The 243,553-nt window shown below is 44.4% G+C and overlaps 9 protein-coding genes and 2 long non-coding RNA genes across 26 annotated transcripts; 3 read left to right on the top strand and 8 right to left on the bottom strand.

The window, feature by feature from the left end:
- Window positions 1-1,816: 1,816 nt before the first annotated feature.
- si:ch211-153l6.6 lies at window positions 1,817-22,868 on the bottom strand. Of its 5 annotated transcripts, none has more exons than XM_035635474.2 (7): window positions 22,750-22,868; window positions 11,139-12,191; window positions 10,680-10,894; window positions 8,963-9,172; window positions 7,339-7,913; window positions 6,594-6,685; window positions 1,817-5,099 (listed from the first exon to the last, which is right to left on the bottom strand). In XM_035635474.2, the coding sequence occupies exons 2-7, from the start codon at window positions 12,060-12,062 to the stop codon at window positions 5,007-5,009; spliced, it is 2,109 nt and encodes a 702-aa protein (XP_035491367.2). In that variant the 5' UTR covers window positions 12,063-12,191; window positions 22,750-22,868; the 3' UTR covers window positions 1,817-5,006. The 5 variants fall into 5 exon arrangements, with proteins under 5 accessions (XP_035491367.2, XP_035491362.2, XP_035491366.2 ...); XM_035635469.2 differs by lacking the exon at window positions 22,750-22,868 and adding an exon at window positions 17,612-17,881; XM_035635473.2 differs by lacking the exon at window positions 22,750-22,868 and adding an exon at window positions 17,608-17,694.
- Window positions 22,869-25,159: 2,291 nt separating this feature from the next.
- LOC118311703 lies at window positions 25,160-28,550 on the bottom strand. Its single transcript, XR_004794054.2, has 3 exons — window positions 27,403-28,550; window positions 27,063-27,112; window positions 25,160-26,848 (listed from the first exon to the last, which is right to left on the bottom strand). It is a non-coding gene; the product is annotated as an uncharacterized LOC118311703 (long non-coding RNA).
- Window positions 28,027-52,739, top strand: agla (amylo-alpha-1, 6-glucosidase, 4-alpha-glucanotransferase a). 3 transcript variants are annotated; one of them, XM_035635743.2, is made up of 35 exons: window positions 28,027-28,149; window positions 29,914-30,042; window positions 31,551-31,761; window positions 32,321-32,490; window positions 33,341-33,544; window positions 34,327-34,508; window positions 35,195-35,243; window positions 35,490-35,616; window positions 36,926-37,028; window positions 37,679-37,776; window positions 38,976-39,115; window positions 39,852-40,039; window positions 40,964-41,087; window positions 42,489-42,652; window positions 42,806-42,907; window positions 43,885-44,040; window positions 44,145-44,295; window positions 44,411-44,535; window positions 44,620-44,732; window positions 44,855-44,989; window positions 45,220-45,350; window positions 45,514-45,650; window positions 45,730-45,863; window positions 45,951-46,126; window positions 46,944-47,046; window positions 47,374-47,497; window positions 48,608-48,709; window positions 48,793-48,904; window positions 49,198-49,333; window positions 49,691-49,803; window positions 49,875-50,086; window positions 50,197-50,294; window positions 50,967-51,054; window positions 51,427-51,560; window positions 51,661-52,739. In XM_035635743.2, exons 2-35 carry the CDS (start codon window positions 29,955-29,957, stop codon window positions 51,776-51,778), a joined length of 4,548 nt encoding a protein of 1,515 aa, XP_035491636.1. In that variant the 5' UTR covers window positions 28,027-28,149; window positions 29,914-29,954; the 3' UTR covers window positions 51,779-52,739. The 3 variants fall into 3 exon arrangements, with proteins under 3 accessions (XP_035491636.1, XP_035491634.1, XP_035491635.1); XM_035635741.2 differs by having other exon boundaries at window positions 35,132-35,243; XM_035635742.2 differs by lacking the exon at window positions 40,964-41,087 and adding an exon at window positions 40,455-40,578 and having other exon boundaries at window positions 35,132-35,243.
- Window positions 52,740-52,805: 66 nt separating this feature from the next.
- si:ch73-14h1.2 (putative ferric-chelate reductase 1) lies at window positions 52,806-57,476 on the bottom strand. Its single transcript, XM_035635751.2, has 7 exons — window positions 57,173-57,476; window positions 55,965-56,172; window positions 54,584-54,661; window positions 54,415-54,491; window positions 54,019-54,116; window positions 53,614-53,704; window positions 52,806-53,525 (listed from the first exon to the last, which is right to left on the bottom strand). The coding sequence occupies exons 2-7, from the start codon at window positions 56,170-56,172 to the stop codon at window positions 53,466-53,468; spliced, it is 612 nt and encodes a 203-aa protein (XP_035491644.2). The 5' UTR covers window positions 57,173-57,476; the 3' UTR covers window positions 52,806-53,465.
- A 3,555-nt stretch (window positions 57,477-61,031) lies between these two features.
- On the bottom strand, window positions 61,032-85,198 carry si:ch211-267e7.3 (ADAMTS-like protein 2). 5 transcript variants are annotated; one of them, XM_035635747.2, is made up of 20 exons: window positions 84,330-84,456; window positions 83,273-83,456; window positions 78,938-79,041; window positions 74,362-74,434; window positions 73,098-73,200; window positions 72,417-72,562; window positions 72,152-72,275; window positions 71,058-71,138; window positions 70,657-70,832; window positions 70,114-70,537; window positions 68,761-68,829; window positions 68,079-68,370; window positions 67,484-67,584; window positions 66,393-66,519; window positions 64,807-65,020; window positions 63,113-63,268; window positions 62,722-62,892; window positions 62,438-62,614; window positions 61,973-62,126; window positions 61,032-61,798 (listed from the first exon to the last, which is right to left on the bottom strand). In XM_035635747.2, exons 2-20 carry the CDS (start codon window positions 83,273-83,275, stop codon window positions 61,638-61,640), a joined length of 2,856 nt encoding a protein of 951 aa, XP_035491640.2. In that variant the 5' UTR covers window positions 83,276-83,456; window positions 84,330-84,456; the 3' UTR covers window positions 61,032-61,637. The 5 variants fall into 5 exon arrangements, 4 of the variants coding, with proteins under 4 accessions (XP_035491640.2, XP_035491639.2, XP_035491637.2 ...); XM_035635746.2 differs by lacking the exons at window positions 83,273-83,456; window positions 84,330-84,456 and adding an exon at window positions 85,087-85,198; XM_035635744.2 differs by lacking the exon at window positions 83,273-83,456 and having other exon boundaries at window positions 84,330-84,477.
- Window positions 85,199-86,643: 1,445 nt separating this feature from the next.
- rnf2 (ring finger protein 2) lies at window positions 86,644-94,810 on the top strand. Of its 2 annotated transcripts, none has more exons than XM_035635748.2 (9): window positions 86,644-86,760; window positions 89,050-89,146; window positions 89,579-89,739; window positions 90,612-90,694; window positions 90,811-90,943; window positions 91,326-91,425; window positions 91,676-91,845; window positions 92,144-92,333; window positions 93,413-94,810. In XM_035635748.2, exons 2-9 carry the CDS (start codon window positions 89,060-89,062, stop codon window positions 93,512-93,514), a joined length of 1,026 nt encoding a protein of 341 aa, XP_035491641.1. In that variant the 5' UTR covers window positions 86,644-86,760; window positions 89,050-89,059; the 3' UTR covers window positions 93,515-94,810. The 2 variants fall into 2 exon arrangements, with proteins under 2 accessions (XP_035491641.1, XP_035491642.1); XM_035635749.2 differs by lacking the exon at window positions 86,644-86,760 and adding an exon at window positions 86,984-87,408.
- A 2,513-nt stretch (window positions 94,811-97,323) lies between these two features.
- On the bottom strand, window positions 97,324-101,839 carry LOC118311701 (actin-related protein 2/3 complex subunit 5). The gene is made up of 4 exons (XM_035635753.2): window positions 101,577-101,839; window positions 99,720-99,792; window positions 99,058-99,234; window positions 97,324-98,054 (listed from the first exon to the last, which is right to left on the bottom strand). The coding sequence occupies exons 1-4, from the start codon at window positions 101,714-101,716 to the stop codon at window positions 97,992-97,994; spliced, it is 453 nt and encodes a 150-aa protein (XP_035491646.1). The 5' UTR covers window positions 101,717-101,839; the 3' UTR covers window positions 97,324-97,991.
- Window positions 101,840-104,603: 2,764 nt separating this feature from the next.
- On the bottom strand, window positions 104,604-111,055 carry si:dkey-29d8.3 (uncharacterized protein LOC556220 homolog). Its single transcript, XM_035633965.2, has 7 exons — window positions 110,821-111,055; window positions 107,763-107,907; window positions 107,581-107,676; window positions 107,122-107,266; window positions 106,886-107,031; window positions 106,665-106,804; window positions 104,604-106,404 (listed from the first exon to the last, which is right to left on the bottom strand). The coding sequence occupies exons 1-7, from the start codon at window positions 110,918-110,920 to the stop codon at window positions 106,256-106,258; spliced, it is 921 nt and encodes a 306-aa protein (XP_035489858.1). The 5' UTR covers window positions 110,921-111,055; the 3' UTR covers window positions 104,604-106,255.
- A 3,546-nt stretch (window positions 111,056-114,601) lies between these two features.
- On the bottom strand, window positions 114,602-127,360 carry c5h5orf22 (chromosome 5 C5orf22 homolog). Of its 3 annotated transcripts, none has more exons than XM_047332005.1 (11): window positions 127,207-127,360; window positions 124,461-124,955; window positions 122,644-122,789; window positions 121,585-121,734; window positions 121,352-121,479; window positions 118,992-119,284; window positions 118,171-118,233; window positions 117,535-117,656; window positions 116,382-116,448; window positions 115,777-115,970; window positions 114,602-115,686 (listed from the first exon to the last, which is right to left on the bottom strand). In XM_047332005.1, exons 2-11 carry the CDS (start codon window positions 124,527-124,529, stop codon window positions 115,530-115,532), a joined length of 1,389 nt encoding a protein of 462 aa, XP_047187961.1. In that variant the 5' UTR covers window positions 124,530-124,955; window positions 127,207-127,360; the 3' UTR covers window positions 114,602-115,529. The 3 variants fall into 3 exon arrangements, with proteins under 3 accessions (XP_047187961.1, XP_047187963.1, XP_047187962.1); XM_047332007.1 differs by having other exon boundaries at window positions 115,777-115,916; window positions 127,207-127,358; XM_047332006.1 differs by having other exon boundaries at window positions 124,461-127,342.
- A 25,563-nt stretch (window positions 127,361-152,923) lies between these two features.
- Window positions 152,924-225,006, bottom strand: LOC118311160 (cadherin-6). Of its 3 annotated transcripts, none has more exons than XM_035634760.2 (12): window positions 224,889-225,006; window positions 198,795-199,106; window positions 187,834-188,128; window positions 187,602-187,721; window positions 184,979-185,152; window positions 176,438-176,625; window positions 174,477-174,727; window positions 170,099-170,235; window positions 167,354-167,475; window positions 162,164-162,281; window positions 161,151-161,402; window positions 152,924-155,754 (listed from the first exon to the last, which is right to left on the bottom strand). In XM_035634760.2, the coding sequence occupies exons 2-12, from the start codon at window positions 198,987-198,989 to the stop codon at window positions 155,210-155,212; spliced, it is 2,397 nt and encodes a 798-aa protein (XP_035490653.1). In that variant the 5' UTR covers window positions 198,990-199,106; window positions 224,889-225,006; the 3' UTR covers window positions 152,924-155,209. The 3 variants fall into 3 exon arrangements, with proteins under 3 accessions (XP_035490653.1, XP_035490652.1, XP_035490654.1); XM_035634759.2 differs by lacking the exon at window positions 224,889-225,006 and adding an exon at window positions 199,225-199,422; XM_035634761.2 differs by lacking the exons at window positions 152,924-155,754; window positions 161,151-161,402; window positions 162,164-162,281; window positions 224,889-225,006 and adding exons at window positions 164,974-165,788; window positions 199,225-199,423.
- On the top strand, window positions 155,636-159,934 carry LOC118311162. The gene is made up of 3 exons (XR_004793915.2): window positions 155,636-155,776; window positions 155,954-156,136; window positions 159,340-159,934. It is a non-coding gene; the product is annotated as an uncharacterized LOC118311162 (long non-coding RNA).
- Window positions 225,007-243,553: the final 18,547 nt, after the last annotated feature.

The raw sequence follows: 243,553 nt of genomic DNA, 5'->3' as shown, positions 1-243,553 counted from the left end.
AATCACACAGTCTTCACCAGCTGATGGATTTGTGTTGACGACTACTGTCTGCTCAGAATAATCAGAACATGTTTGAAGAGGACAGTTGTATATCTAATATGGTGAACACTGAGTTCAGAATAGGTCATGGACCAAAACAAAGACAATCATTTTAATATTACGTGAGACATAACTGGGCAACAATCAAGAGTGCGTTGGTCAATTTCATTGATACATGTAAAAAAAATTATGAAATAGGAATTGCATATGGAAAAAAAAGTAGGAAACGTATGACACTAATGTGTCAAGTGTCCTTGTAAGATGTGACAGTGTGTCAGCATGAATCCGTCAATCACACTTTATTTTTTTAGCACTTGTACATACAAATAAATTGCAACACAAAGTGCTTTACACACACACACACAAAATAAAATATACTGTGCTAAAAACTAGAATACATTTTTTTAAAAAGTAATGAGACTAAATTAAATAATGATTATATATATATTATCAAACAGTAAAAATAGGCTGAAAATAAATAAAAGGACAAGTTAAAAAAAGAAGTAAGATTAAACACTGTGCTGCCCTCTGGTGGTCCCGAGGCTGCTCCACAGACGAGGGCCATGGTAGGAAAAAGACGCCTTGCCGTGGGTTTAAGTTTTAACCTGAGGAATAATTAAAAGGCCACAACCACCAGAAGACCTGAAGCTGACAGGTAGCTAGTGTAGAGAGGTAGTGGACAACACGCGTTGCTGCTGCAGTTTGGAGAAGTTGTAATTGACCTAAATTCTTTTCAGAGAGACCTGAAAGTAGAGCATTGCAATAATCAGAGCCTGTGTATTGGCTCTGTGAGAAAATCCAACCTGAATTCATTGTGTGCGTGTGTGTGTGTGTGTGTGTGTGTGTGTGTGTGTGTGTGTGTGTGTGTCAGGTACAGATCAGTCCATCTGACCAGTTCAACACCCAGCTGCTCTTCTGTTCTGCTGCCTTCATCTGTCAGAGCTCCTCCTTCTCCTCCTGTTACCTCATGTGTAGATGTACAGTACATGCAGAAAGTCACTCCTCCTGTTACCTCATGTGTAGATGTACAGTACATACAGTAAGTCACTCCTCCTGTTACCTCATGTAGAGATGTAGATGTACAGTACATACAGTAAGTCACTCCTCCTGTTACCTCATGTGTAGATGTACAGTACATACAGTAAGTCACTCCTCCTGTTACCTCATGTGTAGATGTACAGTACATACAGTAAGTCACTCCTCCTGTTACCTCATGTGTAGATGTACAGTACATACAGTAAGTCACTCCTCCTGTTACCTCATGTGTAGATGTACAGTACATACAGTAAGTCACTCCTCCTGTTACCTCATGTGTAGATGTACAGTACATGCAGAAAGTCACTCCTCCTGTTACCTCATGTGTAGATGTACAGTACATACAGTAAGTCACTCCTCCTGTTACCTCATGTGTAGATGTACAGAACATGCAGAAAGTCACTCCGCCCGCTGATGTTCTGTTCTGTGGTATGATATATGACTGTATAGAAACCTGATATTCCACCGATGCTTTTTATTTCTTCGTCACCGTCTCTGGAGGAATATGCAGCTTTTAAAAGAAGAGTTGAAGGTGATTTCCTGTTCGTCAGATCGCCTCTGTTAACAGTGATGGCTCCATGCATTTGTATAACTTGAAACGATGCAGAACTTTCCATGAGCAGAAGTCGCAGTCCACTATGTGGTTTCAGGACTGTGGAGAGTTTCTAATCTGATCCCTGTCTACAGAGATTTTCAAATAATAAAGAGTTGCAGACAGAAAAACAGACCATAAAAGACACAGGAGTTTTCAGGAGTCACACGCTTTATTGAAGAGGGCATCACCTTTGAGACCTTTAATTTGGCAATAATAAATAACTGGAAACTCAAATGAACAAAAGTAATATTGAGAAGCAGAATAAATGACACTAGTGAGGAAATGGTGCAATAGTCAGGTCAGCTGTTTGTATGAGTTCAGAGTTGGTATGAACACCAACACACCTGACAAGTGAAAATCTGAAAAAGTAAAAGAACATTACGACTAAATACTTTCTCCTCCAAACTAGAACTACTCCAGACTAGTAAAACAGCATGAAGTGCACAAAAGCTACAACCGAAGTCAAACCAGGTATGGAATGTGAACACAAGACCCCCGACTCCGATGACATCACAGGGCCGACACTGAGCGTAGCGGTAGTGCTTAATATGGGCCATCGTACAGGTTATTAAAGTGACAGTGACACACCGACACGCCGAACTCCAACACAACTCATAATCATCCACCTGAACGTGTAGGCCGATACAGTCATCGTTTCATTCCGGCCCTGAGATGCAACAATTCTGTGTGTAAAAAAAAAATGTGAGTGAGCCAAATTAAGTGAGTAGATCCCCACGTGACCGTCTGTTCGGACAGGCCTCCGTGTGCGGCTCTTCTCACGACATAGTGATGACAGCGGAAACCGCTGCCGCTAGCAGGGACTTCACCTTGGCAGTCATCCCATTTCTGAGCTGACTGTCCAGGGAGTGAGCTCGTTCTGGAGCCGACCAGCTTCTTATACACAATCTTACACACATGCATACACCACGCACCAACCTCGTCTCATTGAAAATACATGGCAGACTTCCAATTTCAGTTAGTCCTTCTGACGCAATATATTAAAAACTTTTACAAATAAAAGCTCCAAGGATATATATCTATCTATCTATATATATCTATCTATATATAGATAGATATATATATATATAAGCACTGCTCAATTCATAAATATATGCAGCAAAAATACAAGACGATAAATCTGTTTTTTAGGAATCAAGACAGGACATAAAAATATGTAAAAATCTTCACTAGACATTAGGGTTAGAATATCGGATTCATTCGGAAGTGTTGCTTTTGTCGCCATAGCAGCAGAGCCACAGATAGACGGAGTCTATGGAGAAAGACAGGGCTATGCTATACGCACCACATTAATACTCCTAAAACAAAAAAACATTTGAGCTGTAAATGTAGTAATGACATCCACAAAAATCAAACAAAGATTTGACCTTATTATAAAGGTGTGTTCAGACTGAATGTGGATTTTTGTGTGTCGGCTGGAGAGTTTCAGCCCAAACTGCAAACGTCGGCTTCAAGTTAGCTGGCAACATATGTTAGTTTTAAACTAGGAGCACGTCGCTCTCTTTTGGCAGAACAACGAAGTAGCCTCAGAAGAATGCTGCGTTCCATTATACTGGGAAGTCAGGGTGGTGAATGTTGCTCGCAAGTTTTTTTTTAAATTGCCGGTATTTCAAGATGACGAGTTATTGTATTGTTATAAAGAATTATTATCTTGCTATCACAAGAAAACTATCTTGAGATGATAACTCATCATAACGAGATTATAAGTCGTTATCTTGAGATAATAACTCGTTATAACAAGATAACAACTAGTTATTTCGAGATTATAACTCGTTACTCGTTATCTCGAGATGGTAAGTCATTATAACGAGATAATAACTCGTTCAGATAATAACTCGTCATAACAAGATTATAAGTTCTTATCTCAAGATAAAAAAAAATTGAAAACACGGCCATTCATCTCAGCTTCCGTATGAATGTCCTCTGACCTTCAGAGTGTAATGCTCCCTTCATATGCTTACGGAATTATGGTAAATACGAGTTGCCGACTTGTTCTATCCATAACAAATGGTTTATAGTCTGCTAGCGTGGTGCAAAGTTATTACAAAAGCCATTTCGCCATTTTTTCAATTTCGTTCCGATAGAAAAGTACTTGAACTTGACATTCTGGTAATTCCAACTTCCCACGTGAGAATGTGGATCTTCCAACTAGCATGTGAAGGCAGCATGAATTCCAAGATTACGACAGAATGATGACCCTGACTTCCGAGCTCCAAGTTCCGAGGTACAATGGAACACAGCATGAGTGTGTGGCCTCCTCAGTTGCTCAGTTTCGGGCTCGTGAGTGAGCATTCAGTCTGAACACACAGACTCTTATGTGCTATAATTACCTTTTTGTTAGCAGATGTAGCCCTACTGTATATCTTCAGAAGTGAATGCGGCTGCCTTGAGTGACTGAAGTCTATATGGTACAATGTGACCCAGATTATATTCTATGATCATTGTTTGGTGGCTGCGCAGGAAATCTGGTCCATAATAAAATTTTTACTAAGGCAGTGATTTTCAAAGTCTGGATTGGAACCTTTAAAATACATTTTGCCATATGAAAAGAACAACATGCTTATTATTTTTAGCATGTCCCTGGAATCTCTCCAATGCATTTTAAAATAAACATATGCTTTCAAATGTCTCACTTTAAATTATGAACGCATTAAATCAAAAGTCAGAAATTGATGTATAACTGCCCAGGAAAGCTTTGAAAATCACTGTATTACAGTCAGTCACAGTACTAAAAAATCAATCAGTATCAATAAATAGTTGCACCAGTGCAATTTTTCACATCTAGAAAATGAAAGTGCAGTGAATATTAAAGGAGAATGCAGAAGTGTTTGATACCAGTTCCCAAAGTTTTGCTGCGTTCCACTATACCTCGGAGGTCGTTATTCCGAGTTCCGAGATTTTTCTGGAACGATAAACCCGAGTTCCGAGCTCCGAAGTATAATGGAACGCAGCATAAATCACTATAGATAACTTTGGTCCAAGTCAAAACTGGTATTATTAAGGTTACAATTTTATACTCGGTTATTATTTTGATACACCCTCAAGTAATGTGCCACAGAAAGATCTTAATATATGTATAAGAAAAGCATTTCACCTTCCATTGTCATACTGTTACATAGACAGCATGCAGAAAATCATTATTTCACTTTTTCAACAACTAAAATATGTGAACCCAGACCCGGTCAGTACAGTAATCTTAATGTGTCAAACCAGTGAACAGAACTCATAGTTCACTGCAGCACATCGCTGAAGGACAGGAATGTGTGAGTGTTAAGCGCAAAGTGAGGAATAAGCGATGGTGTGTCGAACGCTGCCCTGCTCACTCCTTCTTCTGATTGGCTAAAAGGGAGGCCTCCCATCTCTGTGCCATGGCGTTCTGTCGTTGAGGCACTGAAGAGAGGAAAGCGGGGAACTGGGGGGGAGGGGGAGATTCAGCTAAACCACTGGAACCAGGATGATGGTTGGATGGATGGATGGATGGATGGAAAAAGAAAGAGGTGTGATGGGTAGATGAATAATGAATATATTTGTGGAATTGTGAACTAATGGATTCAAAAATGAATCAGTCCAACTGATTAACAAATCAGAAAGTTCACAATTAATAACGGTAACGAATGAATGAATGAGTGAAGGAAGACATCAATTACCCAACATACAACATGCCGTGTACATGTATGCACACAATTGTCATGTATTTATACATGAGAAATGAAATCAGCAGCAGTTTAAGAGTGTACCGTCCAAAAGTCATGATGTTGCAGATAATAGAGAATAAATAGTTTGATGTTTACTTGTGCAGGTACTGTATATGCAATATAAGTCATAATGTTCACTTTGTGTTGACATTGTTTCACTGAGGTGTTGAGCTGCAGTGTTTCCCCTACAAACATCGATTTTGACCGCCGCTCCTGAATTATTATTGTTTCTTTTTAACGAGAGGAGATTGGGCTGCGTCTCATCTGTGGATGGGAACAGAATACAGGTATTAAACGGGCTAAATTATGAAAGACTGAAGTATCAATAAGCTCCGACGTTATCGATGCGGCTAATGGTATTGAAGAAATTAATTAATTTGTCTATGATGAATCTTCGCTAGTTGCTGTGCAGGGGGCGTGGCCAGCTCTCACTGCCCGACACACACAGAGACACTCACCTGCTCCTGAGAGTGAACGTCTCGTACTTGAATAAATAAAGATGAATGGAGACAACACTCGTCGACACAAGTGTAACAAGCGTAACGAACAATCTCTGGAAACATTTAGTGAAAGTGAAAGTGAAAGTAAACTCTACTTCCGCTGGTCCCAGTCAGAGACAACAGCTGCAGCTTGTGGGAGGAGCCTGAGGAGAAGTGACCCGGTTCATAATGTAAGACCTACAACCCTTAACACCAGTATAGTCCAACAGTCTGACTGTAAATATAGAGTTGTGTTACTTTTTATGTCGCTACGTCATTGTTTACTTTATATTAATTATTTGTTCAAAATATTGCTGTTCAGTGTTCAACAATTTAGAGAGTACAGTGCTGGAAACAAAACATTTGTCCATTCCATTGTATTCTCATTTGGTTTCATTTTTTTCTACTAAAAAGGAAACAAGAACCAATAAGAGAACTGGTAAAGTACCGGATCGATAAGCAGCATCGAAAAGATCCTAGGGGAAACACTGAGCTGTATTAGGGTTAGGCCGACCCTAACCTAACCCCACCCTGTGGGTTCGAGCCCGACCAGAGCAGTGACAACATCAACGACAACAAAGAGAGAAACGAGCTTTCTCTAGGGTCGCTTACGGCCCCTTTTATTAGTAAAAAGTATGCATACACAGTACCTGTAGAGTTACAGAGTGAGATAGATGGATATCGTAAATAATGTGTGTGTTTGTGTGTGTGTGTGTGTGTGTGTTAACCAACCTTATGGTCACAAGACAAACTGGATCGTTCCATTTTGCGGATTCTGGACGGGGATGAAGGGGAGGAGACACATCTGTCTGGAACCTCTGGCACTGGTTTAAAAGTGAAGTAACCAGAAGGACAATTCAATGAAACAGGAAAGACAATTATTGTTTCATTTAATGATCCTGAGATTGAAACAAACATAATATCAAACCAAACACTGCACAGCTCTATACCTCGGGCAGACAACAGTGTTCCATTCACTGAAGGGTAAAACACACCATCGTCTGCAAACTTGTGAATTACTCTTTTGAATTCATCAATGTAAATTTTATTCAATTATGATATGAGATGAGAGAATAAGATTGAAACAAGGTCTGCAACTAACGATTGTTTTCCTTATCGATTAATCTGTTGATTATTTTCTTGATTAATCGATTAGTTGTTTGGTCCATGAAATGTAATAAAATGGTGAAAAATGTTGATTGTGTTTCCAAACCCACAAGATGATGTTTTATTTGTCCACACACCAAAGATATGTAGTTTACTGTCGTAGAAGAGCGAGGAAACCAGAACATATTCACATTTAAGAAGCGGAAATCAGAGATTATTGGAAAAAGAATCATAAAAACTAATTGAACAATTTATTAAAATAGTTGGCGATTCATTTAGTAATCAATTACTAATCGATTACCTGTTGCAGCTCTAATAGAAACCAATAAATGGCCTAATTTCCATATTCAGATATGTGGATCATACGTACCATTGAAGCTGATGTTATCATTCAGGCCTGGAGACACCAGCACAGTTTCGTACCTCTCCCTCCCTCTCCTCCACTCCTCCTCTCTCCTCCTCCTCCACATCTCCTCCCTCTGCCTCCTCCACTCCTCCTCCCTCTGCTTCACCATCCTGATCTCCCGTTCCACAAGCGACTGGCTGCTGAGCGAGCGCAGCTTGAAGAACGGATTGGACGAGAAAGTGCTCTCCTGCGTCTCCAGCGTGACCGGGGCGGCGGCGACGGCGGCGCTCAGGCAGAACTCGGAGGCGCTGCGAATGATCAAGTTGGAGGTTTCCACGACGATGACGTTGGCCGAGGGCACCGCGTCCAGGCTCATCGGCCAATCGGAGAGACCCCCGATTGCGGAGGAGAGTAGGCGGCTCCTGGAGGCGGAGCTGGAGGAGTCGGGCTCCAGGATGATGACGTTGTTGGCGGTCATTTCATGGTAGACGGATCGGGGGAGGGTAGAGGAGCAGGGAGGGGAAGGAGAGACGGACAGAGTGGGGGTGCGGCAGGCAGGAGGTCGGGGTGGAGAGCGTCCTGTCTGCAGGCTGGATGGTCTGATCACAGAACAGAAAAAGCTCACCAAGTGTTTTGGAAACTTTTGGACAAAGTCAGTTCATTCAACAAATAAATCACTAATTTGAGGAACTAAACCTGCTCCGACCTGCCCGATACATTTGATATTTTGGGGGTCTCGGGCATGGGCGTGTCTGAATAACTCAATAATGCCCTTTACCACATTCCCCCATGCTTTGCCTTAAATGTAGAGAAACGAAATTTGGTAGGCACGTGTATCATATCGGGCCCAACAAAAGAATAAAAGGTCGCCATTACCTCCGACCAACAGGAAGTCGACCATTTCGATTGTAGTGTGTAAATTTGGACATTTTAGCAAGTCATACTTTTAAGAACTCCGTCGACAGACTGAACACTACAAACCTCAAATTTGGTGTGCGTCAAGACCTATGGCATCAAAATTTATTCAAAGCTTGTTATATTTATTATCATATGTATAGATTGTTGGATGTGCATGATTAAATCACACACCACTACCTGCCCAGCAGCACACAGCAGACACTCTGGGGAACAGAGTGGAGCTCGTATCGATCATTGTCTGCTGGATTTGCTCTCATTCACATACTTGGGTCATACGGGCTTGTGTGGTTTATGAAGTTACAGTATATCATGTAGCGGCTCCACCAAAACGCAGATGCCCGTGTATTGTTAAATACACGGGCATCAATATCATCATCATGTTAATATGTGAAAAGGCCAATAGCACCATACGTATATACACTTGATCATTTCTGAAATTCAATTATTATTTGACTACTTTCTCAACTTGTGCATTTCATGTTATTATATTCTTTACACAGAAACATTTCAGTCTTGTTGGTTTTAACTTATTTTCTTGTAACTTCCTGTGAGTGATATTTTGGACATATCAATACAGCACAGATTCACATTCTCCTGCACATCTGCTACGGCATCCTGCTTCAGCTACGGCTGGTGCCACGATGTTATTCATCATGTGGTGAAAAACTGAAGAGCCTTATACTGTACTAAAGTACAAAAAAATCTCTATTGATGGATGTATTTATTGTACCTGGGTACAGTCAGACCCTGTGCAATCCTCCCCCTCTCCCTGCGGTGCCTCTCTTCTCTCTCCAGAGTCAGTCGTATCTCTCTCTCCACGGCGCTCTCGGGCTCCTCCAGGGGGCTGCGGTACGACGGGTCATCCAGGCCCGAGTCCTCTGAACTGGGGGACAGAGTGGAGGACAGCGGCGGCTCCCGGGGCATTGGTGGATGGATATCCCTTTGAGAGAAGAGGAAGAATCCCATCTCAGGTTACAGTAAGATCATAGACTGTGTATGAAAATGGGCGAAGTCAACGGGGTCCGGAAAAAGAGAAGCCAGTGCTGAAGTGACTGAAGCCTGTATTCTGTGTACTGACCAGCAGAGGGCGACTCTATGAGTCACTTTATATTTATAACGTCAGTAAACATTTTCCAGAGGAGTTTATGGTTCAATCTCTAGTTTTAAGTCTTCTTCAATACATGATGTTCATTTTGTACATTATGGTTCATTTACAGTCAAATGAATAAACTATAAATCACTGTGCATTTGTAGCATGGATCAAATATGGTTCCTTCCGGTTTAAAAAAGAACAAGATGTATATCAGTCCCACATAACTTTTCCATTTCATCTCTAAGCATGATAAAACATCATAGGTTTTGGTTTTGAATAAATTTTGATACAACAGGATAGAAATGTACCAATTTAAGTTAGCAACTAACAATTATTTTCCTTATCCATTAATCTGCCGATTGCTTTATCAATTGATGAATTACTGTTTGGTCCCAAAAAAATCGTGAAACGCTAGAGTTGCAGCGCCACATGCTAGCACGTCTCTTAGCGTGTCAGTAAAATGAGAAGTGTGGTTCAGCTTTTCAAAAGTCTACCGCTCACTGCGATATTTGTGACGTGAAGTGCAAGGCCGGCCAGGGCAACGGGAGGGAAACAGCAGCTGCGGGCTAACGTTAGCACGATAGCATCATTGCTTCGGTACAACGAAGCTGCCTACTCCATATACATCACCAGTTGCTGTGGAGTTATTCCATCTGCCTTTGTTGAAGTTAGCTTAGCATTTCCATTAGCATCAGCCAACACTCAGCCATTGGCTGCATCCAAAATTCCTTACCAACATGCTATTTAGTACAGTTAACAATAAAATACTATTATTATAATAATATATGGTATTATATGACTCTATTGGTAGTTTTCCTTTTTTTTAAAAAGGCCTTAAACAATGAAGCAGCGATTAAAATGGCTGCTAAATAATTTCTGTGAGTTGATCTGTTGATCAACTCACCGTTTCAACGCCACAAGGTCTATGATCAAGCAAGAATTACATACAGATGTATTAAATCATACATAGAAAATAAACACATGTAGTGAGCCCGACCTGATTCCAATGCAGGTTGACATTTTGAAGATGTTATGAGAAACCAAGTGAAACGAGACAGGAAAGGGTTGTCTTCATTTGCCGACACCTTTTCTTTGACGCTAAAAAACCACGCAATTATAAGAAATGAGTCTTGACAACATTAAATCGACAGTACCTGAGATCAGGTATCTCACAGACATGTGTATAGCGTCTAAGTGTTGTAGTTATATATCATTGTTGGTCATAGTGATTGAAATTAGTGTTCATGACTGGACTGAATTTCACATGTACTATTTTAATTTGAGTCTAACTAAACTAAGCAACTAAAACCATTTGCAATTCTATACTAAATTTCAAAACTCCTGAGTTTTCTACCTGTGTTTGAGTCGGGGGCTGCGCGTTGGGGGGTACAGTGACGTGTGGGTGCCCTGGAAGCTCCCCTGAGCCCTGAGCCCCGGTTTGGGGATGGGCTGACCTTTGACATCCTCCTCCATCTTCTTCCACTGCCGGCGGGCCAGCAGAAAGTCGACATGCTCGGTGGAGACGTTGGCACTGAGCGTCTCCTGGTGCACGCAGAAATCCGCAGGAGCCTGCGAGGAGATGAGGTACAGTGCATGTCTCAAACATTGTGTTTGTTTCAATGAATGTAGCAAGGAATCCCAGGGGAAAATACTGACACTGAACTGATCACCATGGTGGAATAAGTACATCATCCAATATGAATTTCTATACTGGGGCACAAAGGCACAAAATCTACTTTGTCTGAAAAAAGTTTATGGCATATAATCAAATGAAGTCACTAATATTACACAACGCTCAGAAAGGCGAACCAACCCTCTTGTCAGGGTCCGAGGAGCTGGCTGTGGAGCTGGCAGAAGGAGACTGCAAGAAAAGCTCTCTCCTCATCGTCTGCTGCTGATCATCACCATCATCATCATCCCTGCCTCCCCTCCTCTCCTCCTCTGTTTCCCCCTCTCTTCTCTCCTCTTGCTTGCTCTCTCCATCGCACGTTTGCTCCTGCTGGCTGACCTCCGTGGCCGTGAAGGACGCCCACTGGTCGTCTCCGGCGTCACTGTCCGAGTACACGACGGCCAACTCTGCCTGGAGACAGTCGCTCAGGTGACCGTCGCTGAGGTCATCCCTGTCGCCCAGGTCGTGAACCCAGGCATCCTGCAACAGGGCCGACTCCGCTGGCTGCTCTGAGGTGACAGTCGGGTGTTCGGAGGAGGACGGGGGGCACAGTGGACTGTCGGAGAAGAAGAGAAGCTCCGACAGAGCATCTTCTTTTCCCGCTCCCTCTGCTTCTCCACTTCCTTCATCTTCTCCCTCTATCTCTCTGCTCCCACAATCTTTGCTCTCGGTTTCTACCTTACTTCCATCGTCTCCCTTGACTTCTCCCCTATCTTTGTCTTCAAATTCGATTTCTCCACTTTCTTCAACTTCCCCCTCTGTTTCTCCTCTCCCTTCTTCTCCTTCTATCTCTCCTCTCAGTTCATCCTCTCCCTCAATTTCTCCTCTTCCTCCCTCCTTTTCTCCTCTCGCTGCGTCTTGTCCCTCTTCACTTTCACCTCCTCTTTCTTCTATCTCAAAAACAAGATAGTCACACTCGTCTCCTTCCCTTTTTCCATCTTCTCCCTCTGCATCTTCTTCCAACCCGTGGAACTCTGGGTACTGGAGTTCCTCCACTTCCTGGTTGTGGAAGTTGAAAAGGTTGTCTCTCTCCAGGTCTGCTAGTGGTGGTGAGGAGCTGATCTCCATGGTAACTGGATCCGTCGGCTGTGTAGGATTGGAAGAATCGTCCACAGGGTGACTGTTGCCAGAGCTGCCGTTGTCGGGGTTACCGTCAGTTAGCTCAGCTGTTGTCCTCCTCACACCAGCTGTGGCTCTCTGTGGATACATACATAGTGTCATTTCTATATCTCAGCCTTAATTATAATATACTCAAAGATATATGGCAAAAAATGAGAATGAGAATTTAATACACACAATACATCAATAATGTGTGTGTGTGTGTGTGTGTGTATGTATGTATACATATATATACTACGTCTGATTTGATCATATGTAAAAATGTATCAAATAATTGTACATGCTTTTTTAAGTAAATTCAATTTTATTACTATAGCATCAAATCACAACATACATTATTTTCTAGGCCCTTTTGTGACCTCACAATATTACAGATGCTAACACACAATTCTGACTCAGCAAGTTTTTGACTTATTTAAGCAAAAATGATTTCATATCACTCAACTTTTAATTGATTAAGCAAATGTTCTTCTTGTTTCACACAGAGCCCCAACTGGTTTATCGGTTGGCAGATATTCAGCCTTTCACAGACTCACTGGTACCTGTGTTCATGTTTACCAATATGAGAACTTTCATCTTACAGAATAAACAATACAGAAAACACGTGGTTGCATTTGTGTTTTTCTTTTTATTTATAGACTTGCTATAGTTTATAATAAGGTTTACGGTAAACTGTAAAGTATGAATCCTCGATTACATTTCTTTGTCATAAGAGTTTGATAACGACGTCTATGGAATAACTAACTTTTTTGTGCATATATATCAGCCAATTTATCTGTATCAGCAATTTTTTACTCCCTAATATCGGTGATTAAAAATTCATATGGGTCTACTCATGTATCAATCAAAAAACAGACCTAAAATGATAGTGAATATTATACACTGTTGTATATCTGATTCTTTTTGTGTGGAATATTAAAGTATATATAAGAAACCAAACACTAAAGTATGGTATATAGTTATATAAGTATATAGGAGGAAGAATACACAGTATTATTAATCCACATCGAGACATATGTACATAGACACATTCAAACATGAATACACACATCCATAACAGCAGAGTACACACTGTACACACAGAGCAGATGAAAGCGGCACATATGACCTAGAAATGTTTGATGGGCTCAAATCAAACCTTTCATATCGTTACCATGGCGGCAGCGCGTTGGCTGTGAGTGGGCAGGCAGATTATTACGGTCTGTCGTTCCAGGCATGTGCTGGTGACAGATTGTTGCTATGGCGACACAAATATAGATGCCGAGGCAGGCAGGCAGGCAAGCTGCTGAAATTAGTTTTACTTTCAGAAATATCACAATAATCACATTCGTACGCGCTGAATTTGTTTGACGCGTCAGTTCAGCACATCTACAAACACAAGGGACAAAAGGACTGCAGTGTACCGATCATAAAGGTATATACTGTACGTCAACATGCAGCTGGAACAAGAGCTTATGTGGAAACTAGGTGAGGTATTTTTTCTGTCCGACGGGTTTTTAAATCAGATTTGTTTCATTTGGTCGGTGCTTGAAGACTAACTGATTATTTAGACACCAGAACATTCTTTTTGTGTGACATCCCACGGTTAGATCTATAAAGTGTGAAGAAAACGTTTGCCTTGTTGTATAAGTTTAATTTCCTCAGTACTAAAAACTCCAGGCCTCAGTGTCGCATTGTCACAATTGCTTTAGTTATTATGACGGGAGCGAGGCAGGAACTTGAGTGATGCAGTATCCGACAGTCTGTATACTGTCGGAGGAGGAGGAGGTCGGGGTGGATGGATGGATGGGTCAACAACACAGGACTCTGACACCGGTGACCTCTGTTCGCTTCCTGTGTGAATTCGAAAGGCAAAAATGTTTTCCTTTTATCATGACCATTACACAATTTTTACTGTCGTAAAATTACAATAAGGTCTTGTAATAGAAGGATCCAATTTAAACTTGGACCACTTCTAAATGTAACCAATCCTCTGCACGGAAGTCTTCATGCCTAAACCTAGCCAACCTAGCAGCACATACAACAGTGACTACAGACGAATACAAATACATCAAATAATTTTAAAAAATAAGAGGCAACATTCATCAACAGTCAAAGCATTTGCAGCCAGTAATGTCCTTTAAGATTTATTTAAAAGTGTCCGATGAGACCAGTTCTTGGAGCTTACATTCCTTTTGCAAGTCATTCCAAGCCGAGGGGGCGGCGTACCTAAAAGCCCTTTTCCTCAGATTCATACGGACTCCAGGGACAGTTGGTAGCAATAAGTCCTGGGAGCGCTAGCAATAGTTTCCTGTACCTTTTTGAAGAATGTACATCGGTAGATAAGAAGGAATCAGACCGAGTATGGCTTTATAAATCAGAATGTGCCAATTTTGAACGCCATGCTCAGTCGTAGTCCCAGGACTTATTGCTACTTACTGTCCCTGGAGTCCGTATGAATCCGGGGGAAAGGGCTACAACAGAGACACACTACTCCCACCTTTGCGCCAGTAAAAAAGTGGTCATAATTCAGACTGTGCTGGCCGAATTTCATGAAAAGTGTACAAAGTAGGAGTGACTTGTACTTATTCCACATCTACAGTCTTTGAGCACATCAGACTGTTTGAAGTAGTTCGTTCGAACTTGAGGTTTGGAAACAGACAAAACTAAATTCAATCCTCCATCATCATCATCATCATCATCAAAAGAACAGCTTTACACGGATTAGAAAGGGCATAACACTTACTAAATATCAAATTGTCACTCTAATTATTAGAGCCCGACCGATATATCGGTTGGTCAAGAATATCAGCCGTTTTTGGACGTTCACAGACACAAATCTGTATCAGACGATATTTTAAGAGCCTGACCGATATTCTCGGCCGCCTGATTTGAGCCTTTTTAATGTGGATTTATGTTTTCACATTTTATGTAAAATAAATGTTTGTTAGACATTCTATGTATTTGGCTGTATTTGCATTTTCAATTTATAATCATTTCTGATAAAGTTCATCAGTTAAACTAAAATATCAAGCCTCAATTACTCTTTCTTTTTGTCATGGTTTGATAACGACATTTTAGAAAAAAATGATTTAAGCAATAGTTCACGACAGGAACGTGGTATACGCTCATTATACCACAGTTAAGGGCCGTTGTTCGGTCCCCCTTTAACTTTGGTATAATGAGCGTATACCACGGCCTCAAGTGAGCTATTGCTTTTATAAAACGGTTACAAGTATGTCGAAATGAAAGTAATACACATACACCACAATTTGATTTTTTTTTTTATTTCGTCAAAAAAGCCTGAATACAACAAATACCAACAAAGTAGTCCCTCCCGGCCGCCTGCACAGTGCACGGCGGTTGCTATGCCACACGCTGTAGCGTAGCAAAAGAAGGCTACGACTTGGTAGCTGGGTTCGCCGGCAATTTAAGTGCGCAGGCGTTTTGGTGGCCCACGTCAAAAACGCCATTCAAGCTCACCGTGTGCTTTGAGCTCTCGTAAGTTTCCTCAGCTACTCGCTACTTACGTCGTTACTTCCTCCGTCGCGGAGGGATACGGACCTGAACTGATTCGACGTCATAGTCGTGGTATACGCTCAATATACCACGGCTATGAACCAACCAGATTGCTTGAATTGAGCTACCCTTTATATATATATATATATATATATATATACATATATGTATATGTATATGTATATCGGCCGATGTATCGTATCGGGAATCATGTACTCCCTAATATCGATATCTGGCTCTGCTAATTATTGACAAAATAAATGATATTACCGTGATGCCATACCAAGTATTGTGTCACTGCTCGACGCTGGTCATTGCTCAGGTTTGAATACCGTCACACAATGACTTGTTGAAACTGATGTACCATTACATTCGTTGTTCACAGTGAAACAGCACAAACACAGCCAAAGCAGGATTGGCAGCGAGTAGGTGGCCTAGGCTATCAGCCACTTTTTTTATGCCCTTGTACACAGCTCTGCTTCTTATGTCATCATGCGGTTATGTAAATATGGATGTTGAAAGAGAATTTCAGCCTCTCTCTCTCTCTCACACACACACACACACACACACACACACTGCACTGATACCGTAGGTCTGGGGGATTTCACAAGTCAAAGTTTAATCAGACTGAACTCTGCGTGAGGTGATCAATTCATGACAGGAATCGAACGTGTCTGGCCCACATCCTCGCTGAGGCTCACCGTTACGTCAGATGTACAGCGCATATCTGCAGGCGCAATTCAATTCTCCCGGGTGTTCTCCAGACTTTAAAGCCGCAGCAAAAAACCTGAGCTCAAAAGATACAGTCTCTCTTTGTAACTGACTTCTGTGGCAGTGTTATAAGTAGTGTCAATACAAACAAGTTTTATGGTTTGAACCCGTGGCAATGAGCCTACACGCACAGAGCGACGGGCCCAGCTGAACCAACACCCTGTCCATCACAGCTGCCTAAGCATCTCCGTGTTGTCATCCTGCCAGGTTAGAGATTCAGAAGCAAATCCGACTCCAGCCCACGATGGGTTTATGACGGGCTGGATTCCACACTAGTGAGGAACAATGATGCACTGAAGCTCCGATTTCAAACCGTTCAGTTCTGATGACAACATTCGAGCATCTTTATGCTTTGTGTCATTTGTTTGACCTATCAACGTATCATTTTTAAAAAATGTATTCAAATAAGCAGCTGATCGTAAAACATGAAACGAGCATGATTGGTTATGATCGATCAAAGAATGATTTTGTGGTCAAGTTAATCACTTTCAGATCTTTTAACCCAGCTCTAATCCACACTTCCGATCAGCGCCTGTCTGGATCTGATCTAGAAACCTCCAGGATTATTGGTGGACCTCTGACCTCTGACCTCTGTGGACTTCCCTCGGAACATATGAACGCCCAGTTTTTCTTTTCAAAGAAATACATTGCCCTTGAGGAGAATTCGCCTCTGGCCTCCAAACTCTGTCTGGCCCCATCAACAGCTGGAGACAGCATCATCCCTATAATCATCTCTCTCTCTCTCTCTCTCTCTCCGTGTGTGTGTGTGTGTGTGTGTGTGTGTTGTGAGAGGATTATAGAGCAGCTATAAGCATCATGTGTTTTATGGAACGTACGGCATTTCGCCGTATCAGTAAAGCATCCAACAATTCACTGCTATGCAATCGTACACCCTCCACTCTATTACATTCTTCATCATTCTAACGGTCGTGCCGCAATATCCGTGCGTCTCGGCTCTTGTGTCGAGTCGGCGGAGTCGTGAACCGAGTGTGACATAAGAGGAGCATCCGAAAAAAGCATCGGGCGTCGGACCCACATCGTGACGCATCAGCGCGCGGACGCACGCCGAGGACACGGCGGCTCCGGCCGTGAGCCGAAACGCCTCGCGCGCGCGGGCCACGCGCGGTGTCCGCCGACGACCGCGACGAATCCCCGACGCGCGAGGAGGAGGAGGAGGGCGACGAAGTGCGCCCGCGGACGTGTGGGGCCGGCGCGGCGCGCTCACCTACCAACAGCTTCCAGCACAGCAGCCAGAACGAGATCATCTCCAGGCGGCCGCGGCGCGCGCACTCCTCCCCGCCGCTCCCCGACGGCAGCGCGAGCAGCCAGGCGGCCACCCGCTGGCGCGAGGACGGACGCATGCGGCTGCGGCGCGCGCGCGCGTGTGAGTGTGTGTGTGTGAGTGTGTGTGGTGGAGAGAGGTAGCGAGTGACAGAGAGAGAAAGGATACATTGAGCTGTGCTCTTATCTGGTCGGTGAATTAGAGCAGAAGAGATAAATTCATATTGGCAGTATTGGACATCTCTCTCTCTCTCCCTCTCCCTCCCTCCCTCCCTCTCTCTCTCCATATCCATCCATCCATCCGATAGCATCACTCTTCACGCGGCCCCCGCCCCCCAGGCTCGCGCACTGTGAAACACAGTAGTCCACATACTGTACACAGGGACGTAACACTCCCATCCACAGTCCCACGGAGTCACCATCTGGTACACTTTGAACACAGCAGAATTAAGTGTGTGTTGTTCAATGGTTACAATTCCATTTTCAATGTTTGTGTATTTATGTATATATAAATAACAGTACGTTTCTTACAGTTCATTCATGTGGTGGTAAAATAATCAGTGAGTCGGTGGACACCGCCTCAAGTCCGTGAAAATGTTGGTAGTGAAGTTGCTGACGCCAAACGCAGAAACAGAGAGGTTTGACTAATGGTGTTAGGTTAGGTATTGTATATCAACGTGTTGCTGAAATCATGTTCAAGCAGCTTATTACCACCAATGTGGTCGTTTTAGAGTTCAGTGATTTTGAAGTGGGGTTGTATGAGTTAGTTACCCATAGTTAGTATGTGACCTTATGGAGATGGTGATCAGTGACGTCATTTTGCGGAGTATAGAGGAGAAGTGGAAGTGGCGAAAGTCAGAGTCCCACTGTTGCAGAGGGGACCACCACATTTGAAAATGCTTACATTAAAATAATATATCTGTTCAATTGTATGCTAAATACTGTATTTTTACAGTAGCGTACAATTAATTTTTTTGAGGTAAGCATTTAAAAATGTGGCGAAAAAGACGTTTTCCGGTGGTCCCCTCTGTAACAGTGGGACTCATACTTTCGCTACTTCCACTTCTCCTCCAGACTCCGTGATATTTGTGTGTTAACACTTGAACAGTAGCCAAGGGCGTGGGGCTCTTATGCCTGCACGTCAATACGACCGCCCGACACACACTCACTGCGTGAACTAACAAAAACAACCAAATGTGTCGCAACGTACCTCATAGGACTGTTGAAAGTGTGACTTTACTCCCATCTCTAAGCCTACTGTATACTCCATCCATGAGGGGGTGGTTGGGTTGGATATGTGAGGCAGTAGGGGCTCAGTGACATCCCCAGAACACAGAATAAAGTGCGTGTTCCATTTGTGCTGATGGACCATCAAGGTCCAGACCTCAAAGATCTCCAGCGGTTGACTCCCGCCCCAGTGAGAGTCAGAGTGAAATCTGTTGTCTGTGTGAAGCACGGGTCTGAACCACGTAAACACAGAGTGACAGCGGGAGCTCCTGTGAATGAAGAGTCTCAGTCAGAGACGTGAAGGTGAGTAAAGTCAGCGCATTTCACGGACTGCTGCTTCGCGGGGAGAGAGGGTCGGAGGGTGAATTGAGTGAATCAGTCCCAATGAAATAGACTTCATGTCAGATGGCAAGCCCAATGAAATGTGTGATGTGTGCTTGTGTGTTTCATGACATTACAGTCAGTCGGTGTAAAGTATCTCTTTAAAAAATTTATTTCATTTTGTACTTGGTACATAAAAAAGAGGAACCCTATATGATAATGATTTCATCCTTAGAGTGAAGGGAACTGACTGAAACTTCTTTTTTTTTTTTACATCCAAAGAGTGTGATGGATGAAATTAAATTAAATGCCACCACCTTCAACACAGACTGACAGACTGTTATGTCATCTGTGTGTGTGTGTGTGTGTGTGTGTGTGTGTGTGTCCAGTGTGTCACACGCATAACAAAGGACAGTGACGGGGATGAACAAGGACTACAGCTTAGAGAGAGATTGGACTACAGACAGATGAGCTGGAAGAGAGGGAGACGAGTTGCTCTTCCGTCACAAAACACAGATTTGACCTTCAGACACAAAATCATTATTTAAACTGCCACCAAATTAGACTCTTCATGTAACGACTTGACATTTAATCTAGCCACAGTCTGCTTTGAACCCTCTGCCGTAAGTACAAACCTTGTTTTTCATCCACCAGGCACTTCTGGGACTGTTTTAAACACAGTTTCGATAAGAATGGATTTGTTTCCAATTTGAAAGCGTTGGTGCAGATTACAGTACGTACAGTCACCATGTCATGGTTCCCACATGAATGGGGGTTGATTGCTGTGATCGTCCCGTGGACATGATTGTACAGAGAGGGCGTCCGCTGGGCCACTGTGGGATTTGGCCTGGTGCTGCAGTTGGATAGTCCAACTGATATCAATACCAACTTTTTTTGTTATGATGAAAAGGGCAAAAAAACATTGGATTATTCTGTAAGTGTGGCGGGATATTATAAGAATAGGCTGGCTGCCACAGTTTAGGTAATTTATAGGAAACACTAGACATCAGTTGATCTGTTGGCTGATCGTGAGACAAACATTTGTTGAAGTCGTATGCATAAGTCAAATTGTTTCTTGCTTCTCTTAATTTGTAGAATTCTATATTCAAAATCTTCTGGTATTAAACCGCTGGTTGCCTAAAACAAGAGATATAAAAGGCATCACATTGGGCTCAAGGAACCCGTCATTTTCTGACATATCAAAGAACCAAATTAATTTACACTAATCTATTTACTAATGTAAGAAAAGCATTTGAGTACGTTGAGGGTCTTTAAGTGATGTGACCCAGGTTGGAGATAACATAACGACATCATGTTGTCGGTGATGTAAATCACACAGTGAGTGACACCACATGATGTCATGTGTTCATCCCTCCAGTAGAGTTGACTGGATCGGATCCAGTGTTTAATTAAACAGTCCATTTAAAAAAAAAAAAAGGCTTGTGTTGTGATTGTATTTCAATGTGGTGGATTTTTTTTTTTTTCAACAGCGCAAATCATTATGTGATGCCTTTCTCTTTTGACCAGGAACACAAGGTCACAGTCGGACGACACTGTGCTGCACGCACACACATGATGTTCCTCATCATCAGTGTTTCCTGTATTCCACTCACACGGATCAATCAAGCAATGGGACTAGCGATGCATGACCCCCCCCCCCCCCCCCCCCCCCCCCCATCCCATATGGGGAAGTTATTACTGTACAGCGACACAGATACAAATATTGCACTAGGGTTCTGCAAATTCCATCAAGGACCTTCAGGCTTACGCGTGCGCTTTGTATGATTCCACGTGAAACTTGCGGTTGGATGTGATACTGTGCAAGATGAATCAATCATTTCTCATCACTAAACCCATCAGAGTAAAAGCTCCCTTCTCCTCTCACTGGTCTTCCGAGCGTATCAGACGATCAAGGATCAAATACTTTTCCACTTTTCCTTGGAGATGGTGATCAGCGCTGTCCTTTTACGGAGTTTGGAGGAGAATTGGAAGTAGCGAAAGTCCTACTGTTGCAGAGGGCACCACCGAAAAACCGAAAAAAACACTGCTTTAGTTTGCTGCCAGACAGCCGTTCATTTTTGCACTTTTTTTTCAAGCGTAATTCGGTCGTGTATCATTGCGCCAACTCGCGCAAAATCAGCTGTTCTACTCAGAGCTACCGCGGCTGATTAGAGAGACACGAGAAAACAAAAATGAGTGATTATGATTATGACGAAGGCATGCCGTTCACTGTGGACGTACGAGGATACCTTTATGACCCAGAGTATACGGTAGAAGAACTGCGGAGTGATACGCTGCGTGAGTTGGCGCAGTTATACATGGCCGAAAGTATGCTTGAAAAAAAGTGCAAACACAAACGGCTGTTTGGCGGCAAACTGGTAAGCATTTAAAAATGTGTCGAAAACTATGTTTTTTGGCGGTCCCCTCTGCAACAGTGGGACTCCAACTTTCGCCACATCCACTTCTCCTCCAAACTCGCTGATCACCATCTCCACAGTGTTACGCATTAACTATGCATAAGTAAGTCATATGACCGCACTTCAAAAAACACTGAACTATCCCTTTAAACCGTCACAGCTAGATGCCTAACCCCAAAACCAGGTCTTGACCCTCAAAAGTCCTGTGACATTGTGAGGACCGGCCAACATGTCCTCACAGTGACCTATACCGCAGCCACCAGGGGGCGATCCAGATGATTTGGCTTTACTTTTGGGGGGCTTTCACGTCTTCAATCTTTATAGACAGTCTATGGGTATGACAGTCCTGATTCAGGTGGCACTTTACCAAAAAAAAAACTTTACTAGCATTTGTCATTCAAGTGAGTGGACCAGCACCATGCTACAGACTCTGCTACAGACAGGTTTCAAACAGAAACCTCCTCCCCACAGGGCCAAGTGTTTATCAAAGAACAAGCTGACTTCAAGTCCATGTGTCAAGGTGCACAACACTGACCGATGACACACACACACACACACACACACACACACACACATTTCCCTGATTGTCCATAAAAGCGACTCAGAGACGAAGCACTCAGGTCTCTGTGTCTCAGTCCAGACATCCACATCTGGTGAGTGTGTCCCGTTCGATTAGATTGCAAATGAATTAGTCAAATGTGAAACTTAAAGACGGAACAATGCCATGTTTTGTTTGCTCCTAAGTCTTCCAAAGCTGAATATCAATATTCTGTTGACCCTTTCCCAAGTTTTGTCCTTAACTTGGCTCACCTTAAAGAATATGAAGACAATGTAGCAGCTCTCAGACTTCTTCACAATGTCTTCATACCTGGACCATAGTATCACCAGCTGCTGCAGTAAATAAACCCCAGTCCATGCGGCATCATCACTCTAACGCTTAGCTCCAACAACAGAACCAACTCTCCCCTCAGATGGACACAACCGACGGAACACGACGAGGTAACAACTTCCTGGCCGAGCAAGGAATCATTTCACCGGCTATCATTCCATGATCACACTATTATGAATATGTTTCGCAGGCCCCAGGAGCGCAGTGAACATGTGGGATGTGTGAACCTCACCTGCTGCTGCTGCTGCTGCTGTGAGGCTGCCAGTGGTTACAGACGTGATCAACTGTGTTTCTCTGCTCCCTGATACCATTCATCTCTCTTCCCCCTTTATAACCTCTCTATCTCCCTCTGTCTCTCTCTTTCTCTCTCTCTCTCTCTCTCTCACACACACACACACACAGACACATCTCAGTGGGGTACACGTTGAGTGTATGTGGGCAGCAGCCAATCAGAGAACAGCAGCTTTAGAGACATTTGCGACACACATGTTCCGCCTCACACGCTCACACTGGCACACTTCTCATAGGATGGATGCCCTCTCTCACTCTCTCTCTCTCTCTCTCACACACACACACACACACACACACACACACGCACATCTGTCATCTGCGACTGTCTTATCCAACCGTTCAGAGGATTAGTGGGGGGTTTTTTGTGGCGTTGAAACTTAACTTTATAATCTCCTACACACACTCGCTGTCTGTGTGTGTGTGTGTGTGTCTGTGTGTGTGTGGGTCTGTGTGCTTGTTGCGTCATGGTGAATGTGTGTGTGTGTGTGTGTGTGTGTGTGATACTCGTGTATCAAATACGACATGGGGAAGCTGCTGTTTATGACGTCACGCTGATTTACATGCCATGTGTGGGTACAGTGGTTACGTAATATACCGATGCACCAATGAATAAGAAAATGCACACACACACACACACACACACACACACACACTGGACAGAGAGCGGGGCTCCCTCTGCAAAAGGACCGTTTGACTGTAGACACCTCACATAGACACTCTGCGCCACCTTTCTGTCTTTATAAATAACTAAATAATGTTGTTATCACGAGTGCTACATAGAGTTGTTCATTGTTATTATTAATACACTTTACTATTACATTTCCTGTTAATAACATCCTGTTGTGCACCTGTTTCCGAGATTTGATGTTTTGAAAATGTCATGTGACATTATTAAGTTTTGATATGAAGATGGACGTAGCATCTGTGACGTCACCCATAGGCTTCTGAAGACCAAAGTGGGCGGCTCAGCAGCGGCTCAGCCGTCGCCATCTTGGCAGCGCCCAACTCCTCCTATTTCCCAGCAGTCTATCTTACCTCGGCATCAGCCTCACCATACCCTTGCAGTTTTCCACAAGACTTTCTCAGAGGTTACAATGTCCCACATACACGATGGTTCCTAGGCGGGTGTGCAGGTCTAATTTCTCAGCGAACGTTCTGCATGTGTCTTAAATGTCCGAACAAATCATAACATCAGCTTCTCGTTTTGTTTTTTTACTTTCTGCTAATCTCAATATAAAGTTTTGTACAGTCAGGAATTTGATACATTAAAGCAGACTTTCTCAACCTTCCCAAAATTTTGGGGGAATGTTTTTTTTCAATTAAGTTGATTAGTCTAACACTATGATGGTAAGGGGATGCTCAAATTATATAAAGTTTACAAACCATTATTCAAATAGTGAATTATTGATTATATTAGCAGACCTGGTAGCGCCGGCGCCACATGTACAGCGGTCGCGGCTCCGACTCCGAACAATTGGAGCCAATCCCAGCTGACATTGGGCGAGAGGCGGGGTTCACCCTGGACAGGTCGCCAGCCTATCGCAGGGCCACATACAGAGACAAACAACCATTCACTCTCACATTCACACCTACGGTCAATTTAGAGTCTCCAATTTACCTAACCCCGATCTGCATGTTTTTGGACTGTGGGAGGAAGCCGGAGAACCCGGAGAGAACCCGCGCATACACGGGGAGAACATTTAATATTTATTGTATAGTTATAGTCAAATATTTTAAAGTAAGGTTTGATGCGTTTGAAAGCATATACTGCTGACTTAAATGATTGACTGTACCAGCATTGGATGGCTTGAACAACAGGGCTCATAATGCCCCCTAGTGTTTCAAACTATCAGCACATCAACTGTTATAGGGACTTATCTTCACATCATCAAACTTATATTAACGTTAAAGCCCTCTAATCAAGTGTGGGCGGGTTGATAATCGGACCGGATTACAGGTTTTCATAGCATTGACTGTCATTTCCAATACACTGTGTCCAACAATGCATTCTGCAAGTTTTTGCCGTGACAGATTTCTGTTATTTTTGTCCTCCCGGTTTGAAACGGGCAGGACAACGTTCCATGCGTCGATTCAAGACTTGGCAAGATTTGAATGGAAATCTGTTGACGGCTGCGTGATTTGCTTATGTCGCCAGCACTGCGAAACAAATCTGAGCAAAAGCACCCATGTAGTCCTGATGAAGTTGATGATGAATAATACTTGGATGAGTGAAAGGGATTGGTGGAGAGGAACTAGAGCCAAGGGGGAGTTTTAATCTGGTTTGGTTTCAACCAGAAGTTCTTTTCACACGTTGAATTCTGGAGGTGTATAATTCAATTCAATTTATTTGTACAGCGCCAAATCACATCATTCATCGTCTCAACGCTCTTTACATGGTGAGGCCGAGTCCTCACAGTATTACAGAGAAACACAACAGTTCCCGCGATGAGCAGCTCTGAGACTGTGCAGGAGAAAAAACTCTTTTAACAGGAAGAAATCTCTAACAGAACCAGAACCATCTGCTGAGACCGGTTGGTGAGAGAGTGAGAGAGAGGGAGAGATGCATGATGGGAGTTCCCCCAGCAGTCTAGGCATATAGCAGCATTACTGAGTTGGTAGAGTTAACACCCGAGCAGCTCTAAGCTTTGTCAAAGAGCAAGGTTGGAGGGAGGGAGACTGCACAGGAAAAACCACGTTCTTGTACCCACTGGGAACACCGGCGCCAGTTGTCACCAATTGGCACAGACCACCTCTGCCACGCCCACCAGATACCTGAAAATCGTCACAGGATAACAGGCACAGACAAAACACGCCACCCCATCCCCCTCGGCAACATAGTGTCTCCCGTGTGGAGAAAAAGGCATGGCAGACTTAAACACTAGAACAAGTCAGTACGGGAACGTGTGCCTTTCGGCCCAGCTACTGCTGACACTGGCAACTTTTCATGCTGACACATGCCAAAATCCCCCCCGTCGACACCAGGGTACTCCTCTCTGACATTACCGTTGAGGGTCAAGCATTTTTCACTTTTACATCGCACAGGCTGTCAGCCGCGCTTCCCACAATTACCAATTACCTTGTTTTACCAAATCCAACTTTTGCAGCTTAATGTCCAACTTTAATTTTTCCATGCCCTGTCTCATTTGTCCCCTTTCAGTTTCATATTCTTGTCTTGGCCTTTCCAAAGGCAAATTTATTTAACAAGTAATGCCTCCCATACACTAGACAGCTTTTATCTCGTCTTGACGTTCCAATAAAATCAACCATGTTTGATATTATCGTAAGTTTTTAGTCTTCGCTCGCGCAGATGGTGACATGCACATTGTCTACAACCAATGGGTGAGCTCTTTCCAGAACCAAACAGGAAGCAGAAAAGCGCGTGGGGTCGGGGAATACATGCTGCAACATCGCATGGATGCTGCAACATCGCATGGAGACTCCGCCGAAGCCTCGAATGCTGCGGTATGAAACTACCTGGTTGCGTGAACGGGGACAGCACAACCAGGTAGAGGCTTCGCCGGATTCTCCATGCGATGTTGCAGCATGTATTCCCGTCGTCTCCACATTCTGCGGCGTCTTCTCTTTTTCTTGTTGGCTTATATTTTCTGTACAGACCATTGCACACACACACTAGGACACCTAGTGTCTAAAAGCTGCTGGTGGCTAGATAAAAACTTAAGATGTGAGAGGGAACCAGACTGAAGTCTTTTAAAAGTGTTTTCAGTGTCTTGTCGAAGTCATCTAGTGTATGGGAGGCATTAGTAACTATTCATTCAGATAATGCTTCTCCGAGGGCCGTTTCATCTGGCTTTATAGATAAATACAGCTAGGTATCATCTTCATAAGAACAGAAATGAATGTTTTTCTGTTAAGCTTCGCTAATAAAAGCAACAGAGCTGAACCCACAATGCAGAAAACAAATCAACAGGAGATCGAGCTCCAGTGGGCAGATGAAGGAGGAATCCGGGGGAACATGAGCCAGAGGGATCCGAGTGAGGGGAGACCACAGCGGGGTAGGCGAAGAGGCTGGAGGTGATCTGCTGGCAGAGGAGAGCAAGGTAAAAAAACGGAAACACGACAGACTGGAGCACAAGCTAGACGGTACGAGGACTGGATTTAGACTCAATGAGGCTGCTGTACTATCAACAAGATAGGCAATTCGTGTGGGAGTAAAGTTTTGGTAACTATCCTGCACTGTACCGACAAATGGCAATGGAGAGTTATGACTGAATTTTTTTCCTTGAATTTACTTACAGAGAGTATAAGAATGATCAATCCATGTTCAGCTGAATGTCTGTAAGTTCCTGATGTTCAAAGAGGAAAAAAGGCAGGAAAAGTGATGATTGGTTATGGTAAGAGCATGTTTATGAGGGCAATCCAATCATAGGCAGGGTGGGGAAAAAGAACGGTTGATTTTTTTTCTGTATACAATATAGACAATAAAATGACATATTGAATCAAAGTATTGCTTGCATTGTTTGGTTGGATGATAAAGGATACAGTGTATAAGACAAGAGAAATTCATTATGCATAAACATCGTAATAGACCCTAATAAAGAATAATAAGTTACTAAAGAAACTCATTTCAATTTACCTCATCTCTGTCAGTGGGTGACGTAACAGTGGCCTCTTGTCAGTGGCCTGAGCACCGGGCCTGTAGTGCTGCTCTCTGTCTGCCCAACTACTGCAGTGCAGTGCCAGGTTATGTAACTGTTTGTGTGTGTGTGTGTGTATGTGTGTGTGTGTGTGTACATGATGCGTGTACATGTCTTGTAAAGCTCAGATACAGCACAACATTAATTATGCAATTGGATGCTCTCTGCGAGCATTACGGCAGCAATTTCAACAATCAGATTGCATCACTGATTTCTGTAAATATGCCAGATCACATCAAGTACCCCAGCACTGTCGACAGGCCCCTACCTTTACAGACCAGCAGAGTACAATGATAAGACTTTACTGAAATAATTGACAAATATAGGTCCCAACTCTCGTCTGTGTTAGAAACATTTCATACAATATACACAATCTCTGACTGGGGTTGATGGTTTTGAGTCCAGAGGGGTAAACGCGGTCACACAGTCCAGTGAATTTCAGATGGACCCTAATGCACCATGTTTGGGCCTGTTGCAGGACGGTGTGGCATCTCCCATGAATAAACACAAGGACATTAACATGCTGTCTCGGTTTACTCGGGTTATTACGGTAACTGGGCCCGGCCAGGCCCCGCCCCCTCAGCCCAGCCGCTGTCCACTCAGGAAGGACCGGGCAGCCGCGGTGCACTCACTGCGAGCGGGGTCTGTCACCCGGCAGCTGCGAGGAGCCAGGACGCCAGCGACAGGTCTGTGTTGTCGTGTAACGTGTTGTCAGACACGGAGCTGGCGGTAGCTCGTGTGCGGAGGACACGGTGGCTAGCTGCGGTAGCTGCGAGCCGACACAAGTTAGGCGAATGTCGATGGAACGCTCTTCCACGTCGCGCGTGATAATTCACGTTTAAACGTTACTCCAGCTCGTGCCGACATCGTGACGGCGCGTTGCCACGGTGAAGGTTTTCCCATGGTGTCACCCTCACGAAACATTTTTTTCTTGTTGAGATGCAAGATTCATTCTTTAAAGTGTCCGACATACACATGACCCGTGGTGCGTTTACCCTCTTCAGCGACGTTCCAACTCGTCGGCCCCGCCCACCCGAGTGCGGCAGGGGGGCGTCTCGTGCGAATAATCGAGCTCACTAATCGTTGCCGTTTTACTGAAACGAGGCGCCATTGTTAAATCAAACGGTCGCCGAATTGTTAGGTGGTTTCTAAAATTAAAATTGAGATCGTGTATGAAGTCTTCTAGAGAACAACGCTCCGCTGGTGAGGAGGGCAACAGTAAAAACACGACTCTTTTCAACGGACGACGGCGCCCGGTCGCGCAGCAGCTTCGCCGCATCACCTCGGTGCGGCTCCTACTGTCACCGCTGTTTAGTCGGCGTGTGGACACACTGTGCCAAGGGAAGAGATTTATTAATAGTGTGACATTAACGGCTGGATTCCTGACCTTGCGTTTGCTCGGAGACAAATGCACTGCGCAGACTCAGAGGGAGATGATGGGGGGGGGGCGCTCGGTTCACCGACCGTTAAGTCGACTCCTGTAGAACCGAACCCAGAGCTCTCACAGCCGGGTTCTGCAGTTCGAGGGTCCGTGGAGTAACCGGAAGTGCAGACATTAGTGTAACACAATGTCCCATCTTTGGAAAAGCAAGAGTGTCCAACTAGTTCAATCTCAAGGTTGAGCGACAGACCTCGAAAGTCAGACTGTACTCCACAAAGACAAGTGTGTTTTATTTTGAGGGGTTAGCAAACACATCTTTAACTTAGTCAGTACAAGTAGAGTGCTGCACTGCAAGTGTGTGACGGTAAATAAAAAGTAAACGGCACTATTGTTTATTGTATATGGTCATTATTTATCAGCAGTGTGTCAGTAGTACATATTGCAGTGAAGGACCAACTTCCTCATTCTGCGCCACCACAGTTTGCACAACACACTGTCTCCATCAACTGTTAGTAGTGTCCACGGAATATTCACGATTCAACCACTATGATTAAGTAACAATAAAAAAAATCAATGAAATCAATAAATATAGAATCCTCATTGTCAAATACAAAATGAAATGTCTGTTGATTATCTGAAAAACCAATAAAATAATCTTGAGTATCATTATTTGCATTTGCTATGTTCACTAACAAAATGAACAAGCGTTTTAACTTGATATTCAACTTTAAAAGAGCTTTTAAAAACCTTTGGAAAAGTATTTGTTTCTGTCACATCACCCAGCATTTGATTCAGTAAAGTCTTTAGCATAATCTTTGTACCCAAAGATATATATTATTTTTTAAACATGACAGTCAGTGAGAGTCAAAACAGCATCATGTGTCTTGGTGAGGTGTCTGCCCCACAGGGCAGCTTCACTCGTCAGATGAACAGCAAACTTCCATGATGCGGATGGAGAGCACCGTTCCTGTGAAGCACAGAATGCGTTCGCTCATCGTTGAGGGATTTCAATTTGAGAAAAAAAAAACGGTAGATGAATGATTTTGAAAGCGTTCTTTCTTCTTTCCAGGAGGCCAGGGATCGAGTGAACTCTGACGAGACCTTCGCAAGATGTTACCTCAACACCTGAAGCAGATCCGAGTCCTCGTGCTCAATGACCAGGAGGATTTACAGAGGACTCTGTTCAGACTGGAACAAGGTGAGGCCTCTTCTACGTCACCACATGGTGGTGAAATACCAACAGGATATACCTTCTACCTCGGACTTCACTTTACTACTCATCTTAATGAGCACTCAGAGAACACACACACACACACACACACACCGATGATTTCAAGTTCAGTGTCTTGCCAACGGACACCTGCACTGAACTTCAGATTAGTGGACGCCCCGCTTGATCTCCTGAGCCACAGCGGAGGAGGATTTCTACATTTAATATTTTAGCGAACAGTAGTTGGTATTTTACGCTAGTATTCAATAGCTTTTACATTTTACCTGTGTCATCTCCCAAAATCAAGAAGTACGCAATGAAAGAGTTTTTAATTATATATATTTGAAAAATATATTTTAGTATTATGTAAATCTTTCGGGTGGTGCTGGGCAAAACTTATGGACTCATTTTAAGTCAAATATGACGTTCAATATGAGTGGAAGTTGTGTGTGTGTGTGTGTGTGTGTGTGTGTGTGTTGAAGAGATAAAGAGAACCTCTTGACATTTCCAGCTCTCTGAACCTGATAGGTGATCTTGTGAGGTGCCTGTTAAACTGGACTATCTATAACCAGCTCTTGAGGAGCAGGAAGTCTGAAATATTTGATATTAATGTTAAATGCTTTTCAGTCGTCGTGCTGTTCACACTACGTGACTCCTCTGCGATGGGGCGTTCACACACTACACGATTCTTCACCAGGAGAAGTCTCTCCAAGGTACAGTACCTTTGTCACAAAAACACATGCGAGAAGTGACATGGGAAACGGGAGGTTTTGTCACTTTCATGATGGATGTCAGAAAGAAACTGGTGTTGTTCAATATATTGCAGAATAGTCTTATGTTGAAACGTAGGAAACAGGAAGTGGTGTTGTGCGGAAGGAGAGAAATAACTTGACGTGTTAAGATGTGGTTTGACATTAAAGTCAGCTCGAGGTTACGCTCGTCATCTGTAAACACACAACACGACAGAAACAAGTCGTGCAAATAGTCTGTGATGATTTGTTCAGACAAAGAAATGGAAAAGTTAGAGCATATGGGTGAAGAGTGTTGTTGCGTTGTTGTGCTACAGTTCCTCCCCCGGTGTTTCCAGTAAGACACACTCACTGCCTTTCACATCACAGCTCATGCTGCATGACTGGGTTCCCCGCTGGTTCCCCGACTTTTCCTCTGATTTGCTGCAACTCCAGGATTTGTTGGTGAGCGGAAAATGGGACTTACACTCGTGTAGTGTGAACTCGGCAGCTTCTTAAAGCCTGGTGAAGAACCGGGCTGCAGAGAGAGCCTGGAAGATGACCCCCGTCATTTTCTGGAGGTTCGAGATGCTGACGTCTACAGAGACGGGATCCATCTGCTTCGCGTTCACAGGAGGAGGACACTGTAGAAAAATACAGACTTCTGCCTGTTTTATTGTTACAAACTTTTCTGTCTGTATGTTGTCACACACTTGTTTTGTCACTCTATGTATTGCAGCTACACGTTTTTCGTGTATGTCTACGCAGGTTTTGAGCTGCAGTTCCGTCTGGGTCCGAGTCTGCAGGGCAGGAGGATTCTGTTGCGCACCAACTACCCACTTGAAGGGCAGCGCTTTGAACGGAACAACTTCCGCGTCTTGGCGTGGAACTACCCGACAGGAAGGGAGGATGACTCTGATAAATTCTGCTCTCTGGACCTCAAAGTCGCTGGGTCCTATCAGTACTACTTTGGATATGGGTAAGACCCTCCTGATAATGGACTACAGACTGGTAGCATGTTGGCAAACACACGGAGAATCCGTCACATTTTTGTGATGTAAGGTCCCAGGGTTCTGATTTGATTTGTAGCTGCACAGTGTACATTTGGCACAAAGGCAGCCTGTATAATAGAAGTCATTTTTCCAATGGAGGAGATCCAGACCGAGTCTGGCAGAGCAAATGAAATGAGCTCCCAGAATGCATCTGGGTCCCAGGCTAACTGGGATGTGTTTCTAGTGGTAATGTTTACTTTATAGATGCTCAGTGTGGACATACTAAGTTGGAAGGTAATGTGGTGGAAACAAGAGGTTTCTGGTTACAGCTGCTGAATATTGATGTTGCATCCGGTTCACAGTTCACACACAACCCTGTGGCTGTCTGACGTCTGAACATGATAAAAACTATATCAATATATATCATCTGTATTGAACCTGAACAGATCCTGCCGGTCAACTCAGGAAAGACCACAATATCTTTGTCTTTCTATTTTTGTTGAAGTTGTCGTTTCCACTGTGACTCTGTCACTTTGTCTCCCGCAGGGGCACCGAGCGCTCCGGAGCAGGATACATCGTGGTTGACCCTGTCCTTCGTGTTGGAGTAGAGAACAATGTCCTGCCACTGGACTGCATCACCATCCAGACCTACCTGTCCAAATGTTTGGGGCACCTGGACGACTGGACCGACAGGCTGAGAGTGGCCAAGGAGTCCGGTGTGTATTTGTTTTAATTTAGAAATGGTTGAGCCGGTGAATGGACTGTTAGTGGAGCTTAACATTAAAGTCCCCCTCCAGTCACGTTTTAAAGTATATAAAAATAATTTGCTATGCCTAGTATTTTGACTAACATTTTTTACCCCCAAAGAAGTTTAAAAACTGAAATGGGGCTGGAAACCATTCACTCTCTCTCCCTCATTGAGGAATTCTGAGACTATGAATATTCATGATATGCAAATAACACAGGCCCCGCCCACCACAGCAGCTGGCGCTAGGTTGACCGGTGGAAGACTGTGTTCAACAAGACAACATCGGCGAGATTCAGCCAAAAAACATTCACAAACTGCTAATGCTAACGTTAACTATCTGCTGACACACCAGCTGTCGTCCATGATGCGCTGCCTCTGCTGTACTGGAAGTTTTCGGTTTCTTTTGCCTGCATTTGCATATTCGACGAGCGATTGGTTTTCTGTATTTGTGACGTACCAAATCTAGCTTGAACAGGATTCGTTTGAATTTCAAATTGCAGAGAAGGGAAACACAGAAATCTCCTCCTCCAGCAGAGGAATGTGAAAACACCAGATACCAGTCCCTGTAGTCAATGTCAGACATGTTAGAGGACAGGAACAGAAGAAAAACACTTTTTTGAGTGGAGGGGGACTTTAAACATGTCAACCGAGTGCTTTATCATTATTTTAATGCATGCATTTGTCTTCCTTCTGTTTCTCCCAAATTAATCATAGTATTAGGGCTAATCAGTGGTGGTGAAAATGTACATTTGAACTGGTTCTTGCTTAGGCACAAACAAATAATTTCCCTCTTCTTGTTCCGATACATCCTCCTCCAGGATACACCATGATCCACCTAACTCCTCTGCAGACTCTGGGAGAGTCCAGGTCCTGCTACTCTCTAGCGGACCAGCTGACCTATAGCCCTGAGTTCAGTCCAGAGGGTCAGAGCTACAGCTGGACAGATGTGGGGGCGCTGGTGGAGAAGATGAGGACAGAATGGAACATGCTCTGTATCACCGATGTGGTGTATAATCACACTGGTCAGTATGTTCATGCATATGTATGTGTGTAGCTAAACAAACCAAGCAGAAGTGATCCAGTTCAGTTATGGAGGGTCATTATTTACTTACATTGTGTATTTAAATTCACATTGTGATTTCACGTCAGAATTTAAACTAAGGTTGGGTTCAGTATGTTGTAGCTCACGAGTCACACTCACACGCAGCTCTGTGCTGGATGTACTGTCCCTATATTAGGACTGTGCCCTCATCGCCTCATCCTCTGGGGAAAGGTCAAGCAGTAAAGTGAGCCTGGTTTAAAGGTTAAAGCGAGACTGAGTACTTTATTTACACTTTGACTACACATCAAAGGATAAGAGCAGCCCTAAAGTCATATTATCACAGGCAAAGTACAACTGAAAAATATTGTATTTGTAGCTTATAATTGTTGTATGATGTATGCTAGTTTATATATATAATGTACTTCTGTATGTATTGTTAACTGTTCAACAACCACATCACGGACCAAATTACCAACAAACAAAGTTTTAAGAATATATACAGTATATTGCAAATTGGACCATGCAGCATTTGACTCACTAATGTGCCAATGTCAGATTGTTTCATCTCACGACATATGTTTGATGCAACATTAAATCTAATTGAATTAAGTGTAACTGTCCCCAGCTGTTAATAATAGTAAGTAATCTCAGACAATTTAAAAGTGTGCGTTCATCTTTCATCACACCTCAAACTTTTGAATCTCATGTTATTCAAACAGCTAAACGGTAGCTGGTTTTAATTCTCTCTCCTTGTCTTGACAGCTGCTAACAGTGTGTGGATCAGAGAACATCCCGAGTGTGGTTACAACCTGGTGAACTCCCCTCACCTGCGTCCAGCCTGGGTCCTCGACAGAGCCATCTGCCATTTGACCTCAAGGGTCGCAGACGGACGCTACGAGGCTAAGGGCCTCCCCGCTGACATCACCAGTGAGAGCCATCTGAATGTGAGTACGCACGCACACACACACACACACACACACACACACACACACACACACACACACACACGTTTCACTGCTGCGGAGGATACACCAGTGGGGTTTGGTGGGAAGTTGTGTTCCTGCTTTAGTAAACTCAGATATTGACAGTGATGGTAGACACAAGTGAGTCCGATTACCACACCTCATCCTGAAAGAGCAGATTAATCTCAGTTCAGTTCTCTGTTATTGATTGTCAGCAGTGTGCTCACAGTTGGACTCTATGCTGCCTGATACAGTCGGACTGTTTACTCACTGTAAACCTTATCTTATGTAACAGTGTTTGCCAAATTCAGTGTTTGCCAAATTCTTATGATGTTTTTCTGTAAGAGTTTCTATGTTTGCTTCTCTCTCTCTCTCTCTCTCTCTCTCTCTCTCTCTCTCTCTCTCTCTGTGTGTGTGTGTGTGTGTGTGTGTGTGTGTGTGTGTGTGTGTGTGTGTGTGTGTGTGTGTGTGTGTGTGTGTGTGTGTGTGTGTGTGTGTGTGTGTGTGTGTGTGTGTGTGTGTGTGTGTGTGTGTGTGTGTGTGTGTGTGTGTGTGTGTGTGTGTGTGTGTGTGTGTGTGTGTGTGTTTTGATCTGTGTGGACCAGGCCATCCGCACTGTGCTGTGGGAGGACGTGTATCCTCAGATCAAATTGTGGGAGTTCTTCCAGGTCTCAGTGAGCAGTGCTGTGGAGCAGTTCAGAATCCTCCTACAGGACGGTATGTAGATCAGAAACGATCAACAGAGCCACGGCAGGAAGTGTCTCCACAGGATGCGTTCAGTCACAGCACGATTGTGTATGTGCTGTGTGTTTCTGAGTGTAAAATGGAAAACGTACAGTAAAGATACACAGTGTTCTGTCAGATGTTCAGTGTGTTCAGTGACTGTCAGTAAGAGAGGTGCTTTATTTTAAAGGAGGTTTAACAGACTTTGTGTGATTATCCTGTTAATGTTTTCATGTTTAGGCACCAAGCCAGACCATAGTAAGACTGGAGGGAAGAAGGGCCTCAAGATCATCCAGGACCCGCAGTACCGTCGTTATGGCAACACAGTGGACATGGATTCTGCTCTGGAGACATTTGTACCTCACAGGTCTGAGTCACAACCTGCAGCTGTTACTTCATGAATTCTGATTAGTAAAAAGTTGGTTATTGTTGTTAAGATAAGAACAGGTGACAATATTTGAAAAGTCTTTTCATTTAATATAATTTTTCATTTAGTTGAGGTCAACATAATGCTCGTTCACGTTCAATATCACTTCTCTCAATGAGCTTGTGGTCACATTATATTGGAGAGATTGAAGGTTTTACATTCCACTCCGTCCATCCATTCTCTTCATCTTCTACAGTGTGATACCAATAGATTATAAAATAGAAAACACATAGTAGTTGTTGTGTCATACTTCTTAACACATCTTCAGTGATGATCCTGGAACCCTCTCCTCTGCCTCCCTGGCTCTCCTCTCTCTGGTATTAAGCCAGGCATACACTGTGTGATTAAGGCCATTTTTGCCGTACGACTCTTTTTGGAGTCGGAAGATTGTCAGCTTCGTCGTGCGTCGCTTGCCGTGCAGCGATTAACTGCTCGCGACCGGCCGTCGGATGTTCTGATAAATTTCTGACACGTCAGACATGCCAGAAATTTGGGTCGGCCAACTTCAGCCTCTCGCACAGTTGAAGCAGATCCACTAGTCAAATCCTCAAATTCAGTGCCTTTTTCCTAACTGCGCCTGCGTGAAGTGGCAAACATGGTCAATTTGGCTTCGAGGATAAGAAATAAATAGTATATTGAATATAATAAATAGTCAGTGTGTTGGAGCATATCCCTAGTTTGGAGGGCCCCTTCGCTGCTGAACGGTGTTAGTTTGTAATATAATCAATTATGTTAATTGGACATATAGTGCGTGCGTGAGTCCTTATACACCGGCTCCTCTTTTTCTTTGCCTCTTTTTCTTTGCCTCTTTTTTGAGGTTTTGGCACACAGATTACGCACCTTTCTGTCTTGTCAGCGTTCTTCTTCTATGGTAAAAACACAAACTTCTCTGCCTTAGAGGAGCTTTCCGCACATCAATTCTGAGCTTTGGCTTCACATCGCAGACGATTGACTGGGATAGTTTGAGTTGGAGTTTAACAACAGCTTTTCTAAAATCACACAGTGTGTGCCCATCTTTGCTCCTTTCTCCCTCCGCACCCAGCAGCCTCAGGGCTCTGAATACAGATCAGGCTGTAAACTAGCCAGCATCTTGCTCACAGTCTAATACTGTGAAGCTGAGGCGCATGTGAACAGGCATCCAATAATCCTGACGTGGAATATTATACTGTACTCTTTCTGTGCACGGTTAATATTTACAGTATATAAACATACATTTGCAGTATTTCTCACGTTATCTCTCCCTCTCTAGCCCATCCCCACAGCACATTGAGGAGTGCTGTGATTGGCTGAGACGGAAGCTGAGCGAGCTGAATGAGGAACAGCACCACATCGTGAAGCAGCATCAGGAGCAGGTGAGGCTCAGTGTGATGCAGCTGCAGGTAGCGTCACTGCTGATCGCTGACTGAGAACACGCTACCAACAACCAGATTAGAATGAGCTTGTTCATTGGTCCACCACTTGCGCATGCATGTCGTCAAGTCTCCTGGAATTCAAAAGATGGCGCGAACGTATATCACATATTTTCTTTGATTTTACACTTTTAGAGCTTTTAAATGCAGCGTTCAACTCAGTTAGGGTTATGGTTAGGGTGTAGTTAGGATTATGGTTTAAACGACAACTTCTTTCGAACCTATCAAAACGACAGCACTACAATAAAAAAGTCACTACATCTACTGCTATTCTCTCGCTTCTTCGCCACATTTTAATCCCTGCCACTGTCAAAGGAAAACTCTGGAGCAGAAGGTGCCGCTAATGCGCCTATAACACTCTTCGCCAACTTCCATTAAAAACGACGAAGAAGAAGAGCGTCACGTTGCGATCTCTTAGTTAGTTGTGGTCTCAACCAGAGCTCGACATGTCTGAGCGGTGACTGTGTTGGCTCAGTGCAAAGGGTCACTATTGATTTCCTCCAACGTAAACATTAGAACATTCTGTATGCTACATAGTATTAGCATCCAGAGGGGAACTAGTACATCATGTTGTTCCTTTTCTCTTCTTCCAGGCTGCCAACTGCATTGTGGGAAATGTATTGTATGAGCGCTTGGCCGACCACGGTCCCAAGCTGGGTCCTGTCAGCAGGAACAAGCCTCTGGTTACCAGGTAACGCTTCTGAAGGTGGATTCAGACAGAACGGAAGAAGAAGGGGAGACGTGGAGAGTAAACAACATTACATTACACAGGATGTTAGGATCTGTTAATATCAGAGTTAATGTACAGTAGCCTTATTCTGAGTAGGACAGTACCTACAGTACGTCATACTAAATATTTTTTGTATCTTGTCGTTTTATAATATATTTCATGTGCATATTTTGTACAGATCCATATCATAATGTTTATTAACTACTGTACACAAACAATTTCTGTTGCCGGCCTGTTACCATTCTCAAAATCTCCCTCGCTATGAGAAATTAACAGCAACATCCAAGCTGCAGCTCACACGATGAAAAGTTATGGGGAAGGTTTGGATTCTGAAATCACACATTCAACATACTGTACGTCTTTTAGTGCGATTGTGAAGTCACAGTCGACACACTGTACGTCTTTCAGTGCGATTGTGAAATCACACAGTCGACATACTGTACATCTTTTTACTGTTGTGTTTTCTTTGTGGAGTATTTTAATGACACAGTGACCTCCTCCTCACGTGCAGATGTTCCACCACAACAATTCGATTCAATCCCATTTTATTTGTAAAGCGCCAAATCCCAGCATACATCATCTCAAGGCTCTTTACATAGTGAGGTGGCGACCTCACAATATTACAGAAAAACCCAACAGTCCCCACAATGAGCAGCTCTGAGACTGTGGAGAAAAAACTCCTTTTAGCAGGAAGAAATCTCTTAACAGAACCAGACTCAGATCGGACAAGCCTCAACAAGCCTCCCACCCAACATTATTTAGCAGTGGCACAATCGCTGCATCCTGAACATAGCACTGCCCGTGACAATTGTGATTGATTTAAAGAAATGAGGCAGAGCGTTTTTTCCCTTGTAGCAGAATGATAATGAGAGCAGCCATACCCCCATAAAGCACTGTGGAGTATTTGAAGGGGCAGTAAGCGTTTCTAAAGCAATACACGTTTTGTAAAAATCTGCGAATATTTCCTCACCATCTGTTAACTGTTGGTTCTGTCTGAGCGCTGAAAGAAATTCTGGGTTTTTCGGCGCAGCCCAGGTTCCGTAAATCGAAAACCAAACAAATGGTGCGGACCGCACCACACAACACCGCAAGCGCAGTTTAAGAGAGGGTTTGGGGAGATGATGAAGGTTTGATCTCAGTGTTTTATCTGTCTGTCTCAGGTACTTCACCTTCACGTATCAGGACCTGACTCTGGAGCAGGAGCTGCAGCTGCTGGACCAGCCAGACGAGACCTGTCACTTCCTGGCTCACAATGGTTGGGTCATGGCCGATGATCCACTGCGCAACTTTGCTGAGCTGGGTGAGAAGGCGGAGCCTGATGCTTTATAATGTGTTGTACTATAATATCAACCAAATGACACATAATATACAGTTGATTTCCTATTTACCTATCTATAAGGACCTGATAATCCTCTGCAGTAGATTTTATTCACTCATCATCACACACGGTACAATAAGTGTAAACATTATAGACAGTGTAAATCATGACTTTACTTTCTCATCAATTTAAACTACCTTCCTAAAATGAGAAGAAAGAGAAAAACACTTGTAACTCTCAAAACGTAGCTTTGTAAATAATTTTTCCAAAAAACCAAAAGCGAATTATTATATATAATTTTTATATTTATATTGGCATCGTCCACATTTTTCATGGCAAAAATAGAAACATGTCACCTTTTATACAGTTAACTTGTAAATACCTCTCAGGTCATATTTTCCCTCTTGTATTGAGAAGAACGTGTGTACAAATTCTGGGAGTGACTCTGATTTTGCACTGAAGATTGTGTGCATTATTTTATTATATCCTAAATCATTGAATTGCATTGCATGGGAATTTAGAAACAATGGATTTATACAGGATTGCTATTGACTTTAAAATTTACCCTTTAACAACAACAACTCAAAAAGTCTGTATTTCAGAATCGCCGAATTTTGATCTAATATCCATATCAATTTCTTTTTGACTTCCAGAAACCATGAATGTTGTTTTTTTTATAAATATGAAGGGACGCTCTCTGCCTCTTTGCCGTGTGCAGGCTCGAACGTGTACCTGCGTCGGGAGCTGATCTGCTGGGGCGACAGTGTGAAGCTGCGTTATGGCCGCGGCCCGGAGGACTGTCCGTACCTGTGGGCCCACATGAGGAAGTACACTGAGATCACTGCCAAACATTTCCATGGAGTCAGACTGGACAACTGCCACTCGACCCCTCTGCATGTGGCTGAGGTATTGTTGTTTCTCATATCATCATACCATTGAGCATCGACCAGACACGTGGTGGGAAACTGTATCCATGAAAAGTATTGTTCCTCCATTTATCAAGGTATATTTATACAACTTGCTGGTATTTAGCTGTATATGCTTAGCTCCAGGTAAAGCCTAGAAACAGAACAACATAGATGCAGGAAACAGACTGACCCAACGACACTGACGGACTGACTGTCGCGCTAATGTCAGTCAGAGAGCCCTTCCTGGTCGTTTTTACTGTGCGTTAACGTCAGAGTAGTTGACATGTTTGTAGCTTGAATTACGGCGAAACAGTCTGAGGAGAAATGAAACTGGTTCCTGTTTGTGACGCGGTATGACAGCCGACTCTTCTTCTCTCCCTGTGTGTGTGCTGCCCGTGTGTTGTGTTGTCCAGGCGATGCTAGACGCGGCCAGAGCGGTCAGGTCCGATCTGTATGTGATCGCTGAACTGTTTACAGGAAGTGAGCTCATTGACAATGTGTTTGTTAACCGGCTGGGAATTATCAGCCTGATACGAGGTACACGACCCTGACGTGTTTGTTTCTTTCTCTCTCTCCTCTCTCTATCCTCCTCTCTCTCCTCCTATTTTCACTGCAAACTTCCCCTCTTTCTCCTTCTCTTTCCTCCTCTCTTTCCACCTCTCTCTCCTTCTCTCTCTTACTCTCTGTCCACTTCTCTCTCCTTCTCTTTCCTCCTCTCTCTCTCTTACTCTCTCTCTGTTCTTGGACTGTTTGCCTGCATGGTGTGTTCACTTTGAGGCCTTTTTCCACTAACTGGCTGTTTCTGCTTCACATTAACTCTCCTCCTCCTCCTCTTTCTCCCTCTTTCCAATCTTTTTTCTGTGCTTGCCCCCACCCTACACTGGCCTCTGTGTGGCTGTGCTGCCTGGCTGCTGTGGACCAGTACATGCTGGATGTGGCCAGAACTGTGTGTCCTAACCTGTATGTGGTGGCTGAACTGTTCACCGGCAGTGAGGAGCTGGATAATGTCTTCGTTACCAGGCTAGGGATCACATCACTGATACGAGGTACAGTACTTGGGTTAGAATATGTGGCAGCCATCATATCTCATGAACATTAGTACATATAATTGTTGATAACTGAATATAAAATCACAGAAATCTAACTGAATATAGAATCTAAAATCATTGAAAGGATTTGGTGGCCATTCATAAAAAGTGAGGAGAAGTTCAGTATAAGATCAATATCTCATGCTGGGTTTCTTGAATGCATATCTGTGATACATCATTGGAAATTGAGACTAATCATTTTCTTCATTTGACAAAAGAAGCCGAACTTGTCAGACATTGAATGTAGTCTAAACACAAATGGCTGGTCAAGAACTTTGCCTTAGTAAATTTTTTTCTAAATAAAATATTTTTGGAATCAGGAACTATGAGATTCGTTAAGAAATCAGATCACAAATCGCACTATGCATTTAATCCCAGTTTTCTGTAGCATTTTACCCTGTTACAAAAACATTTCATATATATATACATATATAAATATATATACATATTTATATACCTATATAAATATGTGTATATATATATATAGGGCCTCAACTAACGATTATTATATATATAGGGCTGCAACTAACGATTAATTTCATTATTGATTAATCTGTCGATTACTTTCTTGATTCATGGATAGTTGTTTGGTCCATAAAATGTCATAAAATGGTGAAAATTGTCGATCTTGTTTCCCAAACCCCCAAGATGATGTTTTGTTTTGTCCTCACATCCCCAAAAAATCAGTTTACTGTCACAGAGGAGCAAAGAAACCAGAAAATATTCACATTCAAGAACCTGAAATCAGAGAATTTTGACTTTTTTTCCATAAAAACTACTTGAACTGATTAATCTATATCAAAATAGTCGCTGATTAATTTAGAAATCGATTACTAATCGATTAATCTATTAACTGTTGCAGCTATATATATATATGAGCCTGTCACAGACATATTGATATGAAATATTTTATTGTACAGGATAAACAATAAGGAACAAAAATTGCATTTATGTTAACATTTTAAATTAAATAAATTATGTTTATTTTCTTAATTCATGTTCTATAAATATGTGTTTTCTTTTTATTCAAAGTTATTTATGATAAAGTTATGGTTAAACTAAAATTTCAAGCCTTAATTACATTTCTTTGTCATAAAGGCTTGATAACGGCATCTAAGGAATCATTAACATATATTGGCCGATGTATCTGTATTGGAAATCTTAATATCGATATCGGCCCCCAGATCCATCCTGGTCGCGCTCTAGTTTGAACCTGGTTTGATTTTGAACGAATGTGGAATGTGGCCCTATTTTCACCACGCTTGAATGTGTGGGCTCCCGCACGGTGCTGCAGCAGTGTGGACTGTGATCTGACTGTCTCAGCACCCTAACCCCGTCTCACCCCCACCCTGTCCGCAGAGGCCATGTCTGCTGGCGACAGCCATGAGGAGGGCCGACTCGTCTATCGTTACGGGGGTGAGCCGGTAGGGGCCTTCGTTCAGCCCAGTCTCCGCCCACTCATGCCCTCCATCGCCCACGCCATGTTCCTCGATGTAACCCATGACAACGAGTGTCCCATACAGGTGGGTGTCAGTCAGGGTCAGATGAAATTGTGTTTTTCCTTTAATTGTGTTTTTACTTTAATTAATATTCGTAATATTAGAATTGTATAAAAGTCAAATTTATCAGGTGCCTGTGTTCTCATGTACAGTTAAATAACTGCTGTGTGTTAACAGCTGCGCTCAGCGTTGGACTCTCTGCCCAGTTCTGCTATTGTCTCTATGGCCTGCTGTGCTACCGGCTCCACCAGAGGATACGATGAATTAGTACCACATCAGGTTACTCTCTCACACACACTCGCACACACTCGCACGCACACACACACACACACACACACACACACACACACACACACACACATATATTTAGACGTATCTATGGTTTGTTTTAAGTGATAGTTCTTAATTGTTCACAGCATTTTCACAACAGCTAACCAGCTACATGGTTTACATTATACCATTAGCCTCACACAGCTGTGGGTTCGACACTTAGACACACACAAAGATTTATGCACACAGTCACACAGACAGGCAATTTAGAGTCTCCAGTTAGCCATGTCTGTAGGCCTGTCATGGTAATTACGATATCGACTTATCGTACGATACGTGAATATTAACTCAATGACAGCCATTGTTTGTTGACATAAGAATAAATGTCAACAACAAGTTCAGCAAGTCTCACTGCTTCAATATGATTAACCAATTACCGGTTTGGTTTATAAAATGTCAAGAAAATATGGATTTCTTATTATTTTTCCAAAGGCAACATGTCTTTGAATTGTTCACTTTTGTCTGAGTCTGGACCCAAAGTCTAAACATTGGATAATATTTCTCTCAGTGACAACACAAATCGTGTAGGACCATTATACTGCGAGCTCAAGCTCGGTCTTAAAAGTACGATAATATTATTTATTTGCAATAATTTCTTGGACAATATATCGTGCCACAAAAAGTAGCTATCGTGACAGGCCTACATGTCTGTGTTTGAACGGAGAACCCGGAGCGGCTCTGAACCCAGAGCCTTCAGGCTGTCACTGCACCACCTTGCCAAGCTGGTCTAAAACAAAAACCCTAAATGCTCTGAGGAACAATGAGATGTGGCATTTATCCAAAACCTAAATATATTTGATATATAATAGAAAGCAGCAAATCCCCACATTGGAGAATCTTTTGACTGATGAATGACTTAATTGATCGCTACATACGCAGTACAGGATGTAACACACATCTGCTCCATGCTTATTTTGTGTTTGTAGATCTCTGTGGTGAAGGAGGAGCGTTTGTACCCCAAGTGGAACCCCTCGGCTCCACCCACCTCCGCTGGCGAGGTGGGGCCTCAGTCGGGCATCATAGCTGGGAAAGTGGCCCTCAACAAGCTGCACCAGGAACTGGCTGCACAGGGATTCATACAGGTGACCAGCTGCAATGGGCTGTACTGTAAACTGCCCTCAGCTCACACACTATGGTCCTAAGTCTCCCTCTGTGGTGCTACATGCTAACTGTCTGTAATCGTCAGGTGTACGTAGACCAGGTGGATGCAGACGTTGTTGCAGTTACTCGTCACTGTCCCAGCACGCACCAGTCTGTTGTGTCAGTGTGCAGGACGGCCTTCTGGAATCCCAAGACCCACCAGTACAACGCCAACGTCCCGCCCATGTTCATACCTGGTGTGACCATAACGCTGTCAATATTTTTAATAGCTTAGTCTTTGTGGTATTCACACGTTTGAACTTGCAACAGGTGACTGAGTGTTGACCCGAGTGTCTCTGTCCGTCTCTGCAGGGAAGATCGAGGAAGTGGTGCTGGAGGCCCGGACAGTGGAGCGGCATGCTGGGAGCTATAAGAAGGATGAGGCCTACATCAATGGCATGTCAGAATACACAGTGGAAATAAAGGAACATATACCGGTAAACATCACAGGATCATTATAATCTTGTGAGTCGTTATTGAAATGAATGAACATATGTTTATATTTGTATACACGTTTGCAGTTACAGGAGAGCACAGTGGTGAAGCAGGGGGAGGTGACGTCGAAAGGTCGGTCGGAGTTTGTGCAGGAAATCACCTTTCAGAAGTTAACACCTGGCAGTGTCATCGCCTTCAGGTAAAACACACACACACACACACACACACACACACACACACACACACACACACACACACACACACAGTTTATCCAGTTAAGTTGCTGTGTCGTTGCACACTGCCTCTCCCTCCTCCCTACAGGATCAGTTTGGACCCCACCGCTCAGACGATGGTGGGGGTGCTGAGGTATTATCTGTCCCAGTTCAGCCCGAAGTACAGGAGAGGCAGCATGGCAGACGAACACCCACCAGACGCTCTGCAGAGGCCTTTGGCTCAGTGAGTACACTTTCATTTCAGACCCAACAAGGAGACATTAGAATTGGAGGTGAACACAGAGAACCTCACCATGTATCACAACGGTGCAGCTGTTAAACGAAGAGGAAAAAGATGTGAATACAAATTATACAGACGGTGTGGGACAAGGGAAGAGGCAGCACCCATGGACAGTGTTTGATTTAAAGATGCAGGTGAGAACTTCCTGTCTTAGAGTCGTGTCCGTGTCACAGGCTGATGTCCAGGCTGACGTTAGCGGACCTGAACTTCCTGCTGTTTCGCTGCGACTCCGAGGAACAGGAAGACGGTGGAGGCTGTTACAACATCCCAGGGTGGGAGACCCTCAAATATGGTGGTCTCCAAGGTAGATATGGGACAATGTGTCGCCAGTAGCTTGTGCTATTACCAGGAAATATTAATATCTAATGAATGATTTTACCCTTCTGCAAACACGCACGCGCGCACGCACACACGGATGGCTGACAGTGTGTGACGGGAGTGTAAATGTAGCTGTTGTGTCTCTGCAGGTCTGATGTCGGTGTTGGCCGATGTCCGTCCCAACAACGACCTGGGACATCCCGTGTGTGCAAACCTCCGACAAGGAGACTGGCTGATCGAATTTGTCTCCAACAGGCTGATCAACCGAGAGGGACCTCTGGCACAGGTGAGCGTTTTACCTGACCCACTTGTTCCTCCGGCCCAATATGGTCGAGGCCAATGGGCTTTTCTTTTTCTGTCTGCAGGTGGGTCAGTGGTTGGGAGCCATGTTTAACTACCTGAAACACATCCCACGCTACCTCATCCCCTGCTACTTTGACGCCATCCTGGTATCAACCTACACCACAGCCCTGGACGCAACTTACAATCTCATGTCCAGGTAGGAGAGATGATTGGACATTCAAATTAAACACAGATTTTTATTTTTTTGAGTCACATTTTGAATAAAACCCTTTTTGTGTCTCAGTTTTGTCCAGAATGGCTCCAGCTTTGTCCGCCACCTGGCACTGGGTTCAGTTCAGATGTGCGGAGTGGGACGCTTCCTCGCCCTCCCTCCCCTCTCTGTGAAAATCGAGGACGTCCCCTATCGCATCAGTCCGGTCACGGGCCAGAAGGAGCAGTGCTGCGTCTCCCTGGCTGCAGGTAGACCAGCTCCACACACTTATTATCTTCATTATCATAAGATAATCTCATGATTCACAGTTTAAAAAAACGTATTTATCTCAATCGGCCTGTTTTAAAGCCCCTCATTTGAGCCACCGACCGAAACAGGCGATATAAAAAACACACTTTCTTCTGATTGGCTGAACATACCAGAAGCCGTCTGTACTATGGTTAGGGACATGGACCAAACCCAAAAATCTAAAAACAAGCTAAGTACATTTTTGCTAATGATGGTTTCTGTCATGTGAGGCAGTTATTATCCTACTGATGTATGTTCAAGTTCATGTTCGTGATAAGTTTGGTTCTAATTAGCTATTCTATGATATAAAAATAGGCTGAAACATTATGATTGACAGCTGAGACTGACTCGTGATTGGTCAAATGCGTGATTACATCACCGGGACCTTGATACCACGGCTCCGCACCACAATCACTCCCGCGCAGACTCTGACTCCAAATAACATCAAGAGTGCAAGATGGTGTAATCTGTGTCTGGGATGATGATCATCGATTAATCGGTTCAAATAGTTCTTATGAGAAAAAACAGTCAAAATTCTCTGATTTCAGCTTATTGAATGTGAATATGTTCTGGTTACTTTGCTCCTCTCTGACAGTTAACTAAATAACTTTGGTGTGTGGACAAAACAAAACATCATCTTGGGAAACACTATGGACATTTTTCACCATTTTATGACATTATATGGACAAAACAACTAATGGATTAATGGAGAAAACGATCGACAGATTAATGGATGATGAAAATAATCTTTGTACAAACTGTCTGGTGTTTCCTCAGGTCTTCCTCATTTCTCCTCTGGGATTTTCCGATGCTGGGGCAGAGACACTTTCATCGCTCTCAGAGGCCTGATGCTGCTCACTGGGAGATACACCGAGGCTCGGTGTGTGTGTGTGTGTGTGTGTGTGTGTGTGTGTGTGTGTGTGTGTGTGTGTGTGTGTGTGTGTGTGTGTGTGTGTGTGTGTGTGTGTGTGTGTGTGTGTGTGTGTGTGTGTGTGTGTGTGTGTGTGTGTGTGTGTGTGTGTGTGTGTGTGTGTGTGTGTGTGTGTTTCTAAAGACATGCTGAGTATATCAGTGAAAATGGTTTGACTCTGCTCTTATGTCAGGGTCTTGTATTCAGCACTGAGTATATTTTTCCAGAGAGGTTCCCGAAAACTAAAAAAAAGTGAAAGTAACTTAAGTGAAGCATTTACTCCCATGGTCTCTATAGTAACATCATCCTGGCCTTTGCGGGGACACTGCGTCATGGTTTGATCCCAAACCTGCTCGGTGAGGGTCGTTGTGCCAGATACAACTGCCGTGATGCTGTATGGTGGTGGCTGCAGTGCGTCCAGGTAGGCACACACACACACACACACACACACACACACACACACACACACACACACACACACACACACACACACACACACACACACACACACACCTGGGCTCCAGACTTACTTTTTTTTACTAAGAGCACTGTAGCCCTTTTAATGAAAGTTTTTGCGGCACAAGCTGAATATTTAGTGGGGAAATCTTAAATCGGCCTGCAACGAAAATGATCCACATTTTCGCCCATTTTAACTGTACAACTGATAAATGCTTTGGTAATGAATAGACAACTTGCATAAATTACAATGTTCTGTTATATCTTAAGTTCACAATGTCACAATTTAATTGAATTGAATGAGGAAAATGGGTCATTGTTGATTGAGACGTTAGCAGGGATTCACGCAGAAACAAGTCCCCATATACTTTTTTAGAGGTCACTTTTTTTCTGTCATGCGGTCGCTTCGCATCGCTTTTCATGTATAACAATGGATAGTGTGTACACACCTTTGACCCTCAATGCTGCTTAATAAGTGAAAACATGATATTTAAGCATCACCCCACACATTGTTGCTGTTCTGTAACGCCTCCGCGAGCTCAACGACATCAGGTCCGTCAAGTCCTCGGAACAGGCCGGTGAGGTGCGACGCTTTGAGGGGACGGGAGGGGAGAGGGGCGACACTGAGACGTCCGCTCTGGACGGGCCTGCAGACTTGGGATAAAAGAGTGCGCCAGGCACGGGTGCATGAGAACGGGACCACGAGTCGGGAGACCCGAATGCGCGTGCAATCGGGACACCGGCCATTGGAAATCTTGGCCAATTAAAGCGAGAATTTTAATTCATGCGTAGACTCGAAGACACTGACGAGTGTAGTTGACGTGACTCCCGCAGTTGACATATCACACACTCTACACTGGTGGACACAGTATCATGAATGAGTCAAATGAAGTTTTGAACTCTTAATGGACGTTGGTGTGTGACACAGAGTTTGATTCCTTTATATCAGGCATTTATTGAAAGTTGATGTTATATACGAATATAAAAGTTGTAGAAATGAGAGTTATGTCTTTCTATTTGATTTATGACGTGTTAAGTCTCTGTGTGTGTGTTAATGACGCTGCACTTTGCTCAGGACTACAGTACCCACGTTCCCCAAGGACATGAAATTCTCCGCTGCCCAGTGACACGCATGTACCCGACTGATGACTGTGAACCCTGCAAACCCGGAGAGGTGGTATGTACACGCACACACACACACACACTTCTTTTATACTGCCACCAGCAGTCACCAACCTTTCCAAATGAACGTGTGTGCAGGAGCAGCCTCTGTATGACGTCATCCAGGAGGCGTTGCAGCGCCACCTAGAGGGGATTTCCTTCCGAGAGAGAAATGCTGGGGCCAAGATAGACATGAACATGAAAGATGAAGGTGAGAATATGTGGTCTTTTTCTTTTATAAAATACGTTTTACCGCATTTCGGTGAGAAAATTTGTAAATTGTAATGGAACCGTTAGTGTTGAGTTGACGCTGACTGAGGGACACCGAGTATTTATTATAAGAGCTCAATATTGAGGAGCTTTCTGATTCGTACGCAGATCAACAGGTGGTCAGTGCATGGTGTTGTATTTTTCCGCCACAGACACAATGACCTCCCACAAGTGCATGAGAACACACCAGCTCCAGTTGTTTCTGAGCTCTGGCCTATTCTTTTTTTTTATCAGGATTCAGCGTGGTTGCAAAGGTTGACCCAGCCACGGGCTTCGTTTCCGGAGGGAACCGCTTCAACTGCGGCACCTGGATGGACAAAATGGGAGAGAGCGAGCGAGCGAGGAACAAAGGCGTGCCTGCAACTCCGAGGTAACAACCAGCCCCTGATGCTCATCACAAACAGTTTTAAGTCATTTTTCAGCCCTTATGTGAGAGAGAGCAGAGACAGGGAGGACGATAAACAGCAAAGGGCCGCAGGTAGGAATGGAACGTGGCCCCGCTGCAGAGGACTCGGTCCTCACGGGGCGTCTGCTCAACCAGGTGAACCAGATGTGTTGTATATCATCACACTCAGATTCTGGATGTTGATATATTATTTGTTTTTGGGTTTTTTTACTTAATTCAACTTTTCAAACTTTTCTGACTTCTTCTGTTCATTCTTCAAACTGATGAAAACATAATGAAATGACTGATGGATGAAGTTGGTTTGTGTTTGGCTCTGTCCAGAGACGGAGCCGCTGTGGAGATAGTTGGTCTCAGTAAGTCCGCTGTCCGCTGGGTGGTGGAACTCCACGCCAAGGGACTGTTCCCTTATGACGGAGCCAAAGTACACAGAGACGGTACGACACTTACACACACACACGCGCACACACGACTCTGAATCACAGCCGATCTGTCCACTGTGTTGCAGGTAAAGAATCGTTCGTCTCGTACTCCCAGTGGAACCAGCAGCTCCATCAGGGGTTTGAAGCAGGCTTCTGGGTGTCTGGAGACCCGGAGGACCCCAACGAGCAGCACCCGGACCTGGTGCACAAGAAGAACATCTACAAAGACAGCTGCGGGGCGTCCAGCCGCTGGTGCGACTACCAGCTCAGACCCAACTTCACCATCGCCATGGTGGTGGTAGGTTTTTTCTAACACATATTTCGTTCCGCTGGTTACCTGACGACACACGGGTCTCTGAGCTGTGATTGGCTGCCTCACCCTGGCTCTGTCTGTGTTTGTGTGTGAAGGCTCCAGAGCTGTTTACAGTGGAGAGAGCCTGGGAGGCTCTGGAGGTGGCCCAGGACAAACTGCTGGGACCACTGGGAATGAAGACACTTGACCCTGAGTAAAACATCTTCACACACACACACCTTTTAAACACAAATTAAGTTTAGAAGTCGTGTTGTGTCGCTACTGATGCCTCTGTATTGATGATAATTGTTATAAATGATTTAGGGCTGCAAATAACGATTATTTTCATAATCTATCAAACAGTTGATTTTTTTCTCGATTAATCGATTAGTTGTTTGGTCCATAAAATGGTGAAAAATGTCGATCATGTTTCCCAAAACCTCAAGATGATGTTTTGTTTTGTCCACACACCAAATATATTTAGTTTACTGTCACAGAAGAGCAAAGAAACTAGAAAATATTCACATTAAGGACGCTGAAATCAGATAATTTTTTCCCCATAAAAACTATTAATTTAGAAATAGATTAACTATTGCAGCTCTAAAATGATTGATATTGTGTAAAAGCCATAGTGTGTAATATTTAGAAGAACGTATTCACAGAAATTTAGAAATGACTGAACTGGTTTAAGGTCTTTGAACGAGCACAAATTCAACTATCGTGTCATATATGTCATCATAATCTGTTGTGGCATGTTGTGTTGGGGACTTTATAGTTATCATGAATTCTATAATCATTGAGTAACACTGTGTGTGTGTGTGTGTGTGTGTGTGTGTGTGTGTGTGTGTGTGCGTGTGTGTGCGTGTGCGTGTGTGCGTGTTCTCAGTGACATGGTGTACTGTGGCGTCTACGACAACGCACTGGACAACGACAACTACAATCTGGCGAGAGGTTTCAACTACCACCAAGGCCCGGTGAGTGAGGCTGCTGCTGCTGCGGAGCATGTGTGATGAGCGTGGACCACGTCCTCCGACTGACTGTTGGGTTCCACTGCTTCTGTGTAGAAAACAGTTTTGTCTTGAAAAGGACATGTTGTTCCGCAGAGCACTTCTCTTCTGAAAGGATGAGAGCAGAGAGAGAAGCTCAGAAGTCAGACGTTTCCTACAGATGCTAATGAAATGGAGACATAATGGTTTGACTTATTTTAACACAGAGTGTGTGTGTGTGTGTGTGTGTGTGTGTGTGTGTGTGTGTGTGTGTGTGTGTGTGTGTGTGTGTGTGTGTGTGTGTGTGTGTGTGTGTGTGTGTGTGTGTGTGTGTGTGTGTGTGTGTGTGTGTGTGTGCAGGAGTGGCTGTGGCCGGTGGGCTACTTCCTGCGTGCCAAACTCTACTTTGCCAAGAAGCTGGGAGAGGAAACCTACTCGAGAACCGTGACCCTGGTGAAGAACGTTCTGTCACGGCATTACACTCACCTGGAGAAGTAGGATCTTCATCAGTTCTCCTCCTCCTCCTCCCCCCTGTGTCTCTGCTCTGTCTGTTCTCTGTGTCATAACTCCGCCCTCTGACCTCTGCCCTCACAGGTCTCCCTGGAAGGGTCTGCCAGAGCTGACCAATGAGAATGGCCAGTACTGCCCATTCAGCTGCGAGACCCAGGCCTGGTCTCTGGCCACTGTGCTGGAGGTCCTCTATGACCTCTAGGTGACCTCGGCGTGGCCGCCGGCCTGTCCCCCCGACGTCACGGCGGAGGTCGCCGTGACCTCCCGACGTCAGGGGTTTCCGTGCTGCGTTCATGTACAGAGGGTAAAAAGTGTGGAAACGTGTTTTTAGAATGTGACAGAAGCCTCTGTGTTTTGACTTTTGAGTTGACGCTTTGCTTCTGAACAATCACACTGGAGGTCAGTGAGTCAGAACAGCTCCTGTCTTTGTCCGAAGAGCTTAGATTTGTAGTGTTTTAACTTGTTAAACTCTTCTTTACTTCTCATGACATCATTATGTGAAACCGGTGTTCTGTCATGTTGTGAAACCAGAGGTGACCCGTTTAACATAAACCACGACCTCACCTTGTTCAGACTCGTAACAGTGTATCGTCTGTGTTCTCTTTCACACTGTGGCTTCACTTCAGTTTGTCCTCGACCTCAGTGGAAAAAGGTCACGAGGTCAAAGGTGTCAAGGACGATTCGTAGGACTTAGGAAAGGAGAATCCTGTTTATCCCGCCTGAGCTGCTTTTTGTTCTTTCTTCTGTTTGCTGTGACGGTCCAACGTTTTCAGACCTGTGACCTGACCTCCTTGGGTCACCACGGGGTCAGGAGGTCGTTTAAATCTATTCTCTAAAGGTCACTCTTCCACCTGATGCCTTCGTGCTCATGTAACAAACATCCCACACAATTTGTCTTCCAGCCGTTTCCCCATCTCACCCGTGTGTCTGTGTCCTCGTCGCTTGACTGTTCCTTTGTCCCGGAGAATCTGCTCTGTGCGTGAAACGTGGTGGTGACGCAGTAGATCTCTTCTTCTAGCCACTGATGATATTAGTGACATGAAACATCATTGTGTACTCTGAGAATGTCCAACACAAACCGGTTATTCTGCGCTCACACGTGTGTGTAGTGTTTGAGCTGCCCTGTCTCCAACTTGTGTATTTAAAATCCTCTTGACACAACACCTGGACTGGTCTCTTTGAATTTCTTTGATAACTTTTTAGATTTTATTCTCTCTCGGTGAAGAACGACAAACGTAGAACAGACATCACAAGTATACATACCTGACCACTTCAAACCTCAAGGAAACAAATAGGTGCTGAAGCTCAGTCTGAAAAACAAAAGAACCGTGAATACTGTCTGCACAAAAGACTCAAACATGGTGGAAGGACGCATGTGAAGGAACAGCCTGCCCATGTAGTCATCAAACGCAGCCTCTGAAGGACCGTGGCCCCGAATCGGAACACAGCTTATGATTTATGATTTTTGTCGGATCCCCGAGCTCTTCCACACTAAACATTAAAGCCTAAATTCCTGACATCAATAAAGACAATTAAACAAACACCTATTATATTTCAGACAAAAAAACATTACAAACAATTCTTTCTGGAAACAAGTTGGCCTACTATGATATACAAATTCACTATACTATTTAGACATTTAGAAAATTAATGCATATATGATCAATTTATAACATCAGTACATATTTATTTATTATCCTGCTATTCATTAATTCATATATATCAAAATCTGTCAAGACATTTTCAACAAACTAACATGTTTCACCCATAAAGACATTTGTCTATATATTATTGTCACAACTCTTATAAATCCTATTTAGAAATATTTATATTTGTTTATGTAGCCTGAAACGTCACATCACGATGAGCCATCTGTGTGTGTGTGTCAGTCAGCAGTAGGCAGACAGACTCAGCAGGTTGACAAAGAGCAGAGCTGAGGAGAAGACGACCTGAAGAGAGAGAAACGTGAACACGTCAGTCAGCCAGTGACTCAGTCAGTCAGTGACTCAGGCAGTCAATGAGTCAGTCAGTACTCACTCCAGCTGCAGAGTTTCCACTGTTGTCTAGTCTCAGAGAGCTGCTGTTGAGCTGAACCCAGAATGTTGTGTAGTCCTGGACCAGAGTGGCACTGACGAAGACGACGAAGACGACAGGTACAAAGTCAGTGAGTGAAATAAGAGGTAAACGTGTTACTAAGTCATTTTGATCTATGTCTACTTTGATGGATATGACACAGCAACAGCTCAGCTGCAATACCAGGAACAGCCACTGGGGTGCACTCCATGGCTGTCACATGCTTCTCCTCCAATTAACTGTGTGTGTGTGTGTGTGTGTGTGTGTGTGTGTGTGTGTGTGTGTGTGTGTGTGTGTGTGTGTGTGTGTGTGTGTGTGTGTGTGTGTGTGTGTGTGTGTGTGTGTGTGTGTGTGTAAAACATTGTCTACCTGAAGTAGATCTCTCCGTAGTTACAGTTGCTAGGAGCCTCCCAGGTCAGCTGGACCTTCTTCCTCTTGGCTCCTGATGCCTGACTTACAGTCGAGTTCTGCACACACACACACACACACACACACACACACACACACACACACACACATATCTTTTTCACATATCACACAAATATATCTCCTATATGTAAACTGACACACTGGATAAGTTAAATCATAAATGAATAATAAAAATAAATGTTTTGTATTTTAAACTGAAGTGCAAAAACTGCTGACTTTTTGCAAATTGATGTGACAACAATGTCTCACTCCTACGTGTTTACTATATATTCATATGTCAATGCATTGTAGGAGCACGACCTCAGGGTGTTGTCATATTTCATCACACACACATACCTCCATGTTTTTACAGTGCAGTGCAGTAAACAGGCTGGTGTTGATGTTGGTGAACTTCCCTACAGGCCACAGGAGAGCTAGACAGCGCAAAAACAGGGGTCATCACACAGAGAAGAAAATTCATATACGGTAATTAACAAAGACGCTGTGTGTGAACGCTTTTCCGTACCGTTTACCTGTGTGCTCCTGGCCTGTAACAGGAAACCCTGGAACTCTGAGGGGCTACTCTCCACCACCTCCACCGTCACTGCGAGGAGAGAGGTGGGGATGTGAGAGCAGGGAGAGGTTCATCCTGATACGAGCCAGGCAACTGGGGTCGGAAAGAGTCGTACGGGTACAATGAGAGGGGCGTGATGGTGGAAAGAAAATGTGGAATGTGTTCCATCTGCGGCCATCCTTCCTCACTACCATTCCTTGACCTCATTGGAAAAGGTCATGAGGTCAAGGAAAGGTGTGAATGAGGATTCATAGGACTTAGGAAAAGCTGACAGCGCTGCTCAGAGAATCCGACTCGACTCACTAAACTACATCATCACGCAACGGCGGATGTTGTTGACGTGCGTCTGCCGTGGTGAAACTACAAATTTACGAATATGAACTACAAAAAAACACAGCAGCTCCATCAGCATGGTTCAGTGTGTTTTACTACCGTGTGACATCAGATGGAAATGATTCATATGTAACTAACTTACATGATGACGTGCGTCTCTTCTCGGTCATATTCATACTCATCTTCTTCTACTTCTATTTCAGATTGAATCATTTACGTTCGTTTACGTTAAATATCGCTGCCGCAATGAATTGTGGGGCGTCTATATCTCCTTTCCTTTCACATAGGAAGGTCCAGTGTACCCTATGCTAAAGGAGATAGCAAAGGAAGCATCGAAGCACCTTTCCTTAGCATTTAGAGAATCCAAAGAGCTCTTATCATGGCTCCTGATCAAATACTTCCAGGTCACTTTAGGAAACTTCCTAACACAATTTGACAATTCGACCACGGCCTAGGTCAAAGTGAGTTCTTTCAAACACGACCTCTGACCTCTGAATGGTTACAGAGGGCGGGGCCGAGGAGAATTGGAGGAGAGATGACAGTGTAGATGGGGAAGTAAGAGGGTGAGGAGAAGTGATGAACAATAAGTTGTCACTCCAGAAGGAAATATAATACGTTGGGATAAATATGACATATGATCACACAAAACTGTTGTTAAACTGATTATAATGAGCACTTCTGTGCAGTTTCATGACTTCTTGATGCTTCATCATGTCTGAAAATCACAGACCTCTGAAAATAAAACATAAAAAATTGTTTGTGATTGTGGAACCCCCTTTAAAATTTTCAATGAATCCTTTTTTCTGTAATTTGTTGAAAGGAACTGATTTATTTAAAGGTGCTACATATAAGTTTATAATACGTCCTCTGACTATCAGTAAGTGATGAGACGGGCTAGCTGTAGGGCAAGCTCCCTTCACACATGTAATTTTATATGAAAAAGCATATATTTGTATAAATCATATCACTGATGAGTGGGACCGCTGCAGCACACACGTACCTGTAACGACCCCACCAGGCCTGTAGGTGGTGCTGGAGGTGGACAGAGTGAAAGGTGGGCTGCGAGCGGAGGGGCTGAAGGGCGGGTGCGCTGGCATCAGGCTGCCGCAGGAGGAGGCCACCGAGCCGTTGGGGAAACACACACGTTGTTCCACACAGCACACACACATCAGGACTAATGACAGAGACACGGAGGCAGTGCGAGGCATCTGCGACACACAGCAGAGTCAGTTAGTTTGGTCCCAAAAATCCTCACTTCGGAACATTCGGACCCTGGACAGTTATAACGCATTATTAATGTAACAGCAGTAACATGGAGAGAAAAGGGGGAGCGGGACACAAACTGAAACAAGACCCCTGGAGTCCGACGGGCTTTTGTAGAAAACAATAATGTCAGAATTCCCCAGGAATGTAATAACCAGAAATTCACATACTGTAGAGGCTCATGGACATTGGACACTCACATGCCAGTGGCGGACTCATGCGGAGTCTGCCCCAGAAGAAAATGTTTGTATATTTTAAAGTTAAATCCATCAATCCGGTGAACTTTGACAGCAATTTAGGGGACTAGGTCTATGAAGGACTTTATGCTCTTGTCGACAATGTCCCACATACAAGTAAAAAAATGGGGAAAAGTAGCTTCTGTTGAAAAGTGCGCTGCTGGGTGACAGACTGAGAGCTTCTCTGCAAAACACAAATAGGCTACGTGTCTAGTCGCGTCTTTGCATTGACTTTGTATCTATATTCGCGCAATTAATCCGCATTGCATTCGGCGTGAACACACCTTTAGAGATGAGTCTATGGCGCAACGAATTAGACTATGGCGGCCAGCCACTGTCTCGTCCAATGTATGGGAAACCCTGACCTATATGTCACCACGTCACATTTGGAGGGGGCATCCATTAGGAAACTTCCCAACATTCTCACACACGTAGGGTGTCTTCTCGTCTTTGTCACTCTAAAGGGAACTTTAGCGACGTGTTTTCAACGCCCCCCCCACCCCAGAATGTTCAGAATCTCTTTCTCCTAAACATCAGCTCTGTGTTAGTACTTTTTGAATCTATCAATGATCAAAGCTGGCGTTCTCCAGTCTGAATTCAGTGTTCGTATCTAGTCATGTGGCGTCTGAACAACACAGCTGAACCCTGCTCTCCTACGGACTTACTGGAGTTTCAGCTGCGATGGATCAGTGAAGTGCTCAGCGCTCACCTTCTCTCCGGAGCTGCTGCTGCTTCTGCTCTCCTCCTGCACGCAACCAGAGATGTGTCCAGATCCTTGTACAGCCACGACAACCGTTTGTGGGTGTGCAGATAAGATGAAACCACCTGCAGCTCCTCCTCCTCCTCCCCCTTCTCCGACCGTCTGAGAGCCAAAGACCCACAGTACCTCTGTGGAGACCAGTTCCCATGAGAGCGCGGCGTGCGATCCGGTTTCACTGAGGAGTCGTCCATTGGGATCCCATCTCTTGTAACCATGACAATGTTCATTTTGCAGGGCGAGAGAGGCAGCTGCAATTCACATCACAACAGTTCACTATGACACACACACACACACACACACACACACACACACACACACACACACACACACACACACACACACACACACACACACACACACACACACACACACACACACACACACACACACACACACACACACACACACACACACAGAGAGGAAACAGAGCTCATTTAGTTCACACAGTTTAATGCTTAAATGAGCATTCATTCAAAAACACCATTTACCCTGAGATGCCCCTCAGGGGCGTCAGCCTGAATTTCCAGATTTAAGCCGGTAACCGCATTGAAACGTAAAATTTTCCTCTGCTCTTCACATTGTTATTCTACATTTTTTATAGGAAGTAGTGTGTCGCTGGATGTACGTCAACGGCCACCGCCTTATTGGTCCAGGCCTGTCTAGACCCTGTCTAGATTTCAGCTGATTTCCTTTTTATATTCAAGGGTTTATGATATACATGGAAGACAAAAGTAGTTAGGATAGTTCCTTTTGATACATACATAAATATATATGTATACTGTAATATATATTTATATCTGTACATAGTAGCTAAATGTTTATTTTCATCTTCTCCAGCTCTGTCGTCCTTGTTATGTTTGCCATAAGTCTATTTTGTTCACGGTGAGAAAAGTGTGTTTGTGTGTTCACACACACTCGACCAATAAAGCTGATTCCTATACACACTCAAGAGATGAGTGTGTATAACACATTTACAATGTACAATCGTGTATAAAGTGTCATTATACTTCATATATAGCGAGAGTCAGTTCTGATTGGAATATGGACAACTAATGTGAAAATGGTATACCAAGTGAACAATTTCCTTCATCTGATTTGTATTTGCAGTTTTTGTTCAATTTTTCTTGATGACTGTCAGTTACAGATGTTTTTAATATTTTTTTATCTTCCTGTAATTCTAACCAAGTGAATGAGCCGTGTTCTGACCTGAATCATAAGATAAACTCAAATGATGGGCACAGAGACAGAATAAAAACCTTCTGCATATTTCATGTATCATTATACAGGGACTTGTCCACAACTATTAACTCAAATCCATGAGTTCTTGATAAATACTGATGACAGTGAATTATATCCCACCATGTCAGTGATTGAGTTCATGTAGCAGCATGTTGATACTCACTCCTCTCGGATTACATCCCCAACTGTGGACAATCTGAGCAACTCCACGTTCTGCAGATCATAATCCCTTGGATCATATGAAGGTGTTCATCCAGATGGGCTGCAGCCCTCCGGTGGTGGGTATTCTTGTCATATGGTGGACGTGTTGACGTCCGCCAGGAGCAGCAGCAGTCGCAGGTCAGACATGGATTATTGTCAAAAACAGCTGGTCTTTTATCCTTGATGTGTGATACAGTAACAACAGCAGCAGCAGCAGCAGCAGCAGCGTCTTCACTGGCAGCCATGTTAACACAGTGTCTTCATGTTGACAGTGTCTCCTGGCAGCCATGTTGACAGTGTCTTCATGTTGACACAGTGTCTTCACTGGCAGCCATGTTTACAGTGTCTTCATTTCAGCCATGTTGACAGTGTCTTTATGTTGACAGTGTCTTCATGTTGACACGAGTCTTCACTGGCAGCCATGTTGACAGTGTCTTCATGTTGACAATTGTCTTCACTGGCAGCCATGTTTACAGTGTCTTCATTGGCAGCCAGGTTGCACGGTGTCTTCAGTGGCAGCCATGTTGACACGTGTCTTCACTGGCAGCCATGTTTACAGTGTCTTCACCGGCAGCCATGTTGACATGGTGTCTTCACCGGCAGCCATGTTGGTGCAGCACCACACTCCTGTTCCTCAGCTGTTTGTACTCTCCTTACATTTTCATCACTCAACAGTGATGCAGTTCCGTTTAGTGAGCTACGGTTGCTGCCGTGTTGTTGGGCCAGCGTGATTGGTTGTACCGTAGATTTGTGTTGCTTGATGTTCACTTTCGTCTGCAAAGAGAACAAACCCTGACTCTGACCCAAACCAAAGTTAGACGCAGCATTACAAAGAGTATAAATCATAGTGAATGCATCGGATGTTACGTCGATTGTTCACCATCTTTACAAGTGAACCAATGAACGACCTCATTGCGTTGTCAGTACTGTGTACCTTTAATCAGTTCAAGTGAAACGTCTGTGGAGCATAACCAGGATCTCAGGAGTTCATGTCCCTGCAGATGCTACTTTTCACAGCACTTGCACTGACCTCATTATTTCTGGAAATGCAAATGACATTTTGAGCTTTTCATTTTAAAAGAATCTTTGATAAATGTTTGAAGATTGGTTGACTGATGAAAGCTAGCAGTTTCCCCTCACCTCCAGGCTTTGTGCTAAGCTATGCTAAAAACATGCTGGGCACATCTCTACTGTAGACAGGCAGGGATGAAACTGATGATGATCTTCTCACCTGACTCGGAGTAAGACAATGAGCACACATATTTCCCCCAAAAGTCCAACTTTTTATGTAAAACATTAAGTCAAATTAAGTTTGTTTAGACTAAAGCTAGACTTGTGCTTCTGTAAGGATCCACAAAAATGTGTGGTAAAGGAAACCTCCAGCTGCTTGCAGAGGAATCACTGCGCACATTTCCTGGATGTCATCAGTGAACAGGTCATACATGTAAAGGTCATACATGTACTGGTCATACATGTACAGGTCATACATGTACAGGTCATGCATGTACAGGTTATGCATGTCGTACATCCTGGTATAAGAGTACCAGCCTCTTGTCTGGTTTCTGAATGACCTCTAGACCTAAACATGTTTCAGCCTGTGCTGTCAGTGAGTTTTGTTGATGTAGTGTTAGTGTGATCATTCGTAGCTGTGCATGTTAAAGCCCCAGTGTGTAATTTTTGTACTTTACGGGCTGCATCTGGTGGTAAAGTTGCAAACCGCAACCAACAGGGGAACACTTTATGGTGGCTCACCGCTGATTCCACTTACGGCTTTCGACAGGGGTGAAAATTTGACGCGGCGTATTCTGGACTGTTTTGTGCAACAACCGTATTCCACATGACGTAGAAACATGGAGACTCAGACGGGTCCACCTCATGGAACTATATTTAACTCATTCAAAGTTGACGAAAAAACATGGTGATTATACACATATGGTTATGAAAATATAATCAATTTCTGTGACTAAATATTACACACTGTAGCTTTAATATAACCATTAGAATGCATTTAGAAAAACAATGTGACTTGAGGTACTGCTGCATTTAGTTGAATTACCATCGACCGGTGCCTGTCTCCATGTTGAAGTGGTCTAAAGGTTCCTTTTGAGGACTTGCTGGATGCAATAAAACGCTTGAGTCCTGCAGCTTGTTATTCTGGAGTTGAGTTGAATCAGCTGGTCAGTTACAAATCAGCAATGCACCAGTGATACAGACCAGGACAGAACTGGACAAAGACTAACGTTCCCCTGGTCCAGTCTGTCCTCGCCACGCGAACAACAAAGCCGCCTTTGGGTCTCTTGTGAGATTTGGATGCACTCTCTTTAGCGTGACATACAGTAGCACCTTAAAGAAGAAGTGAGGCGATGGATAGATTACAGACATTTACTATACAGAAGAGGACGTTTGAAAAAGGGGATGGGAGTTACTCAGAGTGGTTGACAGAGGAAAAGTCCTTGACAGTTTCTTTATCCCATAAAGTTACAATTGGAAATACTGGAAACACTGGCGGAAGGATATTTAACAAAAGAATGGTTCGAGAGGAACAGACATGTCAGTGTGTCTAAAGCTAGTTTATCTTCACATTGTCTGGGGAGGAGGTGGTCAGTGCCTCTGTCTGTTTGTATGTTGTGTCTACGTCCAGTTGAAAAATACTCCTTACACTGTCTGCAAAACGACATTAATGTCGTAGTGTTTGCGCGAGGAGTCACTCTGATTGTATTATCTTCAGTACTGATGATACTGTTTAAAAAAAAAAAAAAAGGATTCACTTTTAGGAGCAGTTCCTGGGCAGAAGAGTAAAGGGATAACACAACAGATTGACCTTTGACATCAGTGATAGGCTAACAGTAATAAGGTAAATGCCGATGTCCTAAGGCCGTACATTGCTAGCAGCAGGCTTTTGTGTAGCACCAAAAAGAATGTCGGGTGACCGTTGGTACCAGTGGTTGGTGTTGAGGGGGTTACAGTGGAGACTTCAGGGTCTTGGCGCCTTACAGGACTGGCAGCAGGCCTTCCTGTAGTACCAGTGGGAACACAGTTTCACTTTGAGGACTAGGGCACAGTTGGCTGTAGGCTTGTCTTGGCAGGAGTCGTCTACGGCTACGGATGCTGCTGGTGCCGCTGCTGGAGCCGCTGCTGGATAAACACACACGAAAACCATGACGATGAGGAGACATGTAGAAAAAGGATGTTCCACTTTGTTTATGCAGGTGTCGCAGTGACGCATCTGGGAGGTGATTTATCTCCGCCGGTGGAGCTGAAAGTGCACCGGCATGTTGCATCAGCTCCGGAGAATGTTGTTTTTCGTACCTGGTGCTTCTGTTGGACAGCTCTGGATCTCACAGCTCTGTCGGGCTTCTGGCTTGGCGGCTGAATCGCAGCTGTGGCCCCTGGTTACCAGCTCCTCCCCCTGGTAACACTTGACTTCTCGTACCTGGACTCCACTCCCACAGGTCTTACTGCACTGAGAGGGCGTGAGGGAGCAGGGCTTTTCATTTTTCTCTACATATTACTGGTGACAATTTGACCTAATGTGACCTACAGACACTTGGTTCAAATACAGCATGACATACAAAACAAGACACACACACACACACACACACACACACACACACACACACACACACACACACACACACACACACACACACACACACACACACACACACACACACACACACACACACACACACACACACACACACACACACACACACACACACACACACACACACACACACACACACACAAACACACACAAACACGCTGAGGTACCTGGGACCAGGATGTGGTGAACCACTTGGAGCAGGGCCTCTGGAAGCAGGAGGAGCTGGTGTCTGGTTTGTTGCTCTGCTCACAGCTACTCTCTGGAAAGTCTTTGAACACGCCCCCTTCTAGCCCGGCGCACACCACCTGGCGCTGCCGCACGCCGCGGCCACAGGTGGCGTTACACTGACGCACCCACGAACACCGATCAAAACAGACAAATAATCTTTGTTAGATCAGAGTGAACACAGTCAAAGACGTCAAGCCAACACACTGGTTCTTTAAATATGTACCTGCTGCCATTCCTGCTCCACCCAGTGGGGGGCACAGTTTTTGTCGCCGCAGGGATAGATGGCCAGCGGGCGCAGCGATTGGTCACACTGCTCTTCTGACATCACTACCCCGCCTGACGACCGACATGTCACTGCACGGACCATCCTTCCCTCTCCACACACACCTGAGCACTGGCACGCACGCACACACACACACACACACACACACACACACAACATTCAAATCAAATCTAAAACTGAAGTCAGTCTGTGTGTGTGTGTGTGTGTGTGTGTGTGTGTGTGTGTGTGTGTGTGTGTGTGTGTGTGTGTGTGTGTGTGTGTGTGTGTGTGTGTGTGTGTGTGTGTGTGTGTGTGTGTGTGTGTGTGTGTGTGCGTGCGCTGTTAGACTCACAGGTCCCCAGTCAGAAACTGTCCATCTTCTGTCACAGGGCGGGCCCTCACACTCTTGACTTTCTATTGGCTGAGAGGACTTGTTGCACAGTCTCATCTCCATGGAGCAGCGAACCTCCCGAGTCCGAACACCCCGAGAGCCGCAACGCGCTGAGCACTGACGCACAGTGACACACAAGCGCACACACACAATGAATTTTGTTTTTTAATAATATATTCTTCCTTAAATGATTTGAAGATTATCGGAGAGAATACTCATGGAAGATTTTGATAAGACATGTCATAACACCACAAATTCAAAGTAAATATAAAGAAAAATCAAACAAACCAAACGCTAAATGTTGGAGAGAATGTGGTCAAGAGAATGCGATTCACAGTCATGTATTCTGGTCATGTAATGCTCTAAACTATTTCTGGGAAAACTTTTTGGCACCTTTGTAAATAAAAACCCTCAGTGTCTACTTCTGGGGAAAATACCAGATGAAATTCAAAAGAAAGACTCCCACTTGTTTTTAATGATAAGGGTTGCAATAATTAAACAAATAACAAGGACTGGTTGAAAAATGACCACTTAATTAATCATGAATGGAAAGATCTGGTGAATTAAATATATGAATCGGACAAGACTACTATGAGGATTGTATTTATTTGAAGAAAGATGGGAGAAATTGATTAAACAATTCCCCCCCCCTTCTTTCTCTTTCTTCTCTCGTGTGGTTTCAAAGTGGATAAACATGTGACATTATGTTCTCCTGTAACATGATTTACTTTACTTACTTTACCTATCAACCTTTGAACTTTGATATATGATTTGCGAATTATCATCATTATTATATTTTGATTTTTTTTTATGTGTATTTGTTGTCATTTTATGTTATCTCACTTTTTTGTTTTTGTTGTATATTTGTCTTGTTAAGTGTATTGTGTATTTGTTAATTTACCGTAAAAAAATGAAGAAGAAGATTTAAATAAGCACTCTGCGTTGAGGGACAGCTGTTGTGTTTACTGCTGCTGGTTCAAATGAAGAAGGAGTCAGTTCAACACGTTGATATTATTTTAGCGTTTGGAGCTATATGACGACTGGGCATTACAAATCTCAGGGGAACAAGATTCTATTTTCTATATTGTACACTAATGAAATGCTGTCACTGCCAGGACAGTTTTCTGTGTTAACCTCTAGCTTGCTGTGGTGAAGGGGTTGGTGTTTGTCAGTAGCACAGTGAGCAGGACAAGCATCTGACAGATTTGATGGAAACATGAAATGCAAAGTGGGACGACTTCTGGACTCCCGTCTACATGTCGTCTGGTGTTGTGCACCACATGACTGTATGTGGTCGTAAAGAAAGAGTTGGATGAGCAGATGCATGACAGGGTGATTCATTGGTTCATTTTATTCTAAGGTTCTGAAATCAGCTCATGGTGGCAACGATTAAATTATAGATGAAACGTTTGACTGAACATTTGATTCATAGGATAAAGTCCTGCTGAACACAAGTCCAGGATTTTCAGGACTCGTGGCCCAGCTTGCACTTGAGCACTGATGACTCGGGGTTGAGCATTTGGTCATTATAATTTATAATTATTATATATTAACTATAACAGTTCCTGCTCAGAAGCCTGAAGAGTCTTGATGACTGACAGGATGCAGAGTGGACATTCTGGGACACTGAGCACATCAGAGTGTGAGCTGTTTACCTCCGACCACTCAGACACCTCCCACTGGGGCCCACAGCTCTGGCCGAGGCAGACCTTCCTGTTGGCCGGTTTGTGCAGGTCGTGCGAAAGACACAGCGAGTCGTAGACGGACGAGTCGAGACCGGGCGACAGCATCTTCCAGCAGCGCACGGTGCGGTACTGAACGCCCTCCCCACAGGTGCGGGAGCACTCACTCCACCCGCTGGTCTCCCATCTGAGGAGAGAGCCGTTAGTCAGGTCTCCAGTCGTCTTTTCAATATTCTGAATTTCTACATCGTGATGAGGTTCTTGTTTGAACCTTTTAGATAGATAGATAGATAAATACTATATTCATCCCAAGCTTGGAAATTCTGGAATGTGTTAAAGCCACTGTGTGTAGTGATAGTGATTATTTTGTGATGGTATAGGTTGTTGTTTACAGAAGAATGCCAGTGAAAGTTAGCTCTTTGTGTTCCCATGTCACTTCCATGAAAGCTCGGGGACAGTCTCTCGTTTACCACCTCAAGGGATTGAAAATATTCAAATCCTACACAAACCCTTCCTAATTTCTCAGGAACATAAAAGTCTGTAGATGAGTGAAACTGCTAAACATGACTCACCAACAGAAATACATAATCCCAGAGCCGTTTTTTGAGAGTCGCGACAACGGATATCCGAAATGCTTGCACGTCACGTGACTCATGCAGACTTCAGATAGTTCCAGGATGTTCTTAGAATCCATTATTCAGAACGACAGAACTGTGATTTTTGGTAATTAGTAGTCAATAAATGTATCGATTTACAATAAAGAAGACCGACATGCCTACGTAGTTACTCTATGTAGTTAGTCAATATGCTTTTTTAGTAAAATTATTTTTACTGTGAATGTTGATTTGATTCAGATGTGCTGATAATATACAATCTGATCATTGACTCCATTTTACTCAGGAACTATCGAGAGGCTCCATGATCCGCCTCTGCTGGGAAAAAAAAACAGGACATCGGAGTGAACGGAGTTGTCGCGACTCTCAATAAACAGTGCATCATCCTAATCAACTGATATGACATGCAGACCACGGATCCTTTTGAAATCTAAATTTGATATAAAATTTAAAAAAATCTCAGAGCTACTCTTTTATCATGTGGGCACAACAGTGTTATGTTTACATTGAGGCTTTCATGGTATCCTGATATGGACAATAATCAAAATAAAATTAATTATTGATATTGTTTTAATAATGTGTGAGTGGGTCAGTTAGTGAGTGGTTCAGTGAGAGAGTGGGTCAGTTAGTGAGTGGGTCAGTGAGAGAGTGGGTCAGTTAGTGAGTGGGTCAGTTAGTGAGTGGGTCAGTGAGAGAGTGGGTCAGTTAGTGAGTGGGTCAGTGAGAGAGTGGGTCAGTTAGTGAGTGGGTCAGTAAGAGAGTGTGGGTCAGTTAGTCAGTCGGTCAGTTTGTGAATGGGTCAGTTAGTGAGTGGGTCAGTGAGAGAGTGGGTCAGTGAGAGAGTGGGTCAGTAAGAGAGTGTGGGTCAGTAAGAGAGTGTGGGTCAGTTAGTCAGTGGGTCGGTTTGTGAATGGGTCAGTTGGTGAGAGAGAAGAGTGACGGCACCTTGGAGGACATTCCTTTCCAGAGCAGAACTCATGTGTGGGCTCAGGTCTGGTCAGAGAGTCACAGTAGCTGTCGTCAACCTCAGTGCCATCATAACGCACACACAGGGCATAGCTAGTGGTGATACCTGGTAACACACACAAACACACAGTGTTAACTCACAGTGGTAACACACACAGACACAGTGGTAGCCACACAGACATACAGTGGTAGCCACACAGACACACAGTGGTAACACACACAGACACACAGTGGTAACACACAGACACACAGTGGTAGCCACACAGACACACAGTGGTAACACACAGACATACAATGTTAACGCACAGAGACGCAGTATGAACACAGACATACAGTGAGGACACAGTGGTAACCAACAGACACACAGTATGAACACACAGACACACAGTGGTAACACACAGACATACAGTGTGAATACACAGACACAGTATGAACAGACATACAGTGGTAACACAAAGCAACACACAGTCGTAACACACAGACATACAGTGAGGACACAGACAAACAGTGTTAACACACAGTGGTAACACACAGTGGTAACACACGGCAACACACAGACACACAGTCGTAAAACACAGACTCACAGTGGTAACACACACTGTAACACACAGAGTGAACACACAAACACAGAGGTAACACACACATACACATAGTGGTAACACACAGACACACAGTGTTAATGCACACAGACACACGATGGTAAAACAGACAGACATTGGTAACACATATGGTAACACAAAGTGGTAACAAACACTGTAACACACAGAGACATACAGTGTGAACACACAGACACAGTGGTAACAGACACAGACACACAGTGGTAACACAGACACAGGGATAACACACAGTGGCAGCCCACACAGACACACAGTGGCAACACACAGTGGCAACACACACAGACACACAGTGGTAACACACAGACACAAAGAGGTAACACACACAGACACAGTGGTAACACACACAGACACACAACTCATTACCGCACTGCTACAACAACTGGCTGTGTTAAACTCACTACGGTTACACATTGGATGAATGTGGGTATTATCATATTGAACGTTGAAGTTTACCTGTTGTACAGGTTGAACTGCATGGAGCATAAGCAGAAACCTTCCAGCGATACATGTCTGCCAGACTAATCTCTGGATCCAGACCCACATCAAAGTCATTGCTAAAAGAGAGACAGTGACAGAGAGTGAAACCATGTTACTGCTCACAGAGAAGGATTAATGAGGTCGGCTAATAGATCAGAAGGTCGGGGTTCTCATGCTCATTCTGTGTATCTACACACACTGTAATATCCTGCTGACTGTAAATCTATGTAACAGTGATTGATTTGACCAGATGATGCGTCAGTCCTGATGTTTCTTTGCTTTGCGAGTCTGCGTGAAAGCAGAGCTTTTTTCTCACAGTGCAAATTTGTCTGAATCCAACAAATGTTCAAATGTTCAGCATACGACTTCTGGACGCGTCATTTGTTGTTTCAGTTGCAGCCGGACTAAAGATGCAGTTATTCTAACCACAAAGACACATTGCTCTGTAAAATGATTTATCCTGAAGACAGTACCCTGATCACTGAAGTGCATGTACTGGACCATTAACCAAACATTAGTGTGTTCTACAATAAGCACTAAAGAGTCAAGACTCAGCAGCTGCTCTTCACACCTCTCAGTGTTGGCTGCCTGGACCGCAGACACCTGCTGCAGCTGCACCAAGACGGCAGTGTTCGCGTCGGGATCCGTTTGCTCGTGCGTGACAGAGTGTGTGTCTGAGTGTGTTTGTGCGTCTGTGAAGACCGTGTGCGTTTCTGCCGATGAATGAGGATCAGCGAGTGTGTGTTTGATGGAGTATGTGTTTGACTGTGTGAGGGTGTGCGTGTTGGAGTGCGTCTGGTTGTGTTGCAGCTCCTCCAGCAGCAGATAGGGGGCCTCTTCAGGCAGTGTTGCAGAGTGAACACCTGGGAAGAAACAGAAAAAACATGATGCAGTCTTCAGATTGTCTGCGGATTTTTAAAAATGAATTAATAACAGAGACAAATGTGATAAAGAAACTAAACTGGTTTATTTTCATTAATAATTGTCACAAAAACTAAGCTACTGTTTCACTGGTCTGTTTGTAATCTCTTCTTCCATAGGATGTCATGGTGAGGGGCATGTTTGAACACTTCATCCTGTCCAATCCCGCCAAAAAAAATTGTTATTGAAATATCATTCCTGCTCATCACTCTGTGTACCATGTCGTAATATTTAAAGAAAACCAAACAAAAGCACTTTTTAGGTCATTATGTTTATTTAATAAAGAAATTTAAACTCTCAACTATGTAAAAAGTTAAATGAGTGTTTCCTACCTGGGAAGGAGAGCAGTAAAGAGTTTTCGTCAGCAGAGGACGGTTCATCAATGGAGTTGGAGGAAGTCCCTTAATGGACAGAACAACAGAGACGGACGATGAGACAAATAGATCCATTCCATAATCTTAACCTGCCCTGCTCCTGTTGGTTTATACGTTGAGAACGAAAATGCCAAAGATATATTTGAGATGATTACATCATCCAACAGAATGCACTGACAAATAAAATGTCTTACTCAATACATATTGGAGATACATTTTCACTTCTAATAGGTGTGACATAAGGCCGACCAGAGAGTGGGCCATTAAAGGTCCCAGTTCAAAGAGCAGTAGTAGTCAAGATACTTTGCCTTCCTGGATATTATGAACAAAGACAGTATACACACAGAAACAAGCTGTAACCACATTTTTACATTTTACTTCATGATAAAACATTTATTTAAGTATAAAAACTGTCACAGATTTTATGTAAATGCTAAATGGACTGTATTTATATAATATATATATCGCATTTCAAGTTTTAGCAACCACTCAAAGTCACATTCACCCATTCACACACATTCATACTGCGCTATTTCTGTCATTCATGTAGGGCTGCAACTAACGATTATTTAATCTATTAATCGATTAGTTGTTTGGTCCATAAAATGGTGAAAAATGCCGATCGTGTTTCCCAAAACACCAAGACGATGTTTTGTTTTGTCCACACACCAAAGATATTAAGGTTACTGTCATAGAGGAGCAAAGAAGCCAGAAAATATTCACATTGAAGAAGCCAAAATCAGAGAATTAAGACTTTTTTTTCACAAAAACAACTTCAACCGATTAATCGATAATCAAAATAGTTGGCGATTAATTTAGTAACCAATTACTAATCAATGAATCATTTAACTGTTGCAGCTCTACACCCATGCACATTATATTCATACACAGCCGGAGGAGGCAATTGAGCGTTAAAGTGATTTTAATCCAATACACTTTCTGTAAAAAAAAGCTAATACCTCTTCACGGTCCACTAGCTGTCGGTTCTGTGTGCGGTGCTCAGCTGTAATCTGAACACAAAAGAAATGGTGCCGACTCCACCAACAACACTGTGTGTGCAATGTGTACACATAACATGCTAGTGACAGGGGTACGACTCAGGGGTTTTGGCCGCATCAACAACAAACAATCTTTCTCAAAAGACGCTTACTACCCCTTCAAGTGGCATGCTGACTGGGAGGGATCAGACTGTCTCTACCTTCCACATGTCAACAAATCAATTCAGCCTGAAGCAATGTCTAATGGCTGCTAATATTCAAATGTGTCAGAAACATAATTATGAATTAGAAGACAGATGATTGTGTGACTCACTGTAGCCAGACGGTGCAGGAGGCCCCTGCTCCTCCACATCATTGTGGCTGAACACGTGACTGGTGACATCAGCCGGTCTGTAGACCAAAATGGCCGCCGGCGGTGGCGGGCTGGGTGTCCGGATTTCCCACACTACTTCCTCATCCTCCTCCTCCTCCTCCTCCTCCTCCTGCAGCTGGATATCTGATTGGTCATCGCCTCCCAGCTGGGCGTTGTAGTGATGGAGAGGTGTCACACTTCCTCTGCTGTGGTTCGACAACCCAGCCGGATCCCCTCTGATGTCCTCACGTACCTCATTATAGGTGAAGTTAAGGTGGGAGTGGCCAGGGCTTGGGGTGACACCCTCCGCAGTGATGTCATACGCCCGGAGGGGGATGGTGTACTCGTGGGTGATGTGGGGGAGCTTCCCATTCAAGTTGTAGTACTACACAGAAGAATAAAAATGATACTGAACTGATTGATTCATACTGGAATGAAATTCAATTGTTGTGTACGTCCTCTTTACAAAAAATGTGTGTATGTGAGTGTGTGCGCGCGCTCTACCATAACATTGAGGCCCTGCAGTGTTGGTCCCTGTGCGATCATGTACTCCAGCCCATCAGAGAAGACGTTGCCTGGACGTCGGTATTTAAACACAGTTCCTGCCACGCGGAAGTTCTGAGGGTTGTCAAACACCGTGTTCCCATTGAAGAAGAAATGACCGTGTTCGTCCGACAGGGCTGGATATGAGGGGACACATGAGGAGGTGTGACTAAGACTGTAATATTCAAAACTTGATCAGAACCCAAATATACCTGTCAGATGTGAAAATCAAAATGATCTAAATTAAAAACAAAAACTACTTAAAACCACTGCTGCAGTGGAACTTTTGGGCTTTAAATGTTTTTGTAATCTGGTGATTCCATAGTCAGTATATTGACCTTAAAGAAGTTGTAGGTTCTCACCCAGGATGTTCTCAGTCTTGTGTCTCTCTATGATCTGAATGTTGGTGGCTCCAGCTGGGATGTTGGTGATGAACACGTAGCCTGCGGGTAAAAACAACGACTTGAAACCACAGGATGTTATCTAATGTGAGTCACCTGTCATCAGTGGGCAGTGTACACAGGAAAGACACTAACATTTCTAAAGTGTACTTTATCACTTTGTATCAACTCAGTTCACTCAGATCATTAAAAAAAAAAAACTTTCCAACTAAGAGTTGGTAAAATCTATTCATGCAGTGAGTTGTACTGTGCACATCTAGGTATTCTGGGGCCAATTACAATGAGGGCATATGGAATCTTAGGTTTGTGTTGACTTCAGAGTCTGCAGCCATGCTAGACCCATGTTACTGCCTACTGCCTAGGGGTAGACTGTAGCTTTGACATTTTTTTTTAATAATAAATAAATAAATAAATATATTTATTTATTTATTTAAGCAATAGCTCACGAAAGGCCGTGGCATACACTCATTATACCACAGTTAAGGGCCGTTGTTCAGTTGCGTTGCGACCCCCTACACTGTGGTATAATGAGTGTTAATCACGGACTGAAGTGAGCTATTGTTTTTATAAAACGGTTGCAAGTTTGGCGAAATGAAAGTAATAGACATACTACATTTATTTTTTTTTATTTGGTCAAAAAAGCATTTTTTTAACGAATACAAAAAAGCTGCCCTCCTTTCTGCCTGCACAGTGCATGCCGGTTGCTATGCAACACACTGTAGCGTTCCTCAGAAAGAAGGCTACGCTAGGTTCGCCGGCAATTTAAGTTCACAAACTAATTAGACGTCATAGCCGTGGTATATTGAGCATATACCACGGCTACGAACCAATTAGATCGCTTGATTTGAGCTACCCGTTTTATAAATATATATATATATATAATCTTGAGTTTAATCTTTTCCGATAAATCCAAAAAAGTTGAAAACTATGTTTGAATTTGCTCATTTAGTGTTGTTGCACCACTGTAGCCAAATTCATCATTTTCTAACTTAAATGTAATAAGAATTGGTACACGTCGTATCCTGTCTGCATGTGTGTTTGTGTGTGTGTGTTACCTAACTGTGTGAGTGCCGTCCTGTATGATCCGGAGATGCGCTGGCATGACGCCCCGTTGCCTCCACATACTCCACATCTGTCCACTGTCTTGCTGCTGTACAGCTCTCCGTCACAACCCACAGGCTGCAGGTAGAAACATGCAGCTCATTTAAAGGCTCCAGTCCCTTGTTCTCATGATCAAGAAACATTTTCTTTAAATTACTGTCAAAAGGAAATCTATATTTTTCGCACGGTATTTAATAAATGTAATAACGGTTGGATTACCTGACATATTCCCTCTATACAGACTCCGTGGTATTTAGTGTCGCGGCAGAATGTTCCATCGTGGGCAGGAACTAGGAGCTGTCGCTCACCAGTGATGGTTGTACACTGCAGGTCACATGGCTTATTGGAGATGCTGATGTAATCAGCTACACAGGAAATTACATGTTTCAAAAAAGATTTAATTTATTGACATTACGTTATACAATTTCTGAGCAATGGAAGTCTACACAAATCCGTTAGTTACATCTGTTCGTCATTTGGGATTGGCTTCGACTGAGGAGAGCAGATTAAAAACTCACACTCGCACCAGTGAGGAAGACTTCAATACTCCATGTTAGTGAACCCAAAGGGTTTTCATAGGGTTCCCTGTCAACAACTTACTTTCATTCATTAAAGGAACGACAAGATGCAAGTTGTGAATGTTCACGTCCCGTATAGACAGCTTCAGGATGAAGATGATATCTGCATGAGCAGACAGACAGACAGGTACAGGCAGACAGACAAGCAGATAGGCACAGACAAACAGACAGAGACAGATAGGCGCACAGACAAACAGACAGACAGACAGATAGATACAGACAAACAGACAGACAGATAGGCACAGACAAACAGACAGACAGACAGATAGGCACAGACAAACTGACAGACAGGTACAGACAAACAGACATAGGGAAACTGTACCTGGGTAAAGAGGCACCCATTGGTAGTATCTTCTTCCAAAGGCTTTAGAGTTAAATTGGGAACACTGATGTTGTTTGAAGCTGACACTGGGGCTGGGACAGGGCTGCAAATCACACACACACACACACACACACACACACACACACACACACACACACACACACACACACACACACACACACACACACACACACACACACACACACACACACACACACACACACACACACACACACACACACACACACACACACACACACACACACACACACACACACACACACACACACACACACACACACACACACACACACACACACACACAGAGGAGAAAAGCATATCTACAGTTCAAAGAACAATTCAATTCATTTCAGTTCACTGTCATGTCACTGGCTACATTTAGATAGACAGATATATTCTGATATTAGTCTGAATAATCATACACGGTAAAGTCATACTCTGAATAAGCAATAATCAAATATATGAAGAGTATTAGGGTCAGGCATAAGAAAGATTTTGAATTTTGTCGAGAATAAAGTCGAAATGTCGAAATTAAAGTCAAAATTGCCCTAAACGGCCGTGTTGTGGTACCAGTTCCGCTGTCACACATCCACATTAACTAACGTTAGCAAAGCTACGCTAGCTTCGGTGACTGCACGCCTCTCAACATTCATTAACGGTTGTTTGCAACTGAACGTTATCGTGTCAGGACACACGTTGACGTTCATGTGCAAACACCTTTTTTCCCCGCATCGTTTCTTCTAGATTCAGCCTGTCAATAATATTGCAACTTTACAACTTGGTTAGCAGCTAGCGTCAGCTAGCAAACTGGCTACAACATCCGTTGTTTGGTGCTGCTGAAAAGTGCTTCCGGGTCACAATTTTCCACTTTATTCTCAAAGTAGTATTTCAACTTTATTCTCGACATTTCAAAAAAAATTAAAAACAACATTTCCTCATGCCTGGCCCTAATACTCCAGTACGAATAGGATCAAAAGTGGAGAATTTCAGTTTCAGGCGCTTTGTCGGATTACGTAGACATGTATACATATTTATCAAATTGAAGTGTCCTATTGTAACATTTTTTGACAACATGCAATCACTTGCTCTCATAATCTGACAATGTTCTGAAACATGGAAACAGATATATGAATGGAATGTTCACTTAGCAGCTAATTTAAACAGCATCATCTAAATGATGTCTTATTCCGAGTAAGGCCGATCCCTGTACACGTAAACGTGTTGGAAGTGCGTTGCTTCATACCTGGTTTGGACAGAGCTGGTACTGTTTAGGAGAGCCGACACAATACGAGCTGTTGTTCTGTGTGGTTGACAGCCTGACACGGACACAGGAAACGACATGGTTACCATACTGTGACACATGGACGACACCGCAGTGATACACAATCTTTTCATTGTGTGGCCGAGACCCACAATTACCACTTTCTTTTATCTGCCCACCAATTACACCATGTGGGAGTCCATGCACAGAACAGATCAAGGACCGACCTAAACTTCTTCAAAGGCTCTGTTAAGTACAACAATATCTTGTGTTTATCTCTTTTATTCCTGGAGAATTTTTTTTTTTACCGACATTATACGTCCTCACAATTACATCCTCATTTGGATTACATTGTGAAAATCTATTTCAGTGAAGCCTTAATCATATAGAAACAGTGATTTGTGTGTGTGTGCCGAGTCAGCTGGCGCCAAATGAAATTAACCCGACCAAAACATTTGAGATGTGTAAATACATGTGTCTTGTATGAAAGCGTGTAAATGTCAGTCACCAAATCAGATGAGATGAATCCATTGACCCGAGTCAGCGACTTGTGCCCAGCTGCACTCTGAGGTTGACACTATGTGAGACATCGGGCCTCATGCAAGAACATGTTCGTATTCTAATCCTAAATTTCTCCTACATCCGTTCGTACCGCGAGTTCGTACGAACAGGCCTCTGCTTCTATCTTCAGAAAAGTGTGTAAATCACGTGCATAAACAGGATGAATGTCACCTGTGCGTATTTGAGCGAGCGTGCCCGCTGATCGCCTAAATAGCATAATCAACTATCAAAAAATACCATATAAGGTTTCGCCTGCTGCCTCATGTCAGGAAGAGTTAATTCATGGAAACGGCGTTAAAGACTAAAAAGAAGAAGTTTATGAGATCTGAGATTGAAGATGTGTTTTCAAACATCAAGAAATGAAAGTGTATATTTTAGCAGCATCAGCACGAGTTATGTGACTAATACTGAGTCGCCTGTGGGTCGCACTGTCACTGAAAGAAGAAATGCATCGATATGAAAATGGCTTAAAAATAAACACTCGCCATAGCGAGGTGATTGATGATTGCAGGGAGGTCTAGCTCATGTCTCCTTCAGTGTTATGAATGAAAAAATATGTAACCTGACCGGCGATGTGGCACATGTTTTAGCTGCTGCTAGATCAGTTCACCTTCGTTCATTGCAATATTATACAATATGCAGCATGTTATAATTATTTGACGTTTCTTCTCTGGCCAACTGTGCGCTTTACCACGGCACGAGTGCACATATGACGCTTGTTGTTTGATGCTCCTGTCTCGTCTGCAGGTTGACTAGAGATGTCACGAGCTAATTCCAATGAATTTTAGGTAAATGATGTGAAAATAGTTTACATGGTGACAATTAACAATTGACATTAAAGCCAACAACTCCACGCAACACGCATGCCAACTGCCAAAGATGTGCACTCCCCTGGCCATTGCGCAACCTTGTTAACACATTCTACATGAATACATGCTGAATTAAATTATAATTTGAATTGCTGAAATAAACAGAATAATGTTATATAACGAGGTGAAATACATGTATATATATTCTTTACATATTATTTAATTTAAATATGTATAATTGCTTCAAAAAAAAATATCCATAAGTGAAACTACTTGTTTGATTAACACCAGACTAATTTACGTGACTGAAAAATGTTGAATGCGGGATTTCTCCTAAATCACTCGTACACACGGTTTGACAACAATTTGTGCGTACGAACGGTTCTTGCATGAGGCCCATTGAGAGAGAGACGCCACTGGAACTCAGACTTATCATTACATTTTGGTGTGGATCCACACAAAGGGGCAGAGCCAGGGATATTTTTATATTAATTTCTTTTACATTGCAGGTTGGAACGTTTGAAAAATATATTTTTCCAGATTTACCAGAGAACAATTCATGGATCTTGATGGAAACAATCAGGCATATTTAGGGGACTGATTGTGGATCGAAATCAAAATGTAGATCCAGTTCATTTAAATGTGGCTTCATAAGGGGACTGGTGGAGGTACAGTTTGTGCTCTATGGAGTTTTTTTCTTCATATTTCCCTCCATGATCCGAATGTTCACATTGCAGAGCAGCTGTAATCCAATGCTCAGATTTACTCATGAAATAAACAATGGCAATGTGTCATTTGTAGTAAATTGACTGTATTTATATAGAGCTTTTATAGACTTATCAACCATTTTCCTATCAAAACTCATCCATACACTGCTGGCACAGCCATCAGCCAGTGTGGAGGAGCAAGGGATCGAACCAACGACCTTCTGGTTAGTGGATGACCCTCTCTCCCATAGAACAAAGGTTTCTTTTCACTCGCACTGAAAAATGAACAGATAAATGATAAAAGCTGGTGGATCTGATGAAGGTGCGTTAACAGACACAAAAGTGGACACTGTGAGATAACCCTCCCGCCACAGCAGACAAAGTCATATCTGCAGCTATGTTTAGTCTTCTACTGTGGCTGTGTGACCAATATCTCGAGACGTGATCGACATTTACTGATTCTGAAGAGAAGGAACAACTTGGACCTCTTTACTGGCTTGAAACCAGCTGTTGGAAACGCATCTCAAGGGTCTCAGCACTTCAAAAGTTTACTAAATTTCGCAACAAGTAACACATGTCTACACCAAGTGTACCGAGAAATATCGAGTGTTGTAGTTTATGTTCAATATGATTCTAATTCTGTGTGTGTGTGTGTGTGTGTGTGTGTGTGTGTGTGTGTGTGTGTGTGTGTGTGTGTGTGTGTGTGTGTGTGTGTGTGTGTGTGTGTGTGTGTGTGTGTCTGTGTGTTGTGGCCCTAAAGATCTCCTACATGGAGTTAATGCATCTGTCTTTCATTACCAAGTTAACCCCTCAACACACACCTCAGTCCATCTATCTCTGCCTCTCTTTTTTAAGCCCATCCTCCTACACTGTTTAGGAGGTAAAGCGGGAGAGCCAGCACAAGGAGGTGAGCGGGAGGTCACTTGGTGAAAGTGTCATATCTAATTGGTGGAGGGTGATGAGGGGAGGACAGGAGAGGAAGAGGGGAGAGAAGAAACGCAGGAGGAGAGGAGAAAGGTGGAGGAGCTGGAATAATTGAGAAGCGAGGAAAAGGAATGGGAGTGTGTATAAAGAGGAGGAAAATGTAAAGAGGAGTAAAAGGGGCAGACGTTTGGGGAGAGGAACAAAGCCAGGGGGAAGAAAGGGAGGGAAGGGGGGAGACAGAGGGCCAACAGTGAGGGCAGAGTGGCGTTAATCTTGGTTGACAGAAACTTCCGCAAGTCTGACAGAGCAAGGTCACAGGTCACAAGATGGCTACGAACACACACATTCTGTCAACATTGTGTCTCTGCTCACTCTTCTACATGGCGCTATGAACTTAGTTCCTTGCCCATGTGTCTTATCAAATGATTTTCATTTGAACGCCTTGTTTCTCTGTGTGCAAACCAAACAGTTGCACAAAATTCAATGAGGGGGGTTAGTCCACAGGTCTGGTTTCACATGAGCAGCTCAAGTGGAGCCGAGGCCACCTCTAATACCAAGACAACTTTACCGGCTTTTTTTGGCAAAGTTGCTCAGACCTCCAGAATTCATCCATCCACCTTCTTCTGCTTAACTGTCACAGCAGGCTAACATAGGTAGTCCAGATGTCCCTCTCCACAGCAACATTCCCCAGCTCCTCCTGGGGGATCCCGCGGCCAAGAAGGATATACAATACAAACACACACACACACACCCAACCATATATTTCTATCTTAGTGTGGACAATCATTGCCGAAATGCATTTTCCATCCCCTTAACCACTACAGCTAAATGCCTAACCCTTAACCTATACCTAACCTAAACCCATTTCCTCGACTAACCCTAAAACCAAGTTTCAACCCTCAAACAGCCCTTTGCCCACGTACGGTCAAAATGGTCCTCATAAAGATATAAGTACAAGTACACAGTCTGGGTTAGCTGAGCCTCATTCCTGACCACTTCGCATTCACCTGCAATCTGCCCCAGTGCAGGAGGTAGGTCGCAGTCTGAGAAGAACCACATCATCGGCAAAGAGCAGGAAAATTAATTTTGAGGTCCCCAAACCAGACCCTCAGACTCTCGCCAACTGCTGCTTGAGATGCTATCTGTTCAAATCACCAACATAATTTGTGACATGGAACTGGTGAAGCAAACACTTTCTGAAAATTTTTAATTTGACTTACTGCCTAGAAAACCAACACAGCTTTCATTTAAGTTATAAAAGGACCCAATTGCCCAGAGCCCAACCCCCCCATACACTCCATACACCCAACAAGACTTCCTGAGGGACACAGTCGTAAGTCTTCTCCAAGTCTCTCCAGTAACCGTGCAGGGGTCTGTTCCACGACCAAGACAGAATCCACATTTCTCCTCCGGGATCTGAGGCCGTAAAAGCCAGTTTACCCGTCACACACAGATCACGTCCTCATGTGCATGTACCCTGAGTTCAATGCTTGCGTTTGCACTCAGTTTCAATATAATAACAATCAGTTTCCATCTAGTCAACCATTAAGTTGTTACCTCTGTATGAGACAGTGTCTCTCCTGACTCCTCACTCCTCCTCCACAGCTCCTGGAACAAGAGGACCAACTGGACCACTCCCCCCACCACTGAAACACCTCCTCCTAGGACAAAAGATACACAGAACACGGGTCAGAAACAAACTAACTAAACAATCACGTCATTTCAACTAGCGAGAGGTAAAACACGTGAAACTACCGCAGAGTTAAGACATTTTGCAAAGAGCACAGCTGAAACAAGAAAACACTGACAAGAAATGATAAGGCCGGTGTGCGGGCCTACAGAAAACAATAGCAGCAAACAGCGCATGTGGCTGGTGGGCCATCTCCTTGTTGTGAACCATCTACAACCTTAACAGAATGAGACTGGTGAAGCTGGGAGATTGTATATCGTCTGGCAGGTAACTCTTGAGGCACGTGTCTTTACCACAATGTTAAAATGGCACATCTTACACACATGATGCCGTTACCAGACCAGGAATAGAAGATCCTCCAATAACTAGCAGGTCTGGCATTTGGAGCCACTTTTGTTTCCCCATGAATTATGAGGACAATGGCCAGAGAGTGGTGGATAAAAAAAATGACGGTATGTCGCAACTGCTACACAAGAGTAGGTTACATCAGCGGGAATACCTCAGACATGTCGACTCATTTACGCCGACATCACCCCCAGCGTGTCAATAGGTGAAACTAGAAGAAAGCAAGTAGCAACACACATGCCTCAAACTATCCCTGCAGCATTCAGGCAGTCATTCCCAACTGATTCCACCAGGGAAAAACAAATAACTGCGGCGATTGGTACATTTATCGCCGCGGATGTGAGACCCTACTCGGTAGTGGAAAACGCAGGCTTTAAGAAGATGCTTAATTCCTTCACAAACTCATATCAGCCAGACCGTCAGATTCCTGCTAACCAATAGTCCATGTTCTTCAGACACGCCCCCTTCACAGTCACACCAGCGAGGATTTGGCCAAAGGGATGAAAGAAGCAGTGGAAGTGTGGAAGTTGGAGCCAGCTAATGTGACTATTCCTGTGACTACTGACAATGCCAGGAATATAGTTAATGCTGTTGGAGCTGCTGAACTAGAGCCAAACATAGGATGCTTTGCTCATGTCATTAATCTGGCATCTCAGAAAGTGATGGCAGTGCAGCAGATCTCTCACCACCTAGCAAAGATCAGAAACATCGGGACCTTCTTCCACGGAAGCACAACCGCGGCTCATGTGTTGAAGACACAACAGGAGTTGCTGCAGCTTCCTCTTCACAAACTCATCCAGGATGTGCAAACTAGATGGAATTCAAGTCATGATATGATTGAAAGGTATCTTGAGCAGAAGGCTTCAGTGTATTCTGCAATGACAGACAAAGCTGTGAAGAAAACTGTTAAAGACGTGTATTTGTCTGAAAACGACATGAGACTGGCTGAGGATTTCATCACACTTTTGAAACCCCTGAAAACCGTGACAACACTTTTGTGCACCGAGTCCTCTCCATCGGTGTCGGTGGTCCTGCCCATGAAAATGATGATCCTGAAGTGAGGGACGTCAATACAGCCATCAGAAATTACCTGGAGCAGAGATACACGGACCCTGGTCTTCAAGATTACCTACACAAAAGCACCGCTTTGTGTCCACGATTCAAGTCGCTGCTACTAACAGGTAAAGCTCCATCTTTTTTCAAAGCCCCAAAGCCCCTAACCTAATTAGTTTGTTTTCATAAATAAAACAATTTAAAAATCAAGGACATTATTTTGGCATTTGCTGTATCTAAAACACACAACAGTATAATAGTAAAATATAGAAGTAAAACATGATATAAGTGAAGTCTTTCAGGATTAAACTTTTTGTTTGTGATAAACTAATAACTAAATAGCACAGGTGTACTGTTTGCCAGTATGAACCTACTCAGCAGGTACAAAAATAGCTAATTGCAAATTATGGCAGTCCAGCCCAACTTTTCAGTGCCATTTAAAAAGTGAAAAAAATCTTTGTACACAGAATCAGAGCTATACACAAACCAAGCTGCTCATAGTAGATTGGAAACTCTAACCAGCAACTCACTCGTTAATCTGAGGATTTGGAGACATTTTAACTCCTGAATGATTTAGAATGAACCGTTTTCAATTACTGCATTCACAATTTATTCTAAAGGAGTATTTGAATACTCAAGTGCATTTCCTACTAAAACTGATAATTAACAACTACGGATGCTTCAAACAAATAAACTTTATTTATAATTTTTGTGAGTGAGCAAAAAACGTTAATCACTAAAATCATTACTGAAACTGCAAATGAGCAAATATTAGCATATTTGCCTCCCTTGAGCAGGGACCTTGAAACATATTTGCACATCCACAGGTAAATTACAAGCAAGCAGCTGTAGTGTTTGTAACATCTGAAATGGACAAATCCCCTAAGCCCCATGTGGAGCTGTAAGAAAGAGATTTTGTTTGCCGTGTATCAAAATAATTTAATTTGCTATAACTTCAGTCTCAGTTATGTGAAATTGTTCTTATTCTACAACTGGCAAACACAGTCACATCAAGACATCAAGCTACTACTGTGTTGTCCCCAACAGTCCTTAACAAGCATACACAAGATCTTTACTCTGTCAGATCACAGAAACAGATAACAAAGAACATAAAAGAAGATGGTTTCCATCCATGCCTTTTCTATTGTGTTTTCTTGTTTTTTGACTGGTCTCATCTTCACTCCATCCATTAAACCAGAGTTTACTGGCTAGTAATTTAGATTTTGTATGTGAATTCATGACTCATTTGCATTTTCACATGGGTTCAATGTGGTCACAATGCTTCCCTGACCATCCTCAGCAGTGGTTTGGCCGATTGGATCAATCTGTCCTCACTGCATCTCAGTGCATTTACACCTGTACTTTCATGTGGTCAATCACTATCTGATTGTGATCTCATCACATAAACACATTTTGTTAGAGTATTAGGTATGGGTAAGAATAAGGTTGGTACACACTTTCCTATAAGTGTATTCCCACTACAGGCCTCTCACAATGGAGAAACTTAAAGTTTTCTGAGCAGCCAATCCTGTTAACATTTATCATAGAAAGCAATGCAGAAATGTCAATTCATAACAATGTCTACAGATAAACTAATACCAGTGTCACAAAGTTCTAATACTGAATTTTTGTTTAAATCCAGCAGCAGATTTCTGAATGAGTTGAAGGTATGGAGTACAGTCCAGTCTGCATCAGTTGTTAACGTCCTCACTTTGAGCCGAATTCTCCAGTAACATACGTAGCACAAGTGTTGTACATGCAAGCACGTGAACAATTACACTCTTAAAGCATTTGGTTGTCTACGCAAACACGTGGCTAAAAAGCAAGTTTATCTCCGTCAGTACTAAATTATCACAGATACATCAGATTTTACCCAAACTACTTGTATCATTATTGGCCTGACAAATCCTATTGCCAGTCAATTGTAAATTTCCTTTTGACTTAAGCGACAAATGTATAATCCCGTTGGCAAGGATTAATACACGTTGATGTCTCTGAGAGTGAACCTTTATTTCATCTAAGCAATGTTCCTTGATTATGAAATTAAAATTGACTCATTTTACTTAAGTGGCTTTCAGATATTAGGCTTGGATCAAAAAAAGCACACCTACATTTCTTTCACAGAAATGACTTTGAGAATGGATTGTTATCGGGAGCAGACGTCTGTTGCAAAGGGTACAGGGTGCATAAAAGATGCATAAGGCTGAATTAAGCCACTTCTCTCTCCACATCTTGACAGGAAAAATAACGACTGCTATCGTCAACAAGGTGGTTCTACCACAATCCATGTAATCTCATAAACAATAAGCGTTACTTCATTGTTGCTATGGAACATTGTGTTTGTGTGTAATAATGAGCAAAGACTGCTGTAGCGTTGTCAGAAGACGATGTCTCTTGCCAAAAAAGAATATTAGATGTCGTGCCAGTAGTTGTGTGCACTACACAACTTTTCACTCTTTCACTGCTGCCATCATTTTTATGTGTTGTCAACATCCTCCACAAAGCTCAGTTTCACATCTCAAAACCCGGGCTCTGGTAAGTTCACTATACCGTAAAAAGACGTTTTTTTCCCTCTTTCATTGGCAAGAATGAATGGACCGAATTAGGTAAGTCTCTGCTAACCAGATCAAATATGGGGCGTTTTATCAGCCGTCTCTGCAGAACGAATGCTCTGTTTGTTCACGTGCGCAGAGACTGTAGCAAACAATTGTTTGCTACAGTCTTTGGGTGATGCATCTGGTTAGAGTTTCAACCATGAAAAGCCCAAGTCACCCTGATTGGCCTGGCTGGCTGCTGGCGCTCACCATGTTGCCTCCTTCACACAGCCCAACAGTCAGGAGGGCTGCGGCCGATCCTTCAGTTCTGTTTGTCGGCCTGCGAACTTTTCATCATGCCCCCAGCGAACACCAGTCTGTCAATGGTGCGACCTTCTATCTGCCGATCTGTGAGACGGGACTCTCACAGATCGGCTGTTGAATCGACTCTGATCTGTTAGAATGGACTCGACACTTACACAGATTTTGAAATGCATAAGGGGGGGGGGGGGGAATAGATTTGAAAGGAGGCTAATGGTCTAGGGACAAACACACGTCTTAGCGCACAACATTGCACACAGAACACACCAATAGCACTGTAGGGTCTCGTCTATAAACATCTTACTCAAATGATGACAAACGCTGCTCCTTTACATCCAATGTACAAAAATGGTCCAAGTTCAACAAAACAGCTGTTTTTAAGCTTTAGTTTAAGTGTGTGTGTGTGGGGGGGGGGGGGGGCTATGACAGTCCAAACATCTGACCCCACTCTGAAAGTATTTAATAGGTCTGCGGTTCGATTTGAGTTACATATCCACGACCTCCATCACCGCCCTCGTGCAGCTTGTTTATCGTCTGGTGTAAACACATGGTACCGTGGTCTGCCGGGACCGTCCGGTCCCTGACGCAACACCCCCCACCCCACACGGCGGCGCTTCGACCAAGGAGCGACCCCGAGGGTGGACGGTCGAAGACGACAGGGATGTTCCCGCACTAGTCAACAGTTAGCTTGCCCCCCCCCCCCCCACACACACACACACACACGGTGTATCTGGGGGGTTTCGACGCACGAGCCGCACGAGCGAGTGAACTTCGTCGTCCCCTGTGTCACTCGCGGGAGCTGCCTGAAGGTGAACGCGGGACAGCGCGGGACAGCGCGGGACAGCATCAGTGTGGCGGACGTCCGAAGTCACTTCGCGACTCTCCATTGGAGCGGACTTCACCCGGGTCCCCTCCGCGGCGCTCGAGGCTTCGCGCAGACGGAAGGCAAGGCGACCCGCCGCGCGCCGCGGGGGCGAACACGACGGCGACGCCGGGAGCGAGTTACCTTGGCGGGCCGGTCGCTGGTGATCGGGAGGACCGGGAGGTGCAGCAGCAGGAAGGAGCACACCGGGAGAGCTAAGCCTCCGTTGCCGAACATGGTTCATTCATGTCACGGACCGACAACTCTCCCCCTCCCCTCCTGCCCGCTTCCCTCCTCCCACTCCGACCCCCTTCTCACGGAGTGACGCCTTCTGCTCTCTCTCTCTCGCGCGCGCGCTCGTAGGTCTACGCACGCGCGCGCCCCCCGTTCGGTTCTGCCATATGCTCCCGAACCCGAACCCGAAAGCTTCTTTGGCAGAAGCTGTGTTGTGAACATATGGCCCCTGTTGGGATGGATGTTGGCAAATGATCGTGTACCAATCGTCACAATGACAACTCAACTATTACTAATGATCATTTTATAATAATAATTGTATTTATATAGCAGCTTTCAGAAGTAGCTTCACAAAGTCCTTTCACAAAGACATACAAATCACAGACAGTTAAAATCAGCGTTCCAAAAATAATACAGTCATACAATTTTCAGGTCACATCTGTATTAAAAAAGATCTAAAAAAGACCATATAAAAAGACATCTAATAAGAGCAAGTCTATAGAAATGGGTTTTTAAAAGTGACTTAAAAGAAGGCACAGACTCTGCCAGCCTCATCTCCTCTGGCAGGCTGTTCCAAAGTCGGGGGCGGGTTCCTGATGGAGCAAAGCTCGGTCACACTTAGATTTGAGCCTCCGCTTTGGAACAATGACTAAAAAGGAGTGCTTACTGTTGGCAGGGGACGAGAAATGTCTAGAAGCCACATGAAAACCGTCCGATAAACGAAGTGAGGCCTTTACAGATGTCTTCCCCTCAGTGTCCCCGGTACAACTTTGTTTCGCAAAGGGTTTTTCCACACGTGGTATTATCTCCTTTTAATATACCACCGGACCTTTTTTGTTTCTCAGCAGCAGCCATTTTGACATGTCATAGCAGGGAAACACAGGTGTTACTAATTAAGCCTTATTCAGTGACACCTGCAGGGTTTACCTGCTGTCTCATCTTAAAGCTACAGTGTGTCTAATTTTGAAGAAGGCATTCACAGAAATTGGACATATTGTCTATAACTGTGTGTTCATATGTGTATAATCACCTACAGCATCTGACTGCACAGTTTTAACACTAGATGGCAATCATTTAGAGGGGGTAACCTCTTATAGGTACCTTGGCATCTGGCTTAGTTGTCTTTTGGCGTCCATATAGATAGCCTTTTTGAAAACTTCGGCCAAAAATAAGTTTTTATTTTCGCTTAAAGAAATGTTTTCCTTTTATTGCTAGAAAAAGTTTAGGCCAGAGTACGTTTTTATCAGTATTAGATTATGGTGATGTAATATACACACATGCATCAATATCCCTTCTGAAGAAACTGGATGTTGTTATATCACCGGTGCAACCGCAAGAATTCATTACTGTAAATTATATGAAATGGTTCAATGGACATCACTACATCTTAGAATGAAAACCCATACCCTAGATTTAATTGCAAAAAGCGTTAATAGGCAAATTACCAAAATAATATGCAGTCTGCTGACAATCTTTAATGCCATACGGCTGTGAGAGGTAACCACACTGCTGTTAGAATGCACTTTGTGTTTGGATGCTCAGTGCTGGTGTAAATGCGACTGTCTGCCAATTTGCACAGCAATTATTAAGAATAATGTCATTGAAACAACAGTTTGGTTAACTTAGACACAATAGGCTATCTATGTGTGGACCTGTAAATGACTAAATCAATACGTACTGGACGTGGGCATCACTTTGTTTTGAAAAGTGGTGGGGACACTTTGTGCACGCTGTTTGTCAGAACATTTTTTTAAACAAATTATAGTTTTTAAAAAGTGGTGGGGACAAAATTGTCCACAAAAAAGTGGTGGGGACATGTCCCCAGCGTAGATGACACCTATGGTACTGGGGTACCTATAGGTGTGATCGATATCTAACGGTAATGAGCACTGACGTCCTCTAGTGGTGACAGTGTCAAAATGAAACCTCAGTACACACTGGGTGGACGGAAGGATGGAGGGGATTTTCGAGAGGAGTATCACCCGTTCCTCTAGATTCATTTAATATTATTTTATGTTGCGCATAAGAAGTGAGGTTTAAACCATCCGGTTTGTGCTGTTGAAGACACGTGACCTCTCCCCATCTTCCAAAGTCACACAACCACGTGTCTCTACCTGTGTGTCCCTCAGAACCGCTGCGATGGCCTTGAATGGTGCACTTTCCTTATACGTTCTCATTTTACTCCCCCCCCCCCCCCCCCCCCCCCCCCCCCCCCCCCCCCCAGGATTCTGGCAAAGCGCCTCCATTTCCCAGAAGACATCGCTTCCTTCTGCGTCCGCCATATTGCCTTCGCCCGAACGCGCTGGCTGCTGGATCGACTCGCAATCCACAACTGGAAAATGTAAGTACACCAACAACCATTTATGTATATATTATTTTTTTACAACATCTGTGGACATTCGTCCGTCGTGTCTACGCGTGGGTGTTTGCCCGAGCGGGGTCTCGGGTGTTCTGTAACGTCGGCGCCGAGGGCTCGAGAAGCTCGGCTCCCCCCCCCCCCCGCAGGAGACGTGAGCCTCGGCTCGTTTTCTCTGTTGTTGTTTTTCCTGTCACCGCGACAATTCACATTCACGACCGCCCTCGCCGAGACACTAGCTGCTCGCGCCTGTAGCTGCACAATTCGAACAGTCGCGACGGCGCCGCGTCGCACGCCTCCACACTCTCTGTTCCGTGCATCTTGTGTCTGTAGCCGAGTTAGCCTCCAATGTTGGCGTCACGGAGAATAGCTTCCCTCTGCTAGCTAGCCAGCTAGCTAGCTAGCTAGCATTAGCCGAGCCCCGTGGACATCACCTGGGATCTGATCTGGGGTCTGTCTATCAACTGTAGTCGACGAGCCGGTGAAGCGTCAGTGTGTCATCCGTGTCCCGTGCTGACAGACTGATGTGTGTATCGGCAGTTGTTGGTCCCAGGGGTTTGTTCATGGACATGACCCGATGATCGCAGCCCAGACAACGTTCAAGTTCTGCTGGAGACGTCTTCAGCTTTTACCGTCCGTCGTGTTTTCTCCTTGACATTTTAAGATGATTCTTTTTGTTGTTGTTGTTGTTGTTGTTGTGAAAAGACAAATCAGTGTACCCCGAGGACCACCGTCTGTCTGTCTGTCTGTCACGTGTGTGGCAGTACCGACCAGAGGCTGTTGTCAAGCCGTGGAGTCCCATGTGGGCCACTCAGCTCTCAGAGAGTAGTCCGCTGAAATGAGCTGAATTGTCTTTGGAGTCTTTGGATCATGAAAACCATTTAAAAAGAACAGCCAATCCCCCATTGCCCAGTCTCCATTTCTATTATTGAGGAACATCCCTTCTCTAGCTCTCCCTGGGTCGACTGGGACCCAGGGAGAGGTAGACTTCCTCCTGGGGAATGATGGAGATCTTGTTATCAGCATCTTACCACTACCACGTGGATAATGCTGTAAAGAAAGATACACTTTTTACTATTAAATTGTGGCCCAAGGGTCTGGGGTGAAAATCCCCTTATTGATGCCCCTTTAGAACTGAGTTGTTTCTACCTATTTCATTACTTTTAGGAAGAGGGTAAACAGAAGGGCATCAGCACATACTGACTGGTCGATTATTTTCACTGTCGATTAATCTGTCGCTTATTTTTCTCGATTAATCAATTAGTTGTTTGGTCCATAAAATGTAATAATATTGTGAAAAGGTAAGAAATCGTGTTTCCCAAATCCCAAGGTGATGTTTTTGTTTTGTCCACACACCAAAGATATTCAGTTTACTCTCATAGAGGAGCCAAGAAACCAGAAAATAATCACATTGAGGAAGCTGAAATCAGAGAATATTTCCTTTTTTCCCAATAAAAACTTAATCGATTATCAAAATAGTTGGCGATTAATTTACTAATTGATTACTAATCGATTTACTGTTTCTAGATTGTAGTCAACAGGCTTTTAACTTGTTCTTAGTCGCTATCCAAATAGGAAAGTGGCCTAATTATCCTATTATTTTGGACATTAAATATTTCCTCTGATGATATTTGTATTTACCCTAATGGTAAAAAAATTAATGTTTCTATGAACGCATGGCAATTGCATCAGAAGAACTCACCAACTTTGTTAATTCAATTATGTTAGAAAAGTAGCTTTACTCTTAAACAACATATATATACACATATATATATATATATATCATCATCTAAAACCGCTTATCTGGGGTCGGGTCGCGGGATATATATATATATGTGTGTGTGTGTGTGTGTATATATATATATATATATCATAATTAGTATGTAGAGGACAGGACACAGGCTGATAAAGAAAAGTGATCAGATATTACATCGGGAGTCTTCACTGTCAGTACAAGAGGTAACATCACAAAGAAAATATACGTTTTCATTCATCTTAATGAGAAGAAAAGCCGCTTCTTTTTTAGGAAATATGAATCATTGCTTTTTCATATAGATTTACCCATACAAACATTTTATTGAGATGTCGTTACTATCCTGTAAAGGAAACACAATAAGCTCAATACGAAATCTAATCTGGAGGGGATTGTGAAAATGGCCCCACAAAGCATAAAGTCAAATGTTTGTTAAGTGTGCAAGTCTGCAATGAAAAGCTCCCTGTCGTAATCTCCGCAACCAGAGGTCATGTTTACATCCTGTCTTGTGTATATTTCAGTTTTGCAGCGATGACCCAGACGGTTCAGACCAACGGGGTTCAGCCCCTCAGTAAGACCTGGGAACTGAGTCTGTACGAGCTACAGAGAATTCCACAGGTAAACCTTTCATTTTTATCAATCACATAACGTGTTCATGTCCCTGCTGTCTTGTGAATCACTGTTCAACTTCAGCTTTACTGTCTCACATCACAGTGTCTTTCCAAACGACAGCGATCAGCCATAAGATTGTCACACGATGACGTAGTTAATGTCAGCAGAGACGGATTCTCTTTTCATAAGTCCTGTGAATCAGAATCAAGCCCTAAACTCCCTCACACCAACAACAGATCATTGTTTCCTATGAGTTGCTGTTGTAATTATCCCTGAACACAAGACAGCTTCATGATCCTGGAAATGGAACACCGAGGTGCAATATTCAAATGATGACCCTTCATGTGCTGTGGTTCTGAGACTTTAGGATGTGAACCATTGACCACACCAGTTAACGGTGTCAGCTGTAACATGTCGACGTATGTTGTGCCGACACAGGAAGCAATCACAGACGGACTGGAGATTGCCGTGTCGCCCCGGTCGCTGCACAGTGAACTTATGTGTCCGATCTGTCTGGACATGCTGAAGAACACCATGACGACCAAAGAATGTCTGCACCGCTTCTGCGCCGACTGTATCATCACAGCTCTGAGATCTGGGTGAGTGTCACACTAGAAAAAATCGCATCGTATCATAATGATATTATGAGATTACCATGATTGTTCCCCGAAGCAGTTGAAGGTACAATGGAATTGAAATGTATTTGTGAGGCTTAAAGCTTCCCAGTCCCCTTTTCAGGTCCCAAGGACAATCTTCTGTATGAGTCAGCTTTCCCCAGTGTTTTAAGTAAACTGTAAGTTTAATTTTGGCCTTCTATTAATCAAGCTATCCGTGAGTCCATCTCTGATTGGTCAGACACGGCATGTCTCCATAGTAACGTCTTTTATGGAGCAAATTGCCACAAAAACAAATCTGGGGAAAGTTTCGGCCACAGGTGGCGTTACACTGACGCACCCACGAACACCGATCAAAACAGACAAATAATCTTTGTTAGATCAGAGTGAACACAGTCAAAGACGTCAAGCCAACACACTGGTTCTTTAAATATGTACCTGCTGCCATTCCTGCTCCACCCAGTGGGGGGCACAGTTTTTGTCGCCGCAGGGATAGATGGCCAGCGGGCGCAGCGATTGGTCACACTGCTCTTCTGACATCACTACCCCGCCTGACGACCGACATGTCACTGCACGGACCATCCTTCCCTCTCCACACACACCTGAGCACTGGCACGCACGCACACACACACACACACACACACACACACACAACATTCAAATCAAATCTAAAACTGAAGTCAGTCTGTGTGTGTGTGTGTGTGTGTGTGTGTGTGTGTGTGTGTGTGTGTGTGTGTGTGTGTGTGTGTGTGTGTGTGTGTGTGTGTGTGTGTGTGTGTGTGTGTGTGTGTGTGTGTGTGTGTGTGTGTGTGTGTGTGTGTGTGTGTGTGTCCTCCGTCCTCCGTGTGTGTCTGCAGTAACAAAGAGTGTCCTACCTGTCGTAAGAAGCTGGTGTCGAAGAGATCACTGCGCCCTGACCCCAACTTTGATGCTCTGATCAGTAAGTCACCGCAAGCAGGAGGTTTGACCTCTGATCTGAACAAACTGAGATCCTCACTCAGTCACACTGTGTAAAAATATTATATATTATTATAACATTGACTCGTCCTACTTCAGGTAAGATCTATCCCAGCCGGGACGAGTACGAAGCCCATCAGGAGAGAGTGTTGGCCCGCATCAGCAAACACAACAACCAGCAAGCCCTGTCCCACAGCATAGAGGAGGGGCTGAAGATACAGGCCATGACCAGGTACACACACACACACACACACACAATCTGAACACACACGTCTACAGACTCACACACAGTCTGAACGCACACACGTCTACAGACTCACACACGTCTACAGACTCACACACATGTCTATATAACTCACACACGTCTACAGACTCACACACAGTCTGAACGCACACACGTCTACAGACTCACACACAGTCTGAACGCACACACGTCTACAGACTCACACACAGTCTGAACGCACACACGTCTACAGACTCACACACAGTCTGAACGCACACACGTCTACAGACTCACACACAGTCTGAACGCACACATGTCTATAGAACTCACACACGTGTACAGACTCACACACAGTCTGATGAACTGATTGGTGTTTGTTTTTGTGTGTCAGACTGCAGCGTGGTAAGAGACATACAGTGGAGAACGGGAGTGGGGCCGAAGACAACGGAGACTCCTCCCACTGCAGCAACGCCTCTGTCCACAGCAACCAGGTATGTCACTGTACAACAGGAGGTCACACTTACATACATGAGGCAGTTACTAACAGTGACATCAAACTACAGAGCTGTTTACTTTTCATGCTGAGAAACATAGTGCCAGAGCTCCAACGCAGATCTTGAATCAGCAGTAATGTGAGACCCGTGCCTCCGGCTGCTGTCCCAATCCTAGTTAGAGTTTCAACAACGTAGTGACAACATTCAGGACAGCGTGCGGTCTTCATGTGACATCTGTTTCCCCCAGGAGGCGGGGCCGAGCATCAAACGCACCAAGACGAGTGACGACAGTGGTCTGGACATGGATAATGCAGCAGAGAACGGGGGCGGGGACTCGGTGATCGACGGCGGTGCCAGTGAAATCGAGCTGGTGTTCAGGCCACATCCCACCCTGATGGAGAAGGATGACGGTCACAGGTAGAGGCACACACTGGGTTCTACAGAGTGACGCCACTGTGCGTGAAAACATTTAAAACTGCAAACGTCAAGCACTTTAGCTAAGCAGCTGAAAAATACACACCCTAATTATTATATATGTATGTATATGTAGCTGCTATGAAAGTTGCTACGTTGTAGTAGAAATGTGTTTGTTGTTTTCAGTGTTTTCTTGTTGTCATACAGTTGTTGTGTTTTACACTTTTACTTATCTAATCAGCACATGTAAGTACCTGAACGTGTTTACACATGTAAAACACATGTGCGTGGTTGTCCGCAGCGTGGAGTTTGTCCCTCGCTACATCAAGACGTCCGGTAACGCCACAGTGGATCACCTATCCAAATACCTGGCCGTCCGATTGGCCCTGGAGGAGCTGAGAAGAAACGCAGAGGCCAGTCCTGTGAACGTGGAGGCAGCTTCAGAGAAACAGTACACCATCTACATACCCACTGCTGGAAACCAGTTCACTGTGAGTGTGCACACACGCACGCACACACACAGTAGTCCCCTATACAAATGAAACAGCACTGTACTCACATTCTAACATGAGAGTATTGGCATGATTGTGCTAGTCTGTACGACTGTCCCTTAATGCATCATGTCCTCCAATGTGAATTGTTCACAGAAGACATTTTGACAGGTGTAAATATTGAAGGTAAGTTTATTTTTTATAGTATATTTCAACAACAAGGCTTTACATGAAACACATAAAATGACATTCAAATACAATCATTAAAAGAGAAAAATAAAAACATTATGAAGTAGAATGAGACGGGGGATTAAAGTTACAGCTTCAGTGTCACAGTCCTGTTGTGTGAGCTGGCTCATGTTCACTGGAACACCATATTGATTTATCTACTGTAGAATATCTGCACAATAAATTCTTTTCTTTGGAAAATGACATGTGCATACACTTCAGATATATGGGTCAGAGTAAATGAAGATGGAACACAACATAAATAAAATATTTCATTTTCTCCTAAAACAAAACATATTTACAGTGAATATTCTCTATGTAGTAATGCAGATATAGCAAAAAATGGGGAAATGGTCAGCTGTAAAAGTCATTTCATGTCACTTATGTCTCTGTAAGTATTTATTACATCTAAATACAGTTTTTATTACAAAGACAAGCGTTCATCTCTCTACCAACACTCTTGTAGTGCTGCGTCATGACGTCAGAGCAGACGGTAGGGTATCATCTCAGTGACAGGTAGTCTTTGTGCTAACGGGAACCGATTTATGGATCAAAACACAACTTGTCGTGACAAAAACAATAAGACGTAGTTTCTGTTTGTCGCTGTTTGACCGTCGTTGCGTAGTATAGTGAAAGTCGAGTCGGATTCTCTGAGCAGCGCTGTCGCTGTAACACAGCCTTGGTTCCTAAACAAGTAAAGGACTCGCATCCAAACGTTTAGTTTTTCTGTAAAGTAGCAAGAGGAGCAAACAAAGTGCATCAGAGCAGTCGAGGAAGATGAAGGGTTAGGGGCTTCAGGGGCTCGGAGCAGGAAACCTGCTGCATGTTGTAACTGTTGACTCTGCCCACAGGTCCTGAACGGTTCCTTCTCTCTGGAACTCGTCAGTGAAAAGTACTGGAAGGTGAACAAACCCATGGAGCTCTACTTTGCCCCGACTAAAGAACACAAGTAGACACACACACACGCACTCATACATGCACACACACACACGCACACACACATACACACGTACACGCTCATCAGCAGGAAGTCAACGGATGGACTTGGCAACACGTGCACACACAAAAGCAAGAAGAGGAATGTGTGTGTCTAAAAAGGACTCTTGTACAAAGTTTTATATTCTCTGTCTCCGTGTCTATCTCTCTCTCTCTCTCTCCGTCAGTAGAAGGTACAGTAGCAGGTACAGTAGCAGGTCAGTGCAGCAGGTTGAACCACAGATAATGGAAAGCTGCCAACAGGAAACCAGCCTCCACTCACTGTCTCCATCAGCAATGTCCCGACTGTGTTCTGAGTATTAAAGTGTACCTGTCTGTCAGCAGTGTGTGTGCGATGCTGCTCTGGCCCTGGAACTCTGCGAGACGGCGCCACCAACAGGTCATTTAGAGGTTTAGGGTCACGTTGTTAAAAAAGGGACATGCGCCGCTCACACGCACGACGATGTACATATCCACGCGTGTCTCAAGCGGGCCATCATAATCACAAGGGAAGTTGTATCACGACTGAGTACTTCATGCTGAACGTTAAATACAGCGTTGAAATATTTCACCTGGAAAACCCTCGTTGTGATTTTTATGCAGTTTGAATCCCCCTTTTTTATTTTGCTTTTTGTTTTTTCAAAACCGTATTATGTATGATTTGTAGTTTCTCATCTGAAATGTCAGAGATTGTCTTTGGTACCCTGAAGGTGTAAATGTGAACCTGACGATTCAGACGAGCCTGAGCAGTTCTAATACTTTGGTTTTTGAATTTTAGATCCATAAAACTTTTCTCACTTTGTGAAGAACCAAAACAGTTATTTTTTTTCAGACTGCACAGGTCTTCTTGACGTGTTCCAGGAGCGAATTCCTGCCACATAGACTGTATTTCATGTTCAACATGAAGTAATGAGACCACACACTGTACTTTTTCCCTCTGCTCTTGCGGCGGCCAGTTTCTCTGGATCAGGTGTGATCTCCAGTCCGACCTCACGTTTCAGTTCCATTTCATAGACCCCATCAATATTCTTCCGAATTAAAAGCCCGTTCCGATTGGACCCGTGCGACACCGCAGTGACATCGCAGTGTGACGCCGCCGCCCGTTGACCTGCATGTGAAGGAACCTCTACAGTTCAGTGATGTGAAGCTACAAAGACTGAAGCAGCGTATTGATGTTTTGTGTTTTCTTATCTAGTATTACAGATGTTCTCTTAAGACTTTGTTTTGTTCTCGTCTTTCAAATAAAACCAGAGGATGGTGAAGGTTTGAATCTGCTGCTGTCTGAAACTGAATCACTCGAACCTTTTTCTTTCTTTTTTTTATATAAAAAGTCTCAGTAAATCAACAGCTGTCATTTGGTTCATTCTCCAGCTCACAGGACCCGGATGAGACATTACATCACATTCCTAGACAAAGTACAAGCTCTGAAACAGGAAGTAGCTCTTTTGGACCAGTTCAGAGGTCATAGGCAGCTTTGTTACACGTTTGATATTTAGCAGTTCATGATTAGTAATGTTGAACTCAGTTGAATCCACCACAGTTCAGTCTGCAGGACTGTGACCCTTTGTATCTTAACTCTCAGTACTCAAACAACAATATAACATAGTAATCCTCGTCATCATCAAATAAATGGAATGATCATGTTGATAATAATAAAATTGAAAGCAATGTTTTTAAATGAGAAAATAAAGATGTCTTGAAGCAGTGAAAAGAGGTAATTGATCTCAGAGGGAGGGGGAGATTATTCCAGTCGGATGGAGTAATGTGAAGCTCTGGTGCAGAAGTTTATGAAAAATTACATAAAACATTGAGGGAGGCCCTTAGTTCTGTACAGGAGCCTTTGCTTTTTTGCTTCAGGGAGGTTTGGAACTGGCATCTGCAGCCAGACAGTTAAAAACATTGATGTCTGTGCACGTGTCCCAGTGGAAGAATTTAGTTAGAATTTAAATTTGGGTTATTGTACAGATATTAGAGCTACTTCATATATCTACAGTACGTTCTCCCCCACATGTTGCATGTCATGGTGGGTCACCACTTGAGACTGAAGACATGTAAACAGATCGACAACGTGTACGGCCAGAAGAATGTTCTCCATACATAAAATGATAATTACTCCGGCCATTCAAATTGCTTGGAACACATTTGTTGGTTCCCAAAGATCACTGTACACATTAGTGAATCAAATATTTCCTTTGTATATCATCAACTTTGCAGTGGGCTAAAAGGTCTCCAGGAGAAATCCTGCCCCACTTCATATTTCACGATTGTTGATACAACACTGTATTTTACTGTTGAGATTTGTAATGTAGGACTGGATGTGAAAATCCCTTCCTGCATCCATGAGACTCACCCAGATGAGGCCCAGGTGGAGTCTGCCTACAGTCGCGCGCCCCGTCCAGCTGCCGGTCTCTTGTCTTGGTGGGTAGCGTCTGGCTTGACCCACCCCATTACATTGCATTCATTTAACAGACACCTTTGTCCAAAGCGACTTACAATAAGTGCATTCAACCATGAAGATATTTCCCACAAGTGCAAGAATCAATAGAGTACATAAACATTTATCAAATAGGCAAAAACAGCTTCAAGTGCTAATTTAGAATTTGTATTTTTTTTAAAAATGAATTCTGGGAGTAAGGTGCAGTCCTCCCTGGGAGGAAAAGCATCTCGGTCTTTTCCAGATTGAGATTAAGGTGGTGCGTCGACAACAGCTGAGAAATGTCAGCCGGACATGCAGAGATTTTTGCTGATTTTACCTTGTCTGTCTGGATGTTGAGGTCACGGAGAAGTACTAGCGGGGGCCGTCTTCTGGGATGTTAGACAGAAGGGCCGCCAATTCCTCCAAGAAATCCCCAAAAGGGCCTGGTGGTAGAGTACAATGATGTTTAATTTCAACGCGTGGGTTACAGAAACTGCATGAAGCTCAAAGTATGAAGGAGTAAAGTGCGGAAGGGCGTAAAGAGAGAATTTCCATTCAGGAGAAAGTAGTAAACCAGTGCCTCCCCCTCTGCCAGCATGCATAGATGAGATTACAGTGCGGTTGTGCACGGGTACGTGGTCTAAAGTATCTACGAGAAGAGTAGTGTACAGGCATGGGAAGTATGCACATAATACCTGGCTGGTGTCTTGCAGCAGCTGTCGGACAGAGGGAGCATGAGGGGTCTTCTCACTACCACTGGTTAAGATTCTTGGGGGACAGAAGGACATCGTAGGCAGCCTTGATGGTGAAACTGGCTCTGAATGCCTCCGTCTCCCATAGCTCTTTCCAGGAGATCTTTCTTTCCGCCGCTCCTTCCCATTCCATCCACTGGCCCTGTTTTGCCTGGGCAGCGGCCTGAGCAAATCTTACTGCCTCCTCTTCCTCTTGTTCCAGGTTGGTTTGCTGAGCACGAGGCCAAGACTGCTCCTTCCATGCGCGGCCCACAATATCCCTGTTGTCTAAGCGCTGTCTTTGCCTGCTTGGTTTCTTCAGTTGGGTTCCCAGTCTCCAAAGTCGGGGCAGTTTGGGCTGAGAATCTGGAAACTGCTGCTAATTAATCTACGACTATATGAAGAGGCCTCGTCTGTGAAAAGCGTGAAAAAATGTTTTCATAGATTCTGATGGAAAATAATACCACAGAGCTACTGTTTGGTTTTCTGATACACCTCAACTCATCCTGTATCCCTCAGTTGACTCTTCATCAACTTTTAAGTCTCAGCAATAACGTGTATATATAATGTATAAGATCTAAGATGTAACATCTTTTGTCTTTTCTCATGCCTGGGGTAGAGGACAGGAAACCAGTCAATGTTCAGATTTAGCAGTTTGTCTTTTATTCCAGGTATAAAAAGAAACAATATAAGCAATGTGGACTAGAAAAAAAAAGAGTCAATGAACAAACATGCTCAGAACTTAGAACATTAGGGGGGAAAAAAGATACCCAGCATGCAAAAAGGCAAGGAAACGCCCGAGACAGGTCACCGGTCCACGATAGTCCTGCCAAGAAGAGTCTTTTCCATTTCCTCAAACTGGATGAGCCAGAGGCTTCAGAGAGGAGGGGGTGAGAGGAAAGGAGAGGAGGAGGAGGAGAGGAGAGATGAGAGGGAGGGAGGAGATCAGGGAGGAGAGGATGTGATGTTGCAGTGAGCCAGCAGAGGCAGCAGTGAGAAGCAATGAGCTGCTTTGCACAGACTGTGTGACCTGAGTCTTCTCTCTGCAGAACTGGTACACTCAGACAGTGTGAGGTGCCACCACCTCCCTGTCACCTCCCTGTCCACCTGCCACCACCTCCCCAAAAGCTGTGACGGAAACAGTGAGTGCAGAGAAAAGAAGAGGAGAGAACTGCATCAGTTCCAGTGTGAAGACAAAAGTCTGATCATGTCCAGAAGCAGAAAGAGGAGACAGGTCTCAGTAACAGCTGCAGCCACTGAGTTCAGCCTGACGTCCGTTTACACGTGGACTCTGTCGGGCTCAGGCCATCAGACAGTCTTCCTGGCTGTCAGCACTCGGACTATGGAGCCCACACCTCCCACCGCCAGAGCCTGAGGACACACACACACACACACACACACATGAAGATCAACCACAGTTCATCTGCTTCCATGTTGAGATCTTCTGGTATATGACATCAGGTGTGGATCTGGACAAAGGGGCGGAGCCAGGAATTAAATGGAGAACCATTTTTACTCATGACATGGAACCGAGTAGTGTGTAGGTGTGGACGGCACATGTCATCTTGTTTCCTCTCAACTCTGCTTCATTTTGTAAATCATTTCTGCAAAGTTATTGATCGATACACATTTTTCCAAAGGAACTTAGAGAACTGGGCTGCAGTTTGCCTGTTCTCCCCGTGTATGCGTGGGTTCTCTCCGGCTTCCTCCCACAGTCCAAAGACATGCAGAATGGTTAGGTTCATTAGAGCCTCTAAATTGACCGTAGGTGTGAATGTGAGAGTGAATGGTTGTTTGTCTCTGTATGTGGCCCTGCGATAGGCTGGCGACCTGTCCAGGGTGAACCCCGCCTCTCGTCTAATGTTAGCTGGGATAGGCTCCAGCCCCCCCCCCCCCATGAAGTCAGAGGTGGGTCATGAAGTCAGAGGTGGGTCATGAAGTCAGAGGTGGGTCAGGAAGTCAGAGGCGGGTGAGGTGGTCCGAGGCAGGTTAGGTGGTCAAAGGGAAGGTCAGGTAGTCAGAGGTGGGTCATGAAGTCAGAGGCAGAGGAAGGTCAGGTAGTCAGAGGCGGGCCGGGTAGTCAGAGGTGGGTCATGAAGTCAGAGGCAGAGGAAGGTCAGGTAGTTAGAGGCGGGCCGGGTAGTCAGAGGTGGGTCATGAAGTCAGAGGCAGAGGAAGGTCAGGTAGTTAGAGGCGGGTCGGGTAATCAGAGGCGGGTCAGGTAGTAAGTACAAACATTTAACAAAAGATGGACATTTGCTTTGGAGAAGAAATCTGCATAAACTGTACAAACTTTAAATCTAAAATCCACATTTTGTTTGAATGCAATAATTTGAAACACAAGTTATATTTGTACAGTAAGGTAACTACCGACCTTCTCGTGCCACTGCAGCAGCACAGCGCTGCTGTTGTCCGAGGGTTTCTCGAAGCCTCTGTAGATGTATTTCATCAGCAGGTCCACTCCGGCTTTGTCCAGGGAGCCAACAGCTTTCTCTATGTCGCTGGTCTTAAAGCTGCTCAGCACTTTGACCACCAGCAGCTCCGCTCGCTCCTACACGGGGAGGACACGGAGAGAAGACACGGTGAGAGGACATTGTGAGAGGACCAGTGAGAGGACATGTCAGACAACAGTCTCCCGGCAACATCCAACACAACACAGCACCTCTACATGATCTATACATCCAATTTAAACTTTAGAAAGGTTTGAACTTCATGAAATCAGATGTGATGAGATGCATGAGGAGGTGTAAAGGGCTGGAAAAGGGCAAGAAAATGAATGTCTAAACATTTATACGGCTTAAGTTTAAATAGTAAGAAATAGGAAAAATCCTGGTGCAATAATATTATTTCAACTTCTGCCTAGACTTGGGTTCATTGATGCAGCTGCACAATCAAAATGAAAAGCATCAGAGCTGCGATGCACTGTGCACATGTTGCACATACTATATATAGACTAAATATATATCTATCTATCTATATCCCAGCTAGTGGAGGGGCCGCTTTCTGTAACATCACCATGTGGGAGAATGCTGTTACCTTGGCGTTCTGGTTCTTGGTGTTGATTGGAGGGTTCTTCAGCACCGCATGCAGAGCAGCGTTCATGTTCCCCTTGAAAACAACGGTCAAGGACCACAGACGTCCACAGGACAGAGCTACAATTGCATTTCTGAAAGTGTTATGTCCTCTGTCTGTAAGAACCTCTATAGCACCTCTGTCTGTAAGAAACCTCTGTCTGTGAAAAACTCTGTCTGTAAGAACCTCTGTAGCACCTCTGTCTGTAAGAACATCTGTCTATGAGAACCTCTGTCTGTAAGAACCTCTGTCTATGAGAACCTCTGTCTGTAAGAACCTCTGTCTGTGAGAACCTCTGTCTGTAAGACCCTCTGTCTGTAAGAACCTCTGTCTATGAGAACCTCTGTCTGTAAGAATCTCTGTCTGTAAGAACCTCTGTCTGTGAGAACCTCTGTCTGTGAGAACCTCTGTCTGTGAGAACCTCTGTCTGTGAGAACCTCTGTCTGTGAGAACCTCTGTCTGTGAGAACCTCTGTCTATGAGAACCTCTGTCTGTAAGAACCTCTGTCTGTGAGAACCTCTGTCTGTAAGACCCTCTGTTTGTAAGAACCTCTGTCTATGAGAACCTCTGTCTGTAAGAACCTCTGTCTGTAAGAACCTCTGTCTGTAAGAACCTCTGTCTATGAGAACCTCTGTCTGTAAGAACCTCTGTCTATGAGAACCTCTGTCTGTAAGAACCTCTGTCTGTAAGACCCTCTGTCTGTAAGAACCTCTGTCTATGAGAACCTCTGTCTGTAAGAACCTCTGTCTATGAGAACCTCTGTCTGTGAGAACCTCTGTCTGTGAGAACCTCTGTCTGTGAGAACCTCTGTCTGTAAGAACCTCTGTCTGTAAGAACCTCTGTCTGTAAGAACCTCTGTCTGTAAGACCCTCTGTCTGTTAGAACCTCTGTCTGTGAGAACCTCTGTCTATGAGAACCTCTGTCTGTAAGAACCTCTGTCTGTGAGAACCTCTGTCTGTAAGAACCTCTGTCTGTAAGAACCTCTGTCTGTAAGAACCTCTGTCTGTAAGAACCTCTGTCTGTAAGAACCTCTGTCTGTTAGAACCTCTGTCTGTGAGAACCTCTGTCTATGAGAACCTCTGTCTGTAAGAACCTCTGTCTATGAGAACCTCTGTCTGTAAGAACCTCTGTCTATGAGAACCTCTGTCTGTAAGAACCTGTCTATGAGAACCTCTGTCTGTAAGAACCTGTCTGTGAGAACCTGTGTCTGTAGGAACCTCTGGAGAACCTCTGTCTGTAGGAACCTCTGTCTGTATGGTTCCAGTACAGTATAACTTTAGTAGTTATAGTATAATGTAGTTATAGTACAGCATATTATACTATAGTATAGTTATAGTGAAGTTACAATCTAGTACCATACACTACAGTTTGGTACAGCTATAGTACAGTTTATATATATATATAGGTGTAAGTAAAGTAGATACAGCAGTGTTCCATCACCATGGTAACAGTTGGCGGCGCCGCAGGGAACTGGCTGTTCCGGAGCCGACGCGACCACACCCTCCCCCTGTCAACTCGCACCCGGAAACCACACAGCTCGACGGCGATGTGCTGCTCGCTGCACACAACGTGTCCACGACGAGTTGACTTCATGCACACGAACAATCGAACTGTGATAGAGATATGTATAAATACACCGAGAGGCTCCAACTAACCAGAGCCATGTGTGGGCCTCCTCCTCCTCCTCCTCCTCCTCCTCCTCCTCTTCCTCCCAGCCCTCAGCCGGTCACACAGCGGCGGTGACATGAACACACAACAACCCTTTATACACAACAACCCTTCACACACAACGACAGAAAGACACGTCGACCTGAAGGATATTGTCTGAGCAGACCGTCCACTTCCGCCTCGTCCGGACCGCCCTGGTTCTCTCCTCCGTCCTCCTCGTCCACGAACTTGTTCTCGTCGTATTCGTCCACGTCCACCTTCCTGAAGCGGTCGGACATCGAGCTCTTGGACATGTTGGCCCGCGGTGATGGAGACTGTTCGTGGATACTCGGGTTTTCGGGACAGAAGATTTTTCCAGCTGTGTTGTCCACTGACCGCTTCCGCACTTCTCTGTTTCTTCTTCTTCGTCGGGTTTATTGGCGGTTTGTAAACCAGAGTAAACGTGTCTTACCGCCACCTACTGGTTTAAATTCCCCATGCGTTATAATTTTTATAAACAGTCTGTGGTTATATTATAAACGTGCTGAATTTGCATGTTTTACAGACACACACACGACTACATAACAACTGCATGTACTGTACATGCAACAACTATATGTACATGCAACAACTACATGTACACATAACAACTACATGTCCATGCAACAACTACATGTACACATAACAACTACATGTCCATGCAACAACTACATGTACACGCAACAACTACATGTACATGCAGTGGCGGACTCAGGCTGTTTGAGGGGCAGGGGCGAAAAAATAAAAAGGGCACCTACTGCGCGACATGGGGCCCCAACAACGCGCTAAAACTATAATTCACCAAGTATGATGAAATAGTCTTCTTACTCAGAAGGGCATCTAAGAGGGTACTTAAGTTTATCACAGTGTAACCCTGACCTATATGTCACCACATCATTCTCACACATGTAAAGGGTTAGGGTTAGGGTGCCCTTTAGAGCACTGCATCACATTTTATCCACTGGAGGGGCACTTCTCCATTAAAGTAGCACCGAACAGGGCACTTCATCATGTCTTCTCACCTGTAGGAGTACCGTATACAGCACTGCATCCCATCCTCTCTACTGGAAAGGGCCCCCTTTGGGGCACTGTCATGTAAGGGCGGCATATAGGTCACTTCATAACACCACCCTTTCCCATTGGAAGGGCACCGCGTCACATTTTCTCCACTATTGGGGCACTCATTAAGACACGTTATTCAATTATATTTTGTTGCATGAAAGGGCACCCTAGAGGGCACTCCTTTTTTCCCATGCGAAGGGCAGCCGATAGGGAATTCCCTCTCGTCTTCGTCACTCTAGAGGGAACTTTAGCGGCGCGTTTTCAACCATGGGGGCACCGGGCTTAGGGATAGGGTTTACGGCCCTGCTGGAACATATAATACATCAAACATTTACTGATTCCTCCTCTGGACCAAAGTCTGTTGATTTATGCATTAAGTTACTACATTTATCACATGGAGCAGAAAAATCACTGCTGTAATTTCTACATGTGGTTTAAACCAAAAATCATGTTGACTTCATCTTTATTTCTGCCAATAAGATATGAGACAGATGAACAAACAATAGCAACTAGAAATGTTATGCATCAAGCCAAAGTGACCACTGGAGGGCAGAATAACAAAGCCAGTACATCACTCAGTGAACTGTATCTACTATACTACTTTGATTACTGCAGCATGAATTAGTATTTCTAATAAGACCAGCTGGGTTCTGGACGTGAATGGAAATCCAGGCACAAAAGGATCAACATCCAACACGGTGTGTTTATGTTTGTGGCATCACAGGGGACGTGACACATCAACACACACTTCACCTCGTGACAAATAAAAACTTCTGCGAAGCAAATTTAAATCTGAACTAGTTTCAGCACAGAACAAATGTTGAGCACATGATTCTAGTGGACACAGTTCACGTGTGAATTGAATCTGACCAGAGAAACTCAGCTCATACACAATAACAACAGTTACTGAACTGTTCTCCAACACAACTTCTTTCTTTGAATGTGGCAGCAGGTCAGAAGAACAGTTTCCTTTTCAAACCCCTTCTGCCCGACAGCCGCCTGCTCACGGTCTTTGTCTCTTCTTGAGTCATGTCCTCTCAATGCAAAACACCATTGTCTTCAAACACTGCTGCACGACTACATGCTGCAAATTATGATTCATTATCGCACAATCCTCCCTGACATTTGTAGCTTTACAATTTAATTCATGTTCATCCAGCTCCTAATACCTGTGCACTCATTGTCAGCCTTGACTGAATAAACAGATGACCGACGAATTTAAAAAAAGACACAAAATAGAAGCTGAGAAAATATGTAATGTATGTATGACGATTGATTTTTATCAATCAACGGTTACATTTATCAGCAAAAAAAATTATACCTGATATGTAACACGCAGGCGTCTGGATGCAACGGTCACTGCTTGTCTCTACTTAATAAACAAGGACTTGGATTGAAATCATGTGAGGTTCATTTGAAGTAAATTGTGTTTCCATGTGTAGTGTTTCTCTGTAAACAACCTGTGGCAGTTGACACACACACACACACACACACACACACACACACACACACACACACACACACACACACACACACACACACACACACACACACACACACACACACACACACACACACACACACACACACACACACACACACACACACACACACACACACACACACACACACACACACACCTCTATATACAATCTACAGATAACATCTTAACATCAAAAAATGGGCATGAATGAATTTGTATACCAACCAATACATTAATGTATATATATATATAGAAGAAAAAAATAAATTCAAATTGAATTTTACAAATCACATAAAACCGTGAATAAGATTACATCACTTAATGATATGTTAAGGTATTCATGAATTAATCACAAATTCTAAAAATATATTTGAACTGACAGATTAAAGAGAGAGATCAATAACTGGATTTACAGCCTGACTTAAGAATACAGATTTGAACGGCTGTGAGCAGTCGTGTAGCGTTTCCATTAGCCTCCCTGTGACACTGCTGTGATAACTATACAGTAATATGCAGACATGGATGTAGAATAATTTCTGCCTATGTCTTCACATTAGTCTTCTCCTGTTCCATTTAATGCCCCCACACTACAATCAGAACACAAACAGATGCAGTTCTTAACATTTAACATTTTATTTAGTCTTTTATTCCATGTGATGTTTAATCTTTGCTGGTTTTAATCATCTTCACCTCAGAGCTTTATTGTCCCACATAAGAAAATTCATTTCAATAAAAGTGCTGATATAGAGAACATCACTCAGAATCAAAGAGTAAATGATAAAAGCAAAGAATGAATGAAGATAAGAAATAAAGTGCTGAGCTTTTTATAATAAATGAGCAGATCATGGACTGAAGTTGAGGATCTTGGAGGTTCTGTCCTGTTCTACAAACATAATATGAACATTCTTAATATTTGTGTAGTTTTATGGTTAATAATATCTTTAGTAATATCTAGAGTCTCTCTATGATCCCATCAGCAAATCATGATGATGTCAAAGCATCTTTGACTGACGGCCACTGGGTACACGTCATAAAAAAAACAAATGCAAAAATAAAACTGCCTTCAAATTGCAAAACAAGTCAGTAAAAAGTACTTTACATATGAACAGTATGAATGTAAGCAGAGGTTAACAGTTATAGCAGGTCATTAGTATTTAAAAGGAGACATACTCTGCTCATATACAGGTTCATAATGTTAATGTGTGTTTTCATGCTCTGGTGTTCAGTGAACACATCAGTTTCCTGCCTCGGGGAGGATTTGGATCCTCCTTCCTATCTACTATTCCTTGACCTCAGTGGAAAAAAGTCAAGGAAAGGTGTGAAGGAGGATTCATAGGATTTAGGAAAAGCCGTCAACGCTGCTCAGAGAATCCTACTCGACTTTCACTAAACTACGTCATCACGCGACGCAGAAGTTATTGATGCATCTGTCATGGTGAGACGTCAAATCTCCGAAGATGAACTACAAAAAACGCAGCGGCTCCATCAGCATGTTTCAGTGTTTTACCACCGTGTGACATCAAGTCAAGTCAACTTTATTGTCAATTCCTGCAATATTGTGCCAGACATACATGATGACGTGCGTCTCTTCTGGGTCATTATTCATACTCTTCTACTTCTTCTACTTTGGATTGAATCGCTTACGTTGTGCATGTCGCGTCACGTTAAGTATCGCTGCTGCAATGAATTATGGGGCGTCTATTTATACTTTCCTTTCGCATAGGAAGCTCCAGTGTACCCTATGCTAAAGGAGATAGGGAAAGAAGCATTGAAGCTCCTTTCCTATGCATTTAGAGAATCCAAACAGCTCTTATCATCACTGCCTATCAAATATTCCGGGTCACGTCAAGATTTAGGAAACTTCCTAAGCCAATTTGAACATTCAAACTCACCCCGTCAGCCGGGCCTCATGTTCGACATCACGACGCCAGAGAAGCATCGTCCGGGCAACTGACGAGGAGCTTCGGGAGCAGAGTTTTCTGTCGGGGAGGGGAGCTCCTGTTGCCAAAGACTTTTAACTTTGCAGAAACTTTTTCATACACAATAACCTCCAACACACTGGGGGAAATAGAAAAACTTAAAAAGCAGAATATGTCTCCTTTAAACAGAGTGTTTCAGGTGTAAAACCACGAAAAAGACAATGGCTGAAGTTTTCCTGCCTTCCTGTACAATGACCACATGAATACTGCAGTGACTAGTGTGAGTATAGAATGCTTGTGTCTGGGCTTAGAGTGGAGGGTCTGCGCCGGGAGTGATGGTTCCTGCCGCTTTAAGAAAAGATCCTGAACTTCCTGCTGTCGAGAGGTGACACCATGACCCGGGCTGAACCGGGCGAGTGGAGGGGACGACACTTGTTCCTCCAGATGACCGTGCAGACTCGGGACACCAGCAGGACACACGCCAACACCAACAGCACCACTGACAGAACAGGAGGAGATCGGGACAGTCACAAGAACTTCAGTGAAGTGATTGTATGGAACAGAGAAAGGTAGCATTCTGTGTGTTTAAAATTGTGTTTTCCAGCTATTAATAAAACCGGAGGCAAATTTCAGAGAGCTTGAAATGAAAGTGTGGCTGTGTGTTTGCCCTGTCCGATAGTAATCTGTTCACCCGAAAGATGGAAGAGAAGAGTGTGTCTGCTGAAGTGATGGTCATTTATGTGGAGACCCAGGACTCACCCATGAACACAGAGTTGGGAGTGGGATCAGCTGGGTTGAAGTGTTTGAAGACGTTTCCAACCAGTGCCACGATCACCACAGGATAGACTGTCAGGATGTTCCGCACCCAGCGGTCCAGCACCCAGTTCTCCAGGATGAACCTGCAAGTTTTAACAATATTCAGATTCAGTTAAACACAGAACCATCTGCGTGATGGTCCACACTGTTGCACAGACGCTCACCATCCCGCCACCTCCGCAAACAGGATGCACAGCGAGGCGCTGGCTGCCGTGCTGCTGTCCACGCCCCACAGGTGAAGAACCAAGGAAAAGTTGATCAGAGAGGCGATGGATGTCCACGTGGTGTAGAGAGCCAAACCGTTCTGGAGCTGAAAACATGAGAACATTTACAAGCACAGCGTGACTAGACGCAGGAGACCGACGGAATGAATCGGGAATCTTCTGAGAGCTTCTCGTACCAGTATGTAGAGACAGGCCAGGTCTTTGCGATGGTATGTCTGTAGCCAGAGTCCGTAGTAATCGGTGGCGAAGCAGCAGAAAAACAGAGCGCTGTAGTTGGAAATCACAATCAGGATCAACATCACCAGAGCGGCCAGCATCAACCTGCGGACAGAGAGAGACACAGAAAGGGACCATGTCAGCAGTATCCAGGGCAACGGGTTTATTACAAGCAGACATTCATTCTGCTGGAATAATCATCCACTGGGATGTTCAAAGCCTCTAGGACCTTGATATGGTCACATATCAAACAAACAGGAAGTTTAATCCATACTTTGTAAACAAAATGTTTTTTAGGGCCCCAAACAAAGTCCACACATAATTCTTACATTCATTTGAAATCACCTTTTTCTGTGTTACTGTTTTGATCTAATTTTCTGTGCAAACGAATAAAGCCACATGTAGAAACAGTAGCTTACTCTCTGTCCCACAGCAGCAGCCACGTCACATTCATCACCATGTTGGACAGCCAGCAGAAATAGAAGGCATAGGGCAGCAGGCACTGAGCCCATGACCTATAAACAGAAAGAGCAGATCAGTATCAGCTGCAGGTCGCTCCGGGTAGCAGCTCCTCTCGGATGGATATTCAGTGGGACCGTACCCTCGGAAAACATATGAGGTGATGTATAAGACCATCAGGGTGAGCCAGGTGTAGATAACGCCCCAGATGGAGAAGGTCCAGCCAGCGGGAGTGATGCCCGTCTCATAGCGGGCCGACACATTGCCAGTAGTGGAATGGAAGAATCCTGGAAAACCGCAAAGAGCATGAGTGAGAAGACTAATATATATATATATATATATATATATATATATATGAATCAGATGTATGGGTCAGAGTAAATGGAGATGGAACACAACATAATATATTTCATTTTCGCCCTAAACAAAGAAAACATTTAGAGTGAATATTCTCTATGTAATAATGCAGATGACAAAAAAAAATCTTCAATACACAATCCATTGAACATCTGAACATTATCTCTGCTGATAAAGTGAAGCAGAGCAAAGTTACAGGCTTTATATGGACACTGTCCGAATTTTTGGATCAAAACACAGTTTATCATGACAAAATATTAAAGGTAAAACGTAGTTGATGTTTGTTTTCTGTTTGACGCAGATTTCCGCGTCGCTCAACTCGCATGAATATCTGAGGGGAGATGTCCAAAGACCCTGCGTCTTAGTCAGAGTTCGTCTCGACTCCTCAGAAAGACCCTGCGTCTTAGTCAGAGTTCGTCTCGACTCCTCAGAAAGACCCTGTGTCTTAGTCTGAGTTCGTCTGCCGCTTCAAACAAATGCTGACTTTTCTACAAGAGTGCTGATGCTAAGTTGGCTACAGGGTTACGGTGCTAACCACGCCCCCACAATTAATTACATAGGGTTAGGGTTAGGGTCAATTTACCACCTCAGTCAGTGAAGATCACTAAAAATCTTCTAAAACTGATCTGAAACCACAACAAAAGAACAAAACTTTACTTAGATAAAGTCAACAAATACAAATTCTTAAACCATAAACTAAAGGCAGAGCAGAGTTAATCAGGGAAGGCCAATTTCCCAAACTAGATATAATCAGCTGATTCTAGCAGACCTGGAGGTAAAATATACCAGTCGTCAAATGCACAATAAATACTAACCCTAACCCACCTAACTTGGAATGAGACTGCAATGACAATAAAATAAAACAAGAGAAAATAAATCAATCTAACTCACGAATACCAATCACAACAGAACTCCGCTTAGAGACAGTCTAGAAAGACAAAACTCAAACAACAGAAAGCACAACCGCTGGGCTTTGGCAATCTATATATATATATATATCTATATATATAGATATATATATATATTATTATTAATGTGAACTGCTCACTGTGTGGAAGAGCCCACAGATATGTCACAGACATATCAGAGCTTATGTTTACACATTAAATATTTTATTGTACAGAATAAACAATGCAGGAAGAAATGTGCATTTATGTGTACATTTATTTTCTTAATTCAAGTTCTATAAATTGTGTTTTCTCGCCATGTATAGTTATTTATGATAAGCTAAAATATCAAGCCTCAATGACATGTGTTTGACAACGACATTTTAAGGAATCATTAACAGATTAATAAAAAGTTTAAAATATATATATATATATATATCGGCCAATGTATCAGTATCGGAAAACCTATACTCCCTAATATCGATATCGGCATCCAAAAATCCATATTTTAGCTCTAATTCTTGTGTTTAAGAGAAGATATATTTATTGTACAATATGTTCATATTTTATATGTAAGGTAACATTGAACATTGCTTTCCTAACTGTGTAAAACATCATGTAACATTAAATACATTTACTGATTGTTATTCATTATCCTGAAGCTAGAGAAACGTACCCATGATCTACCACCATGCCGTTGGTGGAAGATGAGATTGATTTCTGACTAAATGGATTTTGTACATTTGTGTACGTTTGTGTGCGTGTGCGCGTGTGTGTGTGTGTATGTGTGCAGACATAAGGTAGAACAGCAGATTTGGATGGGCCGGCCTTAGTGTCACGATACCTAGATCGGATGTTTGAGTCGTATCAGCATCCTTAACTTTCTCCCTCACGAAACTGGTAAAAACAATTGTTCATGAAGGCGACGGTGTGCAGGGAAGTGATTTAACTGGGACCTGAGCCATGGAAAGTAAAAGCATGTGGACAGAGGGGTGATTTTCAGCAGGGTTAACTGAGCAACTGTGAGATGATTAATGGGACAGGAAGCTTAAGTACAATTCTTTCAAAATATTTTTTTTTACATTTCCTTTACTTGAATTGTTTCGAGAGAAACGACCAGGAGAAGAACCGCTGTGAGAGAAGGAGCCAACGACACACTGCTTCTTTTGGAAAGAGGAAACCAGCCAAGAAGTCTGGGAACCTTGTACCTCAATGTATTGCATTTTAGAGACAGATTGTTTAACAACCTAATCTGAGAGTAAACTGGTGCAGCTGTTAGTCAAGTGTAAAATACAGAGGAGGAGATGAATCAAGATCTGACTCCTTGGCCGGGCCCTGAAAGCCAAAGGGTTGGAATGAGGTTAACAGGTTTCAGAGTTGGTAGCAGCTGTGAGAGGAAACTCTGGAATCTCGGTGCCACGCCCTGAGAAGACTTGTCCCCGTCACAGTGACACCAGAACCTCCCAGGTCTGCTGGGCCACACCACCGACAGGGGGAGGTGGTGTGTGGTGTGTGTGTGTGTGTGAGAGAGAGAGAGAGAGAGAGAAGGGAACTTTTCATGGATCAAGTTGTGACGTGAGCGCGATGACAAAACCGCAGCTTCTCGCTAGAAAGCGTTTTTTTTTCTCTCTGCGGTGTTCCAGTTGCTAGGCTACTAGCTAAACATGCTAACACACACAAACACACTAATGAGCTGCCAGCTGTTCCTCATTAGCGCAGCCCCCGCCTCCAGTAGACACGTTTCATAACCGGGGGTCACGACTCTGTTGTACAAGTATAACGTACTTATATAACTTATACAACTTATATAACTTATACAACTTACATAACTTATACAACGTATACAACTTATACAACTTATACTGTTCACAAGTGTGAAGGGGGGGCCAGCGTCGGAGGGATACGAAGTTCGAGCCCTGCCAGAAAAGTGTCCGAACGACGTCACTGTGGACTCACCCTTTCCCGCTCCGGCCAAAGCGTTGACAACCAGGACGACGACAAAGACCAGTGCACACAGGAGGATGAGGACGATCCTGGACAGACTGAGCTCCTTCATGGTCGCGGAGGATTAGTGGTGCGGGGATCTGCCGTGTAGGAGCGGACGTGCGGTGGTCTGCCGTGCTGCTGTCACTGACCGTCGGAGGGCGGAGCAACGCCCACACGCACGTTGACTGAGATGATGCCTTCACGTGCTCTGTGTGAACGGAGACAAACAACCAAGCGCTCGTTTCCACTTCAGCTCGAACCTTCCGTCTGAAGTCATTGTGGACACGTGAATGCTGTTGAAGCTGTGATCAATGATACATGGAGGCACTGGCGACCCCCCCGGTGCCCCCCTGGTTGAAAACGCGTCGCTAAAGTTCCCTCTAGACTGACAAAGATGAGAGGACGTTCCCTATTGGCTGCCATTCGCATAGGGAAATATGATTGAGTGCCCTCTAGGGCGCCCTTTCATGCAACAAAGTATAAGATAAGATAACATATACCTTTATTCGTCCCACAATGGGGAAATTTGGTCGTTACAGCAGCAAGGGGGATAGAAGAATATAGAAAGACATTAAAAAAAGCAATAGGTATGTACAAAATATAACAGAAAATATAAAAAAAGATATATAAATACTATATACAGAGCAGTAGCAATAGTTACACATGGAGAATAAATGTAAATATTGCACAGTTTGAGTCCTGTGTGTTCTACTGAGACCAGTGCTGGTTGTACAGTCTCACAGCAGCAGGAAGGGAGAACCTGCGATACCGCTCTTTCACACACTTAGGGTGGAGGAGCCGGTCACTGGAGGAGCTGTTCGGTGCAGACACAGTGTCCTGCATGGGGTGGGAGTATGAAGAATGTGCTCTTTAGAGCAAGAAAATTTGATAACATGTCTTAGTGAGCGCCCGCGTAGTGGAAAAAGCGTGACGCAGTGCCCTATAAGGTGCCCTTCCAATGGTCTAACCTTGACGTTCTCTATAATGGTGCCCTTCCAATGGAAAAGGGTACCGTTATGAAGTGCCCTATATGCCGCCCCTACATGACAGTGCCCCAGAGGGTGCCCTTTCCAGTAGAGGATGGGATGCAGTGCTGTATATGGTACTCCTACAGGTGAGAAGACATGATGAAGTGCCCAATTCGGTGCTACTCTAATGGAAGACTACCCCTCCAGTGGAGAAAATGTGATGCAGTGCTGTAACAGTAGCCTATTTGTGTTTTTGAAGCGTTACTTAACCAGGGCCCCTCTCAGTCTGTCACCCAGCAGTGCACTTTTCAAAAGAAGCTACTTTTCCCCATTTTTGTAGTTCTATGTGGGGAGGGGGTCAGTGTCCATACGACACATGTATAGATTGTAAGGCTACAGCACACAATTGTTGACCAGAGCATAAAGTCCTTCATAGGTCTAGCCTCCTAAATTGCTGTCAAAGTTCACCAACAGCCACATTCATGTATTCAGCTTCATGTCACAGTTACAGGTCTAGTAGATAAGAAGATGAGGGATTAAAAGCACCAGCCAACATCTGTATCATTTGTCAAATAACATTAACATCTTTATTTAAATTAGCAGCATTTACTGTTTATATGTAATCTCCTCAGCCCACACATCTCGACCTGCTGTCAGGGGGGGAGGCACTGGTTTGCTACTTTCTCCTGAATGGAAATTCTCTCTTTACCCTTGTGCCTCACAAAATGGAGGACTTAATCATGTGGTCCTTTGTTCCAAAGACAAAGGAACAGACTGGAATAACTCAGATTCCCAGAAAGCTTCACCTTTCACACCATGTGTGTGATATCTCCTCCAAGCTCCAGCTGCCCTTGGTCACTGGGTGTCCCAGACCCCAGGGGGGTCAACAGCCCTATGGATTTGAGGTGATGGAGATGATCGGTGTACCAGGGGGCGGAGAGAGTGAAGGAGACAGTCTTGTTTTTCATGGGAGCGAGCTGATTGAGACAGGAGGAGAGGGTGTTGTTGTAGGTTGTGACCAGGTCAGTAAGGGAGGCGTTCTGGATGAGAGCAGAGTCAGGGATGGTGTCGGCCAAAAGGGAGTCTAGGGAGAAGGGATGGATGGATTTAAGATTCCGTAAAGTTACGGAGTGCTTCTGGTTGACTGGGGGGCTTGGGATGAGAATGTCCACGGTGATAGCCAGATGGTCAGAGCTGGACAGATTGCTAATGGTGATGCAGACAAGGTCTAGTGTGTATCCTTTTTCATGGCTTGGAAAATGTACATGTTGGGTGAAGTTGAAGATGTTAAAGATGTCCAGGAGTTCCGCAGAGGTTTTGGAGTCAGATAGATAGATGACGGCAGTAACCTTGCAGTGATGTTTTGCCTATAAATCTCCACCACCACGCCCATGGATGTGTGGCTTATCCATTAGTATCTGGGGGTTGGTCTGATTAAGTGAAAAATATTCCTCAGTTTTTTTCCATGTCTCAGTTATGCAGAGAAAGTCCAAATTATGTCAGTTATGAATTCATTGAGTTTGAGGCCCTTGCTGTTTAGGGATCGGATTAAACAGAGCAAATTTCAGATGTGGTTGGATTTGGACAGGCTGGGGTGCTTTGACTATGGGGCGGAGGCAGGCAGAGCGCACGTGTAGGTTGTTGTGATGTTGAGTGGCATTGTGGAAGTGCTGACTAGAGGGGAGGGATGGAATGAGTGGATAGGTCAGACCAGGAGTAAGAAAACTTTCTACAGGAGGCTCTGTGGATGTAACAGGGTTAGAGTAGAAGTTGAAATGTTTTGATGGCAGAGATGCACGGAGGAGTGGTGAAGTTGTTGAGTTTGAGTAGTATTTCAGAGCCATGCCAGCCGGGAGGATGTAGCGATGAGGCTGAAGCTGTTGGTTGGTTCGTGACTGAGTTTTAGGTTTGGCCTGAGTTCCAGGACTCATGCTGCGTTCCATTATACCTAGATTTTTTTCCCGATGTCCTTAGTCCGAATTCCGACTCAAAGGGGCGTTCCATTTGCCATTTCAAAAAGAAAACTGCAACCAGCAGTACTGCGGGCCAAACAGAACGGGCTCTACACTAGTAAAGTTAATAAGACCACAGCAGAGCTCTGTGAGCGCACCTACAACGTGAGGAGCAGTGACAGACTGAGATCTGCTCTGCAAAAACACACAAATATGCGTCTAGTCACATCTTTGCATTGACTTTGTATGTCTATTTCATCTATCTATGAAATCTGCACCAATAATTTGCGTCGGGTTCGCTGTGTGTGTGTGTGTGTGTGGCTACCGCAGGGCACAAACAAGAAAAAAACACAAACTATTTTTTAGGGGTGCTGGGACGCAAATAACAGACTGAGTAAAATCATTCCTCAATCATTCATTTAAATTTCTCCAGCGTTTATGGGTGCATTTATATATATATTTAACCCTCTGAAACAGGCTACATGAAAATGTTGCATTAATTATAATAATAAATCAATAATCGTTTCATGTGTGGAAACGTCTCTCCAGAGAAGATCATTTTTAATTATCTTTTACTTTGTGGGGAAACTGTAAATCCTCGTTCTCATGTAAGTGGCGCTGGGATACTTTATGTTTGCAGCTGAGAGCTTGTGATCTGAGATATTAAAAACAGCTGAGGAATGTTTTTCACATGAAACAGCCTTTAACATTTTTTTAACACATCTGCTGTCAGTTTACAGAAGGTTAAAGGAGGACTCGGAAATTTGAAAACACACATCCATCATTTTTCCCAATGTATGACAATGAATTACTAACTTTCCTTGGAAAATCTAATGTCTTAAACACTTTTTAATATTTACCCAGGACAGGGGGGACAGCAAGTGTAGCTATTGAATTATTTAATACAGAGTTCAACAGATAACACTGCACAGAATTTACTAGTTTAAACATAAAAGAATATCAAACATGTAGATTTCCAAGGATATTCGGAAAAATCTGAAACATGTACACACAAGCGTGGACAAGTGTCGTCAGTACCAGTGCCATACCAGTATAATCACTGACCAGTTATAATAAAACTAACACAGCACATATAAATACATTCTTCCTTAAATAATAGTGCTGGGAATATTCTGTTTGTGTTATGATCACAGAGTCCGGGCACGTCGACTGAACATAATCCTTTTTCAACTGGCTCTTTAACTGACGCAGTGTTTTCCTCAGGCAGGAGGAGATGGAGCGTCTGTTGGACACTAGTTTTGGTGGCGGATAAATACATATTTGGTCCTGGTGATCCAACAGCAGGACAGTGCGAGTGGGATTGAGCCAAAATAAACTACAGTGTGTTTAGTCATGGTAACATCAGCCAGTGCAAGAGTGTCGCTCACCGATTTGTGTTCATAGTTCTACAACAACGGAGCTCTGTGGCACGGGGGAGTTTTGATTGACACAGAACTTGTTGGTAGGAGACGTTCGGGGTTGGTTTTCGTTGACTGTAAGGAAAAAACAGAATATGACCAGACTTATCATTTGACCCGGATATTCACAGTAATCTGGTTTCTTCTAAATCTAAATCCAGGATGAAGAGCTGCTATGAACACTTGTTATGTTAACATGTCACACAGTCAGGACACAGTGCCTCAAAGTTCCACCTGCTGGACAAAAGACTCAATTACAGTTGAAGACTCAGTGCAACAGCATCATTTATATCAATCAGCACGTCCGCTGTATTTGAAATTGTCACGTGTGTTCGTGTGTGTTAAGACGCCTGTGGTTGGCAGTCCGTGATCTCTGTGTTGCTGTGGTCATAGTCTTTGTGTAAATCCAGAGGTCCATACAGGGCCTCCAGCACCGCCATCACTCTGCTCTGGACCGAGTCCACCTGCTCTACCGGGCAGTATTCATCCAGACTGGACCTGAAAACACACACACACACACACGTTGAGCATTGTTTGATGTACCAGTGCGTTTTACAAAGACAATCTGGCGTATCCTGTGTTCTTTACCTGGACACAGTGACCAGCGTAGGTTTGGGCAGGGGCGTCAGAATGAGCTGCACAGCTGAGACGAGTCTGTCGATCTCCTCATCTGTGCTGATGTGGTGAGGCAGCTCCACAGAGTCACATGTTAATCCTGCCTGATGGACCTGAGAGGGAACATGACAGGGAACAGAGTCCAATGTTAATCCTGCCTGATGGACCTGAGAGGGAACATGACAGGGAACAGAGTCACATGTTAGTCCTGCCTGATGGACCTGAGAGGGAACATGAGAGGGAACAGAGTCACATGTTAGTCCTGTCTGATGGACCTGAGAGGGAACATGAGAGGGAACAGCCGAGACCGGGGGGCAGAAAGCCCGGCTTTGGCTGAGGACCTAATGCTATGACAAGGCACATCTGGGTATGTACAGAGTATGTATTTTTGTCCAACCGTCACTGCCCTGATCCCTCAGCTCACAGCAGGAGCATTGGCTAAGAATTAATAATTGTATAGACTTACTGTTGTTAACCCATAATACAGAATAACAACCACCGAGTAACTGTGTAACTATAGCTATCACAAAGATATGTTTTTTGTTGTACATACACATGCACATTCACATTGTTCTCACCATCTCGTAGTCTGGGGACGGGGTTCTGGACTTCAGACTGAAAACCAGTCGGGCTAACGAAGCCATCCTGAAAACACAAGCACGACACAGTCAGATGATCCACGTTGACCCACATTCATCTTCTGCTGAGCTCTTGTGGCCATTTCATCCTCCATGTAATGACCCGAACACACTCCAGTGACATGTACAATGAGTCAGTCACGACATCAAATGATGGCAATTTTTTATTTATGGGAACGATTATAACGATCAGGTAACGACTGAGGAGTAAAGTCAGTGCACACATGCGCCAGTCTGTCCTCTCATCTCTATCTGCTGGAGAGTCACTTAGGCCCAATCCCATTCCTCATTTTTACCCCTAATATAACACATAACGCTGCTTTGCAATTTACGATTTTTTAATGAGGCATTTATGAAGAAAAGCGGCATAATACATTGAAACGACGAACAAAGGTTGTCGCAAATTATTAAGGGAGAAAATACACACATTTGTGAGTTTCTTTGGATGCTTTTGACATTTGTCATACCTCAGCTTTAGTCCTTACATGGGTACACTCATAGCTATATTCAGTTATATTCTCACTTTCTCAGGCACAGCACAGTAAGATGTTCTTTCCACTTTAAAAAGTGCTATAATTGTTAAAAACACACAATAATCAAGTTGATCATCTTGGAGTGGATCAAAGAGACGGATACAGGGATTTTTATCATCGAGAGATAAGGCAACTTTCACAAATTTCCGCCAAGAAATCATGCATATTTAGTGGACTGTCATCTATGAGCATGTTAGATGGAATTAAAGAGGACGGCTTGGCCTCGGCAGGGGTATGTGCTCGACTGAGTGACGCTCTAGTTGGAATCTGTGCTTCTCCTGCAGTGACGAGTCAAAATGTCTGCCATGAACACGGACCCCTGCTGCTGACTCTCAGACTCAAAGAACTGAATTTTTTTGGCTAACTTCAGAAAGAAAAGCAGTCAAGTGACTGTTTTTCAAGTCCAAGCAGGGACTCCCTCCTCCAGAGACACAAAACTACAAGTGTATTCATTTGATTATCCATTAAGAGTTGCATTAGCGTCAAAGTTTGATGTTTATTAATACAATGTCACGTGAAAATTGTGAAACCGAGCCTGAGCTGTAGCAGAAAAGCGTTACCCAGGGTTACTGGCCCAGCGCGTCACCGTCTCCTCCCCATCGTCCTCCAGGAGATCAGCAAACGCTGCCTCCAGGTCCTCCAACTGATGTGTACGACGACTCACACACTCATCGAGCTCCTCCTGCACGCACGCACACATACACTCAATGAATGTAATGTAATGTAATGTACACAAGTCAGGCATATGTGTCACAAAGGTCCAGTCGTTTTTAGACAATTTACTGGACAGGTTATACATTTAAATAGATGTATGTTGTGGACAACACTAATATCTCCTGGTATCTTTTTTTTCTCTGCAGAAATTCATAATGTAGTAGATATTCATTTGAAAATACTAGCTGATAAACATGTGAATATAGGTAGTACTGGCACTTGTTTTTTTCCATTTCGAGCACTTGCCCATAACCAGTGTATAGTAGTAGTATCCACAGTGTATAGAATGTTCTACGACTTCCATTACTACCACTGCTACAACCTAGATCAGAGGTCATTTTTTTATTAGATTTTTTCAAATAAATTTTTCAATTGTGGATCTCCATACATGTTCATAGGCAAACAGGACATTCAGAGGGTGGACTGACTGCTGTGTGTTACTGTGTTGAGAACTATTCATGATTAGAAAGAGGAAGCGTGACCTCGTCAGCATTAGGGCCCGGTCCAGTGAAGCTGTAGAGCTCTTTCAGGATGCAGTACTCGTCCTTGGCACAGAGACGACACAGAGAGAGACACACACACGTCAATTCAACATTCAGAATATTGTGTGTTGCGATGGTGAGTTCCTTATGTAGACTGACAAAGTCTTATATAAATGAGCACATTCACAATGCCTCAGGCTGTAAATGATGATATGCTTGTAGTAAACAATTATTAGATACAATCAAAACCTGTTAAGTCGCTTTTTCAAACCAAATGTTTTTTTCAAATATTTCAACTCGAGCGACTGAAGTGACTGACGCGAATTTTGCATCTTTGTGCAGCCCGACTCAGTGGCGCGTCTTTGCAGTCTTTGTTTGCAATCAACTCGTGCGAATAATTTGCGTCGCGTCTGGTGTGAATGTGCCATCAGTCTGAGCGATGCGTGAAAATGTCAACGGACTGGAGCAGAGAGGAGATGATATGATGATGATTCCACAATGTCTGTGAACAAGTGTTGATGTTTTTTTGAAGAAATGTGAAAATATCAGGTCTAGGTGGTATAGACCACCTAGACCTGATTTAAAAATAAATACTGGAAATTATCATCACAACCATCCACATGATTATCATCATATTTATCTAATATCTTAAAGTATTTTTAAGATATAAATGAAATGTATATAACAGTACACCACATTAGTTGCCTCACACAGAGGCACGTGTCCTGTATAGGATCACGGATCAGAACACCACATAACTCCTTCAATCTATATGTATAACAGTTTCTGTGAAGTGGGTCACATTATGTCGAGGGGTTTACCTGTGTGTACAATTCCTTGAAGGGATTCTTACAGGAGAAGAAATCCAAATCAATGTCCAAGATGTACGGCTCAGTGTCACTGAGACATGCAGATATTCTCTTCACGACGTAACTGGTTGATCCTTCATCTCCATCATCAGCATCTCCCGGACCGGTCCCACTGCTCCACTCCGCTGCCTGGCCGGCGCTGCCCTCCGCTGGCTGCGGCGTGTCAGTGGCCAGGGGCTGAGCGTGGCTGGCTCCTCCAGTTCGAGCCCTCTTCATACAGAACCTCTGCTCTGTGGTGGTCTGCTCTGAAATGTAACGTCAGAGAAGCAGAATCAACCATCGTCCTTCCTCATTAGTAAAGTGGACGAATAAAAGATATGATGTAGAAATGATAAGAAGAGACAGAGAAAAAGATGAATGAAAGGGAACATTAAAAAGAGATTACAAATAAATTCTAGAAATTAATAGAATAGAATAATAGTTATGAGATTAAAAGTAACAACAGGGGATTGGCACAATAACCTGATACAACTATAATGTATGCAAAAAAGATTTTCAGCCATTAGCTACTTGATATTTGCCATGTGATATAGGTTATTAATAAACCTATCTTTGACACGGAGGCATGGATTCACTTACGAGTTTAAAATAATCAACACCACATGTTGAGTGGGTGCCTGAAAAGCTTTCTCTCACACACACACACACACACACACGCACGCACGCACACACACACACACACACACACGCACACACACACACACACGCACACATACACACACTTTCATGACCACAGAGCAGCAGGTGGTTGGGGTGGGGGCGGGTTGCAGGTCCCCTCCCACCAGGCTCTGCCTGACCTTGTGTATATCAAACTGTTCCATGGTGAAGCACATTTACCAGCTCCTTGGTCTCTGTATTGATCTTGTTTCTTGTGTTTAACTATCAGTTCTGCTAAATGAAGCATGTGGCAAAAAGCGTAATGAGAAATCCAGTGGTTCACTCTGGCCTAATTTGTCTCACTACACTTTCATAAAGACCTGACATGTTTTTGCACCTCTCATAGCAACAAAACAACTCTAACTTGGTGTAGAGCTGCGTGCAGCGCTCTGGGCCCAGCTCTCTCTCTCTGAGTGGAACAAAAGACTGGACAGTGAAGAAAGAGGGATGCTGCGGGTCTATTTTAATGGGACCGAAACCCCCGTTTTCGGAAGACCCCTTTCTGGACATTGAGCTCATCTTCCACTGTGTTTTTATTACTTTTTTTAATTTAATGCATTCTTTGATTTATTTTTGGTTTTTATTTTTAGTGCATTTGTGCGAATTTTTTAATTAAAGTTGTTTTCAAAAATCAAAAAAATCTCACTCTCTCTCTCAGTTAAAAGTCTGCCTGTTCTTTAACGGAGCAAGTGACAACAAGGCAAAGTACAGTAAATGTGTGAAGTTTATTAGCTGCATGTCGTGTCGTACCTGGTCGAATCTGGACAAACATTTAAGGCAGCACGACATTGATTTGGATCTGCTGATCAGAACAAGCACTTCACAAGCTCGGTGTTACAGCAGCAGGTATCTGTCACACAACACACCGTACAAAATATTAAAAAAATATATATAAGAAAGAAAAAAATGAAGAACTATAATATGTATGAGGAATATAAATATAAAGAATGTACAGAATATTAGTGCAAGTGTGTAATCAGGTACCAGTTATGTGCATAAGAAGATGACATGAGTCAAGAGTGTCTCTGTCAGACAGCGGTGAGGTGTTGTACAGTCTAATGGCTTGTGGCAGGAAAGATTACCGATAAGAACAGGTATTGGTGAGCAGAATCGGAATCTATAAAGATTCAAACGATACCCATCCCTCGGACAGAGACAGTGAGAGGAAGGTAGATTTAACAAGCTAAGTTAAGTTTGATAGATTCTTTTTACAGTTTAAAAGAACATTCACCGTGTGAAGTTATTCCCTATTGATATTCTTCCGACAGCAGGTTTGAGTTCTGGTCCCACTGACGCTGACAAAGAGGGGTGAGTCACTGCAGTGCCAACATGAGCGATCAAAAGCAACTCTGTAAAGGAAGAGGCAAACTCACGTAAATGCTCAAAATGAACACGACTTGTCCCGCTGTTCCATCAGGGTAATCTTTCTTTTTGTTGCGGTAATTTGCATCTCAAACTGCCACAACACAACTCAGTGCGAAACACTGACCTGGTTTGCATAAGGAACAACAAACCCCCTGAAACCAAGAGGAAACTAAAATATTCATCTGTTGCTTAAAACATTATCAAGTTTTATCCCACTTGTCAAATAATGCAGGTCTATTGATGAGATAAGAAAACCCTCCATCTGTGAGATGCCTGTGAGTGTCACAAACCTGTGAGTGAAGCTGCTCGGACAGGATTGACTTTGACCACGCTCAGTCTGAGAGGTTTACTGTTCTCCAGCTGCTCCTCACAAACGTAGAGACCATCACTGAGGAAGTAGTTGTCTTTACTGGTCACCCTGCGGGGGTAGGAGACAGGCAGAGACGGACACTCCATGAAGATTATGATCAAGTGTATATGGTGACTCCTGTAAGGGTGTTTTCTGTAGGAGTGTGCATCTGACCTGATGGTGGTGGTGGAGGCGTCTCTGCCCACAGCCATCCTGTGCTCTCCCTCTGCGATCTGCTGGGCCCAGTACGGATGCAGCCACGCCACACAGGACACGTGGCCGGCATACACCATGGGCATGATCCAGTTTTCTATACTCAGCTCACTGGAGAGAAGAAAAATTCATGCTCTCAACTGAGAGACTCCATGACAACTTGAGAACACCTTACTGTAGTGGGAACTACCACTGACTTTAGTGGGAACTACCACTGACTGTAGTGGGAACTACCAACTACTGTACTGGGAACTACCCCCTTACTGTAGTGGGAACTACCACTGACTTTAGTGGGAACTACCACTGACTGTAGTGGGAACTACCACCTACTGTACTGGGAACTACCACCTTACTGTAGTGGGAACTACCACTGACTGTAGTGGGAACTACCACCTTACTGTAGTGGGAACTACCACCTTACTGTAGTGGGAACTACCACTGACTGTAGTGGGAACTACCACCTACTGTACTGGGAACTACCACCTTACTGTAGTGGGAACTACCAATGACTGTACTGGGAACTACCACCTTACTGTAGTGGGAACTACCACTGACTGTAGTGGGAACTACCACCTACTGTACTGGGAACTACCACCTTACTGTAGTGGGAACTACCACTGACTGTAGTGGGAATTACCACCTACTGTACTGGGAACTACCACTGACTGTACTGGGAACTACCACCGACTGTAGTGGGAACTACCACCTTACTGTAGTGGGAACTACCAACTACTGTAGTGGGAACTACCACCTTACTGTAGTGGGAACTACCACCTTACTGTAGTGGGAACTACCACTGACTGTAGTGGGAATTACCACCTACTGTACTGGGAACTACCACTGACTGTACTGGGAACTACCACTGACTGTACTGGGAACTACCACTGACTGTAGTGGGAACTACCAACTACTGTACTGGGAACTACCACTGACTGTAGTGGGAACTGCAACTACTGTACTGGGAACTACCACTGACTGTAGTGGGAACTACCACCTACTGTGTGAAAAGAAAACCCATACCTGAGCAGTTTGTCCTTATCAAAGACTGTGTCAGCAGACATGTTGACGGGGATGAGCAGGTCGGGGTGGGAGTCCAGATGGACCATCGCTATGTTCCTGGGTGGGAGGTGTCTGGATGCAATGGCGCGGTAGATGTGACTCACCACCTACATGTCATTAGTTCAATGAGAAAATTACTTTATACTATACACCATTCAGAATCTTCTGTGTAAATTATTCTAACATATTTTATATACCACCGTTTTCATAAGCAATAAAATTGGAACTTTGGTGATTCATTAGTAACTTTGATACACAAAACCCCAAATCATGCTTTGGAGTGACTCTTTATACTAAGTATGGCTAACTGCACTGATTTCACACATGTTAAAAAGTATTGTGAGTGTGATTTCTATTTCAGTTATCTGCAATATTTTTGACGTGTCAACAACCCTTTAGGATAAGAGCGCAAATTCACATTTGCTATTCCTCGTCACTTGAGGGTCTCGGGGGCTGTATCCAGGCTCTAATGTTGACGGTGCTTGAGACCACGACTTACAAAATTAACATCATGTATTGAAGAAGACTTGAAAGTAAAAACTGAACCATAAACTCCTCAGTAAAATGTTTACTGACTCATTTTGTCATAGACTTCTATAGAAACAATGAGTGGAGTCGCCCTCTGCTGGTCAGTACAGAGAATACAGTTCTGCATTAGCTTCATTTTCCAGATCCGGGGACTAAGTCCAGTTTTCTACATAGTCAATGGGCAGGATTCACCCGGGACAGGTCGCCTGCCTATCGAAGGGCAGGATACACCTGGGACAAGTAGCGAGCCTATCAAAGGGCTCCATATAGAGACAAACAACCTTACACACACGCTTTTCCTAAGTCCTGTCAGTCCTCCTTTACACCTTTCCTTGACCTCATGACGTTTTCCACTGAGGTCAAGGAATAGTAGATAGGAAAGACAATTCGACCTCACCCATGGGCTCAGTCGGACAATTTCTGGAAATTTCACGATGGGAATGGCAGGAACGTTTGTACAAAAATGTCAAGGGGCAACATCTGTGGACATTTGCATTTTTTTAATATTCAGTCCCTCTGGATGATTTCAGGCTTTGGTGAATTTCTAAAAAGCAGCGATAGTTAAAGGGTATATTTTTTCCTTGATACATCCTTTGTTTCTCACTCATGTTATACTTTTTTTATTTTTATGCCACAGAAGTTACCCCGAACTCCCTGTAGGTTTGTCAGCAGGATCACACAAACACTACTGGATGAAGCTTAGTGAACAGATGGAACAACCCATTACTCGTCGGTGTGTAATTGGACAAAGGGGCGGATGCAGTATGTTTTCCCACTTTCTTTTGAGATCTGGCTTTTTCAGATTGTTTTCTGAGATTTCCACCAAAATTTCCCCAGGGGATAACATATGAGTGTTGAATCTGACTGATATCTATGAGTGTGAACAATTTGGTGCAGATTTAAATGTGTTTTCATAAGGGGACTGTTGGGCCTATTATTATTATTATGATTATTATCATCATCATCATCATCATCATCATGTGGGTTTTTATGTTTCATGTTGCATTTCTTCTGGTATCTTTTCCCCCGTTTTATGTTCAACCGTCTGTTTCCATGAGAAACACTCAGCATGTGTTTCGAACTTTGAGCTGCATTTATTGTCCCACAGTTTATTCCTGTGGCATCGTAGTAAGAATCATCACCATGCAGTGTGTGATCCCTCTGATAACTCAGGTTATTGGAGGTTTCTCACACACACACACACACACACACACACACACACACACACACACACACACGCGGTGACTCACGTCGTGGTGGTCCTCCACCACCCACACCGGAAGCTCGCTGTACAGCCTCTTCTGCGGGACACGACTCATCCTCACGCCACTGCTCCGTCACGTCGTCGCTCAAACAAACTGCGGCTTGTGTGGCGATGTTATGTTTTTCTCCATCAGCAGCGGCACCGACACACGAGCGAACGCGACCGTCTCCCGGAAACGGCCCGCAAATGTTTTCTTGTCCGGGGAGAAACAAGAGTCAACGTGAGCGCAAAGGTTCCGCGAGGCGGAAGAAATAGACGACGGAACATGTTAGGCGTTAAGAGAAAGGATTTAATAGACTTCGCCGCTCTGTAACAAATATGAAGATGTCTAAACAGTGTTTAAAATTAGGCTTGTTGTGTGTAGTGTTTTATACTCTTGATAAAGTAAAAGTAGAGAGACTTGCACTGTGCTTCTTCTCCTCATCCCTTGCAACACCTGGAACATCTCACTTGTCTTGAAGCGTCCTCTGTCTGGTTCTAACTGCAACAACAGGACCCAACAATGTATGAAGCCCACATATGACATCTCTTTCCAGTTGTAAATTGTTCATCATCATTACAAGGTGTTACTGTTGACCGAGCTAAAAGAGGTTCAGTAATAACTTTCCATGATTCTGTCGCAGTCACTCAATTTTATTTTGGTGAAAGGTAGGAAACGTTTAATACCATAGAAATCACAATATTTAACTATCAGTTTCCAAATATGTTGTTTAACACAGACCTTAGAGAATAATTTATTTGAAATATACAGTTCCTACATTCCCCCGCCACCGTTAATGGATGAAGCAGTATAGATGATGGATGGATGGATGCATGTGTGAGTTCCTACACAGCACTTTCATGTTGCCAATCAAGGACCATTTCTTCCATGCAACTTGAATTTGAGTGTAGTTATGAAAATTATTCTTCTCGGTCCTGAGTCTGTTTCTAGGTCTAGATTCACAATAAACACAGTCTCTCAACGGTCCCTTCAATATTCATAAAATAAAAGAACCATAAACTCAATGCTGAGCCTTCATAGAAAATATGCACATCGGTTATGATAAAGACATACATAAATACAATACTGTATGTCATAGAAATACAGGACATTGTGATGTTGATATATAAAAATATGGTGACATTTCAAATTTATGAGCTCATTGTAAAGTCACCAAACCCGACCAGATACATTTGGAGTCGTCAATACAACCCATTACTATTCTTATTATGGTAATTACGTTATTATAGATATTATGAAATGAAAGACCTAAACACAAAACTATCTTTCATTAGAATACGTATGTGTGTAATGAGAAAGGTAATACCACAGAGACTTCTCCCCGACCCTGCAGTTCCTCTGAGCCCCACAGAGTCATGTATTCATGCAGTCGCTCTAAACCCTGACTGGACTCTATACCCGTCCAGCCACAAACAGCAGACAGACCATTCGTGACTAGTTTGTAAAACACTCAGCTGGAGAGCGACCAGACGAACCCTCAAAGGACTGAAGTGGACTAAAACTCATTAGGTGGACACAAAGAGCTATGCACTCTGATGGCTCAGAGTCAGCATGTTAGCCGTAACATCTTCATGCGGTACGATGTCGTCGTCGCTTCCAGCTCGTTCTGCTGCGCCGGAAAAGTGGAAAAGTAGAAAAGAACAGAACAACTGCGACTGGGTTTCTCGGACAAGTGGTACAAAGCTCCAGGACACAATCCCCAGCCGTGCCTTGGAATAACAAAGCTCTGGTCAGGCCGAACGTATTTCATGTGCGTCGTGGCAGATGGTAAATGAAAGCAACATGTGGACACACACCTCTGGAGCCTCCTGAATGTCCCTCTTGTCTTTACTGACACATAAGGCCAGTGGTTATTAAAAGCTAAACTTTTTTTGGGGGGGGGGATCCAACTCAGTTCTGCAAAAAAAATGACAACGCTGCAACATGTCCCACATTGAATGTCATAATTACTATTTCTCATGTATGGAAATGAAATGCATTGGACAGCTGATTCAGAACTTAAAGGGGCAGTATGCGATTTTGGAGAGAGCTTGTTTCTCTCTTTGTTGATGTTGTTAGTTTGCTGCTCCGGCCGCGTGAACCCGGGTCCTGCGTATGGGAGACCGACGCACTAACCACTAGGCCAAAACCGCGGAGTGGTATCGCCACCAGCTAGCACACTCAGAGTTGCAGTCCGCACCATTATTTTTTTTGTTTTCGATTTACTGAGACTGGGCTGAGCTGAAAACCCGGATTTTTTTGAGGCGCACAGACACAAAAGCAACAGCTCACGGATGGTTCGATTTTACAAATCGTGTTTTGCTTTAGAATCGCGTACTGCCCCTTTAAACACAGAGGAGGTGATAATGATAAATGAATGTGACTGTGAATCTGGGAACATGCAGAAAAATACAAATGTTAAAAAAAATGTATCAGCTTGTTTGATCAATAACTCATCTAATGCTTCCATACACTAGAAGAGTTTGGTCTGACAGACACACTCACCTCTAAAGACAAGGTTTCAGGAGTCACAGTCTGGGAGTTTGTAAAGACTGGGGATCCTGCAGGGTCACTATTCACAAGACTGCAACTAGATTCTATCGGAAAGAGCTGATGACAACGCCATGCCACTGTCTGCATGAGCGAAGACTAAAGAACGAATATAGATGATATTAAACACGGGTGATTTTACGTCAAGAGACTAGAGAAAGACCTAAAGACCAAAAACGACTCGGACCACCACCTCACCCACCTGTCTGCAACAGTGAACTCGCCTGAAAGTTGTTGGTGTGAGGCCAACAAAAACACACACACGTATACACACACACACACACACACACACACACACACACACACACACACACCAATCGAAACTGAACTCCTGAAAACATTTTCTTGTCGGTCCCCTCAGACCAACTCTATCAGTTGGAGCAGTGTTCCTGTATAGATATGAGATGGGATGTATTCTGTGTGTGTGTGTCTCGGCTCATATATCCAGCCTTTGATCTTGGTGGCCTCCGAGAGCAACGGGAGGCTTTGATCTCCCCCATCCTCTCCTCTCGGTTTGGACCACAGCCCATTGGAGACGACAGCAGGACGACGAGTGGAGGCCCAGCGACAAGGACAGAGGAGGGATGAGAGGAGCGAGGAGGAGGGAGATTAAAAGTGCAGCAGCACCTACTTGGCGTAGGTGGGGGGCTGGAGGACGAGAGAGTGAGTGGGGGAGACAGAAGGAGATGAACAAAAAACACGGCAGGAAAACCTGCTTTATATCTCCGATATTAGTCTCCGAGTTTTACTGCCTTCCGTCCCAACACAGCAGTGAGGCAATTTTTTGGTGCGAACAGCATTAACAAAAAAAAATTGCAGCACTAACGTTTAAGAAACTGCGCCACATCTTCTCCACAAAACAACAATTTTTATTGGGATTTTTTAGAAAGCAGTAAAAGACGTAATTACGGAGCCCGACAGAATCAGCGTGTCGGCAATAATGTTGAACACCGGCACTCTGCGATTGTATCCTGCATTAGTCAGCACTCGTTTCTGTGTACCGAGTTCCCATCAGATGAAATACAAACCTTGTTTCACATACTGTAATTTGAATGAAGTGACATTCTACTATATGTCATGAGAGGCGAGTTTCGTCTTCACCAGGTCAACAGTTACAGAAACAAAATCAAATGGCCCTCAGCAGGGAACGGCCCAGCGGTTCCCCTTACGCTCAAGCTGCGACCAAGTTCACACACTCATTGATGTCAGTGCCCTACAAATGTGAGATGCCCTGTTTTCCGCATCTGCCCCCAAAATGTTGGGTCCTCTCTTGGCCCAGGTCCCATCCTTCCACCAAGTTTCATGGCAATCCGTTCGGCAGTTTTTGCCAAATCCTGAGACAAACAAACCAACAGGAGCGAAAACATGTCGCCCTTTGTGGATCTGATGAAGTTAGTCAAATGAAAAGAAGTTATGAACTCTGATTGCTCAGAGTCAGTGGCCATGAACAAATAAGATGAGCAGTTGTTTCGTGTTTTTATGTATCATCAGCTTGTCCTAAATATCTCAGTTCATCCGAACCCTGGTTTATTCAGCATGATGCAGACTACATGCTTACTCTTGCAGAGGTGCCTTCTCTTTTTATCACTATTATAAAATGTTTGATTGACCTTGAATGACACAATTACCAACGTGAGTTCCGGTAGGAGACGAATACAAGACAATATAGAATATAGCATATGGAAAGTCAGATCTGTTCACAGAGGCTGAATTCCTGGGTCATCATGAATGTGCAGGTGGGGATGAGCATGAGCATCCTCCTTGAAAACATTATGTTTGGACACAAGCTCAAACTGAATCAATGAACGAGGAGGAAAACGACAATATGCAAATAAGGATGTAAAGAAGTGGTATTCTCATGGCCTCTTTTGACATATAAGATGATTGATTAAGAGCTTGATTCTTAATACATCCATGATCCTGAGACCGGGAACACTGTATTTGAGGATGGAGGTGACGTGCACTTTCGAAAATTGTGTCCTCCACAGATGATTATTCTTATGAAATACCCTTATAATGATATCTATTTTCCTTCACCGACACCACATCTTAAAGGTGACATATTGAGTTCATACTTTTAATTTGTGTTACCACTTGAAAAGGTGGCTCTAATTTTCAGAAAAGGCATCAGTGTTCTCATACCGCCCAGTCCTGCAGCTCCTCTTCTCACCCTCTGTCTAAAACGCCTGGATTTATTTTACGCCCCGCCTCCCGATGAACCCCAGTCTGCTCTGATTGGCCAGCCGGCCCAGTCTGTTGTGATTGGTCAAAACGTGTAGGAAATGTCACGCCCCTTCCCCAGGGAAGTGAAGACTCTCAGATTGCAGGCGGGGTTACCCCCAAAATAGGTCCCTCTGTGACATCACAGTGGGAGAGTAATATGACCCGGTTGTTCAGAGTCAGGCTGTAGTGTTTAGCCAGCTCACACAGAAACCACGGGTGGTCTTTTGTCACAGTTTGTGGCTCCAATGCTCCACAGATAAACACATTTTTGTGCACAAACACTGAAAAAAAGGGACTTTTGCATAATAGGTCACCTTTAAGTCAATCCTTAAATAATGAAATTGCTTTCTGCTGGTGTCCCCCCCCCCCTTGTCTGCTCTCAGGTGAGTCTGGAACTACCCTCCTTCAGAGTTTTAACTTGTTATCTTGTTTTGCACTAAGCTCCAGGTCTAATTTCCAACAATCTACCAACTAACTGTAATAACTATAAACCTGTAAGCACCATTGTATTAATCCTCGGGCGCTGGTTATATAAGTGTGGTAGTAACTCATGAGTTACTTACATGGTAGTAACTTGCATGTTTTCTCTGCGCCCGAGGCTTCTGTTTAGTCTGTGGACTAAACTGAAACGGACTGTTATTAGCTTCTGAGATTATCGCCGCTCTCCGAGTGGCTCTCCGAGGCATGTCGTTTCGTGTCGGCCAGTGTGTGAGCGTGTGTGCGTGCCGAGCACATTTATGATGGATCACTTTAATGAAATTTGCTCAGTGCTTTTCATCCGTTCGCCAACTCCCCACTGTTTCCAATCTCCCCTCTGTCTTTTGCCCTTTCCACCGGCTCCCCTCCATTCTGCTTTCATTTCACACTGCCTCTGAGATGAAAAAGTGTAAATTGTTTTTCCTCCTGATCAAAAGGATGAAAGCAGGGATGTACTTGGCTCTGCTGATTGCATTAGATTGGAAGTGAGTAGAGCGACAGCGATTTTGCAAATTCCTGAATCATTTTCCCCCTCGCAAAATAACATCAGGCATCAGAGTTCAAAGGGACGGATTTCAATGGAGTCCTGGGCTCATTCACTCTTTTTACACCAGTGCCATGTTTGTGCTGTCACCTCTGGTTAGAGACACATACCAGGATGTACGCCGCACAAATTTATTTGATTAAATAGTTTTGCTCTGTTCATTGGAATAGGAGGAAACACATTTTGTATTACAATGACTCTAATGAAAACATTACAGTTGCATCCCTGTATGATAGAATGTGGTTCAAGAGTAAAAATATGACAGGCCACTAGGGGGCTCAGTGGCCATTACAAACTTAGACTGTGGTGGCTCATATTCTTATTTGTCCCTCCAGTTTCATAATGAACCAAAATGATTTGACTCACTGGCTGTGTTTGTTGTATACGTGACATTATCACAAGATTTTTTTCTCAACCCAAAACCAATTTGCTCCTTTAGAAAAGTATCTGATGGACTTTGTGAGAAATGTTCATGAGGTGTGATGGTTTTGATGGAACCAACAATAATTTTAGCTTCAGTAAATAATCGACTTCATATGAAAGTGGATTGATTGATTGGTCCCTTTTATTCCACTCGTTAAAAGGTTCTATGGCCAGTCTAAATGTTCAAGAAGGTAGTTTAATTGAAGAAGTTGAGGTCCAACTTTATTTAAAGTGCTTCCTTTAGCAGCAGAACAACTGATGACTTCTTGTCCTCGTGTCCACCGGAAGCTTTCATGGACCTTGAATGTCTGTGAGTGGACGTAGACCAGCCCAGTTGGTCATGAGGGAAGACTCAGCTGTCACCAAAAGATGGCTCCAGGGAATTAACGGATAAACATATTATTACACCTATCTCTCCTATGTAGGAGAAAACGTATACACATCATATGATACCTGATCCACGAGTCTACAGACGGATCTGCTCGATCAGCAGCACATGTTAGGCGGATCACTGAAGGTCCTCATCAAATCTCACTGGTTTATCTCCATCAGAGGCTTAACTAAACGCACACTAGACTATTGGACTTTGTTTCTGGCACTTTCCCAGCATCAACAAGGCTCTGTGACCAACCCACCATCTGGATGAGAGTACTAGATTTCCCCAAAATCTGCTGGAGGAATGGGACATGGGCATTACAAGAACCAGCATTTTAGTTTTTGACATTTTCACAGATTTTTCGTGGAATAATGCATGGACCTCGATGAAAAGGAACACATAACTTCAGGCTGCTTTCCTTTGTTTGTGAGTAGACTCAGGGACGCGGCACATGTCCTGAACCTGATGTGGAGGGAAATTGTTTGCTCCAATGCAATGAATTCGCTGCGATGAATCCTGAAACAAGCGATGGCATCCTGTGATCCTTCTGCTCCTGGCTCTCCTCTCTCTCCCTGACATCCTCTTCTGGAGAAGTGTAGATCGCAGCTGTTAGGGATTGTTCCTCAGCCCTGAGTAGTGTCTGCAGTCTTTCTCAATTGAGGTTCCTGTAAGAACAGTATGATTACACTTTAAGCAGACACCACCTCTGATAGATGTCTATCAGCGTTGGCTTGTAGCAAATAATGAGGCTGCACAAGGCTACGCATGAAATGAACCTGAGTCCAAGAGCAACTGACACAATTACCATCAATTACTGTCCATTTGCATTACCATCTACGTATGTGTGCACATGAGCACAGGTCCACTCACTCACTGTATGATCAGCCACACACACACACAGTGATCACGAGGAGAGACTAAGCAAGGAGGGAAAAACAACGTGATACATTTTCCATCCACGGCCATCAGCCTGCGGTCACCGACTCAAACACAGAGCCTGTGATAGGATCTATAACTTCTGAACACCGTGTTTCATCCATTACATTTTGTGTTCCTTTCACTGTACAACTGTTTTTTGTTTTTTTTTACAAGTCACTCGGAGGAAACTGTAACTCCACTAGATTACATTATATTTCTGTTCCCTATTTGCGCTGTCGCCGATGATGCAGCCGGTTTTCCCCCAATCCAATTATAAAGTAATGAGTTCAACGTGATGGGGGTCAGGTGGATTGGGGCCGTCCACTCCTAATGGTTATTGCGGTGAAGCACTCATTTCATCCACTGTGACTGATTGCACGAGAGTTTATTTTTATGCAGGTGTAGCGTGTAATTACGTTTTCAGATCGTTCGATGCAAAGGTTTGTTTTCTTGTCAAAGTGGAAGATGCAGAGAGCATCACAGTGAGCCGCCGATTACTGGCTGGGGACAATCTGCCTTTAGGCCTCAAGTCAGCTTTGGGTTTAGTCTCTGTGTTTGTGTGTCAGATACACCGCTTTAATACCATCGCGTATTCAGTATTTCATATTGCGTATTACAACTGCACATCATTAACTGTGACCCAAAGCATTTTTTTTAATGCTCCAGTCTGCCCTTCTTTCTTTTAAACATGCAATTGCGTATTGGTCTCTGAGGGACCAACCACCAATCACGGTTGTCATAGTTAACGGAGAACTAAAAATAGCAGTGCAGTGGACATGCAGTGGATGAGAGCTGTGGATGACGTTTTCATTTTGAATTTAAATTTCTTTGACATGAAGCCCATTCAGTGTAAAGCTACGCGTTGTGTGACCAAAATGTTTATTAAATGTTGAAAAAAAAAGACGTTTTCCCCAACCACATTGTGGCTATTAATGCAGACAAAGGGGCACATATCAGACATCATTCAACTGTCTTAAGTTGAATGATGTGTGATATGTGCCTGTTTGTTTCTTTCCCATATGTGTGTATGAAGACTCTACTGCAAACAAAATCTAATAAAGTAACTTGAATTTGAACTTGAACTTGAAGACCATTTCATGGAAAGGACTTTGTACAACATGGGACCAGGTAATGAACATAGATTTTGTTGATCATATTTGATGTCTTTCATTTAGTTCGTTGTACCTTATCCTTCCATCAAAATACCTGGAGAACTAAAACTATATAAACAGCTAAACCAACACGAGTCGAATCTTCAAAATAAGAAAAACAGACAGAAAATAAACTGAACCCAAAACCCAACAGAAAAGATGGACTAAACGAAAAGAAAATGATGTGGCCTGAACACCTCCTGTGCAGACACTCGGATCAACCAAAAGGAGGCACAGTGGTTGTCTTAGATTTCATTCCGTCTGCACCAGATCTCGCGGGAACGTCATCAAGCAAATGGATTCGAGGGTTATACATAATTAGTTATTAGTTATTACATCATTAAATCAAAAAAATATGCACAATGACATGAAAGGGATTTTGTCCTGTTTCAAATCGTAGCTGTTAGTGTCGAGTGTCGTCTGCCTGCCTGGCAGATACACGTGGTGTTTGTCAGATTGATGAAGACGTCAGTGCCACGCACACACACACGCACACACATACACACATGCACACACACACACACACACACACACACACACACAACAGGCCTCCTGCAACCGTCCATACTCTTGTCTGTGATGTCAGTTATGTGTCACATCACGTCAACCTGTGCTGAATGGCTTGTTTTGGCCTGTTGAATAGCACCGAATCAAAACCTTCAAATTTGCTAGAAAAGGTCAGTGAGTGTGTGAGTGTGTGTGTGAGTGTAGCGGAGCTTACCATCCCCAGAGCAAACACAGGGAACACCACTTCTGCACAGAGGAGTCATTGGACACAAGACATTAAGCCAAATCAAATAAATCCCAGCTCTCCCTGTTTCCCAGAGAAAAGACCCGACAATTCATTTAAAGCTACAGTGTGTAATACTTAGAAGAAAGTATTCACAGAAATTGAATATATTGTCCATAATTGTGTGTTCATTTATCACCTGCAACAAAGAACCAATGTTTTTTCGTCAACTTTGAATGATTAAAAATAGTAACATTAGGGGGACCCGACATCCATGTGTGTCGCCATGTTTGCCAGGTTGTGTTGTGGGTTCCGGTCACCACCCCAACTTCCGGGGTCCGACCGGTTCTGAGGTAAAATGGAGCGCAACATTAAATACGGTTGTTGCACAAAACGGTCCAGAATACGTTGCATTCACGTTAAATGTCCAGACGCTGCCGGTAACCGGAAATTGAATCAGCGGTGCGCCGCCATAAAGTGTCCCCTGTCGTGTGCTCAGTTGGTTGCGATTTGCAACTTTGTCACCAGATGCTGCCAGAAAAGTACAAATATTCCACACTGGGGCTTTGATAACATCAACAACTCGCCAGGCGACACATTGACCCCGGGGCCTGCAGCAGCTCAGCGCTACAGAAGAATGTCCTTTTGTCAACTCTTCTGTAGAAATAATGAATAAAAAAGTGACCCTCACAGAAATCCCACACACACGGCTGCCACAACAGCTTCTGGACCATGTGAGTGGGAGGGTGGGTGGCTGTGTTTATGTGCTCGTGTAGTGTGTGTCTTTGTGAGTACACGTGTCGAGTATGAGTGCATATGTGCTTCTTCTGCCAATAAGATGTGCAGTGACTTCTGTAGCATGAAAGGAGAGGCTAAGGGTGCAGCACAGTGTCAGAGGACCTGTGTGTGGTTCACACTTGACCGTGCCCCACAGATGTCAGGTGAAGCATGAGCGATAGTACCACAAATCAATAGAAGCTTGGCATGGGGAGGTGACAGACAGCCCGGAGGGGACCCGCGGTTTTCCGGACACGACTCAACTGCTGTACCTTTGCAGGCCTGGGTGATCAGAGCCAATTTTCTCCGTGGCTACACCGGAGCAGCTGTGAACACAGCACATTGGATGTGTGAACGCGTTAGAGCCAGTGGCTCGGAGGAAAACCTCTGCAGTGCCTGCAAACACAAAACGAGCACACGGGCACAAAAAATGTTTTATATTTGCTTATCCGTGTTAATATTTTCAGTTTTGACATTTGTCTCATCAACAACCACGACAAATTCCCAACCTTCCATGTCCCCTCATCCATCGTTGTCCCTATAATGAAACCTAAGAAGGAACTATGTTACCCTCTGCTCCTGACATCTTGTAGAGACGTAATGTAATTGGTGGAATTGAGGAAGCCAAGGCCACATCACGTTTACAGTCACCTTGTGTTGAATACAGGTGATGATGCAGCTGGTAAATCTAATGTGAAAACTGAGCAGCACTCAGAGAGATGCTCCACCCGCGCGGCAGGCAGTCTTAAAAATTCAATATCAGTATCAAAATATAATAAAGTATCAAACGTTTTAGGCACAGGTGAATTTGATTGATCGACAGGAGGGACTGAGGGATGCAGCACAGCAAAAATAATAATTCATTGATAATGCCACTGTAAAATCAGACTGTCAAACCTCATGAGCAGAATATACTCATTTTGTGGGCATATGTGCAGCTATGGATATCAATGCGATATTATTTTATGTTTTTAACTGTTTTAACATGTTACAACTGCAAATTTTAAATCATGCAATCTGTCACTTCATTTGATACAGTTTCAATTGTATAAGTGTGTAAACATTGACCGTAGGTGTGAGAGCGAATTATAGGCTGGCGACCTGTCCAGGGTGAACCAGCCCCCCGCGACCCTCAAAGGATAAAGTGGTATAGATTATGGATGGATGGATGTATGTATACAGCATGTGCATTAGCATTATGATAAACTCTGATCCAATGCAGTGACTGACAAGAAGAGCACACAAGATGGAGGACTCAGAATGTCCCTTACAGTGGTTTTCTTTTTTATACGACAGTGGGCACAACTGAAGCCACATGTGCAGAACTCCAACCACAGTCTGCACAGCAGCAGTACATGTGGACCCAACTCTAGTTAGCTTTTCATTGCTTGAGCACTGCTTTCAAAAGTCACTTCTCCCGTGGCGTTAGAGCACTTCATTCAATTGCTCACACACTGCTGTCAAAACTGTTAACCACACATTCAAAACAGAATGGATTTCAGCCCAGTGCATTTCAAACACTACTGATTGTAATTTAATCTGAAACCCTAAGCATGCGTCTTGTTTTAGACTTGTTAGTGAACACATGTATTTATAGGGAAGGCTCAGAAAGACTTTTTTTGGAAATGGACCAAGGAAGACAGGTTGGTGGAAGGAAAAGAGTGGCAGGGAGAGGAATGCGTTGTGAATCATGGTCTCTCATTGAGAGAGGCAGGGTTGGGGGTGCGACCCAATCTGCAGAGATCCACAGTTGCATCTGTAATGCCAATTTTCCACCAAACAAACAGGACATCCGATGAGATGTTGGTGTGAACTTGTTAATTGATGCTGGAGAGAGGCAGGATTAGCCCCACAATAACTTCTTACTATTGCGTACTTTTAGTTTGTAACTTTATTTTCAGTAATTACGTAAATTACTACAGACAAAATAAAAATATATATCTATTGAAGCAAAATGCTTGTGTTAAATTGGTATTTGTACTGTATTTTGAGTTACAGTTACATGTGAATCAATCTAGCATATAAGAAATTATGAGGAGATTGTTCAGTGTGTTTTCCATACTAGTGGTAGCATAACAAAAAATTACTGAATAACTAACCTCTGCTAAACTGATGGAGATGATAATGGAGGATACAAGGATACAGGATAAGAATATAGTCATTTGTACTGATTGTACAAGTAAGCAAAGTTGTGCTTTGTGAAAACTGAACTGAAATGACTATTAGCTTTTCTTTTTAGGCTGCACTGACAAAGTAGGACATCCTGCATGTGTGTGTGTGTGTGTGTGTCTGTGTCTGTGTGTGCAGCTTATTGTATGGATTTTTAACAAACTTGGTGCGATTATTACTTTGGAGGGTATCTCCAGATGATTAACTTTTGGAGCTGGTCGATTTTGGGTGGGGGACGGACAGTGTGGTCTTGCAGGTCCGGTGTAAAACTGAGGTCTGTTTGCTTGTCGCATAAATGTGCAGAGTGAAAGCAGTATCTTTCGATTTTACGATGATTTCTGCAGAGTAAATTGTGTGTGAGTGTGTGTGAGAGAGATAGCAGGGCAAAGAGCGCTGCACACAGCCACACAGCAACGGTTCAAAACACTAGAGGTCATTTATGTTCTACATAAAAATGTTGTATCAACTAACTGAGGTGAATAAATACTGTATAGTGCGGTGCAGTGATAGGAGCAAATTTGGTTTATAATTATAAAAGATAATTATGAATTATTAAAATCAATAAAGCTTTTTAATCAATGTTAATTGCAACGGGGCACCACCCCGAAACCAAGACCAATAACCAAATGTGCTATATCAGGAACAGGACCAAAATGCAGAGTGCGGTAAAAAAAACTATTTCTAATTAAAGAAAACAAAAACAGACTGGGCAAACACAACATTTCAAAGTGAGGAATGTGAAATGGAAGTGCGGGACCCATTGCCAGCAAAACACCAAGAACAGAAAAAAAAAAGCTGTCCCAGGGGAGTCTGGTGCTGCAGCGGACACAGCTACAGACACATTGTCATTCTATAGAATCAATGTCGCCCACGTCATTCTCCATACAGCATCAGAACCTATGAATCGTCGGTTCCTGCAGCACGGGGAACTTCGGCTGATCTAGCGTGTCTGGATCCTCGTAATTTCCCAATGATAAGAGCCAATGGACTACCACCACATTGCACTTCAGAACATAAGTAAAGGAATCCAGCTTTACATTTGATGAAGATGCGACAGTTGAGAATTCACAGTCTGAGTTGTCAAATCTCGCCACGCACTGGGACAGTCTGAATAAGTATCCACTCAGCGAATACACCGTCAGACTGTCACGGCCTGTGGCCTGTAGCCTACGGCGAATATTTCCCCATGGTCCGCTAGTGCCCCTGCGATAGTGCGCGTGGTTTGAGTGTGTTGTGAATGTCTGCATTCTGGTCAGTCTGCAAGGTTTTATGCTTCTTTATGACAACATTGGGTGGCCGTGGTGTTGTTGGGTTTGAAAATAGGGCCGGTGTGTTGCAAATGCCAGGGACATTTTCCGCTCCCAGTCCGTCACTGATCCCTGTGGTAGCTCAGTGGTGCGTGCCGAAGGATGTCACCCACGTCACTATCATTGTGGACTCTTGGCTGCTCGTTTTTCCAATGGCTTGGGTCTCAAGCTACGGTGGGCTCGGTTTATTTTGAGGGGCCTGCTGAAGTTGTCTGGGCCAAGTAGGGGATCAACTGCGAGACAATTTCGGTAGGACGACCATACCACCATCCTTATGTTGAGCCTGTGAGAGCGACGCCTGGGGACACTGTTAGCCACCTGTAGCTCTTTGCGCGTGGTTTCCAACAGCAGACGTCGAAGGGGCCTCGTCCATGTCACAAACACGATTCAATTGAATCGATGCACCCCTCCATGGATTTCTTCAAATCATCCACAGTCTGGTAAACTTTGGTCAGCTCAGCTCTTTGTTTGGTGATAGCCCAGAAATGTAAAAAAAAATAAAAAAGCCTGCAACCGCCATGCGGGAAAAATAAATAAATTATGACATTAATTATTTGCAAATGACCTCTCGTCCAATCTGTAAGGCAAGACCCTGGAACATGCCCACATCCAGTCGGTTCTTCCAAACCATACATGCACCTGTGGCGGAAGCTTCAATGACAAGGATTTGGTCACTGGTCACCTCATTCATCTTATAAAACTACAAATAGATGAACCTTTACAATAATGTACTTAGCTTGAAAAAAAAATTGAGGCTCGATGAAAACAAGAGCAAAGAAATATTGCTGCTCAGTCTGCCTTCCAGTACTGTATTTCGCTGGGCAAAAGTTTTCATGAATTGAAAGCCTGGAGGAAAAATAAGGCCAGATAAGAGGTAGTGTTAGTTGTTAATCAAAAGAGGAAAGGACAGAGGAAACGGGAAACATTAGATGAAGATTAAATTCATTTGTTAGTCGGCACAATAACCTGTCAGAGCATCCTTCCACTGTGTTGAATTAAATAATCGATTACTTTAATGGAGAACTCAAATAGAATAGAGTGCAGTTAGTGGTTTTTATTTTAAGTTACCCTTTGAAAGTGGTTATTTCCTTCTGTGTGTGTAATGGAATACGTGGATTTCAAGGTCACAGTTTCCTCTTATGTTGCATCAAAACTAGATAGACCCCGTGCAGCACTGGTAGCAAGCAGCATCGCAAGTAAATCAAAAGAAAGGATACACGCAAAAGAATGAGCCATGTTTACACTGGTTTCAGTTGCTCCTCCATCCCATGAACATTCCTTTCGGATTCTCCTCCACATTTTACCGTATGACAGCTGGCACCCAAGGCGTGATTTGACTGTAATGTAGGGGTGTGACCGTGTGATGTGAGAGCCATTTGCTAGATTTCCATCCATATGTTATTTAAACCGAATTTAGAGAAAACCTGCATAGGAAAATGGAAATGAACGCGTGTGCCCATCCACTACAGTTACACAGAATGTTTGGATGGAAGCAGCTCGTGGTGATCATTTTCTTGTCAGGCGCCATAAAAACCATGTGGGGCGTCTATTTTCTCCTTTCCTCTCGCATAGGAAGCTCCAGTGTACCCTATGCTAAAGGAGATAGGAATGGAAGCATTGGAGCACCTTTCCTATTTAATTTAGAGAATCTGAACAGCTCTTATCATGGCTGCCGATAAAAAGTTTCCGATTCCCCAGGTGAAAAGAAAGGGGTGAAGAACGTGCTCAACAGTGGCATTTCCTCTCTGGAGAGCTCTGAAAGACAGGACGGGATTAAGGGAACTCAAATTCTGGTTTATCGGCTATCTGTTTTGATAATTAAATGGTCATGCTGCTTTTATGGCGGTGGTGCGATGCTGGCGGGCTGCAGACAGCAATGAATGATTGGAGCAGTGAGTTTAAACAGGGTAAATAAACTTGACTAATGGATCAGCTGATCCAGTCCAGTGGTTTCTATTATTTAACAGGAGCACAGCGAGTGTGAGGAGGGATGAAGAATTCAGAGAGGCGCGCACACACACACACACACACACACACACACACACACACACACACACACACACACACACACACACACACAGTGTGGGGACTTGAGGGTTTTTTTCCCTGTCAACCTCGAGCTTGTGGACTTTCACCTAAATGTCTGTGTATATCTCCTCAGAGGAAACACTCAGAACGTTTTGATGGGTTAGTAATGATGTCACTTTTTTGTGTATTTCAATCAATCCGTCCTTGGATTTTCAACGTGGAGATGTGCCTTTGAACGGTACTTAATTTTAAAAAGCATTTTTCTTGTTGTATAGACCACTCAAAGCATTTTACAGGAAAGTCACATCCACCCATTCACACACAGCGCTGCTATTTACCACACTTTCCCCCCCCCTGTCATTCATACGGAGCCGAAAGAGCCACCAGAGGCAAATTAGGGTTAAGTGTCTTGCCCAAGGACACATCGGCATGTGGACTGGCGAAAAGCTGGGATCGATGGAACGAACGACTACCTCCTGAGCCACCGCCGCTCCTTTTGGAAGCTCACATTGGCCCATTTAAACAGCAAAACAATTTTTTAATAGTGTGTTGCCATCTGGCTCCAAAAAAGATTTAGTAATTAAAATTATAGACACGGGCAGGGAGGAGCAGGAGGCTCATCACAAGGGCTCAGAATAACACAGCATGTGCTGCATGTTGCAGTCTAACATCCACAGCTCCGTTCTGGTTTCACCAGCTCCTGAGAGGAGCATCTCCACGATGTCCACCAGCTGCCGGCTGACTCGTCCTTTGACGCCGAGCAGTTAGGACGCAGCGGCTGCGTCGGTGAGCTTTTTTCTCTGACAGCGGCCGCCCGCAGAGGGAGGAAAGGAGCCCTGAGAAAATGGAGAACGCCGAAAAAATGATGAATCCAAAGAGGTGGAAAGAGTTGTCGGCAATTCTCGGTGGCGGATGAGTCAGTGTGAGTCAGGCATCACACACGCTCATCAGGGTGACGTTACTTTTAGATTAGTGAGATCTGTAGAGAATACAGACCAGTACATGAATGGCCTGTATCATAACACGCATCGTGCACTGTGCGTAGGTCACCAGAATTATTCATTCATTTAAAATTTTCATAACGATGAATTATTTAAATTTAAGATGAAGCACAATTGCAATTGGTATCATGAGACCGTTATAGGCAATATAAAGATATACATGTATTTCCTTGAAATAATTAAAGAAATGATGGCGCCTGACAAACTGAAGCCTGAAGGCAATTTAGAAGTTACCGACAAACTGATCATCTACGGTTTCACAAAGGCAACGGGAGTCGGGAGCAGAGGAGTGAAAGGGGAAGAAAGTCAAGTGCCCCGGAGGTGCTCACAGAAAATAACAGGAGAAAAATGAATTTACTGTAGTGGGAGGCAAGAGTGCACGTCCTAACGTTCTGCTTTTATTGAGTCCAACGGGGACAATTATGAACTGTAGAAGAGCGCTCACAAAACGTCCGCGTAATAATAACCTCTACACACAGGCAGGGGCGCATTCACTGAACTACGGGAAACCCAGCGTCTGTATCTACAGTATGAGCCAAACCACAACGCTCACACACAGACCTAAGTGAGTGTAAAGGTGTTGCCTTCTGACGGCCTTGTAACAGTGATGCTGCATGTGATGGACAGAAAACTGCCGTTGCTGGCACACATTACAGTTCTGCTTCCTTCGATGTTAACAGTAAATGTAGTAAGAAGCATCACAGGTAACTGGCAACACATATGATCTGCTCAGTGCAACGTGTATGGATTTATTTTCTTCACTGTGAACAAAATAATCTGCTTAATTGTATGGTGTCAATAGAAAATGCACCTAATTCTTTTTATTGGTAAGAATTCAAGTGATGCAACTTCAAATTGATGGTACAATTCTTAAAGCAAGATAGCTATGGCCGCTTTGTTTATATTGTTCGTGTTGTTGCATCATATTGAAAGTTGGACCAAAGTATTTCATGTTATTCAAATAGAGTTTGGCTAAATAAAAGGCCTCAAGTTAGACGATCTGTTGTCTTCTTCTCTCAGGACTTCGATGAGTAGATCTGACCTTTCTTCGGGGCAGAGTCGGGGACCTTGGGGTTAAAAAGGTTGGTGACCACTGGTCTAAACACAAACCCTCCCAGTTACAGGGTGGTTTTCGTGGGGGGCACCACAAACCAATTTCAACCAGATGGCTAGCAGCGTCCCTGGTTTGTAGCACACCAGCTGCAGTAGAGATCTCTACGTCAGCCCACATCAGCTGACAGTAGAGATCTCTTCGCCAGCCCACATCTGATGACAGTAGAGATCTCTACGTCAGCCCACATCAGCTGACAGTAGAGAGCTCTTCGCCAGCCCACATCTGATGACAGTAGAGATCTCTATGTCAGCCCACATCGGATGAAAGTAGAGATCTCTACGCCAGCCCACATCAGCTAACAGTAGAGAACTCTACACCAGCCCACATCAGCTAACAGTAGAGATCTCTTCACCAGCCCACATCAGCTGACAGTACAGATCTCTACACCAGCACACATCAGCTAACAGTAGAGATCTCTACACCAGCCCACATCAACTAACAGTAGAGATCTCTTCACCAGCCCACATCAGCTGACAGTAGAGATCTCTACACCAGCACACATCAGCTAACAGTAGAGATCTCTACACCAGCACACATCAGCTGACAGTAGAGATCTCTACACCAGCCCACATCAGCTAACAGTAGAGATCTCTACACCAGCCCACATCAACTAACAGTAGAGATCTCCTCACCAGCCCACATCAGCTGACAGTAGAGATCTCTACACCAGCCCACATCAGCTGACAGTAGAGATCTCTTCACCAGCCCACATCAGCTGACAGTAGAGATCTCTTCACCAGCCCACATCAGCTGACAGTAGAGATCTCTTCACCAGCCCACATCATCTGACAGTAGAGATCTCTACACCAGCACACATCAGCTGACAGTAGAGATCTCTTCACCAGCCCACATCAGCTGACAGTAGAGATCTCTACACCAGCACACATCAGCTGACAGTAGAGATCTCTACACCAGCACACATCAGCTGACAGTAGAGATCTCTTCACCAGCCCACATCAGCTGACAGTAGAGATCTCTTCACCAGCCCACATCAGCTGACAGTAGAGATCTCTTCACCAGCCCACATCAGCTGACAGAAGAGATCTCTACACCAGCCCACATCAGCTGACAGTAGAGATCTCTACACCAGCACACATCAGCTGACAGTAGAGATCTCTACACCAGCACACATCAGCTGACAGTAGAGATCTTTTGAGAATGTCATAATATTAACAGAATAAAGTCGCAATTGAGACGAGGCATAATATTTCATATATATAATGGCTTCCCCCTTCATCATACAGTTACTCCAAGATCTGTTACAATTTAAATTTTTTAAAATGGAAAAAAGTGGCTTTACATTTTGATTACGTTTATTGAATACATGCGCCTAAAAAAAATATAAGTAAATAATTGTATTATAAATAAACAGCCTAAACGAATGTCCCCAGCAATGTTTTTTTTTTGTATTTTTGTATTCTTGTCTTTTGTGATGAAAAAAGACAAGTTACAAACTGCCACAGCATTCTGGTCATGTGAACGTTTCATTTGCATGTGGCACCGAGACAAAAACCGAGTCAATGACTGGATACACCACACTCCAAATTGAATTTAACAGCAGTGCGCAGCATTGAGAGCGCGCTGCTAAATAAAGTATCGCATGTGGCGTTCTGGCTTTTAGGCATAAATAGATCATCTTATCCCAAGCTCAGATCTTGTTTTTTCCTGTTGCGCCGTCAGATTGACGGCTTATGCATTGAGCTCAGAAAACAAAAAGCGACTGATCTGCTCTGCATCGTTGGCAGATCTACACACGGGCTGCGTTTATCTTTATATGGGAAGAAAGAGGTCACAAAAATAATCACACGCAGTCTGCTTTTACAGTGTAAAGATCTTGTCTTTGATGCTGGCTAAAAGGAGAGTTACATACTGTACTGCTTTGATAGTACTTTACCGAAATTTGTGTCAAATTAGAGCTGTGCCTTATTTGCTGTGGAAGAACCCGACCTATTTTCAGCCACGGCAACACTCCACATTTGACGACACGTGCGTTCAGCGCGTCTCGATCGATGGAACGACTGGAGCGGAGCGTAAAGGTGTGTGAGGAGGATGTGATGCGATTTAATTACCACCTTCAAAAAAAAAAAAGCTACATTAAACACTCACTCTCTTCTGCCTCCTCAGCTCTGCGTCGCATGGATTGGCCACAACTGCAATGTTTATTTTTTTTCCAATGATGAGCAGCGGTCATGAGTGCTGTGGCCGCTTTGTCCCGAGATGAGCGACAGTTCAAAATGAAAAAGAGGAGCTCGGTTTCATAAAAAAACCCACACTTTTAGCTTGAATGTTGAAATGAAAGACGTCACGTTTCTAACATCAGACAGTTATGGAACAGCATTAGGGCCAGGCATAAGAAGAAAAAGAATGAAGGGAAAGATTTTATATATTTATTTTACATTTTGAGAATAAAGTCGAAATGTTGAGAATAAAATCGGAATGTCGGGAATAAAATCGGAATGTTGGGAATAAAGTCCAAACGTCGTGAATAAAGTTGAAATGTTGAGAATAAAGTCAATACGTCGAGAATAAAGTCAAAATCTCGAGAATAAAGTGTAAATGTCGAGAATAAAGTTGAAATATCCCTAAACGGCAGTGTTGTGGTACCAGTTCCGCTGTCACATGTCCACGTTAACTAACGTTAGCAAAGCTACGCTAGCTTCGGTGACTGCGCGCCTCTCAAAATTAATCAGCGGTTGTTTGCAGTTGAACGTTATCGTGTCAGGACACACGTTGACGTTCATGTGCAAACACCCGTTGTCACCGCAACGTTTCTTCCAGATTCAGCCTGTCAAAAATAATATCGCAACTTTACAACTTGGATAGCAGCTAGCGTTAGCTTAGCAAACTGGCCAGCAAAACCTCAACACAAACACACACCCACACACAAGAGAGAGAAGCTTCCAGCTAGTGACGGTGACGACCCAGCGAGCTAATCATTTTCAGTGCTCTAATTATCGGTTCTATCTGTTATGCTGACGAGACAATGGCAGAAATCTTTAAATGCGCTATCGGTGACAGTTAGCAGATGATTGGGCAGGTTGTGATCAAATCCCTGTGTGTGTGTGGGTCTGATACTGAAAGCATTTATTAGCTGGAGGGAGAAGCAGTCACTGATGTTACACTGAAGGGTTGATCAATGGTGACAATTAAAGTCCTGGATTGAAAATGTCACTTGAGTAAAGTAAAAAATAAAATAAGGTTATGAAACTTTGCCATGCTTTTTATTGCACACGATCAACTCTGAAAATGTATTGTTATTTGCGTTTTATTCTTCTCCCTTTTTTTTCTTTCTGATTTACTACATTTCATTTTAGTTGTCTCACCAAATATTGCAGGACAAAAAACCCAATAGCAAAAAAAGATTGTTCTCCATTACAGTGACTGAGGTGACGACTGACTCGTCTTTATATTTACACTTGGACAGTACAGACCTCTAATATCATATTTTTTATCGTTTATTATTCACCAAATCATAATGTCATATAAAAACACAACAAGCTAAAATACAATCGGGGGAAAAAAGCCCTTTACTTATACTCTATTAAGTTCACGGGTTTACTGTAACATGAATGTGATATTCACACAGGACTATCAGACTATTGTCCTGGCGCACAATTTGGAGGGGGCGACATGAAATATGAACACAGATGGTTGAAAGGACGACATAGCCGAATAAATGATGAATATATATTTTTTAATACATTACAGGTTTTTCACTGCAGCTTTGTACTGTTGTTATTTAAAAGACTTCTCTTTCTTCACTTCCCGAGTTATTTTTCCGAGATGTACCTTTACTGTGACCAATCTGGAAGATCATCTGCATAGCAGCTCTGCTCAAATAGTCAGCAAAACCATCACTTCATCCTGTCCTGTGTGTGTGTGTGTGTGAGATGGAGCCAGGAACAGCAGCCAACACATCCAGGCAGCGAGAACTGCTGGAGACCTGCTGCCTCTCCGTGTGTGGATGTGGATGCTCGTTCTCTCAGGCCATCTGTGGATGTGAGCTCTGGAGAAAAAAACCCGTCAGGAGGAGACGTTTTAGATTCTCTTTCCCTAGGACTCGAGCGCAGGAATCTGAATGTGATGGGATGTAAAAGTTTTAAACCGTGGTGGTTCATTTTTAAGAAGTAGTAGAAGAGTAATGAATCGTTGGGGGAGTGGGAGAGGCAGAGGCATGGACAGAATCAGGACAGTGGAAAATGGCAGGTCACTGAGGCCGCTTACAATCATCAGGTCAATATGGCGAGCAAGCAAGACGATTCACAGAGAGAGAGAGACAGAGATTTTTAACATCTTTACTTTCAATTAATAAGACCTCTATTTTTACCAGAACATCATGCCTTTACTACGACGGTGCATTAGCGCCATTGTAGAAAATAGAAAATACGGAGCTACAATGGCCTTGATAAATACATATATTCACCTGGAGAATAGCGAAGGGGCGGAGCTTTCATCCAGCTGTCTCCAGGTGAGGTGATGAGCAAATTAATCAGACGTGTGAGAGGAGGAAGCTGGATCATCACACCTTGATCTCTAGATCTCTGTCCCTCTCACCCACCCACACACACACACACACACACACACACACACACACACACGCTGAAACAAAACCCAAGAGAGGGAAATCCGAGGAAACACTCGGGACAATGAGGGAGAGATGCTGGCATGTTGATCTTTGTTCGACTAATTACAGCAAACTTTTTTTTTTACAGTGTAACTTCATACATTTTTCTGATCTTGATAACACTTATCCTCATTTTACCACCGGTGTAAATATGATGTTTTGTTTCCCTATGTAATTATTTGTATTCATAATAAAGCAATGATTTCTGGGTGAATTATCCAGATGACAATCATTTGGATGTTGGTGAGTGTGTTCTTGTTTCTCTTCCTGGAATGGAATGATACTGCCAGCTGCGTCTCCATCTCCCACAATGCATTTCCTTGTTTCCCGTCCACTTCCTGGAGAGCCTTCAGACGGGGGCCCTGTGATTAACAGCTGCATGCTCCTCTCCACTGTCTGGTTATGCAGATGTGTTGTGATTGGGTGATAATCTGTGTGCTCATGTGTATGAAACCACCTTATTATTAATGAGCAGGGACGAAGAGGCCCGGCTCACATTAATTGAGTTCACCCACTTTATTTGCATAATCATTAGCCCACGTTGAGGGTGGAATACAAACCCACATTCCAGGGAGCTCCATGAATTAAAGACCCAACAACAATATATAAAAAGACACAAAGTGATAGGCAGGTCCTCTCTCTGCAGGGCTGACCTCATCAGATCATACTCACAAAGGTGAGCTTTAGATCCAACTGTAACACCTGATTAGACAGACAGACAGACAGTCAGACAGACAGACACATATACAGACAGACAGACACATATACAGACAGACAGACACATACAGACAGACAGATGCATACAGACAGACAGACAGTCAGACAGACAGACAGACAGACAGACAGACAGGAGACAGATAGACTTCCAACCAAGAGATTATGTGTTCACCCCTGTCCGTTGATGGACATTTTGGATCTGGACATTCTTTAACATTGTGAGATATTTTCACTGACACTCCAGGGAATGATTCATGGATCTAGATTTAAAAAAAAAAAAAATCTGACATATTTAGAGGACTGATATCTGAGTGTATGAAATTTGGTGCAAATCCAAATAAAAATCTGGATCTTGCAGATTTACATGTGGGTTCGTGACGTTCCTCTGTAAAGCCGACCTCAATACCGAGTCTGTCTGTGTACAAATTGAATTGAACACGTTCCACTGCTCTGTCTCCACTGGGTCCCATCAGTCTTTTCCAGCAGCAGCAGCTGTTGTCGCTGATAACTCAACGTCAGATACAAGGGGCAAGCTGCGCCCCGGAGATGCTCCGGACCTTGGACTTCTCTTTTGCCGGCTCTCGGTGCCCATAGTGCTCAGCTGGGAGAGGAGCAGTTTGGTATTTAACGGAAATTGCTTCTTGCTTCCGTCACTATAGCACAATGTCACGCCGTCGGCAGATTTGATCAGATGCGGAAAAAACGTGCAGTGAAAAAAGTGACATTACATGAAACGATACTTCAAATGTAAATAATCTATTTCAATCCTCAACTCGTGGATGGTGGTGAATGTTTCATGAGGTCAACAGCAGGTTCCAACTACGACACATCAAAAGCCCCTTTCACACTAGCGAGTAGAATGGTCCACCTCACGTCAAACTCAATCACACAGTTTTATTACCCCATAAGCCCCGCCCCTTTTTAATCGTCGTTAAAAAAAATACATCCGGTCATAAACTGCACGTGCGGTCATTTTTGATGACCTCGTATTGACCTGCACCTGGTCCTGCACCTTCATAAACTGCAGCTGTTGTTTTTAACTTTTAATGTAAAGTTCTAGTTTGTTTGTCCCATGACTGCAGCTGGAGTCTCCGATAACTCCCCCATTTGCCCTTCCTTTCTTTCCCGGGTTTATACCTGTCATAAATCCCATTATCCCCCTCCCCGACAGCATCTGCACCCCCAACCTGCGTGGACTTCCTAACTGTTACACACTCCGTTCTCCCCCCTCCATAAGTCTAACCCATATATGCCCCTTCCTTCCAGTCAGGATCTTTTAAAACGTTAGTCTTTCTGTAGTCTTTAAGCTGCCTGAAACATTTTTCTCAACATGGCTAAAAGAGTTGGTGTTGATACTAACATTGAAGTTGTTGGAGTGCGAAGGAGACCGGAGATGGCGAGGTGATCTCCGTTGGCCAGGATGATCAGCGAGACCCCGGTGACGGCCTTCATATGTTTTCAGTTCTAGTAAGCAACTACTACCAATATATTATTATCATTATGTGCACATGTAAGTGAAATACACCTGTAATGATGTGGAGATTGTCTCTCATCGCACACGGAGAGGGGATCATTTAATCGCCAGGACGTGAAGATGGAATCACATCAAGCAAACAAAAGCTGCACCAGCGCTCATACTGTAAATAAACTATTCCTTGACCTCCGTGGAAAACGTCATGAGGTCAAGGAACGGTGAGATGTGACGTCAGATGTAAATGATTCAAATGTAACAGTGACTTATATCATGACGTCACTCCTGGGTCATGTTCATACTCTTCTAGTTCTTCTTCTACTTCAGATTGAATCGATCACCTTCGTGCATGGCGCGTCACGTTAAATATCTATATCTATTTCTATATCTCCTTACTCTCACACAGGAAGGGCCAGTGTACCCTTTGCTAAAGGAGATAGGAAAGGAAGCATTGTGCTCCTTTCCTATGCATTTAGAGAATCTGAACAGCTTTTATCATGGCTGCTGAAACTTCCTAAGCCAATTTGACAATTCGACCTCACCCCTAGACTTCCAGAGGGAAAACCCGTCTGTCCTGCGAGCAGAGATGACAAGAGCAACGACAAAACTTTCATTTAAAAAAAGAATGAGGCAAGCTGCTTCTCATTGTGTGTGGATCAGCCCAACGTTTCACCGTTTTACATCATATTTTCTGCCTAATGAGTGGTATTTGAAGCTCTGTAGCTGTTAGCCCTCATTACTGGGAAAACGACGCACGCACTGAGAAAGAATCCAAAAAAACCAAACATTTCATCTTTGAATGAATTAACGGAAATTAACATTCAGATTCAGAAGACATGTACGCCTACATTTACCCTGTGCCCGTACAGACGGCTGCGGCTGAGAGGGTCGTCCGCCCGACCAGAGGCTCCTCCGTTCCACAGGCCCGAGTGTGCTTGAGGCAAGACGCTTACTAAAACAGCACTGCATAAATACAGACCAGTTGCCATTTCATTTACCATAAGAGTGCACAGTGTGAAATCAAAACGCTGCAGAGGCTCAGTTTTCCTTTCACAAAAATGTCAAACGTTAAATAAATAGCCAAACAGAGATAACAAGAATTCTTATCGATACCAGGTGTAGATGCACACAAGGGGTGGGGCACCAAATTCTGGGGCCTATACATAAGCTGTCTCTGCTTTAAATATGTGATTTTATTGTATGTTTATTACTATGTGATTTTTATTTCTAGTGTGTTGTTTTGAGTTCTTATATGTAAAGTGTCTTTGAGTATCATGAAAAGCGCTGTATAAATAAAATGTATTATTAGGGCCCGAGCTCCACTGACAAAGTGAGTGAATTATTATTATTAGTAGTATTATTATGCAAATTAATCGCTAATTTGAGGCACTTAATGTACTCCGACCTGTCCAAAAATTTGCACACACATCAGAACCGGTGAAAATTTGATAAATGTATTTTAAGGTTCTCGGGCATGGGCGTGTCTAAATAACTCAATAATGCCCAATACCACATTCCCCCTTGCTTTACATTTGATGTAGATAAACGAAATTAGGGTTGGCACGCATCGCCATTACCTCCGACCAACAGGAAGTCGACCAGTGTGCGAATTTGGACCTTTTCGCAAGTCATACTTTAATAATTATTATTATAACTTTATTGCGCGAAGACATCACAAAGTCACTGGTCCGTAGCTCAGCTGACAGACTCATGCTGAGTCGTGATGGGCGGACAAAAAACATTTTGTGGCTTTTGTGAGGGATGAGATCCGCTGCTTTTTTTGAAATACATAGTTCAGCCTCTCAACCAATGCATTCAGACAGGACAGAGGCAAAGTCATAAAGAAGCAGGAGTCCTGCAGCAGATGGTCCGGTCCCCACAGAGCCCCCGTCTCAGCCTCATGGAGTCAGTCTGAGATCACATAAAGCTTTGAAAAGTTTGACTTGCTCACTCGTATACCGGGTGAACACCGGGGCCTTGTGCTCTATTATTCAGGATGAGCCGCTCTGACCAGGACGTGTCCCCGTCCTCCTGGACTAAATCTTTCCCCCTCCTCTTCTTCACACCATTTCCTGGCCCACCGGCCCAGTGAAGAAGTAAAATGCCACGATAGATCCTGGTTGACTACTTTTTTACTATTCTTTTTGTTCCCAATGCAAGCTGACAATCAAGACATTTCCCAGGGTCTTGTTGTGTGTCTCTGTCAGCAGCTGCACCCTTTGTGTGTGTGTGTGTGTGTGTGTGTGTGTGTGTGTGTGCGCGTTGTGCCTGGAGGTGGAGGGAGAAGCCTGGCCCTGCAGGCCAGACACAGTACACAGCACCTTATTCAATCCATGCCCTGAAGAATGAGGGGTCATGAATTTTTGAGTGGATCTGTGTGTGTGGTCTTTTGAAATGCACAGTATGAGTATGTGTGTGTGTGTGTGTGTTCCTCTTTGTGCAGGGTTATTGAGTTTGACTGTCACTTTTTATCTCCCTACACGACATCCCCATCAAAGATTAACAGAGAAAAGAATATGAGGCACTAATGGAGGCACGCGGTGTACTCATGGTACGGTGAAGTTACAGCTGTCATCGCTAATGCTGCCACTGGGTAACCAACCACAAACACACACACACACACACACACACACACACACACACACACAAACACACTGGAGGGATGTGCTCTCCCTCTGTCAGTTCACTGTCCCATCGGCTGACAGATGCACAGAGTGGAGCAGGGTTAAAGTTTTAAAATCTGCCCACAGAAAAAAATTAATGTGAAAGTTATTTTTGTAAGACCCAACCCCCCCAGCCCCGCCACACGCACGCACAGACATGTTGTGTGTAGCTGTTAGCCCTGCAAGTGTGAATCTTTTATGTGATTTTATGTTTCATCCGCAGGTTATTTATTCACTTCTCTGTTTCATTCACTAAAATTAATTAAAGAATGTGAGTACAATGACAACACTGGCTCATTAAAAAAACAAAAAAAACCAGCACATCGTTATGTCCCGGCAACTTTAACACAAGTCTGCTTCATAATTTGGTCTCATCCATTTTGACGTACTCCTCCTATGAACAATGTGCTTCCTGTTGACACCATCACGCGGTGTAGCTGAATGGTCGCGTGATGTGTTTTCAGGTGTGTTTGTACGGGCCGAGGTCGTCGCTGGGACCGAAGGCGTTAACATTAAGGTGACTAGACTGTCCTGTTTTAAAAGGCTCCATGAAATGCGTCCTTCCATTTTCAAGCAACAAAGGATCCAATGGGTGGATCCAGCTTGGGCCAACCTACCTGCAGGATTCATTGCGCGCCCCTGACGGCGCTATGGAAGTAGCTCTGTGGGCGGCTTAGTGGCAGTAAGTGCAGCCGCTGAACGTAGAAGAGATGCAGGCCTGTGCATTATATCACTATAGGATCCTGATGTAGCTGTTTCTCCTACTCTCTGCACATGTGTGTATGAAGTACAAACTGTGGATTACGGTGTGCCCACAGACGCAGTAAAGAGCCCCTACCACCCGGGTCTTGTGCCTCTTCTTTAAGAAGTTGGCTAAGAAAGCCAGTAAATCCTCATATTTGCGGGTTGTCTTAGTAACTGTTACGTGTGGGTCCCCGCTTCACTTTGGAGATGTGAGATGCACGGGAAACATTTTTTCTTCTGAACTTCAGAGCAACGTTTGTATTCTGCTGCTGAACGTGGAAGAGAGAACTGGAGTGGCAGCGGGGAGGAACATTCTCTTCACTCTCTCTTCCCAGTGGAGATTTTTGGGTTTCCCACCTTTTTTTTAAGAACAGGCACTTTTGATGAGCGAGGTGAGCGGAGGGGACGTGTCACAAGGAGGAAAGACGGTTTCCTGTTAGTCCTCAAATTGAAAAACAAACATTTTAACTGTAAAAGTTTATTTTGATAAAATCGAACAACCCGATAATACATCATCATATACAGACGGTTGACTGCCTACAGCAATTTCACACCTCCCAAAAACATTAAAAAACAGTGAAGCCCGAGGTGGTTTGATTTTTTTTGTTCCCCCCTCCGTGAATTGTGATCAACATGTCCTATAAATATTTGGTACGAAAAAAAGAAAAGAATGAATTACAATATAAAGAAAAATATGTGGACATTTTTTTTTTTGTATCAAGCCTTCAGAGCAGACCACAGTCACGAAAAACACAACTGGAACAAGCCGCTGCTTTTACTGGAACGTCCAAACAACAATACAAACCCCTGCTATGGAATGAAATGATCATAAGTTCATGTTTCATCCGTCACTGGGAAAATCATCTTTTTTTCAATTTTTTTTTAACATGGCACTGAGGTTGACTGTCATGATTTTGACCTTCTGCTTCGGAAATTAGTCCCACAAAGCAAATGATGGATTCACTGCCTTCCCGTGTTGGTAAATGACAACATTACAAAAAAACCCCATGAGTCTGAATGAGACACGAGGGTGGGCTGAATGAAGCCAAAAAAAAGAAAGAAAAAAAAGAACATTTTTCTGGTGTCAAACAAAAAAAACGGCGAGTGAAATCCGTGCCGGAATGCCCATGGGAACAAACACTGGAATCACATCCTCAATGTTCGAGCGTGGTGGGGGGGAAACACGAGTGAGCGGGAAGTGATGTGAGGCTGAAAACAAGGTTACTTTGAAGACGTGACGCAGGCTCTGAATTAGGTCTGTCGCTGTCTCGCGAAATCTGCTTTGAACCAAAGCGAAAAGGTGAGTGATTAACTTCTGCTTGTGAGCCGCCTCCTGCGTTCCTTTTTGTGAATTATTCATCCACATGAACACCGCCCACACAGTCTAATGCCAGAGTCAGTTTACACTGTCAAAAACTAATATGGTTCTGTTCAATTGTAGTCGCTCTTGACCAAGAGCCCAATTCCCAAAATGTTCACGGACCCATTTTCATGTAATTATCTCCACGACGGAGGTTCGGATTTCACCCGTCCACTGGTTGGTTGAAAAACGCACTTCCGCGAAACTTGAAGGAAGGACGGGACAAGGGCCAGGTAAGAAAGAAAGCACTGGTAGTTTGAGAAGTCACGCCGAAGCGCTCATCTGAATTTTCAAGATAAAAGCATCAGCTCCCCCGCATCCTTCATGTAGAAGAATATTCCCAATGAACATATTCCGACATGGATTAGCATTCATCAGTATCTGTCTGACATCTGGAGTTGTATTTAGTTTGAGGGGAAATCCCTCGGGTAAAACTAAAAGATTCACAAAACTTGGTTTACTTCCAATACGTCTCATGTTCATCCACAGTTCTGACACCATGTACCGGTAAATCAAAAACCTAGAAATCATGTCGTTCGCGTCCATCGTCCTCTTGTGTGCAGCACAAAGAAAGAAAGAAAAAAGATTATCCTTAAAAACCCGCGTAAAGAAATCAGTGCATTTAGTCGTACGAGCTTGTCTTTTACTCTGTGTCCCGAAAGAAGGCGACTTTCAAGCGGCGAGGATCCGTCAGATCGGTTCCTCTGGAATGGTCATTTTTGTACAAGACGGCAAAAAAAGAAGAAGAAGAACAACACAAAAAGGAATCGTGTAAAAGGGGACGGCCCCCCTCCAGCGTCAGCCAGCGTCCAGGCGTCCAGTCCAGCTGGAAGGGCAGCAGAAAGGGCACTTAGTCAGAAAGAAAAAAGAAAACCTCTCTTCGGGGTCCAGTCCCGTTGGCCGACCGGCCTTCCACACCCTCCGCTCGGTCACCTTGAGCGGAAGACACTTTTTCAGTGACCCCCGGGAGATTAAAGCAAAAACCCTCCAAGTCTAATTCCCAACACACAACAGCCCCGACGTTGATTCTCGGCTCCGCTCGGGGCCTGAAATGAGTCTTTAAAGAGGTCCACGCTGCGCTCGGCCCATTTACAAACAGACAATAAGAACTGGAGTCGGCTGAAAAGGACTCGGTGAGCTCCGTGACCAGTGAAGGCAGGTCAAAGGTCGGGCGGCGTGCCTGATTGTCCCATCACATGGGATGAACATCTGCCAGCACATCTGTTGGTTCTTCATGTGTTTGATTGTGTCTTTGAAAGTTCTCACCTTTTCTTACACTGAGTTTGTAGTGCGACGTGGAAGTGTTTTCTGCGCGCGTGTGTGTGTGTGTGTGTGTGTGTGTGTGTGTGTGTGTGTGTAAGCGAGTGTGTGGCTCCGCGGTGTCTTTGTTAGGAGAAGTCGCTGTCCTCGGTACCGTACAGGTCAGCCAGTTTCTTGAACCTGGGCCCCCAGTCACTCAGGTAGTGGTAGTCCTGCTCGGCCTCAGATGAGGCTGAGCCAAGGGAGCTCAGGGACTCGGCCACCGAGCCGGCTCCCTCGTAGGCGTACGTGGCCAGCGAGTCGTACGGCGGCGCCGTCGGGTTGCAGTCGTTCTCCAGCACTCTCTGATTGATGAACTCGCGCACGTCCCCGTTGCCCCGTGACGCCACGCCGACCGGCGGCAGGATGAGGCCGGCGGCGGGGGCGGGTCGGCGGTGCGCCGGGTAGAGCAGGGTGTCCGTGGGGATGATGTCACGCCTCTGTTTGGCAGTCTCCTCCAGGGCGGCGGCGGCGTCCGGGTGTCGCAGGGCTCCGATGTCGAAGGCTTGGGTGTCCTCCTCACCGCCGCCCTCGTCGTTGTAGCTCACCACGTTGTCGCGGACGTCCTCCTTGGAGATGATGAGCGGCTCCTTCTTCCTCTGGCGCCTCAATGCGGTGAACAGGACCACGATCACTGAGGAGACAACGGCACAGAGGTGAGAGGTTTACAGTGTCATCCGACCAAAATTGTGGTCATGCTGTGACACAACAGGGGTTGTCCATCAAGGGACACGAGAGCTGCTATCGTTTTTTACTAGAGTCAACTCAGTCCATCAAATCAATTCAACAGACTGATAACCTTTCAAAGTTGTAATACTTTTCTGTCGTTCCAGTTTGTCTAAAGACGCTCGTGAAAGCATGGTACCGCAGGCTGCGCCAGGAGGGAGGAAGAGCAGGTGGCGCTCACGGCTCCCAGGACAATGATCAGCATCATGTCCCTATGCTCCTAAGCCACGTGTTGCCACACAGATCAATAGGCGAAGGAATTTTCCACGAATGTAGAATATGCACAAAAGGTAATATTGGACGTGTGATGTCTGACATCTCCCCACAAGGCAGCACTAAGCTTAGCGCAGCGGGGAGCGTGGCGTGACGATTAATAACTTCCCCATGAAGGAGGAGGTTAAAAAACGCGACCACCTGCCTGATGCCGCGGTGGAGTAGGAGGAGAGCAGCAGGCCGGAGTTGGCTGCTTCACTCCATGAACGATCTTTTAATCTCTAGCCAGAAATCATCTGGCGGAACATTTGATTGGCTAAGCCCGTGCAGGGCAGTTCGAATGCAAATCAAGTACGAGCAATAAGAGCAGGGCCGCCGATCACAGCGTGACACGTCGGCAGAGCAGCTGGAGAGCACGAGCAGGAAGCAGGTCAAGAGAAGCAACACTGATTCAAGACAGGACAAAAAGGATGATGTTCAGGGAAGAGAGGGAAAAAAGGAAAATGGTAATGTGATGGAAAATACGCCATTGGCTGTGGTATAAATTGAGGACTCACTGTACTTCCTGCTTTTATATAAGTTCCATCTACACGCGTTGTCACACCAGGACCTCGTCCTGATCATTTCTCCATAACACTGAGTACGATATCATCCAAAACCCCAACATGGAAATGTCCCGTCTACCGGCGATTCACACAGCTCTACACTGAAGGGTATGCCCCATCTCATATGCTCTTCATTTTGTACAACATCGTATGGCATCACTGTCTTCTGTTATAAAGTATTGTACCCGATGGTTGTACCACACAGAAGCATATGCCTTGTGATATCATATTGTATGTTTCTGTTGAGTACGCATCAGTACTTTTGAGTTGGATTCTGTGGTGTTGTTGTTGTTGTGATGGTTTTTGGGTATAAACCTCATGAAGAAATATGTAAAGACTATGGCGTTAAACTGCAGGTCGACATGACCCAGTATGGAGTGGTCTGGAATGTCTTGGCAGTCAGTGAGACTCTTGGCCAAGACTTTGGGTAAGCCAATCCCACTTTTCGTAGAACGGAATCCCGCTTTTCGTGGAACGAAATCCCGCTTTTCGTGGAACGAAATCCCACTTTTCACGGAAACGCATCCGACATTTCGCGGAAACGCATCCGACTTTTCGTGGAACCAGATCCCACTTTTCATGGAAATGAATCCCGCTTTTCGTGGAACCGAATCCAACTTTTTTCGTGGAACCGAATCCAACTTTTCATGGAAACGCATCCGACTTTTCGTGGAACCAGATCCCACTGTTCATGGAAACGAATCCCGCTTTTCGTGGAACGAAATCCCGCTTTTCGTGGAACGAAATCCCACTTTTCGTGGAACGAAATCCCACTTTTCGTAGAGCCGAATCCCACTTTTCGCGGAAACGCATCCCGCTTTTCGTGGAACCGAATCCAACTTTTTTCGTAGAACCGAATCCCACTTTTCGTGGAAACGAATCACGCTTTTCGTGAAACCGAATCCAACTTTTTTCGTGGAACCGAATCCAACTTTTTTCGTGGAACCGAATCCAACTTTTCATGGAAACGCATCCGACTTTTCGTGGAACCAGATCCCACTTTTCGTGGAAACGAATCCCGCTTTTCGTGGAACCGAATCCAACATTTTTCGTGGAACCGAATCCAACTTTTCATGGAAACGCATCCGATTTTTCGTGGAACCAGATCCCGCTTTTCGTGGAAACGAATCCCGCTTTTCGTGGAACCGAATCCAACATTTTTCGTGGAACCGAATCCAACTTTTCGCAGAAACGCATCCGACTTTTCGTGGAACCAGATCCCACTTTTCGTGGAACGAAATCCCGCTTTTCGTGGAACGAAATCCCGCTTTTCGTGGAACGAAATCCGGGATTCGTAGAGCCGAATCCCACTTTTCGCAGAAACGTATCCTACTTTTCGTGGAACCAGATCCCACTTTTCATGGAAACGAATCCCACTTTTCGTGGAATGAAATCCCGCTTTTCGTGGAACGAAATCCCACTTTTCGTAGAGCCAAATCCCACTATTCGTGGAACGAAATCCACCTTTTCATGGAAACGCATACAACTTTTTTCGTGGAACCGAATCCAACTTTTCGTGGAAAACGTTCTGCAAAGAAGCAAAACAAGCATCGTAACAGGCGTCACAAGTGGGTCCGCCTGTTGTGGACCAATGGGTGATAAGGGTATAAAAGTGTGAACCAACTGCATATGATTTGATCCATCTTCGAGCTGTATGAAGAGCTGTGTTGAGATTAAAGATCCCACTGGATCTGCATCCTTGAGTCTCTCTTCAGAATTACTCCGACCACAATATTGTACAATGTGTTTTGTCGTATCACGTTGCGTTATCATGCGGTATATATATCACACTGTATTGTGTTGCATTACGTTACACCATCCAGCATAGTAGTGTCCAGCCGCTTCATCATATAACTTCTCTGTATTGTGTTGATTCTAGTGGTACAGTACTGTGTGGTTTGGTACTGTATAGTACTGTGCCCATCATACTGTGTGATACTGTTGTATACTGTGTCATACTGCAGTGCACAGTGTGATACAGTATCCTGCCACAAGCCATAAGACTTTATGACCCCTCACCTCTGGCTGACAGATAGACTTTGTTTAAGCTAAACAGTAAACATAAATCCCGGCACATTTGCTCATTTGTACTACTGCACTATTTCCACTGTTAATACTTCATGTAAATTCTTTGCATTTTATTATTCTTGTTCTCTATATTTTTTGCAATTCGTAATTTATTGAATAAAGTAACTACCTATCTATCTATCTATACTGTGATACTGGCGCCACTGTCAATCAAGGCTTGTAGAACTCTTGTTTATTCTATTTTTCAATATGTTGCATGTAATAATAACTTCAAAATGGACAATTGACTGCTCTCATCTCTCTGCACTCATTTAAGTGTGGACACTGTCTACCTCGTGTGTGTGTGTGTGTGTTTGTGTCTCCATACCTCTGTGTCTTATTGTGTGTGTGTGTGTGTGTCTCCATACCTCTCTGTCTTATTGTGTGTGTGTGTGTGTGTTTGTGTGTCTCCATACCTCTCTGTCTTATTGTGTATGAGTGTGTGTAAGTGTGTCTGTGTGTGTGTGTCTCCATACCTTTTTTTGTCTTATTGTGTATGAGTGTGAGTGTGTGTGTGTGTGTGTGTGTGTGTGTGTGTGTGTGTGTCCTGCTAAGTCTGCAATGACTGCACCCTCAGAGGCATAAATATGTATTAATTTTCCCCACAGCCCACTGGACCGTGACCGCTGCCTGAACAAGAGGATGAGTGGGGACGCGGTGGAGGTCTGGTTCTGACGAGCAGCAGCCGACTGCCGCTCCGACCCACGTTGTCTCATTACCGCCAATGAGCCGCACGTGTCGAAGCCGCCGCTGCACGGGGCCGGCGAGAGCAAACATGCTGCACGCTGCGTGAACACGATTCATTTGACATCATAGTTTTTTCTGCCATTTGATTTTGAAGTTTTGTTTGTTTTCTCTTTTTACAATGTTTGTTATTTTACATTGTTCCTTCATATTTCGGTCGAGGCGGACATCTAGGCTCCATACAACATAGTTTTGTTACTGGCTGTATAATGTTTTCTACGATTTAACTACATGAAAGCAGTTCGGGTCAGATACTTTGCATCTGAACATCTGATATTCTCAATGACAAGATTAAAGAATGTGAAATGTAATGACTTTAGTGTTTGTAAAAGGAAATGGTTGAGAAGAGCTGTAGGACGACTGGAGGACGGGAGGGAGTGAACACGCAGCAGAGTGCCTTTTATTATTTTTCATTCATGTTAATCTTTTGATTTGATTCTATTTGTATTTTTATTTTTTTTTTGTATTTTGCATTTTTACTTAAAAAGTGTTGTTGCTCCTCTGTTAATTAAAGCAATGAAACATAAAAGCTTTATATTTTTGTTATATGTTTTGGTTTTACTGACCAATGGTTCATAAAATAGTTTTGTTTTTTTAATTTTTACATCAAAAAAATGACACTGTGAGACACCTGAGGAGAACCTGTGTGCTGATGAACACTCTGATCCAATCTGGACCGTCAGGCATGATAACCACCTCATTATGGGCAAATGGCTTATTTGCCATCAAGCGGCCGATCCACATGAACAACCATTTCTTTGCCAATGTGTTTTTGTGACTGTAATCACATTACTCATTCACAGTTGGCCGCCATCTCACGTTCTAGCGCCACTACATTAGTGAGTATGCCCTGTTCATGTACAGTATTTCTGTTTCATATTTTAGTCTCATTATTTCATATTGGTGCTGTTACATGCCCCATGTAACAGCACGTGTTTGTTCTCTCCCGTCCTGTTGTTTCTTTTTTTCTTTCTTTCTGTCTCTTGTATTTCTCTCTCCAGGTAAAGTGGCAAAAGTGGCTCCTCCCCCTGACGGAGCTGACCTATCATTGTCAACTGCACCAAGACCACATGTTACCTGTGAGAGAGGTTGTTATATTATATAAATTATATTATATATATATATATATATATTGTAGGTTCTGCTACTTGATTGCTTGGAATCCGATAAATATCTTTGTTTTTCTGCATCTCTCTGCTCTGATAAGATGCCGTGTGCAGTGTTGCCTCTGCAAGGACAAAAAATGTTAGTTTTACTCCAAACCTCCCACCACAAAAGGTTTGTGGTGGGAGGTTTGGACTTAGATCATCTTTGTTAAAAACACAATGGTATTTGGTTGGTGCCACTGTTTTGGTGAATTCCACTTTTGGGAGTCAGGCCTTTTGTTTGTTTCTTCTGATTCTCATTTAGCGGTAGTTAGGCCTGGTTTTGTTTTGTTCGATTTCATTCGTTTGGTATGACCTCCTTTGTCCTCTCCTCCCCCACATTTTTGACAGCCTCTGTCATATTCGTTTTTTTCATCCAATAAATCTGTCATTTGACTTTGACTTGAGTTTCTTTTTTTTGATTGTTTGTATTACCGTCTCCACTTCCCCTTGACCCGAAAAGGGGGACGTAACAGGTGCATTGATCAAATTGAACACGGTGGTGGATTCCAATGCACACAAACACTCACTGAGGAGGATGATGGCACACAGGAGGATGGCGATGAGCGCTCCGGTGCTGAGGCCGGGCGAGCTGCTCAGCGCCTCCGGATTACACAGCTCCATGTTGCCTTCGCGGTCGCAGGTGCACACTCTCACAGTGAGGGTCCCGGTGCTGCTCTGCATGGGGTAGTCCCCGTCAGTGATCACCACGGGAACAAGGTAGACACTCTGGTGGAGGCGGCTATAACTGGCTCGTCGTGTCAGGATGCTGGCAGTGTTATCTGAGGCGGGGAGAAAACAAAAAGTCCCGTTAGAAGATGACTCGGGCACACCTGCCGTGCACAGTGTGTCTGACACTGTCACACAGCAGACGTGTGAATACAAAAACACTTTATTAGCAGGCTGGAAATAGAAATGTACAACAAGGCACAAGTGTCACATCCCAGCTCACCGAGGAGACACAAGTATTAGGATCGATCTGGAACAACAGATTTGCTGATAAAAGGTTTTTCACTTTGACGAACTGTTGATGATGTTGCTTGACTACACACCGACAGTCGATCACATCACAGAACCAAAGTCGCGTCTCACTAATACTGTAGAAAAGAGCAACTTTCAAATCTTCAAATCACATGAATAATCGAATCCAACAAAGAGATGCGTGTGTGGAACATATTGAGTATGACGGCCTCCTGCGGAGACCAGGAGGAATGAACCGTTGACGCTTGTGTTGCCCACATTAAATTGAACAAACCCCGCCCCTTTTTAAAAACAAGAAAAGCTTAAGAGCCACATTAACACAGGACCAGAACCAGTTGACAGTATCACAAAAGTAACTGATTAACTGAACCAGAAAGTGCATGAAGTCAGTTGTAAATCTTTGGTTTGTGCAAACTTCTTTATCTGCATCAGTGGGATCATTCGGAAAATTCCTGAAGCAGTTCACAATGAGTGAATAGATGAATATTCTGATAATCCATACAATCCACTTGTATCAGATTTCAGTAAGGAGTACGCCTGTCCTGGCCAAGTGTTAACCCACCTCCATTGTCCCGGACAGTGAAGTTGCTGCGGTGCATCATCTCCGGGGCCAGACTGAAGAAAAACTTGTGTCCTGTTGACGGCTCGTCCGCATCGACGGCACTCACCGTCTGGATCCGCTGTGGGGGACAGAACACCAACGCATGAACACCAGCACATGGACGTGAGCGTGCCAGTGGAGGGAATGAACGGCAGTCGGTGACGGTGACAGTGATGTGCAGCTGCCAACAGGAGAACAATCGCACGTCTGAGCCAAGTAATATCTCTGTCAACGACACGGCTTATAAAACAATACATCACACTGACAGAGGATATTAAACGGACTCACATGTTCGACAGGTTTCTGTTTTCACTTTACACACAACGACCTACACATTCGCGCTCTCCTGTCATTGGACTGGATCTATTGGCAGAAATGTGATGTAGTGTTCGTGAATGCACCTCACAATCAGCTTTATATCTACATGGGGGGGGGGGGGGGGGGGGGGGGGGGGCTTCCTCCACAGAGTCAACCATGTTGCACCTCCATGTTTCTACAGCAACCCAGGATGGACAAACCAAACGCTGGCACGAGCAAGTACACACTTGGAAGGGAGGGGGGGTATTAAATGTCTTGCAATCTGCACCCTCACCACTAGATGCCAGTAAATCCCACACACTGTCCCTTTAACATGTTGCTGCTCGTGGATCCTGCCAATGCAGCAGTTAGAAAAGTTTCGGAACCCACGGTGACGACGGGACACCACTGGGACCCGGCGCAGCTGCTGTTCTCTGTGAAGACGAACAGGAGACACAACTACGTTTACAGTCGACATGAGCTTCCCACCGCAGACGTCTGCTCTGAGTCGGGTTTTTCTTTGAGTCAACAAAACTCGCAGCAGATCTCAGAGGAATCTCCGTTGATATCTGATGTCTGTCGGATGGATTCCAATTTTGAAATATGAGGATTTTCCAAGGCCTTATAGTTAAAATGTAAACACATGAACCTTCTTTTTTTGGGGGGGGGGGGGGGGGGGGGGGGGGGTACTCAATTCACCAGTGTTCAGTAAGGGAAGTTAATAACATAGAATACAGAGGAACGTTTGTTGAGTCCCACCTGAATCTGTCAATCCAAACACCAGCAAAGAAAGGCTAATAATGTCATATAGGAATAATGTGCACAAGTGATACATAATCTTTATACCTTCATAATATAACAGCATCATTTTATATTTGAATCTCCATTCTGTTTCACTGACCAAAACACAGTTTTACTATTGGCTATCAAAGCTGCACCAATAAATATATGTACGTGCAATTTTAAAGTTGCTTTGAGTAACAGACTCACCACCAACTCTCCAGCTCTGATAAACCACACAGATGAAAGACAGATGACAGACAGGCGACAGACAGATAGATGGCAGACAGACAGGCAGACAGACAGGTGACAGACAGACAGACAGACAGGTGACAGACAGACAGACAGACACAGACAGACATAGACAGACAGACAGGTGACAGACAGACATAGACAGACAGACAGCAGACAGACAGACAGACAGACAGACAGCAGACACAGACAGACATAGACAGACAGACAGGTGACAGACGACAGACAGACAGACAGACAGACAGACAGACAGACAGACGGACGGCAGACAGAGAGACAGACAGACAGACAGACGGCAGACAGACAGACAGACAGACGGCAGACAGACAGACAGACAGATAAGCAGAGCGGATGCTCGACTTAGACACAAAGAAGAATACTAATGTTGCTTGGTGTCGGCTGGATGTGGAACCAGGCAGCTGTTCGTAGGCGGTGTTTTACTTCTCAGCTGATGACTGTATATGTTTTGTTTCTAACACTCTTCATCCAGTCTTATTTAATTGAATGGGAGAAACTAGCCGAGAGATTAAGGCTTTAACAAAGACCTGCGCCAATAACATGCATGTGCACACGCACAGACACACGCGCACACACACACACACACACAAATACACTGAACAGATCCGGCACCAGAGGGAAGCAGCGGAGTATATTTAGTGAACAAATACTGATGATTAACAGTGATGGACAGATGAAATGCCAGAGGAATTAAAGGATGACAGGGATGTGCGCAGATTAGTGGCAGCAAGCCACCGTGGTGAAGAAGCTCAAGTGGATGCCCGTTGTACACGGCGGCCGTGTGGCATCTGATGCTGCTCTGCTGTTTTACATTTAACCCCTAAGGTATTATTTGTGTGTGTGTGTGTGTGTGTGTGTGTGTGTGTGTGTGTGTGTGTGTGTGTGTGTGTGTGGTCCCTGTATACGCATATCATGAAAACATCAAGCATTAGTTATAGTAATGCTTTGACAAAGTCCCCATGAAATGAATTAAAGTCAGTGTAATGTACTCTGTAGTAAAGGAGACATGCCTGTGTGTTTGTGTGTGTGTGTGTGTGTGTAGTATAATCGTGTGCAATTTAATCACATTAGTTGAAATCATTCATCTGATGGATCAAATATTCAGTGCCGCAGAGGTCTGACAAGAGTCAAATCTGTTTCCTCATGAGGAACCTCATCCTACTGTAAGTAAGGGCTGCAACTAACGATTATTCTCTTCATCGATTAATCGATTAGATTTTGGTCCATAAAATGGTGAAAAATGGCGATTGTGTTTCCCAAAATCTCAAGATGATGTTTTGTATTGTCCATGCACCAAAGAATATTCAGTTTACTGTCACAGACAAGCAAAGAAACCAGAAATTATTAATATTTAAGAAGCTGAAATCAGAGAATTTTGACGTTTTTTCCATTAGACCTACTTGAACCGATTAATAGATTATCAAAATAGTTGGCGATTAATTTAGTAATCCATTACTAATCGATTAACTGTCGCAGCTCTATGTACGTCAACACTGAAACTGGTTCATTGGCTTTGGAGCAAAATGCAGGAAACTGCTTCTACATGCAACGAGTCAAAAAAACAGTTTGCTTAAGTTGAAAAAACAATCTCTGCGCTGCACAGTGTGAACAGACATGTGGGCCCAGGGCCGGTCCAGTGTCGGTCTGTGTCAGTCCGTATGACAGGGCCGGTCCCGTGTCGGTGCGTATGACGGGGGTCAGTGTGGCAGTCATGGCTGATTCCCTGTCCATGAAGGGGGATTAGCTCCGCTCAGCCTCTCGCTCTCGGCTCGTCCCATAAGTGATTCATAAAAGCCTCAGTGCACAATAACTACAGGACGGCCTGCTGCGGGCCGCCTGCAGAGCTGGAGGTCAGCCTTATCATAGCTGCTCATGTGCCACATTTCTATTTTAATTCATAATTTACTTTTCTTCTACACTGTGCAAATAAAAACTTACACACAATGAGACCTTTTTTTTAAGCAGCAAACATTTCAGTTGAAATTTAGAAACACGGGAGAAAAATGAGAAGTATAAATGTACATTTGATAATGAAATCATTTTTGGTCGCCAGTCGCTGTTTTCTCAAGGTGTAGGTGGACGTGTTGGGGAAAAACACATTTTCTTTTTGTTAATCTGCGCCACTTTATCTGGCGATCAAGCTGTAGCGGCTCCTCTTCATTTTCTCTGACCCGACTGTTTGTGTTCCTCTGCTCAGTGAACGTCTCAGCTCTTTCTGTTCTCAGCTCCCTGCAGTGACCTTGGTGAATGAAATATCACGATTACTGATATGAATAATAGCCACAAACTGACGCCGTAAATCGAAACGGGTCGACGATTTAAATCACCGACCAAATCACCTTCCACCGCCTACAGTTCCTCTCTGACATGTAGAGCTCTACTCAAACTACCTCCAGCCCATCTCCTTATCTCATAACAGTAAGAAGCACACGTCAGTGGTGAGAGAACGCTTCAGAATGAATCATTATATTCATTCACACGTCAGACATCATTTAAAACAGGATGGAATGAATCTACCGCTTTTCTTTTTTTCCACAAGTAGCACGGACAAGAAACCACCGTGGCTCTGAGCGGGAACTGAACGTTTTTAAAATGAAAACATTTCCTCCGTTCATACAAACTAGCACACCTGACCGTTCACATGTGGTGGTCATGTGCGTTCCGCTGCAAACAGGAATCAGATTGTCTGCAATGGTGAAAAGTAAGAACAGGTCTTTCTTCCTTTGGATAAACGAAGAGGTGAAGCGCTGGTGATCAAGTCATAACTGATTAAACCCAATCATGAAAGCAAATATGGGTCAGCGTGATCGTTTCAACTTGTTTCTGTTTGAGTTTTCAAACTCAACACCGGCGTCAGCAGCACTTCAAAAAGTGTCCGACATTAACGCAGATAACGTGATGTGTTTTAAAACCCCATTAGTGTGGATGCAGTCCACACACACCAAACCTTTTAATTAGCTCCCAGGTAACGTTGCCAACACATGCCAAATGGAAAAAAACATAAATCAGAAACCTAAAATCAATTAGGGACCACACAAAAAGGAAGAACTCGAGAACTGAGCTGTGACTGGTCGATGGACGACCAATCCGGATGCTGCTCAGGCCTGATCTAAAACAATCACCACCATGGATTGTCTGGCTGCGACGGCCTATTAGGGCCATTGTAGGAAGAAAAAAATTCAAAAAAACGGAGCCGGGGGAGGGGGGGTAATATTTCGAGAAATTTCTGAAATTTGAGGTGTAAATATACAAGAATACAAACTCTGGTATTCTCTGTGGTTGAAGAGGTAAATTTACTCAAAATAAGTAGCAAATCGATGAGAAGGAACTCACAAATCTACGAGATTAAAGTCGCAAATCTTGGAATTTTTCCAAGTCATGTAAATGTAACTGCCGGCGGAAAGTCTCTACCGAAGGTAAATCCACGTGGCTAATTATTATGCAATGACGTTGTCGGACCTTGGACGCTTTTTTTCGTTCTTTCTAAACTTCACTCAGTGTTCTGATGTCAGGAATATGCATCTTCAGTGAAAAGAGCCCCCTCCCATCACCAACTCTCAGTCCAAAGCATTTTACAGATTGCAGATTAGTTGTATAAAACAATGAAGCCGATTAAAGCAACATGTTTCCAACTTTTTTCTGGTAGATTTGGGGACATTCTTTTCTGGTAAATTGATATATTTATGAATTTATATACTTTAAATTCTGTTTTTTTTCTCAAAATATTACCCCGGCTCCGTATTTTTCTGATGCAGCGTTGTTTTCTCTATTTCCCACGCGTGTGAAGTGATAAAGCTGCCGTACCTGACCAGCCTTGGTTCTCTCACAGACGAAGGTTTCATAGACGGTGGCGAAGGCGGGAGCGTTGTCGTTGATGTCCAGCAGGCGGATGAAGACGGGGGCGTGGCTGCTCTGACGGGGGTTATCTGAGGGCAAACACAGGAACAACAACAGTCACACGTTCCGCCTCGCCTGACCTGAACCCACAGAGAACACATGAGGAACACATGTTGGACATTTCTGTATTGTTAATAATTTTGATTTTGAAATATTGCATTATTTTGAGGTACTGGATTTTTTGATTTCCATGAGCTGTAGTGTGATGAATATAGAATTAATGACTTGGTTTAACTTTTCAAAATCAAATCACAAAAACCCACTTTTCCATGATGCATAAAAAATATTTGGTGATGCACATGTAGTTGCATTTTAGCCACATGGGTTGGGAATCATTAGGGCTTTTTTTCCGCTACGGAGCAAAATGTGTACTTTTAAAACAATTCCGCAACTAAAAGCTGCTGAATTGACACCTTTTTTTACTTCAAAAAAAGAGAAGCATCAATTATACTGAAATATACAAATATATATATAGCAAAACTCTTAAAAAATGTACATAAAAAATATACGGAAGAGTAATAGGGCGAGGGGAAAAAAATGAGGGGGAGGTTTTTATTTTTTCATTTAACATTTCGAGAATGAAGTAGTAATGTCGAGGATAAAGTTGAAATACAACTCTGAGAAGAAAATACCAAATTACCAAGATTAAGGTCGAAATATCCCTAAACGGCCGTGTTGTGGTACCAGTTCCGCTGTCACACGTCCACGTGGACTAAGGTTAGCAAAGCTACGCTAGCTTCGGTGACTGCGCGCCTCTCAAAATTCATCCACGGTTGTTTGCAGTTGAACGTTATCGTGTCAGGACACACGTTGACGAATAATGATATCGCAACTTTACAACTTGAGATGTCTCCCGATTCAGATAGAGTTAGCTAGCAAACTGGCTAAATAAAGATCAACATCCGGTTGTTTGGTGCTGCTGAAAAGTGCTTCCGGGTCACAATTTTCTACTTTATTCTCGAAATAGTATTTCAACTTTTTTCTGGACATTACGACTTTATTCTCGTAGTATTTCAACTCGATTTTCGACATTTCGGCTTTATTCTCGTAGTATTTAAACTTTATTCTTGACATTTTAACTTTAGTCTCGAAGTATTTCCACTTTATTCTCTCATTTTCCTCATGACTGGCCCCTAATACTTCCGTACAAAATAAAACCTGATCCAGCTACAATAACTCAACGCTCTATAACAGTTTTAAGTGCTTAATAAAGCGCCAGGCTGTTAGGCTTGTTGGCCTGCGTCAGGCGAACAGTCAAACACGGAGCATCCCTGTGAGCAGCAGCTGCTGGCTCCACCTCCAACGTCTCAAAGTTCAACGGCGTTGAGCAGCTGCGAGGAGCGAGTTCCCGCTCATCTCGGCACCGTGCTTGTGGAACATGGGGCTTGTCTTTCCGCTCGCAGATGCTGTCCTGTGCGCTCCTATCGTGGGCACGTGCTTGGTTTTTAACGTGCGTGAACTTTGAGACTAAATAAACGCCGCACCACCGGCGGTTCATTAAGTTTGACGCGTGACCCCCCCTTCACTGAGGCACCGGAAACTGTGTCGTCGCTTTGGTACTGTAGATACTGGCAATGTGCTACGCATGTCACTGGACTACTCCACTGATGAGCATAGAACTCAAAACTACCAGATTTGTAGTCTGTAAATGAAAAAAACATGGCCAAAAGGAGGGTTGGCTCATGGTCAATCGTGAGATCTCGTCAGTAGAAATGGTCGCAGCGTTCGAGAGCCCCACATCCGGCCCTTATGTGCACAACGTTGATGTCTGAGGACTCAGGACACGTGAGGGAGCCGGGATGCTCACGCATAATTAAACGCCTAATCTGTCATGTTCACGATGAGAGGAAACAAAAACAGGTTTTTCAAGATCAAATACATGAAAAGATTGACCACATTCTCCCCTCAGCCGTTAGTTTATGGAGTTCTGTAATGTTTTTCGCAGCGTGTCTCAGTTCCAGCAAGGAAACCAATCAGGCTTCCATTTCACACTTGTGCCTGGGCGAAATTGTTTGCGGAAGCGGAGGTTATTTGATGTTAATGAAACCTGAAACTGGAAAAAAAATGGGGGGGAAAAACACTCCACAATTTGTCTTGACTTCATTATAGGCTTTCTCGTTGTTTACCAGAAATTCATCAGTGTCCAACAGAGACTTAATACTTAGCGGCGCAGTGTGACTGAAATCTGAAATCTGGCTTTTTCTGGGGTTTATGTTTTATTAAAGAAGAAGAAGACGTTTTGGAGTGAGGGATATATTCACTCTATGGATCATCCAGACACACCACAAGCAGACTGTTTAAAATCTGTGCCTGAATCATTAAGCAAGTCGACCTTTGAGCTCAAAGCATCGTAGCCTTTACTGTGAGAATTTTTTTTTTACCAGATAAAAAATAAAATAACTGTGGCGGTGATGAATATGAATATGAATATGAATCAGTACATAATGAATCCCTCCTTATGGTGCCTGGCCAAGTGTGTGGGTGTATTTTGCAGGGTTTTATTTTTACGTTTGCAATCACTTTTTTTTCTTTCTCCAGCCCCTCACATCATTAAAAAAAGTGTCTTTTCCAAAAGACCCCTTCCCTTAATCCTCAGAACATGGTGTGGTCAGAGTGAAATGAGAACATATTTCTCCCCCCGCTGCCACTCACTGAACTCCGTGGCGATGATGGAGATGTTGTGCCAGGCCGCCTCCTCTCTGTCCAGCCGCCTGAGCAGGAACACGGAGCCGTTCCCCGGGTGCACGTTGAACAGGCGGTCCATGTCGGTGCGCCGGTCGATGGAGTACCTGTGACGGACAAAGACGGCGGGGAGGTGAGGAGGGGAGCCGAAATGTCTGTGCAGCCCTACCTGTGATGGAGGAGAGCGAGAGCACATGGAGACGCGGCCGAGTCGAAAGAGAGCCGCGCCGCGGACTCACTGCGGATACATCGGAGTGTGTGACGCCGTTGAATGTAAGAATCTTTGTATGGCTGATGTACAGTGTGACGCGCTGACTATGTGGCCGGAGAAGGTCCACAGCACAGGCGCCGCTGCAACCGTCGGGTTTCTCTTATCATATCACGAGGTCTCGAGGCGAAACTGGAATTGATCGACAGAGTGACAACACGTACGTAGAAAGTAAGTACGTGGAAAATACTTAGGGTGGAGAAAATTCAAAGGAGGGTTGAACACTTTGGGATGAGATGTTTCACGCCCAGTAACCCCTCACTGGTTAGAACATGTTGCATTCATCCCCTCCAGCCGCGTCTGTCAGTGTATTTGTGTGTATTTATTAGAGTTCTGCTCTCACACCGGACTCCCGGGCCCGACTGGGACCTGGAAGAAAAACAACAACTCCGCGTCGCCCTTTTTAATTAGAAAAGCAAACCCGAAACGTCGAAAGTGAATTGTAAACCCTAAGAAAAAAACCCCCCAAAAAAATAAATGAAAAGGACGCCGTCGAAACTTGTGACGTGTAAGTCGGGACAGAAATGCAGAGCTTGATGTTCTAACAGCCGGGAGCTGCCGCGCCCTCCGTCCTCCCTCCCCATTAAATCGCACTACAGTCTGCTCAGAACATCACAGCCCCTCCTCTGTCGGCGGAACGGCTCTCAAGAGCGCTCGCTATTTTTGAACTAGATGCTGCATGCAGCTATTCGCGGCTTCACAGGGCTCCGCGGATAATAGGAGTGAGAAGCCTTTTTTCGCTTCTCCTGCCGCCTGTCAAACGGCTCTGCGAGCGGGGGGGGGGGGAACTTCACATTGTGCTGCGGGAGATGAACGGCGTCAGCGGCCGTCAAATCTATCCGAAAAAAAACAGCTATTAGCAGCTCATTATGTACCGTGCCGTCTCAATTATCGTTTGCCACAAGGAGATGTATGAATCTAAAGAGAAAACCCTGCCTCAATAAGATCCAGGCTCGCCCGTGATCAGGAAGCACTCAGCAGTAAAATCTGAGTGCACTGACACAGAGTGAATAGATGATGCAGTCACGTAGACAACTGAGTGAGTGTGTGTGTGTGTGTGTGTGTGAGTGTGTGTGTGTGTGAGTGTGTGTGTGTGTCACACACCATTTTAAGGGCCCTGCATGGTCCCGTGCTTGTTTTAATTGGAACACGTTCCCCATCAGTTGGCCCGAAGTGAAGACCGGGGTCATACAGACATCACGCTCGTCACACTTCCTACTCCACACCATCCAACTCTGCGATTATCTTTTAACATAACATCGTCCGTACTTTCTTTGGCAACGGCTCAGATTGCCTTCGGACATTCGGAAAGTTCCAACCTGTCCTGACAGTCTTGTAGCTCCTGATCAATACCCGCTGCAGCAGAGCAAATTCACTCAGGGCTTTAGGCGTTTGATTTTTGTAAACATCGGGGAAAAAAATTAAATAAGATACCGCTTGAGAGACGGACAATAACTACCAGTGCTGCAGTGAGGCGGCCGGGTTAATGATCTCAACAGTGATCAGAGACCACCTTTCTGTTAACCCACTCCATGTTCCTCCTCCTGTTCCCCCTTCTTCTCTCGGGCTCTTATCAGAACTGCTCACGGGCCTTCAGAGAAAAATCAGGGCCCATTTGAAGTCAAACTTCAACATATTTTCCAAAGCAGCGGAGCAGGATGTGCAGACGGGTAGACTGTCAAACGCGATAGGCCTGTGCTGCAGCAACGGAGGACGGACTGCTTTAACTGGGATCACCAGTAGCAGATGTTTTTTACTAAGACGATGAATAAAAAAAAAATATATATATATTTTCTCTCAGTCAGGCAGATTGACAGGACCATTCCTTTAGGACCATCGTAGAAAAAATATAAAAAAAATATTTCGAGGGTAAAAAAAAAGAATTAAAGTCCTAAATTTGTGAGAAAACAAACTCTGATATTCTCCGAGATTAAAGTGGTCAATTTACTGGACAAAACTCGTAAATCTGCGAGAGAGGAAAATTCGGAAAAATGGTGTTTTGTTTTTCCAAGGAACTATCGCTTCAGGATCTACACATACGCTGCTGCTGCCGTGTATCAAGCACAGACGCTTTAATCGGCTTCATTGTTTCATACAGCTAATCTGCAATCTATAAAAATGTATGTCCTATTGTTTTGTGACCAAGAGTTGGTGGTAAACGGACCGCGGTGAAGTTAGTTTTATCTCGGATAATTCGACGGATATTCACTCCGGTCCCAGTCGCCGTCGAATAGCCAACTTGAATCTAACTTCACCGCGGTGGTAAACGGGACTGCACAAGGCTCACAGCAGGGCTCTTCAACTATATTGTTCAGGGGGACACGTTTTCAGAAAGCTCAGTGCCCCGGCGCTGGACATTTCCCTGAGCTACTGTCAATAAAATCATATTCCTGACTTCAAAATACTGGGTGAAGTTTAGAAAGAAGGAAGAACGCGTCCACGGCCCGATGACGTCATTGCATAATAATATGGCCACGTGGATTTACCTTCAGTAGAGACATGTAGACAGGGCAGATTGAAATATAGCTTTTCTACAAGGTATAATCTGATTAGGTCATCCACTGCATGCAGCAGTGTCTGTGGGGCACCTGAAGCGATATAGTTCCTTGAAAAACAAAACACAATTTTTGCAACTTTTTTTCTCCCAGATTTGCGCCTTTTTACCCGTACGTTTGCGATTTTTTTTTTCTCTCGTAAATTTAACCACTTCAATCTCAGAGAATATCCAAGTTTTTTTTCCTTGCAAGTTTACGACTTCAATGTCAGAAATTGTGTTTTTTTTTCTCAAATTATTACCCCCCTCCCCTGGCCCTTTTTTTTTCTTTCTTCATACAATGGCCCTAATATGCCATCGTAATTGTCGGCTTCACAGCAGGATTACGCATAACTACTGAAAGGATTTCCGTGAAACCTGGGTGAAGGAATCACTTTCTCTAACATTGGGAGGTGGGGCATTTTCCCCATTTTCAAAGGGAATAATTCTTGGATCTTGATGAAACAAATAAGGCATATTTAGGGGACTGATGTCTATGAGTGTCTGCAATTTGGTGCAGTTTGATTGGAATATAGGGGACTATTGGTCGAGGTACAGTATGTACTCTATCGAATGTTAAAGACATGAAGTATGAACATTTCGCATCTGCACTGAACAATGCTGACTCTTGCAGGAACAATCGAATGTGTTCAGTGGGCTACAGTTACAGTGTGTTACTCGGCCTTGTGGAGGTTTCTTTGTCAGCTTGTTCAATAAGCTCAGGACAAGACGCGGATACGATGGAGACATTCACTAAAAGCAAAGGGAGGCTCTCCTGCTCAAATAGAAAATGGTCGGTGTTCACAAGGGAGAACCCGTTCAATACCCGGGCCTCGACAAAAGACCCAGACGCGTGCAAGTGTGAAAATGTGTTGGGGAAGCACGTGTGCAGAAAAAACACTCCGCTCAAGCAACCCCCTGTTTTCGTTGTTTGTGTGAGGCGTGCACGCCGTCCATGCTCTACGGTGAACAAGAACTATTAATCCATATCAGTTTAATCAGCATCAGAGGCGTCTCGGTATCAGCAGATATCAGATATTTAACGACTCAATATCGAGATCAGGGCCCAAAAAATCTTCACAGATAAATACAGTTCAAAGCAAAATTGATAAAAAACCTACTGCAACTTGTGTCCCCTTCTTTACCTTAGTTAAGGGGAAAAAGCATTGTAATTGAGCCCTGAAAGTTTTTTTTTTTTTTATCTTTGATTGATCAAATGAATGATGTCTTTGTGCCAGAGTAACTGGAATGCTCTGGTCCCACAGACAAAACTGTGACTGTGTCGCCCATCGAAGGAAACTAAAGCTGAATTTAACACCTTGATTAAAACTTTGCTCGCTTAGTGACGGGGCAAATCTGCAAAAAAATCGCCTGATGTGATCAAACCTAATGTGCTGAACCTCATGTACAGTCAAGGGGCTGAGCGGTGAGACCGGAAATGAAATCCAAAGGACAAAACGTCTGAAAGCCTCCGGGTCCTGGTCTTGGCTTCTTAATTCATGAAAATAAAGAAATCAATAAAATGTGATAAATGAAAGTGTCCTTACTTGACCATGCTGCGAGCTCCATCGGGGTCCACGGCGCTCACTGAGCCCACGGCCGCGCCAACCTCGGCGTCCTCCTTCAGCTCCATCAGATAGCTGGCCTTGTCGAACAGCGGCGGCTCGTCCACGTCCTCCACGCCGATCCGGACCGTGGCCATGTTTTTGGAGCTCATCGACATGAAGCGAGGGTCCAACTGGGTGTTCTGCACCTGGATCTCCACCGTGTACGACGGCTTCTTCTCAAAGTCCAGAGGCTGCGTTGGGGGGGGGGGGGGGGGGGGGGGGCAGCGGGGACACGAGCGCACGTTAACACATGCCGACGTTAGACGTTTCCGGTTCTCTCATTGTGGGAACCGTTGTGTTTCTCTCCGCCGCAGTTTGTAAAGGTCCTTGAGACGATGCATGTTGTGATGTGAGGCTACACAAATCAAACTGAGTGAGTTGAATTGAACTACAAGAGGCAGCCCTCACATTACTTGATTATGTAATTTTTTTTTTTTATTAGTGCAGCTTTTAATAGCATGGTTCATAAGTAGAATCATTGAATGTTGCACTGTGATAAAACATACGGGACCAGACTGGACTGAAAAGACATAGTTTTTATCCAGTACATAGCCAAAGTGATAAAAAAGACTTGATCAAATGTAGAAACACCACGTTTACTTGTGATCCAGCGAGAGGGGATGATCTGGTTCAATATAACATCTAATTTGATATCAAAGGCAGGATTTATGAAACATAAGAGCACGTCGTGTCAGGGCTGCTGAGCGTCTGAAAAGAAGTGGGGAAATCTAACGTTAACTACGCGGTGATGGAAAGCAGCTGACGGATTCAATCCGATGATGAATGATAAAAGTTTCGTTGTTGGGGAAGCTGTGCTCCTAGACATCGACTGTGACGACGCCGTCGCTTCACACGAGAACAAAGCTTCCGATTCTCTCGCTCCGCGCGGAGCGGTCCTGGATATTGTTCTCATCTCGCATCCTGCTGACAGAACATCATCGGGTCTTTGTGAGAGCCCGCAGACTTTCTTGTGTTGTGTCAGCAGGAGGAACAAAAGACATTTTCTAAATATCAATTGTGATTGTACAGCAGTACACACGGTCTTTATAGGGGGACGCCGTGAACGCCGGCGTGTTAGCGGCTGTGACCCGGGGGATGCGAAGGCACAGGTGAAGATGTTTTTCAAGCATATTTCATGTGAAACAGACGACGTGGGCAGGATCCGTACGAGGGGAGAGTGTGGGATCTGCAGAACCGCGGCTTCGGAACTAATTCGATTCAAACCAATGCCGTGAGAAAAATGCTAAGATAATTAAAAGGCGGCCTCCTCTGAACACGGGGCGCGAGGAAAGCAACGCTTTCACTCTCTTCAACAATAGACGCCGACACGTGCGTTTTTGATTTCTTCTCTTCGGTGAGCGGCGTTTTATTTCTTTCTTTTTTTACACAGCAACCGCCACAGCGGGGCTCGATCCAAAAACACAAAGAACAGAGCATGTTCATTCATACTGATTTAATATAGCAGAATTTCCGTGTGTGCGTGTGTGTGTGGGTGTAGGAATGCGTTGAAACCCAAACCAGTCAACGAGTGCTGCTTTTGAATTATTATTGTTGTTATTTTGATGAATTCAGTGCTACAAAAATCCCAGTAGCCCATGGAATAAGAACACCAACATTGTCCATCAACATGATTAATTGTTAGAGTTATTCTCAGACATTTTAAATGTCAGTGTCAGCGCGTGTCAGATGTTACGGACGTGGGGATGGTTACAAAAACACCAGCTGGATGTGGAAGAAGTTGCGCCACGTATGACAAAGGGGATATGAAGAATGCACAATGAGTTTGGTAAATCACCTGGAAACTGTACATACTCTATATATATTCTATACGCTGATCAGCCACAACATTCAAACGGTAGAGCAGCGCGTTGTCGGCGATCACAGCTCCGCCGGCGCCTCACCTTGCTGACGCTGATCACTCCCTCCTGCGTGACCCTGTCGGTGGAGATATCGAACATGTCCATGCCGTCTCCGCTGGCGATGGTGAAATACATCTCAGCGTTCTTCCCGGTGTCTCTGTCGGTGGCACGAATCCTCCCGACCGGGCTGCCGGACCTCGACGACTCCGGGACTCTGAACTGGTAGATACCTGAGAACACAGGCGACAGTGGCACGGTGTTTCCTTCGTGTTGTCGGAGTTTCACATAAATATAACCATTCGTCAAAAACAATCGCAGTCATTTTCATCTTTGAACAGCCACCTAACACCACACTGCCACCAGCTGCAGCTGCCGAAGGATCATTTCACAGCCGCCACGACACGTGTGAATACGAATCTCTCGTCCAGATGACATGGCCACAGTGAGAGGACTCATACTGCAGCAGTGTTTTATATCACTGGAGTATCTGGCCTTTGCCCGTGTTCCTCCGCCGAGCCGCTGCGACAGTGAATATTCCACGGATGTTCCTGTTTTACGGGCGGCAGCCACGCAGAGCGCGAAGCCACTTGTGCCGTTATGCTTGTTTCTGTGGAAGCTTTCACCAGTGAGTGCAAACCACGCCTCCCTCTTACATTCCTTCAACTACCTTCTTGAAAACCTCAGCGTTGCAATATTTGTGCTCATATCCAAAAAAGCTTCTGACATCCGAGTCTTTCATAATGTTTAAAAATATGCGTTTTAGTCTTTTGTCCAGAAAAGTGGCACTCTCTTTTTTTAGCATGCATGTCTCGTGGGTTTGTGTACAACGCACAGAGCTGACTAAAACTAAAGCCAACTGTGAAAGTTCCGATTCTGAACATCCAAAAGGAATATGCTGTTTATGTGACCCAATAAATCGGTTTAGTCTGGTGTCAAACTGAAAACCAATCACTGACTACCAACAAGTCAAACCAAACCAAAGCGGAATGGCACTCAGTAGAGCGCAAACCTCCAAGAGGCCCAACAGCACCTGTCAATTCAACCAGGCTACACCAAATTGTACAAACCCATGACATCAGTCCCCTAAATGTGACAGACTTCTCCATCGTCATCCATGAGAACTTGGGGAAAGTTTCGGAAAAAAAGTCTTGCAATGTTAAAGAAAATGATAAAAAAAAATACTTCCTGGAAGTCCGGCCAAGTGTAGAACGGGGTCTACTAGAACTTTTGCAGGGGTTTTCAATAAAAAAACGGGGGCTACAGAACAATTCTGCAGGGGTTTTGGACTACGCGTATCTTTTTGTGTTCTTCTTGTGTGAAGCATGACAAATCCTGATGGGGGGTGTTTTGGTTTGTGATTTGAAATGTAGAGCGGGTCATCTACTAACAAGACAGGGGTTAGTCTAAGGTTCCAGCCCCGGGTCCTTAATTATGTATGATAGAAAAAGTGCTGAATGAATGTGTGTGATTACGTAAAAGCACTTTCAGTTAAGACTAGAAGTACGATATAAAATGCAGAGGTTCACAGTTTTCAAACTTTTGTTCTGACTTGGACAGATTTCATACTTTTCTTTTACAATATCTGATTTTTCTCAATTATCCACGACCTTGTCATTTGCTACCTTTTATCTTGTCTCACGTAACCCCTCTCAAGGTTTCTTTGATTTCGCTCTTAAGGGCTTTTCCCACCCGCTGTTGTCCACTTAAGCCGGTGTTTGTGTTCCTTGTCTAATGTCGCCCCGCGAGACGCATTCGTACTGTTACCGGAATTAAGAGCGGCACAAACAAACCTGAATTAACATGACAGCCACAACGCCACCACCCGAGTCCTTAAGTGGACGAAGGCCGGCATCGATCCACCGCTCACATGGGGCGAGTCAGAGGTAGAGCAGTGTACCACTGCTGAAGTAGAGCCCCGCAGACATCACATGAAACTCAAACAACGAAAAGGAGAGCCTTTGTCTCGCCTTGAAAACAAAAAGCACATGCAACACTAACCCCCACAGTGTAAGTGCTGAGTGGAGACTCTTCAGCTCTTCAAAACCAAACCAAAATGTAGGTGTTAGTAATGATGGAAGCCAGGCGCAGGACCGCTGACAATCACTTTAAAAAAAGCCATTGCAATGTTTCCCTTTGTTCATCGCAGTGAAGTGCGAACACTGCGAGGGGAGCCGGTCGCGACTCAGAGTCACCGAACGGTCCGCGAGACGCAACATAACCCTCGACGCATGCCAATGAGATGTCACCGTGCTTCGTGGACCCTCAGGCAGCTTCAGATTCGCATGCGTCCTGCGCTCAGGGTGTGTGTGTGTGTGTGTGCGTGTGTGTGTGTGTGTGAGTGCCTACGCTCCATCTCGGAGATCTAGTGGTGTGAATAAACCACTTGAGTGAGTAATTATGTGCGGCTGAGACACAGCAGGTGTCATACACTCATGCAGCTAGACAGTACTCAATCTGCCGCTGCTTGGGTATATTTAGTTGTGTGTGTGTGTGTGTGTGTGTGTGTTTGAGTGTGTGAGGACGATGAAGGAAGATAAACAGAACACACATCACTTCAGGGGAGTCAGAAACGCTGCGGCTCCGCTGCAGCTGCCAACATCAATTATCTTAGTTAACAAAGGCTCAGCTCATAGCCTTCAGAATTATGTTCATTTTTATCCCCCCCCCCCCCCCCCCCCCCCCCCCCCCCCCCCCCCCCCACACACACACACCTGTAGACGACACTTGCTAACCAACTATTAACTGTTGGCCGACAAAACTGTTCAGTTTAGAGTCTGTGACACATTAAATACATAAATACCGTCACATTTGATTATTACAGAGGCTCCCCCACTCCGAGTAATTCAAGTTTCTGTCCTAACTGCTTTGAGGAGTAGTTCAAATAAAATATGTCTGTACTAAATATCACATAAATGAAATCTTCTAAATACATACATTTATCTGGAAATTCATTCTAATCAACAACAGCAATATCTTTAACTGTCATCGTCTTTAAAGGTCGCAGCCTGTGACACTCTCCCTCAGTGATGTGACGATGTCTTTGCAGGCGGCGTCTTTACACCTCGCAAACACACGCACTCCCCCGGAAACTATGGAACCACAAAAGCTATTTGACTTTCACTACTCCTGTACCTTTGGTCCATCTGAGTACTTATGTGTTGGCAAAAAACACAGAGACCAACAAGTGAAAGCCCGAAGAGCCCAGATGTAAAGAGAGAAGAAGTTTTCCCTCCGGCTAATTGGGGATTGTGTTGCCTCTTGGCTCCGACACGACACACTGATTGGAGTCTCAGTGTGAAGTGAAATAAATTGACGTGTGTGTGTAAGACAGTTTCTGACCTTCAGACTGAGGATAGGGCTGTGGGTTTAGCACACAGTAAATACACACTATCATAGGCATAAATCAATAGCTGCTCCTCAGCACTAGAGGCAGAGAAAGAGAGGGAGAGATAGAGAGGTAGAGACAGAGAGGTAGAGATAGAGTCAGAGGTAGAGATAGGGAGGTAGAGATAGAGTCAGAGGTAGAGATAGAGAGGTAGAGATAGAGAGGTAGAGATAGAGTCGGAGGTAGAGATAGAGAGGTAGAGATAGAGAGGTAGTGATAAAGAGGTAGAGATAGAGTCAGAGGTAGAGATAGAGAGGTAGAGATAGAGAGGTAGAGATAGAGTCAGAGGTAGAGATAGAGAGGTAGAGATAGAGAGGTAGAGATAGAGTCAGAGGTAGAGATAGAGAGGTAGAGATAGAGTCAGAGGTAGAGATAGAGAGGTAGAGATAGAGAGGTAGAGATAGAGTCAGAGGTAGAGATAGAGAGGTAGAGATAAAGAGGTAGAGATAGAGTCAGAGGTAGAGATAGAGAGGTAGAGATAGAGTCAGAGGTAGAGATAGATAGGTAGAGATAGAGAGGTAGAGATAGAGTCAGAGGTAGAGATAGAGAGGTAGAGATAAAGAGGTAGAGATAGAGAGGTAGAGATAGAGAGGTAGAGATAAAGAGGTAGAGATAGAGTCAGAGGTAGAGATAGAGAGGTAGAGATAGAGGTAGAGATAGAGTCAGAGGTAGAGATAGAGAGGTAGAGATAGAGTGAGAGGTAGAGATAGAGAGGTAGAGATAGAGAGGTAGAGATAGAGTCAGAGGTAGAGATAGAGAGGTAGAGATAGAGTCAGAGGTAGAGATAGAGAGGTAGAGAAAGAGAGGTAGAGATAGAGTCAGAGGTAGAGATAGAGAGGTAGAAATAGAGAGGTAGAGATAGAGAGGTAGAGATAGAGAGGTAGAGATAGAGTCAGAGGTAGAGATAGAGAGGTAGAAATAGAGAGGTAGAGATAGAGAGGTAGAGATAGAGAGGTAGAGATAGAGTCAGAGGTAGAGATAGAGAGGTAGAGATAGAGTCAGAGGTAGAGATAGAGAGGTAGAGAAAGAGAGGTAGAGATAGAGAGGTAGAGATAGAGTCAGAGGTAGAGATAGAGTCAGAGGTAGAGATAGGGAGGTAGAGATAGAGTCAGAGGTAGAGATAGAGAGGTAGAGATAGAGAGGTAGAGATAGAGTCGGAGGTAGAGATAGAGAGGTAGAGATAGAGAGGTAGTGATAAAGAGGTAGAGATAGAGTCAGAGGTAGAGATAGAGAGGTAGAGATAGAGAGGTAGAGATAGAGTCAGAGGTAGAGATAGAGAGGTAGAGATAGAGAGGTAGAGATAGAGTCAGAGGTAGAGATAGAGAGGTAGAGATAGAGAGGTAGAGATAGAGTCAGAGGTAGAGATAGAGAGGTAGAGATAGAGTCAGAGGTAGAGATAGAGAGGTAGAGATAGAGTCAGAGGTAGAGATAGATTCAGAGGTAGAGATAGAGAGGTAGAGATAGAGTCAGAGGTAGAGATAGAGAGGTAGAGATAAAGAGGTAGAGATAGAGAGGTAGAGATAGAGAGGTAGAGATAAAGAGGTAGAGATAGAGTCAGAGGTAGAGATAGAGAGGTAGAGATAGAGTGAGAGGTAGAGATAGAGTCAGAGGTAGAGATAGAATCAGAGGTAGAGATAGAGAGGTAGAGATAGAATCAGAGGTAGAGATAGAGTCAGAGGTAGAGATAGAGAGTCAGAGATAGAGAAGTAGAGATAGAGTTAAATAGAGTACGTTAAATCTGTATGTCTCACATACATTGAATCTGAGTATTATGATAACCTAAAACACTGCACTCCACTAAATTAATTAACTTGGTCTTTTCATGTAGCTCCATAGAAAATGCACCGCTCTGTTGCGGAGCACAGCGGTTGTTTAAAGGATCGCAGTTCGTCCAGAAGAGTAGTAGGTCAGGCTGAGGTTTGAACAGGTTTGGACAAGAAATCGTCTGACTCAGCTCGATGAGCTCATAGGGGAAAAGAGGGAGGTTTGTTTCCTAATGGAAGAATAAACTCTACTGCGTCGAAACTCAGAAACTCTTCTGGCCCCAAGAACTGACTTTTTGGACCACGTTGAAGTGTTATAGGGCTTTCAACCCCATCACACGATCAACATAAGCACGTCGTCAGAGTTAACTGTGAACCAGCATTGATGTGAAGTGTTCAGAAAGAAACACTCTGCTTATACTGTGGTTATATAGTATAAGTATAAATAGTCATTTGAATCATGCAGAAGAATATAAAAAAGCACCATATGAACTGTATAATACTCACTGATATAATAACAGTATGAAAACTTAAGATACCCTTAACAATAGTTAACATGCAGGGCAGCCTGAAGGCCCTTGTCGCTTCAGGGTATATTGTGCTTTCGTAGAGAATATTCCTAAATTTTCCACACAGCGATCCCGTGGGACCCCCGACGGCCTGGGGCCCTTGAGGGGCCTCAAGGGCCCCAGGCCGTCCTGTACTTTTTTTTTGTTTGCCTAGAGATGGTGCTGCTGTTGTTCGGGATGATCCACAGAACACGTTGTCACTTTTCAGGGACTATTTCCTCGGCTGAAAGAAGTTTCACTGAAACTTGAGGGGTAGTCATCTTATTGTTAACACACTGAACAAGTCACGTTGAACCAATTCTATACAAAAAAAGGTGGGGGGGGGGGGTAATGGCCGCTGTTTTCCGTCGTCTCCCAAAAGCATTCGCCCAACCGTCACGACTGAAGTTCAACTCTACATTAGTCTTTTGTAGTGTTGTTAACAGCCTTGTTGTTAACTGCAGCTTTTCTCCGATCCATCACTGTAAACTGGACATGATTGACAAAATAAATTCTTACTAATTCTTAACGATTTACTTTGAGGTTACTTTGAACTTGTAATTTGTGATATTTCCTGACTAAATGATTGGCAGATTGTTCTGAATCATAATCTGCAGATTAAAAAACTGTGTAATTACGTGTTGTAGCAAGGCAACCTAGACTTGATTAATATGCAGCACTACAGCGAACGCACCACAGCACGGGTCTGAAGAGAGTTTGGTAGGAAGCCTGCATGTTTACAGTGAGACTGTTCCCGTGATTAGGATGAATTAAGTTTAATTAATTTCTGTATGAAGACTTTCAGGAAGAATTAATGCTACTTGGACTAATTCCACTGGAAAAGAAATGATTTGACAGGGAAGAAGATCAGCATGTTTGGAGTGAGCGGTGCTCCCGCTGTGACGGACAGGAGTTAGTGTCAGTTATTAGCATCATTAGGGTCAAATGTCTGTAGCGCGGCGGTTCGGGGCCTCTGGCGTATATGTGAGCTGAGCCCAGTGACTTACTGAGCCGTGACAAGGCCGTGGCGCAGACAAAGTCAGAGTGTTGCATCAACAGTGTGCCGTTGTTGTGACTGTTGTGGATCCATCATTGGAATGAGCTTAACAAGGAACCACACGTCAGGAAAACCTGTGCCCCTTTTCAAACTGACTGATCCTAACGGCTTGGATGTCTCACTGCTGGGGCACCAACAGGATGTCCTCACCTTGAACCCCCCCCCCCCCCCCCCGCCTGAGCCCAATCTACCCCCTCCACCACTTCAATCGAACCTTAATCCTCTTCATCTTGGAGCATCTTGGACTGTCACCCTAACTTTTAATCCCCCACCCCGTGATCTAAAACTGTCTCGGCCTGGATGCCTCGTTTCAATCTCTGTCGTCAACTCCGTGGCCCCTTTTGAAGACCGACCGCGGCACACCGGCGTGAATGGAGTGTCCTGTTTCGAAGCCCCCTCCAGACGCGACCTTCCGTTCCCTGGCAATGGCGGTGTGGATCTAATCGCCCTAACAATGAGGCCTCACTGGACCAGAACGTCTCATTCGGGTTCGCTCTTTGTGATTCACTCGAGTCCCTAATTTGGGACTGGAAGACAACAGTTCCTGTCTTCCCCTACAGTACCTACTGTACTATGATGTCATTGTGTAGTCACAACATTATTTACTGGCAAACAGTAGCTGCCTTCGCCTTCTGCTCCTCCAGCTGCTGCAGACACACCAACTGCCCACACAATATTGACCCCTCACCCCGGCAGGTCAACAGGATATGAAGCCAATATGCTTGCCCTGCTTCCACTGCATAACTTACTGTTCTCAGTAATAACTTTAGAGATGATGGGCTGTTTTGTTGTTGTTTAAGGCCAACTCTCCCTCGCCCTGAACTTCAGCCTCCCGTCGGACTGAAATGTGTGTTAAGACACTCTGCAGCTGTCTGAATCAGAAAGTTCTGGATCGATAGAATCAGCAAACAGAAACTCCCTCATGAGCCATTATTGTATCTATCTCCCGGACTCCTCCCGGTTTGTTATTTCTCCCGGGAAAGGTCCTAGTTGGTTTGAACCAGGATTTGAACCCAGAACCTTCTTGCTGTGAGGCGAAAGTGCTAACCACTACGCCACCATGCAGCCACCTTGTTGATTCCTGAGGGCAAACTTGATTTGTGGACATAAACTCTGTGACATTTCAGCCACCCTGTGTGTTCTCTCCACAGCCAAGTCAAGTGCTGTTCAATTTAAAGTCAGCGGCAGAGAGAGGTTTTCTGAAACGACCGGACGTGATCACATGCTTTTGTGACTTTGCCCCAAGTGCTCCTTTCTTATAAAATGTAGCGTGTGCTGCCTCTTGAATGCAATGCACCTTAATGATTCCATCCATCCATCATCTACCGCTTTATCCATTTAAGATCCATTCAATTTAGAGGCTCCAATTTACCTAACCCCATTCTGCATGTCTTTGGACTGTGGGAGGAAGACGGAGAACCCGGAGTGAACCCACGCATACACGGGGAGAACATGCAAACTCCACACAGAAAGGTCCTGGTTGGTTTGAACCAGTATTTGAACCCAGAACCTTCTTGCTGTGAGGCCAAGGTGCTAACCACTACGCCACCGTGCAGCCACCTTGTTGATTCCTGAGGGCAAACTTGATTTGTGGTCATAAACTCTGTGACATTTCAGCCACCCTGTGTGTTCTCTCCACAGCTAAGTCAAGTGGCTGTTCAATTTAAAGTCAGCGGCAGATAGAGGTTTTCTGAAACGACCGGACGTGATCACATGCTTTTGGGTCTTGTGGTTAAACTGTTCATATCTAAAGAGGTTAGGAAGAACACAACAGTTGTCGTGCCCCCCGCTCTCAATAATGAATGAGTGTTAGCGGTGCTGTTCACTTACTCTGAGTGAAGTGTGGCGGGTTGTCGTTGACATCAGTGAGGGTGATGTTAACCACTGTGGTTCCTGTGAGCCCCCCTCTCTGGCCGGCCATGTCTTTGGCCTCGATCACCACCTGGTAGTGCTCCCTCTGTTCGCGGTCCATGTCCCTGGGACCCAAGGCCGTCCGGATCACACCTGAGCAAAAACATCAACACGTGCTTTTCACATCTCTGGTGGTCCCACAACGGGCTGAGCGTCATTGGCTCATCCGACAATCACAGTTCCTGCCGTTTTTCCAGTTAAACATGTCTTTGTAAGGGTGAGATCAAGGGACATTCGCCACCAAGACAGCTGCACTTTGCTCCCGTGTTCCTTCCCAACCAATGCACAGCTTCTTACAGCGTCTTACTTGTTCTGCAGACACGATTAGACACACCCACACTTGTATTTCAAATATTCTAATTCGTTCCAGTGGTAGGGCCCTTGTGTCCGTAAAGTTTGCTTTGTAAAGTTTGCTTTGTAAAGTTTCATTTATTCATCTTAACGACGACTCAAAGCTCTTTAGAGCACAAGTCACATTCACATTCATACGGCACCGCTATTCAACACGACAATTGTCTTGCCCAAGGACACTTTGGCATGCAGACTAGGAGAGGCGGAGATCGAACCGTCCGCCCTCCTGTTCGCGGACGACCTCCCAAGCCGCCCAGGGGACCGTGAGGAACGTCCGCCGTCCGTTTGTGCTTCAGTCTAGTGAGTGGGATTACGCAGTCACGTCTCCCCGTTCAAGAGATTCGAATTTCCATTTAACTGCAAAGACATGGAGCCGAACAGAACTGATCACCAGGTGCAAGAGTTACATAGTGTCGCTTTAAACCCTTTCAAACCTGTGTCTGGATATTTACAAATCATTTCGGTGCTGAGGGACACAGAAGAAAGGGAATTTGGTTAAAAAGAAATGTTTGACTTTGAATTAATACAAATGAAGTGGCAAAAATGAATAATAAGTAGTGAGGACTCGTTTAGCCTAGCTTAGCATAAGGACTGGCAGACGCCTGTGAAGCTCACCCAACAAACACTCCGCGTAATGACGGAAACCCTCACCGTTTCATCTGTTTGTGTGAATATGCTCCAGGCGGACTTGTGATCAATTGCTCTTCTTTTTGTAGCAGTATTCGTCGTTTTCCCCCAATTAACACTAGGTTGCATTGAAATGAATTGTTTCCTCTTTCCCCGCAGAGACGTATGAGTGAGGTTCAGAAAGCAACGGGGGCAATAACTAATGGCCGACAGAAACAAATCACATCTCCTTTAATTACAACTGTTACGTACTCACTTTTGAGTCCTTTGGATTCTCATGAAATCAATACACTATTTACGTTGGACCATTCCCCGTCGCACACACAGGAGATTAAAAGGAAATGATGCATGCATGTGGTCGAGCGTAATCGTATCTAATAATCAAGTTATTGCTAATAGGAGGCTTTTATTGTGGAGAAACCAGAGGCCTTGGTCACTGCAGTAAATGTTTGTGTTGCCCTTTTCTTCCACAAATACACTTCCCTCTCTCCGCACCAGAGAATTGGGGGGGCCATCGCCGCCGCGTAATCCACAATCTGACCACGGCCCTGACTCCTCTGCGAGCAGAGAGAGGGAGATTCAGTCTGCTGATTTTCTAAATGGATGGCTACAGAAGAAAGTACATAAGATCGACAAAGGGCTGCGATGAGCAGAAACTGCAACAAAGCCATTTTTCTTCTTTGGTTGTCGGTGTAGTGTGAACATAACCAGCGCAGGTGAAAGTGCGCCGTGAGTTTACTTTTCATCACTAGTTTTTCTTTCAGCATTTCATGCCGAGGAAAAACGGACGTTTCGGGTTAAACCGACGGAGCCGCGGCACAGAGGAGCCTCGTGTCCCCGCTGCCTGTTTGCCCAAATTAAATTCTGCTGCGGGTGTACAGACACCGGCGGAAGATAAATTGAATTCTAATAAAATGAATATGGAGGATTGGGATGCAGAGGCGGGTTTAAAGTCGGCGATCCAACCGTAAATGAGATGCAGTGTTTGAGTGTCAGCAGTTCACCTATTATTTTAGTTTCTGTCACTGCTGCTTTAACTTTCGCTCTATTGTTGCTGCTCTCTTCTGCGCCATCATGCGAGTTGCCCTGGTTACACACCGTTTAAGGAATGGCTTGACAGTGGCCTTCTGGGATATGTTAATGTTCTATCAGCTTCATCCACGTGTCAAGTACAGAGGCAGGTCGGCTGCATGTGCAGCCCAAAGACTTGAAAGAACAAGGACATTTGCCCAAAATGTCAGTCTTGCTTTAATGCAAACATCCTGCTGGTACTTCACATTCAAATGTTACACTGGCAAAACTCTTTGAAGCTTTGACTTTGATTTCTTTCTTCTTTTTTCCCGACGAACGGCTACTGGACAGGTCTGAGGTTCAGCAAACAACCTATGACCTCCGTGTTAGAGGATATATATATTTGATATAATATTGATTTATCTTTAGGTAAATACCCTTATAAAATAAATACATTAACAAGACCTAATAGCTTTTTTTGATCTGCATCAATACCAAAAATGCTTGGGTCTGTACCAAGCATAGCTCACATACAGTCATTTGTCAGCGGTACCTGTGTTGGGGTCCACGGAAAAGTACGGGTGTCCCTGGCTGATGCTGTACACCAGCTTGGCACTGTTCCCGTACATGCCGTCGTCAGCATCTGTAGCTGTCACCTGGATGACAGACGTCCCTGAGGGATACACATCCAAACGAATATTAAAGACAAACGTCACACGATCTGGCCTTTTGGAAAAACTGTGCACTATTTGACAAAGAGTAAAAGTGTCAGTGGGAGCTCTTACCGATGTCCGACCGCTCCGGCACGCTGCCGGTGTACACCTCTTTGCTGAAGTGAGGCTCATTATCGTTGATGTCGTGGAGTTTGACGGTGAACTCGGTCTCCGGCTCTAACTTCTGACCGGTGCGCTTGTTGACCACTGTGGCCCTGAGGATATAAAAAGCCTTCTCCTCGCGGTCCAGGCGGCGGGTGGCGTGCAGGTCACCGTTGTTCTCATCGATGACGAAGACGGTGCCGGCCCCCTCGCCGGACAGAACATACTTGACCACGCCGTTGCCATGGTCCTGGTCTGACTGGAGCTGCAGAGGGACACACACACACACACACACACACACACACACATTTATCATCATTTAACATTCATTGGCATTTCAAATAACAGAGAAGTGAAAGACAGAAATCTCCTCCTCCAGCAGAGGAATGTGAAAGCACCAGATACCAGTCCCTGTAGTCAATGTCAGACATGTTAGAGGACAGGAACAGAAGAAAAACACTATTTTGAGTGGAGGTGGACATTGAACTTCCCAGTTTTAATAATTCATAATAACTAAAAGTAATGGGTGGAACAAAAGAGTCATTTAGCTCGAACTGTAAATAAGTCTGAGCTATACCCATTGGTTATTTGTTAAGCCACTGTACGAGTTACAGCACGACCGCTGGGAAAGGGAAATGCTTGATTTTTGCGAAAGTTGCAGAAAAAAAAAATTCCCTCTCAAAATAAGTGACTTCATTCTCAAAATCCTGTAATCGAAGACTTAACTCCTGAACACAGTACGTACGGGCCTCCGTATGAGCGACCTCTACGCTGCTGATAGTTCCTATACTGAGAAGTGCAGCTGCCCGAAATACTCCGACGACCAAATGTGGATTAATCCAACGTCCTCGTAACGTCCTCCTGTTATGAAACATTTGCTAAAAAATTTGTCACCAGTCGTATGACAGAACCCCCCCCCCCCCGCCGCCCCAAAAAAAGTTAGATATTTGTATGGTTTTGAAAGATGAATGTCAGACAGGAAAGAGATGGACTAACACGTAGCTGCATTCTGTATTTTCATAGGATTTGAAGACAATAACACTATGGAATATGAGCAGCCTCATCATCCTGAGAGGAGAGTTGTTAGTTAAGTATTTAGTCATTTAGTGTGACCGGTCTTACATTTTACTTCCTCAGAGGAATGGAGTGAATCATTACGGCGTCCTTCTACATCTCCTTTGATGGACGGGACCAGACACACATGGTGCGTCTGCCTCTCCAGCTTCACATCTAACCTCTCCACAACAGTTCCCTTGCATGTTTATAAATAAATAAAAGTGCGTATTGATGTACAGTACAGTGGGTGGAGGGAAAAGAGGAGGGTGACGGGTTTATCTCGGACCATGAAGTCAGAAACATCACGAGGATCTTCTGAGGGGGAAAGAGTGCAGAAAGAGTTTCTGTGTTGCGCCTGAAGCAGAAAACATCAGATCTGCTCTGACATCTCCTGCTTTTACTCTCACACCTGCAGCAGTAACTCTGCCTCCCTCCCTTTCTTATGATATCTGAACAGGAACTGACACAATGTATTGCACTGTAAATGATGTGAATTAATATGCCGATTAGTTATTCTCGTCATCACACATGCTGAACAAGGTTATCAGTAAGTGATCGCTCACGCATACGCGTTGCTTCAACAGCTGACGGTGGGCGTGTCTGACCGTGTCTGACCGTGGGCGCGGTCTGATGGTGGGCGTGTCTGACTGTGGGTGCGGTCTAACGATGGGCATGTCTGACTGTTGGCGTGTCTGACGGTAGGTTTGGCGGCGATCTTATGTCACGTGTTGAAATGCTCCTTTAACACAATCAGAACAGGGTCATGACAATGATCAGCTCCACTTCAGCTGGAGCGCAGATGAAAGTTCATGTGTACATGTGACAGTATAGTTGTTGGTTGTGTGTGGAGTCAGTTGACTCATGGACAAAAGGGTTTTCCGTTATCACGGACCATCATCCACTTATAGATTTTTACATGTTCAGGAAGCCGAGGTGCATAATGTGGGACTTTTATGTGAAGAAGGGAAACGAGTGACTCTGTCCTCTCAGTGCCTGGGTCGCTCTCTGAGATTTCCTGCTCTCACCGGTGAACCCTGATGGGGAACAAGAGTGCTGACTTGCAGCCCCTTCTTCTTCCTCCTCGTAGAAAAAAAGAAAAAAAAAAATCAAAATCTGCAGACTTGGCCTGTCGGAGTTTTGCTGGGTTGTCAATGAGAGGATTTTCCTTTCAACTGAGTATCTCTGTCCCAACAGAAGTCCAATGCTGTTGAAGCCCACCACCCCACCCCCAGAATAAAAAAACCCCAAGGTCTGCTGAGGCTATTGATCTTATAACAATGCAGAAACCCTGTGAAATGTGGCTAAATTCAGCTCTTTTACCCCAGAGAACTGTCCGTTCCGGACACACACTGACGGCCTCGGGCCTTCTTCACCTTTCTGGATGTTTGCGTCTTGACGTCTCGCCTCGTCTTTGCCCGACGCTGACACTGATTTCATCGATTTATGCCCAAGACAACAAAACCAACAGTGTCTGAGAGATTGAGCCGCCACGGCAAACAATCAAGAAATATAAAAATGTCTGATTCAATCCGTTGATTTTTTTATTTTGTTATTGCCAGACAACCAACAGTTAGGAATTTGGGTGCTCATGACGCACATCTGCGGGTGCTGTGGTGAGAAATAAGAGGCGAGAACAGGGGAGTCATGCGCTGATGCGGCGGATCTGCAGCGAGTCCTGCTGAGGAGACGAGATGTTTGTGTTCTGACGGCCCCGGAGGCTTTCCCCCCCAGAGGGAGACTTATTAGCGGCGAGGTTGGCAAGGGCGCGTGCGGGCCCGTGGTATATTTTTAGACCAGATGTGGGTCTTCAGAGGTGTCAGAGGAGCCAAGCAAACGTTTCTGTGCAGCTGCTTCCTCCGCCACATTGTACCACCGATACAGAAACGGGCGCCGGCAGCTCTGCTGTCTGGACAGCAATGACTCGTCGAGCCGGTGCAGGAGAAAGAGTCGCAGAAAGGAGATTATTACCTCCGCCAAGGAGGTTATGATTTCACCCCTGTCTGGTGTTTGTTTGATGGACGGTTAGTTGGATTGGTATCAGGTATATGTAGGGTACAGATATCTATGAGTGTGTACAATTTGGAAGGAAGTGGACTGTTGGTCCACGGCCGCGGTCTCCTCCACTGGAGGCAACACGCTCGGTCTTAAGCTGACCGCTTTGGACGGGTGTTCATGAAAAGATTTTTAATATTGCAGATGTCAGTGCGATAGGTGTTCTTAGGCACAGGGATTATGACAGCGTGCATAAAACATGCAGGGACTTTTGCCTGTTTAAAGATATCCGTGACGACAGGAGCAAGCTCGCCTGCCGAACAGCAACCAGGGGCCCGTCGCTCTCATCACCCTCATGTGACAAAGGGCGGAATCAGGGTCCTCATTAGGCCGATTGTCACCAGAGCGACGAGGGGATCCGCGGAGGCCGTCAGGCAGCTTTGGGTGTTCGCCGACCAGTGATGTGTTCGAGGGCCTGGCCATGAGCCCCCGCTGTTTGTTTTCTAACTCTTAACTCGCTCAACTTTTTGTTTTGACAGCTCTCTCAAACTCAGATTTGGCCCTCAAAGGCGTTGTGCTTATTTTTCTATATTAGTTTTTTTTTCTCCTCTCCACTGAAACAAGGCTCACTGTTACTGTCTTTCATCCCAGTTTCACAGTGAGAGGGGATGAGACAGGATCCGATTCTGTCCGACACGTAGCAGTTGTCATACCTGCTGTTTACACCGTGACAATCCAAATCTATCCACGTGTCAAGTTGTGTCAGTAATATAAATTGAATAGTCTTAATTGCTGGGCTCACTATGAAAATAGATGACACCATTGTATTTCTTTAACCTACTGCTCCTAGCAACGACAGATAGAGTTTACGTGCTGACTCAACGGGACGTCTGCAGGACACGATCAAACTAAAATGCTCGACTGCGACGTCACACTGATTCATCCTGGTTTGTTAAAAGGCGCCGTGTGATGATTTTTTTTAGACTAGAGTCACTGGACCTTTGCGTGGAGGTGAACACCCGGCGCTCAGTGGCAGACGCCACACCAGCGCCGCCATAACTTGGTCTTTTGATTGTATCGAAGCATGACTATGTCCCTTTCATATGACATTTTATCAAAAGACAACAAAACTAGACCTCACAGGTCAGTGTCTCTGCCGACCAGTCAACTTGTAGTCTGCATCAACGGCGACAAAGAGATTTAGTCAAAGATACTATTTGCAGATTGCCTGTCAGCGTATAAATGTTTGAGTTATGGCCGGAAAAAATGTATGCCCGTGGGGTCACCGTGTCCTTGACCTTTAAACCACCCAAATTCGAATCGCTCCATCCTTCAAGTGCGAGTGAATTCTCCAGGTGATCCATGACAGAGTCGCGACCTTTTTGCCCATTCCCACAATGAGGTGAGATGAGATGAGACATTATTGATCCCACACCGGGGAATCTCACTTGTTACAGCAGCAGCACTGGATGGTGGAATATCCACAATAAATACACAATAAACATGGAAAAAAACTATATATAGAAAAGACCATTCAAAAGCTATATACATTTTGTACAAGGAGTGCAAGTATTGCCTTGTGGAAGAAGGCTAACATGTGAAACACATGACAGATGCTGTAAGTACAGTGGACTACCGCAGCGCCGACTGACTTCAAATGGTTCCCGTTTTTTTCTTTTTAACAAATCTTCAGTCCGCAGTTCGGGCGGACGCGCCAGTGGACGACGTGACTCCCGGAACAAACTGGAGCCTCTGAAAAAAAGCAATGTGGACGACTCCGATGCGACTGAGGGGGATAATTAGACTCTTCTATGCTCGCGGTGCTTCTCAAAGACAGCAGAAAGCTATTTTTTCTCCCTCGGGTTCTTCCTGCCTCGCTGCTGATAAACCCCCCACACCCCCCTACTGTGTCAGCGACTCAAACGCAGATAGTGTTTCAGTGATGTGCTCTGAAAACATTTAGAGCGGCTCTACTTCACCCGGCCCAGAGCCCAGACACACACACACACACACACACACACACACACACACACACACACACACCCAAACACCCACCCAAACACACACACACACACACACACACACACACACACACACACACACACACACAGAACAATCATCCCAACAGGGCTCACGTGTTGACTCAACGGTCTCTAAGGGTGGACTCCCAGCGCAGCAGAGGTGAGAGGTCGCGGCGTTCACGTGGATCCGAGGAAGGTGCCTCTTCACCCTCCTGATTCTCTGTGGACGCGTCTGTGTCTCTGTCTCCTCATGTCATCTCGAGTCACCGTGTCCTTTGTTCGGCAGCTGGGGAGGAGCCCGGTTCAGCACGGTTCAGCTCCCTCCGTCTCATCGCCAGTAACGGGAGTAATGACAACAACAGCGCTTTCGGCGTATTCCCCGCCTTGCACCGACAGCGGTCGAGGGAGAGACGACCAGACCCCCGCGTCACCGTTGCTCCCGGAGAACCCCGAGTCGATTACCAGTAGGGATGGGACGATCAAAGGGATCTCACGATCCCGTTCGACGTACTATATGAGGTTTGCGATTCGATACCACCACCATTCGACAGTAACAGTGCAGCGACGTATGAATATTCAGAACTGATGTTTCATTTTCAGCCATTTCAAATACAAAATAAATCAACACATACGCTGCCCGGGGCCACAGACACAAACTCAGCTGCAAGAGGTTGTCACATGTTGGGTGCAGCTTTACTTCACATCCTTAGCTTCGCGCATATTTTTGTTGAGAAAAATCTATTAATCCACATCTTCTGGAGACCTTCGGGAGGTAGCAATTTAATCTGCGGTTGGAAAGATGCGCTCGCTGGGCACAGGCGTTGCACAGATCAAAAGGTATCTGGCTTTGGCCCAAGTGTGTAATTACGACAGGGATATTTTTGTTGCTCGTCATCCCGGATCATCTCGTTATACCAGGAAATGTCGCGATATCCTATTCTGACTGACTGAAATGCATCGTAACATTTTTGGATCGCGACATATTGAAGATCGATTTATTTTCCCATCCCTAACTACCAGGTTTGTCGAAAGAGAGACACCGTGTTTCGCCCGGTGTTTGAAACCAGCATTTGGTTTTTACTAGGGCGGTCCCGATATCAGATTCTGACAGTATCGTGGCCAGTAACGTGGTCTATCACCACGTCTATAGGAAGTTTGAATGATAATAAGAATAAAAAATACTATCAGTCAAGTTCATCTGTAACACACACACACACACACACACACAGATCATAAACAGAACATATCAACTCCTTCATCTGCTTGATTTCTGTTTCTCTGGATGTAGATAAGTGCGAGAGAGATAGATGTGTTGGAGCCAAATACTGCATCACGACGGAGAGAAGCTGTAATGATTTTGGACGCATATCTCCACGTATGTGCATTACAAAACATGATATCAGGAATTCATTTGCAAAATATTACGACTATCATCGACGCTGAGATATCAGGGCACTGCTGTGTTTGAGTGTGGGACAGCGATGTGGTTCAAAGTCCTGATGAAGGCCGACTGAAAGCCTCCAAAAAGCTGGAGAGTGGACCTTAAATTGGGATTGTTTTGTAAAAACATCATGATACATGACACGTGTCAGATTTTAGAGTGTTAGACACAACATGCCAGACAATAATTATAAACTGACAAAACTGAATTGACGGTACATATCAGCCCGACAGACATGGGAGAAAAACAACTCCAATACCAATAGGCCAATTTCTATATACATAGTAAAATAATGTTTTGAAAATTGGGCAATGATTCCTAAGAGTATCAAATTCTTATGACGAAGAAATGTAATCGAGGTTTAATAGTTTACAGTTTAACCATAACCCCTAACCCTTACTTCATCAAGAAACTATGAAACTACAAGCAAATATATAGAAGTTCAATTTAGAAAATGTACTGTATATAGGCGCATATGGACAAACATGAACGCAGATATCGTTGCAGCAGTCGACAGAGGAAACTGAGAGTGGAAGTCCCCCCCCCCCGACTTTTTGTCGTCTCGTTTCTTTGCTGCTGCTCTTTTGTCCGACCTGTCGTCCCCCTGCTCAGTTTTCCTTTCGGCGACACGGTTTCTGTGAATATTTTCCACATTACCGAACCAACATTCCCTTTGCTCCCCTCTCCTCCCCCCTCGCTCGCTGCCTTTCTTTCCCTCTCCTGCCTCCCGCTCTCTCCCTTTTGATCCGTGCTGCCTTTTCTCCTCTCCAGCGGTGTTCGGTCTGATTTGATCTGTCAGTCTGCGGGGCTGCAACACCTCCGCGCCTTTCACCGAACACGAGCTGACGAAGCCTGCGGACATTTCACCGCGCCGCACTTTGGGGGCGGGGCTTTTCCGGAGTCCTCGCGTGTCCCAGATCTCTGTCTCTGCTATGCCGCACCCCCCGCCATACAGCTGTCTCCCATGACTGTTCACAATCATATTCGTGGTGACAGGGGCACCGTATTTATGAGGTACTACCACAGAAGGACTTTTTTCTGCTCACTGCTGTTTCTAACTTTACTGAACAGCCCTGCAGCAGTGGGACTTATTGTGGCATGAACTGTGACTTGATTACGAGACAAACGATTACTAGCTGGGAAAAAGGTGATATAATATTCTTAAAGCTACAGTGTGTAATATTTAGAAGAACGTATTCACAGATATTGAATATATTGTCCATAACTATGTGTTCATGTATCTATAATCACCTGCAACAAAGAACCGATGCTTTTGTCGGCGACTTATAGTTATATAGTCAAATCTGTCATGTCCGTGAGACTGATATCTCTGAGTCAGGTGCAGCGCGACTGAAGTTGACGGCAGCGCTCTCTGCTGATTCTCAGTGGTTTTATACACTTTATCTTACAGGTGTGACTTTGTGATTGATGATATATGCATGGAGCAGTTCAACAACGACTCTGGACGACGATTGAATCGGTTGTTTCCGATGAGTCAAATGCGGCCCTTCAGTTCTGTGGACCGACGGCTCATTCAGACGATGAGTTTCGGCGTTAAAACGTGAGCTCAATGTAATCAATCGCCCACAAAATGCACCACAGCACAAGCTTTCTCTCCTTTGAGCTTCCTGTTCCTCTGCTCCCTGACGATGGAGCTGGACGGAGGCAGCTCGGCGCTCGTGCTGCTTGCCGTCCGCAGCATCTAAAGGTGATGCTTGCTGTACACCTGCGTAGCTGCATATCAACTACTTGGATCAGGATTGAATATCTATTCTGCACTCCATGATTCTTAATGGTATCAGGAGTAAAAAAAACATTAATATTTGCCTAACCAAATTGTTGCCTGCACAGAAAGCAGCCAGTCGACCCCCACCGCAGTGAAGGCAACACCCGGCGCTTGTCTCCCTCTGCTCACCGCAATCGCGGCGAACTCTCGTTTGTTTCAAAGCCGACTTTTGTTTTTTTTTCGTGCTGTCAGACAGCCGGCTTCACACGGAGCAGCACAACACCTCCCGGCATCTGGCGACTGATCAAACAGCAAACCGGCACCAACAATCCTCCCCGTGTTCTCACTCCACTAATGGGCCCAGAACCTCCTCTGGATATTCAACGCCGCAGCCAGTTAGACGCAAAAATCCATATGTGTCCCTTCAATCGGTGTGCGCGCTAAGTGAACATTATACGCCTCATTACAGGAGCAATAATGCATCATCAAACGGCATGTTTCATGACCGGCCTCACCGAGGCCTCGCCTATGAATGAACGGATGGGAACCCTTCCCTGCCCGTGGGAGCTTCAAAAGACCGATTTTAAAAATATGATTTTATCTACTTCGTTCAGTTTCTGTATACGATGCATTCACTTGTTCATGGTATGTTCCTATGTATCAACTGAAACTGGCAAAAACCTAAACGAATAGATAAATGACTCAAATTATATAATACGCTGAATGTAGAAATGTACCAATACAGAAGTCAATTCATACAAGAATTCTATTTTAAAAATTGCATTTATTTGTGTATATATGTATCTTTTTATGCATTTATCTATAAAGCAGTGTGTCCCCTACCATTGAATTGGGGGGGGGGGGCGCCCCACCCCCGCCAACGTGAGCCCCCCCCCCACAGAAAAGTTAAATAAATTTTAATTAAAAACATAAAAATAGCTTTTATTTTATTTAGGTTTAGTATTTTCTGCCAAGCAGAAGTCATTTAAGGTCACTTTCCTTATAAACCTTATTACTCATTCCTGTATAAATGATGTGGATGAAACTTAATGTGATTTGTGAAACCTAACAAGCCCTAACCCTAACACCCCCCCCCCCCCGCCAATACCAGTAAACCTAGGGGAAACACTGTATAATATTCAGTTGATTTCTATATTTATTTTTAAATGTTGGCACTTTTGGTCCTTCATGTCCATCAGATGCCAGCCTTTCACCACGAGTCAATGACTGACATCACATTTAGATTCTCGTACTGAAGAAGGAGTCAAGACTGACAAAAAGTCGACATCAGTTTTGGGTTATGCAAAGTATATGCAAAAAGCACCTTCCAAGAAATAGAAAATAGAAATGTTATCAAGTCTAAACTTTTCATAACATTTCTATTCAGCAGAAGCACAAATCGCGGAGGATTGGACGCGCAACGACCAATAGACCTAAACCGCGAGTTCACACGATTCAGTATCAAAAAAATGGTCTTTAAATGACGATAATATTGTTTATCGCACTAATTTCTGGGACAAAATATTGTGCGACAAAGTGTAGTAATTGTGACAGGCCTACACGCATCCAGCCCACAGATGCTGCACAAACCTTTTGCACTTCACTGACTTAATAATAAACTGTGAACATACGGTTCACACATTGTCACACGTTCCGCCTGATGTTCAAATTGAACCACGACAATATGGGCGCCTCTAATTATGTTAATGTTCACATGGTTTGAAACATGAAGTGGAAACACCAGAAACTATGACCACGTGTTATTTACTTGTTTTCAGAGCCAGACCAGTTCATCCTTTGCCTGATAAAAATTGGCCGATATGAGCCATATTTACAGACAGAAACGTATATGTTTACTGATATGCGCCGATATAATTTTTTATCTTATTTTACAGAATAAACAACGGAGAAAAGATGTGAATTCATAATTACATCTTACATGTTACAAAAAATATGTTCATATTCTTATTTCAATTTCTATATATTTGGTTTTATTTGTGATTTATTTTTTCATGTATGAGACCAAATTATTCATTATCTCAAAGGACTTCTACATAGGCCAAGACCTTCTAATATAGCAGTTCTTAAAGGTTTTCTACATGGAAATTGATGAACTCATGCAGTTGGAAAAAAAGGGTTATTTTCTAGGGCTGCAATTAACGATTATTTTCATTATCGATTGATCTGACGATTATTTTTTTCGATTAATCGATTAGTTGTTTGGTCCAAAGAATGTCTGAAAAATGTCCATCCTGTTTCCCCTGTTTTGTTTTGTTTTGTCCACACACCAAAGATATTCAGTTTATTGTTACAGAGGAGCAAAGAAACCAGAAAATATTCACATTTAAGAAGCTGAAATCAGGGAAGTTTGAAAAAATACTACAGATTAATTGATTGATCAAAATTGGGCAATTATTTTTGGAGTCGATTGCTAATCGATTAATCGATTAACTGTTGAAGCTCTACTATTCTAACACTTGAGGATTAGCATATGAGGAAATTGTCATAATTATACGATTTCTTAATCTTGTTTGAAGTTTAGTTTAATTTCATTTTGTATATGTGGGTAAATGGGCCCAGTATACAGTCCACATACTGCGTGTGTAATGAATATGTACAGTATGTGTACTACACATGGGACCCTGTCAACGTCCATGTGGAAGCGCGTTGTTTTTGGCGGTGGTCCAGCTCTTACCTTGCCAATGTACTGATAGTCACTGCCCGTGTACTCCTCCTGCAGGAAGAACTGGTTCCACATCCAGCCTCGCCTCACTCGTCGGAGCGGCTTCTCTCCTCCGTCCGCCGCCTCCGTCCTCCGTCCACCCAGAGACAATGCGTCCAGGGACGGGCCGAGGCAGAGCCACGTGGCGGCCAGCAAGAGAGTCCTCATTTCCCTGGAGGAAGGTGTAGGGTCTGCAGGTCACGGAGGTTTTGTCTACCTGCCCAGCTGGACGACCGCGACTAGGCAGACGCAGCCACCGGTCATAGTCCTTCAGGAAACAAGGGGCTGCAGGAGAGGAAGAGACACAGAGGTGAGTTCCAGATGTAATGATATGCAAATCAACAGCGTTCATAGAAACGCTGCCAACCGAAAAACCCTCTGATGTGACACACGGCTGTGTTACCTGAAATAGATGTGATGGACGCGGCAAGCATTCTTCATACAGATAGGTATACTGCGGTAAGAAAACCGAGGCGCAAACGGTCTTCGAAGGCACTTTGATACAAAGCCGTGAGCTACTTCGCTTCGAGTGACAGTCGCGTGCTTAACTCAACTTCGGCTTTAACTCTGGTTTACCTGCCGGGGCCAAATCACAATGGTGACTGATGCTGAACGGCTAACCTGACGTCGAAGAGATCAAAGCCGGTCACCAGTCCAACCACTGACCAATCAGATCACTGGAAAACCAGAGTCATCGTTGTACAGGATCCCGACTGGGACAAGAGAGTTGACTATAAAGCGCAGCAGATATTGAGCTCAACGAGTGACCCCGCCCACTTTTAGAACGGCTCCGGTTCCAGCGGTGAATTACCGAGTCACCCGCTCCATTGACCTTTCATCCACAATGCAAAATGATCCGTGATGTTTCGAGTTACTAAGTGCATGCAATGAAACAGACTTTTTAAATGTACTTGTATTCATAATTTGTATCCATCCATCCATCCCCCAGTGCTTTAGATGAATTGAATAATGGGGTCACACATTTGTAGATTGCCAGAGCTCGGACATCAGTAGAAGCTCCGCTGCTGTTAGTAGTTATTGTACATCATTAAAATGATGGGGGGGGGGGGGGGTTGCCTTTGGGCCCTAATGCACACTTTCACAATAAAATGGATTTTTCATTTCCACTTCCTTTGTTGTCCGCCACTTTCATCAAAAGCCTCGCGTGACCAGGACGTCTATCCACGCGTTGGTCGTTTTGCGACACAGTGCCTTCCCTAACGTTCACCAGCAGAGTTCCCCATGGAGCGCTGATTTTAAAAGCTTCCGAGTCCTGAACAATCGGCATGTGGCTTCAGATGCTTCCTTTAAGGTTTAGGTGCAATAAAGTTCCAAAAGTGAATATATTTTTTAGGTTATTTGTTTTTTCTGAGAAGAACATGCTCTGGGGAAACAGACCTCTTTGTCGCAAATACAAGGAATTCTGTTTGTGAAGATTCTTTTTTTATTGGGATTTAATGAACGTTTGTGGAAACAATTTTTTTATTAAATGCAGATAACTGGAATCCGGAAACTGGCAAACATTTTTCCAGTTATTTTTAGTTTTGTTGTCTGAGGGATTTTTTTTTTTAAAAAGTTGCCCTTGCAAATTTACGAAAGGGCCAGGCATAAGAACAAAAAATAATTGATTAAATTTATTTAAGGGGTCACAATTTTCGACTTTATTCTCGATATAATATTTCAACTTTATCCCTCGACATTTCAAATTTATTCGCGAAATGTAGGATTGAAAAACATCTTCCTCCTCTCATTTTTTTCCCCAAATGCCTGGCCCTAATACTCTTCCGTACAAATGAGACTTGACTGGCAGGATTTCCTTTTCTTGTGATCCCAAAAGTGTTGATTTTGGGACTGATTCTGAATTTTTTGCTCAACCTCATTAGAAACCCGAGTTCCCAGTTTAAAGTGTCTACTGTTAAATCCCCTATGGTTTGGATTAAATTCAGGCTTTAATATTTCATCATCTATTTTAGCAGATACATGTAGATTTTCACTGACTTAATGCTCGTTGCTCCAACATGGACCAACGAGATCCACATCTCCCTCTCCCCTGCTGCACAGCGACAAAGGTCCGTGGCTTTCAAGAAAAACAACAACATTTCCCTCAAAGATCAGAATGACCACTGACTCAACGGTCGTGGCGTCCAAACGCTGCGGCGTTGTGCTCTTAAATACTGCACTGGATCGATAAATCCATAGCCAGTCATGCTGAAGGATACGGAAGAACCTCTTACACAGCAATTACGGCGCTGAAAGGAAAATGTGCTTTTATCTTCCCACGCAGCGCTCTGTCAGCGTCTTGCTGCAACAAGCACAAATAATATTCTTATAGCTATTTTTGTTACATCTGCGCCTCATTCCACGCAGATACAACCCGTCCCGTTCCGTTGAGACTTTGTTCGCGCCGGATGAGTGCCGCGTTTTGAGCGCTCGGAGAGACTTTGGGACAACAGAGTGATGGACGCTCTTCTCCGAGGCAGCTCGTGAAGGGAGGTCTTCAACGCACTGATTCAAATGACGAAGTGACCCATCACACAATTGCGCCTATTGTGGTATTTAAATAGCACGCTGTCGTATCCTCGAATCCGGAGACTGACGGAGCACGAAGCATCGCTGCTCCTCCTTCCTCCCGGCCTGTCCTCGTCTCCATCTTGCCCTGTGTCTGTGCTGCATTAGGCCCATTTAAGTCGGAGCTTTGTGGAAAAGGCTTTAATTGAATCAGATGAAGAGGACACAGGAGACTAATTGATTCTGCCTTCACTCTGCTTTTTAACGAGCCTCGCCGCCGCCATTACCATGCGTGAAAGAGGCCGGAGCCTTCAGCTTTTCAAAGGGACCCTCCCCCCCCCCCAGGAAAAAATTAATTGCCTGGTTATTCTAGTGCGTGTGTAAAGTCACCAAAATGCTCCGACAAAAAGTCAGAGCATTTTGGTGTAGTACTGGCCTTGGATCCAGAGTCACCGCAGATGAATTCTCCCATCTACACATAATTTGTGTCCTTTGTTCATGAGTGTCACCGGCCTGACCCACTGACGACATGAACGCCCGTAACATTCCCTTGGCCGTGCGCGTATCTTTTCATTTTCCGAAGTGCAGCTTCTGCATCACGGAACACTCTGGAATGTTCACGGACAAATAAAAACTCATCAAACTGTTTAATTCATTGTGTAAACGAAATAAAACAGTGGACTTTTGCAAAGAGCTGCGGTCAGTAGGGTTACAAAAAAAACAACTATAAATATGTAACTTTGCTTTGGGACACACCACAGTTTGATGAATCCCAATTATGCACCCATCTTTTCAGGTATCCACAGACTTAAAATAATTTTGGCAATGATATGAAAGTCGCCTTGAGATCTATTAATATTATCTAAATAGGGAATAAGGTCATCTCAGTAAGGCCTATTGGATATGCAGATACTGCAAAAATATTCAAACTAATATATATACATATATATGTGTGTGTGTGTGTGTGTGGGAAGCAGTGGGCTACAGAGCAGCTACATCAAAAGCTCTGATTATGTCCCGCAGCCCTGTTCCTTCCCGCGGCAGGACGATTGTGCTTGATCATCTCACACTGGTTACTAGATTGGATCATTCCAGAGAAACCTGCTGGAGCCTCAGTATCCTCCTCTCTCCGGAGGAGCTCTCCGGTGCGGTGACGGGGGAGCCGCTGAACAAACACCCGTGGAACTCTTGGCAGTTCATTCCTATCTATCGGCAGTGGATCTTGGGGCGCCATCTGCTCACGCGGCTTAACTGTACAAATGACTGAGTGTAAACAGTGCGCGGGGATACGGCGGGGCGATTAGACGAGCTCAGACCGGAGGGGGAGTGTTGTCGGCCTCGCGCCGGCTGTGGATGTCGAGTTACTTGATACGCAAAACAAATGATTATTCTTATTAATCGCTATTCGTGTGGCTCTACTACCACTAATAAGTGCTTTATGATGACTAACGAGAGACAAGATGCTGCTCATACACGTGCCGACTGGGTGATGCGTTCGTCCCAACTGTTGTCATCAGAGTCTGAGAAGAAGAAAAGAAAGGCGAGAGCACCCTCGATTCATAATCCCACGGCCTGCTTCAAATGGCACATGTCCAAAGCCGCCTGGTGCGGGTCCTTCGCAACACAGCACGGCAATAACCTGCTCAATCTATTCAATTACACCGATACTCCCCACGCCGGCAGAGAGCTCCACACATCGCCCAAGGGATCTCCGCGGGCCTTTTCCAACTATACAGACGTACAACTGGGCAGTGTGTGTGAGTTGACAATATGCCCGTAACCACGGTGGGACTGTTGTCGGAGCAGTCTGGAGTCACGCGGCAGTCTCGCGGAGCCGAGGGGGGGGCGACGCGACGCTTCCGCTCTGATCTCCACAAACAGAGTGATAAATGTTCATGACCTTCAGGTGACTATCACAGCCTCCCTCCTCCTCCTCCGTCGCCTCCATCTCCTGCCTCTCCTGATGCTGGGCTGTGTGTGTGTGTGTGTGTGTGTGTGTGTGTGTGTGTGTGTGTGTGTTGTCACCTTGCAGACAGCCACTGAGACCTCTGACAACTCCCAGAGGACCAATTAGGGGTGAAAAAAGGAGAATGTCAACCTCCGAGCAGCTTGTGTGTGTGTGTGTGTGTGTGTGTGTGTTTTATGTGCGTGTGTGTGTGTGAGACAAATACAAACCCAACCAACCCTTTCCATCAGAATAGACTAGCCATCTGAAGGCAGCCAACAGCATCCACATCGCCTGTCCAGACTTAACTCACACACACTCTCTGTCTCACTGTCTCTCAGTCAGACACACACACACACACACACACACACACACACACAAACACACGCGCGAGCGCTGACAAACACACACTCACAGAGCCGTCAGATAGTCTGGTCACTGGTAGTCCGGGGGGGTCGCGAAGTCTCATTATGAATAAACCATAAACGGGGTGCTGGAGCTGCACCTTGGCTTTAAGACACCTGACTACAAGTTTTGAAAGAGAGAACTTTTTCGGCAACTTCTTTTGTGATCCACACGACACCGGCATGAATCATTCTCTTCAATGCCGACCAGACACCCAGCGGCACGGAGACACGGTGTCAATTAGCTGCTCCGTCAGTCAGGCGCTCACTCAGCCAGTAACAGTCAGGACATGTATGTCTTCCCAATCCACTTAGCGCTCCGTCAGTCAGTTATCTTCTTAGGTGTTCAGTGTGAGGGAGCAGACCCAGACAACCCAGCCGGTCAGAAACCCCCTTTTTGCATATACAAACATCATAACTGGGTTATAGGGATGGGCACGCGTAGTGAATTCCAAGATGGAGGGATCACGTCAATTCTCCGAGGACCAATCGAGTACTCATTTTTCTAGACCTATTTTTACAACGAAACGCATCTGTCTGCAGGAATAACGATGCCCAGCAACACAGCCTACCCAACACGCAATGCTCATTCTCAATCAAAACAGTCACAGTTACCCTTTAAGGATTTCTTTTTTTCACAACTTCAAAAAGTTTTTTCCTTACAAAAACGTAATTCAATTCGCGGGTCATACTTTACTTGACTTGACGTCGAACAAACGCTGTCAGCCTGTAAGGGTAAAAAAATTTTTTTTTTAAAACAAAGCAAAAAAACATGGGCTTCTGGAAACACAGTTTTTCCAAAAACCTAAAATTAATTAAATTCTTGCTCAGGAAAACGAGCATGTCAACGTGCCGGGAAACTGCCAATGGGTGGAATAACCTGACGTGAAGCACGTTATCATCAATCATCATCTATGATCTATTTTTCCAGTTTCAATGGAGAACTCTCTGAAAACAGTCAGACCACAATGTGTACACAAGAACAAGTCAAGCCTGCTGTCATCCATGTATGAAAATGATATCAAACGGGGGTATCAACACTCTTTCCTTAAAAAAAAAACCTAATGGTGTTGGGCTTTTCGCTCGGGAAGACTGGGGGCAATACGCCTGCCTCAGATAAAAGCCTATTGCCTTCGGCACTATTTGAGGATATACAGTAACAGCAGCAGCGAGCTGGACTTCAATGTGTAGTTGGGTATTTGACCTCATGGACAGATCTGTTTTTGAAACATACAAAAAGTGACATGCTGCATATCTGGCGGGCTTGATTGTCAGATCGTTACAAAAGTAATTGGACGCCACACACAGGTATCAAGGCAGGAGTTTGTCTGAACCCTAGAATTTATAATAAGCACGCTCACAGTGGTGCTGGATGAAGTGAGGGGATCACTAAAGAAATTAGGATTCATTCTCTACGGACCAGGAGTGTCTGCAGCAAATGCCTCAGCGATCAACGCAATAGTCGGACAGATTTCACCCTGGACCAAAGTGGTGATGGAACAAATGACCGACTGAAAAATGTCGTGAGACTCCTGTGGCTAAAAATAAGACTGATTGTATTCAGTTAAAGTCAAAACTGTGGTTTGAATGTATATATGTATGTATGTTGTTAGCTAGAGTTGTACACCATGCATTCTTGCATTTCTTATTCTTGTTTGTTACTTCAGGCAGACATACAGTAGCTGCTACTTTAACACTGAGGCAGAAGACTTTTCCAATTTCCTTTCAACCATTCATTAAAGCTTGGTACGGGGACGTTGTTTTTTATTCCCTCAAAGAGTTCATTTTGATATTGTGAACACTCGGCCAGCCTGATGTTGGATGAAGACAAGTTCATTGTGAAACTCTCTCCAGCGTGTGGGCGCCGTGCTGCCCCCCAGAGAAACTGCGGATTTAGCCGCAGCGTGGCCAATTTTCAGCTCTTCATCATGAGAACAATCTGACATTGTCATGAAACGACTGGAGAACATTTTTCAAAGAGGGGAATTCAGGGTTCAGCTTTTCTGAAGGGTCTTTTTTTTTAATTCTCGTGTACTAAGTATAAAGCACTTAGGAAAAGACAAGAACCCACAATGTTCTGACTGCCGTAACCTGTCAGTGGCAAGATGTGTTTGGTGATTTTGAAGTTTTTTCGATTCTCCAAGTACTAGGATTTGAAAATTCAATTTATTGCAATGTTCGTCAACTTTTTCAAACACTAAACGACGGAAGAACTAATCATACACTTCTACAGACCCTGTGAAGTACGTCATCATTGTTATTTCCAAGAACAATCCACATCACATGTGATAACAAACTACTGTTACAGCAGTTAAATAAATGAAGGGGCGCCGCATCCACGCCCAGTGAATACGGTGCCTTATCGTCTATCATTTTACAAAATGAACATCATGTATAAGAAATAACAACGGTGGGGATTTGAGTACATTTGTAATGAATGAAAACTCTAATTTCATCTTGTCTACTCTTTGTTTTGACACATTTTGGTGTGTTAGGAAGACAATAGTCTGCAGATAATCTGTATAATGCAAGCTAACATGGTGCCATCATCTAAACTGTAATGGTCCAATCACTTTTTTACTGCGCATTTATTTTGGTTCTTTGGATGAGACGGATGTTGAAAATTTAAAAACTCTTGAAAATCTATCCTTGCTGAGGAATCAGTGACTCCAACATGGCTGCCAATTGGCACAGGGCGTCATGTTGAAGCCGTATTAGAAGCTATGACTGGGTTTGTACAGCTAAAACAGGACAAGGAGAGAACAAAACATCAGCACACTGACTTGACATGTATGTTACCGTATGCCAGTGTTATGGCACGTTCATACAGATACTGAGGATCTATTTGAGATTCATTAAAGGGGCCGTCAGTGATTGTGGAGAGAGCTTGTCTCTCCCTTTGTTGTCGTTGTGACTTGACTGCTCTGGTCGAACCGCGAACCCACGACCTCGGGTATGGGAGGCCGATGCGTTAACCACTAGCAGCGCCAGCTGATGTGTACAAACTGCACACATTGTGAGGTGCGGTCTGCACCAATTTTTTGGTTTTGTACAAAGGGCGTTTTGCTTTTGAACCCCTTTAATGCAGGTTTTTCTGGGACAGCACTGATTTCTACCCCTGCGGTCATAGTGTCTTGGGTGACTCGAGGTGAAGGCTGATATTTGAAAGCAAAAGCTTCTGTAAATGCTTACTGAATAAAAAATGCGGCATGCACTGTACTGTTTTCTTAGGACTGCACCGGTTGAAACAGCTAATCAGCATTCACTGTGTCCGGGTAGACGGCTCATCGGCCTCCCAGACAGGCTTTACAGTCCTGTTGTTACAGAGAAAAGATCAATAAAACTAACAATACAGACACATTACACACACACACACACGCAGGAGCAATGAACTCTGTGTGTGAAGTGAAGCTGGTGTGTAGATATTGTGTGGTCCGCGGGCCATGTCATCGCACCCCTCTCTGTTTGCAACACTCCTGCTGTGATTAAGACTCTTATTCTCATCACCCGGCTCACTGATGCCTCAAATCAAAATGCAACAAAGGAGTTGTTTTTGCAACAAAAAGATCACTGGGTTTTTATAAGGCACGAAGGGCCGGTGCAGAAGTCCTGAGGCAATGCACCACAACTCTCATACGTCCATATTAGTTTGAGTCGGTGGTCCCGTGGCATTCTGTGGGAGAGCAAATGAAAATAACATGGCGAGTCCACTGGAATGTGTCTCTTTCACTGTTTTGACAAAGAGTTAGAGCAGGAAAGGTAGTAATATGGCGTGTGTGTAGACGTTCAACCTAATCTTCACCTGAAGTCATCGTACATTTATTAATATGAAGCTTGGGCAGTCTCAGTCAGACTATGTCAAGAGATATTTTCTTTGTGGTACAACATGTCCTGTTAGTGTTGCTCCTGCTGAGCCAGTTCACCAGTGAACACACTCTGAACTTCAGACGTTTGACACACGGGACTGATTTTCCTTGGTTGTGTAGCTGTTGTCTCCTGTTATTGTCATTTCAGACACTTTGCATCTGAAGAAATGGATGATGACACTGTTTCTCTCTCTGTAACTATGTAAATCTGCATAGCCAAGATAACACGTGTGTTGGGGTCACAGTTTTCCGATGTGCCAGGCGTCGTGATATCTGCATGAACAATGGTTTAGTGTCACGTTCTCTCGGTTTTCTGGACTGGAATGGTCACATTGGTGACGCCTGCAGTGTATGGGTGAAAAACAACTACTCAACTTAGCTCTTGGCTGCAGGAGTAAATGCTGAGGGTATGCTTGTTTCACCATCGACCACAAGGGGCGGCAATGAGACAGCTCCAGATAAGTCTTCAAGAATGACCACTGAGTGTTCGGTTTGGCTCGTGATGCCTTAACACCAATAACAAGCAGTTCACTTTTCAATGGGATGCGTCCAGATGGGTTAACTGAGTCGTCCCTGTGTTCTCCAGGGCTTTAGAGAAGACTGCACATTTACAGTATGAATTGGAAAAAAAAAAGGTGAAATACGTTTCAAACAAGTTAACCCTCACAATAGCACAAATCGTGAGTGGACACAGCTTTATATTTTCTACAAATGGTGATTGGACACAGTTTTATATTTTCTATTCTTTATTTTCGCAACGTAAACTCACCATGTGCATGACCTTTGTGGGGGCACACAATAACTCCGTTGTCAACCAGGGAATTTCTCTCGATGTGAAAAGCCTGTATTTTGACGTTTCGGACCTCCATCTGTAGTTTTTCCCTACGCTCAGTCACCTCTGGGTTACGACACTAGGAGGCGCCGTGTCACCGCTAAAGTCCCAGTAATTTCACCCACGCGCTCAAACCAACATGGGGCGTACCAAGTGTCACAAAATGTCCCCTCCGGTGACTCGCCGAGCGAGTGATTTGATGTTTTGGTGAACACGTGCGTGCGTTGCCTTCATACAATGCCTGATTTCTGAGCTAACAGATCACTATAGTTTAACTATAGGGCATATTTTCAGGTTTATCTAAACAATTTCTGTTTACCCACAGAGAGCATGACCATATCCTACAGCTAGTAGCTCAGAGTAGAGAAACAGTGGCTACTCTCCTTCTCTACTCATTTAAGAGGACGTTTTCTTGGGGATTATGGAGTCGTGAGCAAACCATAGACTAACTGCATCTTTCATTAGTCCTGGCGCATCCGAGTTAACAAAGAAACATATCTCGCAGTGGAAAGCACAAAGTAATACCGAGGTGTAGAAAGTCTCAATAGTGTTGCACGGTTGCTTTCCACCTGGAGGAGCTTCCAGCTGTGCTCTGCAGCGCAAACACAGCTCTGATGTATGACTGGATGCACCTCACAAATGGCCACTGTTGCTTGAACTATCTCCAAGAAATGGTGTTTTGCGTGTGGGGGGGCGAGGAAAAGTCCATTAAAACTTTATTATAAATGACCCAAAATGACATATGTAAAAATGATCACTAGGAGAAGTTACTAAATGCCAAAAAATGCTAAAAACCGGCTCCATCCATCTGATGCTGCTGAGAACGGAGAGCAAGAGAAAACGGAACGTCTGTTCTGTAGCGGCAGCAAGATTTCCCCAACTTTGAAACCTCTGGCGCAAAGAATGACGTCATTCTCCGTGAGCACATTCACATGCCTGTCCACACTTTCAACCGCGCCTCAAACAATGCACACGCCGAATTGCCTCACAAAGATTTTTCACAACAAACTACAAATCTGACATGAAATAGGTGAAGAGAGATTGGCTTTTGACAAATTGTACATTGTGGGATGACAAGGCAGGTATAAGCTTAGAGGTCAGGGTGGTTTATCTGTAGACTTTGTCTCGCCAGGGCAGCTTGCACGGGGGGGGGGGGGGGGGGAGAACTAGTGATAACTAGTCAAAGTGATGAATAGGATAAGCACGAGCTAAAGTTCATAGTCAGAATCAATCTATTGAAAAAGATTGTGGTAAAAAGTATGTGAACGTTAGAGTCTCTTCTTCTTCCATATAAAAGTCCGCTGCCAGCTCTTGGAATACCGTCCCTACGACATATGAGCGTGCAGCTCATTCTTAAACCACCTGGTGACCAAGTCCATTTCGATGTACAGTCTATGTTTGGTCAGTGGAATGGCTCTTCCTGTTGCAACCCAATTGCCCCAAAAAAGTAAATAAGTGATTGCAGGCAAACCAGGGTCTGAGGATCGCCAGCAGACGCGGTGCGTCGTGGTTTTGGCGACACGACGTTGGGGAACGCGCCGGAAAATGGCGAAGTGATAGGTGGCGGTCATAGGTGGCGTTGAAGAGCGGTGCGCGCCATGAAACAAAGAAGAAGAACAGTGTGGTAAACAACAGAAAGCAGCCAGCGTGGAAGCCAGTTAGACGGTGGTCAACGTTACCTCACATCTTTTCAGAAGTATACATACTCATCGCAGACTGAACGACGTTCGAGCGCTGACTGAACGAAGACGGATGGAATTTGAGGCTGAGATGACAAAGAGTCGCAGAGGTAAACCGAAGGAGGAGACGAGCCTCCGTTGCCTCCGTCATTGCGCAAATTAGCACGTTCACCCGTGTGTGATATTCACGCGGTGAAGCCGATAATTACTCGATCATTTGACCCGGGGCTGAATGCCGATTAAACGTTTTCAAACTGCAGAAAATACCGGGTGTTAGGGGCTTTAAACAGGTTTTTTTTGGCCGGTGTGAAAGGGGCTTTATGTACTGACCACGGCCAGAAGGAGAGCACACATCACTCCCTGTCCTAAAGTCTCTTCATTGGTCGCCTGTCAGTTGTGGAATTGATTTTAAATCACTCAGTGGTCCAGCGCCTGAATACCTGTGTCAGACATGCTCTCAGCGTTTTCCCTCCCCGACCGGACCTCTCAGGTTCCTGACTCTGGTCCTTTAAGTGACAACCGGGGCAAAGACGGGGACATGCGTGCTCTTCGCCCCTGGAAGAACCAGGGTATCACAACCCATTAACACAGCCTGTCTTTCTCTTCCTCCATTTGCACTTATATTTTCTTATTTCTTTCTATATGACATGTTTTTATCTTAAGCATTCATTTATATTTTTGTATTCATGTATGAACTTAACTTTTATGTAATTTATGTGCGCTACCTGTGTACCACGCATTTGTATCATATCCCATTTTATATTGCAACTTTGTATTTTCTGTCGAGCAACTTGTGTTGCAATTTTGCACCAAAGGCGTCATCTTAAAAAGCTGCACACCTTGCACTGCCTGCACGTCCCCCATGGTGAAAAAGGCAGTGGGTGTGTGTGGGGGTGGGGGCCGTGTGTATGTGTCTATAAATTGACCTACATATATGTAGTTCATTGTAGTTCTCCGGACAAATACCCAGCGAGTGGATGCTAAGCGCTTTATTGCGTGCAGGCCAAATGACGTCCAGGCCCCGATGTGAAATGATGTCGGCCTTTAGTGTGTAGGGTCATGGTCCGCAGGAACTGACAAAGCACACGACAGGACCGGCACACTGTGGGTCATGTAATCCGCGCCCCCTATGCTTGACCCCAACACACACACACACTCACACGGATGCACTCACTGGGGCGACCCTTTCCCAGCAATTACAAAGTCCCAACCAGCCTAATCCCCCCGTGCAACCTGAGCTGCTCTAATCTTAACAAAGGGGAGATAATAGATGTTGAAATGTGTGTGTGTGTGTGTGTGTGTGTGTGTGTGTGTGTGTGTGTGTGTGTGTGTGGGTGGGTGTGGGTGTGTGTATGTGTGATTTGAAAAGTTTTGCCATCCATCTACGACCTAAGACATGTTCTACACCTTTGCAGAGTGTAATGTGTGTTCATTATGTCTCAGTCTGTTTTGGGTTAAGCAGCAACGCCCTCAGTGCTTCAGCGCGAGCGAGCGAGCGTGTGTGTGTGTGTGTGTGTGTGTGTGTGTGTGAGAGCGCTGATGACTGCTGCCATGATCAACAATTAGTGATGGATAGTGTTGTTGGTACCAGATGGTACTTTAGGATTTAAAGTGTTATATAACCACAGAGAAGGCTTGTGTGTGTGTGTGTGTGTGTGTGTGGTGTGTGGTGGGGGGGGGGGGGGGGGGGGGGGGGTCAGCAGGCCCCGACGGAGATGGGAGACCTGACACAGCGACACAGCAGACCCCGAAAACACCCAAGGGGACAGTCTGGAAAAATCACTGACATGAATCCTGCCACAGTGTGGACAGAGGCGGCGTCCCACTGAAGGGTTGTTTTCATTTTTAATTCATCTATTAAATAAATGTTCCCGTTAATAAATGATAACAAATATTTTTATCACAGAGGGTCTCATCTAAATTCGATGAGGACATGATTTTTGGTTTCTAATGTGCTGGGTGGCGTCTTAGGGTTTCTTTTCTTTTTGACCAAACGACAATGTCAAGAAACTGAATTTCCAAGGAGATGAGACGGGGGCGAGCTGCAAGAAGGTGGAAGCGTGAAATATGATGTATTTTCGTTTTTTGTGACCCAATTTAATTGGAACCACAACAGATAAGCGATCTCGCCCCAAGGCTTCAGAGCAGCGGTCGCACCAGCAAACGGCAGGATCACAGCAGACAAACCGGGTGACGGTGAGACTTACACAAAGTTGTTATGTGTCACATGTATAGATACTAGAATTACAAGAATCCTCGAGATCATTGGTCACAATGACAATGAAAACCAACTTTCAACATATCACGTGATGTCCATCTAAACTAACACACCTCAAAAAATGACCACCTGGGCCCACTGGTCCTGTGCTAAACAGAAAGCAGATGCTGTCTCCTCTGCACTCGGTTGCTTGGCAACAGAAAATACTAATCACGGCGACCGGCGGTGGTGAAGAAAAGTGAGAGCAGGGGCTCCTTTTCCTGGGACTATTTGACAAATTGGAAACTTAACGTACTCAACGTGAGTGTTCACGCCGTCCCTGCCTTCGCCGCCGGTCGTTGGATATGCAACAGTTAACCGACTAGTAATCGATTACCTAATTAATCGCCAACTATTTTGATAATCGATTAATCGGTTCAAGAAGTTTTTATGAAAAAATTAAGTCAAAATTCTCTGATTTCAGCTTCTTAAACGTGAATATTTTCTGGTCGCTTTGCTCCTCTGTGACAGTAAACTGAATATCTTTGGGGTGAGGACAAAACAAAACATCATCTCGGGGCTTGGGAAACACGATCAACAATTTTAAAGAATAGAAAAATAATAGAAAAATAATCAACAGATGAATCGATTATGAAAATAATCGTTACTCATCGACGCCAAACGTCTCTGCTTCCGTCCGTCCAGACTGAAACCCTGAGGTTTTTAAACCTCTCCGTCAGATGAACTTGAACAATCACCAGACGCTACTCTGCGTGTGTGTGTGTGAGCTCCTCTGTGCCGAACTCACACTGACTTACACAACACACAGCTGAGATGTAGTACCTGTCATTTTATTTCAAACGGAATGTGCTTCAAGATCAGAGCCGGAATAATATGAACGTGTATTTACAGTAGGTCTTACAATTCGTACAGTCTCTTCTGTAGTGGCGACTGTGTTTAGATAAGGTTTTTATATTTTGAATGTATCTCTCTGCTGTGGTCGACACAGGGGTCATTGGAGACAAACTCACTGATTTGGTTTCCCAGGTCCACGGTGAGTGTCCTCCCAGAACACAGTGAGCGACAACCTTCACGTACACGAGGACCCGATACTTTGTTCAGGAGGACAAACGTTTACCTGTCACAGTTAGGTGTTAAGGTGGAAGCCCCAAGGTGAGCTGGGCGGGCTCTGCGCTCGGGCTTTTGTCTGCCGGTGTGAAACACGTTGTTCTTACGAGGGTCTGCGGCGGCGCTCCGTTTGCGCCCCTTCATTTCTCCGCCTCACTTCCATCACGAGAAGCTGTGTTTTGTTACGGCCCCCACAGCAGGAACACAGGAGACACGCGGGCCGCGGTTTGTCACTCTCCCGTGGAATGTGGCAGCTCATTACAATGCAAATGAGCAAACGTCTATAAAGCGCCGTGTGTGTGCGTGTGTGTGTGTGTGTGTGTGTGTGTCCACACGAGTGTGTGAGCAGCGGAGATACGGCGAAGAGAGTCGAAATCACTGGGTTCGAAGAAAAAGCCCCCAGCTGACATGAACATTGAATATGTGCAACCATCATGCACTTGAGCAGGGACATACAAGCGGCGCTGCGCCAGGCTTCCATCCAGCCGAGCCTCCTCTTATCTTAATCTCTCTTTCGGAAAAAGGGATGAATCCAATTTGGAAGCAGTCTGGGTCTGAGGAAAAAAAAAAGAAATCTACTTGTTCCAGAAGTCACAATCAAATATTCATGTTCAGCCGCCTCTCGGCTGCCGGGGGGTCGCTCGTTTTTCTATGTCACGTCCGAAATTGATTAATACGCACTCTGGTGAGCAGCGCGACTTGGAGACGCGGCTGATAAAACCGGAGGAGGCGTCGCTCTCTGTTCGCCAACCGCGCCGTAAACACTGGGCGCCGGCATGTGCGACCGGCTCCGCCCGACCGCGCTCAGATGCTCCGTTGTAATTCAGAGACTGGCTGAGATGCTCGTTCGACAGCATTCGCCACGGCAGAGTCGGACGGGTCACGACAGCTGTGTTCCCGCCGCGGGAACTTGACCAGGAACCTTGGCAGGCACCAAGGTTTAGGTAGAACCTCACCAAAGGTCGAGAACTCCAGGGTTTCATTTCATCCTGTCCAGGGTTTCGCTTGTGAAACACGTCTCGAAGCCTTTCAAGTGTTTACAATATGCTCTCTCTTACGAGCGCTCATCTTTTTTTCAGTCGCACAATTTGAACGTGCCCCGCGTTTAGTTCCGTTGTTGCATTGCTACAACAGTTCGAAACGCCGGCGATTCACGGACCTTTTTACTTCCTGTTAAACACAAAAAGGTTACCAATTTGGTGCTTTTGACAAAATTGTGGCTTCCGATCGGGAGTCAATAACGTCGCTCGACCCACCACTGGCGGCCATTCGCCAAAGTGATCCGCAGACAAGACGGATGAGTCGCGGCGCGTCGCCCCTGATGACCTCCTCGCACCTCTGGCAGAAGACAGAGGCAGCGTCAGACATGAAAAGCGCAATGAATGACGCCACATGCGCTAAACATAGTCCCCTTTGTTTTTCTTCTTTGTAATTCTCAAGGATGCTCTTGTCGTGCACATATTTCCACCGTGGATCCGAATCCAGTGGTGCACAGATGTGAGCTCACCGTCTTGAGGCCGCGGCAGCCTCCTGCGACCCTGCACGTGAGTGATGGGCGAGGAGGATGAATGGACGGACCGAAGGTCAGAGAGCGAGCGGCTCGCCGCCTTCACTGCACAGTGTATTATCTGACCGAGGTGCAGTAAATATATTGTGTACAAGGCCGCAGTGGGTGTGTTATCCCTCAGGTATTAAAGCCTCGTTGTTAACTCCCGGGCATGTCAGGGCGATTCAAACTATTACAACCAATATCCATCTTGGTGGTAATTAACACATCACTGCCATATAAATAGGTTCCGTCTCGGACCACCGCTGGCGAAACATGTAACACTTTCTGTTCGGAGAACGACACAGAGGATTACGCTGTTGCAAATAAAAGAAAACTGGGCCAGAAAAGGTGTTAAAAAAATAAAGAAAGTCTGACAGCTCATCTACAGCGCAGCAATAAAAGCTCCCTTTGAAATACGGACGCTTTTTATTGCGCTGTTTCATTGCAGCGCCGCGTCCCGTTCGCTTCCAATCCGGGGGAAAGTGGACCGTACTCAAAAGGGATAAAATCGAACAACTCGCAGTAACCTCTGGCCGCGCACTCTTATATCATCCAGCTGTTCTCCGCAGCACCCCCCGCCCCCCAGGACACGACGCTGGGGAAACACAATTAGCCGCGGCTGGTCGGTGGGGGGGGGGGGTTTATTAACGATTCTGTTTCAACGTACACACGCTTTGTCCCGCTCGCTCCCACGCTTTTCATCCTCGGCTGCCGCAGACAAAGCCTGATGATGGGGAGCACTTCAGACCAAACAAATAAGAGAGAGTTTGCCTTTGTGCTTTTTTTGTTTTTTGTACAGCCTCTGAAACCAAATGTTGGCTGATATGGGTCAAGAGTCTGTACATTGTTCTATTCAGAGGTCGGACGTGCTGCATGCTGTCGTGGCTCCATGCCCTCCAGGGCCTGTCCCAGGTTCTACATGCGGCGAGAACCCGGGACGTTTTTCCGAGGCCGCTACTCCGCCGGCTGCAGGGCGTGGATTTGAATTGTTGAGCTATCCAATATCCATTGCTACACGACTTTAAGAGGAAACCTGTCTTTCTTTTTAGATCCCACCCAGTCCTCTCACCACTTGCAGGCTTGGAAGGCGGCGGCAGATGTTTAACCTGTGTGTGTGAAGGATGGTCAGCAGCTGCAGCATTGTCCTGACTGACTCACACACTCTCTCTCCCGGCAGCTTATCTGAATACACAACCTCTGTGTTGCCCCGTCGAAGATCCGATGGAAGTCGGAGTCTCACGGCTCCATTGTTGCGAAGCCACTGGTCCGAGGCCTCACCTTCACCTTCCCCGTTCTCAGAAGACACATTTTTGGTGGTGTGTTCTCTTCAAAGTTCTTTTCATACCTTTGTATGATCGGCAACACTTCTGTAGTGATGCCAAAGAGATACTGAGCGACTGAGCTGCTGAACACGGGGAACTGCTTTGTCCTAACAACTAAGGTCGCTCCTTGTGTGATATGTGTGGAGCTGCAACGGTTAATCGATGAGTAATCGATTACCAAATGAATCACTCAGTTACAAGTAAAAAAGCGATTACAAGAAACTGGCACAAGACTGAACCTCCTTCAATGAAACAATGGTCAGAAATTCTAGAGGAAATTTACACAATGGATAAAATGAGAGAAAACGTTTTCCCATTCAAAAATGGGAGAAATGGAATGACTTTATGGCAGTGGAAAAAGTTTATGACCTAACTAATGTATAAATTTCTGGATACTGGATTTGTACTTTGATGGTGGAAACCTGTAACCATGACAGTTTGTTATCGTTTTCTTTATTTTGACCGTTTTCGTTTCCTTTAATATCTATGGTTAAAAAAAAAGAAAAGATTTCATCGCTCATTATTTTGATCATCGAGTATTTGGGTTCAAGTAGATTTTATGGGAAAAATAAGCTTCTTCAATTATATTATATACATATATATATAAATATATATATGTATTGCTTCTTAAATATTTTTGTGGTTTCTTTGCTCCTCTGTGACGGTAAATTGAATATCTTTGGTGTGTGGATTGAAACATCATCTTGGAGTTTTGGAAACACTGTCGACATTTTTCACCATTTTACGACATTTCATGGACCCAACAGCTAAATCGATTGATCGGGAAAACAATCGACAGATTAATCGCTAATTGAAACAATCCGTTAGTTGCAGCCCTAGATATGTCAGACCGTTTGCCGACACATTTCACATGACAACTTCATCGTGTGGTATTATGTCACAGGTTTACGGAGGAGTATTAGGGTCAGACATGAGGGGGAAAATGAGGGGGGAGATTTTTCTTATCTATTAATGAGGTGGGAGAATTTTTTTTCTTTATTAATGAAGTGGGAGATTTTTTTTATTTCTTTAACATTTCGAGAATAAAGTCTAAATATTTTGACTTTATTCGCAATATAGTATTTCATATTTATTCTCGACATTTTGACTTTTGAAAAAAATAAATCTTCCCTCTCATTTTTCTCTTATTACTGGCCCTAATACTCTTCCGTACAGGTTGCTTTTACAGATCGTACACCTTTTTCCACAGGGGGTCAAAGCTATATTTTTTTCATAAATGAGATGAAGCCGCCGGCCCTGCGGCGTATTGTGTCAGAGAGAGAGAACCCGCCTTTGAACCGCGCGACTGACCTGGCAAAGCTCCGGAGAGAGATTACATGTCGTTCTCTCGTCATGTACCATGTGTTCGCCCTCTCTCTGCTCAGCCAAGTTCGTTACCTCCCAATCACATACCAGACGCCAGTTCCACATTGTAGCCAGCGAGCCCATTTTTAATCTGGGTGTGAAACCGGCCCCCCTCGTCTGATTTCCGTCTCCAGCATCGACGCAGTCTCAAGAATCTCCCGACATGCCGTCACATCATCTCAGTCACTCTGACCCGGCCTGTGATGAGCAGCGATCTGCCGCCTTTGCAAACACGACACGCGGGAGCCGGAAGAGCCCTTAATTGGAGGGAGCTGTCAAGCGGGCCGAGAGGAAGGCTGGCGTCGTCTTCAAACAACAATTTAGCGTCTCCCGCCGCAGACAGATGCAGTCGAACACCTGTCAGACGGGAAACTGTTCACTTGACGCGATTGCCTTCTGCGAGCGCGGTAAAAGCTCCCGCTATTCACACGTCCTCCAATTTGCCGTCTGCTGCTGCCTGGAGTTGCGGACGCGAAAGTGTGTGTGGGTGGGGGGGGGCGAAGGCCGCACTCGCCGCGCTTTTTCGAGCGCGCCGCGCAATTACACACTCTTGTGGCGAGGGAGGTTAGAAAAACAGACCTGCACCGGCACAGATTGAATCAGCAAATTGACTGGGGAAATGACGATCAAGAGGAGACACACACACACACACACAAGCACACACACACTCCTTAACTACAGCCACACTCCTGCTACTTAATCCCTTTAATGTACCTGACAATGCACCTGAGCCGTATCAGTCTTATCACCCCCCCCACCCCCAACACACACACACACACACGCATACAGAGCACAAAGGCCACTGTCGGGGCGGATTAGCACACAGTGCGGTTTCGGGGGGCTTCATTAGCATCCAGAGGTTCGAGTGGCTCGTCCGTCAGGGGCTGGCGGGTGTCAGCGATGCACACAGTAATCCACTACAGCTGATGATGCGGGACAACAGTCTGCCGACTTGACAGACAGAAAAGCGATCATGTCCAAGGAAGCCGACCTGGGGTCAAAGGTTATGTGTGCGCCGTCGATACGTCCGCCGTTCAGGAGCTCTTCACTTTCTTCACTTTTCCGTTGAATGCAATGTGTGAGATTCTCCAGCTGAATGACCGGAGCAACACCCGGGGACGTTTGCATTCCCGCGCACAAGCCCCTCGGGAGAGGACCAGAGCGATGTGCGGGACGCCGGCGCAGCTGCGTCTCAAAGGCGCACACGTATCCTGTCGATTTAACACGAGACCAAAAGGGGGAAGGAGCAGAACCCCTCCACAACCACATATCTAAAACTAACATCCCAAAACTCAACGCAGGGCCTCTACACAACAGGGCCACAATGACCCGGCTCATTGAGCCTGGCTGAGTTGATACTGTGGTTCTATTCCCTCATGAATTACAACTAATTAAAACGAGTACGGCAGTAGAACGTCCGTTTAAAATCAATCCTGCCCCAGCAACTCGTACACACTCATCAGCAAATTGGTGTCCAAGAAATGCCACAAATTCACAGTGATAAAGAAAGAGAGCTAAACTCGGCCCACGTCCCATCCTTCCACCAAGTTTTCGTGGAAATGCATTCAGTATTTTTTTGGTGTGGAACTCCACTGGGTGAGAGCCTCGCCGCCTCGGCCCAGATAGCAGATTAGCACCCAGCCGACCTCTTGACATAGGTGAGGCTTGGCATTTTGACCCTGATAGCTCTCAGGGCCGAGGAGTTGCCATGGGTAACCCCCTTCTACCATGTCTCACACAACTGTCTCACACACCGGACACACAGTTACACCAGTGTGAACGTGGAATATATTCATTTATTGCACTCTTGTCATGTTAATCTTTGTACTTATTAAAAAAAAAGTATAAATCCAGGTTATGAAAAGTAAATGAAAGACAGAGTGTACAACTGAAACACTAAAAACATATTTTTATCTCTTACACTGTAATAAATCCCTACAATCTCAATGTCCAAATTCATTACGATCAGAAGACGATACATCTAACAAGTTTGTAAGTGTGTGTGTGTGTGTGTGTGTGTGTGTGTGTGTGTGTGTGCGCTAAACACTAGTTCAACCAAAGTCTTCTGCCACATCATCTCAATAGCTGCTCCTAAATCTTGAAACACTTGTAAGTTGACATACAACGTGAAGCCACCGACACATGCTCTGTGAGGACGAAAGAGCGACTGTGTCTCAGAGCTTCTGGTAATAACCAGCTGATGGAGGATCTCATATTTAAAAATTGAAGATGTTAAGTCCGAAGGAGCAACGGATAATCCCAGTGTTTAGTGCTTATCGGTCACGCTGGGGGAAAAACCTGTTCCCCTCCCCGGTGCCTCCGTCTTCTGGCGAGTCGGCCTGCTGAGGAGTTGGAGGCCGTCCCATCCCGGCCCCTTCTTATCCCGTCTCCCCCCTCATCAGTGTGCAGCCGAGCTGATGTCAACATCGCACCAACATCCTTTCTGCTGCTGCCGCTAAGCTCAACGCACCAAACACACATTCACTCTGATCGTGGGGGGTTGGGGGGTTCGGGACAGAGACTGTCAAGAAATATCTACTCCTTTTTTGTCTTTCTTTGACTTTTTAAAAATTATTTCTTACGTGTGCACATATAAAAACCTGTTTTAGAGCTCGACCAATTCATCAGCAGACATCAAAACTTTTATTTTACAGAATATATGTGTATAATGCAGAAAAGATCTTTAAATTTTACTTTAAAAAATATATCATTATTTTCTTAATTCAAATTCTATATGGTTTGTATTTGTGTTTTCTTATTAATTACAGTTATTCATTTTAAAATATATGATGAAAATGTCAGGCCTCAATTCAAATTCTTTTTTCAAAAGGCTTTGATAATAACACCCTAGGAGTTATATTATTAGGGCCCGAGCTCCACTGACAAAGTCAGACGGAGGACCTATTTTAATTGAGTGAACTATTATTATTAATATGTTATTATTATTATAACGCAAATTAATCGCTAATTTGAGGCACTTAACGTGCTCCGACCTGCACGGAAATTTGCACATTCATCAAAATTGGTGATATTTCTTTTTATAGATTTTATAATTTAGGGGTCTCGAGCATGGGCTAGTCTAAATAACTAATAATAATAAAGTGTATCACATCAAGACGTACAAGACAATAAAAGGTCGCCATTACCTCCGACCAACGGGAAGTCGACCAGTACGATTTATAACATGCAAATTTGGACATTTTTCGCACGTCATACTTTAACGAACTCCTCCGACAGACTTCACACCAGCTACTTCAAATTTGGTGTGTGTCATCTCAAGGCCCATGAGATCAAACAATACTCAATGATTGTTATTGTTATTATTATGAGTAGTAGTATTATATTGGTATCCCTATCAGTTTGACTGGGACGTACAAGAGCAACAAATGTTCTCCTTCCGAAATTTAGTTGTGAAAATCGATTTTCTGTAATCTTCCATTCCAAAAAGAACAAAAACCTTTGTGTGTGTTTACACGACATGAGACCCAGCTGGACCTGTCAGGTCAACTCCATGAACCCTCCTCTCTGCACAACTACAAGAAGAAGATGAAAGAGAAGCAGATGATCCCTGTTTCCTGCCCTCGCTCTGCCTAATAAACACACGACGCTGCTCCACAGCCCCAATTTTGGAACAAAACGCTGAGATACTTGTTCCTTCGGGCTTCTCTGGTCATCTCAGGAGCATCGCTGTACTTAGATCCATCCTGAGTCTCGGCAATACAGAGGATTGTGGGCTTTTCATCTCTTCTTGCCTCTCCACTGCTGCAGTGGCCTGTTTGTTTTTGCCATAACCCCAAAAAAGGAGAACGCCTCTAGTGTGGCGCGAGTGCCGAAGTCTGGCTTTTCACCTACGACAGAGATCCCCCCTCCCCACCTCACTGATTTCTTCTGTGTTCCGCGACCTGGCTCCGGGTCATCCGACTGAACTTCTGACCGCGTAACCGGCTCCACGCTGCAGCGCTGACCCCGCTGTTGTGACTGTGTCCGGCCCAGAGACTAAAGGTGACCGAGCTTTTGCCACCGTGGCTCGGTGGCCGTGGAGCAGCAACGGAGGCTCCTTTTTTGGGGGGGTCAAACTATTTTTTATTTTTCAAAAGTGAACTTTTTCCTCTCGCTGACAGTTAAAAGGATGTTTGAACTGACACATTTCCACTAGGACGTGAGTGAAAAGCAGAACCAATATGTTAAAGTGAATCACTTTAGAATCTATTTGTTTTCATTTGAGTTTAGACTTTAGATATTTCTTTTATAGGGATTCTTCTGTTCTAATTGTGCTCTCACATTATGTATTGGCATCTTGCACATGCTGATCAAGTGTTCATCACAGGCCGCGCTCACACAAAGGGCTCCCCGCCGTGGGAGTTTGGGGTACAAGTATGTACAGGCAGCTCCTCTGTCCCCCCCCACACACTCCAACACACTGCACCGACGACACGCTGTCGACAGCAGGAGTCCGGACCACCAGCACGGAAAAAGCTCTGCTGCTGAGAGGATCAGCTTCTGGGAAACAAAGTCCCCTATTGTAGTTGTTGAGGGTTCCCCACTATGGCCCCGGCGCACGGAGGCACGGCACCGTGGGGCCAAGCGTTTCCCAGCAGGTGTCAGTGTCTTTGCAGCGACGACACGTACCGTGCAGCCAACGGGAAAAATAATCAATTTTTCACGTTTCGTGTATCTGCAAAAATGTCTTTCAACAGCAGATTGATAATCGTTATCAATTTCCCCAATCCCTGTCGACATGGTTTTGCTCTGTGCATGGTTGGGGTGGGGTGCTTTTGTTCTGCAAAGCACTCTGTGTTCCATTGTTTTTAGCACAAATAAAGTCTGATTGATTGATTGATTGATTAAATCATTTTTGAATGAATTAGACTTAGAAACTCAAGTTCCCCTGCTGTCATTAACAGTCCCCCCCCCCCCTAAAAGACAGTTTTTTATTTGACATAAATCCAGAAATATCCACAATCCACAAAGCCAGGACAAAGAGAAGATCTGAGGCTTTGTTCAGCTCTAACTCCACTGTTGTTTTTATTGTTAAGGAAAGAAACAACCAGGATCTGGTGAAGACACAGCGAGTGAAGACACAACGAGTTTCACAACGGCTTCTTCAAACTAAAAAAATACAAATAAAAATGAGGCAATGCATGCTGGGAAGTTTCATTCACAGGTAATGTTAATCTCAGGTGTTCTGTAACTGGATGCATCTCCAGCCGGCAGCTGGCAGACGGCAGCCAGGAGCCAGCAGCAAGCAGCCGGCCTACAGCAGCCAGCAGCCAACAGCCGGCCTACAGCAGCCAGCAGCCAGTAGCCAGCAGCCAACAGCCGGCCTACAGCAGCCAGCACCCAGCCTATAGTAACCACCAGCCGGCCTAATGCAGCCAACAGCCGGCCTACAGCAGCCAGCACCCAGCCTACAGTAGCCACCAGCCGGCCTAATGCAGCCAGCAGCCGGCCTACAGTAGCCAGCAGTCAGCCTACAGTAGCCACCAGTCAGCCGACAGTAGCCACCAGCCGGCCTAATGCAGCCAGCAGCCGGCCTACAGTAGCCACCAGCTGGCCTACAGCAGCCAGCGTCTGGCCTACAACAGCCAATAGCCAGCCTACAGCAGCCAGCTGCTGACCTACAACAGTCAGTAGCCGGCCTACAGCAGTCGGCCTACAGCAGCCCACTTCTGGCCCTCACTCTTTGAGAATGCAACTGCTGGGCTGTCAGGTTGCGAGGAGCTCATCTGAGTCAGCGAGGCCACGCGCAGTCACGTGGACGAAGGGTGAAGTGCTACGTATACATTTCCAAGGCACCTCCCGACTCCCAAATTGCTCAGAAGTGTAAATCAAAGGAGCACAAATGAATCACCAAACGGGGGTTATGATCCCAGAGGTCTGCTCCACTGCTCACAAACAGTAAAGATGATATGGGGTTTCATTTAACGTCAGGCGAGATGAAAAAAACACGCTGCTGTTGGTTTGACCGAGCACTCTCACTTGGTCTACTCAGTGAAAATGAATATACTTTACAATAGAACTCCCCCGCTGTTATTTTCATATCTCTAATCACAAGCACTTTGCTCTGCACTTCACTGCTGTTTTTGGTGAGACGCTCCACCGCATGTCGTCGTCTCAGTGTAAGTTGGAACTCATCTCGTACCAACACAAACATGAACGTGTCCAACAGCTGACACTCAGTGGCTTTCCCGCTGAATGACTATAAGAGTCAGGACATATTCATATCCGCTCATTTCCAAGTGGACCACTGCTGCCACAGCTGGCCAGGTGTCGCCCCGTCCCCACCGCCCAACTGACTCTCCAGGCAGCAGCCTATAATTTGCTGCCACCATACCATGACGGTTGAAGCTGCCCAGCACGCACACACACACACACACACACACACACACATATTCCACACACATTCAGCAGCTGGTCTGAAGACACTAAACAGCAGCAGATCCACATGTACAATGATGTGAAACGCGGGGCCCTAATGATATCTAGTCTGACTGAAATTTAAAAAAAAAACAACCTCTCAACGTCTTCTAATTAGATACTAACGTCAGGATGAAGTCAGAGAGAGAGGGAGAGATGGAGAATGAGTCGGAGCGGATCAGCATCACTTCATCCTGCTCCAGTCTCTGACTCTCGATGAGCTTTCATGTGTGATCCACTGACACGATCTGAACCACAACGTCTTCCTCCGGTCAGCGCACATCCACTTTCACTGATGCGTAACGGGGATGACGAAAGCAGAGGGGTGAAAATATAACACAAAACTGAGTAGGTTTAATAAGAGTGATGTGTGAAGGCAGCCTATACACGCCCTTCAATATCAACGAAGGGATGAACACTACAACCGTTTTAAGTTAAATAGGAAATATGATCACTTTCCATACAAGTGGCCCCTGTTTTTACGCGTGGTTCTAACTCGGACCACTGCAAGTGACGAAGAACGGGAGGAGAAAGGAAATTAGGAAGGGTTTTTTTTTCTTTGCGTTGCTCAAATTCCTTCTAGGTTATTTGTTTACACAATAAAAAAAGTGAATGAAAAGAGGAAATAAAGTCTGACGGGCTCAGGAACAAAGTACCGGGCTGTTCTCTCCTAGCTGTCCCCGCGCGCCCTGCGCAGCCACCGGCCGCTGACCACCGCGGATAACCGCGTCTGCCTCCTCCAGTTTACTTCCACGCACACGTTTTTCAAAAAGAAAATGTGTTAGTAGTTGTGTTATGTGGTGCGTGCGTGCGCGTGTGCGTGTGTGTGTGTGGAAGCAGCGCGGAGCCACTCACCGAGCTGAGAGCCGAGAGGATGGAGCTTTGACGCGAGCGACCGACGGTGAATCCAGCGGAGACTGACTGACTGCTGCTGCCTGGCTCTGTCCTCTCTCCCTCCCTCTCTCTCTTTCTCTCTTTCTCTCTCTCTCTCTCTTCCCCTCCCTCCCTCTACCTCTCCCCCGCCCTCTGTCCGTCTCTCTCTCCTCCGCGCGCGCACAGCACCAAATCAACAAATTGAAGAGTTGAAACGGCCGCTGATTGGTCGCCACAGCGCCGTCGGCAGATTATAGAGGGGCGCGCCATGCTCGCGCACGTGCACGGGAGCGCACGCACACGCGCACACGGACCCTCCTCCCGCGGCGCTCGGCCCCACCGACACGCTGCGGTGGCCTTTACTTTTTTTTACACAGGAGGACAGAGCTCTCAGCAAGGGGAAACGGCCACGGCCTGCAGGTGGCGCTGCTCAGGGCTGGGGGCGACTCGGAGGCTATGTCCACACCATCTCCATCCACATGAGCATTTTGCTCCATGTCAGAAGTCATCTTCATCCGTTGTAAACAGAGGCAGGGTTAGGGTTGTCCACTGCTAGTTGGCAATAGTTGCAAGAATTATCACGGACAAGGAACAGCAATTGTACGGAAGAGTATTAGGGCCAGGCATAAGACGAAAAAAGATGAGGGGGGAATTTTGTATTCATTTATTTAACGTTTCAACAATAAAGTCGAACTGTCGAGAAAAAAGTAGAAATGTTGAGCATTAAGTTGAAATAGCCCTAAACGGCCATGTTGTGGTACCAGTTCCGCTGTCACACGCCCACATTGACTAACGTTAGCAAAGCTACGGCAGCTTCGGTGACTGCGCGCCTCTCAGCATTCATTCGTGTCAGGACAAATGTTGACGTTCATGTGCGAACACTCGTTGTCACCGCATTGTTTCTTCCAGACTAAGCCTGTCAATAATAATATCGCAAATTTACAACTGGGTTAGCAGCTAGCGTTAGTTAGCAAACTAGCTGAAAAGTGGTTCCGGGTCACAATTTCCGACTTTATTCCCAAAATAATATTTGCAACTTTATTCTCGACATTCTGACGTTATTCTCGTAATGCAAGATAAAAAAAATCTTTTCCTCATCTATGCCTGGCCCTAATACTTTTCTCTAGGAGGCCGATTGTCTATGGCTGGTTGCTTATAGTGGCAGAAGATATCATGGAACAAGGAACAGCAATTGTGAATTGCAGAGATTTCTCTTCTGGGACTGACAACGAGGTTGAACTATTACTGACAGTAAGTTCTTGCCGTGCTTAGTATTAGTTATCCATTTTGCATACACAGCTGGTAGTTAAAGCTACAGTGTGTAATATTCAGAAGAAGGTATTCACAGAAATTGAATATATCCTGCGATTGATATAAGACCCAATCAGGAAGCGAACATGTCCACATCCAAACGTCCTTCCATTCCTTAGCAACAAAGGATCCAATGGGTGGACGGTGACAAAGCTAACACGCTAGATATGCGGGAGGCCGAGCAGTAAACGCAGTGGCTCAAAATAGCGAACGACGCAAGTGGGGAGGGTGGGACAAGCGGGTGACCTCAAAAGGTGATGCTCTGAAGACTGCGGCCCCCGGAACCGTCTCTGTTTCTGTCCGTCCAGAGTAAACACGAGCAACTGAAGCCGTATAACACTGCATTGCAGTCATTATGATTATTAAACTATGAGTAAACTATTAATGTCAAAGTACTTCCCATTTTACTTTCTAGTTCCTGTGGGCTTGTGCAGACTGAAAGTGACCATGTAGATTTTTTTGGAGGTGGTCATCCAGACTGTAGCTGCAGCAGAAATGTTTCATTGATCTGTAATAAGTTTATGTTCACTTTTATAGGAGGAGCTACAGTAATTGCTGTTAATCGTCCCCTCGGGTCCGTCGGCAGCAGCTTGGCAGAGCCTGCCTCTGCAAGTGTCCACGACCCTTTTGGCAAACCAGACTCGTGGGGCCACATTATACGTTATTTGTTTGAATTGAAAATATTTTGTGGCGAAACAGAGCCGCCACATTTCATGCAATAGATTAAAAAGACTTCACAGAAAAGGACAAATGATTTTTGATGATGATGGTGATTTGCTTTGATCGGCGCAACAGCGTTCAGAGATTGTGGTTTTGTCAACTTGCTCACTGAGACGGCACCACTGAAAGTATAAATTCTCAGTAATACCCCTTTCACACCAAAATTACCGCGTAGACCCGGTTTTTTTAAACGCGGATCAACCCGCTAAACATCGTCAATTGGCCACTTTCACACTGCAAGCAGACCAGGGTCTGATGATCGGCAGCAGATGCGGTGCGTCATGTTTTGACCGGAAAACGGTGTAGTGATAGGTGCCGGTCATAGCTGGGGGTAAAGAGCGGTGCGTGCCATAAAACAAAGAAGAAGAACATTGTAGTAAACTAAATAAAAGCAGCCAGCGTGGAGGCCAGTGAGACGGTGGTCAACTTTACCTTATATCTTGTTCTTTTGTCACTCTTTCAAAAGTATACAAAGTCAGTGCAGGTGGAACAACGTTCGAGGGCTGACTGAACGAAGATGGATGGAATTTGTGGCTGAGATGGCAAAGAGTCGCAGAGGTTACCGACGGAGGAAACAAGCCTTCGTTGCCTCCGTCATTGCGCAAATTAGCGCGTTCACCCGGGTGTGGCATCCACATCCATGCCGATCGGAGGTGAAGCCGATAATTACCCAGGTCTATTGCAGAGACATTTGACCCGGGGCTGAATGCCGATTAAACGTTTTCAAACTGCAGAAAATCGTGTTAGCGGGTTTAAACTGGTTTTTGGCCAGTGTAAAAGGGGCTTTATAGATCGACTGGTCTCATCTACAGACTGTATATAAAGATGGAGAACATCTGAATCTCAATTGGCCCCTGGTAGCCGGCTGCAGTATAGGTCATAAAACCTCTCTCCTCCATTGGCAATACTGAAAAATCAAATCCATTTTTTCAAAAGCTGACACTGACTTGTGATTGGTCGAGCTGCACACCACGATCACTACTGCACAGACTCTTGTTGCAAATTACATCAAAAGCTTAAGAAAGAAAGAAAGAAGCACAGGAGACGTGTCCTCCATCTTTATTAACAGTCTGCGGTCTATTTCATCTCTACAGGAACTGTCCGTCCTCCCTTTTGCCCTAATAGACCCATCAGCCCGCGATGATCCCACACTAAATGCGCCGGTGACAGACGTTTCATGGTTGCTGATGATTGTTCTCGGTGTCCCTGTACTCAGCTTTTCTGCAGGTAAAAGATAGTGTCAGTGCTTGATTATTCAGGCATCTGTTTATGCAAATGACAATCAAACTGCAATTCACTTTAAACTCATTGAAAAAAGGGCTGATCAAAACATTTACAATGGCTAGAGCAAAGTTGTTGTTTTTCTTCAAATTAAAAGATTTCCATCTAAATTACAAGAAGGAACCAACCCAATCTATTTGAACTAGGAACACAAATCATTGTGTTGTTCTACAGGCCTACAGGCCATTAAATACGTTGTTCAAACATTGACAGCGTATGTTGGACCCTGGAGTCCAGAGAAGCCATGGGATGAACTCTGTAGGAAGACATATAATGTTTTATAATTACATTGCATTTGTTCTAATCGGGGGGTGAATTCACCAAAAGCCCAGATGTCCCACTGTTCCACCAGCACTTAAACACAACGCGTACATTTGTGAATCTTTGTGGAGCTGCTGCAAACGTCTCTACATCTGTGAAGTGGTAGTTAAAAATCTGAACGTAAAATCTGAACATTTATTCAGTTAATCAGTGTGCATTCGTAAACGTCAAGCAGTTATGAAATACAACGTTTCGTTCGCTTGTTCCCATCAGCACTGCCACTTTTTGTGGACAATTGTCTTGAGCATTTTGTACCTCGATTTAGATGGAGATCACATCACATAAACAGTTAACTATCATGAGACTATACAGAGCTTTTATTAGGGTTTGAAAAATCTGAGGGGAGGAAGTTCTGAGAGACAATATTTGTGACCCAGGCCAATTTGTTCAGCCGAGCATTGATTGACTCCTGAAGGGGTGGCCAGGGTTGTGGCACAGAAAACTGGCAAAGAAGAAGAAACCTCAAACAAAGCCACAAGAGAAAGAAGTTTAACTTGAACTTCTGTTGGGGAAAAAGGAACAATGGAAAGTATTGAATAATTCAACTAACAGCATGTAACAAAAAAATATGATATCAGAGGTCCACTTATTGGCTTTAAGAGCTTTCAAATATAGCTCACAATCTTCTTTCAACCTTGAAAAGGAACATTTACACAACCCATGTGATCAATAAGTGTCTTTTATGTCACAGTATAATTTCCCTTGACACATGTTGACCTGGAGAAGATGTAGGCAACAATTTGACCGAGACAGTGTGCTACATCTGCATCAGAGGGACCGTTATGTGCTCCGTTTCAGTACATCTGTGGAACATTGACATTGTAGTCCTGATGCAGTCCTGCGCCTGTGTCTTGGGAGAACTTTCTGACACTTTGAAACTCGCTCTTTCCTGCACCGATTAGCAAAGTAACCAAATTGCAAAACAACAACTCTGTGGCTCGAACCTTTCCCGTCGTGTCTACATTCAGATATCGATCAGGGTTCTGTTTCTGCCACAAAAAAGTGCCAGTTGGCTCACCTGCACCTGTGAACAAGTGCCTCGTCTGTCTATACTTTGGGGTGGATTCTACAAAATGTTCCAGGTCCGTGTGTCTTTCCAGATGTGTGGTGAAAAGGCTTTGGTGGATAAACATCATGGTGGTTTCTGACTGGCTGGTCCACTAAGCAGTTTTCAAATTATCATAATAACCAGTTTACACTAGGGGTGTGAATGTTCACTGGTCTCACGATTCGATTCGATTCCGATTATCCTGTCAATGACTCGATTCGATATCACGACGCATCATCAATTGATCCTCATCAATAAATCAAAGCAGTCAAATATATATGAACTCCCTTTTTTATTTTACTATCTTAACTGCTCTCAAAAAAAGGACACTCAGCAAACATTAACGTAGTGTAAGCTATTTTTATTAATGTTATATTACATTTTATTTGGAATCTGTTTTTGAGTTCCCTCAGCTAAATGATTGAGTGATTTTAAGTTGGGCTTTTATTGTGAAGGGCAGAACGGAAGAAGGGAGCGGATGCGCTGTCGTGTGTCTGACGGTGATAAATAAAGTTGTTGTCGTTCCGTCTTGGATCACGCTGGTTCATACGACGGGCTCCGTGTTGTCATTTTGTATAAACGATACAGTACAGGCGTGACAATAAACGCTCGGTTACAGCATCAATTCTTGGCTGAGCTGGGTCCGCTTTTTTCCTTGGCAGGCGTTACTACTACCAGGAAGTCATTTTGAACTCTAAAACTTTATTGTCGAGCCATGCGGTCGGAAGATCAACAAGTAACGGCAGTAGTCTATAATCGATTATGGTCCGTCACTGCATCGATGCAGCATCGTCCACGTCCACATCGCGATGCATCGTAGAAACGATTAATTTCAACACCCCTGGTTTACAATTTGTAAATACCATTCACGTTAACATCTAAACCACAAACACGGCTGGAAAATTGTAGTTCTCCTGAACATTGAATGTTATCAAGGTTTTACAATGACTATGTAAAGCATGTTCCAAGTTGGGACATGTTAGGTTCACATGCGTCATTCATGGGATGACTTTGCTTCGAGCAGAAGATTCAAGTGAACAGGTCAAGGTCACGGGACAGATATCGCCATGCTAGGAGAAACTAATATCTCCTGGGTGATGGATGTCTGTCCGGGGAGACTAGTTGCAACCTTGTATGGTAAAATCGACATTTGTGTGAGTTCATGGTGTGGTATGTAAACTCTTGTGTTGCTCTGTCTGTGGTCGAACCTCCTCAAGAATCAACTTGGATCATCGTTGAACATATATGACTTCCATGTCGACCATCCATCACATACAGCATAAAGGGAAAGCTGCATTATCCCACCCAGCAGCGACACAGCAAAGTGCCGACCAGCGCGAGCTGCAGTGTGAGTCCAACAGAGGGGCGCATCATGCTTTATTCACCACACCGGTCACCTGTCTTCTTCTGGGATGTCCTGTGCAGGCGGGTGACAGCACTGGCATGTCTGGAAAGCAACCAGACAGAACAGAAGGAGCTTCTGAAGTCCTCCGGCCGGACCAGGGATGAGTCATGGAATGTTCATGGAAACATTTTCTAAAAATCTTTTGTATGAGTCACGTTGTCCTTGTGTGTTTTCACTGGTACGGTTTATCAGAAATACAATAAAGAATAGTTAATTCAGTGTGCACATGTTTGAAGTGATCCTCATCAAAGGCTGTGTTTCACCTTCAGTCTTTGTGGCTCATGTTCATGAACTCAGTTTTCATAGCAGACAGACTCTGGGTTAAAGATATAGATCAGTTCTTTACTCCTCCCTCTATATTATAAGATACTGCACATGGCCTTTGTAACGTTCGTGAACGACAAAGAGAAGAAAAATCTGACGAGACATTGCTGCTGTCAATTTCTCCTCCTCTGAGCAATAAGCTCTTCCAGGAATTAGTCAAAGTCACGGTCAGAGTAAACCAGGAACAAACCAAAGAAACAACAACTTCAGGCTGCAGGGACAACTGTGAGGATTTTCTTCTTTTCTTTTTTTACTTTACTTATTTTGAAAGAGAGTAGTGTGTATTTTAAAACTCTGTAAAGAAATGTCAGGCTTTGGGTGGTTTTAAAACATAATCAGGTCACATGTTCTTGAGCCAGCCACCGACAATGGCTGCAAGTATCACAGGATGCAAACATTTCACACAAGATGCATTGAAAATGGCTATTGTTTTGTTCGCTAATTCAGTCCGTCTGTGAATATTTGAGAGGATTCTCTCCGGCTTAGCAAAGGAATCTCTAATCCGCCTTAAATCAGTTACACCATATTGGCTGACTGGCCCTGGCAGTGCTGTTTACTTTGCTGTGCCAAGACAAAGTGAAGAAAAAAAAAAAAACTGGAGCTCTGACTGAATGAAGACGCTGGGACGGAAGCGGGGAAAATGAGCTTTTCTCCCAACGCGGGGGCGGACGATTTCCACAGCATGGTGGCAATTTCAATAAATCTCGTCCTCGTTGGTATCCATCAATACCGATCCTTTCATACATTCATCTTATTTAATCAGGAACGTTGTTGGACAACACATACCCCTTTGCGGGAACGATTTACTGCGGAGGCAGTCGGGCCAATAATTGTGGAGTTTTGTAAAAGCAAGTCGCTCCCGTGGAGATTCCAGCAAACCACATTTCCACTTCGTATTTACATGTGATCTTCACCTGAGTGTGTTATGGTAGATGGACTGTATTTGTATAGAGCTTTATAGACCACTCAAAGCAATTGACAGTCCCATACACACATTCATACACTGTCAGAGGCGATTACGGGTTAAGTGTCTTCGAACCGCCGACCTTCGGGTTAGTGGACGACCGACTGAGCAACAGTAATTAAAAACGGGGCGAAAGCGGTTTGTTATCCGAATACTTGGGCTTTTTCTTTAGTTGTAGTTTATGGTTCATCTCTAATCTTGTGTCAACAATGGCAAATTTTTAGCCTTCAATTTAATTAGTTAGAGCTCTTTTCCTGTGAAAACCTGTTGGTGGGGAGGGTCCACAGTTAGCCTACATTTAGCGCAATTTCCAAGTGAATAGATCTCGTTGATCTAAACTGATTGTTGATTCTCAGTCTAATGGTTGTTCTCTCCAAAACATGTCAGCATCATTTCATTGTATAAGTCATCACATGCACAAAAGTCTGTTCAATTGTCAAAATTAGTCAAGAACCTAATACCATGGATACCATATATGAATCTCTTGGAACATTTGATAAATTGATTAATTGACAGTCAGGTGAAAATAGAACTTGACTAACGAAGGAGGAGTTTCACACATCTCATATGACGAATCAAACAATATGTTTAGTTACCTGACAGGTGCTGTCCATGATTGTGAATGCTGCCAAACATGTATGTATAGAGCTTGACCAGGACCAGTACAATTTCTGAACATGGAGCCCAAGTAAATGAAAAAGGGCAACTGCCTGCTCAAGGAAGGCATGTCGCAGAGTGCAGCCTAATGTGCCCCGCTCTACAGTCTCCTCCATCATCCAAACCTTTCGCAGGGAAAACAGGTATTTACTCAGTCCATGATGGAATTATATGTTGAATAGGACAGGACACTGTGCATAAAGCAAGAGATGTATTTATTTACTCATACTTCTCAATGACCAACAAGAACAAGACATCTGTAACATGGTGATGGCAAATAATGCCATCACACTGAGACAGATCCGCACTGCAATCATAGAAGACGATGCCATATTCCAAAATGTCAACTCTATAAGCATCTCCACAATAGACCGGATATTGAACAAGCATCAGATGACCATGAAGCAACTTAAGAGGGTACCATTTGAGAGGAACTATGATAGAGTGAAAGACCTGTGGTACCAGTATGTACATGTAAGTCAGTTACTGGTTGTCTATCTTTAAAACCTTTTTACAATCAAGCAGTGGTTCCCAAACTTTTTTGGGAACATTCCTATGTAATTTTCTGTTACTCTAGAGTATGACTCTTCTGTATGACTGATTTGATGATTTTTTTTTACTCTATTGTAGAGAATAATGGCATTGGAAGGAAACGAGACCCCTCACATCCTCGTGTTTGTGGATGAAGCTGGCTTCAACCTGGCCAAGGGCCGAAGACGTGGCCGTAATATTATTGGCAACCGGGCCACGGTGGATCTCCCAGGCCAGCGTGGGGGCAATATAACTGTGTGTGCTGCCATTTCTGAGAATGGTGTGGCCACTCACATCCCCAGTCTTGGCCCATACAATTCTCAGAAGCTCCTCATATTGTTGGACCGCCTTCATTCTGATTTGATCCCTGAAAATGAGAGAGGTCTCGTAGGGCCTCACCTACCAAAGTATGTAATTGTGTGGGACAATGTGAATTTCCACCGTGGCCCGCTCATCAGGGCCTGGTTCACTGCCCATCCAAGGATGGTCATGGTGTTCCTACCACCTTACTTTCCTTTCCTCAATCCTGTTGAGGAGTTTTTCTCCACTTGGAGGTGGAGAGTGTATGAGCATCAGGCTCAAAATCAGAGGTCCCTGCTCCATGCAATGGACGCTGCGTGTGATGATATTACAGGAGATCAGTGCAGGGGATGGTTGCGACATGCATGCCGTTTCTTCCCTCGTTGCATCGCAAGGGAGAATATACGCTGTGATGTTGACGAGAATCTGTGGCCAGACAGACAGCAGCGTGTGGATGGCCAGGAGGGTGAGGAGGACGGCCAGGAGGGCGAGGATGGTGGCCAGGAGAGGGAGGGTGAGGACAGCGACCAGTGAAGAAATGTTAGTTTTGAATCTCCAGCTTTATTTACAGCACTGTAGCCTACATATAATTTTCCTTGTTTTTTGTTTATGTGTTTATATTACAGTATATTGTGCTGTATACATTTTCTTCTAACTCTGATGTATGGAAGTTACTTCATGTGTGTGAATAAAAATGGTTACAACTTGCTTGGAAGTATGAGTGCAATGTGTGATGTCAAACCTTGGAGGGTACTCTTACCGCAAAATCCTTTTTTTTTCTTCAATTTTATACACAATTGTATTCTGTTAGCTAGACAAAAAAAACTAGTACAGTAACCATTGTGAATGAAGGACTGGGCTTTTTAAAGAAATGAGCCAAACCAATGGGGGAAAACTGTAATGCCACCATGACTAGTTAGAAGCTACTACATTAGCCAGATTTACATTTGACTGTGAAACACCACAATCCTTCTGGTCCTCCTTCAGATGGTCATTCAACGACGGCCAGTGTCAAGTGCCATCATGGAAGGCGTCCGGTTGTAAATCCTCACTGAACAATCAGCACGCAATAGCAGAAAGCTAGTGTGATATAAGCAAAATTCTGATATATAATTGAAACTATATTTGCCAACATTGAATAAAATCCAGCCTTTTTTGTCAAGTACAGGTATAAATCTTTATTTTGGCTGTTTAGCCCAATTCACTCTGCCTTTAGGTTAATTACTACCAATGTCTGTACATCAACATGTACAGGCTCTGACCTCTCCATATTTGGAGTCTTGTCTGTGCTGTATATATTTGTACAGTATATTTGTTGTGGATCTAGCTCACATCTTATTACCAGATAGAAATGGACTTTGAACACTTTCTTCATATTGTTACCTGCTCTGTGGGACTCGTCATCGTGCCTTTCAAGGCAGACTCAAAACAAAGAGCCAGTAATTTGGCAGCCGGGCCTTCTTTTTAGGCTATTTTTGTCTCGCTCACAAAATGTCAACTGCAAATTGTATGCTGATTTTCTGTTCCGTTCAAAACTGTAAACATATTTAATTGTAGACCAATTAATCAATAAGTAACTTAACAGAAGTTTCCCAACACCATTTTTCTTCATTCACTCTGTTTGTGCTGGTTTTGGTCCCGAGGCTCTTCACAGTCATCCATCTTTGTCTTCACAACGGACACGCAGGGCACCTCGTCATCGAGGGCCTCGGAATATCATCATCAACGACGAGCGCATTGTTCTCACAGCATCATGCTTGTTGACTCATTCTTCATAGATTTTTGTCCAAATGATGTCATCCCCACATTTGGCTTCCATTCAAAAGACTTTCTTTGTGGAACCTGCATCACTGTTGTGTATGAAAGAGGCTGCGACACGTCTTGATGAAAAGTGTTTAGGTATAAAATTTGTAATATTTGTAAGTCAGCATTTTGTGGGTTTGAAGCAGTAGGCGATTAGTAGCTAAAGTGGAGAGATTACCTCCCAATTTGGTCAGGATAAATCCAGTGAAGGCTGAAATTGCAATTCTTTGCAGAGTATTGACGTGTGAAAGTCTGAATTGTAATGAAACCTTTCAGGCTAATTTGGTATTGCGATACCGAAGTAAATCTGCACAATATGCCGGATCTGTGAGGTTGTAATCAGGAGGCGCAGAGGTACCTATGTCAACATGGTTACCTGCTCACAATGACGATGCAAACATAATCATGTTGAGCAGGCATAATGTCCCGTGTTCATCGTCATTAGCGTGGTAGCTTTAACATCCGACCAGACGCTCACACCTGGCATCGGCATGTCTCCACATGCGATTGGATCTCACGTATACCCGCTCTATATGCAAGTACATATCAGTATATGCAGTGAAATAACTGAGCAATAGCAAAAAATATGCATATGATTGTAGATATAATTTCTGTCGAATGTTGTTGTTTTCAGACTATACAGCTCTCCACCTGATTATGTAAGGGGCCTAGAGATCATGATGCTGTGACTCGGTGTGATACAAACACAATTGAATTGAATTGAATTGAATCCAGATGGGTCTATTGTCAATGGGTTTGTATCAGTGTGTGACAGAGAGGGAGAGGGGGGGCCAGGATGGGGCTTTGCGAATCAATGCACTGTAGACAGCTTAACAATGGAATAAGATTTTTTAAAGATAACAAATAATCAATATGTGTGAAAATATTGTGGCACAAAATACACCGACATATGTGACACACCGAGAAGTGTCAGAATACTCTTGGTTCTTCATGAAACTGCTCCGAGGACGTCAGCGGTCCCTTCAACTTGGACCGGGACACGTTCACGTTCGACGGTCTGAACAATGAAAGTGTTAGGGACGTAAAGTTAGAAAAGCTACGAGTCATTGATATGAAAATGAAATGGTTACTGTGTGATATATAATATTAGAAGTGAATACCAGAATACCGCAAAACCCCACTTGGTGTGACTGTGAATAATGTGCACAGGTCTGACAGCTGGGCGGTAGTGTTTTAAATACCTGGAGCTGCCTCTGGGTGAGCTGTGTGTGAGCTTGTGTGTGTGCAGTTGGTGATTTGGCCTAATTCACGGAAAAGCTGAGACGGAGCTGTCGGTTACTTTAATATCCTCTCGTTGGGGATTTACTCGGGCTGTGTAAAGAGAGTAAGACGTTGTCAACATTAAGACTGACTTTGCGTTGTACACTGGGAGTAGGAGTTAGTCGTCTGCCGAAAGTACAGATGATAGGGTTCTGAACGCATTTTACTGGTATGATTTTTTTTTTTGGGGGGGGGGGGGGGGGGGGGGGGGGTGACAGTACAGCAGGGGCCTCGCCCATAGAGGGCGCTGGGGCGCCGCCCTCCCGCCGACCTGCCTGATTTTATTTTTATATATCTTTCTATAACTTTATAATCTTTCTCTATTTGAAAAATAATCTGCGTTAATTACATGCTAATAATGAATGCTTTTACTTTAGAATGTGTTTAGAACTCTCCAGAATTATATTTGCATTCACTTTCACGTTCAACGTTTAGCATTGTGGTGTAGTAGCCAATAGGCTGTCTTCTCGGGGCTCCAGTTCACTCAGCCCCACAGTGCTGGAATTAAAGCCAATGGTTCCCCGTTGCTACGCAAGAAAAGTAAATATTTGGCCAATTAGCGTCGTCGGATTTAATGGTTTGGGGGCGCTGAAAACGGGCGCCCCTCGTACCAATAGGGGAGGGCACTGTGCACCTTACGGGGCAGAGAGCAGCTTCATGGCGACATGGAGCAGCACGGGAGTTCAGCTAGCCCCAACTTCTGTTGGATCGTTACACCTGCATCCCTTCGAAAGAAGAACATTGGCGGAAAAACTCATTGTAAAAGAACTCGGACCAGAAAAGGCAGAAGTGAACATAACACAACATGCAAAAGAAAAGGAGAAAGCCTACAAGAGACGCTTTTCCAGAGGGTGGTTCGATCGGAAGGCTTGGCTTACTAGCTGTGGGTACGCCAATGCAATCTTCTGCTTCCCTTGCTTACTGTTTAAAACAAGTGCTTGTGATAGTTCATGGACACAGACAGGGGTGACAGACCTGAAACATATGTCAGAACGCATCAAGAAACATGAGCGGGCAAGAAGTACATATGGACAACTGTGTGAAGTTAGCCATGCTAGGCTGAATTAGCACAGCCACACAGCTAGATGAGGGACACCATGTTGCTATATGAAGGCACAACGAGGAGGTGGACAGGAATCTGCATATTTTGTGGAAGATCATTAATGCCGTGACATTTTGTGGTGCCTTTGAACTTGCTCTGCGTGGTCACGATGAGAGTGACACGTCAGAAAACCCTGGCATTTTCCGCGGTCTCATTGATCTCATGGCCTCAATTGACCGTGAGTTGGAGGGGCACCTGGAGAGCGCCACTGTTTTTAAAGGCACTTCGAAGACCGTGCAAAATGAACTGTTAGACTGCATGTTGTCAGTTCTCAGAGATGCATTCTGGAAGAGGTGGAACAGTCGGACTATATTGACATTCAGGCAGACGAGACAACTGACATTGGGTTTACCGCGGCTTCCAAATGCGACCGCTGAGACGATTGCCACTGCATTATTGGAAAGGCTGAGAAACCATCCTTCCTGCGGGGCAAGAGAGAAAACTTATTGCCCAGGCTTATGATGGTGCCGCAGTGATGAGGGGTGCCTACTACGTTAACTGTTATGCGCATCAGTTGAACCTCATCATGCAACACCCCACATCACGAAGATCGACCAGTTTTTCTCAGACATTGGGGGGTTTTCTAAATTATTTCACAAATCATCCACACGAACGTCAGTGCTGGATGAAGTTGTGGCACACCGACTTCAAGGTGCTTCAACAACGCGCTGGAACTTCCACAGTCGTGCCGTTAACACAGTTTACGAGCCCAAAGATGAACTGGTTGAGTGCTTCCAAACCATTCGAGACAGAGGAGACTGTGATGCCATATTGCAGAGAGAGGCCGGGGGTTGTATCAGAATATTGGAAGATGAGGTTTTCTGTTTCTTCCTGGCATTATTTCACAAAATCATGCCACATGTAGACATGCTGTTTAACCAGCTGCAGAAGAGGACATAGACTCTGTCTTCATGCGTCTGCACTTTCTATCTGGACATGGAGCATAATACACGTGCAACTGGTTCATTATCACTGCCTGTGAAATTGTTGATTTCTACATGGCAGTTAGATTAATATTGTCTGTTTAGACCAATATTGACTGGTTCGAGTTCTTTTATTGGTAAAGGCAGGGACATGGGGGTCGCCACCATATACTGTATTTAGGGGGAAGCAATTGACCAATCTCTGACAGTTCAGCAGAAAACAGTGCCCGTGTAGCCTAATCTAAGTGCAGGCCCAACTACCTGTGCGTCCCCTGTGTGGCTAGCTTTTTTAAAACTGAGCAGCGCTCCTCTGCATCAACAGCTCACAATGTCTCGTTTTTAATTTATTGGCTTACATAAAATAGCGAACAACAAATATGAGTCGATATGTGTGAAACATTGAAATTTACCCGCACATGAATTTACCCTCCCCCACACCGCACAGATAGCCCCACCTACAATTTTTTCACCAGCCGCCACTGCAGTACAGTTATGTTATACATCATATCCTCAGTCTGTCAGCACCAGTGGCTGTGGCTTAGTCAACTCCTGTCTCTTAACAAGCACCAGACACCCGCTGTCCTCACAAACACACACACACACACACACACACACACACACACACACACACACACACATACCAGTGAACAAATATTCAACAATCCATTCTGTCAGATGCACACACTGAAGTGAACTATCTACATATAATAGTACAATATATATACAATATGTTTACATTTTTTTTATGTATCCTCTGTTACACACACACACACAAACCACAGACACACATAGATACACACTTGTCAGCTCATCAGCTTAGCCAGTGACACACGGGCCTGCCAGTCTGCCTGTCTCCGTCAGCCTTGACAAACTCTGTGTGTGTGTGTGTGTGTGTGTGTGTGTCTCTTTGAGCGGCTCTCTCTGGGGCTTGCTGAGCACAGCTAATCACTGAGTGGAGCATCTTGGAGCCCTATGATGTCCTGTGAGATTCCCAACAAACACACACAGGCACGGGCCATGTGCGCACAAACACACACACACAAACACACACACACGGGGGAGCCGGGCTCCCTGAGGCCATGGGAGAGGAAGTAGAAAGGAACTCATTTGCGTTTTGCTTCAAGCCGCCATCTCTGCCCCTCCTTAGAGAGAGGGAACAGTTTAAACACACGAGTGTTTACACTCAGATGACTGAACGATACCACAGGTTTCATTTAATGTCTCACACTTGCGATTGCCTCGGTGGAAATGCGCGCTATTTTGGCGTTCGATTGGGGAAATAACATTCGAGCAGTTTTCACTTTCCATCAGGATCTAAATTCAAATGACATGTTCATTTTTGCCCAACCTATGACATATCCTTAATCCTACCCGATGTGCACGAGGCCTCGCAATGACCTGCCACCTCGCGGACACACGGGTCCGTGCCGCAGTTGGAGGGTTGTAAACATCATGCATTGTTCCATCCAATTAATACCCCTTTGAATTTGCAGTGCAGTGACATGGGATAAAACCATGTCAGCTGCTGTACGTCTGAATGGCTTTGTGACCTTGCACCCAAACAAAAGGTTTAATGTGCCTCTGACGCTGCTGCGATACCAAAGGCTGAACACGTGCTTCTGCGGTAAGTACACGCTCCTCAAAGGGTTTTGGAATTAGTGTGAAACTTCAGAGGACATTGGTGGTGACTTGTATCCCTCTCAGCCACTAACTCCACTCAAATCCAGACTATACAGCAATGAAGGAAGACATTACCCATATCCGTTTATTCCAAATGCAATGTTCAATAAAACTCTGCTGCAGCCTTGCTTAGTCTGGAGTGAACAGTAGCTCACTGTGTCTAATATTATGTAATATAAGTAAACTATAGATAGCTTTTGCTGCGTAAGTCACATTCAGTTTGCTGACTATTCTGTACTCATGCTGCCGTTAGGGTGTGTTCAGATCAAAGGCAATGTCATTTTCTCCTGGCAGTGGAGGCACACAGCACTGCACCTAACATCTGTACAGATGGTTTATTTGCTGTTTGTGGCCAATAAACAGGGAACACAAAAACACAGGAGGTCAATTTTATACCTTCGCAAACTACAAATTAGCTTAGAGATGACTATTTCAATAGTTTTATGAGAGAAGTCAAACAATATGCAAACCCTGCCTCACCAAGACATTGTTGTTGATTCCTGCTTGTAGTCAGACATCTTGACCGGTCAGTCACAAAAAGAACAGCACCGAAAGCGTGTCAGCTGAGTCACATGTCCTGCTTCATCCCTCTTCTCCGCTTACGTTACCGCTGTTCAGACTGACCCCAATGCAAATTTCACTGCTGAAGAGAGAGGATGTGAACAGACTTGCTGCACAGTCACTTCATGCAGTGTGAAAACAACCAACCACAGATGAAAATGTGTCAAATAAAAAGAGGAAAAAAAAATGCACACAATCACCAGAGGCAAACCGCTAATGTAAGGCTATAGAAAGGAACAACGGCACTGTCGCACGACTTCAACATTAACACCACTAAGCTTCCAACTTATAAAATCATTTGGCTCTTCCCTCTTCTGCAAAAGTCTTTCTCCTCAGAAAGTTAGCAAATGTTTAGCCCCAAAAAACCTCTGTCGCCATATTCAGCCACATCATAATTATAAGTGTACTCGGAAGCAGAAAACCCAGGGGTGACGAATTATGATCAACTTTGTGGTCGTATCATCAGAACACTCAGTGAGGTGAGGAGCAGAGCTGTCAACTGATCACCACCCGGGGGTGAGCTGGATCAGATGCCTTTGGGGAGGCCATGGAGAAGGACTTTCAGCTGGCTTCGAAGAAGTTTCTGGCAAGCCATTTGGCATCTCAGGAAGGGAAAGCAGAGCTTGACCCAGACTGTCTTCAGTCGAGGGATTAGAACTGCTCACCAGAACTGCGGATATTGTTGTTTGGTGGAAAGAGCACTCTGGAGAGGAGCTCCTGAACCCGTCCTACACGTCCTCAGTGGAGGAGGCAGAGTCTGAGGGACTCAGGGGAAGTCTCGCCCAATATCCCTGACAGGTTGAGGTAGTTAAGAAGCTCCTCAGCCGCCAGGTGTGGATGAGATCCGACCTGAGATGCAGAAGGCTCTTGACATGTGTTTGAATATCTTGGGTACTTGTTCACAAGTGAGAGGAAAATGGAGAGGGAAATGTAAAGGTGGATTTGGACAGCATCAACTGTAATGCAGGCGTTGTGCCGGACGGTTGTTTTGAAGAGGGAGCTGAGCCATTAGGCAAAGCATTCGATTTACTTAAGACCCTCATCTATGGTCATGAGCTACCCAGAGAAGTGACCAAAAGATCACGGATACAAGCATCTCTGAAGGGAACTGCTGCTCCTTTGCGTTGAAAGGGGTCAGTTGTGGTGGTTGGGGTATCTCGTCAGGACGCCAACTGGGTGCCTTCCTTTGGACTGGGAAGAAAATGGATGGATGGACATCTACATGATCATGCTAAGCACAGAAGTGAATGTAAAATGGACTTAAGATGACTGTCTTAACACGTCTTACATATACATCATACATGCAAAGTAATTTTTTGTAAACTTTAGTTTAACACAATCCTAAATGATAGATATTGGAACTTCAGACAACTATTCCACCTTACTGACATTAAACAAGATGGTGCCTGAGGATGATTGTGTGAAAACCCTATAACTATAATACCCCTATAAACCCTATAACTATAATACACAGTGCACCTCAACCTGTTTCATACATATTGCATACCACACTAAAATGAGTGTGAAGAAAGAACATTGAGGAAAAATGAAAATAAAATGAAACCCAATACAGTTACATCAGCACCATTTAGTGTTCTGCACGCCAGTCCAGAAACACACCCAGAAACATACCCATACTGATCCTTAAACCCTCATAAAAAATCTGAGCCATCAAAACTCAGGCTCTCTGCTGGAGTATAATAGCCCCTCTCTTCTTCCCATTTTACAGTATTTTCTCTGCCCATCTCTGCTGTGGTACATGGGGGTTCAGAGAAAGAGATTAGAGACCCCCCTCTGACTGCACAGATGGACACTGCCACCACCAACCCTCCAGCCCCCACCACCACCCCCAACCATTACATTCCTCTCAGATCAAACACTTTTTTTTCTTCTTTTTTTGGCAGTACTGCCATATTCCAGCTGGTAACCAGTGAAAAAAATACCGGTTTGTGAATATTGGATACTTTAATATAGAATTAAAGGAATTATCACAATTCAGTCGTTTTCCAAATCGTCCTGTTAGTCATCTTGGCGTTTAGTACGAACTGACATTTGTATCCTTCACTCCCATCAAATTCTTAACCAAAACCAAAGTTGCATTAAACCTCAGCCAATTATAACACGTGCTCCAAACCATATGTTAATGTGAAGAGGTGTCAGAGGCTCCTGTGAGCCAGACTCACTGAACATCCTGGCAACAGTGGAAAGATAGTAGCTGCTGGAAGACTCGCAGGTTAGCAAGCTCCCGATTCCTGCTTTAGCTGAGACAGCAAAAACAGCCGGGATGTAGTCTAAGCGGTGTAACGGAGCAGAGAGGGGGAGAGGGAGGAGCAGGGGGGTTTGTTTTTGGAATCTCATTATAGAACTCGCCTGATTTCCAGAGCTATAGCATAATGTAGTTTTAGGGATAAGCCTAAGGCTTTGTTGGGCAATTC

The sequence above is a fragment of the Scophthalmus maximus genome, chromosome 5 (assembly GCF_022379125.1).
Source record: "Scophthalmus maximus strain ysfricsl-2021 chromosome 5, ASM2237912v1, whole genome shotgun sequence".
In the NCBI taxonomy this organism is placed as follows: Eukaryota; Metazoa; Chordata; class Actinopteri; order Pleuronectiformes; family Scophthalmidae; genus Scophthalmus; species Scophthalmus maximus.
This window is presented reverse-complemented; position numbering and strand designations above follow the sequence as displayed.

Coding starts and splice junctions, on each gene's coding strand:
- si:ch211-153l6.6 (XM_035635469.2), bottom strand. CDS start 17,743: ATGCGTCCGTCCTCGCGCCAGCGGGTGGCCGCCTGGCTGCTCGCGCTG. Junction 7,914..8,962: donor CAGGGTCTGACTGTACCCAG/GTACAATAAATA, acceptor TTCTGTGATCAG/ACCATCCAGCCTGCAGACAG. Junction 6,686..7,338: donor TGATAACATCAGCTTCAATG/GTACGTATGATC, acceptor CTTTTAAACCAG/TGCCAGAGGTTCCAGACAGA.
- rnf2 (XM_035635749.2), top strand. CDS start 87,353: ATGATCGCAGCCCAGACAACGTTCAAGTTCTGCTGGAGACGTCTTCAG. Junction 91,426..91,675: donor CCTCTGTCCACAGCAACCAG/GTATGTCACTGT, acceptor TGTTTCCCCCAG/GAGGCGGGGCCGAGCATCAA. Junction 91,846..92,143: donor GAGAAGGATGACGGTCACAG/GTAGAGGCACAC, acceptor GGTTGTCCGCAG/CGTGGAGTTTGTCCCTCGCT.
- si:ch211-267e7.3 (XM_035635744.2), bottom strand. CDS start 84,422: ATGTTCGGCAACGGAGGCTTAGCTCTCCCGGTGTGCTCCTTCCTGCTG. Junction 66,520..67,483: donor CAGTTCAACCTGTACAACAG/GTAAACTTCAAC, acceptor GTGTGTTACCAG/GTATCACCACTAGCTATGCC. Junction 61,799..61,972: donor CTGTCCAACAGAAGCACCAG/GTACGAAAAACA, acceptor GTGTTTATCCAG/CAGCGGCTCCAGCAGCGGCA.
- c5h5orf22 (XM_047332005.1), bottom strand. CDS start 124,529: ATGAGTCGTGTCCCGCAGAAGAGGCTGTACAGCGAGCTTCCGGTGTGG. Junction 121,480..121,584: donor GCCTCCACCACCACCATCAG/GTCAGATGCACA, acceptor CTACCCCCGCAG/GGTGACCAGTAAAGACAACT. Junction 115,971..116,381: donor CGTCCCCAGACTACGAGATG/GTGAGAACAATG, acceptor GTTCCCTCTCAG/GTCCATCAGGCAGGATTAAC.
- si:ch73-14h1.2 (XM_035635751.2), bottom strand. CDS start 56,172: ATGCCTCGCACTGCCTCCGTGTCTCTGTCATTAGTCCTGATGTGTGTG. Junction 54,662..55,964: donor GCCTGGTGGGGTCGTTACAG/GTACGTGTGTGC, acceptor CTCTCCTCGCAG/TGACGGTGGAGGTGGTGGAG. Junction 54,117..54,414: donor TGCACTGTAAAAACATGGAG/GTATGTGTGTGT, acceptor GTGTGTGTGCAG/AACTCGACTGTAAGTCAGGC.
- LOC118311701 (XM_035635753.2), bottom strand. CDS start 101,716: ATGTCCAAGAGCTCGATGTCCGACCGCTTCAGGAAGGTGGACGTGGAC. Junction 99,235..99,719: donor CCAAGAACCAGAACGCCAAG/GTAACAGCATTC, acceptor CTCCCCGTGTAG/GAGCGAGCGGAGCTGCTGGT. Junction 98,055..99,057: donor TGCTGCAGTGGCACGAGAAG/GTCGGTAGTTAC, acceptor GTGTGTCCTCAG/GCTCTGGCGGTGGGAGGTGT.
- agla (XM_035635741.2), top strand. CDS start 29,955: ATGTTACCTCAACACCTGAAGCAGATCCGAGTCCTCGTGCTCAATGAC. Junction 46,127..46,943: donor CTGCGTCTCCCTGGCTGCAG/GTAGACCAGCTC, acceptor GTGTTTCCTCAG/GTCTTCCTCATTTCTCCTCT. Junction 48,905..49,197: donor CATGAACATGAAAGATGAAG/GTGAGAATATGT, acceptor TTTTTTTATCAG/GATTCAGCGTGGTTGCAAAG.
- LOC118311160 (XM_035634760.2), bottom strand. CDS start 198,989: ATGAGGACTCTCTTGCTGGCCGCCACGTGGCTCTGCCTCGGCCCGTCC. Junction 188,129..198,794: donor ACTATCAGTACATTGGCAAG/GTAAGAGCTGGA, acceptor GTCCCTCTGCAG/CTCCAGTCAGACCAGGACCA. Junction 170,236..174,476: donor GGAGCTCGCAGCATGGTCAA/GTAAGGACACTT, acceptor TGTCCGTCACAG/GTACTCCATCGACCGGCGCA.
- si:dkey-29d8.3 (XM_035633965.2), bottom strand. CDS start 110,920: ATGAAGGAGCTCAGTCTGTCCAGGATCGTCCTCATCCTCCTGTGTGCA. Junction 107,908..110,820: donor TTTGGCCGGAGCGGGAAAGG/GTGAGTCCACAG, acceptor GCGGTTTTCCAG/GATTCTTCCATTCCACTACT. Junction 107,677..107,762: donor ACCTCATATGTTTTCCGAGG/GTACGGTCCCAC, acceptor TTCTGTTTATAG/GTCATGGGCTCAGTGCCTGC.